Source organism: Castanea sativa, chromosome 12 (genome assembly GCF_040712315.1).
Source record: "Castanea sativa cultivar Marrone di Chiusa Pesio chromosome 12, ASM4071231v1".
Lineage (NCBI taxonomy): Eukaryota > Viridiplantae > Streptophyta > Magnoliopsida > Fagales > Fagaceae > Castanea > Castanea sativa.
In genome coordinates, this window is record NC_134024.1 from 14,963,919 (window position 1) to 15,252,276 (window position 288,358).

Genomic DNA, 288,358 nt, shown 5'->3' on the forward strand with positions numbered 1-288,358 from the left:
AGTTTTTTAGACAATCGGTAACATTGTACCAGGGGAAAAAATCTCACTGGTTTTATTCTACCTTCCATTTAAAATGTTAAGTTTTTGGGATAATAGGTAATTTAACAAGTGATCATTGGGCTTGTTCTTAAGTGATTTGGAGTGTCCAGATCCCAGATTCAAATCTCGTAATTGAAAGTGCTTGGAAAAACCCTCACACCTCTGGGGATGCCACTCTGATCTCCCCAACCTAAATAGTTTTCCTTGTACGTCTTCTAGAATCAATACCAAATAGGCAAATACCAAACACAAAAAATGAAATTTGCTAGTTTCTTCTCCCTTCGTGGTTTATTTCAATTCATCCCAAAGTGAAAACATCTCGAGGAAAACATGGGCCCTTTCCAAGTCCTTGCATTTGACTAATGAGGATGTTGAGGTCCCAACCACACTGCTGTTCCAAAGCATTTATTGGAGAAGCCTAACTGAGATTCACATTAATTCCATATCCTAAAGCTATGCAATATTGTTAGTACGATAATCGACCATAACTATGAGGGTAATAACTATGAGCTATAATTCTTACCTTTTTTTTTCCCCTTTTTCCCCGGCAACAAAACTAAACAAAAGAAAATAATATATATCCTGGAACAAGTTTTTTCACAACTTCAACACCATTAAAAACAATATCTACTTGGGTTGTTCCAACCATTTATATTAAAATTTTGACACAATAACTAGAACAAAGAAATCATCCTAACATTATGATATAAACAGGGACGAAGTCAGAACTTAGAGTTAGAATGAGCGGTTTTACTGTTAGTTGTGTACAGTGACTTTGACCTCCAATTATGTTGCTACTTAGTCGCTTAGTTGCTAATTGTTTAAAATTTTTTAAAGGATCAGATTGTTTGTTTTAAATAAAATTGGCTGACTGAACTTAATTTTTTTAGTTTTACTATTGGTAATTTTTGTTATTGTACTAATTTTTTGGGGCTTGTATATTTCTTTTTTAGATTTTAAACTTATAAATATTTTCTAATGGTCTTTAAAATGAAGAAAATATTTGAACTACAAATTTTTTTACAAATTGCTGACAATGTAAGTGATGGGCTCAAATGTGAACTAAAAAGAATTTACTACCTTAATATTTTGTAAAAATGGTATAAAAATATTTGTAACTATAACCATACTTTTAAAAGAATCAATGATATTTTCAAGAGGACAAAAGTGTAATTTTTTAAAATAAATTTTTTAAAATTAGTACCTATGTATATAATAATATTTTTTTTAAAGAATTTGAGGGGTGATTGCCCCTCCAAGTCCAACCATGGCTCCGTCCATGGATGAACTAGTTGTGGTGTTGTTGTTGTTGTTTTTTTCTTTTTCTTTTTTTTTGTGAAAAGGAAGTACTTCATAAACTGAGAACCAGAAACAGTAGCAATGCTACGCTCATACATCGTTCCAGCAGCATCTAAGCTCAATAGCAGATCAACGTTTGCTATGGAGAATCAAAAACAAAAAAAAATCACAAGAAAGCAAAGCTCCCCTCCTAGTTAACGCATCCGCACATTTGTTTGCCTCCCTATAACAATGTTGTATGTGTACTCTCGGGATTTTGCTCATTCCTTCTCTACAATCAACCACAATATTGTTATTCCCGTTTGGGTTTTGCCTCATATTCCTTATCAGATTGACAACAAACATAGCATCCAGCTCTATTATCACTGCAGGCAGCTTCAATTCTAAGCATAACTGAACTCCATCTCTCAACGCCCATAACTCAGCAACAACGCTAGTTGTGCTTTCAATAGCTCTAGCATATCTCTTGATCCATTCATCTTCAACATTCCTGATGATGTAGGCCCTATTTAGAGCTTTCAATACTGGATGTACTTAATTTTACACTTTGGTCTAGACAATAGTCAGTAGTCACATCAGTTTACACGGGCAAGGACCAGTTTTTATGTAGTAAGACCAAGATGTAGATGATTCATAATTTTGTTTCAGGTGAACGTTTTAAAGCTAGAAATTATAGTTATGAGTGAGGAAAGTCTGAGCTCGACAGCCAAATTAATAGCTTCCAACTATTTATGACCCGTATGCCGACATTTTTCCTTGTGGGTGGATTTAAATCATGCTCACTACACTTTTAATCAAATTTGGTCTAAAAATTTCACTTTTGATGCTTAAACTAATCTACTATTTACGTATAATTACTATAATATTGAGCCTCAATACTCTACTAGTATGCTAGAGGGAGAGAGAGAGAGAGAGATGATGTATTGAGTGAACTCAAGTGTATTAAGCCAACTGTTCATTTTTTAAAAAATGTTGACAATTTATTGAGCTTGATGCATGAAGCTTTTGGATGAGTTTAGTTAAAATTATATATATTTGCATAAAACTTACAAGGTTAGGCATGTATGCTTGGATTAGAAGAGAGTGGTTGATTGAGGATTTATATTATTATTATTTTTTTAAGTTTCCTACGATTCTAATGTACAATGTATTGTTGATTATGCTCTTATTGTTGATGATTGCAAGAACCTCATAAATCGGCTCCCTTCTTTGAAAATTCACTGCTTTAGGGAAGCTAATGCTTGTAATAATGCTCTAGTTAGAAAAACAATAAACTTCTGGCATGTCTTTTGTATTTTAGACTCTCCCTATGAAGATGTCTTATCTTTTTTGCTTCATGACTTTATGGTATGTATTGTAATTGTATTTGCACTGCTACTACCCTTGCGGCTGCTCATTAGTTTTCGTTAATATGAATTCCTATTACCAAAAAAAAAAAAATATATATATATATATATATATATATATATATATATACAATGTACTATTGCTCGTTGTGTAATTTGAGTGAAATAATAGCCCCTCGTTTTTTTTATTCGCTTTGTGCCATGTATAAATTGATATTAACGAGTACATTGGTAGATGGATGTAGACATTAATGAATACGCACTTAATTATAATGTCTCCCAATTGTCATTCTAGCAGCGGAAATGTTGGCATAGAGTACCTTCAACATCAGCTTAATATCATAGTCATCATACACTACACTGTAGTACATAAAATATCTCATTTAAATTTTTATGCTATATTATTGTTTGGATTGAACTATTTATTACTACCATACAAAATTTCAACATCATTTACTGTAGTTCATTGAATGTTTTCAATTGTTGAACAATCATGAATGAAAAGCAAACAATTTGGTCCGTCATTTCCTTTCCGTACTTAATTTAGATGGAGGAAATAAATTGCGAATTAGGGTATGCTAGGGTTTTTAATTATGATAAGTTAAAATCTTAATCAATAATAATTAAATGAATGATTCAGAAATTATCATGTCATCAATATTTTAAATGAGTGTCAACAGAGTGCTAGAAAACGGATTAAGATATGGCACAATAACTCTGCCAATTGCAGTCATTGCACAGTGCAATAGTTCTTAAATGGTTGAGATTGAAATTTAAAAAGTTCATTTTTAATCCCAAACTTTGATCAATTTTTTATTTTACTTTTAATTTTGTTATTTTTTGAATTTATTAACTATTCTCTCCCACTTACCTGTTACGCTTGATCCAACATCCTAGTAAACATTTGGTAAATTAAAATCCTCAAAAAATTCTTATAACAACTCTATGTTGGAATTATTAAAATCTTGACTATTCGTGGTTAGATGATCGATAGGAGTATCAAACAATTCAAAGTTAAGCCACTATAAGTTAAGGTGCAATTTGTAGTAATGACATATAACAATCAATATATGTTTTAAAAACCAAGCAATAGAAATAACCAGAAAAATATAAGTGCTTGAGAAGTATGGGGCGTGAAGGGCAAGGACCAGGTTTAAAGTTTCCAAGACACACATAAATTAGGTAAAAATATAATTCTATCTTAGAGGAAAAAAATAACTGAAAAAATGAGTTTATTTATATTTTTGAAATTGGATGATGGTTCAGCCAAGACTATGTCATAAATAATTAAGAAATATAACAGCTCCACATTGAAAAATGAATAAATTTTTATAAAATAAGTATTACAAGGCTCGCATTAAAAGAATGAAGGAAGATATTATGCTTCTTCCTCAAAAATAAAAGTTTCAAATGAAAATGATTACAAGTCTCACATTCGATACTACTAGTCTACTACTAAGCCATGATGAATTGAATTCAAAAAATCTCCTCTTTCCACGACAATAATATTAAGTTACAAAATAATTGGATTATATAACACATTTTTTAAGAAAATATTATATGATAATAATATTAAGCTACAAAATAATTGGACTATATAAAACATTTTTTAAGAAGATATTATATGCTTTGGGTGAAACGTTAATAAATTTATGAACTTATATGTTTTGAGTTGTGGGATAGGAAGCTGCTGAGATTGTTCCGAATACATGATGTCTTCTTCTTCAGTTGAATCATTCGCTCGAGTTAGAACTGGATTAGGCCCCGCGAAATTTATAAGTGGTCTTTTGTATGTGATTGAATGACTCTCCGTGAGTGAGAAAATTTATTTTATATGTCAAGGGGATAAGTACATGAGAGGGAGAATACATCTAATGTTGTTTTATGTATGACTTTTGACCTTACTAATAGGAGTGGCAGTATTTGACATAACCTGTGAACACGACACAATGTTAACAAGTTAGGATTGAGCTTTAACAGTTTTGTGTCAATTTTAAGGCAATCTTACTCTTAACACTCCCTGTTAATTAATCATGTTATGCAAGCTGAGTTGTGTCATGTCAAGTGTTTAATAAACAAGTTATATATAGGTTGAGAAACCTTGATATGATTAACAAACATGTCATATTTATATTGATCTATATAATTGAATACTCATGAATTGAGATGACATGAACTCAACACATGAACATGAATTGTCAACCCTACTTTCAAATGAGAGTTGTTGATGTCATTTTGGCTTATCCACTCAATTTTATTTTTGTTTATTCTCATTTTTGTACCAAATAGTTTTTTGCTTTGGCAAAGAAGGAAAGGAAAAGAAAAAGCTAGCCAGAAAACGATTTATAAAAAAAAAAAAACAATTTAGGAATGATATGTTGAAGTATGTATTAGATTTTCTTTCTTTCTTTTTTGGGATGAATGTGAAAATATGCAATGTAATAAACATCTAAACAAATTAATCAATCCAATATCTTACATAAGAGGCTACTAACTTTGTAACTCAGTTGATTAACTTTTTTTTTTTTAATTTCAATAAAGACATTCATTTATCTCCATTATCCCTATAGGAAAATTTCTTACTTGAGGCGCGTGGGATGTTAAAGTTTAATTTCTATGCAGACATGACAATTCCTGCAAAGACAGCAATAAGGGAGGCAACGGAGAGAGCAATCGAACCACACAAAAACAAAGTTACTAATAATAAATAAATAAAAACAATAATGCTATCACTAGTCACTACACATTATTAGTTTGAATAAAGCAAGCAAAGGTATCTCTATCCCCATCATATCATCTCGGATTCCTCACTCCAAGACACACGCACCATTTCTATCTTCTTCTTCTTCTTTTTCCTAGAGAAGAAGAGAGAGAATATTACCTACAGTGATGTTGACGTGTCAACAGAGGGTGTCGTGGTAATGAAAGTGCCACCTGAGGTCCCCACCATTTGGTCCCCATAGATATTTATATGTCCCTCCCTTATGATTACGACTTGGCTTCAGTACCATGAATCGCGAGTGACTTCTGCTATTCATCTTAAAATTAATTGATGATCAGACACGCTCAAATTTACCTTAAAATTAATTGATGATCAGAAAAATACATTCAAATTACTTATGATTTTTCTCATTACATTGCGCGAGTATATTTTTAGAGTAGTCTTAAAGAGTCAAATTATAATCCCAACATTATATTTACTATTATTTTTCTTTCTCTACTGTGTGTGCCTTATAATAAAGCTCTAAAACAATGGACAATGACAATAATACTGAAATGAGAGAGAGAGAGAGAGAGAGAAAGAGCAGTGGTGGGGTTTAAATTCAACACAACTATTGGGTGTTGGGCTTAATGAGAACGGGTTGTAGATTTAGTTAATTCGCTTCCTATTCACCGACAGGCTAGGCCTTAGCCAAATTTTAATGGCCCACCAACCCCACTCAATATAATAATGACTGAGCTGAGTTGCTCATATTTCATATCAACCTTGTGTTTGTGGACCTTCCTATACTTACATAGCTTCTCTCTTTGTTCAGGGTTCTCTTTATTCTGGAGTAGATTTTACTTTTGGTTTTAAAATTTTGTTGTTCAAATGCCAACAAGTTCAACTACTTAGTTAAACACCCCTAAGGTTATTCGGGTCATGCTGGGCTCATTAGTTTAGAGTATTTTATGTTCAATCATTCATACTATCAGTTTATAAGATTTCTAAAGTGTTTCGTGATGGTTGAGTGAATAATATATATAGTCAAATATACATATTATTTAGTTTCCCTGTTTGATATAAGTGATTTTAATGAAATGTAAATAAGTTGGGATTTGATTAAGTTATATATAAGAAAAATGATTAAATGTGGGCTTTCAAAAACTTGTGTATAAAAGAACAAGTTGACTTAATTTGATATTCAAGCTGTACTGTGTACCAAAAAAACTTTAGTAAAAAAAAAGTAAAAGTGTACGAAAAGATTCATGATATCGATAATTACTAAGCAAATAATCCAAAAAAGAGAGGAGAAATGAAACTGATATAAACACATGTCGTACCTATGTCACCTTCCATCCGCACATCAGCAGAAAGAAGGGAGTAGGGGCCATGACACCCCTTGCTTTTGAAATCTTTCCCCTTCCCCCCTCTATTTAAAACCAACAAAAAAAAATAATTTGTGTGCACTTTTTACTTAATGACTGCCCTTAATATATATATATATATATATATATATAGTTTAACGTTCCGTTTAGTTTAATGGAAAACTTTGTGTAAATATAATTTTTCTTGTTTTTCAGTATTTGATAGCTTAAAAAAAGATGAATCGAAGGAAAATTATCTTTGGTCAACATAAAAAGTATTATTTATTTTTTGAGATTGTTTTCTATTAAATTTTTTTGAAAAACAACTCTATCTCACAGCAAACTAAATAAGGGAAGTTAGAGCATCCACAGCAGTAGAGCTAAAAAATTAGCTTTTTAGCTCCACCAAAAGTTACTTTATCTATTTTACCTATACATATCTACACACATACTGCAGCAGTGGATCTATTTTAGCTTTCAACACAATAAAATAATATAAACATCACAATAAAATAATATATCTTCTACAATAAAATAATATATCCCACAACTCAAAAAACATTCACAACACCAACTACAATAAAATAATATTTTTTTTGTTTAGCTCTCATGAACAGTGCACATCTATCTATAGATGTGCACTATTCATTAGAGCTAAAAAAAAAAAGATTAAGCTCCACTGCTGGAGCATGCTTTTTGGTATTTGAAGAGCTAAAAAATACCAATATACCAATATACCACCACTGCTGTGAGTGCTCTTAGGAAGTTGTTTTTCAACTCATTGTGAGTGCTCTTAGGAAGTTGTTTTTCAACTCATTTAAAGTTACTACCAAATATTGGAAAATGAGATAGTTTTATAGAAAATGCTTTTTAGAAAATAACTCATTTTCTAGAAAATATTATTGTTGAAACAAACAGAGCTACGTGTGCGTTTGAGAAGTAATAAAAATTATAAATTATTTCACTATTAAATTTATTTTTGTTACTATTCATGGGTTTCATTGCACTTTTTGATACTATTCATGAGTCTCACTGTACTATTTCAACTAACTTTTACATTTATCTATCGTACTTTTAGCAATAGGTTTTAAGTTTCAGCAAAATAAACGGTATCTAAACAAGTCCTAAATCTTAAAAAAATAGGAGAAAAATCAAACCATACAGTATAAAGTGTTGGTTACTGTAACTCTGAGGTTCGTGTTAAACTTAAGGTACGTTTGGCATATAGAATGTGGATTATGATAGGAATTATAATCTTTATTACTAGGAATAAGATGTGTTGTAATGTAATAACTAAACATATTTATTAGTTTGGTTGTGAATTATAATATTAGAATGAAACTTAACATTTATTTTATGAAATTTCTTACTTATACAATTATATCTCCTCAAAAATTGTTATTTTTAAATTTAAGAGATATGTGTATTTTTTATGATTTTTTATTTTTATAATTGTTAGATGTATATGGAAAGTTTGTTTATTTGAAAATATATTAAGTTTTGAAATTATTGCACTTATTAAGGAATAGATAATACAACCTTTTAAAGAATAGTTATTCCTCATTTTGAATAATAACTATTCATAAAGAATTATTATTCTTTATAATAAAAATATAACCAAACTAAACAATAACTAAATGATAAAAATAATTATTATATTACAGCATCTATTACAGTCTATCAAATATGCCTTAACTCATCAACGGTAGAGGCTTAAAGTGAACTGTGAAGGAAAATATGTTTTTTAAGCCAAACATGTTAAGTTGTTATAGCGAAGGGTATCTATTACCATGCATGGTATTTTCCATCATTTGATTTAATCGTCTCAGGAAAATGTACTATTGTGACGTGCCTAGACGTCATCATTGACGAAAGCTTGAGATATTACTCATTATTATTAGGGTCCGATTAATGTATGCCCTTAGGGCATATATTAACAAATTCGTTTTTAGAATAATTTTATCAGAAATTGAAAAAGTTGTCAAAATTTTTTCAATTCCCAATAAATTTTTTTCCAAAAATAGTATAATATTATATGCCCTTAGGTCATACATTAGTAAAATTCTTATTATTATTATGCCAGCGTTAACCAGCATTGCAAAGCGTCCAATAAATTATTTTATGTTATATTACTGTATTTTATGTTAGAATTTGGATCAATTTTATAGAAGGTAGAATCAATAATGTTAATATTTTTAGTTTTACTTGTCACTCTAGTTATATTTTCAGTCATTTTTTTAATTTTTACCAATTTTATTATTAAATGAAGCCCAAAATAAATAATTCTTAACTGGCACAATAAAATTTTCCTATTATTACTATTATTTTTTGGTACTGAGATATTCCAGAATTGAAATTAATTTAAAGGACTGGAGTAATAGTTTTTACATGTCTATTTAGAAAAAGAAACGGTTTTACATGTAATTATTATCATTTTTCATATTGTTGTTGTATAACAAATTTTTTATTTTCTATTTTTAAATACAAAGGTATAAATTGGGTGTTCGTTAAAAAAAAAAAAAAAAAAAACCCAATAATTTGGCGGATGCAAATGTAACAAGACAATTTAGGTAATCCCTCAACCTCAAGCCGACCAAAAGGACAGTCCTACACTTTGCCCAAAGGCCTACTTCGTCTAAGTTTTTTGTTTTTTGTTTCTTGCTTTTTTCTTTTGATACAATTTAACCTGTTCATTTTCTCAACTCAAACTCACATTTTTATATTTTAAATATTATTATATATATTTTCATACAATTTTTTATCCATACGTATTTCAAAAAATTACAAAAGTCTCATATTAACCGTAGCAAATTTTTAAATTCTAATCATTTATAAAAAATAAACAATTTACTGAATTTAGTCTCATAGCATTATTAGTTTTTAAAACAAAATTTGGGTTGTACTATTTTGTTAATCATTTAAGATATAGATAAAAAAAAGTTTAAGCCATTAATTATACAGTGATTAATTAAAATTTTAAGAAGTCTATCGTGGAGTTATGTAAGAACTTTAGATGATCTTAAATCAAGTTGTTTTGTCCTTAATATTTTGGAAGACTTCTACATCTTTCATTCATTTTTCTACAAAATTTTTGGAATATTTACTAAGGTTTGGTTTGGATACGGATGAAATGCTGGCATTTGTGTTTTCCTTCTTTTTCTTTTTCTTTTTTCCTGTTGCACGCGTTTCAGCTTTAGGGAACAAAGTGACTATGCACGCACTGTTCATGCACTTTTTGCGCACTGTTCACGCACTTTTCAGTCACTTTTACATTAAAAATGGATCCCACAGCACTATTCACACATTTAAAAATTATTTTGCTACTGTGTTTTCAGCTTTCAGCTGTATCCAAACGGACCCTAAGCGGTTTAGAAATGCTTCTTTGCCAGATCTAGGTTATTCATAATTTTTTTTTTAAGGTTATTCATCATCATTTATTTAAAGGTGAAAAAAACGCTTTTCATTAAATAACCTACCCAAACACGTACAACCTTATTCTCCTTTTTCTTAATTGAAAAAAAAAATTATAATTACAATAATAAAGAAAATGAGATTTGAATTTTGAACATCCTTGCTATAAATATTAAGACATGTTATACTTAGTTGACTTGATTTTTTTGGATACAACAGATTTCAATCTATGACATTTATTCCACGTTAACTTAAGCATGGTTGTAAACTTTATTTAATTTCCATATAAATGTCATGGATTTTTTTTTTAAAGAATACTAAGTATTTTTAACATGCACACATATGGGGAAATGGGATAAGACAGAGATGGACTCAGGTGGGGGCCCTGGCCCCCCTGGGTCCAATTTTTTTTAATTATATGTATATATAATTATAATATATTTCATTTATGTAATTGAGCCCCCTTCCAAAACCTTAGGCGCTCGTTCTCCTCAATAAACCTAACTAGCCTCATCCAATTAGCAACTATTTAACCCAACAAACTTAACAAAAACATTCAAAATAGTGATTGTATTTTAGCAACAAAAAAAAAAAAAAAAACTATTTTACTACCAAAGAACTAACAAATTATGTGTTATTGGAGAAGATAAAGCTAAATTTTTTGCAACTAAAGTAAACTGATATAAATAGCAGTTGACTGTAGCAAAATGTTAAAAATAAAATACAATATTTTATCAAGATTATATATCTCTTGCTTCCTTTATTATTTTAATGAGTTGTTTATATTATTTTAAATGAAGTGATAAAAAAATATTTGATATTAGGTATATTTTAAAGTAATGTAGTAAAAGTTAAATTTTTTAGTACTACCATTGTCAATGCTCTTTTTTTTTTATATATAAATCATAGCCAGCCTAGTATTAAAAAATATATATTTTGTTTTTGTTTTTGTTGGTAAATAATTGCATTTTAATGTATTTGGAAACAACGATTTTGAGTATTTATAATTTTTTAATACTATATGGATGCCTATTTGGATTTTTTTTCTTTATACTTTAGCCTCTATTAGCTTAAAATCTTGGGTCTGTCTCTGAGAGAATATCTTAAAGAAACTGACAGTGGTGAATATCCAAAATAGCCTAACTTTTGGATACACAACACATACTTTAAACTTAAAACATAGGTTAGTCCATCATCTTAATAATATCATTATTAAATGAATCAATAACTCCTTTTGCAACATTTAATATAAAACTCCACCAATTCTATAGCTCATGCTCTAACTAGGAGAGCAAGACAATCGGACCCTTTGTTAATCTGGATGAAGTATGTTCCTCTAAACGTTTCTTTTATTGTAACTGCTATTTTTACTTCTATTTAATAGACTGATCGATGTTGTTTCTCAAAAAAAAAAAAATATATATATATATATATAAAATTCCACTACTTTACTATTCAATCAAACTAGCTACTTATGTAGCCTAGGGGAAGAAAATCTAATCACATATGCAATCAACTTAATAAAGTAGTCATAACCAGTGGTTAATAAGGGATGATAATTCGATGTTGAATTTACGGTTATTGCTCAGTTTTTTATTTTTAAGAGGACAACGAGAAGTGATTAAAAAAGAATAATATTAGAGACACAATATTATTTACTATATATTTCAGAATTTGTTAATGTGATAAAATTGTGACCTATAACTTTATTTACGCATTTTTTATTATTATTATTATTATTATTTTGCAAGTAATCCTTGTCGTCATAACAAAACACACACTAAAGTATACTTCATTTTATATTTGTCTCATGAACTAACAAAGTGCACGATCAATCCTCCCAAATCAAAAACTTTGCGACACTTAATTTTTTACTGCTTGTTTGTTGTTAAGTCTAACCGAATTTAGCATTAAAATTCCAATTTACCCCTCAATGATTTGTTTTGGAGAGAAGAATAAATTGGTCTTTTAAAAATTAATTTCATCACACTTAACACCAAAATAGATGACCATGGGACATTGAAAGAAAGTTATATCTTTAGAAGCGCAGGGTCAACCCTAGGCCCTGGCCATTGCCTAGGGCCCTATTAGAGGAAAGTCCCAAATTTTGGGTAAAAATTTGATATATTTTAAAAAAAATGGAAATATAGAAATTTTTTTTTATATTTTTCCTCTACTTTTACGAAGTCCCAAATAATTAAGTAATATAATTGAATAATACTAAAGATAATATAATTTTAAATACATAGATGTTACAAATAGAGTAATGCTACAATTACAAACCATTTTAAAACATTTTTACAAACTGTTGTTGTGGCCTACATTTAACATCACTTTTTTTCTTATCTATAATCATTTACCACATCATTAGTTTGCAATATAAATCTGTAAAATAATTTGTATCTCTAGCATTTTTTCCTTACAAATATGTGTCATTAATCACAATAAATAATTCAAATAGGAAAATACTATAAATATTATTAATTTTACTTGAAAACTTTACAACTTGATGTAACAATTAATATAATATGTGGACGTTAATAACCTATTAAATGAATTTTTGAATTATTTTTTTTGATTAGTGATACATCTTTGTAAGTCTCATGTTGTAAAACTTATAATATTCCTAGCATTATTCATTCAAATACTTGTTTATTATCTTCTTGAAGTGTCACTAATCGCATTCATTTCTACATCATTTGAAAGTTTTTTTAGTAAAATTTGTTATAACTTTAACATTTTTCCCCTAAAAAAAGCATATTACAAAATAAAAGGAATAGATTTTTTTATAAAAAAATTATAATATTAAATAGTAGTTAAATATTATTTAAGTGATAACAAAAATGCCCCATTTAAATATATCGCCTTAGACCTCCAAATTTGTTAGGTCAATCCTGTGGGCGGAATCACTTAGATAGAAGGGAGGGCCACCCCCTCCCCAAAAAATTTTCAATATTAGAAAATTAACCCTAAAATTTCAACAAAAAATTCAAAAAATGAATGATTGGCCTTCCAAACTTCCCAAATATTAGTTTTTTACTGCTAAATGTACTTAAAATTTTCAAAAGAAATATGGTTAGCTCCCAAACTCTTCATATATATATTTTTTGTATGAAACTATTATATTGATTCAAGTTTATATTTATTATTATTTTAGCCCCGCATTCATAAAATTCTAATTCCACCATTGTTTATACGGTCAATCACATATTTCATAGTTTAAGAAACAAAGTTTAAAATAAGATATAGATTACGATAAAATAATGATTTTCAAATTAAATAAATAAATATTATATATATATACATATATAATGAAAAAATTTTATGCTACAGCTAAGATAAAGCCTATGGGATATAGTAGTTTAGGGTTTGAACAAAAAGTGATGCAAGAAAGTGCCAGCTGCAGCACGACCTATATACAGCTAAGATAAACCGTAGTACCCTACAGAGAATATGATAGTATAGTCATATGGAGACGAGACGTGTAACTTTAGTCTTTACCCTACACCCCCCCTACACACATGGGTGCACTAAGCAAAGGAAAACCCTGTGTGTGTATATATATATATATATATATATAATTTTTGACAAAAATTTTCTTTAGAATAGAACAACTTGGAAAATGAACTTAATTAGAAATTAAAAGAGGAAAAAGTAAAAACTATTATTCTATTCTATTCTAGAAAGCCTAGCCTAGATGGAACATAATAATCATGATGCTCACGTGACTAACTTGGCTTTCTCCTTTTTATTTTTTTAAAATTATTTTTGAGCTTTGAATTTTGATTTTTTTTTTTTGTTCAGTACATTTGGTTTGGTTGGTGACGACCACAGAAGATCCTTTGGTCCCCTGCCATTTTTGATTGGATGAGGACATGATTAAATCCTCATAAGTATGAAATGGAAATGAAATATATATGAATCAAAGAGTTCATGTCTACACTAGTATGAATTTAATTGTATACATTAGCATGTGTTTGGATGAATTTAATTTTATTAATTTATCTATTTTATTTTGTTTACTATGTAAAAAATATAATACGTACTTTGAAAAAATCATTGTTTTAGAAAGTTGAAACTTTTTTTTTTATCATAATTAAATATCTTTTTAATATTCCTCAAGTCATGGCCTAAAAATGAGTAAGATTATAGCTCAAAATTAATATAAAAAAAAATAGTATCTTATGAAACAATTTTATAAAACTGTTTTCTCACAATTTATAATGGCCTAAAAATGAGCAACATTATGACTCATAAGTATAAGAGGTATCCTATAAAACAATTTTCTCACAATAAATATATATATATATATATATATATATATATATATATATATATATATATATATGGGTTATGTATTGTGAAAAAGTAGTCTTGTTAAGATTATATTTCTTTCTTTTTTTTCTGATAAAAGTAGTATTACTCATTGCTACCAAAAAAAAAAAAAAAAGGTTATTTAGTTTAGTTGTATGGTTCTGCATTTCTGCCCCCATGGCCCATAGAAGTGGGTCACAAAATCACAAATGTAATCTCAGCCATAAAAATAATAATCACAAATGTATCGTACTGGGATAGGTTAGTTTATTTGGGTGGCAAGTGACAACCATAAATGATTAAAAATATCGTAAAAGAGCAAATAATAAATAAACTACGGGTATCGATAGTTTCAAAAAAAAAAAAAAAAACTACGGGTATCAATGCAATTAAGAGCGTTAAATAAATTAAAAATAAAAACATATATATATATATATATTAGACTATATTTTTCCTAGGGTTTGCAAGTCCAAAGAATGTGTAATCCCAAAGGCATGTCTTATCACCTTTTGTCCTTGGTCAAAATAAAGAAAGGATTAAAATGTTCAAGGATCCACCATGCCTGTCCTTCCCTTGTCTCGGTCCATAGGAGCGTCAATTTTGGTATCTCCTCGAGATACCTAAGCTCTTTGAGCTGGCTTCTTATGTTGTTAGGGCAGATATTAATAGACTATTTTAATAAAATTTTAATATTATTTTATAAAATAATATAAAAAATAATTTAATTAATAATTTATTTTTTTTTATAAAAAATATCTTAAAATAATTTTTAAATCAATGCTCTTAAAGTATCAATTAACATTTTCTTTAATTTTTGACAATGTCTTCTTCATTTTTCAAGGTCATCCCAATGTATCTCATTGACATTTGTTCTCTGTTTCTCTATGTGCATGTGCATGGCCTTTGTACTTAATTAGAAAAATATGGTTGGATGTTAGAACCTCCTTTAATCTGTGCAATATGAGGGTAGTAATATTTTATGTGGTTCCATAATTATTGGGTGGTTTTAATCAAGAATTGGTTAAAGTACTAGTAGAAGTAGTGTGTAGCTCACATTGAGTTACTCTTAAGTCATAATAATGATCATAAATGAAACATACAGGCTTGGACCTTGTTCTTTTTAATTCTTGTGATGGAATTTTTTTTTTTTGGTCTAAATCTTAACCAGACCACATTATAGCTTTTACCAACAAAGGTAGCTTGTTTCTTTGAGCATAAAAAGGTGCTTTGATTCTCACCATTTGTAGGGGTACTTAATTTTCCTCCATGTATACTAAGGGTCCATTTGTTGTTGTTGGTTTGTTGGTGTTGGTGCTGTTGATGTTGTTGATTGGCGTTGATATTGTTGATGCTAATAAGAATGAGAGAATATATTATTTTAATGTGTAGTAAATATTATTTTAATGTATATAATTGAATAATAAAATATCTGATAAATGACATGTTGTAAAATGATGTGGTAAAATAATAAAGTAAGCTTTTGGTGTTGCAAAATGACTTTTTTTTTGCAACCTCTACTGTGGATGCTCTTATAGCTTTTACGAACAAAGGTAGCTTGTTTCTTTGAGCATAAAAAGGTGCTTGGATTCTCACCATTTGTAGGGGTACTTAATTTTCCTCTATGTATACTAAGGGTGCATTTGGATACCGTTTATTTTGTTGAAAACTGAAAACAATTAAAAAATAATTTATGGTTACTGTTTACACTCACAAAAACACTGTTCATTTGTCTTAATGCACTGTTCATGTCCCATGAACAATGCAAGAGGCGCTGGTAAAAAAAAAAAAAAAAAACCGAAATGCATATACCCTGCGTTTCAACTATACCCAAACGGGTACTAAGCATGCACGTGGGAGGCCAAATTACACCCTGTGTTTGTTTGAGAATAGCTTGTCTAATTTTTTTTACTGAGAGTATGCTAAAGTATACTTGTATATTAAAAAAATTTGAAAAAATGAGAAAATGCGGGAAAAAAAAATGAAATTTTAAAAAGTTGTACATAAAAGTTAAAAGCTAAAACTAATGCCAAATACTATATTATATCTCTCTAACTATTAACGGTTAATAAGCTTGACCTACTAGCATTAAATATAAAAATAAATTTTGGGGGGGGGGGGGGGGTTCAAATGACTCAAGTCTTTTGACATGCATCAACATCTTCCATTACCATGCTAGGTGATAGAATATGCATAATTAGATTCGATGCATCCCAACAACATTGTTGGTGTATCATATCTTAATTAGTGAAGATTTGTTGTTGGTGTGATGTAACTTTATTGGAATTGATTCGAGATATATGTGAAACACATCTCCTTTACGTTTGAATTTGAAATTATTTTTTGGCGGAAATGCATTTTTAGTCCCTACATTTTGACATGATTTCTATTTTGGTCCATACATTTTATTTTTACCACTTTTAGTTCCTAAACCAATTAACGCGTGACATTTAAGTCCTTATCGTCACTCAACTAACAGAAAATGCTGACGTGGCTAACGGCACAGTAAAATAATGATTAAAAAATCTATTTTGACATTAAAAAATTGCCACGTCAATATCTAAATTAAAAAAATATAAAAATAAATTAAAAACAAAAAATTACATGAATTGTGATCTAAGAAGATTAAGAACTTGTTCTTCATTGTTCATCTTAAATCAAGAAATAAACCTAGAAAACCCAGAATCAAAGAACATAACATCAAACCTATAGGGAAAAAATTTGAACATCACCAAATCAAATAGCATGAACAATAGCAACCCAGGAAAACCCACACGAAACCACACCCAAACCAACAACAACAAACCCACTCCATTCAGCTTTACATCCTCTCGTTCCTCACGCCCTCCGAGGTCTCCACCTTCGCTTGCACATCGAAACGCTCGCTGTGCCGAAACGACGCCAAGCTCTGGTTCACCATGTGCCATAAGCGGTGCTAGAAATATCGGAATCTCATCGCAAAGCCACCAATTTTCGAGCATGAGATCCTTTATCAAAAACCAAATCACAACACAAATTCACAGGATACAAAATCACAAACACCAAAACAAAACCCAAATCAGACCCAGCTACCATCGACACCACCATCTACGACCAGCCACATCGCCACCGTCTTTCACTACCCTCTATCTCTACCGATTTGTGTGCATCGGTGCATGGAGAGACCCAAAACACCAAATCGTGAGAGGGAAGGACTGATACCAAGGATTACATGAATTAACCCAAATCGAACCCAGCTACCATCGGCACCACCATCTGCGACCAGCGACATCGCCACCGTCTTTCACTACCCTCCATCTCTACCGACCTGTGTGGATCGGTGCATGGAGAGACCCAAAACACCAAATCGTGAGAGGGAAGGGCTGATATCGAGGATTACATGAATTAACCCAAATCGGACCCAGCTACCATCGGCACCACCATCTGCGACCAGCCACATCGCCACTGTCTTTCACTACCCTCCATCTCTACCAATCTGTGTGGATCGGTGCATGGAGAGACCCAAAACACCAAATCGTGAGTGAGAGGGAAGGATTGATACCAAGGATTACAAGAATTAATTTTGTTTTTAATTTTTTTCATTTAATTAAAATTATTAAATTTTTTTTTTTTAATTTAGATGCTGACGTGGCAATTTTTAATGCCAAAATAGATTTTTTAATTATTATTTTACTGTGCCGTTAGCCACGTCAGTATTTTCTGTTAGGTGGGTGACAGTAAGGACTTAAATGTCATGCGTTAATTGGTTTAGGGACTAAAAGTGGTAAAAATAAAATGTAGGGACCAAAATAGAAATCGAGTCAAAATGTAGGGACTAAAAGTGCATTTACGCCTTATTTTTTTATTATCTCCTATTTGTATTTTAATATTAAAAGAGTTTTATGCACTTGTTTTAGACATGGCAGAGTAACAAAACTGAGATTTTCTTTTTAAAAACAAATGTTGATATGCAAAACTTGTGTGTGGGTTTTTTTTTTTTTTTTTTTTTTTTTCAGGACACAAGCCCAAGTATAAACAGGTTCATCGCAGCTAAATTAGGCTGATTTGCACAGAACACAAATCCTACAACACATACATGCTAACATACGAGAAATATAAGTATTGAACAAACAAGAAGGCATCAAATGAACAAAATGATAAAGAAAGACACAAAATAAAACGTTAGGGATCCTTGAAATAATATAAGATACTTTGTTACTTTATTGATTATATAATACACTATGCTCACTAGGACGTGTTACAAGGTTCAAATAAGTTAAAAAATCACAGACTTAGATGGCTTTTCAGGTCTCTAAGACTTGCAAAGTTTGAATCCCTTTGAATCTAAGTATATTCTCTAGTGGCTGCTTGAGGATATCGGACGGTATTTCCCTCTTTTTTCTCTATTTTTCAAATTCTCACAAAGCTTTTTCTAAAGAATTTCACTCTAATGGACTGTTGTTGAATGCCTTTCGCTGGAAGTTGCTTTCCCTTTTATAGTGCCATCCTAGGGCTTTCGGGGTACCACTGATTCCCTCCATTTGCTCCCCTAGGTACCAGAACCAATGTTGTGTCAAAAACTTTGGTGACTGATCCCTTCCTCATTCCTCATTGTTTTCTTCTTTTGGGGTTTCTTCCTCAAAAGCCTCTTGTTGACATTTCATTCTGGGATATCCTACAAAGCTGACCTTTGGTCTTTCTTCTTTTAAGGCTTCTAAATCCCACATTTTTATATTCAACTTTTGGCTACCTTTTCCTTTGTCATTTTTCCCAAGTGAGCTGATTCCTTCCTGTTAGGTTGAAAATTTCCCAGCCACCTTCCTTCATGGTTTTTCTTTCTAGGTTCCCCGAGGTACCAGCTCTTTGTTCATGAGTTGTCAGTTCCCAAGCCTTCTGATCCATTTTTTGCATCATTGGGTGGCTGATAGGGACACATCTGTTCTTGTTCTTTGTGTTTCTTGGCATACCCCCTTTACATGTCTTAATCCAAACCTAGCCTTGCTGCTCATCCTGAGGATCCCAGGCTCCTAGGAGTTCCAACGTATCCTGGCCCGGTTATTTTCTGGGCTCCCCAGTGATTTTTCTGACTTTTAATGATTGGGTTGGGTTTTTTTCCTTCTTTTATTTCGTGGGGGTTGAAAGTTGACCATCCATGGGCTCGGGCCTTTCTTGATGGACCCTTAATGGGTTTGGACCTCTCCTCCTTTTTATATTGGTAGCCCAAATGCTTTATTATTTTCTTAGGCTTCAACTATTTGCGTTGTTTTGGGCCTTGGTACATCATTGTAATTTTTTGGGCCTCAACAACTTGTTATTATTGGTGTATAATAAATGAGATGTTCACGACAAACCTATATATATATATATATATAAAAGTTTAGTTGTGTTGTGTTACTAATTTTCAATACTATTCTAAGTTTCTAAGAGCATTCGCATCCAGTTTCTTCAAAAAAATTCAGTTTACCATCTGTTGAGGTCTAAAAAATCATGCTAAAAGGCCCAAACAAATGGCACATCGGGCCAATCTATGGGAAGCAAAAGAATTGAGGAAAGAAAATCGGGCTTGCAAATGAAAGAAGGATGATGGGCCTAGGGCCCTGGATCCGTGAAGAGGCAAGACTTATGGCCCATAAAACAAAGGGAAAAAGAAGTCAGCCCGATCAGAAAAAAAAAAAAAAGAAGAAGAAACCAATGAAAGACAAAAAAAAAAAAAAAAAAAAAGGGAGCTAGGCTAGGACGCTAGAAGTTGCCTGGGATCTCTGGGCGTGCAGCACAGCTAAAGGGAGATTAAGACAGCTCAAAGAGGGATCAATAGGCACTAGGAACGAGAAACAGTTGAGCCCTTCTCGAAGCACCCAGCGATGCAGCACAAAGCTTGAGGACTTGGAGAGCAACGACTCAAGAGCAAGAAGCCGGTGCCTCGGGAAACCCAGAAAAAGAGATCCACGAAAAGAAATGGCTGGGGAAACCTTCGGATTGGCAGAAGAAGACTCTACTTACTGGGAAAAATGACAAAAGGGGAGGGACGGCTAAAAGGAGGTAAGCCCGAAAAGAGAAGATAGAGAAAGAAAGGATTGGAGAAAGAGCAAAGTTAAAGGTTCAGCTCTCAAAAAGGCACCTCAGAACAGAAGGCTAGCAAGACAGTTTTGAAGAAAAAAACACCAAAAGAAGAGAACTATGGAAAATAAAGAAATGATTAGTTGACAGAAGGACTGAGACAAACAGGGGGCTTTAGTACCCAGGAAACTAAGGGGGAAGAATCAATGGTACCCCGGAACCTTAATGTAACTCTATAAAAGGAAGAAGCAGCCAATGTTGAAAGGGGGGGATTGAGCAAGAAAGAAATTATATAGAATCATCAAGAAAAAGCTCTGTAAAACTCAAAGAAAATAGGGAAATATCTCCTGGTATCCCAGAAACAGCCACTATAGCACATGCTTGGATTCAAAATGATTCAAATTTTGCAAGTTTTAGAGGCCAAATGGGCCATCTAAATCTGTAATCTTTGAGCTTATTTGAACCTTGTATTAAGTCTTAGTGAGCTCATTGTAGTCAACAACTAAGAAAACTAATGAAATATTTCCTATTGATTTGAGGATCCCAAGCAATCATTTTGTGTTTTCTTTATTACGTTTATCTGCATTTGCTGTTTTTCTTGTTGATCAATACATATATTCTCGTTTTCTAGTGTATGTGTATTGTAGGAGTTTTGCCCTGTGCATCACTTGGTCTGTAAACGACCCATTTAGCCACGGTAGACCAAGCCCAGTCCCTTCAAGCTACAACTAGAGGGTCTGGGGTCCTTGTTTAAAGCTTGGGCCTGAATACTGCTCAAAAAAGGACTGTCACATCATCTCATAAGCTACTTTATCTATTATACCATACCATTTTACAACACTCCCAACATTCCAACTTTTATTTTCCTATACAACAAATTAAAATAATATATATCTACTCAATAAAATATACAACACAAAACCATCTCTCTTCTTTCTATTAATAAAAAATTGGACACTCAATAAAATAATATTATTTAAGAATACAATCTTGCTACAATAGCCTCTTAGAGCAATCGCATCCGGGCTATCATATGCCAAATGTAGATATATTTTACCATCAAAACACAAAAACGTCATAGCACCTAGCATGCCAATTGTTAAAAAAAAAAAAATACAATCTAGCTATAGTAGTATTCTACATTTAGAATCTACTGTAGCAACTTGCAAAACCAAAATAATAATTTTGTATTCATTTTTCCTAAAATATCTACTTCTTTCTCTCTCCACAGTCTCTCATCTCCTCTCTCTCCCTACTCTCATCTTTTCCCTTTCCACTTCTCCGGATCTTGCTCTCTCTCCTCCCTTTCTGTCTAATTATCCTCTCTAGTGAAGGGTGAGTTCCGATGTGGGTTCTGATGGGGCAATCGCCCTCTCTAGTGATTGTGTTTTTTTTTTTTTGCTGTCATGTTGATGGGTCTCTCACGGTGGTTGATGTGTTTGTTGATGGGTTTTGAGTTTAATGGGTTTTGGGATCGGTTGTTATGGGTTCCGATGGGGTTCATATAGCGGTGGGGATTGGAGTGGATCGTGGCGAGGCCGTGCGTGGATCGTGGTGAGGTCATGCGTGGTGGTTCCGATGGAGTTCGTGCGTGGTGGTTCTGATGGGATTCCGATGGGGATCATTGCTGTGAGTTATGGTTGATCAGTGGGCTTGTTGACTTATGGTTGAATGAGCATGCTTGCTGAGTTGTGGGTTTGCTGAGTCGTGGTTGTAGTGAGAATATTTTTATATTATTTTTATTCTACTTTATATTATTTTAATGTGTAGTATGGTAAAATAAAAATTGAGATGTTAGATATGTTGTAAAATGGTGTGATATAAATGAAAAAGTAGGTTTTGAGATGATAAATAGAATTTTTTGTAAATTTTGGATGCGAATGCTCTTACTTGTAAGAGGCTACTATAGCACAATGATATATTTTTTTTAGGGATAATTACAGTAAAACCACCTGTGGCATGACCCGTTTTTATTTTGTCTGCCCATGGTTTAAAACTTTACACTTTGCCCACATGAGGTACCTTCCATTAGGGATCTGTTACCTATCTCTCATTTTACTGATAGAAAAACACTTTTTTAGGAAAAAATAAACATAACAAAAATAAAAAAGTTAGGGTTTTGATTGCTTAAGAACGTCTATAGGAACAAAGTGGAGGAATTCAAAGTGGGTTTGATTGCTTATTCAAGTGTTTTGCTACTGTGACTGGGATTCAAAGTGGGTTTGAAGTTGGAATTAAGGGTGGGTTTGCTACTGTGGTTGGGTTTCATTTTAGCACAATTTCTTCCTAATTTTAGGAGAATGCTTGCTTTTAGTGTTTGTAGATGATAAAATACAATTTTGGAGCTTTTACAAGCCTCAGTTAGACATGGCAAAATGGGTCAGAAAATTCTGACTCGACTAGAACCCGATTTTTTTGACCCGAAGCAAAACAGGTTGACCCGTGACCCGACCCGTGTTTTTTGAGGGTCAACCCGACTTGACCCGAACCCGAACCATTTTTTTAAAACTATTTTTTTTTGGGGTAAAAAAAATAGTAAAACTAAGCCAATACTGGTTTAATTGTTTATTGTGAACTTTAAAGAAACAATTGATACATTTACATAATTGCATGCAAATTAATTGAAAGATAAATGATTGAGCATTCTGTAATAAGTAAAGAATTTTAGATATCAAATAGCAAAATACATGCCAAGATAATCTGGTTATAGTAGAGTTAAAAACATGGATTTAAAATTGTAGACATGTGTGAGAAACATTCACAAGTGTGAAAATAGCGAAGCCAAAGTATCAAATTAACATAAATTATGAATACTTAAACCTATTTTTTAACAATTTATGTTCAAAATAAACGGCTTTTCAAAATAAATTATGATATTTTCTAGAGTGTGTGTTGCTTAACAATGATATTATATTCATAAAAGAGATTATGTATAAATAAGTAAGCAATCAAACTTTAAATATATCTCAAATTGAAATAGAGTGCCAACCACAATTGATAATAGATTATAAAATTAATTTTCAAGACTGTAAATTTCTTATATGTTTTTATTCATTATTAAATGAGTTATCCAATAAGTCATTTGTATTTATTATTATTATTTTGGAATGTTGATATTGTGTAGAAATAAAACTTATGTATTTGTTTTACTTATCTTTGTGTTATTTTGTTTTAGATAGCAATGTTAGGATTTGTATAATTTTAAAATTATTGAATAAGTATTAATAAGTTTAACTGAGTTCATTCTTGATATAAATGGTGAATTCAAAATAATGCATTTTACATCAAGTATTTTGTTGCATAACTTTCCGAATGACAAATACATATTGTTTTCTTTATAAAAAATAAATTAAAAAAAAATTCATGTGTAAAATATGGGTTAACTCGGCTCGACCCGCAACCCGATTAACATGACCCGTTTTTGACCCATGATCCATTTGACTCGCAATCCAATTGACTCGACTCGACCACCCGTTTTACCATGTCTAGCCCCAATACTAATGCTCTAACAAATTGGTAGTATATAAGTTTCATCCATAAGGTTCTCCCATGGATCCAACGTGGCATGCCACAAAAGAGTGTTAAGGACAGTGCCAATAAGAACTTTTTCAAGACCAAGTAGTAACTCATCCTAACTAGGTCAGAGGATGCAGGTAACCCTTGGATCAAACTCCAACAAACCAATGTCTACTTTGTTATTATAGACTAATCTTTATTGGGAAATGGAAATTATTTAATTAGTTGGAGTTTGGGCCCACTCATGGCATCCATTAGCATTGCGTTTGCCATTGTGACCAGCCCAGAATCCCACCACAAAAAAAAAAAAAAAAAAAAGAAGCTTTTTTGCGATGAAAGAGCTTTGAGAGTATTATATAATGATTTACGTTTTGGCAACGAGAAGATGACAAAGATAAGAAAATGCGAATGAGATTTATAAACCCCATGAGGGTCTGGGTTTTTTTCTACTAAATCAAACACATAAAGATGCTTCTCACATCATCAACTTGCTTAATTTAATCACTATGTCTATAATTATATTGATTTGGACCACCTTAAGCCATTGAATAGTCAAAATTTTCTTGGGCCATATGTTAATATTGGTGGTGGTAGTATTGCCACTTAACAAGGTGAAGCACTTACATTAAGAGAGGCTGAATAGCTTTTAATTCAATCCTCTAACAGTTTTTCTTTTTAAGAGAGTTTCAACCTATAACATCTAATCCTAATGATAACTCTTTATCATCAGATTAAGACATCAATCAGTATTTGATGTAGACAAAGATTAAACCCTAAATATTTTATATAATCATAAAAAACTTTATTAATTAAGTTAGCTAGAACCCACCAATTCTTGAGTAGTTAGATTATGACCACATGATGATTCTACGTGAATAGTTATATAATAATATTGTTCAACACCTTTGCTAATATATTTAAAAATCTCGTCCAACAAGATGACTTGTTCAAAACTTATTTATGTTACATCTCACATGCAAAGATTTAGAAAACGGAAAAGATTGATTAGTTAAATGATTAACGAGGATTCTTATGTTCACATATCCTTGAAATAAAAAATTAGAGCACGATTATCGAATATTCGCACGCATAAGACCAATCTTATTATACTAATCAGTCATTTCCTTTTTTAAGCATTGAGCTGCAACCCAGCATGTGAGGAAATCTTGGGATTGAATCCCTCTGCACAATTAGCTTAAAGCTTTGTGTCCGGTTTTTTTCATCCTAGCCTGATCTGAGTATTACATGCGGAGAAGTTTAGAAAAATTAATGTTTGTTTGTTTATGTAGGTAGGTATTCTCAAGGTATTTGATGTGTAGTTGTTTAAGAAAGGGATGAGTACAAAACTCGAGGTATTGCTACGTAATTGATGATGATTTCATTTAAGCTAGTGAATAATTCAAGGTTTTGGAGAGTTCCAATGTCAAACTTGACATATTCTTGTCTCGCAAGTATACACAAAACGTCATGCGTAGAATGGAATAATTTTTAGGCAAATAGGAGATGGACATGGGCTGGGGTTCATACAATATGATAATCACAAAAGCACGTTTCACCCAAAATGTTGGAATTCCATTTAAATGACCGATATAAAACTTTATAACTGGAATTTTGACTGAGACAAAATAGGAGGTTTAATGCAGTGGTTTATATATCATAACAAAATATTCCGGCTGGAACAAAATAGATTTCAAAACATTGGTTAAAAGTTTAATTCCTAGCTATAGTACTTCGAAGTCACAAGAGATGCTAGAACCATTAGGATATAAGTATAACCCTACATATACTCACAGTTAGTTTCTATGATTTTAGCTTTGTGTAAATTGAAAGAGGAAATATGGACCAGTAAGAAAACATTAAATATGAACAAAAATAAGTAAATCGTTGTTGTAAACAAAGAACATATATAATATCTCCTTTTTGAAGTGATTGGTTCTATAATATCTCCTTTTTTTTTTTTAAGGTAAGAATCTAATCTTGATGCCATAAGTTGAAATGAGCTCTAGATGGGCCTTGAACAAGCCCACTTCTAATCCATGGACGCCCCAAAAAGAACAACAGAAATAGCCTAGTACAATGGAAGAAAAGCTGAAGAATCTAGTCTAGATAAAAGGACTAGTTTATAAGTCTTTAATTCTCAATGTAGCTAGTTTGGCATGGTTTATGTTTACCTTTAGTTTATTTGTCTGATATACAATTATTTTAAACTTTACTTTTTTTCTTTTCTTTTATAATTACAACTGCAATTTTGTTTACCTTATCTTTTAGGTCAAAAAATGCACAACCCCCCGCCCCCCCTTAGGTTTGTGTTAATTTTAAATTAGCCCCATGTGCTGTTAATTTTATATTATTGACATTTGAGGTTTAATAATTGTCCAAATTGACCTATACATCTTAATTCTGTTGACTATAACTACCGAAAAATTATCATGTGGTGTACATATGATCACTTACTTAAAAATAAATAAAATCATTTTAAAAATAACATGTGCACAACGCATAACCAATTTCTATCAATCATGGCCAACATAATTAAAATGGAATTGTGAATTTTGGATAAAATTGATAGACAGGAGGTATGACCCAAACCCTAAGGATGGTCTTTTTGCATTTTGCCCTATTTTAAGACAAATAAATTAATAAAAATAAAATATAAACAACAAATAATAAACACCATATCTATTTCAAATCTTTACCATATTCAAATCTACACTAAGTGCCCATAATTTATTATTATATATAATTTCTTGTGTAAAAGGTATATATCTACTTGAATTGGATTTTTTATCCCCCTATTTGTGCATAAAGGCCCAATGGGCCTTCCTTCGACAAAAGCAAGAAATTAAACAAAAAGAGTAATGCTAGTGCTCCTATAAAATGGCACAATTTGTGTTACAACTTGTCCATGTAGCGAGTTATAAGTGGTAAATGTGTATCTACTTGAAATGGATTTATTGTCCCCCTATTTGTGCATAAAGGCCCAATGGGCTTCCTTCGACAAAAACAAGAAATTAAACAAAAAAAAGTAATGCTAATGCCATTGCAAAATAGCATAACTTATACCACAACTCACTCACATGACGAGTTATAAGTGGAGGATATGTGATGATTGGTCTATGTGAGTTGTGACACAACTTGAAACGTGGGTAAGTTGTATCGCAAGTTGTGCAATTTTATAGGGCATCAGCAATACTCATAATCCTATCAGGTAGGCTTAAATCTTAAAGCTCAGATAAACCCATTAAAAACATTGGGCCTTGACCCACACAAAATTACCAAATGAATAAGCCCAGCCCATAAAAGCTACTTTATAATACAGTTGACTTTGCGTTTTACTAGTTTACTGAAGCTATGTTTGGGATTTTTTTTAATTCTAGGGTTTTGGGAATTGTGATTCTTTACAGCTAGGGTTAGGGTTTTTGGGAAAATTTGAATTTCGAGCTAAATCAAAACAGCAATGGAGTCCGATGAAGCAAAGCTGTTCGTTGGGGGAATTTCTCGCGCCATAACTGAGGAATCACTGAAGCTTCATTTCGAGAAATACGGCACCGTATTGGGCTCGTCGATTGCCAAAGACCGCATCACCAAGAATTCTAGGGGTTTTGGGTTTGTTTGGTTCTCTGAGACCTCTGCTGCTGACAAAGCTCTTCGTGATTCCCATACTATATTCGGCAAAGTGGTCAGTTTTGATTTTTGCTTTTTTTTTTTTTTTTTTTTTAAGTGGGATTTGGACTGTTTGAGTTTCTTTTTACTCTGTTTGGTTGCTGAGAAAAATTGGGAAAATTTTGAACGAATTTGGATAATTGGGTCAACTTCTTTAAATTAAGTATTTTGTGCACGCATATGTTAGTGGTTACTACAATTATGTCTATGTATTTTGTTGCGCATATGTTTTATAATAAAAAATAAAAAAGGGAAATTTATATGAAATCCTGGTGGTGTTTTCCTTAAAATGTGGGACGCCTTGAGGTTTTGAGTATAACACTTAATCCTTATGATGCTGTTTCATGTGTAAACCGTTAATTGTGTAACACTTTACCTCGTGGAGGTTTTGAGTGTAACTTTTTACCCATGTTTATGTTTTATGTGGAATTGATATCAACCTGACACTTGTTAATTGTCATCACGCAAACAACTCATGGTTTGTTTTTATGGATGTTTAAGGGGTTACGCATAAAATAATTCCACATTGGGTTGAGTGTTACATTATAAACTTCTGGGGAGTTTTGTGTTTTACAGGAAAACCGTGGGGTTTTGTATATCTCAAAGGTTTTTTATTTATTTATTTTTAAATTCGCTAATTTTTCAGACCCCAATTCATTAATTTTATTTTTGGATTGATTCCTTAATGGTTTGGTATTTGAGTTCTTTTCTTGCAGTACATTTTCGCAGAACACAAACAACTTTAATGTGTATCTATTTTCTGGGTTGTTTAATTTACTAGTAATTCTCCTTGATTTTATAGGTAGAAGTGAAAAAAGCTATACCCAGAAGTGAACAACATCATCATCATCAACAACAACAACAACAACAACAACAGCAACAACAACAACAATACCACAACCCCCAAAACCAACAGCAGAATAGGGGATTGAGTAAGAGTTGTAGTTCTGACAATGGAGATAATCAGTTTAGGACCAAAAAGATTTTTGTAGGGGGTTTGTCAGCTAGTCTAACTGAGGAAGAGTTTAGGAATTACTTTGAGAGGTTTGGTAGGGTAACAGATGTAGTCGTGATGCATGACAGCACAACCCATCGGCCTAGGGGGTTTGGCTTTGTCACCTTTGATTCAGAGGAATCTCTGGAGGCTGTTATGCAGAATAAGTTTCATGAGCTGAATGGTAGGCATGTGGAGGTCAAGAGAGCTGTGCCAAAAGAGGCAAATAATGGTAGTGACAATGGTTTTAAGATGAGAATTGAGGGTGGAAGAGGGTCTCCTGGCAGTTCCACTCCTTATAATCCTACAAACTGGTTTCTTCCTGGTTATGCACCTTTTCCTGGGTTTAGTAGTGGGGGAGGTTCTCTTTATGGAACAAGCATTTATGGTGGTTGGTACCCTACAGGAGGATATGGTGGCATTGGTTCTGGAGTTGCTCCACTTGCCCCTAGAAGTCCTTGGTATGGGCCTGGTGTGATTGGTGCTAGGACATTCCTGCTGCCTTATGGCAGTGCTTCAATTTATCCTGCATACCTGAGTGGTGGGGTTGGAGTTATGGGTATGGCTGCAGGTGGGTATAATGGTATTGTTGGTCCTGGAGTGAATTGGAAACTCAACCAGGTTCTTGGTGGCAACGAACCATCAGCTGAAGTGACCACACTTAGGATTGAAGAGCTAAATTCTGATGCTGATTCTTCTGGTTTGAATGGAAGAAGTGAAGCTACTTCTAGCAAACAGAACCAGAGGGGTCTAAATGGATGACTTTAGCCTTAACCTGTAGTAATGCTCTTCACCCTTTTGGTGGTTATTGAGAGGTTAGTAAATTCTTTCGCTGATGGGGTTAGGGCTAGATTGTTATCATTGTCTTCTGTGGTAAGTAGATTACCATCAGTGCTCAGATGTTCTTATTTAACATGCTGCTCGCTGTGTGCCATCTCTAACTTAATGATTCATTGGTATAGGATTGGTCTTCTGTAATATATTGGCATTCAAATTTCAACTTCTCAGTGTTTTTCTTCTCTAGGTACATGCTAAAATGGTGAAATGGTGAAATTGTGAATTATGGTTGCATCTAAAGTACTTTGATTTTTATTACTTTTTTTGTTCGTTGAGCATTGAGTCCCTTCTTAACTTTATCTCCCATTTTGTTTCTCTGACAGTGTGGGTTGTCGACATGTAAAATTCTATGCATGGAATCAGCCTGGTTTATTAATGATTTACATTTTTGGATTTCCTGAATTGGAATTGGATTTTCCTTTTCTTCCGTTCATTTGTTCTGTTATTAGAAGTATATAGTTTCTCTTGATCTAAATTAAATATAGAAATTTGGTGCAAACATTTAGTACTCTTTTAGTGTTTATTTGCTGCCATTATATTTGCTTGCATTCTTTTTTCATATTGTCTATTACCATTATGGTTCTTTTCCTTGAGACCATTTTTGGATAGCTTTAGAAGGCTTGTGATAATAAATTTAATCATTCTAGTTGGGTCATGTTATTAAATTGAAATAATTGAGGGGTGATTATTTCCTTTTGAATTCCAATGGTCTTTTTGATCAAATGGCATTTCCTCCCTCCTAAGTAATAGGTGAAGGGTAAAGTCATGGTTCCAAACTTCTACTGGTGCATGAGTTATATCTTACCTATCAAAGTTCTTATATCGGGACTTGGTTGAAAACATCTACCTTTGTCATCTGAATTGACCATCTCAATCCGTTGGCATCTGTACATAAAGGGAAGTACATAAATAAACTGGGATGCTGACTTAATTGCTTTGTACATCTTTAACTACTAGAGCAAGGCATGCTGCATGTTTTTCGAAATGTTGCATTAATGTTGAACTTAATTGCTTCCTGCTCTAGTCTATATGACTGAGGAACTCCTATAGTTGGTTGTGGTTGTGGTTGTGGTGGTGGTTGTTATATAAGGTTACTACTCCATTGGTTTTCAAACAGATTAGCTATCTTACTTGGGATTTCTTGTAAGGTTGGTTTTGAGCCCCCATTTTTAACTTGATTTCTGACTCCAAATATAATTGAAAGCAAGACGGCAAATAGCATGAAGTGTTCCTTAGAAGAAATAGCCTCTATCAACAACACTGGTGGATCGATCAACACTCTCTAGAATTGAGTTGAAGCTTTAAAACGAAACCCCTACTACCCAAACCACTGCTTTGGCTAAAGGAAATTTATTAAACAAGTGTAGAGAAAATTCTTTCTCTACATCACAAAAAGTAAAACTACAAACATCATTTTCAATTGGAACAAACCTTGCCAGCCTTTGGTTGGTTGGTAAGACGTACACAGCAACTTTCAACAGCAAGATCTTTAGTCTTTCGTGAATCTTTAGCTTCCAAAGTCTCCACCAAAAGGGAGTAGTGCATTGCTTGAATCTTTCAACTTTACTACACCATTCTAGTTTATTTTGTGGAGGAACATTCAATGGGATGCCCATGATAGCTTTACTGGATTTGTCTTAGAAAAGATTTCTCAGTTCGATACTGCCCCTACAATGGCTTTGAGGATTGATTAGGCTAGCCACTAAGATGGGGTTTGGGTTAATGGAGTTTTTTCTAGGTTTAAGTTCAAACCCATTAAAGTTTGGACTCAAGGATTTTTCCATGCATTAATTATTTTTCCATCCCCGACTAAATTACACTTCTTTCTGCAGCACCTCCCTTGAGTTTTCCAAGCTGCTCCAGGCGGTTGAAGAATTTTTTTTATTTTTATTTGACTTCTACTAATTTTTTTTCTTCTCATCCCCAGCCATTAGTTCTTGAATTTCAGTATGAGTATTACTTTTATAAATAAAATATTCGTTGCTTTTTCTTTCTTTTTTTCCTATCATGTAGTTCAGTAACAAGGCAATTCCGGACGCAATTTTGTAGGCCTGGCCATCATCCCTTTTTATCCTTTATTCAAAATACTTAAATGGGTTTGATTTATGTGTATAATATCACTTTAAAAAAAAAAGGCTGATGTGGGAAAATCTTGCACGTATAATGCGATCTGTTCTAGACTTCTAGTCTTATGTTAAGATTTAATGAAAATTGTTAATAGAAAGTTATATTTGTCAAAAAGATAATGTCCAAGACAATATAATTGACACTTACATATATCCAGAGGGTGGAATTTGTAAAAAGCTGAAAACAAATTATTGGTGGTATGAGTTTTGATCATTTTTTGGCTAAATCATAAACCATATCAGTGTAATGAACATCAGGGTTATTCTTCTCTCTCTGCAATGCCTTTACTCGCAGACCTTGATTTTCCAATCTATGTCCCAAGCCATCCGGTTAATGAATCTGCAAAGTATCACAATTATTTGACATTTTAACCCCAGTTTTTTTTTTCATTTCTTTAAATAAACATTTTATCCGAAGCTGAAAATATATAATATACATCTCCTTAGCATGGGCATATAAATCAAACTTTTCTGGTGTGATGGCTGATTGTTCCTTGATAAGAATGTGAGGCCAAGTTAGTGCATATGGGATCCGATTCGATCCAACATGGGTCCGATCTGACTTCTATGTCGGTAGAGGAATGCTATATGTAACGGTGACACATAAATGGGTTTGTTCATAGGACTGAATGTTTCACAGCATGAATCAATTCAAAGAAATTTTACTTCTTCAGGCCCATCTGCGAATTGGGCTCTATATTCCAGAGGGCAATTTGCGATTTTGACTGCTATTAGAATTCTTTAGATAGATTATGGGAATAAGAGGAATTGATGATATCCAAAACTCAAATTGTCCTCGTTTTGTGGCCATCGACAGTGCTATTCCCATTGGAGTTTTCAGAGATAGTTAAAGATAAATTACTCATGTTGTACCTTGCTTGCTAAGAGATGGTTGTTATAAAAAAATCTGTAATAGTTTGAACTTCAATCGGGCTAAATATGTGTAATATATATATATTAGACGTTTACGATTGCTCATAATTCTTTGTTTTTTTTTTGGGCGTCAAGAGTTTTGTTGCACAAAAATATTGTGTAGTTCGAGGTCTTCATATTTGTAACATATACAACTTAACATCGAATACGAAAATAAGCTTTTGAAATGTCGCATTCAAAATTTACAACCACATATCATTAACTATAGCTCTTTCTTGGTGATAGTTTTTGTTTTTTATTGTGGGGGGTAAAAAGATCCTGATGGGAACATGGGTCTTTTGGGCCGTGTTAAGGAAGGCCGACCTGACCCTGGGTTTGGAAATTGTTAATACTATGGGTCGGCCCATGCGCCGAGGGTCCGAGGACCCAGCCGAGGGTGAACTTACCCTCGGGCTGACACCAGAGAACCCGGGACTTCATGGTACAGGTTAGGGAATGACACGGTCAAGACCAATGGTTAAAAGGGGTGAACCCTTGAATGCCCCAGAAGCACCAGTGTTGAAGAAATGTCAAAGACAAAGGCTGCTACCTCCACATTAAAGACCCTGCACCTACCACCCTGGCCGCATTAATGGGGAGGTGACACTTAAACAGTGGAAGGGAAACTTCTAGTTACTGTTCAAAGGTACTAAGAAAAGAAATATCTATACTAAGGGAGGAGTTGGGGGCAACACGTGTATAAAGTATTAAGAAGAAGAGTATTTAAGAAAGACCTGGAACAGAAATGAAGACGGAACTTTTTGTAACCTAAAAAGAAAAAAAGACAAAGAGAGAGATAATATAAGAACAGCTCTCGGCTTACGTCCGAGGAGACCTATTTACGTTACTCTTTGCTGTTTCCTAATACTGGCAATCTTTAGTTTGTCATTTAATCTTCACTCACTTCTAACCTGGGTTTCAAGCCCACTCTCTACAAGTTTTCATTGTTTAAGGCTCATTGGGCCTGAGCCCATAACTGTTCTTGGGTCCAGGTGCAATTGTGCACTTACATTTATTTTCAAAAAATTGTTTTTGGGAATATAAAGAAAAATCAATTTTTTTATCTTATTGAAGTAAAAAACATGTTTGGTTAGTTAAAATTAAAAAGGAAAAAGTTTTTTGAAGAATGATTTTTATTTTCTGTCCATTTTGAGTTGCCAAATAAGGTTTTTAGTCTCAAAAATAAAAAATTGTTTTTGGAAATAAAAAATAAATGGAAAAAACAATTACTAAATACACCCTAAATTTTATAAGTGACTTGAGATTTACACAACATATCGTTAATTGTAGCTAATTTAAAATAAAATTAAAAAAAAAACCAATTTCAGTCCACGTCCTAAACCTTATTTCTTCATTCTATCTACCATGCAATCAATTGTTGGTTTGGGTATTTCAATCCTTATAAATAAATAAAAAACTAGAACCCCAATCTCATTTTACCCATGCTAACACATAGCAATAATAAGTAAATAATATTAAGATAAAACGTTAGCTCTACATTAATTTTGAATGCACAATCACAAAAGATAAAATTTCATAAATGAAGTGACTAGTTGAGAGAGAGAGAGAGAGACCTGGTTGATGAACGTGAGATTGAACTAGCTCTTTCTTTCTTTGTGTGCTGTATAGGTTCTGCTTCTTTCTTTCTTTGTTTGTTGTCTGCTGTGTGTGTTCTACTTTGTTGGTGTTCACATTCTTACTATACATGGTGAGTCAGTTTTGAATTTTGTACCTAGAGAAAACATAGGCATTTTAGTAAATTAATTCAAAACTAGTCCCACAGAATTTCACCCTTCCCCCCATTTCCTTCCATTTTAGGCAAACACAATTTTTGGGCCCAGAAGAAACACAATCCTTTCTTCTTCTTTTTTCTCTACTGCCCTTCAATTACTGTAACCAAACAGCGAAAAGTAAGCATTTTCCTTTCTAATCTATTCTCTTCTCTCCTCTCCTCTCCTCTCCCATCGTAACCAAACAGAGTGTAAAACTCTATTTAGTTGTAGTTAGAGGAAGGGAAAAAGAAAGGAAAAGAGAGAGGGAAGGGAAAGAGAAAAGAAAGGGTGGGGAAAATTTTAGATTCCTTAAGTGTGCTTGGATACTAGAAAGAAAGAAAAGAATTTTCTTCATTTCCTTTGTTTGGTTTATAAATGGTAGGGAAAGGAAGTTTGTGTACTTTTACCTTTATACCCTTATTTATCTATGGCATTTTTTCCCATTTTTTTTATGATATTTTTTTGCAAGTTCTTGACTCTTTTGTTTTGTTTTTGTTTTTGTTTTTGTTTTTTCAAATTTTGTGTTTGGTTATACGATTGATCATTATATTTATTTACTTTGAAATTAATTTTTTTTAAAATAACATCATCTTTAACCTTTTTATTTTTATTTTTTTTTAAATCATCATTCTAAACATTTTTATTTAATTTGAAATTAATTAAAAAAAACATATAATTTTTTAACTAATTGTTTTAAAAAAAATCTTTGTTGTAAACAGAAATGACAATTTTACTAATCTCTACCACTCTTTAGGCCCATTTTCATATGGGGCTTTAAAAAATAAGAATAACCATAGTAGATTCCTCGTTTGTCTTACATTACCAAATACTAATTCCCAACCCCAAACTTTTGGATGTCATATTTGATGGTTTTTTTTAGGATATTCATGTGGAAAGTAATCCTCTACAATCTACATAGTTCTAGAAAATTGAAGTATCCATTTTAAATATGGAATAAATATATATAATTTTTTATATTGTTTTATTGATATGATTCATACATTTATAATATTTATTGTCACAATTCCATTTATTGTGTAAATATTTTGTAATAAAATTAAAAGTAATTGTAGTGTCCAATTGCTACGAAGTAAACATCTTAACTCTCTAATCCATATATTGGAAAATAAGAAAAGTATATATTTCTTATTTCCTCTTTTATTTTTTCAACAAGAAGAGAGAAAATGACCCTTCTTGAAAAGGAGATAGGAAGGGATGCAATTTTCTAGTTCTAACATGTCTCATCGTACCCGACCTTAAATGTCTATATCAGTTATTCAACAAGATATTTAAAATAATTAAACCTTTTCACTTTTTGGCATAAGAAGAATCAAAATTATTCAAGTTCTCTACTGTTTTATATCAACTTTGCAAAAGTATTAGAGCCTGTTTGGTAGAGTGGTTCAAACCCACATTTTTAGTTTTTAAACAATTTGACACACTTTTTCACACACTTTTTTATTTACATATATTTAAAAAAAACTACAAACAACATTACTCAAACTCTTCTACCAAACTGGCCCTTAGTCATTTATTTTTTTGGCATGGAAAAGTATTATTAGATTTTTTACTCTATATATATGTTTTATTTAATATATATTTAAATTATGTATATAATCTTTTTTTACATATCTTTTCTATGACATATGCAAGCATTATCAAGATTGAAACTAATAGCATATATTATTCTTTAGAAAATGTATTCACTTTAATAATTAATATTTTATATATAAAAAGACTAAAAATAGAATAGTAGAATTTTTTCCCAACTTATTTCAAAGTTTAAAAGCAAAGGAGTTTTTTTTTTTTAAATTTTTTAAGAACTCAATTAAAAGTACAAAATAAAATGAAAGTATGATTATGTGATTAAAATAATTAAACATTAAAAAACAGGATACCTAAAAAAAAGAACTTTGCGATTCAATACTTTTATATATATAAAATTGATTAATATGACTACGATTCATGCTCTTAATTTATATACGCTATAGGTGCTCTCATGTCCTGGGCATGTGGTAGCAGTGACTGTCCTGTATTCTTACAGGAGTTTTAGTGATCTCCACGCGTGAGGTCAGGTTCTGGATAGGGAGGATATTTTTGTAGTCTTGGTCGCTGTAGTGTGTGATAAGGAAATCAAATGGCTGAAGATCTGGAGAAGATGTGGAGTAAACTAACATTTACAGAAGAGGAAGACGAAGGTATAGAACTAGGAAGCAGTTGTACAAAGGCTGCGAAAGCTGTGGGAAAAAATTGCATTGTCATGAAGATACTGACCAAGAGGAGCATAAATCTTGACACATTGAGGAAAAACTTGAGAATGTTGTGGAAGCCTAATAGAGGACTCCAAGTCTCGGATATAGGGGATGATCTGTTTCTGGCGGAGTTTGGGGATGGGAAGGACAAACAGAAGGTCCTCGAGATGTGCCCATGGAGTTTCGAAAAACAATTGATTATCATGAAGGAGTTTGAGGGGGACCTAGTTCCAAAAGACATTGAAATGAAGCAATCTCCTTTTTGGATTCAGATTTTCAATCTTCCACTCAAGAGCAGAACAAAGGATACGGGATGGGCAATCGGGTCGAAGCTTGGTGAGGTGCTGGAAGTAGATGTCTCGGACTCAGGCGTTCAATGGGGGAGATGCCTGAGGGTTCGTGTGAATATTGATGTCACAAAAAAGCTTATCCGGGGAAAGAAAATAAACGTTGAAGGAGGAGAGAGTAGGTGGATTAACTTTAAGTATGAAAGGTTACCAAATTTTTGTTATAGGTGTGGTTTGCTTGACCATGGCATTAAAGAATGTCTGGAAGGGCCTCTGGTAAATGGAGTTGTGGAGGAAGGGAGTTTGCAGTACGGGGCATGGCTGAGGGGAGATCCGTGGCAGAGATTTGGAGGAGATACGGTTAAAGCAAGTCAGGGGAGGGGTCAGGCAAACCGGCAGAGCCATACCGAGCCGGAAGCAGTGATGATTTGGGAGGCCAGGAAGGTGATCGGCTCAGAACAGGGGAAGGATGGAGAGCAGGTGCTGTCACAATCAGGCGTGAATCTCAAGACACCGGGGGAGGAGTTCCCAAAGCCTGACAGTCGGTGTGAGGGGGGGAGTGCCTTGCATGAATCAGGAAAGGTCAATGTGAGATCTGAGAAAGTGGGAGGAAAGGAAGCTAGTTTAGGTGATGAGGGTCTAAGGTGTCCAGACTGGCCAATTGAGATGGCTATGCAGTGGGATATGACAGATGAGGACAAGACCGAGCCAAGTTTTAAGTTTAAGTTGGCGCCAAACAAAAGTCCCACCCAACCCGGAATAGAGGAGGAGATGCCCAGGCCCGAAATAGGCCCAATGGCAATGAGCTTTGACCAAAATTTGGGCTGGGTTGCAGAAAAAGTGGGCCCAGCTTCTAAGCATTGGAAGAGGCTAGCAAGGGAAACCAAGTCAGATACCACAAAAAATGCAAGCCCAACAAAATGTAAAAGGGAGGGCCCAACACCATTGACAGAATTAGACCCAAATGCAAAGGAGCTGAAATGTATTAGGGGGAAAGACAAACAGCAAGTTCAGACAGAACATGCAATCAATATGGATGGCGGTGAGGCGGTGGCTGCGAGGCAGCACCGCCGAGCTCAATGACTTTCTTAGCTTGGAACTGTCGGGGCTTAGGGTCAAACCTGGCGGTTCGGATTCTCACCGAGGAGGTGAAGGCTACTGACCCAACGTTGGTCTTCTTAGCAGAAACGAAGGCCGGCGTAAATCGGATAAAAGGAGTTCAACGAAAGCTCGAGTATTCTCAGGGGATTATTGTCCCTAGTGATGGAAGAAGTGGCGGTTTGGCGCTATTATGGAAGGAAGGTGCCATGATTGATTTTAAGAGTTGTTCGAATTCGCACATTGATGTGGTTGTTCGTGAATCTCTGTCTTCTGAGCCATGGCGTGCCACTGGCTTCTATGGACACCCGGACACCAACAAAAGGTACATTTCATGGCAATTGTTAGATTCTTTACATTCTCAATGTAATATGCCGTGGGTAGTTATGGGCGATTTTAACGAAATACTTTTTTCTGATGAGAAATTGGGTGGTGCTGAACGTGAGGCTAAACAAATGGTGGCGTTCAGGGAGTGTTTGAACAGGTGCGGACTAGTTGACCTTGGATTTACTGGGCAGAAATATACATGGTGTAACGGACGTTTTGGGGGAGAAAGAACTAAGCTTAGACTTGACAGAGTAGTGGCTAATGCAGACTGGATGCTGAGATTCCCGGAGGTCAGAGTGTTCCACTCTTCAATGTCAATATCGGATCACTGCCTCATTAAACTAAGTTTGAAAAGGAAACAGAATAGGCGACCACAAAAAAAGAGGTTTATGTTTGAAGCTATGTGGGTCAGAGATACTAGGTGCCGTGAGGTGGTGGAAGAGGCTTGGGAAGCTGGTGGGAATTCTGATAGTATTCAACTTATGGATAAGCTGAAATATTGCAAGGAAATGCTAAAGAGCTGGAACTGGAGAGAGTTTGGCAATGTGAACCAATGTATAAAACAAAAGAGAGAGCAGCTTCACCGGCTTGAGTCTTTGAACAGCCTTCATGAAAAGGCAGAAGAAGTCCAACAACTGAAATTGGAGATAAATGAAGTTTTGACCAGGGAGGAAATAATGTGGAACCAGAGGTCAAGAGCCATGTGGATGAAATGGGGAGACCAAAACACAAAATTCTTTCATGCCACAGCGAGCCAAAGGCGTAAAAGAAATAGTATTATGGGGTTGCTAGACTCGGGGGGAAGATGGCAGGAAGACCCAAGGAACATTGAAGGCATCGTGTTGGAGTATTTTGGTTCCATTTTCAAATCAAATGAGCCTGCAGTTTTTGAAGAAAGCCTAAGTGCTATTCATCCCAAAGTGACCCCAGCAATGAATGCGATACTAACAGCTAACTTCAGAGTGGAGGAGGTATGGAATGCGCTTCAACAAATGCACCCAAATAAGTCCCCAGGCCCAGACGGTATGTCCCCAATTTTTTATCAAACATACTGGGATGTTGTTGGATCAAATGTTAGCAATTGTGTGTTGAATACTCTTAATACTGGGGTGATGCCTCCTGGCTTGAATGAAACTTATATTTGTCTTATTCCAAAAGTTAAGTCTCCTCAAAAAATTACTGAATTTCGCCCTATTAGTTTGTGTAATGTTAGCTATAAGATAATTTCCAAGGTGCTTGCAAATCGGCTAAAGAGAATTCTCGCCGATGTTATTAATGAATCTCAAAGTGCTTTTGTTCCAGGGAGGCAAATTACAGATAATGTCCTTGTGGCTTTTGAAACAATGCACTGTATTAATGGGAGAAGGAAAGGAAAGGAGGCCTTGATGGCTTTAAAGCTCGACATGAGTAAAGCATACGATAGGGTGGAATGGTGGTACCTTGAGGTGATTATGCGAAGGTTGGGGTTTAATGAGAGATGGATTGCTTTGGTGATGATGTGCATTAGCACAGTTTCCTATTCGGTGTTATTGAATGGGGAAGCTAAAGGAAACATTGTTCCATCAAGAGGGCTTAGGCAAGGTGATCCAATATCCCCTTACTTGTTCTTGTTGTGTGCGGAGGGCTTGTCGGCAATGCTAAGAAAGGAGGAAGAGAAAGGAAATATTCGGGGAATCTCTGTTTGTTGTGGGGCACCCCAAATTTCTCACCTTTTCTTCGCCGATGATAGTATTGTTTTTTGTAGAGCATCGGTGGAGGAGGGTAGAAGAATCCTTCAAGTTTTGGAGGATTATGAGGCGGAGTCGGGGCAAAAATTAAATAAGGATAAAACTTCTTTATTTTTCAGCAAGAACACAAAGAGAGAGGTTCAAGAACAAATAAAGTTGATCTTTGGGGCTCAGATTATCCAACATCATGAGAAGTACCTTGGCTTGCCCCCTCTAGTAGGGAAGGGGAAAAGGAAGGCCTTTAACCGGATTAAGGACCAAGTGGGCAAGAAGATTGCGGGGTGGAAGGGAAAATTGCTCTCAAGTGCCGGTAGGGAGATCTTAATCAAAGCCGTTGCCCAGGCCACGCCAACGTACACGATGAGTTGTTTCAAGTTGCCAGATTCGCTTTGTAAGGAATTAAATGCAATGTTGAGTAGCTTTTGGTGGGGGCAGAAAGATAAAGAGAGGAAAATGGCATGGATTGCTTGGGAGAAGCTTAGTGTTCCAAAAGAAGAGGGGGGCATGGGCTTTAGAGACTTGAGAGCTTTCAATCTTGCTCTCCTAGCAAAACAAGGATGGAGAATCCAACAACATCTCCATTCTTTATTGCACAGGGTGTTCAAAGCAAAATACTTTGCGGATAGACCTTTCAAGGAGGCTGTGCTAGGAAGGAGGCCCTCATACGCTTGGCGGAGCATTCTTGCAGCCAAGGATGTTGTGGTTTCGGGGTCTAGGTGGATTGTGGGAAATGGTGAAAAAATTGATATCTGGGAGGATAAGTGGCTGCCCAGCCCGGATTCCTTCAAGGTCGTCAGCCCGAAGATCCCTCTTGAGTCAAGCAAAGTTGCCTGGCTGCTGGATAGGGAGAAGAGGTCGTGGAATGTGAGCAAAGTAAGAAGTTCCTTCCTCCCCCATGAAGCTGAAACTATTCTGGGGATATCCATCAGCCCTCGATGGCTGAATGACTCCTTAATTTGGGCTTGGACTACTAATGGGAGGTTCTCGGTGAAGAGTGCATATAAGATTGCCCAAAAATATTTGAAGGAGAGGTGTCTCAAAGTGGACGCTGGGGGTGTGTCGGAAAACCATAAGATGAGATCCCTTTGGAACTTAATTTGGAAGTTAGAATGCCCCAACAAAATCAAGCAATTCATGTGGAGATCGTGTAGGGACATCCTCCCAACTAAGCAACGTCTAAAAGCGAAAGGAATAAACATTGAGGTTGACTGTGTGCTTTGTGGGATGGGTGAATCAGCGGGGCATGTATTGTGGGGGTGCAAGCTTGCTGAGGAGGTCTGGAGTAATTCAAGACTCAAGCTGCCAGCAATTCCCATCCAGCATCAAGGGTTCCTAGACATAGTATGGGAAATTAAAGAGAGGAAACCAGCCACTGATTGGGATACTTTTGCAGTCATGGCTTGGAGCCTTTGGAACCACAGAAATGCTCTAAAGTATGGGGGTTTGAGGAAGGATGTAGGCAAAATTACAAAAGAAGTATCAGCATATGTAAAGGAGTTTAGGCAGAAAAATCAAAGCACAAGTAAGCCTTCAATTCCCTCTAAGTCTCTCTGGTCTCCCCCTACGTGTGGTTGGTATAAAATAAACGTGGATGGGGCTGTCTTTATGGAATCCGGAAGCTGCGGGGTGGGGGTGGTTATAAGGAATGAAGGGGGGCTGATGATGGGAGCTATGAGCAAGCGGGTGGAGCTACCTCTAAAGGCCTTGGAAACAGAGGCAAGGGCAATGCAGGAAGGAGTTCAACTAGCATGGGAGCTGGGGTTGAGGGAGATCATAGTTGAAGGAGATGCCCAAGTAGTTATCAATGCTTTGCTTAATCCTGAGGCTTGCCCGTGGTCTATCCAGAAAATAATTGAGGGCTGTTTGCAAAGTCTTAGCTGCTTCAAGGCGTGGACTGCATCCCATGTTAGCAGAAAAGGAAATGTAGCAGCTCATGTGATGGCTAGGATGGCCAAATATATTAAGGATTGTAAAATATGGGTAGAAGATACTCCTCCCATTATTGCTGACCAAGTACTCAAAGATGTAACAAATTTGTATCATGTTTCGGTCTAATAAAGTTCTTTCCAGATTTCTAATCAAAAAAAAAAAAAAAAAATTGATTAGATTTTTATTTTTATTTTTCCCCTCAATCAAATTGGATATATTTCATGAACAAGGAAGTGGTAGTTGAGCTATCATTGGCGGCCAAAAATCAATGTTACAACCTTGTGACCACGTAAAAAAAACAATAGACAGACTCACACGCCAAAGCGACCGAACCGTCTATAACCAGAAGCACAAAAACAAAAACACTTGAGAAGAGAGATGCTTCTGCTAAGCCAAGCTCCAAACCTCTCAGCCAAGCGATGTTCTCTCTCATCCTCTCCTCTCAACCCCAAATTCAGTAACCCAAAACCCTTCCTCTTCTCCAACCGCAAACCCAAACTCACTGCCACTTCAAAACCTCTCAATCTCACTCTTGCAAAACCAGAAGGAGGCATCGATTCCAGCTCTGCAACCAAACCAACCACGCCTTTTCACAATGACCAAACCGTTTTTGTGGGCCAAGAAAACGTTCCCTTGGAAGGTGTCATTCAGTTCGACAAACCCACGTCGGATTCTTCTTTTTCTTCACGTTTGAACAAATGGGGGTTAGTTTTTATGCCAAAGATATGCTCTTTTTTTCTTTTCTTTTTTTTAAAAAAAAAATTTCCTTGATGGGATTTTTTGATTGATGGTTTTGGGTTATTGGGTTTTGCTTTTTTTTTTTTTTTTTTTTTTTCAGTTGGGTTGCTTTGCTTGCTGGTGGGGACGTTTTGGCTTTGCTTTTGTTCGCTGCAATTGGAAGGTTTAGTCATGGTTTTACTGTTTTTGACACTGAGACACTGCGCACGGCTGACCCTTTTATTGCTGGTACGTTTTGTGCTTTTTAGTTTGCTTCTGAATTGTTGAATTTTGTCAAAAAGTTGGGCAAAATAAACTGTTGGTACTTAAACTTTAGCCCATGGAACATAATTAGTCTCAAAGTTCAAAGTGATTGCATTTAGTCTCTGGCAAAATTAAAGTGATTAATTCGGTCCTTCCGTGTTAAATCTCTCTAATGGGATTATGGAATAATGATGTAGCCAAACTAAAAACGAATATGTTATCACAATGTTAGACATGTTATGGACTAAAAGCGATTACTTTAAGTTTGCTAGGGACTAAAAAAATTGCTTTAAACTTGTTTAAACTTCAAGGTTTAAAGTTCTCTTTGGTGAACCGAGTACTTCGGCCCAAGATAAATTTTTGGTTGTTTTAGGAAAAAAATTTAATGTAATTGAAAAATTGAATGCTGTGTTATCAGGGTGGTTTTTGAGTGCTTACTTCCTTGGAGGTTATGCGGAGGATGGCCGTGGAATGAATGGACTTTCAAAGGGTGTCATTGCTGCTGCTAAGTCATGGGCGCTGGGAATTCCAGTAAGTTCATGAATCATGATGTTATTTTAGTTTCCTTTCCTTTGAGCACTGTCAAGGAATTCATTGAAAATGCTTGTCTCATCATTGTATGAAATGAAGGTTTCAAAACTGCTATAAGGTTATTGTGATTGAAATAAGAGTTTTGAATTCCACTTTCTGTTTTTATGCACCTTTATTGGTGCAGATGCCAGTACTCCTTTTCTTTGTCCTACTTAATTGTTTGTTGTCTTGTTGGTTTGGTCTTTGCATAAGGAAATTATTAAGGGTTATGCCCTAGGTAGCAAAGCAATTTCCTGATTATCCTTTTTGAGACCAAGTGGGAATAAGAATTTCCATCAACTTTTAGAAAGTTTAAACAAAATTTATTTATGAAAGATATAGGAAGATCTTTGTCTATATTATAGAAGTATACCAAGCGAATCCAAAGTGGGGAAGAGTCAAATTTCTTTAATATTGGAGTCCATAGGCTCTTGGACTTGTCTTCTGCATCCTACTCCATGGTATTTGTGACATACCCACTTTTCTTGTTCTACCCAATGTAGAAATGCAGCTGGAGGTTTTTCATAGTTTACATCGGTGGTTATGTGTATCTTACACATAATCACCGATCTAAACTGATTCACTGGTACCTCATAGGATATGGGCTGTTTGCATTCCTTAATTATAGAAAAGTGGTGTCTTGCCCTTGCTGCAATACCTTGTCAGAAGGTTATTAGGGCCTTCCCACTTCCCCCCCCCCCCCCCCCCCCTCTTCTATTTAAGTAAGAATATGGTTATCTGATGTGATGTTCCCAGACTCCTGAACAATTTGGTCGTGTTAAATTGTCTATTTTGGTTACTAAAAGTCTCTTTTTCTATTTTAAGGGATATAAATTAAAATAATTATATTTTATAGGTTTACTTATATTTTTGCATTTTCTGCTATTTTCATTTAGTACCTTGAACACACAGAAGTACATATATTCTTCAAGATATTATTAGTATCTGTTCTTTGTATTACACAATCAACCTATAACTCTGTACATGGCCTTTTTTTGGGGGGGTTACTAATCCAACAAGATGTCCATTACAACCCTGTTTCTGTTGTACATTGATGCAGTTGGGAATAGTTATAAGGTCTCTATCGTCGGGCCATTTTCCGCCATATAACTTTATACTAGTAACAATGGGAAGTACTGCTGTTTTACTCGTTGGATGGAGAACAATACTGTACAACATTCTGCCCAATGATAAGAGCAAGAAGAGTGATGTATATCGCCGTGGCAGCCCTTTTGAACTGTTTGAGGTATGGAATTCTGTCTGCTTACCATATTGAAATATGTCATGATGCCTTTTGCCTCTACTAATAATCTATCTGAATGATACTTATGTTAATTGTATCAATAGAGCATAAACCATCAGTTAGCAGTGCAGTCATATACTAAAGAACTGCTTTATGGTAAATTTTAGTATATTGTTTGTCTAGGAATTTGAAGCATGTGAAACTCCCACATGTGGCAAGCAGGTAGACCTTTAGCTTCTAAGGTGTGCACTGTATGCTAGACAACTTGATAAGATTAAGTTAGTTTTTCTTATTTCTTAGAAGAAAATTGACCTTAGGAGTTGATTTATTATCCTGTTTAGCTGATGTAACAGCTTGGGGAAGAGAGTAAATTTGTGCTAATGTAACATCCATTGCAACCCAATTAGTTATTAGTAACCACATGGCGCATATGAAATGCAAGACTCTTGAAATATAATAAAAGTTTTATCTGTCATTTTGTACAATCTTATTCTATATTTTCAAAGATATAGAAATCTTCAAGTAACACATCAGTTTTCCCAATCAATTCCAATGCCATGGTTAAAAGTGGTATTTTTTTCCCCCTGATAAGTAAGATTTGATCCCAATCCCCAATGGTGGAGGAATGGGAGATTCGAAGTACCTTTGCTTTTGCTACCCCTTGGGGTGGTTGTTAGTGCAGCTTATATTAAATAGACCTAGATGATATATTCCTCTTGCTTTCTTCTTTGGAATTAGCACTGCCCTTTTCAAATACATGTGATACTTATCCCTGATAGAGAACTATTTCTATTTCTTTAATGTCGCAGTTGCTCACGTCATTAGTACGAAGGTGGTGATGATGAAAGCCATTTGCTGTGTGCTTGTAGCATCTTATCTTCCACCAAGACATTAGTTTTCTCAGTTTTTTCTTCTTGTAATCCTTGTACTGGCCAGCTGTAAAGTAACATGTGAGCAATATCTTGAATTGATACTCAATATAAATTTTGACATCTTGAATCCAAGTGCCATAACTCTTGCTTAATCTCTCCTTCTAGCAATTTGTTTTTTCTGATCTGTCATTATATCAAACAGACGTATGAAGACAAGAAATTTGAACTGAAAGTTCAATGACTTATATTGAAACTACTTGAAGCATCAATTTTGCACTTACAAAAACTCTCTTGCATCTATTCCCTTGAACTCATTTGACCATCTCTGTTCTACTAGACTTGCACTTGATTGCCTCTCCATTGACTTGCATGTATTGAGACAGCCACTGTGGTCTCATCCATGGTGTTGGGGGGTGGCTCTGGGAATGGTGCTTATCATAATGCTTGAGGTCTTTGGAGGTCAATGAATGATAGTTTTTTTTTTTTTTTTCAATGAATGATAGTTTGAATAGCAGAGGTTATCAATTAGTCTAATTGAGGAAGAGTAAACGGGTTAGATAGGATTACATGTAGTAGTAATGCATGGCAGCACAGCCCTACACCATAGGGGCTTTGGTTTTATCACTTACAATGCAGGGAAACTGTTCAAAATTTTATGCCAAAGCAACTGGGAGGTTTGTATAGGGCTGTGGCAGTCCGGCAGAAAAGGGAATGACACTAGCGGCAATTGTTATAACACTAGATGGTGATAGAGTGTCTTTTTCCGAACTTTATAAGCCTGGAATTTCCACCTTATCGTCTTAGATGCAGGATTCTCTGTAGTTATGCTCCTCTTGCAGGGCAATAGCACTGAAGCATATTTTTATGAAGAGACAGTTGTTGGGGGTGGGGGGGGTGCTATGTCGGTCATATCCTCATATGGATGTTCCTGTTGTCCCTAGATGCTAGTGATGAGGGTGGCTTTTGAGAGAGAACCATATCGTTTATACTAGACATAGATAAAGTTAATGGAAGTGACAATGCTTAATTATCTTATTATTTGAAGGTTGTTCAATTCCTCAATTTCTATTTGGACCAAAAAGATAGCCTACCTTTGTGAATTGAATAAGTTGGTGCAGTGAATGAGTGTTGCAGTTATGGACCATAAGAAAGAATGATGAGCAGAGCATTCCTTTCATCAGTCTTTATAGTGGGAAGCACGCTGAGATAGACGTCCATGGCCTTCCAGTTTCAAGTAATTATTTTCTATCATATGATGCATCTTCTATATTGTAGGTTGTCCATTATAGCCATATAAGGGCTCTTGGCAGAGCATTCCTTTGTAGGTTGTCAATTTTCTGTGAATATTAGAATATCAACCTCACCATCTTGGCAGAAGTTAAAGCATCTCAAGAATAGAGGGGAGTTGATCATGGAAGACATCAAGTGAGATATGTCTTAGTAGGAGGAATTGATCATGGAGTAGAATGTTTACCTACGAAAGCAATCATACTAGAGGAATGGGAAAACTTAGGCATGTTACACAAGATGCATGGCTGAAACATTATAGTATCCAGAAAATTTATGCATTCATATTCTCCTTAGTAGGTAGAGAAGCAAATCAAACAGTCATGCAATTAAACAAGTACATTGGAAAGTGAATGATTAGCGTGTGAGCATGGGCATGATCATGTAGCATCAACTTATGGCCTCCTTAACAGTTGGTGACCATGGTGTCGGTGTGGACTCCTTGCCACCAGGCAATAACATGTCCAAATCATGACCATGGCCATGGCCATTTGGTAGTTTTCACACTGCCAAATTCCAGTTTACCATTAGCAAAAAGTTAATGAAAGCATTGCAAAATTCCTCTAGTTTCGGTTTCCTGTAGGACTAGTCACAGTCCACCGTAGTTTTAACTGGGTAACAGCCATTCGAGCTTAACCGGTTCCTGAAGAAGCATGTCTAACATGTATTGCTTTATGCATTGCTCAAATAGGAGGATGATTCTTGTGGAATGTTACCCCTTGTTTGTAATCTGGTGTATTAATTCAATATCCCATTTGCTAATTTGTGCTCATGTTTGGCTGTCTTTGCAATAAGCAGTTGTGTCACATAAATTAGTGGGCCAAGACTTATTCCAAGAGTAAGTTTTTTGAGGCCTGGGTACCAGCAGCTAATATCTTGTGTGGGAATTGGGCAATGGGCCTCAACTGGGCTGTAACCCAAATGATATTCCATGCCCAGTGGTGACAAGTGGTTTGTGGGTTCAATTCAATCCCGCTAGGATATGTGAGTTACAAACTAAACATTGACTTTTAAGAATGTTTGCCAACTCAAATTTTATAGTTTTTTTTTTTCAAATCAAACTTTTGTTCTTTTAAAATCATACTTATTAAAAAAAATCCAATCAAAAACAAAAAGTCCAAGATATAAAACGTTAATGTAAGAGGTGTCGAGCATCACATCAGTATGTGGAATTTTTTTTTCTATTTTACACTTTTAAAACCTACTTTTTTTTTTTTTTTTTTACCCACCTATTTTTACAAGACACTCATATTAATTTGTCTATTATACACATTTTTTCAAATAAAATATCATTTCTTTACAAGGTGAACAATGTAAAATATTCAAATAAAATATTATACACATTTCGTTACATGTGAGGTGAGTTAGAAGTAGAGAAAGAAGAGAGAAAAAAGAATAAAAAAGACATTTATATACGGTGAACAGTAACTGTGCATATATGCACTGTTACTGTTTATTTATACGACCATGTATATTTGCACATTTTTACAAAGACTGATGTAGGTGTTTTTTGAATTAAAATGTGTAAAATTTGTACTTTTTTTTATTTTAAAAAATTATAAATGAGTTGATGTGGTTGCTCTAATTAAAATATAATACTCTTAATTAACTAATATTTTTTAGTTAGTAAGAAAGAAAAAAATATAAACAAAGTGACTTTTTTTAGGTCAAGCAGCCAGGGAGGGTAATCTTATTCTGGAATAGAAAATGGATTCTCAGGCAGCCAAACAAGGGAAAATAATATTAAGTGATTGGACATTTCTCCACTAGCTGTAGGTGACAGTAAAAGTTAGGTCCAGTTTTTATACTAGACTGTTCAGTCTTGTCTACAGGCTACTTATAGCCGTCAATATAGAGAAATAGTTTGGCTGTCTAAGGTGTCCCATCACCCAGAATATGCTACGGACCATTTACTTTGTCAGTTTTATTTATTTATTTATTTACAATTATATTTCTTCTTGGTACAGCTGATTTTAAATCTTAGTTGACCAATCTAAGTACTTGATGGATCATGTGGCTATTATCATCAAATAATCACATCAGTGTTTGGAGATTAATCTCTCTGCAATTTATGTTTTTGGAGGCCCAAAGTCCAACCTTTTTTTATAGCTGAGTAGGCCCAAAATCCAACTAGACCTGTACAAGTATGAATAATAAACTCCGGATGGTAGTTGGTACTGGAAAAGACAAATTATTATCACTGAGGATAAGAATATTTGGGGGCAAAGAAAAGCTATAGATTTATACTTAAAATAAAATTACCACTTTAAACCTCTTATTTTTATTAATCTCAAATATTATAATTTCCAAGTGCGGGGTTTGAAATAAGTAACATATAAAGTATAGAATGTAATTTGATATAAAAATAAAATGATAGGAATGTCTTTAATTTACATAAATTGCTGCTCAAAAAGTGGTTCAATTAATTAAGGCTTTGCATTGGACTGTGTTGCTTTAATTGCATTAATGAGATAGTGATAAGAGGTATTTTCAGTAGGTCAAGCTTTTCACATGTATATAAGTTGGGCAAATTAGCTTAACATGTTTCTCTTTGTGCAAAGAGATGCCTTCTTGGCCATTGTCCATCATGTTTAAAAGAGTTGTAAAAAGAGAGTGTGGGGATTGCTTTCTTTTTCATCACATTCCTGGCAAGTCAGAACATGTTTGCTCCTTTAAAAACCCACAACACTATAAAAAGAAACATCATTTCATAGTCTTCGTCCATTTAAACAAAGAAAATGAGAAGAGAAAGGAATAAAAACATTTTTAAGATTTTACATCATCATCATCATCATCCATACATTAAAAAGCACTTCTCGTATATAAGAGAATGGTGACAAGGAAGGTCATGAATTATTTTTTATCAAAAAGGAGCCCACACCTACCCCTTTTATGAAGGGAAATCCATGCTTTGAATTCTTCCAACTATAAGCTTTAATATCTTTCATTCTTTTGGGATATAATAGACCATAGGGGGTGACTTAGGATGTGGCTAATTGCATTGATTTGCTTGAGGTTTGAGAACTTTGATCAGTGCTCTTTTAAGAGTTGCAACGCTACTTTCTATATTCTTAGGTTCTTGCTTCATTTGTGACAAAAAGGAAGCCAGTGGGCTCTTCAACCTCATCATCATTCAAAGCTAGTCTCTAATTGAAAGAGAAAAAGAGACCAGTCTTGAAGAGATAGATAAAAGCAGGGAGTGAAATAGATGGAGCATAATATAAGGTGATTGTGACATAGCGAAGGGCCTAAGATTTGACATGTCATCCTGGCATTGGTTGAGAAAGAGAGATTTTGGTGAATAATATAGTAAGTCCTAGGCATACAAAATATCTAAATGTTTGTTTTCAAGATAACACATTGTGATTATTGATTAATGTTAATAAAATTTGTATTTTTTTCTGAATAACACAAAATTTAGTTGTGTGTTTATATAAAATTGATGATTCATTAAATCACAACTAATAGTTTCAATTGTGAAAAAGAATGTAAAAATTTTATGTTCATAACATCATAGTTGTTAAAGTTCCGATCTAGATCCTATGATTTTACGATCCCACCAACCTAAAACGATCCATATTTTTCAAGGATCTTTGTGATAATTCAAAATTGATAAGATTGTATGATTTTGAAAATCTCAAACGATCCTGGTTTCTTGTATTCTTCTTTAATTTGACGGAAGACTCAATTAGATTCAAATAAAAAAATAATATCCTAATAGACCAAGTTTTGCTATTTTAACAAAGAAAGATAGAGTTTCAGTTGGACTCAAATGAAAAATAACATCCCAATAGAGTGTCATGTTTTGAGGTGTTTGGCTTATTTAAATGATTCTTATAAATGGATGTAATGATGTATCATGTATAATAATTACATCAAATGGATGCAAATTATGAATGGATGTATAATTTATGTGATTATTTAACGTACCAATGTGTTTTTTTCCCTCAAATAATGTAAGATCTTATGATCCACAATCTGATCCTACAATCTGATCATTCGATCCAAGATTTCACCTACCTTCCACGATTCTATGTAAGATTCTGATTTTGACAATCTTGCATAATATCACATTATAATATGAAAAGGTGAGGAGGTATTATGGCATGACTTATTTTCCAGCTCATCTGATTAGTCACAATTGTACCGATTGAGAACCTAGGATGAACTACTTTTTTTTTGTTTTTACTCAATGAGCCGAAGATAGATTGCAGAGAACTCTATCTAAGTTTGGTCATTTATTTAATGTGACATTAGCCAATGTATTTAAAGCTACCTAATTTAAAAAAAAAAACAAATAAAAAAAGAGAGGCTCAAGATAGAGATAAAGGATGAGAGACAGAGCATCTACATCAATTTATATAAAAATATATATCTATTTTAGTATAAGATGTTACTTTTTTTTTATATTTTACATATTAACTTTTCAAAATACTGTTATCTATTTTATACTACATTTAATTAAAATATATTAGACATTTAATTAAAATATATTAGACTTTTAATTATTTCTCTTTATTCAAACACAGGAATCGCCATTTACTATTTTTCTTTATCTTTGAGATACATAAAAACAAAAAACAAAAAATTGAATGCAACATGAATAATATCAGTGTAAAATTTACAAAGTTATTATAATACATTCTAAATTTATATAATTATACACTAATGGTATGGGTCGTTAGATTTCTAACTGCATAAATTTTACATATTTGAAAACTTCAATTTGAAAGAGAGAAAACAGAAGAAGAAGAGTGTAGGGTAGTTGTCCTTGTCAAAGTCGGGTTGCCATCATCCAATCCAGTGATCTCTGATAATCATATTTCATAATCCACTACTTTTGTTTTTGTTGGCCTGGGCCACCCATTTATGGCCCTATTTCCGTGATCTTTCACTAGATTTTGTTTGGACTTTGTGTTCTCACGTGATTCTCATTTACTCTCACCTCCCTCTTTCTCTCATTATTTCTCTCCTTCACAGACTCTATACATGCCTCTCTGTCTCTGGGCCGGGCCTCAGGGACAAATGTCAACAAAACTGAACCTAAATGTTTGTCCATTCTTTAATCTGGCGCCAAAGAGAGAAAACAATCAATTTTTAAAAAAAAACATGGGTGAAGGTGAAGGATGCTATTTTGGATTAAAGTGATAAGACCAGAGGTAAGGTAATGACATTTTGAGCAAAACTTGGGTCACGTGCTCTAATGTATTAGTCTCACAATTATGACATGTGGTTAAGAGTAAACGGAGGTCATAATAGGTTTAGTGCATTAAAGTAGTAGATTTAAGCTAAATTCAAATATCTTTTGTAATGTTTTATGTAGGTGGTTTAAATTCTATTTCTCTTTCTTTTTTTTTTTTTATTAAAAAAAAGGTAAATTCTATTAATATATCTTGAGGTTTAAGCTAATATTAATCAGGTTTAAAACTTTTCAAAATTAATCAATTTGGTCCCCTAAAACCAACTTGGTCCCTTAAACAATTGAGAAAAAATAACTAACTAATTATAGACTAAGTTGGCTTTAGGGACCAAATTGACTAGTTTTGAGAAGTTTTGAACTTGATTGGTATTTGCACAAACCTTAAAATATATTAGTTAAATTTATCCTAAAACAAAAAATATGGAGCAGAATGGCATTTTTTTTTTTTTTTTTTTGTTGCTGAAAGTAGAATGGCAGTTAAGGGTATCTGAAAAATTACAAGAGAAATTAAGGAAAGAATATTATTTAATTTGTTTAAATACTTGAAGAGAGGATCCGATGTGGTCTCCTATGCCATACTCAAAAACAGTGGCAATGTGCACTAGCTGGGGAAATTGGAAAACTACCTCTGTCCCACTTTGACTGGTTGGCAACTTGTGCTTTAGTAGGCTGTTTACAAAATTTAGGTATGGTTAACTTTCTGTTACGATATAATTGTATTGTTATATAATTAAATTTGTTATATCTTAATAGTTAAAAATTTTAGAATAGTTGATAATTTAACATGGTATTAGAGCAAAAGATTTTGAGTACTTAATATTAATCATCTTCACTAAATGACTTGCTAGTGCTGCATTATGTCATTAACTATTCTTACCATTTAAAATCTCTATCTCATTTTTTCACCTGAATATTTGAAATCTCATCTTGTGAATGAACGATTTTTCTCTATATATTTTTCATTATTTATTATTTCTTGTCATATGGTGTGAAAATGTGACACTCAAATTTCTGACTTGGATGATCATTCAATCCTCTTTATACCTGAATCTCAATGTTGCCTAGGTTGGTGTACTAATAAATCATCAGTACTGTGGGGATATAATGCTTCATAATTTTTCTAGGATTAGATATAACCGAAAGTCAATTATAGACACAGAGAGAGTAATGTTTTGAATATCTTCTAAAAAAAATGTTTTGAATAAATTCCGACAATATCATTTTTGTAGCTAGAAAGTTTTGCTCATTTTTTGTCTTGTTAGTGTTAATTCTTTTAATAAAAACTTATATTTTTTGCATCTATCTAGTATCTATGATTCATCCATAATCTTACTTTTTATCTCTTTATTTGGAGAGAGAAGATATGCTATCTACTTTGAATATCATTGATATTGATGTTCATTTATCATTTTAACAAATAAAACACTTCTTTACTTCGTTGCATAAGAATTTTTTAATGACCCACGATATTAAAAAAAAGATGAAGTCAAGACTTGGAGTTAGAGAAAGCAGGTCTGCTATTGGCTGCATGCAGCAACACCTAGGCGTCGAGAGTTTTCTTTTCTTTTTCTTTTTTTGTGTAAGGTGCGTTTGCTGCCAATAAAGACAAGATAATTTTGTTTATTTTTTTTTTGAAGAGCGAGTTGTATGTTTTGGGAAAAATTTGCTAATTGACTATAATTATTTTTTCTAGGTTTATTATCGGTAATTTTTGTTTTGGGCTAATTTTTTTTGCTTGTATATTTTGTTTTAGATTTTAGATCTATGTTTATTTTTATGACATTTAAAAGGAGTAAAATATTAGAGTTACAAACTTTTTTCCAAATTACTGATGTGATGAATGGTTACTGGTATGTAAAAAAGCAATATATGTGGTGGGCTCAGGTTCGAACCATTAAGAATTTGCTACATTAATAGTTTGTAAAAATATTGTAAAAGATTTTTTAACTAAAACATTACTCTTAAAAGGATTAATGATATTATTTTTGGTGGCAAAGTGTAATTTTATTTAATAAAATTGCTAAAATGTGTAATATATATAATTATGGAGAAAGTTTAATTACAAAATTGATTTATAGCCTAAGTCTACAATCTTACTCAATATCTTTTTATTAGAGGGGAATTTCGACAAATCCACCATTAGATTACATTTTTTTTTTTTTTTATCTTTCATGCTTGCAAAATTTCTTGAAAATTAAAGATCAACAACTATGTCATTAATAAATTGTTTAAATTACAATTTTTTGTAGTTTAAAATTATGTATAAAATATAAAATTAGATTATATAATAAATAATATCCGATTAATAAAAAAATTGATATGTGTATTAAGAGTATAAAGAATATGCAATTCAACGATTAAATTTTCAAAAAGATAAAGTTTAGTAACAAATTTAGTTGTAGTCTAAGACTACACCTTTACTCAATATTTTGTTATTGAAGGTAAATTTTGAAAAATCCACTATTGGATTACATCTTCTTCTTATATCCTTCATACTTGCAAAATTTCTAGAAAATTAAAGATTAATAGCTATGTCATTAATAAATTGTTTAAACTGCAAATTTTTGCAGTTTAAAATTATGCATAAAATATGAGCTTATAAATCATATAGAAAATAATGTCTGATTGACACCAAATTAAATGTGAATTAAATGTATAAAGAACATGCAATTCAACAATTTAAATTTTAAAATATATAATAATATTTATTTTATTGAATAAGGTTATAGCATTAGGCTACAATTAATTTTGTAGTTAAACATTGTCTTTATATACTAGTATTTAAAAAAATTAAAATTAAAAAATTAGTCCATGGTCCTTTTAACGTTCATAAAAATCTGAAGATAATGTGGTGCTTTTGATTAATGAAATTAAGTGGTGACTGTTCTTTTGGCTATAAGTGGTGACTGTTCTTTGGGTTTACACTTTACATGCTATTGTCTTCTTCTTTTTCTTTTCTTTATTTTTTTTGGGTAAGTTTTACATGCTATTGTCACTATCCAAACAGCTTAAACTGCTTGAGATGGAGGAGGAATGAGTTAAGAGTTCCCATATAACTGTTTTTCACTATTCTGCATGTTTTTTCTAAATGGTGCTGATACTGATTCTCATTTTCAACCTGACAACATCTGTTTTCTTTTATTTCATGCATGTGTTTTCGGTTCTCTCCAGCTTATATTGTACGTGTAATAGTCTTTTTAAATTCATATATATTTTTTTGTAATGAAAAATAAATATACTCTAAAAGAGCACGATTACAAAAATGAATGCCATGACTGAGTGAGAAAATTCAAAGTTAGGGGGTTCAAAGTGGTAAAAAATTATGGGCGGAAAAAGAGAACACACACTTCATATAGTCATATAGGAAATCTAGAATGTTGGGTGATGGACACTTATTATTTAATTCATACATGGTAGAGTTCAAAATTTTGGAAAGTTTGGGTTAAAAATAACAATAATTAAGGGTTTTTTCAACTCAATTCAAGTTTGTTAGTTTGAGAAATTTTCAACCCAACCTATCATATGTATAGAAATTTTAAATCTAGCCTAAATCATGAAAACCAACTCAAGACATCAAATTGGGTTGGTTTGGATTGATTTGGTTAGGTTAGCGGATTTGATACACACTCCTAGATGGGTATTACCCCTCTTAACCTCGATTCGAGTTTGCTCCTTGATAAACGACACCAAGAAAATAATCCTTTTAAGTTGGACTTGAACACAACATCCATAAACCTCATCTACTAACCTCATTCATTCACTTATTTAGTTTTATTCCCCCGCCGGGAGGGGGGGGGGGAGGTTTGAATTATCTTATACTTAATTTGAGAACAACTAAGTTTAAAAGTGGGTGCACAACTCTATTTATCATCCTCAATTATTGTTATTTTTAATGTAGGGCTAAGAGAGGAACCACACCAATAACTACAACCAAACATGACGGTGGAATGGGCAAAAATTCACTGCATAAGAGACATCATATCTGAAAGAACCTACTTTAGACCAACTAGTGGGATTAATTGGAAGCATTTCGAAGGTTAAGTTAGTGAGGAATTTCATATAGTAAGCTCAAATAAAATTTGCAGAGTAACAAGTTTCAGCAATGAGATGAGGCGAGTGATGAAAAGCTAGTGAGTGGGTAAGACAAGGTGTAGTACATATTGTTAGGATTTAAATATTTAGTTTTGTGTTGGTAAACATGTAATCACAAATTTGTCTAGTTATAACAGTCTATAGGAATATTGTTTCGCTTGTTGTTTAATAAAAGTTGGGGATTATTAAATAAGAAAAAAGAAAAGAAAAAAGTCTATTGGAAAGTTTAGACAAATGCCCAAGTTTCATATTGTGTATTCTTTAAATTTATGCACTTGCATGATATTGTTGATTACATATTTAACCTAAGGCTTCCATAATTAATCTAATTAATAACTTGACTTTAAAATCAATTAAATGCTATTTATGATCGACAAGGGTCTAAACCTAACACATATCTTCTTTCATGACTTAAAATGGTAGAGATATTAACAATTAGTGCACCATCCCCTCAAGTCGACTGGTGGATGAGAATCTATAATACTCCCTCCAATTATAGTGACATCATGCATGTCTTATTGTATTTAATACAAAAGAGGTAATAGTTTGTCAAGGTAATTAACATGATACGGTAGACCTTGGCTCCAAGGGCTTTGTTTACTTGTCCATTGCGCCTTAGGGCATGTCCCCCTATACTCAACATTTATAATTTTTACAATAAATAAACTTGAAAAATCGTAATTTCGAGTCACGATTTCAGTTTTTTATTTTTTTTTATTTTGGCTTATATAATAAACTTTGTTAAAAAGTAACAAATTTCCCTTGTTAAGTGGTAGCAATAACTGATGGCATTCTCACTTGTAAACCTTAAATTTGGATCAGTATAAGAATCAATATTATCTCTATGGTTGGCCCTCTTTGATCATGCAGGACTGGACCACAAAGACTGTAGCTTTGGTCTGATCTGAGCAATCAAAAAGAGACAGAAGAAGTTAAAAAAAGAAAAGAAAAAAGACACACCATATGTACCAAACCCCATTAGCATCTTACTGAAAAAGGTTAGTAAAATTGAAAGTATGAAAGTGAATTATGAAACCCTTTGCCTAGGACATGCAGTGTATCCACGACACAAAAGCTCAGTGGTCTCTTCTCTCAACTTAGTGTTGAATCTGTTAAAGGATTCACTCATCATTGCTATATAATCAGAAAAAGAATTCTTCCCACCTCAATATATGTGTACCCACACGCTCTCCCTAGTACTTATTTCTCTCTTTTTTTTTCCCCTCAGAAACTCTCGGCCTTCCTTTCAAGGTTCAAACTATCATCATTTGCATTTGAATATCTGTCTCCACGAAGACTACTCTTTCATTTCCATGCACATTTGCATGCAACATTCCCACTCAAAAAAGAAGCTGATCAACAAGTAACAAAGACTAAGGAAAAACCTAGAAAATAATTTTAGAACTCCCTGCCAAAATACGTACTAGCTATATAAAAGACGAAATGAAAAAAAAAACGAAGGAAAGTTTGACCAAGAAAGAATACAAAAAAAAATGAAAACAGGAAAGTAGAAATATAAATGGGTAATCCATTTAATCATAATTTAAGTGGAGTACATGGAAAAAAGTGATAATTGTGTTATAGGGCTTGCTGGTGGAAGATATATATTAAAATAGAGATACTAACTCTATTATAATTTAAAGAAGTAATATATCCATAACATTTTTATAACAAATTATAAGTAATTAGTTGTTATTAGTTTAAATTTGAATCTACTACTGAGCTTACTTTTGCCCCAATAATAACAACCAATAACAACCTACCACTTATAATTTATTGTAAAAATATTGTAGACATAGTATTTCTCAATAATTTAATATAAAATTAGATAATTTATTTTACTCTTTTATGAGAGCTAGTCATTTCATCAATATATAATAAATTTTTTGAAACTAAGTTAACATTCATATTTTTGTTACACATTATCAAAATCTATATATATATCTTATTTAGCATTCAAACTACAGAAACTTACTGGATGCTCAAAGCAACTCTTGGTATGATTGTTATAAAACACTTTAAACAAAAAATTGGGGCATATCTAAATTTTCTTTAAAGTATTTATTTTTTGTCTACACTTTAGAATTGAAAACACGCCTGTGGAAAACTTTTGTGTTGTATTTCGGCTGTGAATATCCAAAGCTAATAGTTGTTCGGTAATGAGCTGTGGAAACCACACAAGAAAGTCAAAAAAGATTGATAAGCTATGAAATATATCTACTCCAACTACGAAGTATAAAAACTATAAAAAAATCTTTCTTGTTTAGTGCGAACTGCGAACTACCAACTTCTAAAACTAAAAGTTTCACTCTCAATAATAAAACAATTTCTTACAGACACATGTAATGAAAAAAAAAACACAGCATCCACTGAAAAATGTTTACGTAGTACAGATAACATGTATAAATTACATAAAAATGAGATGAGATTTTCCACCAAAAGCTTGTTTTTTGGGGGCCCTTTGCTCATCATTCATGGAATATTTCTAGTTTATCACAGACCCACAAGCCGCTTTTTGTCTGGAAGCAGTTGTTGACTACTACACATCCCATTGCTTTTAGATAAAGCAAATGGATTCTCTTTTCTTTTTCCATTTTAGTTGGAGAAATCACTAAGAAAATATTGTTTCTCGAGCTCTATAGAACGTGAACTTTCAAAGACAGCATAATTTGGTGGCATTCACACTTTTTTCTGGCCGTGTACTCTTAATGTGATAAACATTCATAAGTATAAATTTTTATAACGTAGAAGGTAAGAGTTAGAATTTAGGCCTTAAATATCAAGATTCATATACATTTAGATTAGATTAAGTTAAAATATGGTTTCTATTTATTAAATAAAAAAAAACCTCTAATCCTAATTTATTGTAAGAAGAAAGAACACCAAAAGCGATTTTCTTTACTTATAGTTGATCCCAACTTCCATCCCATTTTTAATTCAAAGATATGGTATTGATGAATTTATTCACTTTGAGCTTATTTTGTCATGTTATTTTTTTACTTACTGTGTCAAAATAAAACTATTTATTCTTTTTTGAGGTGAAAATAAACTCATCCAAATAGGTTTAGATTAGATAATCCTATTTATGATGGTTCAATGGGTCTAGTTTCCAACATCCCATACAAATTTTAGTTGAATCTCACTTTTTTTTGTTGGTTACTAAAACAATGGTAGGTTAATTACAAAACTTATTGATGTTGCTCAAATTTCTCTAAAAAAAAGTAGGGGGTTATTCTAGTTTGTTTAATTATATGTCTTATGTACAATTTTTTTAAAAACTATGGGTTTTTTTAGGTAGAATTTTATTTTTACATAACTTATTTTTTAAACCTAATAAATCATACTCAAAGAGAGCAAACTTGTAGGGGAGTTGAGATATTTGATATTATTTAATTAATAATACTACAGTGTCTATGGGAACAATATATATTTTTTAAGATCACGCCATTTATCACAATTTATTAATGTGATAATTAACTAAAATAGTGGACAATTATTTTTATATAAGTTTATCATTTTTTTTACCATTTTGCATCAAAATTATGGCAAAATTTGTGACACCAAAATTGTGATACCGAACTTTCTCGTGATACTCTTATACATAGTTACATACTAAAATGGGTTATTGCTGGCAACTTTGCTGCTTTCCACAGCTTGGCCCCAAGGAAAAAAAAAAAAAAAAAAAGAAAGAAGAAGAAGAAGAAATTTAACCAGCAATTAAAGTGACCCAAACAGCAAATACGACTTTTGTGATAGCATCCATATTGTCACTGTAATTTTAATTTATTAGCAATGTAGTTTTTGTTCAGTGGGATACATTACATCATTTATTTAGCTTGAATAGCAACAATCATTTTTTAAAAGCACAAAATTATTAATATTGGAGTATTTTCAAATTCCCACTAACATCCTTTCTTCTGTCTTCAGTCACCCTAACATTGCAGATGACAGCCACAGCCCACTGTCAGAAAAAATTAAAGCTTAAGGTCAGCACTGGGCAGAGGCAGATGAGATGAGATGACCCACACAAGCACATCCCAACATCCTTCTTTTCTTTTATATAGCCCATCTATAATACATGATATTTTCTAGGGGAGAAAATTGGTAAAAATCGTAGCTAACTGTGAGCGATAAAAAAATAAATAAAGTTACATTTAAGTTATAATAAAAGGTCTGGTTTTGTGTATGTGTTCTTTTTAGAAAGCACATAGATCTATAGTTGACAGCAATCACTTCTTATTACTCTACATTCACAATTGATTATGACATAATTTTTTTTTGTAAAACTTAGTCAAAAAATCACATATTTTATTATGTATCACCTATGACTCAATTGGTCTGATGACCTCCATAAGTACTTAGTACATAGCTAGTGTTTGAGAGGAATGACAAAGATTTCGGTAGTAGAGTACAGATTTCAAACCATTTAAAAAAAAATTGAAAAAATAAATATTATGTATTAAAAGTTTATAAAACATGACTCACAGCTTATTGTATAAAAAATGAACGTTTCATGATGGGCTCACAGTCACCGTGGGGCGTGACACAAGGGTTTTTGTCCTTGTTTTAGTTTTTAGGATTGAAAGCTGGGAACCAAATTGAAGCAGTATTTAAGTTTGAAAGCAAAAGAAAACATTAGAATTTAAATTGGATCCTTTTTGAGTGGCAGAGTGGCACAGAAGGGTGTACTGTATGAAGTGACTGGGTGAGCAGATGTCCTGCTCGTCAAATCTATCTTAAGGCCCTGTGGGTAGTGAGTTGTGTATTGTGACTGTAAAAATAATATAAAACCAAATACATTTTGGGCTAAATCTGACCCCTCTCTCACCCTATTGGTCATTGCTCATCCACTAGATTCAACTGACTACTGTACCGTAAAAGATAAAAAAGAAAAGTTGGATAATAATATCTGGGTTTTTTGTGGGTAAGAGTGCATTATTTAAGAGGCTTTAAGTTAATTGTGGTTTTTTCATATTTTGTGTTTTGGGGGAGATGGTGATATATGAATCTGGGGGTTTCTTGTAGGGTTTTATGAGTTTATTAAGAAAAGGGCAAAAGAGAATAGAGTGAGAGAGGAAAAGCAAAAGACGTGGTCTTTCTCATATACACAGATCCCAATGGAATGCAGGGGTGCTCCCCAGCATTGCTTGCTAGATATTCATTCTTTTTGTTTAGTTTAAAGAGACCAGTGTTTGTTGTTCTCTTGAGAGAGAAAGAGATAGAGAGTGAGATTTTGTGGGGAGGAATAAGGAGTTTAGCATAGAATGAAGAGTTTTGCTGGTTAACAAAAAAAAAAAAAACACTCTTGCTTTGTAGTGTCTTGTACCTAGAGAACAAAAAACCAAGTTTTTATTTTCTTTTCAGAGGGAGGGAAGCAAGAGATTTTGCTATGATTAGTTTATTTGGTTGCCAATGATTGAGTTGCCTTGTAGCAGGAGATAGATACTAGTAATAGAACCTTTGGGAGTGAAAAAAAGGAAGAGAGAGAGAGAGAGAGGTTTTACAAGAAGAAGAAGATGAAGTCCATGAATGATAACAGTGGCAGCAATAATAACTGGTTGGGCTTTTCTCTCTCACCCCACATGAAAATGGAGGTTCCTTCTGATCCTCAACAACAACATCAGTACCATCATCATCAACAGGGCCAGGCTTCTTCAGCTGCTGTTTCTAGTGCTCCTCCTTCTACTAGTTACTACCTTAATACCCCAGCTGGAATTTGTTACTTGGTTGGAGAAAATGCTGGTTTTCACTCTCCTTTGTCTGTAATGCCACTCAAGTCAGATGGCTCTCTTTGTATTATGGAAGCTCTCACTAGATCACAACCAGAAGGTTTGCTTTAATAAGTTCATTTTCATATTTAGTTTATGTGCTTTCAAGTGCAAAAAGATAGCTTCTTTGAACTCTAAAATTTTACTTTGCTCTTTATATATGTCAATAGGAATGGTGCCAAGTTCATCACCAAAATTGGAAGACTTTCTAGGTGGTGCAAGCATGGGAACCCATGAATATGGAACTCATGAAAGAGAAGCAATGGCGCTAAGCTTAGACAGCATTTACTACAACCAAAATGCTGAGGCTGAAACCAACAGGGAACATTCACTGGGTCTTCTCCAAGAACCTTATAGGCAACAAGAGCAACATATTCCAGTTCAAACCCACCCGTACTATACTGGGCTTCACTGCCATGGGATTTATCAAACACCATTGGAGGATGAATCAAAGCAAACCCATATTGCAGATTGTGATTCTCAAATCCCTCACATGGCAGAAGACGGGATTCCTTCCTTTAAAAACTGGGTGGCTAGGCAGTACTCTGCCGCCCACCATGCTCTGGAGCAGCAAATGAATGGTAACATTGTTGATGATAATGGCGCTTCTGCGTCTGTAAATGCAATGGGATGTGGGGATTTACAGTCCTTAAGCTTGTCCATGAGCCCCGGTTCTCAGTCTAGCTGTGTTACAGCTCCAAGGCAGATCTCACCTACTGGAGCTGAATGTGTTGCCATTGAAACAAAGAAGAGAGGTCCTGGAAAAGTTGGTCACAAGCAACCTGTACATAGGAAGTCCATTGACACATTTGGACAGAGAACTTCACAGTATAGAGGTGTTACAAGGTTAGTTCATACTGTTTACTTAACCCCTTTCTGTTTAACTATGTTACTTTCTATTTTTATTCTTCTTTTTCAGTGAGATTTCTAATTGCTAGTACATTTGTTGTTGTTCTAGTTTGAGTTGTTTCTGTCTATTTTTGTACAGTTTTAAATTTACTTTTTTTCGCATCCAAAATTTTACCTCCACTAGGCACAGATGGACTGGTAGATATGAGGCCCATCTGTGGGATAACAGTTGCAAGAAGGAAGGGCAAACCAGGAAGGGAAGGCAAGGTTAGTGAAGTAAAACAAAAGCAATTCGCTGTGTATCTGTTTGTTAGTATCCCTTTTTGGCTGCAATTCGTGGTCCATTTCTTGCATATGGTCTGACTTGATTTCTATTATTCATGTCATGTTCATGCTTCTTGTGGATGCCCTTCAATCAAATGATGCACATTTCAGTTTATCTTGGTAAGCCTTTTTTGCCTCCTTATGAACAAAATAATGAAAATATATGTTATTGTTATATAATTAAATCAATGACATATATGGACTTCAGGGGGCTATGATATGGAAGAGAAAGCTGCTAGAGCATATGATCTTGCTGCCCTGAAGTACTGGGGGCCTTCAACTCATATTAACTTTCCGGTATGATTCAACACTGATAAATGTCTTTCACTGGTTTTAGGCTTTCAGTTACTGAAATCTCATTCCTTTGGTGTTTTGGCAGCTAGAAAACTATCAATCAGAACTGGAAGAAATGAAGAACATGAGCCGTCAAGAGTATGTTGCTCATTTGAGGAGGTAAGATTTTGAGTTATCGTGTTATTATTCTTTGTATGCAGCCTTGACATTTCAGGCTGACTATCAGGATTTTGCTTTGCAGGAAAAGTAGTGGTTTTTCAAGGGGAGCTTCAATGTACCGAGGAGTGACAAGGTTTTTTTTATTGGTTTTTACTCGGCATCAAACAACTGTTTGTATTGGCTAAATAGTTCATTCTAGTTAGATTCTAATTATGGTTGTGTTTTAATTATTTGTCCTTTTGCAGGCATCACCAACATGGAAGATGGCAAGCTAGGATTGGCAGAGTTGCAGGAAACAAGGACCTTTATCTTGGGACATTCAGTAAGTTCATGCATTGTTTAAATTCCTCAAGATTTTGTTATTATAATTTTTGTTTGGCAATTGTTTCCATTGTTTGTGACTAGTGTAGAAAATTCACTAATTGTTTGTTATTTGGTCCTTATTGGGCTATAGCTGTGCTTAAGATAATTCAAAAGGACTCGTTTTTATGACACCTCTGGTCCCTGTCTTTCTCAACGACTGTAGTGACTAGTGATGCTTTTAAAAGGCTGAAGTGTGTTACTTTGAGAATGTGACTGAACTTTTTTAAGGCTGCTTCTCTCAGATGAGATAATAAAGAGAATCAAAGAGTTTCTCAACTAATAAAATGTATAATTAAAAGCTACAATTTAATTTCTTCATGAGGTTTGTTTAACTTTGCTAAAATAAATTCAGGCACTCAAGAGGAAGCAGCCGAAGCCTATGACATTGCTGCCATCAAGTTTCGTGGCGTAAATGCAGTCACCAACTTCGACATAACCAGATATGATGTTGAAAGGATCATGGCAAGCAATACTCTACTTGCTGGGGAGCTGGCTAGGCGAAACAAAGATACAGATTCAAGAACTGAAGCTATTGATTATAATCCACCAATGCACAATGGTGGTGAAGCCAATCAAACTGAAAATGGTAATGGTAATGGTAATAGCTCGGATTGGAAGATGGCTTTGTATCAGTCCACGCAGCAACAGCAACAGCAACATCCACATCCACATGCCTGTGTTGAGTCACTTGATCATCAGAAATCTGTTAATTATCGGAACCCGTCTTTCTCAATGGCCCTACAAGACTTAATTGGTATTGATTCAGTGAACTCAAGTCAGGCAATGGTAGATGACTCGAGCAAATTTGCTACACACTTTTCAAATCCATCCTCACTTGTGACCAGTTTGAGCAGCTCAAGAGAGCCTAGCCCGGATAAAACAGGCTCCACAATGCTCTTTGCAAAGCCCCCTTCAGCTTCAAAGTTCATTAGCCCTGCCAATGGTGTTAGTTCCTGGTTCCAGTCACCTCAGCTGAGGCCTACAGCAATCTCCATGTCTCACTTGCCAGTTTTTGCTGCTTGGACTGATACTTAAAAAGAGAAAGAAAAAAAAAGCTTTGTGCGTTTTGTTACACCATGTAAAGTTTTGCATGCAGAAGAATGTAGATCTTGGTGTTGGTAGTGTGGAGGAAAAAGGAAAATGCAGTAAGATTTTGATTTTTGTTTACCAAAAAGTAGTACCTAGTGGAAGAAATGGTGGAATTAATGAAAGACAAATGTGGGAGCCAGTTATGTTGTCTCAAACCGAAGTGTAAGCAACTTTTTCAAAACTGAACCTTTTGGGTTATATCACAATGAAGATTTTGCAAAATGGAGGGAAGGTATTAAGGGGGAAGCTAATGATTAAATTCTTTGAAATGATGTTTGCAATATAGAAGTGGTCTATTACATTATTGAATTTTGCTTTTCTTTCACTACTTTTTCTAGGCCCCTTGGTAAGTACAAAACCAGCTCAAAGTGTTTCCCAATAATGCAAAAAGGGCTTGCCTTGACCACACTATCTCACTCTACCCCCGCAATCTGTTCCTATGTATGCATTACAACATCATTGCAAATTCCTCCTTTCCTATCTGAGCTTTCCTCAAAGGTAACAAACATTCCACATCATCATTCAAAAAAGGCTGTGAGAGATTCTTAGTTTAAGGCTTTAGTTTTGCATATTTTAGGATTTTAATATATAGTCATAATAAGTTACAACTTTGTCTCTTATTTATGTAAAGGCCACCATGGTTAAAACCAAAAAAAAAAAAATGCTATTAGCTTTTCTAGTTCCACTCGGTGTAATCCGAAGATGTAAAAGTGATTCCATGTCTTGGTGTGGATGCTTAGAAAACTTTAAAGCCGCATAAATGAGGTTCTTCCACGTGTACCATTTTTGCATGCACGTTCAAACTCGATTGCGAACTTGACCATTCTGCATTTAAATGATAAGACGACAATGAAGACTGAGGATCAGTGCCGAAAAAGCAGGAAAAATAAAGTTGAATTTAGCTCAATGTTTCCTTTGTTGTACTTGAAAGGTCGAAGTTTTACTAGATAATCAATCACAATTAGGATCCTTAAACATGATTTTTATTTATTTTTATTGGGTTAGTTATATTTCACCTTAAATTATGGGGACATATATCACGAGAATTATAAATTCAAACTATAAAATTTGCATCAAATATAGTGAGATAAATTTTCAATTTACACACTTTTCACATTACACTACATCTCAATGTTTTAAGTTATGTTCCATTCTGGTGCAGTTATCCCTTTATTTCGTTTTGGTTTCTGAATTCCGGCCTATTTCGGACTATGTTGGATTTTTTTTTTAATAATATTGAAGCTCAAATTCATCATTTGACTCATTTTATTCTCATATCATATTTTAAATTTTGTGTTAATTAATCTAATATAATGAAATCTAAAGTTATAAATATAAAGTATATGTGCGTGTGCGTGTGCGTGTGCGCGCGCGCGTAATTCCGAAACGGTGTAGCAAAATACACTAGTATCGAAATATGCTGTTCCAATTGTCAATGCGAAACGCTCTTCGAAATGGAATTCAAAACTTCACTATGTCTTCAAGTGGTAATAGATTAATGGATAAATTATTTATTCTAAATTGTGGTGTCATTTGTATCAGGAAAGGATTCCTATTTAGATGCTAAAATTTATAGATTTGGATCAGGTGCAATTGTTATGGATTCCTTTTTACAACTTTCACTTTTTTTTACTTTTGTTCGCTGTAAGGTTGAATTTATTCAACCTATTGTTGGCTTTATTCCATGCTAAATTTGTTTGTATTTCAGCAATTAGATACCCTGTATTTAGGTGAGAATCATGTAAGGGTTGTGTGTGAGAGAGTGTGAAGAATTCAAGTGTGTGTGCAATTAAGAGGATTCTCACGAGTGGTGACTCGCCAGAAGTGTCACACGTGTGAAGCATGCAGGAAGCTGAAGGGTCATGACAATTGGAGCACTACAGGACAAAAAGTACAGTCTGGCCAGTTAGTTATTTCGCGATTGAAACTCGCGACTAGTCCCAGTCGCAAGTCAAGTCGCTAGAACCCCCTATTATGTAGAAAAATGACTTTTCATATTCCTTCTTATATCCTACAATAAATACCTTTATACCCACAAAATGTAGAGAGTTTTCAGAGAGAATTTTGAAAGAGAAACTCTAGAGAAACACAAAATTGACTCATTCACAATCTTATACCTTTAATTCTCAAATTCCATTACTCTCATCTTCTCAATTGACATACCTTTGAGAAGACTTTTAGCCAAATCCTTATCTCATCATACCCATATCAGTAAGAAGGCTATTTGGTGTTTGAGACGCAGTTCAGAGAGGATCAATTCATTTAGTTGATGCAATGGGCTTATTGTGGGATATGGTAAGTTAGAGAAGACAAGATTAGGCTTAACCTTGTTGGAGCAAGAAGCTTGGAGAGCTTAGGTGCATTGGGTAAATTAGGCTTAGAGAGTCTATTGTTATTCATGTATTCCAACTGATTTTCTATTGAATCATTTTACCGTTGGAGGACAATGGAGAGATTTTTCGCCGAGTTCTTTTGTTTCTTCTTTGATAACATGTGTCAGTGTTATCTAGTGTTTGCATCGCTCTAACCCTTACTCTTTGCTTTTAATTATTGTTGTGTTGTGATTAAAATATGTCTTAGAGTAGTTTACTTGTTTGGGTATAACTTATATTTATCATTCCGCACACACATTGTTTGAATATAAGTTTGTGTTGGTAATTTTGAAATTGTGGGTCTAAACATTTACTAGTGTTTTACACACCAAGTGAACTTTCATTCACTTTATTTATTCAATTGTTGAAATTGAAAGTTGTTTTTTTCAACTCCCAATCTCAGCCATTGAGCACCCAATCTCAATCCAAAATTTCTAATGACCATTATGATTTGTGATTTAGAATTGGCCAACATTCTGATCTTGTGTTAATTCCAATTTAGATGGTAAGTGGACATTGCAAAATAATATCAAATTACGGTTCAAATCCCCCATGTCCTGATCCAATAATCGAATTATCACTTTTTTTTTTGTTGAAGAGTATTACTTTTTTGTTCTGTATAGAAGTTTACATATAAGTTTATAAGACTAATGTTGTGACTCATTTAAAAAAGAATAACTATATCTATTCTTTTTCGAGCATAATTTCACATTATTTACTAACAACCCATGCCATGTTACACATGGGATAGGTTAATGTGTGTCTTGTTTTCTCTCTCTCTCTTTTTTTTTTTTTTCCTCTTTCTCAACTATAGTTCATGCACCGCTTGTATATATTAGAACTTGAAGGTATAATTGCGGAGAAAATTTCGTTAGGTACTTTTCAAGTCAAAAGTTTTTGTTGATTTTTATTTTCTTGATGGATAATTGGATACAGTTCATTATCTTTTGCATCATGCAGAAGTTAATAGTATAATTAACTTTTGCAGATAAAGATATAAGTGGGAAGAGAGGCGTAGTTTTAAAATAAGAACATACGCATTTTTTTATTTCAGGTTGTGTCAAGTTAGATTGGTTTTTTACTAAATTGCATAATTTCACCCACAATCTTGAGGGGTTCTTTCAAATTAAATTTTACATCCTAAAAATTTTCGGTTAAAACTCAAATTTTGCAAATCATTTCAATTTGTCCCAAAGCAAGTAAATATTAGTTAAAAATAACAGAAACTTAAGTAAAATGCACTTAATTTTTTTTTTTTATCAATGTATGAAATGACATGTCCACCCATGAACACAGTACTATTTTAAAGTAAATAACTTTCATGGCTTTGTGAGTTCCAGTTAGCTCAATGGGTAAATTCATTGATGGTTGAATAAGAGATTTGAGGTTCAATCGTTGTTTACACTAAAAACCGATTAATATCTTAGTTTGATGATAAAAGAACTATTATCAAGAACGGATGTCATAGGTTGATACTCTCTTAAAAAAAAACTTTGATAAAATTGATCATTTTCTGTTAGTTTAAGTTGAAAACAAAAAAAGTTGAAAGAAACTTACAAAAATGTCAAAATTTTAAAATTTTAAACTACATAGTTACAATTGATACGTTTTCACTATCATTGAAATTAAGGTCAAACTCTTTGATCTTTCATGTATTCATCCCTTGTTTTCTTTGGTGCATGCTTTACGTGGGTTCATGAAAGTTTCCATGATGAAATAGAGCCCAAAGAAAAAAAAAATAAGGAAAAAAAATCATCCTTTATTGGAGAAAGAAAAAGGAGGCATAACTAAAGGGAAACAACCCAACAACCATAACACAACAAAGAAAAGGCCACAGTAATAAGATTGATGGTCAAAAAGATTGCAAGTCTTGTGGAAAAGATTGTAAAGCAAACAGGTACATCCCATTTTTAACGAAAAAGTAAGAATGGCTGATCTAAATTTTCTTCAAACTCTTTTAGATTAGTCAACAAATATGATTGCAACCTTATCATTGACAGCTTGGAAGGAAAAACAAACAAAGTTCAAGTCGGATAGCGTTGGAAATGTACTGGATTCATATAGCTTTGGCATGAGCTAGATCAATCACATATATGGTGCATGGCTGCTGTATAATCAAGTTGAAATTTCCTCATAAAATGGTTTATTTACATGCAGAAACCAAAGAAGATAAGATATAAGAGTTATTCGTAAGGTTTCACAAGTATCAACAGGACCTACTCAAAAGTATGTTACGGTATTTCATTACATTGGAATTAATTCATCTGAAAGAAATTTGTGTTGGAAATTATATATGTGATGGCAAACCGGCCCATAGATTGTTGCTCTTTCAACATGTTCAATGAAGAGAGAGGAAGCCACCTCCATAACTAGGAATAGCAACTTGGCAAAGAGGGGTTGTATCATGGGTGTCCCATCTCTTTTTGGGCATGCAAAAACTCAAATGAGACGAGAGCGAATGAGGTCAAGTTGAGACGAGATAAAGACATTTTGTCATGAAGTGATTTCAACACTAATAAAAGAGACATGAAAAAGAAGCAAGACTAGAGTTTTCTTTATGATATTTTAATATGTATAAAACTATTTGTGAGGTAGATTAAAATAATTTTATAAAATCTTAAATTGATTAAGAAACTACATCATTACATGATTTGCTCTTGTATGACTTTAATTTGTGTTACAATTTAATGAAGAAGCTATTGCTTGAACATGCAATAGCTTACAAAAAATTTATTAGACAATTTCAGATACCGCAAAAAATAACTTTAAAATTTAGATATTAAAACTTCTAAAAGACTAAAAAATATTAAAGAATCAAATGATTCACAGCTTAAAAATTATTGAAACAAAATAAAATATATATGACTAAAAAAATAGAAAAATATAAGAAAAAGATTGTGTTACATTCAAAAGAATAATCCATAGCTATAAGTTTGCATACTATCATAAAATATCACATTAGCGAAGTAGAGAGATGATGATGATAATAATAATAATATCAACGTTTGAGTTTGAGTTTAAATTGGACTTGTTAGAGAGATAAAGTTTCACTCCTTGTTAAGTTTGGATTAAACAAAAATAATTTTGTTCAAAAAATGATGAGTTTGAGTTTAAGTTTGACTTGTTAAAGAGATAGAGTTTCACTCCTTGTTAAGTTTGGACTAAACAAAAATAATTCTATTTAAATATTGTACTAACGTGAAAAATTGTGAGAGCTTCAGAGGCTTCGTTATATATATATATATATAAATAATTAAATTTTAATAATATTTGTATTATATTATATCTAAATAAAATTTAAATTTTATTTAGATATATATATATACACACACATATATACATATATCAAATCATGTTGTATCTCTAAGCATGTCAAGCAAAATCCCTCCTTACCACAACTCTTATTCGAATTAAAAAGATCCGTACTCTAAGCAAAGAAACATGTAGAGTGATGTACACTTCTATTTACAACCTTTTTACATATTTTTTCTCCACCGTTGAGTTGGCAAATTATTGGAAGAAAATAATAGTATCATTAATGGCCCTATCTTCACTTATTCGGATGCTCAATAGATGACACACTTGCACTTCACAACTAGAATCTCCAACCAACTCCAAGAATGTCTTGAAGATTTGAACGCCACAACAGCATCACAATAATTTTGTGATTTCAATTTTCAACGCTTGAACACACAAACAGTCTTGATTCTTCAATTATGAAGTCACAAGTGTTGTGAAGAACAAGCTTGGTTGAATTCTCTCTCTAGGGTTCACAGTTGTAGCCTCTCAAATCCCTAGTAATTGGGTTTTTTTTTTTGCTGAACTCTAGTAATTGAGTTATAATAGTTCCTTTTATACTGTTAGAAATATATGGTTAAATGATTAAATTTACCATATCCTAATAGTTTAAGCTTGTTAAATTGCTAATTATCCCAAAAACTTAATTTAACATAATATCAGAACATGAGATCCTAAGTTCGATCATTGTCTCATCCACTCTACCTCTCATTTAAATTTTCACATGTTGGGTCTCATTTATTAAAAGGTAGTTTCGGCTCACACGTGAGAAGAAGTGTTAGAAGTATATAGTTAAATAATTAAATTTACCATATCCGAATAGTTTAAGCTTTTAGAACAATCGGTAATTTAACATATACTTAGGGTATGAAAACATTGTCACAACCAACTTCTTAGAATTAAAGACATGTTAGCCCTGATTCATTCATGAATAGATTATAGACTCATTCATCCATTACAATGTCACGGAATTTATCAATACTAAACTTAACAATAGTACAATTGTTCAATTTGTTCCACTAATAGGCTAATAGCACCTTTAAAGAAAATGTTCCAATAAGGTACTACCCAAATAAGTAAGGCTTGGTCGGTCCAAACCAGGGTGGTCGATACCGTACCGGTACCGGCCGTACCGGCCGGTACGTACCGTACCGGTCAGTGCACCGGTACCGGTACACTTCTATTTTGTACCGGAAAAAATACCGGCCGTACCGGTCGCGTACCGGCCATACCGGCCAATTTCGGGCAATACCGGCCGATACCGGGCGTACCGCGGCATTTAAAAAAACTTTTTTTTTTTTTTTAATTTTGTAATTTTTGAATTTTTGTAAGGACATAATAATAAATTATTTACACTAAATTATTAGTATTATTTGTTTTCTTAGTATGCAATAAACAACTAAGCTTTCTATTTTTTATATTGTGTTTTTTTTTTCCTTTTAATTGATACTAAAGTTTAAAACTATGAATAATTTATTCTGAATTGAAGTAATATTTTATGATAAAATTTTATATTTACTATAATATAAGTGAAATATTATATATTTATAACCATGGTTCTAGAGATTTTAGTGTGTGTATATAATATATACATATATATATATATATATATAAAATAATGCAGAACCCGAAACAGTATTGATCGACCGTATCCGAAATATATCGTACCGCCTAAATACAGCCTGCAATTGTATTGACTTCCTTGGTCCAAACACAAATAGACACTCTATATTTCGGCCTAAATGGTCCCATTATCTTTAGGGCCTTGTCTTATTGCGCATGTGTACAGCTATAGCTTGTGGTGCTAGGTAACCCAAGTCACAGGTATAATGTCCAATAGGTGGACGTATAATAATTTGAACATTGCTTGAAATTTATAATCGAGGATGTTTCCTGTGGAGGAGCCCTGTTTCTTCCAAGGAGACCTTCAACTTGTGGCACTTCGTTCAGCCTTTCATTCCTTTGATTTGGACCACTCTCTCTGAAAAAATTTCAGGCGAATTTATGGATATGACAGGACCATATTTTTCTGGCTCAGCCAAGAAATGAAATAAAAATGGGTTCGTGTATTTTCTTTTTAAAGTAATAACCAAGACATGTCAAGTTCATTGTCATTTATGCAGAACCCTTTCAGTGTCTTGGAGCCAGAACATATATTGGTTAGTGATTCATCTTATTAATTATCCAAGTTGAATAAAATTTGAATGCAATTCAATAAGTGAGTTTTAGCTCCAACGAGAGAAGAAGTAGACAGACAATTCAAACTAGTGAACTAAATTTAGACCATGCAAATGGATCGGGTTGGATGAGTTCATGTTTGATCCTGAAGTATGTGGATTAGGAATAAGTTGAATTAAAATGGGTTGCAAAACTTATAATCCTTTCATATTTTTTTATATGTGGAGTTAACTTGGTATGACCTTTTATTTTACATTCAAGTAATTAAATTAAATATATAAAATAAATATTTTTATCAAAATTTGATATCAAACTCAAACTAGTATTATATTCCCAAACATATTACCTTTATTTAGACAATCACATTTACAATGTATCCAAACCCTGTCATGCCTTGATTTATCCAAAACCTGAACCACTATAGCTCAGTTTTTATTGCAATCAAAACAAAAGGAAAGATATGTTTAGAGATAAAAGGAAAAAAGAAAAAAGAGAAGAGGCATTGCAAATTAAGCAATTTGCCACAAAAATTCATTGCATTATGGCCCATTATCCCATGATCAATATTTTAATGAAAGAGATGGCAATACTAACACATTTTATCTGCAATATTTTAACAATACTTTTACAACAAATCTTAGTGACAAGTTGTTATTGACTATTACTAGTGGGCAAAAAAATTATTTCAATTGTTGATTCAGTTTAGAACTAATAACAACTTACCACCTATGATTTATTGTGAAATTTTATGAAAATGTTGTGGATGTAGTAGCACTTCTCTTTTATAAAATGGATAATTATAATTTATCTCCATGTGATTTTATCTATTCACAATTTAGTTCATAAGCATTTAATTATGGCATTGTCAAACCACAATGTGGTAAAATGTTTATCTTCAAACTTCAAAATATGTTAATTCTGACTACACCAATTTATTTTAATCCAAAATTTAGAGATAAATTTAACAATTGAAAGTTTGTGGGCTAAAATGTGACAATGTCAAAGAAAATAGGAATAATTTGTAATTTTTCCTTTAAAAAAATACACAAAACATACTTCTCAAACCCTAAATATATCCCTAATAATTAATTTACATTAACAATTACAAGGTTTTTGGTTTCAAAAAATAAAATAAAATTAGGGGGTTTTGGACATAAAAAAATCTGCCGTATTAGATCCCCAATGACTGAATGCAAATACATATTATCAGTTGGTAGGTGGTGGTCTTGGGGAAGGAGATTCAAAATTGATAGATCATATGACTTTCTCCTTTCTAAGTGAGAGTGAAGAGAAGATGAATAGTAGAGGGAGAGATCAAACTCAATGAAAAAGAAAGAGTAAAGAGAGAGAGAGAGAGAGAGAGAGAGAGAGAGAGAATTTGGGAATCAAAGAAAAAGAAATGTTGAGACTTGAGATTTAATGTGAGTTTAAAAATAAATTTATAAATTGATTTCTGATACAACATGGAATGTAATGTATAAAATGTTATGAACCCTGATATATTGTATGGTTTACCACCATAGCAGTGTTACAAACCTACAATTTTTGTTACATAAACCTTATAAATTATTGTGTCAAGTTTTAAATACAAAAACAAATATTTATTATTGTTATTATACTAATAAAATTATGAGTGAAATCAAAATGGATGAGACACCTGTAAAAAGTCATAGATGACTCAAAGGTTTGAAAAATAACACAATTAACATGTGATTGATGATGTGGCAATCCTTTTTTAGCATTGAATAAAAAAAATGATAACACAATGGGAATAGTATGCGCATGGCATGAATAGTTGTTAATCTTTTTTTTTTTTTTTTTTAAGAATGAGCACTTAATTATATTTAAACCTTGATAATTGTTAAAGCCTGAAGTATAAGTAGAGGTCCACAGTTCAAACCAAGGACACCTTTCAAATTCATTATTCTTGCTATTTCTAGATTAGGCCACAACTTGCAGTTACGATAAATATCAACGTATTGTATCTATTTAAATCATAACGCAATTTTCCTTGAATAAGTAACAAAGTCTTTTTTGTTGAGGAGAAAACATGAAATCCTTTTAGAGATGAAGTCTGCTTACGAAATAGGCATGAAAATCTTATTGTTTGTGAGATAGCACCTTAAAAAGACTCTAATTGAGTAGTTGATATAATATATAAGTACACTATTCAAAACTTCTTTTCTAATGCTTTAAACCTTTACTATTGTTCACAAGAATTTATACATGTAGAATGATCATCATACCAAGAATGCGATATGTGACATGTTTATATTAAGTTATTAACTGCTCACTATTTTCGTTTGTATTCAATGCGATACTTTACTTGGCAACAAACCACACTTCTCATAAACATATTGTCATATTAAAACTCTTGTTTATTGTCATATTAATATTTTAATTTTGTAATCAAATTAATTATTTAAAAAAATCAACCCAAACAAAAAAGAGAAAACAAGGAAATGACAGATAACAGACCCCCAAAGAAAATCCGAGACACAGATCTCAAATTTTCTTTCTTCATGTTCTCCACCGAAAACAGAGAACAACAAAAAAAAAAATGTTGTAGTAGTCAAAATTTGAGAAAGAGACGTATCAACAGCATGAAAAATTAATACCTTATGGCAAAAGAGAAAGGAGGGGGTCCCTCTCTGATCAGACAGGTAATGCTGCTTAGCACCCTGGCATTAATTGTCAATTTTTTTGTCAATGTATATCATCAGAATCACAATTCGTATCATTTCGGTGCTTTGTTCACCTTTCACAGTAATTGTTTTTTTGTCTCATGTATTGTTCTCTTATACAAGTACCAAAATCAATGTATATATTACACACTGCACTGGTGTAAATATTATACGTACAATGTTCTGGTTTAAACACCATATATATATATATATATATATATCTGACAAAAACTACTATCTGTGCTATATAGCTGATACGGAATCAGATCTTCTCAAAACACGTTTCAAACTTTTTAATCTTATCATCGAATTGGACCAAAATTTTAATTTATGGGGTTCATTAAAATGAGGCACACTTGGTGCAAATTCAAGTAAAAGATGCTCTAGCTAGCTAGCATTAGCAAAGCAGTAGATGCAATATTTAGTAGGTCACACACACACACAACACTTCTGAACCCCAATACTCAGATGGGAGTATAGGAGTTATTAACACTTTTTTTTTTTCCATTGGTGGAGGTCAGAAACAAAGTCTAAATAGCTAGCTAGATTGGCTGAAAGAAAACAAAATTTCATGTTGAAACTTGAAACCTGTGAGTGAGAGACAGAGAGAGAGAGAGAGGGCAAGGACGATTTTTGGGACACATCTCTGACCCTGAGAAGCTGACATGACGCGAATAGAGGCCTCCGTACAGTTCCTCAAAATCTATTGACATATATAAAATAGGATGACATAATTGACCTATATTTTTTTTCTCTGATTCAATAGTTGACACTTGACAGAGTAAGATTTGAATTGGTACAGTTTAAAGTGTTAAACTACAATATTCTTTGTAATGCAATTGTTGATTTACGTTAATTTTTTTAAATTACAATTCAATACTTTTTTTTTTCCAAGAAGTTTAGCAACTTTCACCGTAATTCTCCCCTCTGATCTGAGGCATTGCGATTTCCACTACCAAAATTTTATATAGGATGCGTTTGTACAAACCATCGCGAAATGACGTTTTGAGTTAAAAATAAGTGTGCGTTTGGGAGGAATTGAAATGCCCAGCGTCTGAGTTTTAGCCTCTTCCCTTTTTATTTTTTTTCTTCGCTGGGATGCGCATTGGGTACTGTTCATTGATCATGAACAGTAATTTTAGGCCAATGAACAATAATTTTAAGTGTGAACAGTATTTTTTATACATTAAAAAATTATTTTATTACAGAATTTTTCAGTTTTCAGTTTCAGCTACATCCAAACGGATCCTAAGTGTATATAAAAAAGCTAGGAAGTGTTGCAACAGCAAACTAGTATTTTAGGAGTCTTCTCGAATCTGCTTATTTTGCTAAAATTAAATTTTTTTTGCTGAAAGTACTATAAATAAAGGTAAAAGTTAGCTGAAATAGTACAATGGAATCCATAAATAATACTAAAAAGTAAAATAAGTTGACAAAAATAATTTTTGCCAAACACACACTAGATTTAAAAAACATACCAAGTTTTCAAATGTTTAATCAAACGGATACATAATTTCGATTCACTTAAAAATACATACAATTTATTGAAAAAAGAGTAAGACTTAGATAAAGTATTTAATTGTTATTCCTTAAGTTAATCTCTTAAAATTATACTATATGGTTTTTTTCTCATCGATAAAAGTGTATTTTTTAAGTTAAGTAGTCACATGGCATAATCTTAAGAAAGAACCTAATGAATAGCACTTAAAGTACTATACATAAATTTTGCCCTAGATAAGAATGTAATTTAATTCATGAATTCAAATTAAAAACTTATAATAATCTGTCACCTAAAATTTATTGTAAAAATAGTTAGCAATTTTTTTTTTTTTGGATTTTAACTTAGTGGCGGTAATTCTAATAATATTTATTGATATATTATAGTAAAATATTAAAGTGGGGGGAGATTTTGTTTTACCAAAAAAAAGAAAGCAGAGGATTTTGTTAATGGAAAAAAGCTAATAGCAATGACAAAATAGAAAATAGATGGATGAGTCAACATCACGTATCTAAGTGAGGATCTTAGGTCCCTGACTTTTGCTTGCCCTCGTGATCAAGCCATTACTTACTCTGGTCTTTCCTACGTGGCACTTTCGGGGCCGTCCCTCTCTGTCTCTGTGACTCTCTGTGTGCATTGTATAGTACCCGCCGTTACAGCCGTTGGTGGGTCGTAGAGTAATTCCCATTTTTAAGAACCGTAGTACAAGTGTGTGTGTTTTTCACTTTTTTGTGTTTTATTCGTGTGGAAGAGACAAGGAAAAAAAAAAAATTTCAAAGAATCAACCAAGGTACAATTATTATTTTTATGTTTTTTAACTTTTTTTAATAATGATTAATTACTTCTTCTTCTTTTTTGAAATAATGATTAATGACTTGATTAGGGGTGACAAATATATGAAAATTATGTGTTTGATGAAAACCCCTCTCACTCTCACAAAATGTGAGTTCTAAAAATTTGTGTTCTATGTGTGACTTTGACATGGACTATTTTTGTCAATTTATTTTTATTACTATTTATAGATTTCATTGGACTTTTTAGTACTATTTATGAATTCTACTGTACTATTTCAGTTAATTTTTTACATTTATTTACAGTACTTTTAGCAAAAAGTTTTTTGTTTCAGTAAAATAAGCAGATCCCAAACGGACGTTATATATTGGTCTCATGAGATTAATATTTATGAGTTATAAATTTCTCTAACTAATCTATATTATGATTACAGAAATATTTGTGTTTAATTTATAAATGGTTCAAAAAACATGCACACATTAGTTATAGCAAATTAGGATGCTGAGCATAGGGAAGGCCTTAATATGGCTAAGCAATTAGGAATAGAAAATATTTGTGTTGGTTTGGATGCCGAATTCCTGGTATACCTCATCACTAACTTGTCCACCGTTAATCTTAATTTAGAATCTCTCTTAACTGATTGCAGAAACCTGACAAAGTCGTTTCGTAATTTTTCTATGACGCATGCATATAAAGAAGCGAATAACTGTACTGACATGCCCATAACGCGTGTTAAAGAGGCTAATGAGACTAATGTGTAAAGGTTAATAATATCCTCATTAATAAATGATAACTTCATTTAGAAATAGGGTTATAAATGTTAAATAATAAATCTCATTTTCAATTCAAAAAGAGAATTCCTAAAATTTAGGATTTTTTCTCTTCACGTTTAAAAAATAAATTACAATTACTGCTTATCTCTGAAGTTTATCGTTTTTATTTGTTTAAAAATTAAAAAATATATATTTCTAAATTATAATAGATGCAAATTATTAACCTTTTCCCAAAAAAATAAAAAAGTCTTTGAGCACGTGCTCAGAGGCTAATATAAAAAAAAGAATAGAAACACCTAATTTTTTAATAATAATATTTACAAAAAATACATTTTTTTTTATATAAACACACACACATTTATAGAATAAGGGGATGAGATAAAGGAATACACTCACGCGCCAACATTAAAACTGCATACGACAATTAATGTAGATAGTTTAAAGGGATAATACATATAAGTGCTTATAACGAATATAAACACGCCCATAACACGTGTTAAAGAGACTAATTCAATTATCATAGAAAGTTAAAAACACACCAGATTCTTATACTTAAATAAAATTGTAAGTGAATCATGTGAGTTTGTCAAAAGACTTGTTTTATAATGCTTTTACTTTTTCATTAAAAAATAATATTTTGACTTACATGGATTAGTTAAAAAGTTGATTACCCCCACAAAACAAGAAGACATATTCGGGTAACAAAATTCAAAATGTTCATTAATTTGTTAATAACAATTAATCCGTACTTTATTGAAAGAGTATTAATGACGATTAAATTAAACTAGAGATTATAGCATGTAGTTTTCTTGTTCTCAAGAGAAAAGAAACTTGCATTATTCGTATCTAATAATGTTACTTCCATTTGTTAGCAAAACATGCTCAAGGTATTGAGTATTCTGTTACTTAAATTGAAAAGAACCTTTGTTTCAAACATGTTCTCTCAAATAATATAATTTCTTTTCATTCAATTTAATAAAAATTTTCAGTCTTTCTAATTTTCTTTTTTTGATTTGCTTCCGTTGCAATTCAAAGCATCTTAACTTGTGATTTGGATTCTACTTGCAACAATACATTGTTAGTATTTATTGATTCAAAACAAAAACACCAATAATATGCCCTAACACTTCATGCGAGCCTAGCAAAATTCCTGTATAAAATCTCATATGCATGAACCTTAAATTTTCGAAACCTACACAATACCATACTCATAACCCAATGAAAATCTCTTAACACAATTTGATTTCTTTAATTAATGTTTGTGGTTTGGTGATTTTCTCATATTATTAAGACAATCTCAAGCACAAGATAGAAAAAGACAGCCCAATGAATTTCCACAAAAATGGAAATCTTTTGGGCCTTCTACTTGGTGACTCAACTTTGAAATAATAAGTTGCGCCACAGGTTTTCTCTATTGGCCCTCTACCTCTTTCTCTGCTGGGTCTGTTGGGCTTACAAAGAGATAAGGTTCAGTCCATTTGTACCCCCACGTATTCTTCATTGCGGCTGTAATAGAGGAGTTGGATCAGCCCAAAACACTTTTATGTACTTTTGCTAGAAAGACTCAATTGGACCTACTAAGGTAAACGTCGGGCCCATCTTATTACGTCCACAATTTCGAATGGTGTGGAATTGAATTGGGCTACGAAAGTTGACTTTGATTGGTCCTGTAAAAAAAACCAAATCCATTCATTTGACGGATGAATTTCACTGGGCCATTAACCCAATAGGCAAGATACAGAAGTGACGCAAACTGACACAGGCACACACATATAGTATTTTAGAGGATGCTGAGCAATGTATGACAAGTTTAGTTACAAAATTGGTTAAGTTACAATTTTACTTAATATATTTTTATTGAAGATGAATTTTGAAAAATCTACCATTGAATTACATATTGTTCTTATATTCTTCATGTTTGCAAAATTTCTAGAAAATTGAATATCAATAAATTGTTTAAATTACAAGTTTTTGTAGTTTAAAATTATACACAGAAAATATAAGCTTATAGTAGTATTGTTTATTAGGAGCGTAAATAATATGCAATTCAACGGTTAGATTTTCAAAATATGTAGTGTAAGGTCACAATTCACACCTGAACCCAACGATATGAAGGGGACAAGCCCAAAAAGCTCAATACAATGAAATTTGTAGAGAGTGGATCAAAGAACTAGGATTTAGTGCGTGAATAACATTTAGAATAGGTTTTCATGACAATCAAATAGAAATGAACCAAGTTTGTACAAGAGAATTTGTCCTCAGCACAATCCGAGGAGCTCTGTTCTAGTAAATATTGGACGAGAATGGTTATGGGAGTTGTTGAAATTGCTACAGTGTTTTCTCTGTTTCTTCCCCCCCCTCTCCTCACTTCTCTGAGGTCTCTACCCTTATTTATACTACATCTCTTCCTTTATCTTTACCCTACATGTGGACAGTTGATGGTCTTATGCTGATACTTGTCCCATCAGCCCCTCTAGAAGTCTTCTGGGGTAGTTGTAAGGCTGCAATAATACTGTTCAGATGTCACTTCCGCATTAATGCGGCCAGAGAGTGAGCTACAGAGTATTTACTGCGCTGGTAGCAGCTTTCCCCTAGATATTTTTAGGGTTCCCATCTTTCTTGTACGTTTATGGCGCACGTCCCTACCACTAGAGCTTCTTGGAAGGTTACTTTGATCATTAGGATCTATACCCAATCTGCGTTTAGCTTATTCGAGGAGATATTCTTCCTCGGACTCGGACTACTAACGCTCTCGGCCAAAGCCCAAAACCCAATTGTATGATTTAGGCCCATGACCCCACAATAGCCCCTCAAAACTCCAGTTTTTTCCTCTAATCTAAGGAGAAAAATGGGGTTTTGAATTCTTAAGAGTTAATTCTACTTGATCCTTTAATGTACACCTGTGGGAGTTCTGTTTTACGCGCCCCATATTTGTACTGTAAATTGCTCTTTTCAGAGCTACCAATCTGAGGAGTTGGTTATAATCTTAGGTCTGTCCTAACACTTAGTGAGAATAAAATAGATATCATAGAATGTTACTTTCCCCAAAGTATGTGGTCTGAGGAGCCATGCATAACTAAGGTTCTGTTTGAATACTTTGAGAAAGATGTTATGTATGTTAATTTCCCCAAAGCATGTGGTCCGAGGACTCAGGCATGGCTAAGGTTTTTTTTTAACCACTTATAGAAAGATGTTATGTGTGTTAATTTTCCCAAAGCATGTGGTCCGAGGACTCAGGCATGGCTAAGGCTCTTCTTAGCAGGAGGTCCGAGGGGGCCGACATAGCTAAGGATCTGTTTAACACTTAGCAAGAGGTCTGAGGGACTTGACGTAGCTAAGGCTCTATTTAACACTTAGAACAAAGATTAGAAGATATTAATATATACCTTTCAGAACTAACCCCGCTGCGGAGCCCCTTTGATTTGCTGCACCATCAACATATACCTTTTAGAATAAAGGTTCTTGCAGGGAGATTGTGCCAACCGATTTTCCAACCATGCTCTGTGTTACTGCCACTTCCTCTAATGGAGGTTCAACGAATTTGGCCACCAAATTCGCGAGGACTTGGTTCTTGACAGAGGTATGAGGCATGTACTCAATGTCAAAAACCCCCAAAACTGTGCCCCATTTAGCAATCCTCCCCGTGTAATCAGCATTTCGAAGTATAGACCTCAGCCGCATGTAGTGACTTGCTCACATATTAAACTGGCCACCATAATGGCTTTACCCAAGGACTCTTGCTGATGGGGACCTGATCCTACCATATTTAACTGTTGCACTCACTATCACACGAGCTCTACCCACAGACGGCGCCAATTGTAAGGTCATAATTCACACCTGATCCCAACGGTATGAAGGGGTTAGGCCCAAGAAGTCCAATACAATGAAATTTGTAAAGAGTTGGTCAAAGAACTAGGCTTTAGTGCGTGGATAACATTTAAAATAGGTTTTCATGACAATCAAATAGAAATGAACCAGGTTTGTACAAGAGAATTTGTCCTCGGCACAATCCGAGGAGCTCTGTTCTAGTAAATATTGGATGAGAATGGTTACAGGAGTTGTTGAGATTGCTACAGTATTTTCTCTGTTTCTTCCCCCCCCCCCCCACTTCTTTGGGGTCTCTACCCATATTTATACTACATCTCTTCCTTCATTTTTACCATACACATGGACAGTTGATGGTTTTATGCTAATACTTGTCCATCAGCCCCCTCTAGAAGTCTTCTGGGGTGGTTGTAAGGCTGCAATAATACTGTTCAGAAGTCACTTCCTCATTAATATGGCCAGAGAACGAGCTACAGAGTATTGCGGTGGTAGCAGTTTTCCCCTAGATATTTTTGGGGTTTCCATCTTTCTTGTACGTTTATGGTGCACGTCCCTACCACTAGAGCTTCTTGGAAGGTTACTTTGATCATTAGGATCTATACCCAATCTGCGTTTAGCTTATTCAATGAGATATTCTTCCTCGGACTTGGACTACTCACGCTCTCGGCCAAAGCCCAAAACCCAATTGTATGATTTGGGCCCATAACCCCACATTTAGTATTTTCTATTTTATTGAGTAAGGTGCCTTAGGCTACAACCAATTTTGTAGCTAAATTTTATCCAATAAAGTATTAATATAACTAAAAATATGGATTAATTTTTGAAAAAATCAAACAATTTTTTTTAACGAAAATATGAAGAAAAAAAATATATAGTTCGACACTTGGGACATGCATGCTAAAATTTGCTACATGTTCATATGTGACAAGGATGCACTAAGAATTTTAGATGATGGTGCTTTAATGTATAATCTTTGGTCTAAATTGTTTGGTTTTATATTCAATTGTTACAAAAAAATAGGGAGGGAAGATATCTGAAAATGCCATTGAGTTACAAGACTCGAAGCATTTTCAGTACATATTGAAACTCGATTTCTTTGAAGAATTATTTCCGAGGAAAGTTTGCCAATGGATGGCTACCTTAGCTCCTAGGAAGGCTTTACGTAAATGCATCTCATTCTTGTCTGCATGTTGTTCATTTGATTCAATTTGTGCGCTTTGCAAATGCATGCATTTACACATAATTAAGTTCATTTTCATGGGAAACGTGGACAATAGCACTCACCCACAAAGCCTCTAGTTTAGTGTAGTCGATACCATACCGGTACCGACCGTACCGGCCAGTATCTATCATATCAGTACGTATACCGGTATCGAAATACCAACGTTTCGTACTTATTTAAATGCCGGCCGTATCAGCCAATTTCAGCCATAAAGTTTTTTTTTTTTTTTGTAAAGGCAGAATGATAGTTTATTTGCATTAACTTATTAATATTATTTGTTTTCTTAGTATTCAATAAACAATTAAGTTTTCTATTTTATATATTGTGTTTTTCTTTTTCTTTTAATTGATGCTAAAGTCTAAAATCATGAATAATTTGTTCTAAATTGAGGTAATGCTTTATGGTAAACTTTTATATTTATTATATTATATATATATATATTTATAAATATAAAAAAAAACGATAAACCTGAAATGGTACACCGGTACAGCCTCCAGTACGAGATTGACTTCTTTGCTCTAGCTTTATTATTTTTTGAAAGGAAAATGATCATTTTATTTCTTGAAATCAATGGGTTTTGGCATTATTATAATAATAATAATAATGTTATATGGTTTATAACACACATTGTATACGTCCTATTCCTTCACGGGTCTTTTAGTTTTGTTTAGGTCCTATTACTTTAGGATTAATTAATTTTGTACTTGGTTCCCCTGGTCATTTAGGGATGCTTTTCGTAATGGGGTATGCCTCTTTGTACATCATATGTTCTTTAGAGACATAATCATATAATACCAACCCAAAAAAAAGCCACAAGTTTAATTTCTTTTTCCTAATGTTTGGATTATTGTCTAAAACAATAAGACAGAGAAGTGAAACTATGTATTATTCAACACCTTAGGTTCATGCATAGTTCATGATTGTTTGTACTGTTAATCATGACAACATGAGCCATGAGTGAAATATTCATTAAGATTTGGAGTTTGTAGGGAAACAAATTTTACTTTGTAAAGCCTCCAAAAAAATGTTAGCTTAGGATAACAAAAGAGAAGGGTGTTACACATTTTGTTCTGCCAATACTCTATCATGATGAAGTGAATTATTTGGAAATTATACACTAAGACTAGTGACAATAATGCAGAGTAGAATTTAAAAAATAATAATGTCAATTTAATGCAAGGGGGTGCTAAATTTTAATGTAGGAGACTGGAAATTTTTTTTATGTAATTTTAAAAGTCAATTATATTTCTATCGATCATTTTAGATTATACAAGAGTAATATTGATTGAACTTGTTTTCTTCTACTTATTTTTTTTCCTCTTTCTTTTATTCTTTCCTCTCTTATTATTTTTTTCTTCCTTCTTCTATTCGATCGATTTCCACATCCGATACTATTTCCACATTCCCGAGTTGCAACAACCTCCTCACTAGTTTATCTTTATCAAATCTTCCTATCACTGTCAACTTCTGCTCGGCCACTTCTGCCTTAATAGAATCTATTCCTGTTGATCAAAATTCAAGCAATTAATATTGCCCAAAAAATAAAAACACAACCAGCATCCACATATATGGTATTTACTATCATACTATGTTTCCTTTAATATATATATATATATATATATATATATATATATATATATATATATATATATATATGTGTGTGTGTGTGTGTGTGTGTGGGGTTCAAGTTACATCTGGTGTAACTTTAAGCAATGTTACATCGCCCAATACTTTGATATAAAATTCATATTTTGAAAATTTCACCATTGAATTACATGTTCTATATGTTTTATATGTTCTTAACATTCATGCCAATTTTTTTGTCAATTAAATGTTATTTACCATTTGATCCATAAACTCATCCTTTAACCTTTATGCATTATTTTAAATTACAAAAATTTGAATTTAAATAATTGATTGCTGACATAAATATTAATTTTTTATCACCTTGAAATTTTGCAAGTATAGATAATATATGAAGATAATGTAATTTAACAGTAGATTTATTAAAATTTGCATCCAATTAGAAAATATTGAATAATGTAACATTGCTTAAAATTATATGTGTATATATATATATATAAAGTTGGGGCAGAGCAAAGATGCACAACATTGACATAAACAGAGCTTGGTTACAAACTTGGTAAGTTGACATGTGTCTCTGTCACATACATACACTTTAGTGATTTTCTATACTTATTTTAAGTGACTCATTTTTATATTGTTAGTTGTAGCTTAAAGCTATAACTAGGTTTATAACCAAACTTTAACCTATCCATATTAAATTCAAGACTTTCTTTGGGACAAAATTTAGCTACAAAATTAATTGTAGTCTAAAGTTACAACTTTTTTTTAGAAAATTAACATTACTACATATTTTGAAAATTTAACCATTGAATTACATGTTCTTTATGCTCTTAATATACATGTCAAATTTTGTGCTAATTATATTATTTTATCTATAATTTCAAACTACAAAAATTTGCAATTTAAAATTTTTATTGATGAGATAGCTATTGATCTTTAATTTTTTATAAATTTTGCAAGTATAGAGGATATAAGAAGAAAATATAATCCAATGGTGGATTTGTCAAAATCCACTTCTAATAAAAATATATTGAGTAAGGTTATAGTATATGAAAAAACATATAAGAAGAATACCGTTTATATCGAGTGCAGTAGTCATTGTTTTTATTCTTGTCTTATCAGTCAGGCTGAAGACCTTCAAAACCACCTCCAACTTCTTCTGTAAATTCTCACATTGGTTGTGTGTGTCTGGTGTCCGGTCTTTACAATCACAACGATTAGACCCTTTTGTAGTTGTACTCTGATTATATAATATATTATAAATCCGGTTAAAAATACTAATATTACTATTTTCATATATGTTCTAATAAGTATTAGAGTACAATTTTTATTATACCAATCACATATAACAAGCACATAAATATGGAAGCCAAACATAGAAAACGGAAAATAAAAACTAAAATAAAGTACCTTATTAAATTTGAAAAACTCCATACTCACAGCCAACGTATGAAATCAGACAAAGCAAGTGCGTAAAATTTGGACACAAATAGAAGAGAATGAAGCCTAGCCGATTTGTGGCGTTTTGGAGAGGTTTGAGTTTATGTTTTTTCTTTTCTTTTATTTTTTTGCGTATTAGGCAGTGTATCTATCGTTTATATACATGTATCTCCACATATACTCACAGCCAACTTAGTTTTGTACACATTCGAGTATCATATAATATTTAATACTTAATACAAATCTTTATAATAAAATATCACTCACAAGATTATTAATGCTAGATTACCCATAAAAAGATTTTGTCATGCTCAAAATTTCACATTTAATTCCCATAAAATGGTTTCTCAAAAAAAAAAAATTCCCATAAAATGAATTTAGAAATTAGATAAATATGAAGTACATTTAATAAATTTTTTGTGCATCAAAATTTGTGAGTTTGACTTGGAAAAAAAAAATCAATTTTTATGAATTTTACTGTATAATATTTCCAAATTTAATTACTTGTATAAATTTTATGAAAATTAATAAGTTACTACATAAATATTATGAAGCCGCCCCTAACAGTTTTGAAAGGTAACCATATATTATATTCTTGCATTTTTTTCCTCTTGACTTAAATTTTTTTTTTTCTATCTGGCTCAAAAAAAAAAAAATCTATCATTATTTTTCTCTTATAACCTTAACAAATTTTGATATAAAGGGAAATATTTTCTTTATATTTTATCAATGAAACTTGATCTATAAAAGGGATATAGTTTTTTTTTAAAAATAAACATAAAATGAAAGAGGCCACAAGAAATAAAAAATGTTTATCGAAATATTATGGATTTTGAAATTTGTTAACAAATGCTTAAAGAATATTTGTTAATGAACTATTTCAATTTATTTTTATAAAATTAAATAAAAGTAATCTTTATAATAAAATATCACTCACGTGATTATTAATGCTAGATTACCCATAAAAAGATTTTGTCATGCTCAAAATTTCACATTTAATTCCCATATAATGAATTTAGAAATTAGATAAATATCAAGTACAATTTAAATAAATTTTTTGTTAAACTCATATAACAATTAAACTATATAGTAACAATTTTGTGCATCAAAATTTTTGAGTTTGACTTGGAAAAAAATCAATTATATGAATTTTATTGTATAATATTTCCAAATTTAATTACTTGTACAAAATCTATTAAAATTATTAAGTTACTACATAAATAATATGAAGCCCTAACAGTTTTGAAAGGTAACCATATTTTCTTGCATTTTTTTCCTCTTGAATTAAAACTTTTTTTCTATTATTATTTTTCTCTTATAACCTTAACAGATTTTGATATAAAGGGAAATATTTATTTATTTTTCAATGAAACTTGATCTATAAAAGGGATATAATATTTTTTTAAAGAAAACATAAAATGAAAGAGACCACAAGCAAAAATAAAAAAAATGTTTATAGTGGTGGAGGAGTTTAATTTTGGGGGGAACCTACTGGGGGCAATTGCCCTCTATTGATTCTCGACATCTTTACAACTTTTAACCTTCTATTTTTTTGGCAAGCACACATATGTCATGCTTACCAAACTAACCATGGCTACCAAGCCACATTTTTTTTTTAAAGCATTACAATAGGGTTTATGCCAATAAATACATATTAATATGATATAAATAACCATATATATTTTGGTCTTACAATTATTTTTATGGTATAACTATACACAATATCTTCTTGTTTGTCAAGGAGCACAGCAGTCAATTGACCTATTTCAGTGTTAATTCATCCTTTATTATAATTATATATGCAGAAGCAGAACATGTTTGTTTCTTTTTCTCTTGGTAAATAGTTCTTCTGCATCTAACTTACAGATTAAAAAAATCTCGCTAGATTTATTTATGAGGTTATATTAGCGGTCAAAGTTAAAAGTATCAGCAATTCCTTCTAAAATTAGAAAACTCTCTCTCCATTTCCCGGGAGTGCAATGAACTTTTTTCAAGTTGTGAATCTTAAGGAAGAATTACACATCATCCCAATAAATTAAACTGGTCTGTAATTCAAGCTGTAGGTTGCCGATTTTGATTTCTATACTAACTTGACCACAACTTGCGTAGACTAATGAGTGGAGATCGGTGGGGTTAGGAGGGTTGATTATGTGGGAGATGCTAATACATTGCACAAAACAAGTTATCATTAGTATTACTTTGGAAGTCCCTCAACGTCCCAAGCTTCTCTTTTACAGATATGGGACCCTGCAATGGAGTTATACTAAAAAAGTCCTAATATATAAGTCGTATCCAGTGCACAAAAGTCAGACTTTTTTTGCGTAGAGAAGCAATTGATAAACAACCTTATTCCCTATCTTTGTTTTTTGAAGTAGCTGGTATATAATGTAAGGAATTACTGATAATCTAAATAACTTATTTAAATCAAAGTAATTTGCAGCAATAGAGTTTGTCACTCTATGACAAAGTCTTCAAATGTAATGGCTATGTATATAAAGATGAGCCTAGCTAGAGTATTTAAAGATTGGATAAATTGTTCTCTCTTATAAATTTGTTCACTATATAATTACATAGACAGAAGGCACATTTTAGTGCAATGTATGCAGGGCAGGCAGGAGGATATATTCCACACTATCAATTTGCTAGGGGATTCCATCAACTTATGAGATGTGGAGAATGGAAGGATCAATACTAGTTAGAATTTATTTTCCCCCAGCTTGCATGGATACTAGTTTAAACATCACAAACTGAGGATCAAGGGATTGTAATAAAAGTTCCAAGATTGTGACATTGATAATGCAAGTGAGGACTTTACAACTCAGTGAAATAATTTTGTTCCATTGTAACGGCATCTAAAAGGATGAAAAGTTGAAGTCTTGGACTTGTCTTTGTAACATGAAGGAGCTGAAGTATCAGTTTCTGAACTAATCAATCATTATGTTCAAAATAAGAAGATATTGTTTTGTGGGTCTTATTGTCTCAGAAGCCACCTTTTCTTACAAGTTGATCCTTGAGTTTTCTGCCATTGATAGCTGACATTGGAGAAAGCCACAAAATCATTATATCGAAGCCCAAGAGAGGAATGTCTGGATTGGTTTTCCCTTTTTTTTTTTTTAGCATATCTTTAGTTTTATTGTATGTCAAAGGGTACCATTTTTCACATTCAGCACTGCAAAACTTCTTGATGTGGAAACATCAATGGCTTAGAATGATTATTTGCTCTGAGCCGTCATGGGTTTGATGAGTTGCATCCAATACCAAGCATCATAGTTTTCAGCTTCCTTAACAGCAGCCTTTTGAACTTTAATTTTAAAAGACTAGATGATGATTACTTTGATTTGCGCATGCTTGTTTAATTGGAGGATATAGAGTTAGGGATTCTTTGTATCTGATTTAATATCATTCATATTCATTATGGGCTGAAATTTTTTAATCATACCCTTAGTTTAATGTAATTTGGGTGAGTTGTTAGGCTCCATGAGCCCACTGGCCCATTAAAAAAGTAAAAAACACGGACGTTGTCAACAAGTCTAGAAATACAATATTTTTTACAATTGTTGACATGACCTGTTATGATGGGTATGTAAAAAAGAATTGTGTGAATAATAGATTCAATTAAAAGCGATGTTCTTATAATAAAAAAGAAAGTCATGTGTTAGCTGAGGATCTAGTTGAAAACCGTATTATTCAAATCACAACAAACTATATCAACAATCGTGAAAATAATGTTGTCCCCCTAGTATAGAATGTTTTGGTTTTTTCCTTTCAAGAAGGTAGCTTTGCATAATTGGGGAAAAAGGAGGGTTGGCAAACTTTTTGTAAAGAAGGAAAAAGTTTCATTAAAAGTATAAATCTTCCTGGCCAAAAAGAGTGTGTAAGTGAGCATCAAGCATGGGCTATGTAACTTTGTAAAGCATATAGTAACTCATTAATTAATACAAGAGAAGGACTTAGTGGAATTATTATGCCGAACACACACCGAAAATATAAATAAATAAATAAAATTTTGAGGTTAGGAAAAAAATCTCATGGGGGCAAAATCTTAAGAGATTCTTCTCATAGGTATCAAACCCATCATTGCTAATTAGGATTTAGTGAGGACCACAAGAGGATTAGGCCCACCGCAAGCTAAATGCACGCTGCACGCGTGATCAAGGGCCCTCATTTGGTTCTGCTTTATTATAGTGTTTTTTTTTTGTTCATAAATCATTTTTCTGCCATAGTTTTATTGTTTAATACATGAAACACAACACAAAATTGCTCAGGATCTAACCTGGCCAGTGCTCAATAATAGAACCCACCGATGTTGGTGGGTCAGTGGTCTTTGTGAAGTCTATATCATTGCTATACAACTTATGTGTTTTGCTCATGCATCAATTCAATTCAGTTGTAGACTTTAGTTAATTCAATTGGTAAAATCTCTATTAAATATGAGCTTTGAGAATGAAAACTTATTTGTACCAAAAATCAATTGATATCTTAATCTTATGAAAAGAGCAATCATCATTGAATGGAAGACATAAGTTAAAAAAATTAAAAACAGGAGATGGAAAGGTGCTGAAAAAATTGTGATTGGACCATGATGAAATGATCCTAGCCTAGGTTAGGAGTTTCTACATTGAGGGATTTTAAATTTGAGACATTTAGTTTAGGAGGGAGTAGCTGAATAAAAGTAAATAAATCAAAGGATGTTCAGTTTGAAATCATATTGAATTGATTTTGTTGTAATGTGTGAAGCCTGTTTTTCGAACTTCTCCCAAAAAATTCGTGATAAGCAGCAAAAACTTGATTAGAAAAAGAGATGGGAAGGCGCTGAAAAAAGAAGAAGAACAAAAAAAGCTCCATGACATATGTCAATGGGAATGATTTTCTCGTTCTTTTGGAATTTCTAGAAGTTAAAATGCCATTTTTCTGCTTATAAAAGATTGAGTACGAATCATGCGGACTATGACAAACATGCCAGAGGTGTGAACAATTGCTACCCCATTCTATGCTTCTTTTTTGTTTTTTGAATGTTATTTTAGCGTAATATAAGTTGATTTGTTGCTTTTAAGCATAATGTAAAACAATTTAATACTTTCTTTTTTATAGGTTCCAGTTAGCTCAACTGAGAAAATATCTGATGATTGTATAAGAGATTTGGGGTTCAATCCCCACCTACACCAAAAATTGATTGGTGTCTTGATCTGATGATAAATAGCGATCATCAGGAGCAGACGCCATAGGTTGAAACTCTTTAAAAAAAATATATATATACTTTTTCTTTTATAACAATGGATCTCATATGTGAGAAGAGGGAATACAATTAACTTTATTTTATAATTTCTAATAATTTTCGTTGGAGTGCAATTAGGTACTTAGCAATAGTTTTTTTTTTAGGCATTTTTTCATAGCAAACATTATTGTGTTGTATTTTCTTAAATTAAAAAGAAGAAGAAAGAATTAATATCAATATATTACATGGCTATTTATCAAAATAAATAACACAGTTTTACCTTATGAAATTTTCGATAAATACAAAAAGATTTAAACTTGTGACATCCATGCTATAACAATTGCTTCCTAAACTTTTTAGAGGAGGAAAATTTTGTGAATAAGAGGGTGATGCATGATCAAACATATAACAAAGTAAGGGCTTTTTAAGTGAGATACAAATCTCATTCACTTTATGAAATTAAACCCCCCTCGTGCCTGCCCCAACCTAATTCAATAGTCTTTCCTCTTTTAGGTGAAAGGAAATCAAATATTAGTTCCTTACTTAAAAAAAAGAAGAAAAAAAGAAAAAAAGAGATTAGAACCTAAAATTAAAAACTTTAATTTTCAACCCCAAACCATTGCCTTCTTTTTTCTTTTTCTTTTTCTTTGTTTGATAAGCCAAAACCATTGGCTTCTTTCCCATAAATAAATAAAAAAAATCGTTGGTTTCTTGAGGTCTACAAACAAGCAAAGCAATGTTTCCTCTAAAAAATCAAAATAGAATTTGAGTTCCCCCAAACATGCCAAATCATTTCACACAAACAAATCCATACATACGTGTTGTATAGTCTCATTGAAAATGTGTTCCTTACAAAATCGTGTAATGTATTGGCTGGATCCAAGTGTCTAGTTATGACTATAAGAAATAGTATTACTATTTTCCCAAGTGAAAGAAACTTGTAGAGATTTCCATTTCCATTTCCATAGCCACAAAACAAAAAAAGTCCCTAGCTTTTCTGGCCCAAGCCCCCATGTACCCAGAAGAATGATTTGGTCTGAGTACCCACATCGATAAGTTAGGTGTACCATCTCAATCATAACATCCAGAGATTCTCCTTGACTATGCAGTACTTGACGTGGGTCCAAACAAATCACAATCACTTCAATCTATATCATATATTTCTTTTTCTTTTTCTTTATAATTTATGATTGGACCAAATCATTTCTACTACTATGTGGTGTCCTATACTAGATCACAAAAAAACTATCAAAGTTCAGTTTGGGAGCAAATTGGCCGTTAATCTCGGAAATTCAATTCAAATTTTTTTTTTTCCCAATAAGATCACAACCGGACTAGAAGTTGACCAGATAATTTAGTTTGACCAGGTTGGTTGGCTTGGCTGGAGTCTTTGAACAGGCACACAAATATACAGCTGGAAATGGTACAATGACAAGGAGGTAAAATTTGATGATTAGATTCCATTATTCCTTATGTTCCTCAGACCCAAAGTAAAAGAAAAAAGATTGCTGGTACAAACTTATTTTAATATTGAAAAAGTTTGTAACAAATATTAAAGAGTAATATTCTGCACTGCAACCACAGTATTCTCTCTGAGTTGTCTAATCACAGCCATACACTTGTCCAATTAGCTCATCCCCTCACCTTAGTATACAGTAAATATATAGAAATAAAAACCATTTCTTAATTAATACCCAAGTAACCTGTTGTAAGTGTCATATACTTTTTGTCTGTGTTGAACATTCAACATGTTGTAAAATTGGGTATGATTGTAAAATTGGGTATGGTCATAAATAATTGTTATGAAAAAATTGTTAAAAAATATGTGTTGCTCTACTTGTGGATCACAGTTGAAGCAGAGGGGAATATTATTATATTTGGATGGGTATTATATTGCCCACAGATTGAATGTTTTGGAAGGAAGATCTGGTGGGCCTAATGAGTGGAATTACTGTGATGGATAATAGTGTTCATGGAGGATGATGGAGGTTAGGTGCACAGTGTATGTTCCCACTTCTGAATAGAAATGAAAGGGGGTTAGTTGGCACTGAGAAAAATGAGTGTGTAACAGCAAAGAGAGAGAGGTCTGTTAGAACTTAGAATAGTTGGCAAGCGTGTCAGTAAAAAAATGTTCGATGTCAAAAAAAGGAAGGAAGCAAGCTTGGGCTTGAAGAGAAGTACTTGTCCAAAGTCCAAAGACTTCAATCCCCTCTGAGAGGGAAAAAAATATAATAATAACAAAAATCAAAAGTATGTAATATAATAATGTGAGAAAAAAGCAAAGGCAGAAATTACAATTGAGTAAAAAAAAAGTGGGAAGGATAAGTGATTAGGTTCTGTAATAATTCGCCAACAAGAGCAGTTGGCAGTAGTTAGTCTGTCTTTTAAAATCTTACATTGTTGCCTGTAAGATTGGGCAGGTAAGCAAAGGCTCTTGCTTTCTCTATCTCTCTCTAGACTAAAGAGCTCACTCATAAGTCACAACAGTGTCTGTGATCTATAAAGGTTGGAATTTGATGCTGCCTCTGCCGTTTATGAAAGTACCCAACTGATGAATTTGGTTTTTTCTTGTCAAATTTAAGTGAGCATTTGATGCTTTTGATGGTACAATCAAATACCCAATTCAGGATACTGTGCAAAAAACCTGCCTGCCACATTTCATTTCTTGCACTGATTCAAGGTTAGAATTTGATGCCTTTTGGTCTTTTTTTTTTTTTTTAGGTACCCATCTGAGAATATCTCAAAAGGGTTTATGCAACTCCCCATTTCTTGGTTCTTGGATTCAAAATTTGAACAAACTGGTTATTCCCTAATTAGGACCTAACTACAAACTACTTCGTTGTATATTCATTGCTTGAAGAAGTGATTGTTCTCAATTGAGTCTTGTTTGAAAAGATCCAAACTTGCCTTAAAATCAATCACATTGGTGTTTGATTTAGTGGAGGGGCATAAAAATTCAGTTTTCCCATAAAACAAAAGAGGCAAAAGGGAATCTGCTTTCTTTTCTCTAGTCTGGTGAGCTGTTAATTAGCTAGGGCCATTGTTTGTCTATGCCTACTTTATACTCTGAAAGGTTCACTTTCCTGTCTGGGGAAGCATTTTCCTTTTCCTCCTTTGCATTAGGGTAAGCTTTGATCCCTAGGGTTTTTTGAAAGGAAGAAGTAATTTGCTGGAGCCTTGTAGATTTTATGCCTGATACATTTGGATTTGTCCTTTTACTTTGTGTCTATGGGATGCTGTAATAAGGGCTTTCTTTTGCTTTACACCTTCTGAGTTCCTATAAAGCTGCCAAGGTTATTTGTTCCTTGTTGAGTCCTGCAAGATATCAACAGTCAATTTTAGTCAAACCCACTTTGCCTTTTGTTTTATAGTTTCTTTCTGTTTATCTATTTTTAGTCCCTGGTGTGAAGCAACTGTTGGGTTGGGGTTTCATTTCATTAGTATATATATAGGTGTGTTACATAGTTTTGGTCTCCTAAAACTTTAGAATTTTGGAGATGGATGGTCATGAAAATGAGGATATGGGGTTTCAACATGGAAGTGAGGGTATCCTAAATTGCCCATCTTCAAGGATGAGCACAAATCCACTGCCTGAAAAGGTTTCAGCTATGACTATGAGCTCTGTCTCCATGTATAAACCTTCAAACGGAGCTGATCCTTTCTTTGGTTCTGGTTGGGATCCACTTGTTTCATTGAGTCAAAGTGAGAATTTTGGAGGTTCTTCCATGGTTTCTCATGGTGAATATCCTCCTTACCCTGTTGTAATGGAAAATCAGGGAATTAGTACCACCTCCCATCTGGTTCAGTACCCATCCAGTTCCAGCTTTGTTGAGCTAGTGCCAAAGCTTCCATGCTTTGGAAGTGGGAGCTTCTCAGAAATGGTTAATTCCTTTGGCCTTCCAGACTGTAGTCAGATTGCTAATTCTGGGTGTCCTCAGAATTATGCCTCAAACAAGGAAGTTGCCACTGGAAGGACTTCAACAAATGGTGCACAGTCTAAGGATGATCAGCAAGTTTCAGGAGAGGGTGCTATCGGATCTTCACCTAATGCAAAGAGAAGGAAGAGAGTGCCTGATTCCAACAATTCAGCGTTCAGCCCAAATCAGGTAACTTGAGTCTTACTATAATATCAAATTTTTGTTGCCCCTTTTTATTGTTTATTTTGTATTTTGCCTAGTACTTGTAAGAGTGAATTGCTTTGTTATCCATGGTAGAATGGTGAAGGGGATGTACAGAAGGATCTTTCTGGGGACAGCTCTGACGGTCAAAAAGAACCAGATGAGAAGAAACCAAAAATTGAACAAAACACGGGTTCAAATATGCGTGGTAAACAAACAAGTAAACAAGTTAAAGATACTTCCAGTGGGGATGCTCCTAAAGACAATTACATTCATGTGAGAGCCCGAAGGGGACAGGCGACAAATAGTCACAGCCTTGCAGAAAGGGTACCTTCTCACTACTATTTATAAGGCTTTGGTGATGTTGTTTGCTTTTTTATCATCTTGAAAGAATATAGCTCTCTGTTTGCAGGTGAGAAGAGAAAAGATTAGCGAGAGGATGAGATTGCTTCAAGAACTTGTTCCTGGATGCAATAAGGTAATTGGAGAATCTCAAGATTTTGATTGATCTCTTATGTGTATCTTGTATTTATTTTTAATTTGATTCTATTTACTGTTTTAGATTACTGGGAAAGCGGTCATGCTTGATGAGATTATTAACTATGTGCAGTCGCTGCAACAGCAAGTTGAGGTATGCTATTTTGCAACTCTAAAATATTGAATTTATTCATTTCTTTTGTATGTTAAGTTTTTAAATGAGAGATGAAAGCTTATAATCCCTTGGTGAGAATCTTGGACTACATGAGACTAATGGAAGCGTAGCTGAATGTATATAAAATTGAAAACTCTCAATGAGCTTAGCTGAAGAAGAAAAGAAGCTATGACAACAACGGGCCATATTTATTTCTTTAAGATTGTGATTATTGATCCTATACTCTTTCAAAACCAAATGATGATCTTCTATGCTGTTAGGATAAAGTTAAGTGGTCAAATTTATCATTTTCTAATAGTTTAAGTTTTGGGGATCAAGTGGTAAATTATTATGATATCAGGTGGTCTTGAGTTCGAACATTGGCTCCACTCTACACGCATTGGTCCCATTTATTAAGGGGTAGTTTGGGCTCAAATGAGGAGAGTCTTATAATATTATGGTTAAGTGATTAAATTCACCATTTCTTGTTAGCTAAAGTTTTTGGAACAATCAATAATTTATCAACAACTACTTGTTCAAAACTGAAAGTTGATTGACCAAATGCACAGGAAGCTCATGCCTGGTTATAGTTGCTCTGTTCTTTGTAGCAGAAGAATTTGTAATTGAGAGTTTTCTGTACATGTATAAATATACATCAATTTTCCTACCATGATGTTGTCTCTCTTTGTTCAAGTACTCAATGAAGATATGCTTATGTTCATGTCACAGTTTTTGTCAATGAAACTTGCGACTGTCAATCCAGAACTGAACATTGATATAGAGCAGATTCTGTCAAAAGATGTAAGTCAAGATCATCCTATTGTTGAACTCGATTGATAATTTATGCCATCATGCCAATTATGTGTGTTGAATAAAATTAACTTCAAAGAGTTCCTCTTGTGTAGATTATTCATTCACGGGGTGGCACAGGAGCTATTCTTGGTTTTGGTCCTGGAATGAGCTCCTCTCACCCTTACCCACATGGGATTTACCAAGGGACCTTGCCAAGTATCCCCAGTACAACTCCAAAATATCCATCATTGTCTCAGGTAAGTTGTCTTTATATCATGCTATTCATTGACATTATTTTCTTTGTTATAGCATTAATATAAGCCATCTTTCACGCATGCAGAATGTCTTAGACAATGATTTCCAAAGTCTTTTCCAAATGGGATTCGATTCTAGTTCAGCTATTGACAATTTGGGACCAAATGGTAATTTGCAGAAGTTTGTATGAGATCAATGCAGGGTGTTGTTCTGCATTCTTCTAACCTTGAGATACTATCATGTTCAGCAGGGCACTTGAAACCGGAGAATTAGGGCTTGGAAGAGATAAAAAGTGTGTTTATTTCCTCCTAACAAATATTACACATATTTCAAGTTGACTGCACATTAACTCAATTACAAGGGAAAAAAATAGGCAAAAAAAAAAAAAATTGTATAGGTTGTCATTTCCTGACTGTTTGTTCTTCTAATTTTTTAGCAGAAGAAAATGACCTGTTAGAAGTAGAAACTATGTATATTTTCAGACAAAAAAAAAAGTGGGACTTTGATTGATGAAGATTATTGTTTTGATTAGGACTATTATTTGTGAAGCTTTGTGAGAGTTTTGGGGAAACTGTGGAAGAAAGTTTCTTTGTAGAGTACATCAGGGTAAGAGAATAGATAGTGCAAGAAGTTTGTTTGTCATCCTTTGAAAGAACAGCTATCTTCCATTGCAATAAAAATGGCAAATGTGTTTCTCCCTTTCTATGATTCTCAAGCTTTAAACTGCTTAAGCCGGTTCTACAAGCCTCAATAATGAATGCTTTTTTATTTATTGATATTTGATGCTTCTGTCGAATATGTTTGTGCTACATATTGAAAACTTTTCTTAGTTCCTTGTACATAAAGCCCTTTGATAAAACCAACTCTACTTTTACGATTGTGAAAAGCTTGCTTATATTTGTTTATTTAGTAAACAAGTCGAGTTCAAATTTAGGTTTAGGTTTGGCTATATGGTAAATGAACCACGCTTAAGTATAATGTGTTTGTGAGCAAATTTGTGACTATCGGATTCAATTTGAGTATATATGTATAACGATATGTTCATATAGATGTGAGATTGGATTGGATTGTGTTAGTTTGTAAGTGAGTGCATAAAATATCAAATTTTAAGTTTTTTTTAGGGCAGTATGCTTGGTCGCCAATGTTCTTTCTATTTTTTCGGTCGAATTGGGTTGGATTTGGGCTAAGGTTGATTGTTGCCTTTCGGCTCGTGCTACAATGTATGGCCAGCATAAATGCTTGATTTTTGTTGTAATGGGCTTTTGGGTTGGTCCAATGGGATTTGGAAAGTGTTGAGTGGCCGCACAAAGAAAATATATGTTTGGATAATTAGATTGGACCTTGTTATGGGTTGAAACGGACAAGAAGTGGCATTAACTTCACTTATGGATGTACCTAAAATACCTTGTTTGGATAATTAGGACAGTACTGAACTCAAAGTTCTTGATACTACAAGGAATCTTTAACTTCACTTATGGATGTACCTATAGTAAGCAACAAGAAGTGGCATTATCAATTGGGTTATAACCTGACCTTTCAATTTGGCCATTAAATATATTTTTACCGCTTCATTCAATAATTAAACAAACATTTACTAGCACAATTTTTTTTTAATACAAGAAAAAAAGTCTACTTTAGCCTAATTTAAAATATATGCATGTAAAACTTCCTCCTTAACACTTAAAACTCCAGCCTTTACATTCCACACCTCACAAGAATTTTGTATTTGTAGAGTAACCATCATGCCTAGGGTGCGATTACTAGCAATCTAACACTATTTTGACTCCACTTAAAATATTGATACCAAAATTTGAAACATGAATTGTTCAGATTTTAAAAACTCAATGTCAAATTATCCTAGAAACTTCATAACATCCTAATCCTGTTTTATACTCTTTTTTTTTTTTTTTTTGAGAAAATCCTGTTTTTTACTTTTAATTTAATATTGTTTTATACTTTTAATTTAGGGTTGCTTTATTTGTGTCCATGGTCCATTTGAATGGATTGCAATTTATACAAAACCCAAGTTGTTTGCTTCTTGCACGTGCTTAGCCTGTAGTATGGGCCTGCTCGTAAGTCCGGCCCATGATTCATTAGTGAATTGTTAATTCAGTTTCAGTCAATTTTTTTACTTTTCCATGAGCCGCAAATTCTAATTACAAAAACCATCACCATAGTTCAACCGTGCTTAGGGAACCAAGAAAGAAAAGCCTGACCCACTAAAATTCTATAGCTTCAGATGAATATGGAGATACATGTAAAAATAAAGGGTCCTCAATGTCCATGTTACATATGATATAAGACACTAAAACATCAATCACAGTCTTTGTGTTGACTCAAAAGGTTCCATGTCCTTTTTCTTTTTCTTTTTCTTTTTCATGAATTTATGCATTCCTTTCGTCTCAAAATTGATGGGAAAACGCTTTTCTATTTAAGCCGTTTCGAAGTATACACTTTTTTTTTTATATATATATATAAAAAAACATTTATACATTTGAATCTAATTTCACATTTTACCCTTAAATTTTGAACCCACTACAAGTAAAAAAGAGTCACTGAATTTTCACAAGTTGAATATTTTTTTTACTCAAAGATCAATGTTAGAGAAAATTTTCACAATCTTTTTTACGACTTATCAAGATTCGAGGTGGCCAGTTATTATTAATAAAACACAATTTTTATATAGATTTCACTTACATTATTTTTATTATATAACAATCACAATATGTCAATTTAAGAGTTATGCCGCATTGAGGCTTAGCTTATTGTCTAAACAAACAAGAACAAAAAACCAAAACAAAACAAAATAAACTAATTCACATGTATGTGTGTCAACAAGTTTCCTATAAATATAGAAAGGAACCTATATTGTTTTAACAACAATAAATGTCATTAGAATTCGTCAACTTTATGAATTTTCCCAATTCTATTAATATTGTATTGGTCAATCTAGTTTTAAAATGGCATTTTAAAATGTTGCAGACTTAGGTTTTGGCTAAAAAAAGGGCACATTATTTTGCACTCTAAGTGCTTTGCCATTGGGCACATAGCAAAATGATCCTAAAATATTCTACTTTTTTTTTTTTGGCTAATAAAATATTCTACTTGTTCGTTGGGTTTTGAAGGAACTATTTCATCAAGATTAAAGGTGAATTAATGGATTGAGATCTGCTACAAAATTTAGAATAGGATGCATTGCATTGCATGGGAATTTGTTTAGGAATAAAGAGGCATTGGATCATATTCAAAGGGAAAATAGTGCCTCTAACATGTACGGGAACTCCCGAAAAAAAGGTGGAATAAAGTTATACCATTCTGCTCCATGTTCAATGGCTGGTTGTGATAAACTAGTTGACAATTTCAACCTAGAAATGTGCCAATTATGAACTAGATAAAAATTAGACTTAACGGGCTTCTAAATATTTGGTCAAGGAAAAACTGGTAAAATTTTTTATATAATAATAGTAATAATCAACCTTTTGCAATTATTAATCCACCTTAAAGGCTTAAACTATGAAACCACATCAAATGAACACCAAAAACATCATAATTTTGCAATCAACCTTTAAATGCATACTCCATTGCTTAAATCAGTATTTAAATTTATAAATTATGAGTACTTGAAATTTATATCCTAAATTCAAAAAAGAAAAAATCTAGAACCCATACCTTTTTACCATTAGATCAAAACATTAATGATTTTTTCATTTTGATAGACACAATTTTTATTTTGTCAATTGAACAAAGTGAAACATAGTTGATAGGACATCATAAAATTTTGTAATTTGAAGTACATATGATTATCTTTACAGCCAATAGGCTATATAATCAACCAAATAACACTGTTTTTATTTTTTTCCAAATGTCCCATTCTATTCAAAAAGGCAGTGCCGGTTAGTTGGTCCATAAGAAATACTGTCATTTAAAGATGACATGTCTATGGGGCCTGCAATACAGGACAGCCTGCTGTATTGATGTAGCTCCACTGCCATGCCACATGCCCATTGATTCACAGATGTTCTAGACTGCTAGACCCACCCAAATAATTAAAAGTATAATTCTGAATTAGCATGAATCCAAAGCTTTATATATATATATATGGAAGCCTTATACATTGTTAATTAACTTCAGCATCTCCCACAGAAGCATGGAATTGAATAGGAATGGACATGTTCAATCAATCTTTTCTGTTTTTTTTACATAAAAAAATGTAGCAGCTTCTTAGCTGTGTTCTTGAACCTAAAATTTATATATATTTTTGTCCTACCTGTGATCGGTTAGAATAAAGAACAAAAACAAAATTCAAATGGGAAAACCTTTGAATATAGTCTGAGAAAGTAGAGATCAAAGTAGCCATACCATGGAGTGTGGTCCAGCTACATCCAAAAACATAAATAAGGCTTCAGCCAACTCTTCAATGGACCACATAATTCTCAAATCAGACAAAACAAGCTACCATGTGCTTCCTTCTCTGTGGCTTAATGATCATTCTTGGATATGATATGAGTGTGTGATTAATCACTTCTTGTGTAACTTGATATGACATCAAATCTTTAGCAGATTTTTGAACACTACGTACTGAAACAGATCTACATAAATCATGTGGTTTTTGACAAAATGGCAATACCACTTGAATTTCAAATAATATTTACTTACTGAATATTGATTTCTATCTTCTAATAATGATTTAACACCTAAGCTAACATATCTAGGCTCCTGAAGAAGAGTTTATGATAGTGACTTGTTCCTTGACATTGTCCCCAGATGACCAGAACAACTCAGTTTAAAAAACAAGTTGGGGTAACTTTTGCCACTGCAGTTCTTACCTCTTAAGCTTTCAGGTAGAACATTTTTCTTTTTTCTTTTTTTTTTTTTTTTTGTACTTTCTTTTGGCAGTGGGTTACAACTTAAAGGTGGGAATAAGCAAAGCCTTATATGGTAATTCACATTAAAGTGAAAGAAGACAAACAATGCCATTTAGGAACTTCAGGTAAGAATTGAGTTTACTTTTAGAATAGAAACCCACCTTACACAAGGAATAAATTCCAGTTTCTGCCATTGAAGAAATCAACAAATTCTAACAACATTCTCAAGTAATTAAGTGACATTGAGGGAGGAAAAGAAAGGCACCGAGAGGAGTGCTCCTATTCTGACTTAGAGCTGTAACTAAATAACCTGTTTGATGTTTGAACAACAAATTTTCATACAAAAGAATCGACCCAAAAACAAAAGAATCAAAATAAAAGAAAGTTACAAAAGTAGAAAATGAAAACCTTACATATATTGAAGAGCTTCACCATTTCCTAATGTCACTCTCTTCAACATGCAAGTCAATTCTTCTGTTCATATAACACAATTTCTTCTTGTATTGGGTGGAAACTGATTGTGGGTCTCTGAGGGTGGAGAACAGAAAGTAAGCACTCTCAGCCCTCTACAATTTCCCCATAAGCTGTTCCTGTGGTACTCAGATATCATGGCCACCCATGTTGCTAGTATTTATATCTCCATATATCCCATCGAAGTCCTACTGTATTCTGTTCACTCAACTTGTTCACCAATCAAATCTAAACCAACCAGAAGAAATGATACCCCCTGAAACAGCAGGAAGTAGAAATGGATTCCCTGAGCTGAAAGGAGACTCCTTGCTGAAGCCGTTAGAAGAAGGAAAGCCAATGCTAGCTCCTTTGTATATATCCGGTTATGCTTCTTCTTCTTCTTCTGAGAAGACTTTTGCTCTTGTTGTAGAATTTCCGCCTTCATTTCCTCAAGATTGGACTCTGAGACCCCCCTATGAGGTTTTGGCTGCTGCTCCTTCTCAACCAAGGAGACAAGATCACCCTCAGACGAACGCCCAGATTTCTTAGTAACAACCCACTCATACGCACTTCCAAGCTGGAATAGGCCCGAAATCATGGCATTGAATTTGGTCACTGACATGGTGTTCTCAAAAAGAAGATAAGGAACTATAAAGGGGAAAGATTTTGGGGCTGGAAGGATATTAAGAAAAGACATGGTAGCCGGGATATAACATACAACCCATGCAGGGAGTTGGGCTTCCGGTATGAACATTGTCATGGGGAGAATTATGCAGAAAAGGGTAAATGAATAGAAGGGCAGTATCAACTTTCTAAGGAGAAAGAAGAGAAAGATCATGTTGAATTTCTTCCAAAAACTTATCTGCATCAACCAAAATTGATAACAGTTCGACATTAGCAATCACATTCCACCATGATTTTCAACACATAAAAATTGGACAAGTAGCACACACTAAAGATGCAACAACTATCTAAAGATGAATATATTTACCAAAAAATAAACTATTTAATATACCTTGGCTCTGATAATATCAGGCAAACAAAGTCTAAACAACTGCATAGGTCCAGAATGCCATCTATGTTGTTGTTTCCTGTAAGCTTCATAAGACTCCGGTAATTCACACTGGCACTGAACAAATCAACAGAACAATCACTTCCAAATGAACTATTTCTACACTTAACAAATTCAATAAGATAGACAAGAACGAGGGTAAGTAAGTACCTCGACATCATTGAGGAAAATGAATTTCCATCCTTTAAGATGAGCACGGACAGCAATGTCCATGTCCTCCACAGTGGTCCTCTCTAACCACCCACCAGCATCCTCCAAGGTCTTTATCCTCCACACACCGGCCGTCCCATTAAACCCGAAGAAATTAATGAAAACACCATTTACCTGCTGCTCTACTTCAAAATGGAATGCTAAATTAATGTTTTGCAACCTTGTTAACAGGTTTTCATCCTTGTTCACAAAAGACCACCTTGCCTGAACCAATCCTAATTCCTCATTACCCTGTACAAGGAACTCAATTTAATTACTCCCAATTTACCATAAACCTTAAAAAGCATTACATTACTATGTTTTTTCCTTATCAAGAAATCAATACTGTGATTCAATTTCAAACCAAGTACCTTAAAATGAGGAACAGTTCGTTTCAAGAAATCAGGGTTGGGCTGAAAATCGGCATCGAACATAGCAACAAATTCATAGTCTTTGACATAGCTACAATTCATAGCTGACTTAAGATTGCCAGCCTTGTATCCATCTCTAATCACACGATGCCTGTACACAATGTTGGCACCCTCTTGCTGCCATTTACGCACTTCCTCTTTGATCAACAATTGCGTTGTTGGGTCATCCGAATCATCAAGAACCTGAATCAAAATCTTTGATTTCGGCCACTCTAAATTACACACTGCGGCAATTGATTGCTGATAAACCTGCATCATTTCAAAACCAAAAAAAAAAAAATTAAGACAAAAAAAAAAAAAAAAAAACTCCCATAATTAACAGCTACGACAATAGACTAATCAGGTTCAACCACACGTATTCTTTTTTGGTCCAACATCAATTACTGTCTTATTTTATAAAATGTTTATGGATTAGAGTTAACAACTACCTCTTTTTCATTGCACATGGGGATCTGAACAAGTACCATAGGAAAGTAACCACCTTTCTCACCGGATTCGAGATCTACGAGGTTGTCTTCTTTCAAAACGGGTTGGATCTTCTTGAATCGGATCCAAAAGCAACCCAAACATAGACCTAGCCTATCAATGCTTTGGATTAAGAAGAGCACGATACAAGCATTGGCGAGAAATTGAAGAGGGGGCGCGAGATATTCCACACGAAGCAAAACCCACCGAGAATAAATCCAATCAAACGCGCCCTTAACACCCAATGGTGTTGCCCACAAGGATTGCAACTGGAACTGAAGCAATTTCGGAGCCCCGAAATGCCAGCCTTTGAAGTAAGCCGCTATTTCGAAGGCGAGTAAAATCAGAGACACCCACAAGAACATTCTGATGCAGAAATAGAACCTGGTTTTCACTGCCGGGTTCTCTTTCTCCCTCCCCATTCCCTCCACCGAAGCGTCGTCGTTCTCGTGCTCGTGCTCGTTCTCGTTCTCGTTCTCGTTTTCGACTTCGTCGGAGTCGGTTCGACCCGAAGCGAGACGGCGCCGGATCAAGGCGGCGAGGCCGAACATTGCGGAGGCGATGGAGGTCAAGCAACCGGCGGCACGGTGGGCTTTTAGCATTAGGACCCAAGTGAGCTGCTTGGCGTTTTTGCGTCCTCGGTGGCCTTTGTCTCGGGTCCGACCCGACCCGGGCGAGTCGGTTGTGATGAGAAAATCGTCCTCCGTCGGACCCTCCAGCTCCACCATTGACCAATTCGGATTCTCCATCTTCACCACCACCGGCGTGCCACGGTGGCTCTCTTTCGCCCACCATTGAAACGACGGTGCCATTCTTTCCTTTCTCTCCTTAAGCTCCGATCTCACACAATGAGACCTTTAAAAACACCAACAACAACAACAACAACAAAATAACTCGATCCTACGTAGCGCGTGTGACGACGAGACTACTATATAATATACAAAAACACAAAACAACGTAAAAAAAAATATAATAGAGACAGGTGGAGAAAGAAGAAGCAGATAGCTCAGAGGGGAGCCAAGGTTTGTTGTCTCTTAAATCATGGTGACATTCGGAGAACACTTATACGAGAACGATGTGTCCAAAAAAGCTCACATCCAATTACAGCTTGCAAAAACTGGGGTGACTCTCTCTCTCTCTCCCTGTATCTCTCTCATACACTTCAAAAGTCACCCACACACACAACATAAAAAATAAAAAATAAACATTAAAAAAAAAAAAAAGAGAGAGAGAGAAAGAAAAGCAGACACACAAACTTATATGTGCGTGAATGTGTGTTTATGTTTTTGGCAAAGGGAAAGAGAAAGCGATTGATATAAAAGACGACTGTAGAGAAAGAATGTGGTAAGTGGTAACAGCTCAACACGTCTTTGGAGTTTTTGGATTCCTTAAAAATAAAATAAAATAAAAAGGGAATATTCAATGGAGAATTATTATTTTTTACCATAAACAAAATCAACAATTACGCAGTGAATTTCTACTTAATCTTAATTAATTAACTGATTATTTATATTAACGTGGGTAAATTAGGTGTGGGATTTAAAAGGGTCATGAAGACTAATAAAAACAGGTTTCCGACAATATCACCTACTTTCTTTTGGATTTAATAAATCCAATGACCACACAACAACGTAAGCCCTAGTCTTTTTAATATATATATATATATATATATATATTAGCGTTTACAGTGGGTAAGAAAATAAAAATTTACACAGATTTTTATAAATATTTGAAAACTTCCACCGTGCTTCCGTGGGGTCTACACAAAGAACAAAAAGATAGGCATGATGGGTTTTCTTTTTCTTTTTCTTTTTCTTTTTTTGTTAATTTATTTAATAATTAAATTTTGGAAAATTTTTTACACGAAAAAAAAAAATGAAATAATCACACGGTCTGTAACAACCAACCACGTGACGATGCGGCAAAAAAAAAAAAATGTTTTTTTGGGTTTTGCTTTTTAAAAATATTTTATTATTTTTTTTTTTTAGGGGGGAATATTTAATTATATTAGATTGTTTGATGTGAGGGTGTTAGAATTTGTTGCAGTGAGTGAGGGGTTATCCATAGCTTGGCCGTACCATTTTGTGGAGAGGTTAGAGGTTAGAAGAAACTTTAAAAGCCCTCTTATGTCGGTGGATTAGGATATATGACCAAGTCCCCCTCCCCATAGCTAAAAGGTGGTGCAATCTTTTAAATCTTAATTGGAAGCTCTTCTTTTTTTTTTTTTCTTTTTTGGTTAGTAACTTTTAGCTTTGCTACTACCATTATTATGGCATCATCCACAGTCAACAAATGTCTAGATGTTAGACTCTACCAATTGTAATGAAGTACTCTACCAACTGTAATGAAGTGCTCGACAAAATCTAAGAACACAACTTTGGCATAATTCTGATGCAGCGGAATATGAATAGTAGAAAAAAAATTATGAATTTCACGTGAAAATGAAAAGTAACCACTCTTAATCTAGTATGTTAAAATTATGACAAATAAAAGCATTTTAGTCATCAAATCACTCAAGTAAGAATGAGTTAGATTTCATAGTCTGTTTGTTTCGATATAAAACCACTTATGAATATAGTTTTTTGTATTTTTCTATGATTTGTAGCATAAAAAATATATGTCAAATAAAAATAATTTTTAGTCAATAGAAAATTTTATTAAATATATGACTTACAACTTTATCTTATTTCGATGTTACTACCAAATATAGAAATACGAGATAGTTTTTCAAACTACACATTTAAAAATAAAAAAAAATAAAAACTCATTTTTTAGTATATGTAATGACATTGATGTTTTCTAATCCATTATTGTAAATATCTTACTGATTGTAAACCATTCCTACGTCATTACGTATTTTATCCAATCACCTGTCATTAACTATGTTAAAATCCTATTTATACAAGCATCTTCTTGATTTTCATTTTTAAAATTTAAATAGCCTTTGTAATGTAATACTACAAGTCTTGTCATAAAAAAAAATTATAGAAAATAAAGGGTTCGTTGGATTTACTGCACAGACTTCAATGATTATAATTGTAAAATAGTAGCAAGTGAAAACTCTATTTCTCAAATATTATCCATAATAGAGTAGTATTGTAGACTTGTAGTACTAATGATCTGGCATAGACGATTGACTTATTTATACAATCATGAGATATATACAATCATCTAACTTCTAACATGTGAACAAATCTGACTTAACTAACTCTGTTGTAACTATTCAGCAAAAAAAAAAAACTCTGTTGTAACTAAACTCAATTGCTTGACAATAATATAACTATTTACTAACAACCAAAATTATTTCAATGCTTTTTTTTAATACACGCATAAAAAGAGAGAATAAAATGTCTTGAAGAAACAAATTATTTCAATAATAAGACTAATTGAATGTTGGATGGACCTGCATATAGAGAAATGTTATCTTCACAATATTACCACAACAAATCATAAATAAATAACAAGTTATTATTGACTGTTACGAGTGGATAAAAAATTAATTTAAGTGGTGAATTTATATTAGAATCAGTAATAAATTACCACCTAAGATTTGTTCTAAAATTACTGTAAAAATGATGTAGATGCAACAATTCTTTGTGCATATATGCTATCATTAATTTCACGTAGAAGTACTTGTTTTTCACATCATGGAGAGAATGATTAAGATACTAATTATGGGTAATTACACTATACTCTCTTGAGATTTGAAAAAATGACACTTCACCCAAAACTTGAGAAAAAAAAAAACTTCCCTCCCTTGAGGATTGAAGAAAATAACACCCCACATTCTTTATTTATATCAATAATAGAATATTCCAAATTTCTATAAAATTCTTTTTACTAAAGTTTAACCATAAATAATAAAAATAAATCTGAAAATTTTAGAATAACAAATTAACAATGCAAAGTTTGTCAAGTATCAAAATACTTGTAACAAGAAGTCTCTCTACAACCTGTTGAAAAACTATAAAAAAAAAAAAAAAAAGTTATACCAAATATTTTAAAATACTCTTTAATTAAAATTTTAAATCAATGAATTTTAATTTTGGAATTGAGGATAATTTTGAAAACACATCCTTAAGTAAAGGAATGTAGAAGGAAAAAAAAAATTCTTTCTGATTTAAGGGAAGCAAGCATAATTACCCCACTAATTATGCATGTAATTTGTCATATTGTAATATTAATAGTATCTTTTAACTTTTAAGGGGTTTTTTTTTTTTTTCTTTTTTGGTATTTCTAGTGGTTGCTTTAATGCTTAGCAATACGCGCTGAAGTTGCGGGTGCACCTGAGGTGCTCCCCATTAATTGCTGAAAATAATAAATAGAGAAAATGGAATTGACTAAAATAGCCTTGAATCCACGTCAGCCACCGACAGTTTCAGTCCCTAGGAGATTTTATGGCTAATTCTGGAAAAGAAAATGAGCTGGCGCAAATCCAAAGATAGTGGAAAAGTACTTCCGAGGCCCACGCTACTTACGGTATTGCTTTTTTAATCACCGTTCATTGGTTGTGACTTCTCAAAGCTCTATTACCGCCACCGCAGTGTTTTTTTGTTTGATCAGAGATTGCTTTCTATTTTGATGTGCGGTTGCTGATCATTTTTTGTACACGAGTGTACGGATAGTGAGATGTATGCTAATTTTGACGCTGTAGTAATGAGATATAGCCGTAGTCACGTGAGGAAAGTGAGCGCCGCTTCGAAATTCAAAAAAACCAATTGCTCTCAGCTGTAAAAGCGCGCAATGGATAAGGGGTACAATGGACATTTCACAACACACTTGTGCTGTCTTAGAAAAGTGAGAGAAAACAAATTTAATAAATTTATACTTCCTCCCCCGTATTGATATTGTTGATCCTTCAACTTCATCCTCTTTAAACGAGTTACTCTACTTTTACAAAATTTTCCACAATTTTATTACGTGATGAAAATAAAATTGTGGATTCATGATTTTACCATTCAAGAATTGCCACGTAACAAAGTTGTGGCATTAGACTTACTCTCTTTAAATACCACAAATTTTTTTTTTTTTAGAAACAAATACCACAATATTTTACACAATTTTTGTCACAACTTTCTATATAGCAAGTTATGAGTCATAGAAAAAAAAAAATAGTGGATCCATGTAAGTTCACATGTCCACTATTTGCAACTCACCATGTGGCTAGTTGTTATGTAAAATGTTGCGATAGTAACATTACTCAAAGTTTAAACCCCCTCTTTGGGTACTTGCATAGTGGTTTCGTTGGTCTAAAGCATGATATAAACCCAAAGGACCAATATTCATTCTACCATACTGTCGATCCATGAACTTTTCAAAATATCTTATAGACATAAGGTGAAATAGTTTGGCCAAAAGTTAAAAATGATTTACTAATGTGTGCCTTTAGGGCATACATTAATGAACCATTTTATGAAATTTTGTATGAAAAACGAAAAAGTTATTAATTATTTTGATAATTTTTTCAATTACCCATAAAAACTTCCTCAAAATAGATGCTTAATGTGTGTCATGTGTGCCATACCATTTCCTTTTATAACAAAAACTAGTTCTCCTTTAGAAAGTTCATTAAATAACATACTTTTTTATATATTAAAATATTAAAAGAACATCATTTAATACTTACTTTTTTAAGATGTGCATTATAATTTTTCAACATTACTCTTACTTTTAAGTTGCAGTGGGAAAATGAGTGTTGATTATTTAAATACTATAAATAGTAAGGTATGAAAGTTGTCAATATTATATTCAATAACTATTTAAAAATGCAAGATTTATTTACAGTACTTAGGTACTATTTTTTTAGGAGATGTGTTACGTCCACAACATTTTTACAACAATTTTACAACAAATTATAAGTGGTTAGTTGTTATAGGTTCAAATTTGAATCTAATACTAAGATTACTTTTTTGTCCCAACAATAACAACCAGTAACAACTTGCCACTTAGGATTTGTTGTAAAAATATTGTGGACATATCATTTCTCTTTCTTTAGTTTCCCTTTTAAGATTCTGCCACGTGGTTTTTTCTTAATGGGGTGGGAGTATATTATTCAGTTAAGTAGCCACATAACTCGATCTTAAGAGGGGAATCTACAGAACAACAAGGTACTTTACATAAGTTTTGTCCTTTTAAAAATTACAATATTTTGAGAAATCTTAAAATAGAATAGAAGAGTAAACAACATGAAACACAACGAATCTTTTTTTCCATTATTAGTTTTGGATAGAAAAATAAACAATTTGGAGAGAAAATAAAGTTATTTGCTTTAATTGTTTTTAGTAATCAAATTTTTTAGTAATGTAGAGAGACATGATTGTCATATTATTTGTAAGGACCAAAAATCACGTACAAAACTAACAATAACAGCGTTTTATAACTAAAGGTCCAAAAATAATGAATTTGTAGAGAGAGTATCAACAACAAAGTTTTAGACGTTCTATCTCCCACTTACTAGTATCTCTCCTCTCTTATTTATACCATTTGCCCTTACTATCTTAGCCCTACACCTCTCATCTACTCAACCCTCTTTATTGACACTTGTCCATTCCCTTGTAGTCGGTAATGGAGAGAAACTTTAGCTCTGTGCTTTGTACTGTTCAGGTCATTTCCACATTAATACAACGGATAAAGCTGGTACTCTCTATTCAATGCGGCCAGAACGCTTGGTGTAGAACATTCAATGCAACGTTCATGGTTATCCACCCCCACCTAGATATTTGCAATATACTCCATACATCACCAATCTATCTTTCGTCCTTTTCCAGACCATCCCACTTCATCCTCGGGCCCTTGACTTTTATTCTCCTCTACTCCTTATGCCTTCCAGTATGTCTTCGGGTCTTTAGATCTTCATGTCCTCGGGTCCTCGAGTCCTCACATTATTTATATTAGTACTATTTAAAGGGCTCTCAAACCGTTTAAACCATGGACTCTAAGTTTTGGATATCCCAAAATATCATCTCTTTGCTCACTTACAGATTTTTAATTAAGAAGGACAAATTCATAAAATAAAAAGCTCACAATTTGAAACCCCCCACTAAACCTACGTTCTCAACAGTTTACAATCTCCTTATCTCTTATCATTTTTGAAATTTAAGCAAACGCCATATTTTCCTCCTCGTCTCTTATCATTTTTTTAAAAATTAAACAGACACACTTTATTTATTTCTTTGCTTCTTCTATGTTCTCTTTTATTTTAAACATAAAAATCTCTAGGCACTCAGCTAACTCAAATTCAAATCTGCATTTTAGTGCACGAAAGGAGATGACATAGTGAAAAATTATGATACTAAACCCAAAAAAAAAAAACTCAAGTTTATATTAGACACATTTTCTATAGTTTTTGGATAACTCTACCATGGAGTTCTTAAAATTCCAATAATTCATTCCAAATGCACATCATCAGCATTTTTTTTTAAGTTGTCTATTAAAATATATATATATACATCTACCAATATTTTTGTATTTGTGGCGGGCCAAAATTGGCTAAGTTAGATTTCAACCTTGCACAATTATTTTATAGATATGGAATGCCTATTAACCTTATTTACCATTTTTTTTTTACAAGTCAATATAGTGGTATTGGAATGTGTGCTTGGTATTTACGTAGGTCAAGAAAAGCTGAACAATATACGTCTGGGATTAATATAATAGTGCACCTCGGTCTTAGGCCAAGGTGAAGGTTAATACTTGTTCTTGCATGATAGCAATCACAAAATAATTTAAAAGTAGTATATTTAGTTAGTCATTAATTTTAATGATGTGATATAATTTATAGATTAATCACGAATAAAGGCACTATGTATAATTACAAAAATTTATAGTTTATTGTGCATATTATAAATACCTTTGTATAGTTATAGATTTTTTTTTTTTTGTTGATAAGTTGATAGTTTCAACAATGGGGAAGAGGATTTGAGCCCTAATTCTTCTCAATTCTCATAAAGAATATGAAGTAATACAATTTAACTACAAGATTATTGGCTTGTATAGTTATGGATAGATGCAACCATTTGAGTCATATGTCCTACCAATCCATTATAAAGTGGGTTATTTAATTTTTACCACATCATACGTATTTAGAAAATAATTATTAGTATATTGTAAACAAAATTTAATTACTAACATTTTGACGTATATCTAATTGACAGGGTACCCAAAATTTAACCATTCATTTAACAACAAGCAATTAAGATTTTATAGAAATGATGTAGAACTTAAGTATAGTTCTCTAGTTGTTGTATCTTAAGTTCCTACTTTAAATTCAATAATGTGATTGCATTATCTAGTGAATCATATAGATAAATTTAATGGACTTTTAAAACAAAACTTTGTTTGCATTGCATCAATAAATTTGAATATTGTGTTGATTATTAGAGAAATGCTATGTTTATAACATTTTTACATCAAATGTTATGTGGCAAGTTATTATTGGTTGTTATGGGTGGACAAAAAACTAATTTAAGTCATGAATTCAAATTAAAACTAATAAAACTTTCTACCTATGATTTGTTATAAAAGTATTGTAGATGTAACACTTCTCTTATTATTATCATTAGGGGTGTTCAGCAAACCACATAAACCACAAAAATTGTTCGCAAAATGACATAATTATACCGCAAGTAACAATATACCGCACCGCACCGCATTGCATGGTGTAGTGCGGTTTGCAATTTTATAATAAGAAAAATGTACAAACCGCACTGCACTGCACCCTCTCTATATATTAATATATTTATTTTTGAATATCAAATATATTATTAATAGTTTAATAACCCTAGTTAAAAAAAAGTATAATAACCCTAAAAAGTGTTGATTAGGAAAGTCAGTCCAAAAAAGAAAAAAAGAAAAACTAACTTAATAGTTTAAAATTTTGGCCCAAAACAAATGGAAAGATTAGTTTTGAGCTAAGCAAGAAAAACTCAAAATTTGGAAAATAGACTGGCTTCAAACTGCATCTTATACATCGCACTGCATATATGACTACAAAAATGAGATGCGATGCGGTTATGGTTTTGGCTAAATTCTAAACTATACTGCACCACACATGTGATAGCAAAAATAAGGTACGGTGTAGTGCGGTACTAAAAATAGCTCAAAATTGCACTTCACTACACCATGAACACCCCTAATTATCATGATAGATGAGAAACCCAAGGCATAGTAACGAAAATTTGACACATAGGAAGAATTTTAATTGTAATTTATGATATAATTCATTGTTCTAATGAGAATTTATAGTAATTATTTAGTAATTTTATATTTTTCTCTTATTTATTGTATATAGAAAATAGGTGATACTTTTTCTTTTCACTTAACCGTGGATTGCATTAATTAAATTTAAAAAAAAACAATTATCATTTTATAAAAATAAAAATCATCAATTATGAGAGAGAGAGTACCAATTGTATATTATGGGAATACACACTAATTTAAGGGACAAAATAAAAAAGACCATAATAAGTTAATAACACATCAACAAATGGGATAGGATTCCTCGGAGGTCTTTGATACGGTACGTAAGACTGTAAAAAGCGCCAGACAACAGCCAAATCAGGAACCGCACGTGATGAGCGGCAATATGAAACGTGTGACAACGATGGGGCATAAGATTAAGACACGTGGACAAAGACGTGGTCCCTTGGTCAGACATTTAAATAACAGGCTGTCTACCACAACACAAAGCCGGCAAGTCCTGTTATTGTTGTCGTGCTCGCAGGTATTTGCGCGCAATCTCCGGTACATAGAGCCACCTCAACACATTTTAGCCATTATCTACTTTTCAATTTTCTTAATTTAAAAAAAAATTATTAAACACAATTTTTAATAATAAATTGTATTTTTATTTTTATTTTTTATAGACCTATGTTATTTGTTCCTTATGATAGCTTTTTATTATTAGACAAAGACACTAGTCTATTTTTAGTAAAAACGGAGATTAAATCTCAAATTTTTTATTTAATTATTAAAAATTTACTAGTTGAATTAACTGAATTTTATAATAATAAATTATAAATGATTACGAAACTTTGATATTTTTATTATAGAAGTGACTACACAATATACGTACTATGATTGGAGTTTTTGTTTTTTATTATTTTTTTTAAGAGTTAAAGTTAAACTATGATTGGTGTTGGACTCCACTTTATATTCCACACTTTTGGACTGCGGGGTTTAAATTAATATTATTGATGTTATTGAAAATTGATTCTATGCTTTTTATAAAATTGATGATGAGGAGGATTATTATTTTTTATTTGAAGTGTAATATAATTTAATTAGATGCTTCCCCTTTTATCTATTCTTGGGGCAAACTTATATATGCGAATTTTATTTGGACAGCTTGACTTTTGTGATTAAATAGATTTTGACCTCACACGTTTCTCTCATTAGTCTGAGTTTTGGCCAAAAATTTCAAAGTAAACTCCATCAAATAGTTTCTAATTTGAGTCTTGATCGATATTTTTGAACTAAGGGCAATTTATGGTTCATAAACAAAGCAGTATTTGAGAGAAAGACAAAAAAAGAAAAAAAGAAAAAAGAAGAAGGATGAAATAAAAGCAATATTAATATTAAGGTTAAGACTTAAGAGTCTTGTGAGTTAGTGATTCAAAGTTTGGCAAAAGAGGCTACACAGAACTAGATCAAGCTAACATTGACCTCATTTACTTTTGGCAGTTCCAAGAAAACATAATGACTTAGTAATATTGCCCAATTTATCCATCAAGGGAGGAAAATTTGAGTATGAATCAACCTAATTCATTTATTGTAAGAAAACAAAAGTAATGTATTTATAGACAACATAAAGATGCAATACTTTTGTCTTAAAGTATTTTCACTATTACATATTGAATTCAAGATCCAGGAGAGATATAAGTGTCACCTAAATTATAACAACTTAAAATAAGTTTATGATAATTTGATAGTTGAGATTGAAGAACTTGGAACCTTAGATGTTTTCATTGGAAAGACAAGAAAGTGTCCTGTTAAATTAAAAAACTTTTGACAACAATTTACAACAGTTGCTAAAAAATTAGTTTTATAATAAAATCCAAACTAGTCCAATCACTTATTTATGCCCAAATTTTTTTATCCTATTTTCTTAATACTCAAAGCTCAAATCATTCTTTCCAATTAAAAAATACCTATAATTATAATATATATAAATTAAATAAACATTGCAAAAGGTAATTTTTTTCACAAATTAATGAAATTACTAATAAAAGGCAAAATGACAAATTACAAATACATAAAAAAAAAAAAAGTAAGTAATTGACAGCAGAATAAAAAATAAATAAAAAATGTTGTTGGTGGTCTCTCTTGCAGGGGCGTCATCGTCATATTCCTTTGCTTCTTGCACTCGCCTTTTACTCCCTAATAGTCTAGCTGCTTCTCTTCTGTATTCTGTGATTTTGTTTATTAGGTTAATGTGACAACTAACTACTGACTTGAGCCCTAAGGTTTTATTTTTTTTTTTTTTTTCAATTTGAACTAGGGCTATTAGGCTGATCTATTTATCACATTATTTTTTACCAGATTGGGCCATTTGGGCTTCATTTAAAGGCTCGAAATAAGAATTTTTTTCGAATTTTCCTTTATATCACAAAATTTTTAGTATCACTATTGAATCAAGATCCCACACAAATTTTACTTTAGTAGAAGTTCTAGAAAGATCCATGACGTTTTTGGGATATAGGATCTTAGGATCTGAATCAAATACTAATAATCATGATTTGATCCACTCATTCTGTCTCTATGATCACATTATCTCACCTCACAATTATCAATTCACCATCATCTTATTAATTCATGCTAGGTGGTAGCACAAATAATACATGTGCCAATTTAAACCGGTTAATGTATTTTGCGGTTATCATGTATGTCTTTTGTGGGGGTGATAAGTCCAGGAGTATATATTGGACCAGAGGCCCAATTCGAGAATATTAGGTAGTCTGAGGACGGACAAATATCTTCCTAAGAATCCGTGTTGGTAAGTTAAGAAATCGTCTGATCATGATCGTCCAAGAAGGTGGTCTGAGGATGAATACTTCCTTGGCTAAGCAAAACTGAGGTCGGAAGGTACAACCTGCCACCCAGAAGCAACGTTCTAGGAAATCCTGCAGGTAAGGATATACATCGTAAGAGCACTAAACGGGAAAATGCTATGAAATATCTAGGAGAAAGCTGCTACTACCGTATTGAATGCTCTGCAGTTAACTCTTTAGTCGCATTAATGAGAAGGTTATGTCTGTGCAGCAGTGTGCAGCTTTACAGCTACTTCCAAAAGTTTCAGGGAGGTGCTGATGGGACAAGTATACATACTAACAATCTGATCCATATGTGGAGAGTAAAGAGAGGAGGAAGGATGGTATAAAAGGCAGAGAAAACTGTAGAATGAAGGATCGAAAAAGAAGGAGAGAAAAACATTGTAGACTAAGGAACAATATTTGTAATCTGTTATTAAGTGAGGGAGACATATAAAGAAGAGCTAGCCTCCTCGGACTCAATTCGAGGAAGATTTATCCTATTAAACTTGTTTTTATTTTGATCTTGGCCTATTATAATTGGTATACAAACTTGTCAAAACTTAGATTTCAAATACACACTCTTTACAAATTTATTGTATTGGGTTCTTTGAGACTATTCTCTCCTTATTTTGGGCTTAGGTATAAATTATGTCCTTACATTTTTTTTTCTCTCTCTCTCAAAAAAAAATTATTAAAAAAAAAAAAGTTGAGACGGCAGAACTTTCATCAATAACTTATTTATATCCAAGTCAATAATTTTGAAGGAGAAAAATGAAAAGTAGCGTGCAACTTAAAATCAACGATCACATCAACATTACAACATTAGAATTTGAAATCGAACTTATTTTTGCAAGTTGCACATATATGATTGTCACACACACAAAAAATTGACGTGTTTCTTGCGTCAGTGATAATAACAGCAACTCCATATTACTAAGTGCAAACTCTAAAGTCTAGAGAAAGTTTAAAGTATTTTTTAGTGGTGCAAAACAAAGTGCAAACTATTTGGCAAAGACAAAACTGTGTTTTTCTTTTGACTAAGATTAATATTATAATGAGATTCATGGATGACAGCTCTGTTCTCTTATGATTGCTTTTCCATTGGAACATAGAGAATTATAGAAGTTTCGTGTGCATTCACACACCAAAAAAAAATAAAAAAATATATATATATATATTTGGGTTTCAATTAACTTAACCTGTAAAGCTTTTTATGGTTGAATAAAAGATATGGAAGTTCAATTCTCGCATAAATGACAAACCAATTGATTCCTTGGTTTAATAATAAAAAACTATTATTGAGAGCGAATGCTATAAATTGAAATTCTCTCAAATTATTATTTTTTATTTATAAAAAAAGAAAAAGAAAAGAACAGAACAGGTAGGTCCAATGGGGCATCTTTATTACATAATCAAAAGAGTTAGGTGAATAGGTGTGAATTACAAACCAGTGGTCTATTTTATGGTCTTAATCCCATAATTATCAATCTCATGGTGCTCGTACAGGTGTATGGTTAATTTAAGTTTTCCAATAGTATTAATTTACATTTAATTAGTTCTTATACGATGATTAGTGACTTTGTAGTCTGGAAACGTGTATTTTGGGCCCAGCCAAGCCAGCTCAGTTAAAAGTTACCGACGCCACGCTTTTTCGAATTTTGAATTGTTAATACACTAATTTTAAACACACCTTAGGTTTAATGTAAAGGGAACAATTAGCTAGTTTGAAGTGCAGGAGAGATAATTGTGTTTGCTCATGAAGAATTCTGAAAAATTGTGCATAGACATTAATACCAAAATTTAATTTCAAATTTTGTTATTATATCTATTTTCTACTATATTACTAAAAATAGTAAAGATTTTTTTTAAAGAAGAAAATAAATAGTAAAGATTAAGTTGAACTTAATAGATTAATTAACCATCACCTAATTAGACGAGTTGGTACCTCCCCATGCTATAAGAGTTTGGGGGCATGTTTATTCTAGCAAAAAAAGAAAAAAAGAAAAAAAGAAGAACTTTAGTTGATTTTAATTGCAAGAAACTGCAATAGAAATGGAAATTAGGTTTTTCAAATTGCAAGAAATTGTCAATTAATTAAGGAGTTTAAGAAAAAGCCTCAACACTCAACTGAATAAAAATGAAAGAGAAAGCTGGAGCTCTCTAATGTGCTGTGTCAATACCTTTACGTGAGAGAGAGATGCATTGCATATTTGTTTCGAAAAATTATGATTTTTTTTTTGTTGTTGATAAATTCCAAAAATTATGATTGAATGTAATCTATTTTTAGGTACCAAAACATTTAATTGTAGTTGTAAGTGCACAATTTGTACCCGGACCCAAACGCGTGATAATCTCAGGCCCAAAGAGCTTTATGCAATAAAATTTGTAGAACGTGGGCTTGAAATCTAGGTTTTATGGATATTGGACAACAGATAGGCGGGCTAGATTGCCACTGTTTACACAATCAATGGATAAGAATAACAGAAATTCTCCTCGGATATAAGCCGAGGGTGGCTTGTATTGCCTCTCTTTCCTTTAACAATAAATTACAATTGAAGAAGAACCCTCCTTTTTCATTCTCTTTTTCCTTTTATATCACTCTCCCTCTTCCCTTCACCTTCCACGTGTAACACAAATCAATGATTCAGATCTTTTTCTTTCTCCACCGCCCTCTGGAAGTCTTCAAATAACAGCTATAAGGCTAATTGGTACTGTTCCGATGTCGTTTTCCCATTAATGCGGCCAGAGAGGTAGGTGCAGAGTCTTTAATGCAGTGGTAACAGCTTTTCCCCTTGATATTTCTCATACGTTCTTTCTCTCTATAACAGCATGAAACATATCTTTACCCACCAAATTTTCCAAAATTCTCTCCCCTAAACATCATGACGTGTCATACCATCTTTATTGGACTCAGCTGAGGAGATGCCTCTCCTCGGACTACATCATCAACCTTTCCAACAAAAATTGACTTGTGGGCCTCAAAGGCTCTGCTCGGACAGGCTTACACCACCAATATCAGGTCCAAGGCCCAAATACGTGTTTTAACCATTTTACCCCCACAGTAGTAACTAGTAATGATAAGATGATCTAATTAAAAAAATGAATGAGGTGGTTATCTCGACTTTCATATTGAATGTTATGAATAAATAATTTGTTACCAATTTTTTTTTTATAAAAAAATTAAAAAAACACTTAGTATGCGTTTGACAGATTATTTTTGCCAATTTATTTTACTATCCAACTTATTTTTGTTACTATTCGTAGGCCCCACTGTACTTTTTTGTATTATTCATGAATCCCACTGTATTATTTCAACTAAATTATATTTTTATTTACAGTACTTTCAATATATATATATATATATATATATATATATATATTTTAATTTCAGCAAAATAAACGAATTTCAGTACAAAATTAGATTACACGTGTAAATGAGATATATGATTTGTCGGTGGCTGCACTTGAGCACGAAATATAAGTTTGTGCATGCTTAAACGCATCCAAAATTCGTTGAATAATTTGCAGCATTTTCTTTCGTATCTAGATATATAAAAGTCATTGTAAAAGTGCTAGTCTTTCTATCTTTTATGTCAAAAAAAAGAAAAAAAAAGAAAAGAAAAAGTGCTAGTCTTGGAAACTTCTATCATGTCCGTTTTTCATGCTCGGTGGCTGCACTTGAGCACGAAATATAAGTTTGTGCATGCTTAAAGCCTTAAACGCGTCTAAAATTCTTTGAATAATTTGCAGCATTTTCTTTTGTATCTAGATATATAAAAGTCATTGTAAAAGTTCTAGTCTTTCTATCTTTTATGTCAAAAAAAAAAAAAAAAGTGCTAGTCTTGGAAACTTCTATCATGTCCGTTTTTCATTCTCTCAGTTTTATTTTTTTGACTTTCTTGGGTGTCCGAGACCAATCCCATAGATGTTTGAATTTCTACGGTTTACTTTTGCATTAATTTTTTTTTAAAAAAACTCTTTTTTCATCTTCTTTCTCGTGTTTATTACGAATTGATTTATATTTATGTCACGTGTACATGTGTGCACCGACACAAGAAATTAAAATCAAGTACACAATAGATTGGTTTATACAAGCCAAGCATAAAGGAGCATATGCTTGTTTGCAGTCCAAGCCAAATTTACACTAAAATGGAAACATCTTTGGGAGCTGCATAGGAAAATTAACTAATAGAAAAGAAAACCCAACTCCATTTTCCATTGCTTCTTCTATCTCTAAGAGTTAAGACCAAACCCAAGTAATCTTATACCTGAATTTCATGTTTCAACCAAAGACTTGCTTCGGTTGAAACATGAAATTAAGGTATAAGATTACTTGGTTTGGTCTTAACTCCAAACCAAGGTATAAGATTACTTGCTTCAACTTGTAGTTAGTAGAATCAGCAACATGTGGAACTGTTGTGAAATACATGGTGTTCATCAAGTTCACCTAACATTTGCTTGAACTCACTTTATTAATTGTATAAATTAATCGACGTCAAATTATATATTAGAATGAATTAGTATGCTTGTTTATTAAGAAGGTATCTTATATATCAGATATATACATCATTCCTCTCATAATACATAGATCTCACATAGTTGTATGATTCACATTTTGTGAATTGAGGAGATGCAATGTGTATGTCTAATGCATAAGATAAGTATTGCTAGATACTCTTTGTATTGGAATCAAAATTTCATTCTATTTGTACAATAAGATTAAATCCGTTGTTTATAACTTTTTTTTGGATAGTTTACCTAAGAGAATTGAGTTATAAGTCTAGCCACCTAAGGAAGGTTAGTGAGAGAGGAGAGCATTACAATTACATTTAAGAGTTAAGACCTCACTTAGATAGATCAACGGATCTGTTAGGATAGTGACTAATCCAACTTGTTGAAAATAAGCATCCTGTAGAAATACCTTACTGAGATATGTACTTAACTAGCATATCAATTTCCCAAGGCATTTATATATGGTTAAAGAGTTCATAGTAAAGTTTTGCTTCACCTTCAAATGGTAGCTTGAGAAATACAAATACCTTCACCAAATACCCCGATTGATAGCATACATCATAGCTAAAATGACTTCATCCATATGGGTCTGGAAAGCTAAGCATTTCCTTATTGAGTATGAGTTAGTCATACATTTCACATGTTTCTAGCGATTCACATTGCATCATTAAATAATAAGATACGCAGAGCAGACTTTTCTTACTCTGACAGTTGTGCATGTTACTCTTAGTTGATGACTCTCTCATCATTCAGCTTCAAGTACCAACTCTCACCAGGCCTTGATGTCATAATATTCCATCTAAGTCTGGATGGTGAGCTTGTCACTATTACTTCCCCATTTTGTTATGTCAAGTCATGTAACACATGTACAAAGCGTGCCCTATACTTTCTCAACATGATGCATGTATGCACAAAGATCTTTCTGCTTCTCGCAATTCTCAGAGCAGAAGATGTGGGAAGAAATAGACTAATAGTTGCAAAACGGGTTCACAAACATTCTTGATAGAGCTGAATTACCGTATTTATTTTGCCTTTTTAGTGTTAAAGACAACTTTTTTCACCACATTTTGTTAATATAACAAGTTTTAATTAGAATAATATCAGTTTCACTTTGACCCATTGATGACAACATTTTTATTATGCATCAATCACGATAGGCCACGCCAGCTATTGTGAAATGTTTTGTTTCTCTAAATTTAGAGTTAGTACAAAGGAGGATGAAGAAAAAGGAAGATATTATCAATCAGACAGAGAAAAAGGAAGATGAAGAACCTAAGTGAAAAGATAATAGAAATATTAAAATTTTTTAACTCGTTTTTTGTAATGCCATTCTTTGTTTGAACATCGCCTAGATTCATTGTTGGCCGTGTCTCATATCCATTCTAACATAGAACGTGTTCCAGAATTCATTGAGTTCTAAATTCCCTTACTATCTCTCATAAGAATCATTCAATGGAGAAAGTCTGACAAAGATGTACTAGAAAAATAATAGTATTTCAAGTTGAGGACAATAGTAGCACAGCTGCTACATTGTCATTTTATAGAAAAAAAAAATGTAAAAAATAAATTATATTGCACGTAATTGATGACACATACCTCACATTCAAAAGTTAAAAAAAAAAAAAATCATTTTATCAAAAAATAAAAAAAGAGTAAAAAATCAGATATCTTAATGAAGATTAGTTTCAATAAAACTAATTTGTGCAAATGGCTCACTGTAGAAGCAGTTGATGGCTAAACAAGTAAACATAAGCTGTCACCTTTTGCAGATACCTTGATGATAATATTTTATGCAGCTATGAGCTATGCACCATTTTCTTCTTGCCCAAGTAATAGAGGTTGCAGCTTTAGCAATTATATCATTAATAAAGTTGGCATTTTATTCAAGAGAATCTATCAGGAGGGCACAAATGCCTTGTCAATTGTTAGGCACCATACATTGCAGTAGAATCGTTTATCAAGCTAACACTTTTGTATCTGGTAGCTGAGATGACAAACCTCACATTTAGTTATAAAAAAAAAAAGCACAGAAAGATAAGCCAAATAATTGTCTACTTACTTGAATGGATCCTATTTGAAGTATTAATATTACATTTTATTATCGTACTTATATATACTCATATATTTCATATGATTTGGTTGATAATTTCATGCATATGTACTTGATATAAAGTGCTAGCATGGTTCCAATTTATAATACCTGGACTGATCTATTCCCTGCATGAGAAAGATACAAATGCAGAGAAATTGAAGGAAAAGATCATTGAGATTGAAGACAACAGGTTAAGTTTTATTTAGATTTGTTCTTATGTTAAACAAGATATCAAGTAGATGGAAAAGTATCAAGATAGTAACAATGTCTTATAGAGCTAAAAAGAAAGGAAGAATAAAATCCGTATTGCATTATAGAAAGATCATGCAGAACACAATACTTGAAGAAGCCTGCAGAGAAAGATCAATTTTCATTGTCCTCTACATCTGCAACAAAGGTTTAATCAATTTGCACAATGCAAAAAAGACAGAGTTAAGAGATAGGTCAGTAAAAGGACACAAAAGTCACATATATTTACATAAAATAATTCGAAATAAAAATTCTATTTTGCCCATCTTGTTTCATCAATATTGGTGAGGAAAATTGATAGAATTGAAGCACTGGCAGTACCCACAAACACCGATGTTGAAGAGATGGAGAAAGACAAGAGGACAATGTATGAAGTTCTAAAATTTAGCGAGGAATCTAAGCCTTGGGTTAGTTCAACATTTGAAAGATTTTATATACTAACAAATTAATCATTGATATGAATCAGTTTTCTATTGCATGTGTGCTGTAAAAATTAAAAAAAAAATTAAAGGCTAAATTACAAATTGGCCTTTCTAAAATTCAATTCGGTCCTCTTGTTAGTCTCAGTTAAAATTTAGCCATTAAGGACCCCCCAAAACATTGTAGTTTTGTATTGACCAAAATTGAAAGTTAACGGCACAATTATGATAGAGATTAACAGGACTGAATTGAACATAATTTTTTTTTTGTTGATAAGTCTGAATTGAACATAATTGAAAGTTGAAGGACTAAACTGAACTATAATGAAGTTAGACTAATGAATTGAATTATAGGCAAAGTTAAGGGGTGCAATTTGTGATTAAGCCAAAAATAAATGCAGACAAATGCTTGAACTCCATTCATGCACTGGCTGTTGTAGAAAGCCAAAAACAATTGGGTTTAGGTCTAGGGTTTACCCAAAAAAATCATTTACAAAGAACAACTGCCATCTCTCTTCTCTCCAATTCTGCAGAATCCAAATCCAAATCCAACTTTGGGTTCCCACAATCAACAAACTCATTACTCAAACTCCTATTCTTCAAAATCAGCTTGGACTCATTCATCAACTTGATGTACGTTTTCCTAACCCTCAATAATGGATGTCTCTCCATAGCTGTTTTGTCACTGTAAGCCTCCTTCAGAATCGCTGTACAAGTCTTGTTCCTCAAAGACAAATAAAACATATGGGGATGCCTCTCAAATGCCTTGTGAACATTCTGTGGCAGCCAAAAATGTTTCTTGAGGCATAGAAGTTGCTTCCTCTCCACTGAATGCTCAACAAAAAGACTAAGCAACTGGTGAAGAACCCCGACAACCCGCTTCTCCCCCATATCACCATCTGGAGCCAAATGTGAAAAGTCCTCATAGGGTGAAACATAAGGAAGCTTTTGAAACTCCCTTAACCAATCCTCAATCTTCTTCCTCAACCTCAAATCCTTTGCGGGGAAAAGTGGAAACTCAACTGCCTCCATCGGTTCCCCAGAATACACACCTCTCTTCTTAGCATTTCTCTGCACCATCGAAAATATCTTTTTCTCACTCTCAACAGCCAACCCGGTCAATCCATCATCCATCTCCACAAGCCTAAAAGAACTAATCCAAATTCACTTCCAAGCACCTCAAAAAATCCTCAGGCAAACCCAAATACCACTGCATTCCCTGAATAATCTTTAAAGGCAAAACCTTCATTTTACTCATCAATATGAACCTCTACAACCTATTCTTCAGGTCACCCCTACAATCCTCAAACAGCCTTTTCTCCTCTCTATCAATCTCAACAGCTTCTTGGGTCAGCCTAAACCAAGGTAAGTTATATTAGGGACCTATAAACTCCTCAAAGATTATTGGGTATTGCCTCAAGAACTGAGCAGCCTTTATGGGCAGACCCAACTCTAGTCCCCTCTTTGAGACTTGAGAGATTGGGATGCACCCGTTGGGATCTTGAGCTATTCAGTTTTTTAAGGAAATGACGGCCTTGAGTTGTTCGGACCTGTGGATGTGCTCAATTGAGTCATAGTATGAGTCTTTCTTCCACTTCATGTATACATCTACATTGTGGGATTTTTGGGTGTTTGTATAAGGAGGGTTTTGGTCTTTTTGGGGCTGGAATATGAAAGGAAAGATCTGTTTTTGAGAGGAACTGAGCAGCTTTTTAAGGGTTTTGGAGGTGGGGTTGTTGATAAACATGGAGATGGACTTAGATACTGGTCTATAATGGGCTGGGTTTAGATAGATATCCAAGGAAAGGAAATCGATGGTGATTGGTGAGAGTTGTGAATGATTCAGGTTTTCCTTTGACAAGAAAATTTAGAGTTTGCATAGGTGTGATGTAGTCTATGACAAGTATTGAGGAATGAGGAGAGGAAATAGGGCTTTATGTGGATTACATTTGTGCATGTGAATATTTGTAATGTTTTGAATTAACTAGTCACTGAAGCCATGAATATCATTCACCATCCTTGTAAACACAACCAAATGCAACAGCCATTCACAAACCCCCATCACAGTTCATGCATGGCAGAGAAGTCTACAATAAATAAGTGAAGCAACAAACTGCAAGCAGAATATCTTCATCAATACAACAGACCTTCTGTAGAAATACAAACATTAACACTAAAGTGAACTTAGAGTTAACAAGAAACAAGCAGTGTTGTCCAGAATACTCAATCAAAACGTATGAACAGCCCATAAATAAATGACTCAAAATCAAAGTTGGAGTGAAACACAAAATGGCTTACACTCATTTTCTTCTTCTTGTTCTTTTACTTGACACAATAACCAATGAATTCCATTATGCACACTAACTGGTAGCACTTTCACCCACCAATTAAAGCAATAATTATCAAAATCCAGATCAAAATCACATGAGATAAACAATTGAACACTCAAAATAAACAGAATTCAAATGCCAAAAGTGAAAACTAAAGCCACAAAGCTAAAGACGACAAGAACCACCTGATCACCTAAAAATGGTAGCTTCAAACCACAGCAACAAATCTCAAAATAAAACCTGTTAATAAAAATAAAAAAGGGCCAAAATACACTTTCAGTGATTGCTTTTAGTCCTAATGTGCCTAATAAAGTGATGACATATCAGTTTTAATTTGGACATGTCATCTGAGGGACTAAAAACGATTACTTTAAACTTCATGAACTATAATTTAGGGACTAACATTTTATTTAAGCTAAGAAAAAAATATTAATAAAACAAAATAAGAAACTACCTAAGAAACGAAAGCAACACTATATATAGAAGTTGAACTTTTATTACATCAATATTTAACTAACTCAACATACGTCACCTAGGACTTGTTTGAGAGAGACAATATCATAGTATTGGAACTGAGAAGAATTTCAAAAACTAAGTAAAAGAAACGAGACCTTGAGCAGTAAAGTAAAGGATACAGAAACTGAACAAATTTGAGATATTTAGCACCGATTTTGAAAAGTAAAAGAAACCCATTTGAGATTTCAATGAAAACCCAAAAAGGAAATAGAGCATTGAAATAAGGTAGAGAAAGATACGCACCGAGACTGTGACAATGCCGAGGATTTAGGTTAAGCAATGGTTTCTTTTCTGGGTGATCGATGTTTTGTCTGTATATTATTTTACGATGCTGTGTAACGTAAACAAGTGGAGAACAAAACAGGTGTTACGGTGTAAAGTGCTTAATGAACTTGGGCTTCGAAACTCGGAACACATGCGCTTCATCGTTCATAACTTCATATGCAATTATGTTTTTTTTTTTTAATGAAAAATTCTCTCAATTTCGACTTGGAAAAAAAAAAAAAAACTCTATTTCACTTTAAAATTTTAAATGACATAATACTAGATTGGACTTGGCTTGGATCAGTATTTTAGAGCACTTAGGATGATGATACGTGATTTAAAGTGAATATGTGTCATCATGACAGATTCAATGCATTGGAACACTAGACCAAAGCCTTGTCATATTTAATACAAATTTTCCTTTCTGCGAAGAGTGTCACTTAAATCCTCACTTTAGATTTTTCTATATTCTTATGGTGGAGGAGCAATGCTTCTTGATGATGCAAACAACATTAAGTAGACTACTTGTCCAAACACAAAGTATTGGAAAATTTGCAAAGAAGGAAAATCTCCATCATAGGGTACTGAATTAATCTTTTTCGATAGTTTAAGTCAAAATTTCACTCAGCTTAAATGAATAAATTGTATAAGTAAAAATGATAGGTTTTTCTGTCATACCTTTGCAAGTTGGGTGATGCTGCCTTTATATAGGTTGCTTAAGTGACTTTTGATTTTATAAATGCTCTATCCCATAATTGCAATATAGTTAGTACATCGATTGTCATATTTGCTAGATCTTTGAGATACATAATTGTTGGAGAATGGTTGTAAATTAATAAAATATTAAATGTATTCTATCAATCACACTTTCCTTTTCTGGCTTAGCTGACTGCATAGTCATCTATTTCGATGAACAAGCATAGATGTAGATGGTTATGATGAAGATGTTAGATTGTTGTTCATCACTTCTAACTTTATAAGATTTAATCTTTTAGCAAACATTACTCCACAGTAATTCCTCAAATAATAAATATGAATATTGGGACCACCCAAGATTGTGGTCCATATTTTAGGGTCTTAATGTGAGATGATTCTTGAGTTTGAACCCTCCAAGAGACTATAATGACACGATGACTATTGACCGACTGCTTCCCACTGCCTAAAAGTTACATAAGCAGAGTTGAACCCCTATTATGGTTCAACCCACCTGAGGCACTTAGATTTCTAGCATATAACACATGCATTGGTGCAGGTTTAACGCGTAAAAGGAATAAAAGATCACTCCCGAAAGTTCTTGCAAGCTTGATCAAGGAAGTCAATCTCATACCAGACACTATACCAGTTTGACCAGTAGGATGATATATTTCGGTACCGCTTTAGGTTTACCGTTATTTTTTATATTTATATATGTATATATATATGTGTGTGTGTGTGTGTATATAATAATAAATATAAAGGTTTATCATAAAATATTAACTCAATTCAGAATAAATTAGTCATGGTTTTAGACTTTAGCATCAATTAAAAAAAAACAATATAAACAATATAAAATTTAATTGTTCATTGCATACTAAAAACACAAATAATATTAATGAGTTAATGCAAATAAGTTATCATTTAGCCCTTATAAAAATTACAAACTATAAAAACACAAATAATTAGTCATGGTTTTTTTTTTCTGTATTGGTCGATATGCTCGGTATTGTCTGAAATTGGCCAGTACATGACCGGTATTTAAACCGGTACGAAACGTTAACGTTTCGATACCAGTATACGTATTAGTATGGCCAGTACCGGTAGAGTATCGACTACCTTGAGCTTGATGCTTCTTAGGCACCCGATTCATAACAGTTTTAAAAAAAGAAAAATTACAAGACCCTTTTATGAACGGGCCAATAACTAGATTTACATTCAAGTCTCAGAGGTAATCCTTGTTTAGCAGGGTAATACAGACAGTGATATGCATATAATCCTTGTTTCTTGCATACACATCTAAGTCTTAGAAGTAACAAATAAATCTTTTGAAGTTGTTAGAAAAGATCCTCCAGATTTTTCGTTTCTAAACATACATCCCTCGAACCTCATGGTTTTTACTTTCTACACATACTAAAGAATCGTTGTTTACTAAAAGTTACAAACTACTCTAAACATTCCACTTGTTAGCCTCTTTAATCTGGAACTTCAGAAAATCCTAAATTAATAAGCCAGCATAGAGGAGTGACAATTGACACAAAATAGTCCATAATATACATTTCACTTAATGTAGTACTATAAAATGTAAGCATCATGGTCACCTACATAACTTTCCAAAACTGAGGCCCCAGTTATTGAAAGCGAAGGAGAGCATTGCTGTTTTTGGGCAGCTCAGTGCTTCTCTTTTGATAAATCAAGATACCCCAAACCAAGCATGCTTTTCAGGGTGGGGATTTGCATGAGGACCGCATGGTTGCATGCTTCATTTGGTTAGCCTCCAACGTCTTTCTCACTGCTGAAGATGCCGTAAATGTCACTGCAGATGGCCGCACTGCTTGATGAGACAGCTAAAAAGATCATCACCCATGATACTAGCCTGTCATTCTTTGTTGCAATTCCATGAGTGTCTCTGCACAATAGCAAATATGATTATTTCCAATTAGCATGTTGAGAATTGAAAGCATGGCCTCGTGTCAAAGCAAGTAGATGTTTTAGATCAATTTACTAGCACGCTAAGATATATGCTTTCTTAGGCATGCACTTGACTCCAAAAAGTGTAAACTCATATTTCAGAATTAACTTCACCAAAACAACTTCACTGTTCAGCTGTATGTCCATATCTTTTTTTTTTTTTTGTTGATACAAGATAGAATTTCTACTCTAACTTAATCTAAGTGTATATATGTGTGAATTTCCTTCCTGGAGACTTGAACCCCGACCCTTGCCCCCCACACTCCACAAGTATTTATATTTGTGGAGTGACCATCGCACCAAGGGTGTGCGGTGGTAGCTATATGTCCATATCTAAAATCATGCCAAAACAGGGCATCATCTTTTTTCACAGCCTTAACTGTGTTGCACATGAGCATCAATTTCAAGAAATGGGGAATCCATATATCAATTAAGACATACCTCAAAATGCACAGTAAAAATGCTTTCATCATCTAATACAGGCCTACTATCATTGACAACCACATAACTAGTGGAGTTAACAACCACTGGGAAAAAGCTTACTGCACTGTATATAAGACGAATAAACCCTCCTAGAATATCTGGTTCCCCTCATTTCTACTACTGAAACTAGATACACCTTTTCTTTCATCTATGTGATAGCTAAAATAAGCACAAATATTCATTTACCATTACTACTACTTTTGTAGACTAAAGAATGTTAGTCATAACAATAAACCAGCTAATCATTGGGTTTTGGTCCATCTATGAGCTTATAGGCAACACTCATTTTGATGATCTCAGATCAGCTACTGTAGTAAGTGATTTAGCAAGTTAAACGACATAGTCATAATAGTTTACCTAAGTGCGATTGCAGCTGGAAAGATGAATCCAACTGAAATGGCAGCTGTTGCACCAGTGAACTGAAAGGCATCCCAAATACTAGGCACAAAGTTGGCTCCCGCAAAGATAAAACCCATTAGAGCTGAAGTTAATGAGAAGAATCTCCGGTTGTCAAATGCAATCGGAATGGCATAGGGAAAAAGAAGACCATCTAGGTTGAGGCGAAGTGAGAAAAACACAATTGGAAAAACAAGCATCAGGTGGATGCCATAGCTCACCCTAACCACGTCATCCAGTAATGAGCTGTATGGAATTCCAAGATCACCATCGAAATTGGTGAGTACGTCATCAAGTGTCTGATCCCCAAAAAGAAGAAATCCAAAGAAGCTGGTAGCAATGTAAACAGATGAGCACAATGCTAGCGACATTCGGACTATTGACTTCATTTGGGAGGGATCTTTCAGTTCATTCTCTATAGGATGAACTGCAAAATTCATATGAGCATGTGAGCGGCCAAAAGGTTAGACGTTGAAGCAAGAAGTTAGCAATAATTAAACATATATATATATATATATATATATATATATATATATATATATATATATTGATTTTACAAGGCATAGGCATACACTATTTTTGTGTGTTTTTAAAAGATGAAGAAGAAAAAGAAGAGTGATAACCATCCATTGATATGCAGCCACTAAGTCAAGTTGTGGACCATAGGTTAGAGTGTGGAACATTTTGTTGGAAAGGCATATTAGGATAGGCACATCATCTGGTGTCAAATTATTTGTAAAATAATTTCTCCTTGAAATAAAGGTAAATTGGAAATTCTGTTTTTTTTTTTCGCCCCCCCCCCCCCCCCCCCTGTTTTCAGTCAAATATAAACATGACCCTTTCAGCCACTAACGGATTGAGATGACTTCTTAAAACAAGAAATTTTCACAAAGAAAAATATCTAGATATTTCTTATACCCTTTCCAATGACATGAAAATAATGCATTCATTGTTTTTCTACATTAGCAAAGAAAAACGTCCATTAATTAAGAATGAAATTGGGCAGTAGAGAGGAAAAGAAATTTGAGCAGAACAGGCCCTACATATAAGTTTGAACTTATAAGGCAGCCTTCATTAACTGCAATCAGATTTGTTGTGAACTGAAATGAAACAGAAATAGATTTCAAAACTTACTATTATGGTGGCAGATATAGGCAGTGACTAGAACTGGAATAGTTGTGAAAAGCTTCCAAAATGAAGCCTGATCAGCAAGTTCAGGCATCAAACGAGGCATTTCAATGCTCCCATCTATCAACTTAACAACTGCAACTCCAGCAGTGATGGCCACAAATACAATAGCCAAGCCCACTGACAAAGCTGAAGTGTATCTCAAAGAATCTATCAACACCAATAAGATAAAGGCACAGAAATCAATCAAAATTTCACATTACTTTTTGGCCAGTTAACAAATAACAACTAAAACTGGAAAGGTGAATGTACTATGCACATAGACAGAGTTCTTCAAGGTTATACGTAGGTGTTCAAAATCAGATATTATAATGCCAAAAAAAAAAACTAAAAACAAACAAACAAGGTTAGAAACTAATGTAACTTCCTTTACTGGAGTACCCATCCCATGTAAGTTGGGCAATAACTCTTTATGTGGCAAGCACAAACTTATCAGCTGCAGTCATTAAAAAAAAATATACACTTAAAAATTGCCTATTAAAATAAAAAGTAGTCTCCCACTTGCCTCCTATACATCCATCAGAAAACACCACCTCAGAAAACAAGAACGTCTGCTCTCAATTCAACAAAAAAATACATAACTTAGCAATATATTATCATGTGTACATACACACCTTCATACGTGCTCACAGGCCCTTTACTTATAGAAATAAAAGTTTTATCTTACCTAATCAATACAACAGTCTTTAATTCCCTCACCACTATATTTGCAGCTCTTTTAAAATAATAATATTAATAAATTTCTATTTTGTTTAATCATTATAATTGTTGTGGGGGGTAAAAAGATCCTGATAGGAGTGTGGGCCTTTTGGGCCGTGCTAAGGAAGGCCGACCTGCTCATGGGTTTAGAACTTGTTAGTACTATGGGTCGGCCCATACGCCGAGGATCCGAGGGTGAACTTCCCCTCGGACGGACACCGGAGAACCCGAGACTTCATGGTAAAGGTTAGGGAAGGACACGGTCAAGACCCATGGTTAAAAGGGGTGAACCCTTGAATGTCCTGGAAGCACCGATGTTAGAGAAATACCAAAGATAAAGGCTTCCACCTCCACATTAAAGACCCTGCACCTACCACCCTGGCCGCATTAATAGGGAAGTGACACCTGAACAGTGGAAGGGAAACTTCTGGTTACTATTCAAAGGCACTGAGAAAAGAAATATCTAGGCTAAGGGGGAGTTGGGGCAACACGTGTACAAAGTATCAAAAAGAAGAGTATTTAAAGAGCAACCTAGAACTGAAAATGGAGGGGGAATGACTTTGTAATCTAAAAGGAAAAGAAGAAAGAGAAAGAGATAATAGAAGAATAACTCTTGGCTTCGTCCGAGGAGGTTGATTTACAATATTCCCCGTTGTTTTTGAGTATTTGCAATCTTTGGCTTGTCATTTAATCCTCACACACTTCTAACCTGGGTTTCAAGCCCACACTCTACAAATTCATATTGTTTAAGGCTCATTGGGCCTGAGCCTGTAACTGTTCTTGGGACCAGGTGCAATTGTGCACTTATAATTGTCATTAATCATTTCATCACTACATTTGTAATTATGGATAGTTTAATTTTAAAAGATAACCATCTCTCCATCACCCTTATTTTCTATCTCATTTTCAATTTTATTTTTAATGTCTTTTTACTTTGACAAATTTATCCCCACCATATTCTATAATCTAAATTTTCTCTATATTATTAATTATTTAGGGTGTGTTTGGATACCACTTATACTGCTTATTTTGCTAAAAATTGAAAACACTGTAGCAAAATAATTCTTAAATGTGTGAATAGTGCCGTGTGACCCATTTTTAATGAAAATTTTGTTGAAAAAAGAGGATTGTGAGTTCACGGGACCCACTAAAACTTAGTTAACGCTCTTCTCCAAAAAAAAAAAAAGTGAAACGCAAAATGCTCGATTTTCATTAGTACCCAAACGGGTACTTAGTGAGGACTTTTTGACAAATCAAAAGATAAACCACCAAATGCTATTTAGGGTTTGTGTATGTATGCATGGATGCGTGTGTGTATATAAAATCGAAACAAGGAGACGCACCAACGCGCTTGAATGAAATGAGAGGAGCAAAAACAAAGAGTGTAGTGAGAAGCAGTAAGGAGGAGCGCGTGGTCCACCAATGCTGTCCAAACCATTCTTCCACCACACCCGAATGCTGCACCCCATCTGACCATGTCCCTGATAACACATCACCTGCATCCAATCCCAACACCATAATATTAATTAATTCTAATCTCCATCCAAAGAAAAATTAATACTACTAAATAACATAAACATTATATAAACACAAAGGGCATTTGGAACGTAATAAGAGACATTGTTGTATTTTCCTTGTAGTGAATAATTATTCCTAACTAAGATTTGTAATATCTATTCCTTAAACTAAGTAATAGCACTTAACCAACATATTGCACTTATTTATTTATTTTTTTTTGAATTTTAACATGAGACTTCTAAAACTTACGGACGATTGTGATGCTTTTTAGGTAAATTTATTAAAATTTGCAATTTAATACTTATGGATGGTTGGATTAACTTTTTATGAAACTTGTATTTTTCTTTTATTAAAAAAAAAAAAAAAAACTCTAAACTTGTTTTATATGACATCATGATATTCATGTAGGTGAATTTAAATTTTAATGATCATAAAAAATGTTATCAATTTTTTTTTCTTTTTTAGTATTTATAAAGATATCAATCAATATTGAATAAAAGAAAAAAATATTAATTATAAAATCCTTCAATTTATACATAGAAGGATGTTAAGCTACACTCACAACAAGTGTAAATATAATTTTATAAAGAATAATATGATTTCATTCCACTATTGTATCATGTTGTACCAAATATGACACTATACATACAGATTTAGGATTCTATTCCTATGTTATCACCAAATATATGACCATTACTAGATTTCATTCCTATATAATAACCATTCTAGTGTACTAATCAACATGACCTAAGTTTCACAATATTGGCCATTTCATCTCCATGCAACCTAACTAATAACACGATGTACTATGAATTAGCATAAGGGACTACCAAAAATTAGGCCCAAATGCAAAAACACCCCATGGGCTTTCAATTCTTCCTTATAACTCCCTGAGGTTTCCAAGTCTACCAAATCGACTCATGTGACTAACTTTAGTTGGCTGTTTTGGACAGAAAAATCACGTAACTATCACATGACTAATGGTGCAAATTAATTGGTGAGTCTTCTTAATGGCCTGCTTGAATTGAGGGAGAGAGAAAGGGGGAGTAAAGTAGAGTTGGCCGAAAAATTGGACTAATTTCTGGCCAACTATACTCTACTCAATACTCCCTCTCCCTCCCCCTCAATCCAAACGGAACCATAAACGTGATCATGTAATGGTCACCTAAGTTGTCTCAAGATCAATTTGGCGGATATGAAAACCTTATAAAGAACAATTGAAACTTTACTTACCCCAAAGTGTATACACACGTGTGACGTCGGTGGAATCCATTAGTAAGGTAATATTTAGGAAAAAGTCTAGGACCATAAAATTTTTTCAAAACTTCTTGCCACAACTATGACGTAGCAGAGTGTGAGTGGTTCAGAAAAAATGGTGAGTCAATGTGAAAATTACAGTTAACCAATTACTATCTGTCACTAAAATTACTCAACATTTAGAGTTTACTCCAAGAAACCAAACAACAACAACAACAAAAAAGTTGAATTAAAAAACAAAAAAGAAAAAGAAAAAGAAAAAAGTAAGTTCATTAAAAAGTCCGTACCGATGATGATCATGTAAACAACGAGCATGCCCAAGTTATTGACAACAATGCAAAGTTGCAATAAAGTCCGACCGGGCCCACCGAATGCGTCGGATACCAGACCCGAATAGGTGGCGGACTTGGAGGCCCGACTGAACCTCAGAATCATTTCAATGGAGGATTCAGTCAACGCGGCGCCCAACGCGATCATGATCAGACCCGGTATCAGCCCCAGTTGCTTCATTATAGCCGGAAGCGCCATGATCCCCGCTCCGACGACCGTCGTCGATAGATTGAACACCGCCCCCGAAAACGACGCGCCGTCGAGGCCTCCCTCCCGGAGCTCCTCCTCCGCCGCCGCCGCCGAGCATTTCTGGGACGGGAGGAGAGGCACGCGTGGGCCGCCGCGACGGTACTTTCGGTCCGAAGCCGAGGGCATAATCGTCATTTGAGAGAGAGAGAGTTTCAGAGAGTTTTGTTTTGGGGATTCACGCGGGAACGAGGAGTGGAAACCATGATGTCTTTGGTTCTTATATTTTGAGTTTAGGGAGAGAGGAGACTTCGAAGTTTTCGACAGTTTGAAACTTTTTATTTGTATTCTATAGTTTTGATGAATATGTTACTGAGAAAGCATAAGGATAAGGTAAGGCCAATAGGTATGGGACACCTCACCTACCCATACGGAAATGGGAGGGGATTTTGAATTTAAACTAAAGGTCAAACGTTTAAAATTCTATCTGTCTATTAGTAGTATTTAATTTAATTTCAAATGAGTAGTATATTGAATTTATATGATTAATAATTTCCTAATTCAAATCCTTTCATTTAAAATAAGTAGTACCAATTAAATATTCTAATACCACATCAAATTGCATGACTTGTGCCATAACTGTTCACATGATAGACGGTAAATGGTAGACAAAAAATGGTAGGTTTATGTGAAAGTAATAGGTAGTCACTCATAATCTGATTTTTTTTTTTAAGTCAGTCACAATTTGATATTAAAAGTCTTAAACTAACATTGAATTTATCTTTTCTATACTACTATTTAAAGAGCTTCTCCTATTTAAGATTCTCATTTTTTTTATTTATTCAAGAATACCTCAACACCCCGATGTTTAAGTAAAGACAAAACTAAAAGACAATTCGGTAAAAATACTACTCCCACTAAAACATTGCCTAAAAAATAAGGTCACTCATTTTGATTTTCAAATTGCTTTATCTACTTACTAGCCTCTGAGCATGCGCTTACGTGCGTGCTCAGAGGCTTTTATTTTTATTTTTTTGTAAAAGTTAATAATTTGCATTTATTATAATTTAAGATTATTACATTTTTCAATCACAAAAATACTTAGAGGTATGATGAGTGTTATACGTTTTGGATGAAATATTTTTTTTATCATACCCCTAGATATTTTTGTGATTGAAAAATGTAGTAATTTCACATTATAATGGATACAAGTTATTAACATTTATATATATATATATATAAAAGAACCTTTGAACACTTGCTCACGCGTGCTTAGAGGCTAGTTACTAATAATTTTCCTAACTAAAATCCATTTGGTTAGAAGCCAAATAAAACCTTTTACTTCCTCGTTAGTCCTTACGTTGGCCAAGAACCACATTCCAATCAAATTTCCTTTACTTTCATAATTAATCTATTTGAATCGGAAATGGTTATATCATGCGTCTGCCAACATGTAATACCAGTCTAGGCAAGGTCGTATTAGCTTGAAAGACTGGTAGCTATCAGTGATTCAAATTCATTTCTTGCTTTCAATACCAAACAAATTAGGGGAATAGACAAAATGGGGGAGATTGGATCCAACTTGAATGTGTATTAGGTTCACAGTTTCCTAACAATAAACTCATACTATGGGTGCAGACCAGAATGTGCAATTTACTGGTTGGCACTGCACTTTTTTATTATTATTTATAATTAGTTACAATAATAGGATACATCAAATTTGAATCTTGAATGACTTCGTTTCAAAAACCAAAAAGTGCCAGTTTTAACTCTTACGGTTTTTGAAATTAAAAATGGAGGGTGTCTAATCTAACTAAAGAAGCAATTTTTATTTTCCTGAATGTTTGACTCTGACATCTAACAAGACACGTTGAACGTATCTTACCAAAGAAAAAGTCTAGAGGGCGGCCCAAACGCCTAATCCCTTGACGTTTCGAATTGAAATGTTGGGCCCCCACATCAGGCCTGATCACGTCTAAAAGGTTCAAAGCTCATCTGGACGTAGAAGGTAAGAAACATCTTATTCATTCTCACCAGTCACCATGTAATTGTAACAGAATAGTTGGAAACGTATTGATAAGTTTACAGTGTAATTAAACCTTAAATATCTTACTAACAAAAATTCCAAAATATGAACATATCATTTTTTTTTTAGTCATAAGCAACTTTTCTGTTATGGCTTGTGACTTGTGACATTAGATAATAACATATTCAACCCCTCCTGTACTTCAATGGTTGATGAAGATAGTAGGGTGAAGCAGCCAATCAAGCTCACGAGGAAGAGTGCGAGGTCCTTGAGATGAAATCTTTCAGGTGCCAAAGAGCCATTGTAGTATAACGATTACCACACGCACACGAGGCATACCAAATTACCATACAAAACATGCAATTTGATAGCCTTTGCAGTCATCAATTGTTTCTTCCACCAACCTTTTAAAACCTGCTCTTGCTTCCGCAAGATAAAATTACCCAACCTTGTCATCAGTATGTATTATTTATGAAATAGCTTTTGCAAAATCTAGTTAAACTATTTTTGTCAAACTTAAAATGCGATGTTCTTTATATTTCAATGGGTTCTCCAATTAGACCTCAAAGGAAGAATCCAACAATTTATCCCACAGATGATAATCAACATATATTTTCTTTTATATGTAAGTTTTGGCCGCAAGGGGGGAGAGGGAAGGGAAGGGAAGATTTGAACTAGTGTTAAGAGCAGAATCTAATTAGGAATAATTGAAAAGTTCTTGGCATTACAATACTAGCAAAATGAATCAGATAACCTCTCCAAGATGGGTATTGATGAATTAGGAGATGCATAGACCAAATATGTGGTCCCATCTACCATAATGCCAGACATATGACCAAGGCATATATATATTCTCTTCATGGTAACAAGTAACAACAGAAAAAATGGAGCATTTATTGCATGAGAAGGGTTACCACAAATAATATTTTAAGCAAAAATTAGTCATTCAATTATACTTTGCAGAAAATAAAGTAGCAGAAACCACAATCACAGAATGAAAATGGGTGGCCATTCATGAGTTACTGGTAGAGTAAGGGCCTTTTGCAAGCTGTAAGGACATAAATAACTTACAGGGGACAAAGTTAAGATAAATAACTTACAAGCATTGATGTCAACTTGCGCATCACTAAATCAAGGCTTTCTCTTTCTCTTGGAGCTTTTACTAGGTTTAACCTTGGAGTCTGCATCTGGATGTGAAGCTAGCTGCTTGGTCTCCATAGCAGAACTCCACAGTGCTCTTTCTACATCTGATGGTGTAAAGGTTTCGTTTTCTGAACTTAATTCCTGCAGATTATCTTCCACTAGATACGTAAACAGGCATCCATAAACCATAAAAATGGGGAACTTTCCAACTTTGACTACTTTCGTAGTACTATTTATTTGACAAGAAGACAGCCATACACAGTGATTGCTTATTTGATCTAATGCAATTTAAATCTAGATACTAAAAAGAATAATAGAACAAATGAAATCCCATAAAGCAAGTGTATAGTATTAAACCAAAATGAAGCCCACCACCCTACATATGCATAATGTGTTCATTGAGATCATGAGATATCAATCTCTAGCTTTGCTCTCCAAAAATCTAGAATAACTCTCCGAACAGAAGACCCTGAGCCCTAAGATCTGGAGGTAAAGTTATCGGCTTTCAACTTTTCCATCAAATCGGATTGCAATCAAAGCACAAATATTTACAATCTCTTATCTCACATTAAACATTTTGATCACACTAATAGAGGGCAAAACAATCACAATCAATTAATTTATTAAAATCCAACAATACCTTTGCCTCATATACATAATTTATAATAGCAAATAAATACTTCAAATCTTTCTTGCCTTAAACACACGTGAATATATAGTTGACAATTAAGAGAACAGCATTCACCGACCTTTGCTTTAGTCTGTAGTTTATTTGCGAATAACAGGTACTGCTTCAGTGAATAATCTTTTGAGTTACCAAGTGCTGCCACCATAGCCTTTTTCACCAACATTACAACAAATCAATAACTAATAAAAGCCACAATAAAACAGCAAAAAAAATAAAACAATCATCCTAGATAAAATTGCATTAAGAATATTGATGAGGCTGGTAATGGTTCTGATGGCAACTGGTCCAACTATGATAGTGAAGATTGTGATAGAGAACTGAATGACTCTGATGTTGAAAATAGTCATGTTGAGAAAGGGTTGTACGGTAAACAATATGTCCCAAATGAAAACGAAAAGGTAAGTCTTGAAAAAGGAATGCTATTCAGGGATGTGTATGAGTTTAGAGCAGCATTGAGGGACTATGTGATAGGTGAAGGTGTTGAAATTGTGAGATTGAAAAATGAGAAGTCTAGGGTTCGTGCAGTTTGTGCTGACCTTAGTTGTAACTGGTATGTTTTTGCTTCCCCTACTGCTGATGGTATTACATTTCAGATTAAGGTGTACAATAGTGACCACACCTGTGTTAGAAGTTCGAAAAATACCAATGCCACATAACATGGATAGCTCAAAAACTAGCTAAATTGTTGAAGGCTGATCCTGAAATGTCTTATGAAAGCATGGGAGAAGCTTTGATGGAAAAGTATGGGGTTGAGGTTGATAGAAGTAGATTGTATAGAGCAAGAAAGAGAGGAAAGGGAGAGGATGTAGGTAGCCATTCTAATAGTTATAAGAAGCTTGCCAAGTATGCTCAGCTTGTAAGGCAAACCAATACTGGAAGCTATGTGAAGATGCAATTAGATAGGGTTGATATTACACAAAATCCTACATTCAAGAGGTTCTTTGTGTGCTTTGAAGCTATGAGGAAGGGTTTTGTTGAAGGTTGTAGGCCTTTTATAGGACTAGATGGTTGCCACTTGAAAGGAAATTTTGGTGGAGTGCTATTGGCAGCAGTTTCACTCGGTGGAAACAATGGCCTATTTCCAATTGCTTATGGGGTGGTGGAATGTGAGTGTAAAGACAGCTGGGGATGGTTTCTTACATGCTTGGAAACCATTATCAGTCAAAGTTCATCAGGAGTTCCATATGTTATTATGTCAGATAAACAAAAGATATATATGGATATTAAAGTTGTACTATTTTTTTTAATAACTATTATAAAGATATTAAAGTTCCTGCAATTGTACCTTCTTAAGAATTTTTAGTTATTGATAGGGCTTGATTGAAGCTATTCCTGATGTTATGCCTGAGTGTCAAGTTAGGCATTGTACAAGACATTTGTATAACAACTTTAGAGGAAAACATTCTGGGCTAGCATTGAGGGATAATTTTTGGCATGCAGTAAAAGCAAATAATCTATTCCTTTTTGAGAAAGCTATGCAAAGTCTCCAAAAATTATCAAAGGAAGCATTTGATTGGTTGGATGAAAAACCTAAGTCACAATGGGCTAGAAATGCATTTGACCCAAGATCTGTTAGTCCACACATCACAAACAACATGACAGAGTCTTTTAATAGGTGGGTTGATGATTTGTGGGGGAAGACAATATTGACGTTGGTGGAGCAAGTGAGGCTTAATCTAATGGAAAAGCTACATGAGCGATACACTAATGGATGCAATTGGGAAACAAAGGTCACACCACAAGCATGGGAAAAGATTGAGTTGGCTAAAAAAGATTCATTATTCTGTAAACTTATACCAGCAGGCAATGATGAGTTTCAAGTAATAGATGGTTATACAAGTTTTGCAGTAAACTTATGGATCAAAAAATGTCCTTGTGGTGTTTGGGAAATTAGTGGCTTGCCTTGCAAGCATGCAGCAAAATGTATCACATACAAAAGGGCGGACATTCAAGATTATTGTGATCCATTCTACTCCACGAGCATATACATTCATGCCTATAGCCAAATCCTTCACCCAATGCCTGATATTGATATGTTACCTAAGGGTGAGTTGGAAACAGGCCAATACACTGTGCTTCCTCCAAAACGGAAAAAGTTGATTGGTAGACCTAAGAAGAAGAGAAAAAGAGAGCAAGGTGAACATGCACCAAGGTTACAAGAAGCAAGGAGGTCATGCATTGTGAGGTGTACTTCTTGCAAAGAGTTTGGTCACAACAAGAGGACATGCCAGGGAGCTGCAGTTGGTAGTGCAGGCAGAAGCAAAGGGAAGAAAGGGCAAAATGTAAGTTGGTACATGTTCAGTTTAAGAAATTAGTGGCTGAACATAGGCTGGTAAGTTGTTTAGATTGCTTGTGGTCAAACAAACCATCATCCAATTTACTATTATATCTCATAATTAGTTGAATTATCACATCTCTGACTTTTATGCTTACATTTTTAATACAATATTTCCATGTCATGTGCCAAGGAAACAAGCAGGGGTGATCAACGTCGCACACAATCCAGTCAAATAAACATACAAGCATCTTTGACATCTAACATTTCTAGCAAGGAAAAAAGAATTACACATGATGCAGTGAGATAGTGACCAATGAAGAAAGGGAAGACAAGTTTTGAAAACCGACCTTGTAGGAGTGCAAGAATTGCTAGTGATACACCTATAAAAAAAAAAAAAAAAAAATTGCTAGTAATTGTTAGACATTTCGACAGCATTTTGTGTTTGCAAGTGGAGTGCAAACTTGTTTTGGAACTTCTTTTTTGTGTAATGTTGATAACTCTGATTCAAGTCAATTTGCTGTAGCCATTTTTCTCAAATTTATTGGCTAAGGATATACTTGTCCAAAGTCACTATATTTTTCTTTAGTTGCTTTTCTAATTTTAACGTTAGATGGTAAAGAATAAGCTTTTGTGAGTTTGTTCTCCAATCAATCAAATTGACTTTGAAAGTTTTTTATATTGATAAGTGACTCTAAAAATTCAAACTCATTTTTAAACAATAAAAGCTTGAAAGCTTCGACAAATTGTTTTATTTCATAAATTCTAATCCAAAGTGTTTGAGAGAGGTGCGATTAAAAAATCTAAGAGGATTATCAAACTTTAAAAAATCAATTGGAAAGGTGCTAGAAGAGACTAATAAATCCACCTAAGCAACATGTTTTATAATATGCTCTTTTCATTATTTTATTTTATTCTATGTGAATGCTCTTTTCACTGATCATGGTTAAACTTTGATAAAGAGAATCTTTTAAAAAATTGGAATATTCCGTTACTAATATTAACAAAAGGGGGGGAAGCGTTATTTTTTTCAAATCTCAAAGGAGGGGAGTGTTTTTTCCTTCCAAGTTTGGGGGTGGGTGTCATTTCTCCAAATCTCAAGGGAAGGGAGTGTAATTTGCCCAACATAAATTATATAGAGACTGTAGAAAACTAGAGCTGAAGATGTAAATATCCAACTAGATTATTGTTTACCAATCATCTCATCTCAACAGGACACAGAAAGCAAAAATAGAATTCAGATAACCTCAGACTTCACATCATAAGAGTCAACATTGCTAACGTGCTTAACAAGAATATACCATATTCAAACATAAAATCCACAAACAATAGAGACTCAAAAATATATATTTTTCAAACTTATTATTTTATTTTTTTAATGTAAAATAGAATACTACCTCAAGTTTCTTTTCACCAATAATCCCGGCAAGAGCACAACCCATCTTTGAAATGGTGGAACCTCTTAGCATCTCGTATAATCAATTCTCTGCCAACAATCTTTGAGATGACCTTTAGTGCAGTATGGCAATCACCACAAACGCGAAGATTCTTGATTATCCTAATGGGTGAACGAACTGGACTGTTAAGGAGACCATCAGCAATAGCAAGTCTCTCACTATGAGCAAGAAGAGCTTCGTCCTTGGATTCATGGTCTATGTCATGCAACACAAATCTAGTCTCTGGTATGTAACCAGCCTCTTTCATTTGTTCCCTTAAATGCCTAAGTTCCACATAGAGCTTATCGGTGTTAGGCTGAGATCTATCTCCCGCTCGATATTCATGGACCCGGCTCCTAACTTCTAAAAGACTCTGACTTGCTAGTTTCTTCTTCTCTTTCTGTTTTGCAAGGTCTGAAGGCTTCACAGGTAGAAGGCCAGCCTTCGATTGCTCATTCATGCGTGAGGGGTCCAGCTGCTCAACAAGCCCAGCACAGAGATCACCAAGCTCCATGTGCCCATGAACTCTGCAGAGATCCATCAAGGTTTACACTTGGCTCCAATGGCATCTTTTCTATGAACTCAAAAGCTTCATCCAGATATCCTGTACTTCCTAGCATGTCTATTACCTTCACATAATGATCCATGGATGGGACTATGCCATAATCCTTGATCATTGATTCAAAGTGCTACATTCCCTCATCAATGTCTCCCAAAACACTACAAGCAGATAAAACACCAATAAACATTCGACCATCAGGTTTCATTCCTATTTTCTTGAACTGAGTGAACAAATCAATGGCATCCTCACCAAGACCATTCTTAGCAAGCCATGTCATCATAGTGTCCCACGACGTCAAATTGCGGGTTGGCATTTCATTAAACACCATGAACGCATCATCCATAGAACCACATTTCCCATACATCTCTATGATTCTGTTATAGGTACTCACTTCTAGTGGTGTGAGTGATCTTATGATGTGTTCATGAACAGATTTTGCTTCCTGTAGAGATTGAGCCTCACCACACTCCCACATTAACTGCAAATATCGGGGCCAATCCACAGGATGACATTGCTTAACTAACAACCCTAAAACTTCCACGGCTTCCTTCACTTTCCCCTCATTGCAAAAACCATCTAGCTCCTCAAGAGTACCACGATATTGGTGACTCTCAAGTGTCTCTGAAAATTTCCCCTCATGTTTTGGATTATTTGATAATTGAGAACCCTCTGTCATACTCTGAAAAGCTTTCAAGTTTGGCGGATATTGTACAACATGTTGATTCTGCTGATACTGTCCAGAGCTTCGGCTATGCGGAAACATTCCAACATTGCCCAAGTTATGATCACCTGGGGCTTGCTGAGCTTGCCCACAGTTTTGCCTGTGTGAAAGGCATTGGGAATCAAACCGATATGGGTTCTGCCTCACTTCACTAGCACCCTTGTAGGACAACCCACATAAATTTTGTATATGTCCATTTCCCCCATATACATGATGGTTCTGCAAGAAATGTCCATTGTTACAACCATAATTCCCACCAAAATTCCCATTTTGCTGAACTGAGTGATTCTGATAAAACCCACTTAAATTCTGCTCCAAATTTGTTAAATTATTACCATGAATCTGTTAGGATTAGTGCCCTTAAATCCTATTGTATGATGCTATGTATGATATTATGTATGACATTATGTATGACATGATGTATGACTTAATATTGTATTTGATAAAGTTATTTTATTATTATCTAAAATAGTGGTTACGTGAATATGTATTATCATATACAGAGATGATTGTATGTGATTTATGTGAAAAGTCGCGAGTAAGATGTAAATCAAGTTCAGAACTCAGAATTAATAGTTCAGGAATAGTCGGTGATGAAATTGGGCGTTTCATCTACGAAGACTATAACGTGTCAACTAAGATGATTTGTCTTCATCATGGAAGTGGAAGCTTCTAGTTGATATGTTGATATGTTTTAAGAGTTAAAACGTATTGAACAGACCGCCGCGAGATTTATTATTCTTCTAACGATCAAAATGAATAATAAATCTCACGACTTCTATTCGTAGAACCTAATCCCGAGAGAATAATGGACTGATCATGAAGTGTAGGTTGCTTTGATATATCGAGTGAGATTCGAAATAACGTCAAAACCTCAAGTATGTTGGGCGTAGCCATATTTAGTGTTGATGGAACATATATTCGAAGATGGAATTCATAGTCTCTTGATAGAGATATAAAATATTCCCTTGAGATGTTTAATGGTTTTGATTATTCAGAGTTAGGCCTAACCACTTTAGTAAGAAATTCTTTTAAAGTATATATTTATGAAATTGGATTTCATAAATATATAATGAATAACTTTAAAGAATTAAACCGGGTACTCAAGGATAAGATGTAGTAATTTACAAAGTGGCGGCTTTATATTTATGACTTTGTGTTACTACGAATATTTTATGAAGGGGTTACGTGTATAATAAAGTCTTGGGATATAATTTATTAATAAGGCTTTGAGTGCGATTATATTTATATAAATGGTATTAAATATAATTAATGGTAACTTCGGACTTGTCAAAGAGTTGACGGAAAGTCCAAGGCCCAGGTGGAGCTAGTGTCCTTATCGGGTCCTTTTGGTCACCTGCCCACACACTAAAGCCCCGAATGGAAAGGCCAATAAGTAGGCCCAATTAGATAATCGTACTTATAAAGGGAGAAACATACAGAATTTTTATTGGTGAAAAAAAGAAAAGAAAAGAAATGGTGTATGAGAGAGTGTGAGACACACTTTCATTCTCCACTTTGAAAAGCGATTGAGAGCCACACATCTTGGGCGTAAAGTGGAATTGGAGTGAAGATTAAAAGTGTTCCCAAGTGCTTCTAATCTTTGTTTTGAATTTCTCCACACCAAGCGTATGCCATCTTGTTCTTAAATTCTGAAATTTATGTAGTGCGCGTTATCAATCATGAATGAAATAGAATTAGTTCGTCGCTTCCGTATGTGGGTTTTGCATGAAAACCAGAATTTTTCCTTCAATTGGTATCAGAGCCAGGTTTTCATATCATGATTGTATAATGTGTGATTAAATTTTAGAATTTAAGAAAACCGTTATTTTTGTCTTTCAATTTTCTGCATCATTTAAATATATTGAAGAAGATAAAGTTATTGAAATTTCAATAACTGTCATGTGTGAACCATAACTGCACTGCTTGTATTCCTTTTTGCACGGTTTGGCTGGCATGTAAATTGCTTATAAGGTATTCATGCGATCAATATATATGGCCAACACTGCTCTGCACGGCAACATTTAATATCTGTTGCCTTGATGTTTATTTGAATAGGGGTAGTTATTGGATTGGCAGTTATTGAGTGGCAGTTATTCACTTGTCAAAAGCTTTGAATCATTAATGCATCGTTTGACCTTTGATTGCATGGTCCGGATTTTTATGGCATTGCATGGTTGAATTTGTTGCACGGGTTGAATTCAATGCATGACTTGGTTTGTAAAATTGCATGCCTTAGAATAAAAAGTGAATCCGTGAGGATTCAAATCTTCTCTGACAGTTATATATATATAATATAATATAATAATCATATATTATATATATATATATATATATTATAATATATATATAAAGTAATAATTATATATTATATATATTAATTTGTATATTATATTATATATAATATAATTTTTATATATAATAAAGATTTTTATTACGTTATATATATATATATATTTATATACGTTAATGCTAGTTTAATGAAGTTTATTCCTAATTAGATTAGGATTATATTTTTTTTTCACGTGTCTAGCATTATTATCATTCTTGATTTTAAAAACCTTTATTTTAAAATATACGAGTGGGAGAGATTCAAGGGTTGGATCTCACGGCCTCCATTGTTGGTTCGTAGTAGTGTGAAATATATACTTTGTCTTATCGAGCTTAGCATTCCATGCGGAGAGTATTTATTTCATGGTCCTACAAGATTGAATTTCTTGGTTTATAGTGGTTTGATAAACACCTCGTCTTAGCTTCGAGCTTTGCATTCCATGCGAGGGTGTTTTATCGTGGTGATGCACAAAATAAGCCTGTTAAAGGGATGAGATGTGGTTACACATAATTCTAGACAATGGTATACACTAGACTAAGTATTATAGTATCCTCTATGCTGAGTTCTTGCTATTATTACTTAGAGGCTAAATATAAAACGGCATATTATTAGTATTTGATAAGAGTTATCATGATAGTGCTAATAATGAGAATAGTTCTCAATCAATCATAATATTTTATGTTCACTCTATCTTTGAGGGACATTGAATATGAGATTGGTTTGTCGTTGCATATATTATTTTATGGTTTTATTAAGGTTCCATATTATATGTTTTTATGCAAAATTGATAATGTCCAATTTAATTATTATATTCATGTTTATTATTTTCAGATTTTGTCATGGCATCATTTAGCCCACTTGTTTCTATTCTTAACCAAAACAACCGACTGGATCCAACTATGTTGATGGAAAAGAAATTTGGACATTGTTCTTACTGCTTGAAGAGCACAAGTATGTGCTTACTCAACCATGTCCTAAATTTCCTTCATTAGATGCTCCTCTCGAGGAAAACAACGATATGATCGTTGGCGAAATCTAATGAGATGGCCAAGTGCTACATCCTAGCATCTATCTCAAATGTTCTACAAAGCATCAAATGCGGGATGTAGAACTTGCTTCGGACATAATGCATAGTCCGAAGGAGATGTTTGGTGAGCAAGGCCGTTCTTCGCAAGGCAAGAAACCATGAGACAAATTTATAATACCAAAATGGCTGCGGTGAAGTTCGGTGAGGGAGCATTGTCTTAGGATGATTGCTAATCCGAACACATTAGAAATTTTAGGTGCCGACATTGATGGAGAATCCCAAGTGGATATGATACTCCGAGTCACTACCGAATCATTCAAGGAATTTGACTCAATTATAACATGAACAAAAAGATTTATTCTTTGTCTCGAATTAATGAATGAGTTAGTGGCGGCGGAAGGCATCCTTGGTACTTCTAGTGTTGAAGCCAATGTGGGTGAAGCTTCTACTTCTCAACCTAAGTCGAAAGGCAAGGGTAAGAAGAAGAAGAAGAAGGACTTCACTAAGAAAGATGGTAAACAAATTGCCTTAGGGGTTGCCAACAAAGGAAAGAAAACCAAAGGAAAGTGTTTCCATTGTGGTGAGAAAGGACATTGGAAGAGGAATTGTCCAACATACAAGGTCGCCAAGAATAAAGGTATGAAAAGTTCATTTCTTCTTGAAATATGTTTGGTAAAATCCAACAGATTCCCGGTGTGTGGATTCGGGTTGTACTAATCATATCTCGCAATTCTTTGCGGGGTTCCAGAGACCAGAAAGTTGAATGAGGGAGAACTATTTCTTACTTTGGCCGATGGGAGCAAGATTCGGTTGAAGCCGTTGGAGTGTTTAATTTGTGTTTTAAGTCTAGAGTTTTAATATTAGAAGACCGTTTATATGTACCTAATGTTCGTAGGAATTTAATTTCGCAACTTACTTAGGTAAATGTGGATATTGTGTTATCTTGAAAGACAATGTTGTAATAAAGAAGGATAAAGTGTTTATCTCGTTCGGCAATATTGTGGATGGTCTTTATATTTTAACTCCCCGATAAGCATGAATTATACAATTCCGAATTAGATAGTAACTCTCATGTGAAATCATTAAAGAGAAAGTTTCCTTCTACTAGTGATGCATATCTATGGCACTTGCGTTTAGGTCATATTAATTCAAGTAGGATTCAAAGACTAATCAAAGATGGACTTTTAGCCCCATGGAATTTGATGGTTTTCCATTTGTGAATCTTGTTTGGAAGGAAAGATGACCAAACGACCTTTTAATGCAAAAGGTAGAAGAGCACAAGATTTGCTAGAACTAGTACATTCGATGTATGTGGTCCTATGTCAATCCAAGCAAGAGGTGGCTATGAGTATTTCATTACTTTTACCGATGATTACTCTAGATTTGGTTATGTGTACCTAATGAAACGGAAGTCCGAAGCCTTTGAAAAGTTCAAAGAGTTTAAGGCTGAAGTTGAAAATCAATTGGGTAAGCACATAAAGGCCATTCGATACGATCGAGGTGGCGAATACCTTCTTGGTGATTTTAAGGATTACTTGATCGAAAATGGGATTATATCCCAGTTGATCGCACCCGGAACTCCATAACAAAATGGTGTAGCGAGAAAGAAGGAATAGGACTCTTTTAGATATGGTTAGGTCCATGTTGAGTTATTCGACTCTACCAATTTCTTTTTGGGGATATGCCTTAAATATCGCAATGTATCTTCGAATTTAGTCCCTTCGAAGTCTATTCCTAAAACACCCGTAGAGTTGTGGAATGGGCGTAAGCCTAGTATGAGACATCTCCACATTTGGGGTTGTCCAGCACATGTGTTGAAAGGAAAGTCGACAAGTTACGATCTAAAACCGAAGTGGTATTTTTTGTAGGGTATCCAAAAGGAACAGCTTGGAGGTTTATTTTATAGTCATAAGGATAATAAAGTGTTTGTTAGCACAAATGCCAAATTCTTGGAAAATGACTATATGAATAATTTTACTCCTAGAAGTAGAGTTGTCTTGGTTGAAATGAATGAACCCGTAGTTGTACAATCAATGGATGAAACTAGGGATGATGTAGCCGTATTAGATACACCACAAGATACTACTTATGAGATGTCTAGTACACAGTGCCTCGTCGTAGTGGGAGAATTGTTCGGCCTCCTATAAGATTCATAGGTTTGGGAGAAACTTATGAGGCTATCTCAGAAGAGGCTGAATCAGATCCTTACACTTATGATGAAGCAATAAATGATATAGATGCACATCATTGGATCCAAGCTATGAGATCTGAATTGGATTCTATGTATTCCAATTATGTATGGGATCTTGTAGAGGCGCCTAACGGCATTAAACCTGTTGGTTGCAAATGGGTTTACAAGAGGAAGAGAGGAATAGATGGAAATGTTGAAACCTTTAAAGCAATACTAGTGGCGAAAGGGTATACACAAAAAGAAGGTATTGATTATGATGAAACTTTTTCGCTAGTAGCCATGCTAAAATCTATCAGAATTCTCTTATCCATTGCTGCTCATTATGATTATGAGATTTGACAAATGGATATCAAGACTGCATTTCTTAATGGCAATTTTGAAGAAGAAATATACATGTTGCAACCAGAAGGTTTCATAGCAAAGAACCAAGAGCATATGGTATGCAAGTTGAATAGGTCCATTTATGGACATAAGCAAGCATCTAGGTCATGGAACATCAGATTTGATCAAGCAATCAAGTCACTTGGTTTTGAACAAAATCTTGATGAACCATGTGTGTACAAAAGACATTGAGACAAAGTAGTAATGTTCCTAGTGCTTTATGTTGATGATATTCTACTCATTGGGAATGATGTAGGGGTAATGTCATCGTTAAAGTTTGGTTATCAAGCCAATTTGATATGAAGGACTTGAGTGAGGCTAACTTTATTCTAGGGATCAAGCTTTGGCGAGATCGTAAGAATAAGATGTTAGGCTTATCACAAGCTGGATATATAGATAAGGTCTTAGAACGGTTTAGCATGCAAAACTCCAAGAAAGGATTGCTTCCTTTTAGACATGGAGTTCCTCTATCTAATGACCAAAGGCCTAAGACTCAGGAGGAAGAAAATACGATGAGACAAGTTCCTTATGCTTTTACAGTGGGAAGTCTTATGTATGCCATGCTTTGTACTAGACCAGATATTTGTTATTCAGTTGGCATGGTTAGCCGATATCAATCAAATCCAGACCAAAACATTGGCAAGTTGTAAAGCATATTCTCGAAGTATCTTGGGAGAACGAGAGATTATATGCTTTGTTTACCATAGTGAGGATTTGATTCCCATTGGCTATTCCGATTCGGACTTTCGCCGATCTAGATTTCGGAAAATCCACTTCGGGATGTGTTTTCACCTTGGGAGGTGGAGCCATAAGTTGGAGGAGTGTCAAGCAATCTTGTATTGCGGACTCCACCATGGAAGCCGAGTATGTTGCCGCTTGTGAAGCAGAAGGAGGCCGTTTGGCTTAAGAAATTCCTTTCGATCTTGGTGTAATGAGAATCGAGCAAGTTCCCATCACATTGTTTTGTGACAATAGTGGAGCGGTTGCACAATCCAAAGATCCAAGGAATCACGAAACGAAAGCACATGGCGAGGAACTACCACATCATTCGAGATATTGTTGCTCGTGGAGATGTTGTGGTAGCAAAGATTGAAAGTGCAAATAATCTAGCAGATCCTTTTACCAAAGCCTTACCTCAAAGGACTTTCGAGTCACATTTGGAGGGAATGGGAGTTAGATTAATGCACAATAGTCTTTAGGGCAAGTGGGAGATTGTTAGGATTAGTGCCCTTAAATCCTATTGTATGATGCTATGTATGATATTATGTATGACATTATGTATGACATGATGTATGACTTAATATCGTATTTGATAAAGTTATTTTATTATTATCTAAAATAGTGGTTACGTGAATATGGGACATTATCATATAGTCCATGAGGATGCATTGTATGTGATTTATGTGAAAAGTCACAGAAGATGTAAATCACAAGTTCTTTGTAAACTCAATTAATAGTTCGTAGTCGGTGATGAAATTGGGCATTTATCTACGAAGACTATAACGTGTCAACTAAGATGATTTGTCTTGATCATGGAAGTGGAAGCTTCTAGTTGATATGTTGATATGTTTTAAGAGTTAAAACATATTGAACGGAGACCATGTGAGATTTATTATTCTTCTAACGACCGTCAAATGAATAATAAATCTCACGACTTCTATTCGCATACGAACTCTTAATCCCGAGAGAATAATGGAATTCGATCAGCGAAGTGTGAGGTTGCTTTCGATATATCGTGGAGTGAGATTCGAAATAACGGTCAAAACCTCGCATATTTAGGCTGTACCATATTTAGTGTTGATGGAACATATATTCTCAAGATGGAATTCAATAGTCTCTTGATAGAGATATAAAATATTCCCTTGAGATAAGTTTAATGGTTTCGTTATTCGTAGAGAGTTAGAAATAACCACTTTAGTAAGAAATTACTAAAGTATATATTTATGAAATTGGATTTCATAAATATATAATGAATAACTTTAAAGAATTAAACCGGTACTCGATGGATAAGATGTAGTAATTTACAAAGTGGCAAATATATTTATGAGTTTTGTGTTACTACGAATATTTTATGAAGGGGTTACGTGTATAATAAAAATCTTGGGATATAATTTATTAATAAGGCCAAGTAAATTATATTTATATAGTGGTATTAAATATAATTAATGGTAACTTTGACTTCGTCAAGAGTTGACGGAAAAGTCGGCCCAATTGAGCTAGTGTCTTTGTCCTTTTGGCCCCACCTTACCACAGCACTAAAGCTCAAAAGCGCCTAATAGGCTGTACTAGTAATAATCGGTTAGTTATAAAGGGAAAACATACAGAATTTTTATTGGTGAAAAAAAGAAAAGAAAAAGAAATGGTGTATGAGAGATGTGAGGAGACACACTTTCATTCTCCCTTCGAAAAAAAGCCGATTGAGAGACCACACATCTTGGCGTAAAGTGGAATTGGAGTGAAGATTAAAAGCGTTCAAGTGCTTCTAATCTTTGTTTTGAATTTCTCCACACCAAGGTACGCTATCTTGTTCTTAAATTCTGAAATTTATGTAGTGCACGTTATCAATCATGAATGAAATAGACCCTAGTTCGTCGCTTCCGCTGTGGGTTTTGCATGAGATGCAAAACCAGAATTTTTCCTTCAGAATCCCAGTTAGGTTCAGCTGCACCTGCCCAACATTTTGACCACAATTTCCTCTAAAATTTTCATTTTGCCCAGCTGGGTTGTTCTGATATGTACTTCTAAAGCTCTCCCTATAAACCCCACAAGAATTCTGGTAAAACTCATTTTGCTCATTAAACCCACTAAAACTCCCATTTTGCCCAACTGGGTAACCTACAAAATCGTTTGTATTGCTTTCTCTACTCATTGGGGGGGTTTGATTTGTGATGAAAATCTGCAGGGTTTTGGCTGTCACTATGTTTTTGTTGTTGATATTCTAAAGAATCATCTACTTGGCACTGAGACCCATTGGTGTTTTCAAAATCTAATCTTTGAGCGGCAGTGCTAAGATTTTTGAGGAAGGAGAGGGCTTTTCTTGAATTTGAGGAGTTGAGTGAAGAACATACCTTGGATAGTGCTGTGTTTGTGAGAATTGCAGCTCGCTTAGTGGACATTTACGGTTCCCAGACTATTGCTTTAGTAAATACTTCAAAATGAGAGAGTGAGGGACTTATTCTAGCACCAAGAAGTCACTCTATAACGTTAAACCCTGTTGGGCTAAAAACGGATTGGGCCCCTCTGTTGATATTTGAAAAAAAATGCCCTGGGCTTTTATTTGCCGGTGTTAAATATATATCTTGTCCTTGTTCATTGTCCACATGAGAGAGAGAGAGAGAGAGAGAGAGAGGAGACTTTGAATTTTTCGTCAGTTTGGAACTTTTTATTTGTTTTCTATAGTTTTGATGAATAATGTTAATGAAAGCATAAGGGAAGGCCAATAGGTATGGGACACCTCACCTACCCAAATAGAATTGATGAGGGGATTTTGAATTTAAACAAAGGTCAAACGTTAAAATTCTATCTGTTTATTAGTAGTATTTAATTTAAAATTGAATTTATAGGATTAATAATTTTCTTGATTCAAATCCTTTAATTTAAAAGAAGTAGTACGAAATGAAATATTCTAAGATCACATAAAATTACATAATTTGTGTCATAACTGTCCACGTGATAGACTGTGAATGATAGAGAAAAAATAGTAAATCTATGTGAAAGTAATAGGCCGTCAGTCATAATCTGATACTAAAAGTTTAAAACTAATATTGAATTTATCTTTTCTATATTACTATTTAAGGAACCTTCCCTGTTTGAGATCCTCATTTTTTTGGTTGAAAAATGCTCTTACACTCCTATATTTAAGTAAAAATAAAGCTAAAAGACAATCTGATAAAAATACTACTCCCACTCAAACATTGCACAAAAAACAAGATCACTTTTCTTTTGATTTTTAAATTGTTTTATCTACTTACTAACCTCTGAGTATGCATTCATGCTTGTGCTCAAACGCTCTTATATTTTTTTTGGTAAAACTTAATAATTTGCACCTATTATAAATTGAGATTACTATGTTTTTCTATCACAAAAATACCTAAAAGTGTGATAAGTGTTATGCGTTTTGGATGAAATAATCTTTTCATCATACTCCTAGATATTTTTGTAATTAAAAAATGTAGTAATTTCAAATTATAATAGACAAAAATTATTAACGTTTATATATATAAAAGATCCTTTGAACGCTCGCTTGCGTGCAGGCTAATTGCTAATAATTTTCCTAATTAAAATTCATTTGGTTGGAAGCCAAATAAAACCTTTTACTTCCTCATTAGTCCTTACGTTAGCCAAGAACCACATTCCAATCAAATTTCCCTTACTTTCATAATTAATCTATTTAAATCGGAAATGGTTATATCATGCGTCTGCCAACATGTAATAACAGTCTAGGCAAGGTTGTACTAGTTTGAAAGACTAGTAGCTATCAGTGACATTTCTTCATTTCTTGCTTTCAAGACCAAACAAATTAGGGTAATAGACAAAATGGGGGAGATTGGATCCAACCTGAATAGGTTTTTTTTTTGGGAAATGTTAACCAACACCGTGCGGTGCTGGTTAACGTTTTCTCTTGGGTTGTGTTAACTACAGCCCTTTGTACTTTTTTTTCAGCTTTATTATAGCTTTATGCCATATTCTTGTAGCTTTTCGGATCACAATTTTATAAAGAGAAAAAAATATTAAAATAAGTTTTGGGGTTAGTTTTATGTTTTTTTTTCTTTTTTCTTTTTGTTCAATTTTTTTTATCAAATGAGACCCACATTAGTTCAACATTAACAAGCACAACAAGTGCTCGTTAAAATTTGCCCTTTTTTTTTTTTTTTAAGAACCAACTTGAATAGGTATTAGGTTCACAATTTCCTTACCATAAATTGGTACTATGGGTGCAGACCAGAATGTGCAATTTACCTGTTGGCACTGCACTTTTTTTTTTTTTTTTTTGTGATAATTAGTTACAATAATTACAGAGGAAATATTTAAATTTTAAATGTCTTCGTTTCAAAAACTGTTTTTATTTTTATTTTTTATACACGTTTCAAAAAACTAAAAAGTGCTAGACCAACAAAACTCTTACCGGGCTGCAAGGTTTTTGAAATTAAAAATGGAGGTTGTCTAACTATGATGCAATTATAAAAATAAAATTAAAATTAAAAAAAAGAAAAAAAAAGAAGAAGAAGAAACTTCCTGAATGTTTTACTCTGACGTCTAACAAGACTCGTTGAACGTATCTTACAAAGGAAAAAGCTTATGGGGCGACCCAAACGCCCAATCCCTTGACGTTTCAAATTGGAATGTTGGGCCCCCACAGGCCTGATCACGTCAAAAAGGTTCAAAGCTCATCTGGACGTAGAAGGCAAGAAACATCTTATTCATTCTCACCATGTAATTGTAACAGGATAGTTGGAAACGTATTGATAAGTTTACAGTGTAAATAAACCTTAAATATCTTACTAACAAAAATTCCAAAATATGAACATATCATTTTTTTTAAAAAATCTAGACTATAAGCAACTTTTCTGTGCCAATCAAGCTCACAAGGAAGAGTGTGAGGTCCTTGAGATGACGTCTTTCAGGTGCCAAAGAGCCATTGTAGTATAACAATTACCACACGCACACGAAGCATACCAAATTACGACACAAAACATGCAATTTGATAACCTTTGCAGTCATCAATTGTTTCTTCCACCAACCTTTTCAAACCTGCTCTTGCTTCGGCAAGATAAAATTACCTCAACTTCCTCTGACGGAGGAAGAAACGTGTTCATTTTACAAGATCCCTTTGCATTTAAGATATTCCCTTGTCATTGGTATGTATTATTTATGAAATAGCTTTTGCAAAATCTAGTAAAACTATTTCTGTCAAACTCAAAATGTGATGTTCTTTATATTTCAATGGGTTCTCCAATTAGACCTCAAAGGAAGAATCCAACAATTTATCCCAAAAGTGATAATCAACATATATGTTCTTTTATATGTAAGTTTTGGCCCCAAGTTGGAGAGGGAAGGGAAGATTTGAACTAGTGTTAAGAGCAGAATCTAATTTGGAATAACTGAAAAGTTCTTGGCATAACAATCCTAGCAAAATGAATCAGATCTCTCCTAGATGGGTATTGATGAATTAGGAGATGCATAGACCAAATATATGGTCCCACCTACCATAATGCCAGACGTATGACCAAGGCATATATTTTCTCTTCATGGTAACAAGTAACAACAGAAAAAATGGAGCATTTATTGCATGAGAAGAATTACCACAAATAATATTTAAGCAAAAATAAGTCATTCAATTATACTTTGCAGAAAATAAAGTAGTAGAAACCACAATCACAGGATGAAAAATTGAAAATGGGTGGCCATTCATGAGTTACTGGTAGAGTAAGGGCCTTTTGCAAGCTGTAAGGACATAAATAACTTACAGAGAACAAAGTTAAGTTAAATAACTTACAAGCATTGATGTCAACTTGCGCATCACTAAATCAAGGCTTTCTCTTTCTCTTGGAGCTTTTACTAGGTTTAACCTTGGAGTCTGCATCTGGATGTGAAGCTAGCTGCTTGGTCTCCATAGCAGAACTCCACAGTGCTCTTTCTACATCTGATGGTGTAAAGGTTTCGTTTTCTGAACTTAATTCCTGCAGATTATCTTCCACTAGATACGTAAACAGGCATCCATAAACCATAAAAATGGGGAACTTTCCAACTTTGACTACTTTCGTAGTACTATTTATTTGACAAGAAGACAGCCATACACAGTGATTGCTTATTTGATCCGACGCAATTTAAATCTAGATTCTAAAAAGAATAATAGAACAAATGAAATCCCATAAAGCAAGTGTATAGTATTAAACCAAAATGAAGCCCACCACCCTACATAATGCATAATGTGTTCATTGAGATTATGAGATATCAATCTCTAGCTTTTTCTTTCCAAAAAACTAGAGTAGCTCTACAAACAGAAGACCCTGAGCCCTAAGATCTGGAGATAAAGTAACCGGCTTTCAACTTTTCCATCGAAATCAGATTGCAGTTAAAAGTCAAAACACTAATATTGACAATCTCTTATCTCACATTAAACATTATGATCACACTAATAGAGGGACAAACAATCACCATGAGCCCTTACCTCAGGTACGTCATTATAATTGCAAATAAATACTTCAAACCTTTCTTGCCTTAACACACGCGAATATATAATTGAAAATTAGGAGAACAGCATTCACTGACCTTTGCTTTAGCCTGGAGTTTATTCGCGAATAACAGGTACTGCTTCAGTGAATAATCTTTTGAGTTACCAAGTGCCGCCACCATAGCCTTTTTCACCAACATGACAACAAATCAAAAACTAATAAAAGCCACAATAAAACAGCAAAAAAAATAAAACAATCATCCTAGATAAAATTGCATTAAGAATATTGATTAAGACACCATTTGGATGAGCATGTTTTCACATCGAAACAGAATGTGCAACTCTTTAATCGCATTTTTTAATGTACAACTATACTTATACACAATAAAATCACTAAGATAAGTAGTAAACAACCATCCCAAATAAAATCGGGTTAGAATGTCGATTAAGACGTCATTTAGATGAGCTTATGTTCATGTCAAAATAGAATGTACAACTTTTTAAAGCATCACTTTAAAAAAAAAAAAAAAAAAAGTAACTGTACTTAAAAGTGATTTCGAATTGGTTTAATATTTTGGAACAAGTGATAATTGATCAGATTAAGGAGCGACTATACCTCGTCGGACATGAACGGCGCCACGTCCGGCGCGTAAGCAGCCAGAACGGCGGAGGCGGTGGCGGGACCGACGCCTTTGAGCACTGTGAGCTCAGACACAGCCTTGGAAACATCAGGAAGTAATCGGAATGCCTTTTCGGACGCCGATTTCACTACCGCCTCGTCCAAAGACGAAACGAAATCCAACAAACGCGGCCTTAAAAAAAAAAAAAAAAAACAAACAAAATTCACACATTATTGATTATACACTTGATAAAGTTCAGGAAGAGAGAGAGAGAGAGTACCTCCATTTGCCACGAGTGAGCTTCCATTGCATGAGTTTGGAGAGCTCGGCGGTGGTGATGTAAGGGTTAGGGTTTCGGTTGCGAAGAATCGGAGGGAGTTGGTTGCGGTAAAAGTCGTCAAAGGAAATCAGGTTGGGTTTGTTAAGGGATTCTATGCGAGTTGAGTAGGAAGAGAGAGCTTCTTTCCATATATTCAGCTCAGAGCACTCGAATTTCATTTTTTTTTTTTTTTTTTTTCTCTCTTTCTGTGTGTGTGTGTGTTCCCGCTATGGCAGTTTTTCAGTTTTTGTTTTCAAATTCTAGCAGAGAAATATTTTTGATTGGAATGAGTGGATTTGAAAGAAGGGCCAAAAAGGCCCATTTTGTTGTTGGGCTAGATTCCAGCTTTCAAGTCCATTGGGTATAGTATAGACTATAGAGATCACATATTTGGGTTAGTGAAATTAAAGTCCAAATTGAACAAGAGTTTTGATGGTAGAGGAATTGCATCTATCAATAGGGATTCTAGTTGGGTCTAATAAGGGATGTAGGGATGAATTCTGCCTGGGGAAAATTTTTGCTGCATAATGGGTTATGTGGCATTTACCCATTATGCATTAAAAAGAAAGTAATATGTGTCTACGGGTGTATTTGATCATTACATATGTTGCTTTTTTATTGTTGTCACATAACCTATTATGCAGTGATTGCTGCATACTAGTATGCAGCAAAACCTTTCCCTCTTATTTATATGAAAAGAAATCAATTAGCATGTTGACATAATGTTAAAGAGAAATTATTATGGATTAAATACCATCTTTTCAAATAAGATAATATTTATTAAAAAATAAAATTGAATGAGATAGGAGTGATTATTCTCTCTTTGTAAAGCATTCGATTATTGCTGTAATTTGGTAAAGCCACTTGGTTTAATTGTAACAATAATTGTTTTAACAAAACATACAACGTGCATTTTAGATAAAAATAACAATAAGTGTTTTAATAAAATATGAAACATGCATCTAAGTTTTAGTTGATAGAAACAACAACTTATTTCTTCTTAAAAATTTCTTTAAATAAAGTAACAATAAAAGTTTTAACAAAACATGCAACACGCATCTAAGTTTAAGTTGATAGCGACAAAAGCACATTTGTTCTTATAAATTTCTTTAAATAAAGTAACAAAAGTGTTTTAACAAAAGATGTAACATGCATCTAAGTTTTAGATATGTAAATCCTACTCCAACTAAAAACCTATTATTAAAATTTTGAAACTTATATATATTCACCAATGGTATTTCCATAGAATCTCTCTTGCACTCCGCGTTTTTTTTTTTTTTTTTTTCAAGTTGCAACTTACGCATATGTATTTGTATATGATAGTTTTGATTAAATAAATTCATCTTACTCATTGTTATTTGTTTCTAAATTTTCATGCATGGATCTTATGTGAAAGAAACTCTACTATAAAGAACCAAAACAAGTGACACCCATTCAAGTTCTTGGTTTCTCTTAGGTAAGTTTTTTATTTTAAATTCTCAACTATTTTGTGTGTTTTAGGTTTTGGTTATTCTATGTATTTAGTTTGTAAGTATTTTGATTTTTTCAATTGACTAACACTATGAAAAATTTGGTTCAAAACATATCTTTCATGTGTTGTATAGTACAATCTAATTCCAAGTTACTTTTACTTATTGATTGTTAAGGCTTTATCAATATTTATCTATTTTTATATTTTGAAAGTTTGTTTGTGCTTTGTGTTAATTTCTTAGTATGTGGAATTCCTCCCATATGTCTTCGAAAGTCTAACTAAATTCAATTTAGAATTTCTCTTATATCCTTTTAGATCATGGATAATATTTAGCTAAATTAGATTCATTGGTCCAAATTCATGTAAATCTCTTTTTACTTAACTTCTTTTTCATTTTTTTTTTAAGTACAAAAATTTGCATTGTTTTTCAAGTGTAATATATGTGTTCTTAAAGGCTAAAGCAAAATATAATTAGAGGTATTACTCAAGTTATATAAGCTAGGGTGTAAGCCATTTGAATAAAATCAACAATAAAATAGATGATTTAAATATCAAAATAAGACTTAAAAATGAAATTTCTTTTAGGTGTACAAATTTAATTGATTTTTTAATATTATGTTTGGAATTAATTATTGAAGGATAACCTTATTTATGCAAGTATTAGAAAAGATTTAACTGTTTGAGTTCAGATCACCCTCTTCATTAATAAATAAGGAATTATAAAAAAAAAAAATTAGAAAAGTTTTTATTGATAATCTTAGTTATAAATATTATATATAAGATCAAATATACAAAATTATGCATTTTATACAATAAAAACCATTCATTTAGTTAGAAATGAGTTCTAAAACTATGTAATAATAACTCATTTAGTTATTAATTTTCAAAAAAGAATATATATATATATATATATATAATTCATGATTAAAATTGTGCAACGCACAGTAAATTAATAAAACAACGCATAAGACAATTACCAATATGAAATTAACATTATAGGTACAAATTCTATAATAATAATAATGATGATGATGATGATGACGATGATAAAGTCATGATAGTTCAAATATACAGCTAGGGAGATACCACTATGGGAAAGTAAAGTATGAGTTTTACTATTCCTTTTAGTGAGGGACCATTGCAGCATGAAAGGAAATCGTTTCATACCAACCCAATGGGCAATGGCAAATAGTAGCTGAACTCTGCTTGTTACGTGATGAATCACACTTGTGATGAAAACAAAAACCATATATCAACGTTTAACTCTTAACGTCTCACTTTATGCTCCACTGATTGCAGTACTATTTATGTGTATTTTTTTATTTATTTATAATTTCTGTTACTTTATATAGAATCATATAGATTGGAACATTCAAAGTTTTACCAAGGATTTCTATTCATGCTATCATCACCCAGATGTTGAAAATTGAAATATTAGTTTAGTAGGTATCAAAGATAATAATAATTTGAAGATAATGTTCGTACATATATAGATACCATAAAATTCAGTGTCAATACCGGTTAAACAATTACTGCTGAGTTGTATACATCTCACCTGCAAATACTACAAACAACAACACACAATCCCCTACTCAAATTGAGGAGGATATCGATCAGCCAAAACAGACTTTGAGGAGGATATATATGTATATAAAATCATATCAGTACGATACAGGACCACGTGCAACAATGAAGTGTGCATCATGATGAAGAAACGGACAAGTAGTATTATTGTTTTGGAAAGTGATCACAAATAGATTAATGAGAAAGAAAACAAGAATTAATAGAGCTCATGAATCATGATGTGCTGCCCATATAGATATAATAGTTGAACATCGATCTCTGCTGCAAGAAATAATTAAGGGACAAGATCCATGAGTTCAGTACAGTGACAACCAATTCTGCAGATTGTGCCACCCAGGTTGTTGCAACAGATCAGTAGCTTCTGCTAGCTCTTGCAGGGAAATAGTTTTACGTATACGTGAAAATGAAATCCCTCTTGACATTGTGAAAAGTTATACATGATCAGTTGTTTGATAATAAAAATACCTATAGTTTCTTGTAAAAAAAATGGTGTTTAAGGGTATTATAAATTTTATTATAAAAATATAGTGAATTGATATATCAACTTTTTTGAGTATATAGTAATTTAAAATTTTTATTTATTATGTTATTGATTTGAAACCAATTATATTTATAAACTTCTTGTAATAAAATTAATAATAACTTTCAAATTTTTAACAATAATAAAGTACTCTTAGTCCTTGTGAGGTGACTAATGACCAAGTCATTCATTGATGATTTTTTTTTTTTTTTGATACAAGATATAAATCTACTCTAGCCTAATCTAGGTGTATGTGTGTGTGAAACTCCCTCCTGGAGACTTGAACCCTGACCCTTACCCCCACACCCTACAAGCACTTATACTTATGAAGTGACCATCGCACCAAGGGTATGGGGTGATAATTTATTTTTAATTCTAAACAAACATGTAAATCACACATAATTATATAGGGCTTACATTTCCTAAAAGTGAGAATGCATGTATCTAATGCATAAGATAATTATTGTTAAATCAAAGTTGACATTGAAAAATGATTCACACAAGTGTGTGTGTGTGTGTATATATATATATATAAATGAATTCTTTCTATTTAAAATGGATTAATTTCATAAGTTAAATATTACAAATCTAGTTTAGCAAAAAAAAAAAAAAAAAAAATCTAAATATATATCAATTGTCAGTTAGGAAGGACTATCTCTAGACCCACAATATTCATTTCCTTGAAGGTACTAAAAGTCGACTACAACTAGCTAATTAAGTTCTCTCTTTGACTATTTTCAGCCAGTTATGGCGTTCTCATAATATTGAGATGAGTTTGAGAGGTTTTAAATGAAATGACCCAATTGTCATGATGAGCCAAAAATATCTTCAAAATTTTCTTCTACTTTAAATTATAATAATAAAATCTTTTACAAAGGAATGTGAGAAACGCCAGATTCCTTGTAATTGCTTTCAAACAATGTGAAAAAGATCATCCAACAAATCGAATTATATTAAATTGCTCTCACCGTCCCTATATATATAGTAACTCCAAAAGCGTGTCAGTTTACCCTAACCATTGAAGATTTCTTATCGATGTTAAATTACTAAACATTACACAATGTAAACTAAAAATCTCACCAACTTCTTGTTGACTTTTTAAAACCTCTCTTAATTATACATTTGGGTTCAAAATTAATACTCTCCAATTGCTCTTTACCGGCCTTTCAATCATGATCATTCGTTCCAAGAATTATATGATAAATGAAAGAACCATTCTCAATCATGATCATTATTGAACAGCTCTAACTAGCCAGTTGGCCTCAGGCAGGATCGACCATAATCAACAGAAAGAGATGATCTTAATACGAACAATAAGTATATAGACAAAGCATTTTTCACAGTTTATTGAAATAGTAATTTTCATATATATGTTTTTGTGTCTACCCTTAACACTACTTTATAGTTATCATTAACAACTTATATGAGTTATAACATCCAACATTGATATCTGTTAGCTCAACTGATAAAATTTCTTATCATCAAATGCAAAATCTAAGTCTCAACTCTGCTTACACAAAAAAACAGATTGGGATCTTAATTTGACGATAAAAACAACATTATTAAGTAGGCATCATGGATTGAAGTCCTGTCACTTATCACCTCAACTATTGTCAACATGATTATGTATATATAGACTTACTGAAATTTGAAACTGTGGGAACAGGCAGTAATATATTGTGGATTTGGCATCGAAGCATGTGTGGCACGCCAATGTGTGAAAATGTTGAACTCAGATCTGAGTAGGTAGGCACAAATGCACATAAATCCAGTCAAAATTCTAATTTGGTGGGTGCTTGCGTCACTATTTCCTTGACCTTTAAAATGAAGGAAATAATAATGCATAGCAGCATACATAATAAATAGCATTTCTCTAAACGCTTGACTGAATCACACGCAAATGACAGATACAAGTATGTTAACAGAGCAAACAATATGTGCTTCTTAATTTCAAAGGAATTAATGCATATCTGTTTGACTACACGCTGTTGAAATTTTCAATTGAAGAGGAAGATTTAAATGTAATCCTTGTTTTGCTATTTTTAATGGCTCTTACCAAACAAACCCATTACTTTATTTTTGTCAACTTTGAGTAACTGGATCCTGGAGGTCACATTTATGAATATGACCGTCATTGATGAATCAATATTACCATAAACATCTCATCAGCCAAGTCGTTAGTTCATGCAAAAGTCATGCACAATTTTATAAGTTTGTTTAGAACAAGAAGAAGACTGTAATGTCTATAAACTTGATTTTAATTCCGCCTTAAATTAGATATTCTAATTTTGTAATAATGTTATGGATATAATATTTTTCTAAATTATAATATGTTATTTTTTAATAATCTGCTCTAAAATGGATATTCTAATTTTGTGATAATGTCTATATATAACATTTTCTTTTTTAAATTATAACATGTCGTTTTTTGATAAATTGTCTGTAATAGAAATAATTATTTTGTTTCCTTTTTTTTTTTCTTCATATTTGTGCTATGGGCCTTATGGCATTTCTCATTTCAGTTTAATTTTTTAAATATCATACAATATATAAAGAGCCTAGCCAATGTTACTTTCTGAATAGAAACTCTAATCTCTCTCTCTCTCTCTCTCTCTCTATATCTCTCTCTCTCTCTCTCTCTCTCTCTCTATATATATATATATATATATATATACATCTTTATAAAAATTCACAAGATTCTCTAAGTTTGCAAGCTAAATGATTAAATGATAAGGTAAATTAATATTATGTGTCTGACAAACAGATAAATAAATAATAATATTTAAATGAGCTTGTGGGAATTATTTTGATCAATCATACCAAAACAACTGTAATTGACTGATACATTACCATTCTTTATGTTAGTGAATATTAGGGAAACTAATCTAAGTGTATATATGTGTGAAACTTCCTCCTAGAAACTTGAACTTGAACTCTTGCCCCCACAACCCACAAGAATTTCTCCTCAACTCTACTCTTTTTGTGATTCTTTCCATAAATTTTCCTAATATTCCCTAACATAAAGAATGGTAATGTATCAGTCAATTACAGTTGTTTTGGTATGATTGATCAAAATAATTCCCACAAGCTCATTTTAATATTATTATTTAATTATCTGTTTGTCAGACACACTCCTTTAAATATTGGCATAGTAAAACTGTTTCTATCATATGTTTTTGTTCAATTGGCCTATTTAATGTTTTATACATATACGGAGTATTATTACTTCATTTTTTAAAAACCTTTTATCACTTAAAAAAAAAAAACCCTTTTTATATTGTGCATTAATGTACGATGTCTGTTCCTTTCAACAAAAAAAAAAATGTACGATGTCTGTTGCTATACAATGAATAAAAGATAATTACTCATATAAGACAACAACTACGAGTAACATTTGTAAAAAAAAGAAAAAAAAAGTCTCTTGTTTTATTTGTCTGAAAAGCATTTATCAACATCAATTTTTTTTACCTCCAAGTATATACAAGATCTAAATGCTTTCATCTTTAAGAAATTCACTTAAATTTTTAGCCAAAAGAAGAAGAAGAAGAAATTCACTTAAATCTTGACGCAAATGTAGATTGTCATAGTATTATTATTTTTTTGAGAAATTTTATTGTATTAAAATTTTCTTTTTGTAAGATAAAAATAAAATCAAAGGACTTGCATAGTAATCCCCTAAATTAATTTGCAATGCAGTGAAATAAGCAAGTTTTAATTTGAATGAGGTTAATAACTTCTAGCTCAACGAATACTCTTTTTGCATTTCTAACAAAGATATTTATTATTTAAATTCTCAATTTTTCATTATATCTATCTAATTATCACAAAAAATTATAGTTATAATTGTGTGATCAGTTTTGTCTTTCTTTGAAGTTGAAGGACGAAGCTGAGGTTTTTGACCAGGACATTAGAATTTATTGGCCCTTTGATTTAACACCCACGGTTTCTTTATTTTTTATTTTATATAATGCTAATTGCTAAGGGAAATGGTAGTTGTACGAAAGAAAGAAGGAAATTTGTCCTACTTGATTTTTTATTTAGTCATGTACAGCACTCATGCTACACATAAAGTCATGTATCCATCTCCTTTTAAAATTATTTATGGGAAATTATGTCAATGCAAATTGTATTAAGTATTTCTTAAACTTTTCATCAACTTAGAAAAGAAAGAAAGTATTTTTAAACTTGGTTAAAACAGAATGTCCAAATCCAAATCATATATAAGTTTTTTTTTTTAATTTTTTTATTTATAGGAATCATATATAAGTTAAGTAAACATATTTAGATAAAATTATTTTATATGAAACTATATTACCATTTAAAATATTAATTTGATTAAAAATATTTTACCAAAGCTTTAAAAATTTATAAGAAAATTTCATTATTTATTATAAATTATGTTTAAAATTGTGCTTCCAACCAAGTAACTTAAGGTTGTTTTTTCATCATTTTTGTTCTATTATTTTACTCTGTGATTTTAATAAAATTTTGTTCGTTTATTTACGTACGATTTTGAATTAACTTGTTTAATTATCACATAGACATAAAGGCTACAGCTAAGCAAAATAGTGGTCCAATGTGTACGTACTAGACCCATTTTATTATTGTCGTACTTACAATTATTTTGACCACTATCCTTGTTAAATATACGTTCGGACTTTGGGGAACTCCAAATAGTCTTCTTCAAATTTCAACTATAAAAGCAAAGGTCCCAAAAAAAAAAAAAAAAAAACTATAAGCCAAGGTCAGTTTTGGATTAAATGGTCACTAAAACTAAACTAAAAGTCATTTTATGGTTGGTTTCTAAAAAAGAGGTCGTTTTTTGGTTTGAAAATTTAAATTTACACTTAAATCAATTTACACTACTTAATCTTACTTGATAATGACAGGAATTTCTTATATTAAAATTTCCAGCTATCTTGAAATGATAATTTCATTTGAAATAAATAAACAACATTTGAGAAAAGTGCAATAAAATTATTCTCACCATTTTTTGGTCGTTGTTGTTTATCTAGTGTTTATCCTAAATTGTGCTCTTAATTTGAAAATACATGTCATTTTTTTAACTTGGGATTTGTACTTTTGTGGAAGTTAATAATCACGGGAAAACAAGTAAACATTTAATTAAAAAATTTGTTTCAAATTAGGTTTTGACTTTAATATTGTTTTAAATAATGGAAGGCTATGTAGGAAGTTGAAGAAGTGAATGACAATATTTAGATATTACTATTAAATGTTGATTTAGGAACAACTTATTTAGTTGAAACTGAACTTTTTTTGTTGGAAGTATATAAAAAGAATTGAAAAATAAGTTGAATAGTACAATGGAACTCATGAATAGTATCAAAAAGTATAGTAAAACCCATAAATAGTAGTAAAAATAAGCTAAAAATTTCAGCCCATCCCAAATGAACACTAAATTTAGAGACACACCCAATTTCATACTGAATTAGTATCAAATCATGATTGGTGCATAACAAAAATAGTATTAATAGTGGATCTCATGAAAATAATGTTGCTCTCATCATAATTTGTCAACTCAATAAACACAAACACACACACAATTACAATGAAATTTGTGTTTGCAAACCAATAGATTATTGACAAGTATATTTAATTATTCAAAAAAGAAATGTATTACAAGTCATAATCAGGAATGAAAAAAAATTTCTTGTCACTCTTGATTTGCCTCATGAGTTGTGTGGGTTTCCCAACCTCAAAAGGGTAAATTAGTGGAGACCAATTTTGCTTATCTCATTTTATTTTGCCCAAATGTGTGTGTATATATATAATTAAGTTATTTTATACATATTCTAATTGTAATTTATTTAGTTTACCTATTCTAATTATAATTTTATACATATTCTAATTATAATTTATTTAGTTTACTTATTTTGTTACCATCTCTCAAAACATTAGTTTTATCTCATTTCGACATTTTCACATGTTACAACTACTTATTCATTTCCTAGTGAATCCACCCCATTAAGACTGGCCAAATGTTTCAAAATTTTCTTTCTTGACCTCAATTCGAAAGGGGAACGAGACACACTATTTCACCCGTGCCAGCTTTACTCATAATTGAGCATTTATTATTATCAATTTTTTTCTTTGAGGATCATTAGTATCTCTTTACTTGTGTATTAGGCGACTCCTAAATGGTCCAAATGCACCCATTAAATAATGAGTCTGAACCGTTAGAATTGTGACACATGTCATTATTTGATCAGGTTCAATGTACTGGACCCAAACCTCCCCTTAAGAATAGTTATAACTTAACTTATAAGAAATGTACGTGTATATTTTGCAGCATAAAAAAAAAAAACTTATAAGAAATGTAGAAAAGAGTGGTGCGCAGGATAAGGAAAAACAGAGAGCAGGCGCAAGTTAGCATGAAATGAGAATATTAGTAATTAAAAAGAAAGAAAGAAAGATACAGAGTAGACGTTGAGGTGTGAGTTGTCTTGTTAAGCGTGACACTATATATAAACACTCATTCTTGTCCTCTAAGTTCTCGTGTTTCGGTGAATAACGAATTTTAGTCCGTGTTCACAATAACCAAAAACAAAAAGACAAAAAAAAAAAAAAAAACTCCCTCCCAGCTCACCCTATTTATTCCATTTTTCTCAAAAGCAACACACAAACACGCGTAGCACAAACAAAACCAACACAGAGAAAGTAAAGCATTGGGGGGGGGGGGTGAGAAATGGTGGCGGTGGCTTTGGATCAGTACGCGTTGGGAGCGACGATCGTCGTCTCAGTTTTCGCGCTCGTCGTTGCGATTTATACCTTCGTCGCCGCGAAGAAAAAAGTCGCCGGAGAGGCGCCAACCGAGGCGGTGAACTGCGTCGTCTCCGCCGCTAACGGAGAATGTAGATCCGCTAACGCCGCCGCCGACGTTATCATCGTCGGTGCTGGCGTCGCCGGCTCCGCTCTCGCTCACACTCTCGGCAAGGTCCGTCAAACTCTCTTATCATTTCTTTTTCTCTTCTTTCATTCTCGGCAACCAAACAGTGCAGTAAGCATTTCGTTTTTTTTTTTGTGAATTTTGAATTACGAAAAATCTGCTATAGTTTATGGATTTGCTTCAACTTTGGCTTGCTAATTATTGAATTTCAGATACAGTCGGCTAATTTGGGTGATGATTTTTCGTAATATGTTAGTACTTTTCAAAAAAGAAAAAAACAATCATAATTTGCAATTTCTCTTGTAAATTTTTTTTTAGTATGATCTGTAAAAATATAGTTTTTTAGATACGCGTTTGTATGTATAAACTGCACTAGTTGTTGAAAATCGTGGTTTCGTGTTTATAAGTCTCTATCATTTATACTTAATCCCATATATATTATTTTTCTTGCTTACGCTAGTTGGTCATTTTCTGACTATTTGACAATTTCAAATCCATGATTGAAACATGCCCTTAAAAATTGCAAGATTGTATTTTGATCGGCGTAATAATCGGCATAATTGATTTGTTGATCTGTTCAATTCCAATGTTAATATTATAATTATATTCCTAAACCCAAAAGAGAATAAAAAAAAAAATTATTGGTGTGCATCTTGTACTTGGTCCAAGTCCACTTCTAAGTTAATTTTTTTTATTTCATATGCCGTATAATTTGTTGGTTATTAGTAATTAATTGAAAATTTGTTGGTGGGGACTGATTTGTACGGTGAACCATTTCTGGTAGAGGACTTTTTTTTTTTTTTTACTGTAGTGGAAATTTTAGTGCAACTTTGAATGCTTTAGTTTGCACAATTCTGTTTTTGCATAATTTGTCACTTGGGGTAGGACAGTACAGTACAGGGATTTAACGATTCCAATTATTCGCTAATAACAATTTTTTTTTCCGACATATACTGTTAAAATTGCAATCTTTTTATTGGGTATCCATTTTTTTTCTTCTCACTGGTAATTATGTTTGTCTGCTGTTATTTGAGATGTTGATGGTAAATACATGTATACAACATGAATCACGCTTTAAATATAAGCTTTGTGGTGTGTTTTGTAACTCGCTAATTTCTTGCGATTGATGTTTGTGTGAACTTTATCGGTAAAGTTCAACAGTTCTTAAGCCAATGAGTTCTAGGCTTCTAGCTCAACTAATACCGCCTCCCCTTATAAGTTATAGGGGAGGGTGAGGTTGCAAATTCAAGACCCCTGTGTAACTTACCAGTCACAAAACAAAAAAAAAAAAAAAAGTCAACAGTTCGTAATTACTATTCAATAGTCCTTTGGCATAATTTATTTTGTTTATTTATTTTTTATAATCCAATGTTCCACCACTTTAATGCTCCTACATAGGTTACAAGTTCGTGTTATTGAACCCAACATAACTTGTTTATTGACTTTAGCTATTAGTTTGTTCCATGATAAATTGTAAAGTATCTCATATTAGACTGCCCATTATCTACAGTATTTTGTTTGGTAAAAATATCCAATTTAGGTAGCTTGTAAATAAAAAAAATCCCCAGCATAGATTTTTTTTCTTCTTTCAAATATGATTGATTTTGTACTTCAAACTTGCAGGATGGACGTAGGGTTCACGTGATTGAAAGAGATTTAACAGAGCCTGACCGAATTGTTGGTGAATTGCTACAACCTGGGGGCTATCTCAAATTAATTGAGTTAGGGCTTGAAGGTAGGTTTAATTCTAGATCATCAAGGATGAACAGAAATTTGGTTATGATACAAGCACCTTACTCAATGGATGTTTCTTGCTTACCTCCAATTACAGAGGAAGTCAGTTGTTAATGAAATATGCATCATTTCAAACTGCAGATTGTGTGAACGAAATTGACGCGCAGCGCGTGTTTGGTTATGCACTTTTTAAGGATGGGAAAAACACCCGACTCTCTTATCCCTTGGAGAAATTTCACTCAGATGTGTCTGGAAGGAGCTTTCACAATGGGCGCTTCATAATGAGGATGCGGGAGAAGTCTGCTTCCCTTCCCAAGTATAACTCATCTTCCTTTATCGATGCATGCTAGATATTAATTTATTTACTTCTTTTTTTCCAAAGCTTGCTGTTTGTTGTGTCATAAGAATTAGTTATTAAGAAGTTCTGCATGACTATGGCCATGAAGATTCAAAATTATTTGTGATGTTTTCTGATGCAAAGTTTTTAGGTTTTGCAGCATTTGCACCCTTTTTTTTATTCTTCTCACTTTATAGTTGGTCAACATGCAGCACTGAATCTTTTTCCTTGATCCATTTTATTGGTTGATTGTATAGTCGCATTTATCAGTTACCTTAGTGTCATGATATACTAACTATCTGAAATGCCTTTTTGTTAGAGGATCATTCATATCATTGTATTTTGTTCTCTTGAATTCTGTTCATCAGTAGTTATGCCTTCTTTTTGGATTTTTTTCCAGTGTACGATTGGAGCAAGGAACTGTTACCTCTCTGCTTGAAGAAAATGGAACAGTTAAAGGCGTGCAATACAAGACTAAAGATGGAAAAGAAATGACGGCATATGCACCTTTAACTGTTGTTTGTGATGGCTGTTTCTCAAACTTGCGTCGCTCCCTTTGCAATCCTCAGGTACGGTTTCCTCCCATTGATGAAAAAGTATATCTGTAATTAAAAAATAGTTTATAATTTGTTCATAAAGTAGCTAACATTAAAATTAAAATTTAGTTATCCTTGTTATATTCTTGCTTTTCTAAGAACCCTCATCATCTTGTTTGTATCAACTAAGTAGTTTGTGGAAACTTAAATCTTGTATACCTTATCTTCTGCAGGTTGATATTCCCTCTTGTTTTGTTGGTTTGGTTCTGGAGAATTGTGAACTTCCTTATGCAAATCACGGGCATGTCATACTTGCAGACCCTTCCCCCATTTTGTTTTATCCTATTAGTAGCACGGAGGTTCGCTGTCTGGTTGATGTACCCGGACAGAAAGTTCCATCTATTGCAAATGGTGAAATGGCAAACTATTTGAAGACTGTCGTGGCCCCTCAGGTATATAATGTGCTCTTCCTTTTTTCCAAAAAAAAAAGGCATTTATGTTGTTGTTGCGTGTTATTTTTCCTTGTTTTTGATACACATCTCGCAATTAATGCTTCCTCTTATTGACCAAATGATATTTCCATTGCAGGTCCCCCCTGAAATACATGATTCTTTTGTTGCTGCTATTGATAAAGGTAACATTAGGACAATGCCCAACAGAAGCATGCCAGCTGCTCCCCATCCTACTCCTGGTGCCTTGTTAATGGGGGATGCATTCAACATGCGCCACCCCTTGACTGGGGGAGGAATGACTGTGGCATTGTCTGATATCGTTGTGCTACGGAATCTTCTCAGGCCTTTGAGAGACTTAAATGATGCACCTACCCTCTGCAAGTATCTTGAATCCTTCTACACCCTGCGTAAGGTTAGTTAGTCATACACTGATATATTAGTTTTGATATCATCATTACAACCGCAGTGGTCCAGGCTCTCTCTTTTCTACTTGCTTTGCCACATGCACATAAATGTTACTTTCTCAAGCTAACTTATTGTCTTAACATCCCAATTTGCAGCCAGTGGCATCCACTATTAATACTTTGGCAGGGGCCTTGTACAAGGTCTTTTGTGCTTCACCTGATCAAGCGAGGAAGGAAATGCGCGAGGCTTGCTTTGATTATTTAAGTCTTGGAGGTGTATTCTCAACAGGACCAGTTTCTCTACTCTCAGGGTTGAACCCTCGCCCATTGAGCTTGGTTCTCCATTTTTTCGCTGTTGCAGTATATGGTGTTGGCCGCTTATGCCTGCCCTTTCCTTCACCTTCACGCGTCTGGATTGGAGCCAGATTAATTTCGGTCAGTATGAGCTGCTTCACTCTCTCTCCTTATGTGTGTGTTGGGTGTGATTCTGCATATGTATTTGTATAAAGGAACAGACTAAGGACATTTTTTTCTCAGTTCTGAAAGTTTTGGGTTTTCTTTGTTGCAGGGTGCATCAGGAATCATCTTCCCCATAATCAAGGCCGAAGGAGTTAGGCAAATGTTCTTCCCTGCGACTGTTCCAGCTTATTACAGAGCTCCACCTGTTAAGGGAGATAATTAAAGCAATGTAGCTAAAAATTGGCTGCAGTCAAGATGAGCAATCAGTTGGGCATTTGCCTTAACCCTGTTCAAAATGAGGGGAGGGTGAATACTTCAAAAATGAGATGTGCATTATTAATACGCTTTTTGGTTTTTAGAACTTTTTCTTTCTAGTATGTTTATAAAACTTATATTCTTTAAGTCTATGTGGTTTGTCTATCAGATCTATCTCAAAAAGTTCATGCTTATTTCATTGCTTTGCCACTTGCTAGCTACACTGACTGAACAATAGTAGTAGCAATTCCAGCTATGGCGGTTCTTTGAGCATGGCAACCTGCATTGGATATTGTCGATAACTTCAAACATATTTAGATTTTCCTGTGCAAATTTATTATAAAAAATAAAAGTTTCCTCATGCATCCAAAGTATATGCGCTGTCGTTAGCCTAAGCTGGGACACTAACTTAGGCTGGGACGTTAGTGTCCGTTCCCTTTTTATATATTAAAAAAAAAACAAAATCTTTTAATTTATAAGAAAATTATTAAGTACTTTCGGAGTATCATAAATGCATATTCTTTCCTCTCACATGAGTAGTAGGTCACATTATGAATTTAATTAGTGAGACTCATCATTCATGTGAGAGGAGAGAGTACGCATTTATGATACTTCGGAAGCACATAATAATTTTCCTAATTTATATGTACAGCATTTTTCTTTTAAAGTACAGTTATATTTTAGTTCATTTTCTTAAACAGTTAACACCCAAACAATGACTAAATCCAAATAAGCACATTAGCTCTCTGATAACTGCTTAGCAAATAAATGGCTTCTTTTTCTTTTTTTCTTTTTTTTTTGGGATTTTCCTCCAGCAAATAATGGCTTGGGTTTGGAATTATGTTAAAAAAAAAAAATAATTCAGAAGAATTTTGGCAAGCAATGGTTATAAGGGAAAACAAAGGAGAGGTCGTCTATATAAGAAAACAACGAGCAAGTTCAATGAGAAGAAAATTAACCATTATTTGTTGGTAAGGAAAAGAAAAATACAGCAGGCGCGATATGAGGAACCTCGACGTTTCTCTGGTATAAGCACAACGGTGCAAATTTGCTAAATTTGAAAGGCTTTTCGGTTAAAGTTCTATGTTTGTAAAAACTCTACAACTATACTTCTACTTCCTACTACTCCAAACACTGACGGTCTTTAACTGAAAATGGATTGATTTGTTGGTGACTAATTGTCAAGAAATGTTAAAAGAAAGAGACACCGAAAGATGGATCTTTTTTTTTTTTTTTTTTTGAGAAACTGAAAGATGGATCATTAATTAAAATTAAGTAATATGGAATTTTGTAAATGGAGCAATGAATACTACTTTTTCAAATATATCCTCTTCAGACTCTTTTAATCAGCAAGGTGGTAGAACATACACTGCAAATAAATAAAGACATTCTTTCTTATCTTTGTATGTAAAAGTTGTACATAGTCATTATTCGTTGCAGAGGAAACATATTGTCCTATTATTTGTTTATGCTTATATTATTCGTTGTTCAATAAGGACATGTATGGTCATATTAATATTCTCATCTTTTTTGTATTTCTTCTAGATGTATTTCTCTTTAGTTACATAAATAATGTTAGCTATATAATATCTAAAAGTTGAAGCGCTCTTTTTGAGCCACATAAACATAGTATTTGGTTTACTTCGATTTATTTCAATCCAGTCAATTCGGTCTATTTTGGTTCACTTTGATGTATTCAGTCCATGCTGTCATTCAGTCCACTTCGGTCTATTTCGATCCACTTCAGTCAATTCAGTCTATTTCTGACTACTTTGATGTATTTAGTCCACGTGGTCATTTTCGGTCTATTTAGTCCACTTCAGTCCAAGCGGTTAATTTGGTCCAATTCAGTCCACTTAGGTTCAATTGGGCCCAATTTGATCAACTTTAGTCCATTCAGTTCATTTTGGTCTACTTCTTGGTCTATTTGGTCCATTTCAGTCCATTCAATCTACTTCGGCGTTGCTTTGGGAGAAGATATTTGTGTATAAAAAGGAGTCGCTTCATTGACAATTATGTCATATTCTTAGCATAATTTTGGTAGATTCTTGATAAAATTACAATTTTCTTATTTTATTAAAGTTTTTTATTTTTTTTCTAATATAAGTGATGAATTTATTTATATTTGTTTTATCTATAGGTCATTCAAGACATATAGAGCATGAGTTGTTTGTAAGGAGTACTAATAAAAAATTCCAACTACACTCTACTTTATTTACAAAAATATCTTGCTTTATATAATAATTAAATGTACAATGCATTATGTTTCCTTGAAAAAAAAAAAACTTACAAAATTTGAAACACTTTCAAATAACAAATATAAGATAAATTTAAAAAATCTGATATATTGATAGTGAAGAAACAAAGATAGAATATAAAGCAGAATATATTCTAGTTTGGATAAACAAAAACAAATATGTCATATTATTATGTTTTTCAAATTTGGAAAGTTTTGACGTTGTTTTTATAAGAAGTATAAAAAGTTGTCAACAAAATTAATTATTTTATCATTTTTTCATAAAATATTTTTAAAAATAATTCCTAAACCAATGTCCTCAGGGCATTCTTTAACCATTCCCATATTTTATTAGGATACAATTTCTAAATAATTATCTACCTATGCAAATTCATCTAAAACAGGTTGCATTAATACTCAAAAAAGAGTTAGTTGATATTCCAATACTTGAGCAACACTAGTATAAATGTACGTCAGACAAGGAGGGATGGGGAGGGTATATAAGAGAGAGAGAGAGAGAAAGAGAGAGAGTTTATTAACTAGACATGAACCACTTGTCGAGAATGAAAAGGTAAGAGAAAATTACAAGACCCTCTCCCATCCCACCTTAGGCAATTGCCTAAATTCTCACATAGCCGATCAAACATGGACCAAGACCAAGCCACAATATTACCACCACTTATAGCATAAACTTTACAGCTAAAATATTATAATTGAACTAAATTTCAAAATATAAGCGATTATTACACCTGAATTGAATTATTATTCGATACATACTTGATGTAATTTAAAAAAAAATAAGTAATGAGCAAGGAACTAGTAATCTTGTGTCAGAATTGAATTATTACGTATTACAAAATCCCGGGAAATTTGTTACACCACATATTACAAGGGACACACACATGGCGGTATATGCTCTATAAATACATAACCCACCCTTTATGTGTTACTCAAAAACCATCATTTATGCCTAGATTGCCAAGTAGTAAATCTCACTCTCAAATGATTCCAGGTTCATCATTTTTCTGCCGAAAATCAAGAAAAGGTTGAATTGTGCAGTCGTATACCATATACATTCTTCTACGTCTCAACCATTTCTGATGCAGAGGCTGTAAGGAAAATTACATTGTGCTCTTTCTTTCTTGCTTTATGGCCTCATAAGATGTCATCACCTCTTTGAACTTTGCCTCAGCAACAACTGCAACAAAACAAAGATCAATAATATTAAACCAAAAACAAACAAACAAGCCAAGGGCATTGAATTACAAGTTCAATTAAGTAATGGACAAATATATTCCACCTTTATTATTCTGGTTCTGATCAGGGTGAAACTCCTTCGCCTTCGCCCTAAACGCTTTCTGCAAGGATAAAGAGGAATATTTTTAACATTGCAATTTGCAGATATGAAATTGGAACAAAAACTGAGATAGGATCAGAAATGTAGATATGATGTTTCTGGCTTATGATGCTGCTGTGTCCTACAGACCATATCATAACAGAGAGAACCAGCCAAAACTAAAAGAAACACAATAAACAAAAACAAATAACTGTGCACATGCTCAACTCATCTCCATTCCCCAACAGTAACTACAACTATTTGTTTTGAAATTCAACCCATGCTGACACAGGACAACTAGAACAAAATTGAAACAACAATAAAATAAATGGATATGACCTAGGAGTCAGCACCTAGGCCTGGCTTGGAATCAGCACCAAACAAGGAAACCACTAGGAGTCAACACCTAGGGTAGACTTGGATTCAGCACCAAACCAAAGAAAGACCAAACGGCCATTGTTTTCATTCATCAAAATATCAACCATCTCCTCAAAGAGTACAATAGGTTGCTTATAAAGGATTGTCAAACCCTAGTTCTAATTGGCTGGAAACCCTAATTACTTTATTACGAAAATAACCTTGCTTCCAAATTAAAATATTAATAGCCTAATAAACTACTAGGACCTAAATCATAGAAAAATACAATTGACTTGCAAATATAAATAATACTAAATAAAAATCTTCTTGCGTCTCCCGCATCATTCTCCTTTGGTTGGAGAAAACTCGACCTCGAGTTTTAAAGCATTGAAGGATTAGGATGCTAACAAATAACACTTGCTTCAAGTTTAGAATCACCTTAAGGAGCACAAGGAAAAGAAAAACCTTGAATTCCACCACATCAAACTCATTTGGAATAATAAAATCAATGTGTGGAATTAGTATAATCTCGTCTTGAACCTTGTGAACCATAGGAAATAGTGTGATTTTAACCTCTTCAACTTCACCAAGACGTAGATCTTCAAGCACCGTGGAGGGTTGATTAGAAGCACATTCAACAACTTCAACTTTCACATCATGTGCACCCTCAAGCTTGCTGCATTGTTTTTGAGTGGGTGCCATTATCTTTTCTAGCTGGGCATTAATCCTAGTGATTATTTGCTCCCCCAATTTCCACAACATAGGTGAAACATTCTGATTTTCCTTTCTTACGCTAGTAAAAAGTGAATTGAGAAGATCCAAGGAAATGTCTTCACTTTCATCTATGACCAGATTCATAATTGTTTCCATTGCTGAAAGCACAGCAGGTGGATAGTTGGACATAATTATCTTTAAGAAACTTTGAAACATCTCAACAACCAATGCATCACACTCAAGATCCAGCATCACCAAGCATAACTTGACCTTTGCAATGGTATCAAGAATTGAAACCACCTTCTTATAAGAGTCAGTAGACACATGAGGCATATCTTCAAATGCTGCCACAATAAACTGAAATATTTCTTTCATTTGCTCATCCTTATATGGGGCATCTGGTGTTGTTATCCTTGTTATTTAAATAATGCAAGATACAACTGAAACCTTCACATCCATTTCAACATGTCTCAAAAGTTTATTAGTGATCAATGCCTTCACTAAGGGTAAAAGTGCATCTCGCATTGATTTGGATGGTTCTTGCTCCACATATGCTAACAAATTTTCAACTTTATCAAGAAGAGTGAGAAGATCATCAATGGAGGAAGGAGGGTTAAGGAGTCTATTCCCAGCCTCCTTAATTTGCTTCTCGAATTCTCTATCTTTAAGCTGCTTCTCAAGCTTTCTATCAAAGGAAGTCATTTTCCAACTCCAACTTAGAGGCACAATACACAAAGACTAAAACTTAATTTTCTACCTTTTTATTTTTGGTCAAGCAAGGTTTTATGGTTTGGTATGGTACTGGGTTGTCAAACAATAGGCTTAGGCTTGCATTTGTTAGGAAATGGGGCTGATGGGTGGACTTTTAAAGGGAAAATTGGGCCAGGTAAAGAATTTTTTTATTTTATTTTTTTTAACAGGTTTGTGCTGGGGTTAATGGGTCGGTCACAAGTTATGTATCACGTGAGGTCATATGGATTGGGTATTGCAAAGAGAAGTGTGCTGGGATTTTAGGATTTTAACACAGGCTATTTACGAGTTACCTTACAAGATCGGGTTGAGCTTGGTGTCGCAGTTGGGTTTGGCGAAGTCTCGACCATGGCTCTCATGAGTCTGGTGGGCTTGCGGCAGCACAGAACAGAGGTGGTGGTGGTGCTGTGCTAAGCAAACTTCGTGAAAGAATTTGACCAGATCTAACTGTGGGCGTTTGTTGGTGGTGGTGTGGTGCGACGGCAGCGATGGGCTCTTATCTCTCTTCTCTCTTTGTGGTTGCAAGGGATTTGGAGACTTAATTGTGGGTTCTGGACTAGAGGTTTCTGGTTGGCTTCAAAATCTGGGTTTTTTTTAATGGGAAACACAACTGTATGACAACTTTCTTGTACCAAGTAGAAAAATGACAGAGACAACTCTCTTGTGGGGAAAAACACTATGATGAGGGATTTTTTTTTTTTTTTTCAAATATTTTCTGGTTTGGATTGACTGCGGTGATGCTTCAAACCGGTGTTTACTCTAATACCAAAATTGACGTAGGGCAACCAGAACAAAATTGAAACAAAAATAAAATAAATGGATATGACCTAGAAGTCAGCACTTAGGCCTGGCTTGGAGTTAGCACCAGCGGGAAAACTACTAGGAGTTAGCACCTAGGATAGACCTGGAGTTAGCACTAGACCAAAGAAAGATCAAACGACCATTATATTCATTCATCAAAATATCAACTATCTCCTCGAGGAGTACAATAGTTTGCTTATAAAGGATTGCTAAACCTTACTTCTAATTAGCTAGGAAACCCTAATTCCCTTATTACGAAAATAACCTTGCTTCCAAATTAAAATATTAATAGCCTAATAAACTACTAGGACCTAAAACATAAAAAATACAATTGACTTGCAAACATAAATAATACTAAATAAAAATCTTCTTGCGTCTCCCGCATCAGATGCCCATCATTAGACTATACCTAAAGCACCTTCAAATCCAGCAAGAAATTATAAATTGATAAAAATTCAAATGGTGACTATGAATATTATCATGAGTTAACATACATACACGTCAACAAGATCACGTGAAATAACTATTTGCTGGATGATACCACTCACCCACTGCTTATAGTTCACAGAGCAGTTACAATTTTTACAGAAAAGTTATTTAAGGTCAAAGTTTCCCTACACTGTTCCCAAAGAAGAAAGAAACTACAAAAAAAATAAATATCCATCCAATTAAGACCACACCAAGTCACAAATATAATGGAAACTTGCAGTTTAAAATTATCCTAAAAAACCTATCCAAAAAACAAAGAAAACCACTAAAATGTTCTATCAAAGATGCCAAAGAGAATGTGTTGAATTTGAGTACCTTAATCTCAGCTTCAGTATATGGTGTTCTTCTGGCCCTGTTCCAAAGAAAGACGAGAAAACAAAAAAAAAAAAATTAATTTTTTGTAGCTACTGATGTCAGCCAATCACAAGAATGTATGTCCAACATATTAACTTCCCCTGATATGGGTCAAACATTATTCATATGTGCGTCAAACATGGCATCAAAAAAAATCATTTCAACTAAAAAGAATAGAAATTCCACTTTTGTGCATCATCAACATTCATGTAAACTTTCTGAAATGAAACCATGACTTTAATCTACTCATACAAATTCATATGGCAATCTGCTGCCAAACACACATGCCTTGATTTACTGTAGGTTTCTTTTTATTAAATAATTTTGAACTACAAAAATAAATAAATAACGATTGTATCATAGAGACACCTTTTTTTTATAAGTAAATAAAAAAAGATTCAGAAAATTTTATAAATCCAGACTACATGTGTACTCTATAGAGTATTATGCATCTTGATTTTTATGAATTCAGAAACCTTTATGCATACTCTGTTCAGGGACAAAGACACTACATGTGTACTTATCACATTTTTAAAACAAAATGGAGAGAATTGGAGAATTACTTGACTGTCAATAGATTTTAATGTCTTTGATCTCTGACCACTACTTAGAATTAAACAACTAGTACATGTCTAGATGATCTGATAACAAAAGATACTCCAACAGGCATATTTGGCAAGGCTGCTTGTCTGTATACAGCATGAAAGGACTACCAAAACAAGCGATAAGATGCAGTTGAAACATCATATTGTGCATAATTTAAAGCCACCTATACCATAAATCTTCCATATAACCCCTACTTCCAGGTATCACTTATGGATTATATATATTTTTTAAGATGTAATGTCCAGAAAAGAGTCTTTCAATGACTGATAAAATTCCAATAATTCTTGTTAGGTAAAGCATCTTAATTTTGATCTGTGCTACTGTAATTAGACTTAAAAACAGCAAAAGGCAGTTGACCTTACTGCCAGTACTCATTGCGATTAAGTTTCTTGAACACACTTATCCTCACCTGTCAAGACCCAAAACTGAGTAATGATGGGATAATGAATAACTGGCGTTTGCTCTGGGAGTTTCCCTGTAATTGGCTTTCTGATCTCTGAAGGATGTATCAGCCTTCCAATACCAATCATCTCTCTGGAAATGTTGATGATATGTATTCGAACCATTTTCCTTCCAGCTCTCATAGCCCCTTTTGTATTTGTTCCTCTCTCTGTTGAATACACTTTGCATGCGCCTTATTCGTTCCTAAAAAAAACATAAGAATCATATAAAACAATAAGATTCAAATAAAAAGACACAATTAAAACAAGCATATGTCAACAAGAGCACCAAGATAGGAGCTCATAGTTTTGACACATCTGATGCTGAAATGTAGTGCATACAAAAATGCTGCAAACAATGTCATTGTAACCAGAATCCCAACTTGAAATGATATAAGCAAAAAATGTGGACAACCTTTAAGAGAATAAGCATTACAACACTGCCAATTCCAAGTTACAGAAACTGGTAAGTAAAACAGCATATACATACTGGTGTCAGAGTTCTACAGCACTGCTGTCTTTGGACTTCATGAGGTTCTTTCTCCAACAAGAAAAATTAAGGGTATTTAACAATTCCATTGCTTCGATGGACCCACCAAGGAACACAAATCATGAGCTTTCACATTAATTATGCCTATTCTTGTAAGAGAAATAAAGGCCATGTTAACTGACCATCCATTTTAAAGCAAAATCATTATACATTCCCTAATACTCGAAATACACAATATACAATCACTCTTTTAGTTTGTTTGAAACAAATACTTTTTTTTTTTGTTGATAAGTTGAAACTAAAATACTTTTTTGATAATTATGCTTGACATTGATACTGGCAACCAAGATATGACTTCAATATTGGCACTAAAGATGTCAAATTTTGATCCATCATTGTGGTCCAATACTCCACTACAATCTCTTGAACAAGTTATCTAAGAAATTAAGTTGACTCCAATACATAAATTGATGAATGAAGAGGATATGTTTTTAATTGCCTTGTTGGTCTTCAAAGATAAGTAATTTCGCCTTTGCTAGATGAGCTTTTTATGTGAACTTATTGGTTAACAATCATAACTGCTACCAATCCAAATTCTTATGTACCTCTTGGTAACTGGCTGGCTAAATCAGCACATTTTCAATTAGAAGTTAAAAGAACCCCAGACTTTTTAGTACACAATATATTCTTTACATGTCTCTATAAGAACCATTCACATGAGGTTTAATGGGAAAGCAAAATTACAGATCTCTGCATAGAGCTGTCTGATGTGATTTTCACGATCTTATGGAATGAGTAGAGTTTGAGCTCTCCATGAGCATTTTTATCACCAGACAATTCAAGGTTATGGGAAGAAGATAAAAGGAAACACAAAAATGTGATCACCAACATAGATAGACTTTTAAAACTAAGAAAAGTACCATGCTTTCAAATCACTATCCATTGATGTAACAGGATTACATAAAAATGAACAGGAAAGGAGTGATTCAAAAGATAAAGGATAAAGGATAAAGCATAGCGTTGCAAATCAGTAAAACAGTCAAATTCATATCATTTTGGGAAGTAACTCTTACTCCTTCCAACTTCCCGGTATATGATTTTTTTCCAATGAAATTGTGAACAACAAACAACAAAATATAGTTTTCGAAATCTCTCTCTCTCTCTCTCTCTCTCTCTCTATATATATATATATATATATATATAAACACAATCAGAAGTTTGAGAAGTTGACAATCTTATAAATAGAAACAACATCACATATGTTAAACTAGTTAAAATCTACATAGATTTATAATCACACTTTGCTTATAAAGAGGAATTTTCCAACAAAACGAAGTCACAAAAATGGTTGACAGAACTCACAACTCTTTCCATCTCTTCTTCATACTCCTCTTGCATGCGGCGATTATACCTTTTCCACGCTTCCTCCTGAAAGCTTGATCGGAAAGAACCTCCACTTGATCCTTTCCATGACGATTGTGACCTGGTCAACTTTTGTGGTGCATTTACACAAGATCAGCTTCACTAGTAATTAATATTTTTTTTGTAGACAAGAACAAATCAAGGATACTCATTCAAAATATAATCCCTCATTTTTAGGCATACAAACAAAGATAATCTAATCCCCTAGAGGCTAGAACTTGCAGGCGTCACTCTTGTAAATAGATTTATCAAAATGATCCTTGTAGAAGTTGCATGAATGACAACAATATATTATAAGAAAAAACCATGTATGTGTAGCTATAAAAAAAAAACCTGTATGTATGGCAGACAGAGTGGATACTAGATCCCTAGCTAGCATAGATAGACAGATTAACAATAAAACAAAGAGGTAACTGTTAGAAGTGTTTTTATCATCCAAATAAACAATATAAATATGATATGCTTCAGGAAACAGTATATCTAACTGAGAAAAAAAATTAAGGCCATTTGTCAAACTGACCCCAGAATTCTTATTTGATAATATAGGTTGATTGATCTTGAATGCTGGTATAGACACATTAACTGAGAGGATGGGCTATGTCATTACCACTAAACCAACATAGAGTTAATATATTAGAGTTCCAATAGAACCAATGGGTGCAACTGTACCAATATAGGTCCATAAATTTCCCTTTGTTTTTCACAAGCCATGGCCTCATAAGTGGTGGGCAAAACAAGCAAGCAGGATCCTAAATGATTGAATTACATAACATTAACCGCTGACAAGGGAGAGTTCTTTGAAACGTTTTTTATTGGAGCAAGCAGATTGACCAAACTGTCAGATTTGTAGAATATGAAACATAAGCAAAGGCCTAGCATATATAGAAATTATGAAACATATAATGTGTACTACCTGAACATAGAACCAATCAACAGTCCTCCGCAGTTGACCAACCTGCCAAATCACAAGCATAAAAAGCAGTATCTAACAAAATGTAAGAACGCAAGAATACCAAGATGGATAATACAATTTTTTTTAATTAGTATAAATTGTATAGCCAAAATGAGACATTTTGGTGTACACAAAGTGTACAAGAATGTCACATAAAGAATTATGAAATAAATTTTATACAATCAGTGTTTTTTTTAAGTAGAAAAGCAAGCAGTTAAGAAATATAAAAACAAAATCCAATCATACAGCAATCTGAAAAGAACATTCAAGTGACAAAACCATATACTGCACCCCCTCAAAATCCCGACCATTGGTATTTTTCTAAATAGTCCACATTGGGCACAACGGACCTCAGTCAGTACATTTTAGAACACTCCATAAAATACTTAGCACGATAACTACTTTCTTTCTATCGTATAATCAAATATATGGTGAAGCAATAACACTTTGTTACTGGAAAATAAGATGACATTCAGCTAGGAAATACAGTGATCTTAACCCAAAAAGAATCACAACTGATATAAAACCAGAAAAAGAAAAAGAATGAGGTACCAATCCTAACAATCCTTAAATGTGAAACATCTGCTCCTTGTTTAGAATGTATACCAACTACAACTTGTAGCAAAAGGAAAATATATATATGCGGCAAACAAAAAAGGCAATATACACTACAATTACCTAGTTTGCAATTTCGAAAATACAAGTAAGCATCATCCAAACTGACAATCCAATTACACCGATTTCCCTTAAATCTTGTCTGCAACCTTGAATGTAGTGTTATATATGTATATGTAGTCCAACTGGTTAGGCGATTTGGGAGCCAAAAAGCGCATTTTTAAAACCCAAAACGCTATTTCGCTACGTACATAGACACAGGTATAAGTAGGACACAGTGACACATGCAACTTTTGAAAAATTATAATATAAAATGGTCCGTACAACACCAATATGACACGGTATGACATGGATACAACACAGGTACTCCGCCCTAAATGAAGTGTCCATGCTTTCTAAGTTTTACAACAGCAACTCCTCGTAGCTTTTTTACAAATGCTCAATCTAAACCCAATTGTAAATTACAATTTAACAAGTTCTAGTACACTAGTGGCATATTTGGACACCGAATATTAACTTTTGGAGCTGAAAAAAAAAAAAAAAATTCTTAAAGGTTTTGTATGATCCATATAATAATATTTCATTAGCTATTAATTTAACAATTACGCACAGAAATGTTCTTAATTAGCTAAATAATGAATTAGGTTAAACATAAAAAGGAATTGGAAATTTATAATAAAGACTCACAGCGAAAGTGGTGGCAGTGGCACCAATTATACCGAAGAGGAGAATTCCCCAAATCTTCATGCTCTCTTCTTTATCTTCATACGGTTTGTTTGGAGACTGCCATGCCTTATCCTTATTCCGCTTATTTCCATCTTCACCACTCATTTCCCTCGAAATTCAGAAAATCAAACTCAGCGATTTCCTCTTATTAGCTGGTAATTGAATTTGAAATCCCAAACACATGGTTTAGGGGTTTATTGTTTTTGTGTTGGATAGGATTTAACTTTTTCCTTTTTCTCCACCGCCTTGGAATTCGTTTTCCTGGGAGTTAGTTATATGTGGAATGAAGTTTTTTTGGGAAGAGAAAAAGAATAGCGGGGTAAGGTTGGAACTGAATTGGCGCAGACTACTTCTCCTTATGTTATGTATATTAATTCTACTCGTACCTGGTTTTTTGGTGATTTTGACCACGTGGCAGTGTTTTGGTGGTTCGTTTTTTGAAAACTTGTTGATGACTGATGAGTCATTTGATCGGACGGATGAAGGGCTCGCGAATTTTACAGTCTTTTTGCTTTCTGTTCCTGTTTTGCTAACAAATTTTGCAGTCCATTGGACTTGTCAACTTGAAAAATCAATAATGTATTGATTTTATTTTATTTTATTTTGTTTTGGATGGGGAACTCTAAAAAAAAAAGAGGTGTTACGTCCACAATATGTTTATAATATTTTTACAACAAATCATAGGTGGTTAGTTGTTATTGGTTCAAATTTGAACCTAACACTAAGATTACTTTTTTGCCCCAATAATAACAACCAGTAACATCCTGCCACTTAGGATTTGTTGTAAAAATGTTGTGAAAATGTAGTGAACATATTATTTCTAAAAAAAAATTATTTTCAATAGAATTTGATTGTAGTAAATCCATTATGATAATTGTGTCTTTCCTTATTAATATTAAAATGAAAAAAAGTAGATTATAAATGCATGTGTTTACTAATTTTTGGACATAGTTGGTAAAATACGGTATGGATATATTACATTGAATATACAGATGAGCATAATTTGTCATCTTTTTAAACAAGACGTTATCATTTAAAAAATTCGGCAAAAAAAAAAAAAACAGAAAATAAATAATATAGTACGAGTATAATATGTTTAAATTTTAAAATTTCAACTAAAAAATATGAAGACATTTGAGGGCTGTAAATATAAAAATAGTTTATTAATGAATACACACTTTACTCCAACTTGATAATATGTGTGATTATGATTAGTGAATTATAACTTTCATGTAAATCTATTATTTTTTCTCCATCACTCACACTCACACTCACACTCACATATCAAGGTAGCTTAACTAGTAAAATCTTTTATGGTTAAATAAGAGATTTTGGATTCTGTCTGCACAAAAAATCTATTGGTATACATCTTGTTTTAATGATAAAGAGGGCTATTAGGAATACTGAAAGATTGTATTATATTTATCAAGTAATAGAATATGCATAAGTGTTTTTATATAAGAAGCAGAGTGTGCAGTATAAGTAAGTGTGTTATACAAGTAAACAAGGTGGGCCTAAAGTCAACATACCCTAATATATGTTAACAAGGGCAATCATTAGAAGCGAGGTATCATAAATTAAAACTTTATAAAAATAAATAAATCAGGTTATTACAAAAGTTATGATATAACAGGAAAAAAAAAAATCTATGGATGCAATTCCCATGTTACAATTTTTGCCATAATTTGATATAATTAATGATGAAAAAAAAAGTGAAATTGTTTACGTAAAACGTGATAAACATCATAACTATGACGAAAGTTGTGTCAGAAAAGAGTTGTTGTCTTGCCTTCCTAACATCAATGATATAATCTATATAGATTATGTAGATTATAGAGTGAATCATGTGTGTTGATTTCGATCTTAGAATTCTTAAATCTTTTATTGTTGTATGTGACAACAACATGATTAGATTAAAAATCTTCAATCCTTTAAATGACGTTTGCAAATAGGCAAATACAACATCCCTAGTACTAGTAGATAATGCAAATTGAACTTTTAGTTCCAAAACATATTATGGCTGAGTTTGGATAGGGTGGCTGCGTCTGGCGTTCGCGTTTTTGACTTTTTTTTTTTTTTTCTTCCCTGCGCACATCTTCCAACAGGGGACAGGTGCACTGTGCACCACTGTGCGTGAACAGTAACCGCACAGTGGTGCACTGTTCATGTACTTTTCAGATTTTTTTAAAATTAAAAATGGGACCCGCGTCACTATTCACCCATTTAAAAATTATTTTGCTACAGTGTTTTCAGTTTTCAGCTGTATCCAAACGGATCCTATATATGTTTCCGTACAATTGATAGGGAAAATGAAAAACGCAAGTTTCTGTAAATCTGACGTATAAACGTTAATTGTGCAAGTATATTATGCGTAATAACTAACTAGGATTGCACATAAGCATTAGACTTGATATTTATTCGATTATTGATTACATCTTATTTCACATGCGATGCAAGATGACAATATAACATGCTTCATTGGTGGATGTGACACGTATATTTTTGTAATTAATAATATATGTAAGGGCGGGTTTTGGATCCTACGCCCAAAAAGCAACAGGACTAGGGCTCAGTTAGCCCAACACAATGAATTTGTAAAGAATGAGCTTATACGTTAGGCTTCAATGCAAGGACCAACGCGCACAGTGGATTAAGGATAGTAGGAAAGTAAATAAAATTAAGCTGTATGCGAAGAAAATCACTCCTCGACCAAAATCCGAGGAGAATAGTTTTTAAATATATTTATTTTAAACTGTGATACAATTTCAGTTCTAGTTGCTACAGTGTCTTCTCTACAAATTTTCCGATCCCCTTCCTTTGGAGGATCTCTCACACTATATAGCTCCCTTTACATGATTTTGGCCCTACAGTTGTTGGCCGCCCAGGCTACCACTTGAGTGCTTGTCCCATCAGACACCTTCCCAAACCCCTTGTGAGTTGTGGCAATCAAGGCAGTACTGTTCAGGTTTTCTCCACATAAATATGGTCCAGAGGTTTGATGAGAAGTATTAAATGTGCTGGTAGCCATCGTCCATTTAGTTAGAGTTGGCCTTTTCCTAGAAGCTCATTCTCTTCAGTATGACCTCCTTTGGTAACGTGCCACTGAAGTAGCCTTACTGTCCGAGAGCGTAATCTCCTCGGAGCTGTAGTGGCCTCCTCGGTCTCAAGTATGACATGTGGCAATGTAGCCTTATCAAATTTCTATTCCCCACAATACATTTTATTAGGAAAAATAGAAGAAGGGTGTGTGGGCCTTTTTTGTAAATGTTGGGCTGGGCCGCTTGCTGCTACACTAGGCCCAAATATTTCTGGATCAGGGAGTTGTGACTGGTCCAAAAGCAACTCTCCTTGATCCGGCTTGCGCACAAACAATGTCCCTGTTAATCATATTTTTGACCACACGCCCTTAGTAGGCAGAGCTGTTACTTTAACTATGGTAGACAGATATAACAAAGACAATAATGGGAATCCCTTTGAGATTTAGATAAAATAGACAGTGGGCTTTGATAAAGAGTGCCTGCTTTACACAATAGTAACAAAAAGAATAAGTATTGAATGGAAAATAGTAAGCATATTAAAGAAATAAATGTCAGCCTGCCGCGTTAAGCTATCCTGTGGAGTCTACGTCAAAAAGGGGAACCACTTCTTCAATACGACTAATTTCTCTGAAGGGAAATTAGCTGCTTTGAAGGAGCGGGCCTACGTGACTTGGGTTCAGTGAAGTCCTTTTTGTTATCAGAGAGTATAGGTTGAAGAGGGAGAGGGAAATTAACCCATTTGGTGCATGCCTGCCCCTCTGCTCTCTTTGCTCTCTCTTCTTTCTTCTTTCTGTTCTTTAATCCTTTCCTTTCTTTCTTTTTTGTTTTTGCTCTCCTTTCGATTCTTTCTCTCTCTTTTTCTTCTTCTTTTTCTTACTTCCTTATCTTTGTGATTCTAGTCCTTATCTCACAGAGGTTGCCGTCTCCCTTTGGCTGTGCACAGTAGGGCTCCTTATATAGGGCCAGCCATGCTTGGTTTTTTACCTTTTTAGCCCTTAACTGTTTTTGTCTGGAATTGATTTCTTTACAAATCATCACTGACTAGTTAGTTTGCCCAGCCAGTGCTACTCCGCCTTCTCCAGACAGAGAAGGCTTTTTCATTTCCTTGCTCGCCGTGGCACTCTTACCTGCCACGGTGTAAATACTCTCCTTCTCTCTGTCCCTCATGGCATGCACCTAGTGGTTCCAACTCAGTTTTGCCTCTTTTGGGTGATATGTCATCCTAACAGGACATTATCTCCAAAATAGCTTGAGCAGGAAACACAAAAATGGGTCTTCCTTCCTCCCCACCGCCAAACCATACCCTCTTACCTCTGACCCATGACCTCACCATTTTCTGTATTGGCTGGGTACAGGCTGGTGATGCCTGGGCCTTGCGCGTGTCTTGCCTTCATGCTCATTCAAATTCTGCCCATTGCTCATGTGTCTGCCACAGTCTAAAAGTCAATCTGCCCCGTCTGCTGTTCACTTTTGACTTCTTATGGCGTGTGCTACTTTACCTGACTTTGCATTTATGGTTTGCTTCTCTTAGGGGCTAGGCCTTGCCCGTCTGTGGGTTGTTTTTATGCTCTCAACCCTTGTTATTTGTTTTCCTGCTGCATCCTACTATTATGCATGCCGTGAGATTTGTTTAACCCAAGTCTGCTGGGCATTTTCTGGGCTTTTCTATTTATTCTTTTTTTGAAGGCCCAATAAACTCTTTGGGCCCTTTGCCACTCGTGAGCTCCTTCGTCCCACCTACTTTTCCTTTGGGCATCCTTGGCCCTTTTCCAATTCTATGCTTCCCATGGGTTTTTTGCTAAGTCCTTGGGATTTCTTGGCCCAAGCACTTCTTTCTTTCTCCTTGTGGCTTATGGATTCTCCATTCCCCCTTACTTTCTTTACTTACATTGCTTCGGGCCTGCTGTGACAGCCATGACCCATTCTTGCTTTTTTTTTTTTACATCCATGCAGCCCATGGGTTTGTTATTTCTTTCTTTCGGGCATTCTTAGGCCCACTTACTTCTTCAGGGTCCGTTTGCTTGCTTTATAGACCCATGAGCCATTATTCCTGCCGCTTGGGCTTAATGACATTTTCTATCCAACTTTTCTTCTGCCTACGTCTTTGGGCTTTTACTCCTGCTGGGGTTCTAAAAAAAATGAGCATCTACATTTAGCCCCCCGAACATATGAAATGCTCCTGCAGTTCATATGTGAATAAAAGACTTCCGTTTCGTTCTTCTTCTTTTTCTTCGCGGGCTTTTTCGAAAAGTGGACCCCAAAATGTGCATATATATATATATATACACACCCTTTTTTTCTTTTTCTTTTCCTGCTGTGAACAGTGTTGTCTCTTCGAATTTCTCAGTTTAGCAGTTATCCTGAAACACAGCCTCCGCCTCATTAACTTCTTCCCTTGCCTACTAACTGACCCATCGCATCCCTTCGCACCCTTCCCTATGGTGTGGGTATTTAAGGCTGAGTCTTTTCAGATTTCAGGCACAAACCCCTTTTCTCTTCCTCTTTCTTCTCTGTGTCTTTCTCCCCAACTAACACAAATCGTCTTCTCCAATCCGATACACCATGACACTGGCCAAAGGTCAAACCTCTTCCCGCCGTAAGGGAAAGAATGTAGTTGACGATCTTGCTGCCCATAAGGCAGGCGAAGAGGTTGCCTATTCCGAGTCAGACCATTCTAATGAGGAAGTAGAATGGCGTGACCCTAACAGCGAGTATGCCCCGCTCATTGATCCATGATATGATGTTCACGGTCACTTCTGTAAGGTTCTCGGCGACCATGTGCCTCCGCCATCGGGCCACGTGTGGCTCTCTATTTGCCGGCGTAGTCCCGACGTCTCTTGGGCTCCATTGCCCTCTTCGATTCCTAATCTCTCTATCCGCTAAGGCGTTTCACTCCATGTACCCATGCATTTTGAATTTGGGTCCGGTGCTGCCTCGGGTTGGAAGGAATGGGTAGACCGAGAGTTGTCAGACACACACTTCATAGGTTTGCTTCAGCGGGCCGGCGTATTGAAGGCCATCATTCAATCCCATTGTTTGGCCAACTTCAGGGACATATTTAACCTCCGCCACTTAGTCCGTCGGTGGTGCACCACCACCCACACCTTCTTTCTCTCCTGCGGTGAGATTACCGTAACTTTGGAGGACGTGGCTAATTAGTTGCTTCTGCCCATTCTTGGCGACGTCGATCTTGCCACCCTCGAGCTTTCTCCAGAAGAGGAGGCCATAGAGACCGAATTGAAGAAACGGAAGAGCGGTAATGCCAAGTTGTCATTTTGGATTGGTTTTCCCTCAAAGCTCTCAGTCGCTGCTAGCCGTGCAGCCTTCGTCACATTTTGGTTATGTAAGTATGTTTTTGCTTCTCACCCTCACTATGCTGTGAAGCCTCTATACTTTCGTTTGGCCATTAAGATTGCTGCTGGGGTGAGTCTGCCGCTGGCACCTATGTTCCTAGGGCATCTGTACGTCTAACTAGACATCCTGCGGAGCGACAAGAGTCAAGCGGGTTCTTGTCACTTGATCACCACTTCTGTTCACAGCACCATCTTGCAGCATATGTTGTATGAACGCTGCGTCAAGCATCTGACTAAGTGTAGGCCCGCGCGATTTGCCAAAGGGAAGTACAAGTTCGTGTCCGGAGGTTATCACGGACTTCTGTGGCAGGTTTGATTCCGATTTTCTCTTAGCTTTTCATTGGGCTGGTTTAAAGCCGAATGGGCATCCTATTGTTGAGTTTTTTGATAAGGGAGTTGGGTTTTCTTGGATGGCGTATAGGGATTTAGGTAGAGGTTATACATGTATGGATTCTGTTATGGGCACTTTTACTGACGTTGTTGGCACTACCACCCCGCTAACTACGTTTAATGAGAGGGGTATAACGTATTTGGCAGCCACCAACGCTGGGTGGTTACCTTATTTGGTTGATGAAGGTGTTAGGTATGTACATTATCTTGCCAACCGTGTAAGGAGGCAATTTGGGTTGGACCAAGACATTCTTGATGACATGTCTTTTCTTGCGGAGTCTCCTACTTCTGTCCAGCCTTTCCTGCGGCACTCTACTTTTACGTTCTGAAGCTAGCACTTCACCGCAGTTACTATCCCTAGCTCTTATGGCATGTTTGGAAGTTTAGAGAGGGAGGAGAGTAGAGGAGAGGAGAGTAGAGTGAAATAATTACCCTCCACCTTGTTTGGATGTTTTTAAAATTAGTAAGGGGGAAGGGAGTAATTAGTCCTTCTCCTTGTTTGGACGTTTTTAAAATTGGGATGGAGAGGAGAGGAAATGATTAAATAGACAACTTTACCCATATTTGAAAATAAATTGCAACATTGGTCTATAATTAATTGGTTTGTTATTTTGTTAATTTAAAAAGGGTAAATTGGAGAATTCATTTGGTCAATAATTTATCTACTCTACTCTCCCTCCAAATCTCTCCAATTTGGGGGAATTAAAAATGAGGAGTTAAAGGTAGTTGAAACCCCCCCAAACCCCTCCAAATCCCTCCCCCTCATTCCTTAAAAAACTTCCAAATAAGGGATTTAAATTACTCTCCCTCCCTCTACTCTACTCTCCCTCATTTTTTAAACATCCAAACAGGCCATTAAAGGGAGGGTATTTGCACTGCCGCTATGCATGGTTACTGGCAGGCAGTGATGATTAATTTTGAGAAAGAGTTATTGGGTAGCTGTGGATTTTCCCTTATTCCGTTTAACGGGCTTAGCATGGTTGTCTATGCTAATCCCTACCTGATTCAACCTTCTGCCTCTGTGCGGGCTTATGCTAGGAAGCAAAGCCGTTCTACCATATTTGAGTGGGTTGAGAAGGAGAAAGGGTGGTACTGGCATGCTGGCGATTACCTTGCCGGTTGGTAAAAGAAAGTAAAGGTGATCAATATCCCCGTGCCAGCAAAGAAAGGTTCTACCAAGTCCAAGCCCTCAAAGAAGAAGGCAGGTGATGACTCTTCTGAAACTTGCTCTGATATAGTTCCTTTTGAAGGTGATCTGCCTCCTATGAGTAACATAGCATTAGAGAGCACCACTCCCCCTTCTGTTCGCACTTGCTCTAGCAAGTGTTCTGTCGCAGGCAAGACCAGGCCTACCATTCCTTGACCATCCACTGAGGCTCTTCCCCCCAGCAGGACACAGGGTAGTAAAATGAAAACTTCTCCTCCCAAAGCGTCCACTACTAAGCGGAGGGTATGTCATTTCTAACTTCCTTTGATTCTTTGTCATTCCTGTTTAGGCTTCTTCTTGTGGCTAACCCGTGCTCCCACTGACTTGCTCTCTCCTTCTTATTTATTTATTTTTTAGTCAAAGTACAAGGAGAACCCATCTGCCGCCCATCCCATTCCTCTTGACGAGCCTGAATTCAAAGTATGCCTCCTTCTTCCTTTTCCCCCCTCTTTTATTTTTTATTTTTTTTTTATTTTTTATTTGTTATATTCACGTTTCTAACCTTCGTCTCTTGTTTTCTCAGGTTGATCCTTAACCTATCTCTGTGTATCGTCCTACGGCTGAAGATATTTTTGCCTCCTAGGATACTCCTATAGAGGGCTTCTTTGACGGCGCAAATGTGGTGTTTACTGCTGTGGTCCCTACTACTCTTGTTGTTCCACAGGGAGTTTTTGCTAAAGGGGTCAGCGAAACCACCCCCATTCCTGTCTTGACACCCACCTCCTAGGAGAAGGCTATTCCTGCTGCTGTTGTTCAGGCCAAGGCTGTCTCTCCGGTTGCGCCTCTCATTATCTCCACTAGCGATCCTTTCGTATATCTATCCCAGGCTATGAAAGATGGTTCCTCTTTAGTGGTCACACCCTCCTCTATCCCTGTGTCTGCCACACGTTGTCCCGACGCAGACTTGTCCTCTGATGAGGTTCTTGAGGACTCCGATGATGAACTTGCCAAGAAAAAGAGGATTTCCAAATCTGATGGAGAAGAAGAAAGTTCTGGGCATGGAGTTGAATTCATGGGTATGTATATTTATGCGTTGCCAAATTTCTTTTTCCCTTCTTCTTTTGTTATCTCTTCTTTGCATATATCATTGACATTCTTCCTACTGCGCTCTCCCGTTATTTTGCTTGTCCGTTCTTCCTTGTTGCAAAGACTTTTGAAGAGCCAAAAGTTGCAGCAGACAAGGATATGCCTACCGTTACTTCCTCAGCCACACCTGAAGCACCTGTTTCTGCTGTTCCCGTGGCCCCTATTCCAGTAGGCCCTGGTGAGTTCCTCTTTTCCTATTATCTCCATTCTCCATTCATCGTGCGTTTCAATCTGTTTAGTCTCGCATGTTCTTATTCCGCTTCTTGTACCTTTTGCCAGGCTTACTTCCAACTGTTCCTTCTTTGTTTGAGGTGGGTAGTAGTTCTGCCGCGGTACTGGATTTGGCGAGTGAGGCCGCAACCTTTGTTACCCGTTTCGACTAGCATGAGGTTAATGACCTTGATCCTGTGGATTTTTGGGGTTCCGGGCCTCCCTATGTTGATTTTCATGGCTTTAGGATATTTGAGGATTGTGCCTCCCATCTTGAGGCGATTTACAACAGCCACAGTGATTTTATACGAGAGTTCAGGTTCGGTCGTTCTACCAGGCTGCATTTTCTGAAGCTGCTAGGGGGTGTGATGAACAACATCGAGCAAAACTTTGTTGACACTGTCTCAACTGAGAGGATCCTGCAGTGAAGGGCAGCGGTTCAGGAGCTTGTCAGTGTGGGATTTGCTGTAGAGTTCATCTTGGACCATCTCCGTGAGATTGCTTGTGCTCTTTTTATGAGGAAGGTTCAGCCTGCTATTGAAGCCATTGATGCGCGTCTTGAGGTTCTGAAGAAGGAGGTGGCAGACTTGGAGGGTCGTCGCGAGCGCCTTGTTTCCAACACTGGTGGTTCTGGCCATTTTGGTGATCAGACTCTCATCTCTAGACTTCGCTGATGTGATTCTATTTCCTTTTCTGTTGTTTAGTATCCCTTATGTTTCCCTTGTCTCTCCCTCCCTTCTCTTTTTTTTTTTATGCACTTATTCGGCGGGTTTGCCACAACTTGAGTTTTGTAACTATGAGATGTTACTGCTTTCTTTCCTAGCTATTATTATTACATGGGATATTTTTATAATGCTTCATAACTTTTCATTGCATATTCTTTTTATGAAAGCATATTACAATTCCTTGTTTTGTGACATAGTCACTTAGCAGATAAAAGAAAACAAAGGAAAATAAAAGAGAAATATGATATTCTCCAAAAGAGACAAAAAGGGTGGTTTCGTGACCTTTCATTCTCCTTCCTTCTACGCATAATAACACTTCAGCCACTTCCCATTGATTGGGTCCACCAAGTCCTTGCCATTTGTCTGAGTTAGGCGGTAATACCTAGTGGGGTGTGCCTCCTTTATCACAAATGGTCATTCCCATTTAGGTGCGAACTTAAACGGTCCTGCCATACCACTCTTGACATAATCTGCCACCTTCAGCACAAGTTGCCCTTCTGAGAATACCCTTTCTCTGGTCATCCTGCCGTAAGCTTCTGTCATCCTCCTCCTGTATCTGCGGCTACGTTCCGGGGCTTCTTCTCTCTTCTCATCAAGCCCTTTTAAGTCCTCATATCTTTCTGCCGCGAAGGCTTCTTTTTCTTTTTCTCTTTCTCTTTCTTTCATTTGTATAACTCGTAGTGAAGGGGTCATTATTTCTTCCGAGCTTATTACTTCCATTCCGTAGACCAGAGAGAAGGGCGAAAATCCTGTGGCTGACTTTGGCGAATTCCTATAAGCCCAAAGGGCGTCTGGCAGATGCGTTGCCCGTTCTCCTGTATACTCTTGACTCATTTTACTAATGATCTTTATGAGAACTTCGTTTGTTGCCTCCGCTTGCCCATTCCCCTGCGGATAATAGGGCGATGATCGATGGTGTTTAACTTGGTAGAATTCCAACATCTTCCTTACTTCACTATTGACAAATGACGTGCCATTGTCGCTGATGATTCTATGGGGCACTCTGAACCTTATTATTATATTTTCCTTGATAAAGTTGGCCATCGCTTCTCCCGTGGCTTTGCGAAGTGGCACCGCCTTTGCCCACTTAGTGAAGTATTCCGTAGCAACCAAGATCCATATGTATCCATGAGATGGTGGGTTAATTGGCCCCACCAAATCAAGCCCCCAAGTATGGAATGGCAACGGGGTGACCGTACTGTGCAATTGTTGCGGGTGGGTGTAAATCAAGTTAGCCTGTATCTGGCAACTGTGGCATCTTTTTACAAATTCTGCCGCGTCCTTTTTCATGGCAGGCCAGTAGTAGCCCATCTGTAGCAGGCACCTGTATAACTTCTTCTTTCCTTAGTGTTCCCCACATTCTCCTACGTGTACTTCCTTTATCATGCTTTTTGCTTCTTCGGGGCCCAGACAACGCAGTGGGTCTCCATCATACCCCTTTTTGAAGAGGACCCCATTGTGCAAAAAGTAGCATGTTACTAGCCTTTTAAGCTTGTATCGCTCACTGTGTTTCTGCGGCAGGACACCCTTTGCTAGGTACTGAGTGAATGGCTCTCTCCAATCCTCGCTGACGAACATAGCATAGCTTTCCTCCTTGTCAGCCACAAGCTGGCAGGTCCCACATTGGACTTGGACTTGGTCCGCATCTTTTCCCATATTAGGCCAGTAAAATCCTGCCCTTTGGAGTCTACGGTAAAGGCTGATCTCTCCACAGGTCTTGTCATGTACTTGCTTTAATTTTCTCTGGGCCTCTTCCTGCCCCACACATCTTGATAGGATCCCTCCTGGGATCCTGCGGTACAGTTCTCCTCCTACTAGAGCATAATCTTTTAGTGCCTTCAACTCCGCAGGCTCGCTTTCTTTCATTAAGACCTCCCTTATGGGATTCCGCCAATCCTCTTCGCACTGTTCCTCCTAGAACTTTTCCTTCAAAATTTCGATAATCGATTCTCTCCTCTTACTAATTTCTATCTTGGCACTATTCCCTTCAAACACTATTTACGAACCTAATGCGGCCAGCGCATTCGCGAACCGATTCTCGCTTCTTGGCGTATGCTTTATTTCGAAGGTCGAAAACCTTTCCTCCATCTTCTGGGTCATTGCTCGGTAAGGGGCTAGGCTAGGTTCTTTTAAGGAGAAGCTTCTTTGGTCTGGCAAACCACTAGGTTCGAGTCCACTATCACTTTCAAGTGTTTGACCCCCATCTCAAGGGCTGTGGCTAACCCAATTAGGTAGGTTTCATATTCTGCCGTGTTATTTGAATAGGGAAATTCCAGTTTGAATGATAGCGCGACAGCCTCATTTTCTTCATGGTACAGAACCACTCCCACTCCCCCTGATTGGGTAGTAAAAGACTCATCAAACTTCATTGACTACCGTTCTCCAACTTCCTCTACCGCTGCATCCAGCGGGAATTCTTCTTCTCCCGAGAACTGTGCTAACAGATCTGCTATAGTCTGGCTCTTTACAGCTTTGGGCGTTCCTGCCTTTAGGTCGTATTGTAATAATTGCAGCAACCATTGAGATATCCTGCTGGAGAGAATTGGTTGTCACAATAATGCTTTGATGGCGTGAGACTTAGTCATCAGCTATACCTCATAGGCCAGGAAATAGTGTCGTAACCTCTGCGAGGCATACACAATAGCCAAGCATGCCCTTTCTGCCCTCGGGTAGTGAGTTTCTGCGTCTTTCAGGGCTCGGCTGATGTAATAAACTGGTTGTTCTACTCCATCTTCATTTTCCTGAGCAATCAGTGCGCCCACGACATATTGGTTGGTGGCTAAGTACAACAACAGTGGCTTCCTGCGGACAGGGGCTTGCATGGTAGGGAGGTTCATCATAATCTACTGTAACCTTTTAAAGGCTACCTGCTGTACTCCTCCTCATTCAAAGCTTTGTCCCTTTTCTAGTAGTTTCCTAAAGGCAGAGGTGATGGATGCCAGTCCGGGGATGAATCTTTGAATGTATGAGACTTTCTCCAAGAAACTTTTCAATTCCTTCACTGTGGCTGGAGGCCTCATGGTGGCTATGGTTGTAGCCTTGGCTGGGTCTACGTCTATTCCTCTGCTGTGGACCAGAAAGCCCAAGAATTTCCCCGAAGATACTTCGAATGCGCATTTGAAGGGGTTCATTCTAAGCTTGAAGGTTCTACATCTTTCAAATACCTTCCTCAATACTTGAATGTGTTCCTCTCGCTTCTTTGACTTCACCACTATGTCATCCATATAGTCTTCTAACTCTCGATGCATCATGTTATGGAATATAGCCGTCATTGACCTTTGATAAGTTGCACCTGCGTTCTTTAACCCAAATGGCATTACTGTATAGTAAAAGTTGCCTATAGGTGTTCTAAAAGTAGTCTTCTCCGCGTCCCTTGGTGCCATTCTGATTTGGTTATATCCACTGAATCCGTCTATGAAGGAAAACATGGCGTTCCTTGCCGCGGAGTCTATCAGCAGGTCCATGTTTGGCAGCGGGAACTTATCTTTTGGGCAGGCCTTGTTAAGATTTCTGAAGTCTACACAGCACCTTATTTGCCCATTCTTCTTCTTTACTGGCACAATGTTGGATAACCAACGTGGATGCTGAATGGGTTTGATGAATCATGTGGCCAACAGCTTCTGTACTTCCTTGACTATTTGCTCCTCTATGTTAGTGTGGAAAACCCTGGCAGACTGGGCAACTGGCTTGGCCTCTAGGTCCACATTCAACGTGTGCACTACTAACCCAGGACCCAATCCTAGCATCTCACTGTAATTCCATGCAAAAACGTCTTTGTATTCTTTTAACAGTAGTATGAATTTCGATTTCTCTTTTTCTGACAACTTTGAACTGATTAAGATGGGCCTTGGTTCGTGCGAGCCAGGTCCCAAGTTGACTTCCTCCATCTGTTCTTCCGTTGTAACCTGTACATCCTTATTTGCCGCAATTTCCTCGTCTCCTCCTTCATGATTTCCCCCATCTGAGCCTTCTTGAGCTATGCAACACATCAGGCTTTTGTGCTGCACTTCACATCTGGGGCCCGCTTGTGTTTCACTTATGGGCCACACGCACCTTCACAGTTTATATACGATCCTGTCATTGAGTCCTCGGACCCTAACACATTGTGGTGAATCGCCTAGTTCTGCGGCAGGTGCTTCCTTTCTCTTCTTCTTCAGAGAGAGTAACTCCCTTAAATTAGGCTCTGGGTTATCTTGAACGTCCTCCCACTTGGGGACAAAAGTACCTCTCGATTTTGATACTGAGCTTTCCCTTGACGGTGCCCATTGGTCGTAAAACATTGTTTCCACTAAATGAGCCTCCGCCTGCTCAAATGGTGATGGGTTTGTCGCTATACGTATCATGTGGCCATTCAGCCTCCCTTTTATGCACTAGTGGTAAATAGATGGCACCAGCCTGTGCTTGTGTAGCCCTGGCCTTCCTAAGAGCACATGGTATGAAACCTCCGTCTTCACCATATGGAACCAGGCTAGAGAGGCTATAAGACCCACTTTTAGCCATAACTGAATGTGGTCGGCTGTGTATTCTCCACTTCCTCCAAACCCTGTTACATCCATTGGGCACCTTTAGAATTTTCTTTTTGAGATTCTTGCCACCTGCAGGGTGCTTAATGGTACCAGGTTCACTGAGGCGCCGGTATCCACCAGGGCTCTCTTGCTGAGGATCTGATTTGTAGACACAGCCAAGTAAAGGGGTCTCCTGTGGTCAGGACAGCCCACTTCCATATCTCCTTCACTGAAGGTGATTTTAGTTGACTCCTGCAGGAGAGCCTTGTCATCTGTAACTTTTGCTGACAAGCATTCTATTCCTGCCCCGGAAGCAATGCTTACTAGAGCCTTTATGGCTATCTCTCGCTCCTTCGATGTGAGACCTAGTTGGTTAAACAAATTTTTGAACTTAGAACTTAGGCAGGGTTGGGTTCTCCTCCTTGTCTTCCCCTGGGTCCGCACAGATTACCACTGCTGCCACACCTTTCCCTTTGTGGTTCGGGAGTGGGTTCCTCTGAACTTCCTGCTGCATTAGCTCCAGGGTCCCTTCTTTAATCCTACGATGAATCAGCCTACAAAGCGCCCAACATTCTGCCGTAGGATGTTGCACATAATTGTGCAAGCGGCAAAAGCGTGGGTCCCTCCGTTCTTCTTCTGTGGGTTCCCTGGCAACTTGATTGGGTTTAAAAACTCCATTTGCTATCCACCTGTCTAAAAGAATATCCAATTCCTTAAGAGTGCATGGTATTGGCGGAGGGGTATCGTACTCCCTCCCGTCTGTCTTCCTCTTCCTTTCATTGGTGGATGCTGCCATAGCCTGTGAGGCATTCTTTTTGTCGAAACTTGGCTTCATTGATTGGGCGGTCTTTCTGGCTTTTTATAACAGCTATGCGAACTGGGAAATCTCTAGATTTTCCAGTGCAGTCCTGTATTCTCGGATCATATTTGTCATACACATCTCTACTAATGTCTTCTCCTTGCAGTGGTCATAGCAATCTAGCGTTATGCCCCTGAATCTCTTGATGTACTCCATTAAATCTTCTCCGTTTCTCTGCTTAGTAGCTTGCAAAGTGGCAAGCGTCACTGTTTCCTTTCTGTGAAAGTACTTAGTTCAAAATACATCCACCATATCATCCCAGGTTGGGATGGATCCCGATTTCAGGCCTATGTACCAGGTGTAGGCACGATTACACAGTGATTTTGAGAACTCCCGTAGACACAAATCCTTGTCTGCCGCATACGGGCCAAGAGTATCAATCAATTTGCTCACGTGCTTGACAACACTACCCTTCTTGCCATCGTATTGCGCAAAAGCGCGTGGTTTATATCCTTCTAGGTATGGTTTTCTAAGCACCCTTGATGGATAAGGAGGTCTTCGTGCGTAGAACCTTTCTTTGGGTGCTCTGGCCCTCTCTTGCTCTAAGAGAGCTGCCACCTCGGCTATAGTGATGTAGCATTGTCCTTTAGTCTGCGGGCGCCTCTGACTAGCGTCTCTTCTTTGTCAGCCGCATGCTCAAGGTCATGCTGACTTCCTTTTTCCTTGGTTTTTTCTGTCTTTAACTGGCGTATTTCCTCCATCATCTGCTGTTGTGAGTGCTGTAGTGCTAGTAGCACCTCAACAAAAGCACTGATTTCGTCCGCAGGATTCCTTGCCTGCGGATGAGGCTCAGCCCCCGGTTCATTGATGTTTTCTACCTGATTGGGCTGATGAGGCATTGTTGGCCTCGACTCAGCCTGCGAGGGGATAGCGCTCATATTTCGTGTTGTCCTGAATTTTGGCGGCATTTGTTTGCGAGGATCTCTGTATTCATCTATTTCCCAACTCCCCAGTGGAGTCGCCAATTTAAATGTGTGGGCATTTTTTTGTAAATATTGGGCTGTGTCGCCTGCCGCTACACTAGACCCAAATATTTCTGGATCACGGAGTTGGGACCGGTCCAAGAGCAACTCTCCTTGGTCCGTCTTGCGTGCAAACAATGTTCCTGTTAATAAGACTTTTGACCACACGCCCTTAGTAGGCAGAGCTGTTACTTTAACTATGGCAGACATATATAACAAAGACAATAATGGAAATCCCTTTGAGATTTAGATAAAATAGACAGTGGGCTTTGATAAAGAGTGCCCGCTTTACACAATAGTAACAAAAAGAATAAGTATTGAATGGACAACAGTAAGCATATTAAAGAAATAAATGTCAGTCTGCCGCGTTAAGCTATCCAGCGGAGTCTGTGTCAAAAAAGGGAACCACTTTTTCAATGCGACTAATCTCTCTGAAGGGAAATTAGCTGCTTTGAAGGAGCGGGCCTAAGTGACTTGGGTTCAGTGAAATCCTTTTTGTTATCAGAGAGTATGGGTTGAAGAGGGAGAGGGAAATTAACCCATTTGGTGCATGCCTACCACTCTGCTCTCTTCGTTCTCTCTTTTTTCTTCTCTCTGTTCCTTAATCCTTTCATTTCTTTCTTTTTTGTTTTTGCTCTCCTTTTGATTCTTTCTCTCTCTCTTTCTTCTTCTTTTTCTTACTTCCCTATCTTTATGATTCTAGTCCTTATCTCAAAGAGGTTGTCGTCTCCCTTTGGCTGTGCACAGTAGGGCTCCTTATATAGGGCCAGCCGTGCTTGGTTTTTTACCTTTTTAGCCCTTAACTGTTTTTGTCTGGAGTGGATTTCTTTGCCGACCATCACTGACTGATCAGTTTGCCCAGCCAGTGCTACTCCGCCTTCTTTAGATAGAGAAGGCTTTTTCGTTTGCTTGCTCACTGTGGCACTCTTACCTGCCACAGTGTAAATACTCTCCTTCTCTCTGTCCCTTATGGCATGCACCTAGTGGTTCCAACTCAGCTTAGCCTCTTTTGGGTGGTATGTCATCCTAGCAGGACACTGCCTCCAAAAGAACTTGATAAGAAAACACAAAAATGGGTCTTCCTCCCTCCCCACCGCCAAACCATACCCTCTCACCTCTGACCCATGACCTCACCATTTCCTGTATTAGCTGGGTACAGGCTAATGGTGCCTGGGCCTTGCGCGTGCCTTGCCTTCATGCTCATTCAAATTCTGCCTGTTATTCATGTGTCTACCGCGGTCTGAAAGTCAATCTGCCCCGTTTGCCGTTCACTTTTGACTTCTTATGGCGTGGGCTACTTTACCTGACTTTGCATTTATGGTTTGCTTCTCTTAGGGGCTAGGGCTTACTCGTCTGTGGGCTATTCTTATGTTCTCAGCCCTTATTATTTGTTTTCCTGCCGCATCCTACTATTATGTCTGCCGTGAGATTTGTTTAACCCAAGTTTGCTGGGCCTCTTCTGGGCTTTTCTATTTATTCTTTTTCTGAAGGCCCAAAAACTCTTTGGGCCTTTTGCCACTCGTGGACTCCTTTGTCCTACCTACTTTTCCTTTGGGCATCCTTGGCCCGTTTACTTTCTTGGGGCATCCTTGACCCCTTTCCAGTTCTATGCTTCCCATGGACTTTTGCTAACTCCTTGGGCTTCCTTGGCCCAAGCACTTCTTTCTTCCTCCTTGGGGCTCATGGATTCTCCATTCCCCCTTACTTTCTTTACTTACATTGCTTCGGGCCTGTTGTGACAGTCATGGCCCATTCTTGCTTTTTTTTACATCCATGCAGCCCATGGGTTTGTTGTTTCTTTCTTCCGGACCTTCTTAGGCCCATTTACTTCTTCAGGGTCCGTTTGCTTGCTTTATGGACCCATGATCCATTATTCTTGCCCCTTGGGCTTAATGACATTTTCTATCCAACTTTTCTTCTGCCCACGTCTTTGGGCTTTTCCTTCTGCTGGGCTTCTAAAAAAAAATGAGCATCTACAAGGGGTCATCACCAAGTCCATAGGCGGAGCTAAGGGGTGCTAAGGGGGCCATAGTCCCCCCTAGCTTTTGAAATTTTTCATTAATCTTCTTTTACATTTGGTAATAAATCTAAAAATTATATAAAAATGTATTCATCGACCACCTCGAAAAAATATAGAAACCTTTCAAACTCTTCTCATATCTTTTTATTGGATGTGAATTTAAGAAATTGTATGTTCTTATTATATCTTATGTGCTTGTAAAATTAAAAAAAAAAAAGATGAAATATCAATAGCTATGTTATCATTGAAATGTTTAAATTTTAAGTTTTGTGATCTAAAATTATTTATAAAAAATAATTTTATTGATAAAATAGTAAATAGTATCCTATTTGAAAAAAATTTGGTATGCCTAATAGGAACATAAAAATTATGTAATCCAACAGTTATATTTTCACACTTTAGATTTAATAAAAAGATATATTTTGAAAAAAAAAATCCCAATAAAACAGTGTTTTTTTTTTTGAGGTAGCACAAGTGAGTTTATTGGTCTCAAAACATGGAGAAATTATAAGGTCCTCATGGTGGATAAATGATGTGGTCCACCATTCCAGTAAAAGACTCCCACTTATTTAAAATTGTGGAGTTTTAAATAAAAACTGAATACTGACTCAGCAATTTTAAATAGGTGAGAGTTTTTTACTGGAATGGTGGACAAATGACGTGGTCCACCATGAAGACCATATAATTTCTCCAAAACATGAGCTGTACTCTAAAAATAAAAGGGCTGTAAAACCATGTAGAACGTCCACAATAATCGGAGTTATTGACCAATATGGGAGATGAAAGAACAAAAAAATCACATTGTGAAGAGCATTACAATTGAATCACATAAAGCAATTTTGTCGACTCAACATCAATTGGCTTCGTTGATGGTCCAAGCCACTATTATACACAATGACAAACACACCACCAAGAGTGTAAGTTAAACTCAAAGATTGGGAAAGAGAGAGATCTCACAAGATTTATTGGTGACAGAGTGAAGCCCATGTCTCAAATTGGGCTATTGGTTTAGTGCCTTATATTCTGGCAACCAAGTCTATGTATGGTCTTGACTTCTTCAATTTTCATACTACATACGATTTCCATCAGTTGTTGTTGTTGGTTTTTTTTTTTTTTGGTTGAATAAATACTTTATTACTTAACCCAAAATAGGGAAAATACAAAAAAATCTTGGGCCTGGAACCATTTCTATTTAAAACTTTCACCATAAGAAACGGTATAATGGAGATGAAAACTGGCCCAAACCAAGAAACAAAAGCAGCACATTATTCACCCCTAGGCCCTAGCCTACTACTTTCCACTCTACATGACAATGATGACATACAATTCAGTTAAAAACATGGAATTCATATTTCTTTTTAAAACTTTTTTTTTTTTTTTTTCACTTGGACATGATGTCCAATATCTATTATTATGTTAACATAACAGATTTGTCACTTTCAAAAAAAGAAAAAAGAAAAAGAGGGACATTAAAAAAAATTCTTGCAAAATAATTTCATCTTTTTTAATTATTACAAAAAATATACTTTAAAAATACTTCATTTAACAAAAACTTTTTTTTTGGGGGGGAAATTTAACAAAAACAGTTAAAAAGGGAAAAAAACATGTAAAATTATTAAGGACACAATTTGACTACAAATTTAATTGTAGTCATTGGCCATAAATCTCATTAAAAAAAAAGGTCACGTTAATGGGTGCTCTTAGCACAATAGTTAATAAATAATTTTAGAAAATTTTTATACCACTTTTATAGAAAATTGAAAAAGTTGTCAAAATATTTTTTTTTTCTATAAAATTTTCCTAAAATAGTTAACTAACAAATGCCCTTAAAACATTTGTTAACTTTTCACTAAAAAAAAAAAATTATAGCTACGTATTTTAAAAATATAATAATTGAATTGTATGTTCTTTATGTCCTTAACATATATGTCAAATTTTGTGTCAGTCGAATATTATCTACTATTTGATTCACAGACACACACACACACACACACACACACACACATATATATATATATATTATCTGAAATACTTCAAAACTTTATTGAAACGAATGAAATAATAATATATCATTTAGAAGAGATTGTTCAATATAACGAAGACTCTCTTCTAACCAAATAGAAAAGTCATCGATGCTTAGAGCATATTTAGCTAAGAGATGAGTCGGTCTATTGGCTTGCCAACAAATATGGGAAAAATCCACTTGGCGAAAATTGTGGAAATAAGACAGCGACCCATACACCAAAGCAGCTATAGAAGAGGGTGGGGAAGAGATATCTTTCAAAGCATGTATGAGAGTTAATGAGTCACTCTCCAAAACATATATATTTTTTATGTATAATTTTAGATTATAAAAACTTGAAATTTAAATAATTACTAATCTTTGATTTTTTTTTCTAATTTTACAAATATAAAAGATATAAGAATATAATGTAATATATTTATCCAAATTCATATCCAATAAAAACACATTTAGTGAAATTATTGATAATTGCAACCAAATTTGTAGCACTTTTTGTCCGTTTATTAATCCAAATGAAACCGCGTTGATGCAGTGTTCTGTAGCCTTCAAAACCGGTCCGGTCCAACCCCATTAGCCAGTTGCGAGTTGCCAGCACTGGAGAGGAGAGAGTGCGGAGACCCTGATTCGACTCGAAAACTCAAAAATCTTTCAGCTTTCATCACTCAATTCTCTCTCTCTCTCTTCCCACTTTTTAAACAAACTTACCACAATTCCGTTGTATTTCCACAACCGACACCAAAAGTTTCATTACCCCCACACACACACACTGTTCACAATAAAACAGACCCAATTACATTTCTCACCAGAGATATTTTACAAATTCAGATCTCAAAATAAACAATGCACTCTCTATAGCCACGTTGGAGATTCGTGTTTTTCTGTTTTTGTTTTTGTTTTTGTTTTTTTAAATTAGAAAAAAGAGAGAATATTTGACTATGTCGAGGAGACCAGGAAATCACGCTCGACGATTAGGTGACAATGGAGGTTTATTTTCCAGTTCGAAATCACGGTCTTCGCCGCTTTTGTCTTTGGGGCTTATCGTCGTGGTAATTCAAATTTTGGTTTGTTTGTGGTTTATGGAAATTTATTTTACTGGAAAAGAATTGCACGGATTTGGATTCTTAATTTAGAAATTTTTTTTTTCTCCTCATTCTCCAGGGAGGACTGCTTTTTATTGCCTATTCATACAGAAATTCAGGTGAAATGACTAGAATACCCTTCATCACCGTGTGCGTGTGTATATAAGCTAAAAATTGATTGATTGATTGATTGCTTATTGTTATTATTATTATTATTTTTTTGTGTGTAATAGGTGGATTTGGCAACAATTTAGACACTACAAGCAGGGTTGAAGGTGAGCTTGGCTTACTTTGAATTGTTCTTTTTTCAACAATATCAAGTAGTTGTCAATTGTCATGCATTTTCAATTTTAGATGGAATTGTACATGATGGTTGCTATTGGTTGGTTTGATCGATGCACATATTGTGAGGTTTGGGCTAATTCCAACTAGGTTTAAAAGACATTTCGAATTCCAAAGACAGTTGAGAAAAATGACTAACAGGCCTAACGGTGTTTAGGGACTAAGTTGGCTTTAGGGATCAAATTGGTCAGTTTTGAAATGTCATGGACCTGGTTAGCATTAGCTTAAATCTCAGGGTATGTTAATGGAATTTACCCTTGAGAAAATAATTTAAATGCGTTTGGTGAATCTCTAGAATGTCGAACCAATAGGTGGGGAGTGTTCCCTTAGTTGAAAGAGATGATCATTTAGTTGGACTGCCGCCTTAGGCAAGATTTCGACCCTTGATAGATTGTGGAATAAGGGTGTACCCATCATGGATTGGTGTTATATGTGTAAAAGAAGTGGGGAGTCGGTAAACCATCTTCTTCTTCATTGTCCCATTGCTTTTGAGGTATGGCCTATGGTTTGGAGCCATTTTGGTGTTATTTGGGTGATGCCTCAAAGTGTTGCAGATTTATTTGCTTCTTGGCAGGGTCCATTTGGTAGACAGTGCAATATAGACCTATGGCGGGCTGTCCCACATTGTGTATTATGGTGTCTTTGGCAGGAAAGGAACCGTTGATGCTTTGAGGGGAAGGAACGGTCAATTCATGAGATTAAATCTGTCCTCCTCCACTCTTTATTTGCTTGGTGTTCTGTTTTTAATTCTTTTTTTTGCTCTTATTTTTTTTTGTTAAGCTTGATCATTGTAATTTCCGATCTTGATGTAATCCTTTCCATGTACACTCCTAGTATACTTGGAGCTTTTGATTTATGAAATATCGTTATATATCAAAAAAAGAAGAAGATGATCATTTAGTTGGAACTTAGGTTACTAGCGAATTTGTTACAGACATATGTGTGTTTGGTAGTCTCTATATTGTTTGCTGTTGATTCACTGTCAGCTTGCTAAATTTAGTTAGTGTTCTGCCTTGGGTAAGTTGTGAAGGAAAAACATTTCTGTTCAAAAAAGTTGAAATGGTGAAGTATTTGACACGTGTGAGAGAAGCAAATGTTGAAGTATTTGACATAATCCTTATGATAAGAAAGATCCAACTTATGAAGACTGGATTAGTTTTTTAACTTTTTAAAAATATATTAGCTGATGAATTAGAGGTTGTTGTTCTTGTTTCTTTTGTACCTTTAGTGATCCTTATACTTGTCATGTTACTTGGATTATATAAGAGCGGTATTCAATCTCTTGTGAGGGAGGATTTAGCTATTATGAGATGGTTGTGGCATAGCATGGAACCTTAGATTGCTACTACATTTGATTTTTGTGACTCTCCTAAGAAGATTCGGGACTCTACTGCAGAATTGTTTTACATCATAATAATATTTCTCTAGTTAATGAGATATATGAAAATATTTTACCATTAAATTGTTTGGGAGTACGGTAAAAATCTTAAGAATTTGTGGAATTAAGTACTAAACCATTGAGCCATCACTACTTGTGAATGCTTTCTTGTTAGTTTAGATTCCAATCTACGTGGGTTCAAAAAGATCAAATTCTTGCTAGTGAGACCTTGCTTTTGGTTGCTAATGCTTATTTGTGATTATTGCACTCATCTTTGGGACAGAATGCCACTAGAAATGGCTCCATTTTCACCATCTTAGAGTCTTCTGCTTTAGTTTCAAGCAACAGATTATGTGCTTGAAACTAAAGAAATGGTCGCGCTATTGGACCTGGGTGACAAGAAGTGTGATCATTATGGTGGCTCCAACCATACTGAGCCTTGTTATTGGGTGAAATATGGCAAGGCAGATAATGTGCATTAGGTTATTGATGGTATTGTGCAACCATAGCCTATTTCTACTCCTTGCTAGGCATGCACTTCGTGGTTACTGATTAGGCATTTTTTTCCTTGATAGTGTAGGGAACCTTTCAAAAGAAGAGTCCTTTGGACTCACCCCTGGCCAGTTAACCTATGGGCAACTAACACCACCTGCTAGAACTAGTTGTCAGGTAATCCAAGGGCATTCAACCTAGATGGGCTAAGCAGTTTATGCTCATGCCCAAGAGTGGTCATTGATTAGATGTTTTCTATGCTGCAATAATTAAATCATTGGTTTAGTGAGCATGTAATTGAGTTGCTTATTATCATATTAGCTGTGAATCCTCAAGAGGATATGTAGTAACTAAAGTGTAATAGTTTCAAGATCCTAGGGAATTTCTATTGGAGATGATTTCCTTCCAAAGGAAGAATTAGTGTAACTATTAAGAATTGGATTTGGTGCACAATTGTTATAGAGAGTAATGATATCAGTTCATCACAACAAGCTGTGAAAGAATTGTGTCAATAATGCATGTATCATGTTGCCATTTTGAATTCCTACTAGTTATTAGGAAGCATGGACATGGCAAAAGTGGCTGCGTATCTGTGTCGAAGACAGGCATGCCTTGTTCATGGCCAAATGCATGTCCATGGATTGTCCAACCAATTTTTTAAATGGGGACGCAGTAAATTTACTTCCAGGACATGATTGACCAAAGAATTAAAAAAAAGGAAAATCTCAAATCTGTAAGCTCACAATTGTTGATCGATAGATTAAAAGCTTCAAACTCTCTCTCTTTCTCATAGCTTCGAACGACCTCCCTCTCTTTCTGCGTCACTACATCAGACCACTCAGCCATCAATCTGTTGTTAGATCAGTGAGTCCATGGCCATCGGCAACCCTGTCGCACTTCAATGGCCTCCATCTTGATATTTAGCTGCATAATTGGTCTCTCTTGCCCATTTGTGTTTGCCGTTTGTATTGGGTTGTTTGCTTTTGCTTTTTTAATAACACTCTGTATCGGCCATGGGGTTTTACTACTTTTAATTTTTAATCATTTTGTTTTTATGTTTTTTAATTGTTAATAGAGTTTTGGATTTTTAGTAAGGTTATTAGGGTCTGGTTGGTTAGGTAAGTGTATAGAGTACTTTCATTTTTTTTTTTTTTTAATATAAAAAAAAGTTTCTATTATGTATAATGGTATAGACTTAGAGTTATATTATTATTAATTATTCTATCAAAAAATATTATTATTTATTTATAGGTTTAGTTGTTGTTAGAAACTATTATTTAGTATTATGATTGATGTTAAAATGTTAATAAGCCAAATTATTTAGTTGCATTGTTTTTTATTTATATTTTATTTTGTTTTTTGTTTTTAAATGAATTTTTTATGGGTATCCTTGTACTTCATTGCTATCTATTATTGCTTTTAAATTAATTGATGGTTGTTGCTTATTTTTAAAACCTAAAATAAACATAATACATTCAAAAAATATTTAAATATATCTAAAAATAACCTTTAATTAATTGCTGTGTCTCCACCGTGTTGTGTCTTAGTTTTCAAGAATTATCTTGTCACTGTGTCCCGTGTTATGTCCATGTCCCTGCTTCTTGTTAGGATATTTGCAATTTGGGTTACATAAATATATGCCTAACAAAGAGTATGACTTTAGATAAAATAGAATGGAGGAAAAGAATATATGTTGCCAACCTTGACTGATTTCCGTCCTATAAATTTGGAACTAAGACTTCGCTATTGTTTTATTATTTCAAGTCAGACTTTGCTATTGTTGTTTGGGTTACATACATATATGCTGGCATGCATGCTTTAGTTGGTTTACAAATTTTTCATCATGTAGCAATTTGGCTTCAATTGGTGATTCAAATTTCTATGCAGGTGATTACTCATGCACTGCAGAGGTCCATCGAGCACTTCCTATTTTGAAAAAAGCATATGGTGACAGCATGCATAAAGTTTTGCATGTTGGCCCAGACACCTGTTCAGTGGTTTCTAAATTGCTTAAAGAGGAGGAAACTGCGGCTTGGGGCGTGGAACCATATGATATAGAGGATGCAGATAGCAGCTGCAGGGCTCTTGTCCACAAAGGCATTGTGCGTGTAGCTGATATTAAGTTTCCTCTTCCATATCGGCCAAAATCGTTTTCTCTTGTAATTATTTCTGATGCTTTAGATTACTTATCTCCAAGATACCTCAACAAGACCCTTCCTGATTTGGCAAGAGTATCAGCTGATGGTCTTGTGGTATTTACAGGTAACAATTTAAAAAGAGCTTATCCTCTATTCAGAATGGATGTTGTGTATATACATACATTTTGATCCAACATTGAATCTTTTTTATTGGTATTAACCAAGTTTCAAATACACTTGGGTCTTTTACTACTCTTTGCAATCTCAAGTTGTATAATGCTCTTGGTACTGTGCTTTGATACATAACTTCTTAATTTTATGCCCCCATTGAAGATATATATAGATGATTTGCTAGGATGCATCGACTTCTTTATATAGATATGCCAAAACCATGCAAAGCCAATTCCACATATATACTATGTAGTTGCCCATTAGCGTTGTGCTTGAGTTGGAATTGGAATTCTTTTGTTATGTATGTATCTTCTCAAAAATATTGTAACTGAAATGAATTTTTTCACCTCTTCTTAGCATAGGAATCACTTGGTCCAGGCGCTTTAAGAATTTTTTTTTTTTATTTTAAAGATGACTTTGTCATCTTATCGAGGAAGTGCAAAGAAAAATTTATTTTAATTTTAAAAGTCAATTGTATATTTTTTTTCTATTAATCTATTCGATTTATTTTAGGTCTTATTAGTTAATTACATTATTAGTATTTTTTTTTAAAGATTTTGTAGAGACAAGGGTATTTTTGCAATTCAATAACTGGACTTTCCTAAGTCAATTAGAAGTAGTCTATATTAGCACGCTATTATGCTCCTAAGTGCTGTTCGCTAGGTTTTGTTCTCTCTTGTTTGGTGCTGATTCATGGGATACTTTATTTTTCTGTTCTTCGATTTTGATGTTGCATCAGTTTTGGTTCTGCTTTGTGTCTCTTATGAGATGCTTTAATAGGATACATGAATATTGAGTAACAGTCAGAGGGTAAACTGATATAGCAATTGTACAAAGTACACAGAATATATGTTAAGGAAGACCCTTATTAGAGTTTTCTCCATCTTGTGCGTTTGCACTCTTCCCCTTTACCTTTTTCTCTAGTATTGGTATTTCTGTGTTTGACTTCATACATAGCTAAATAGTTGATACCCCCCCCCCCCCCCCCACACACACACACACACACACACACACACAAATCATGCATTTGTACATTCCTTTGTTTGTACTTACGATTCATACTTACCATAGATGCCATATTTTTTGGTCCTTCACAAGTGTGTTTTTTATTCTCAGCAACTCAAGCTTTAAAGACTGTTTTTTAGTGCAACGACTAATTCCTTATTTTAATTGAGCAATTTATTATTGTTTTGAATTTTTATAACATTTTTTTTTAAATATTTACCATGTAGGCTATCCTGGTCATCAGAGGGCTAAAGTTTCCGACGTGTCCAAATTCGGAAGAGCTGTAAGTGGCTGTTGTCTATACTATTATTTAATAGCATAGCAGTGATAGCACTCATTGGTGTCCACTTTTAAAAGGATCCAAAATTCCCTCACACATTAATCAAAATAAATTAAAAACATTTCAAATAATAGGGTCAAGAAAAGTAAAATATAATATTCAGCACCTAATTTTTAGGTCACAAATTTGAAATAAAATACAAGCTAAACAATACTATAAGAAGTAGTTATAATGGTAACTTCTAAAACCCCACATTATTCACTTTCTGCTCTAGAATAACTACTTAAAGTTATAACTACCTATACTTTTCTGATAAAAAAAAGTTCACATACTTTAGACGATTTAGATAGAGGATAAATGTGAAGAGGTGCTCATTACCTATACTTTTTGTGCTAGGCTAGTAGATCTTAATATGTTCCTTAATTCCTGAGTCGTTTGTTTGTTAAACCTTGATGTTGGACTTGGATGTTTGAAGACCAATAGTAACTTTTAAATTGGTTTTAACTACAGTTTATAATCTTTGCTGAACTTTTGGATTTAACTACTAATGTTTGTTGGGAAGTTCAAATCTGTGATAGCCTTGCTTTTTGTTTGTGAGAGAGAGAGAGAGAGAGAGAGAGAGAGAGTAGGGGTATTGTGTGCTCTGCAGTGTGTTCCCAAGGCCTTCTTGTGAATATGCCCATGTTATCTTTTTCTAGGTTTCCAGTTTCCAAAGTGTGTTCCAAGACTTGTGAATATGCCCATGTTATCTTTTCTCCAGGTTTGCAGTTTCCAAACATGCAACTTGGAATAAATAATATGAGTTATAAACAAAGTGAAAATTAATCTTGCTAATGGGTTTCAGCTCAAATGGCGTTTCCTCCCATAAAGACGGGTGGAGGGGAGGTTATGGGTACAAGATCTATTAGATGCTTGTGAAAAATACCAATAAAATAAGCTCATCCCCATCCCCATCTCCAAAAAAAAAAAAATTGTCCTCCCACCTTGTCACCCCAAATTGCAAAAAAGGGCCCAACCTTCCTCTAAAAAAGGCCCAACTATGTAAAAACATTTCTTCAAAATGTAGTAACCTTAAATTTATAAAAATGGAAAAAAAAAATTAATATGAACTTTTTGTTTTAAATTATTTCCACAATTTTTTAATACCACTTTGCTGTTTTACTTTAAACTTTATATTTTGAGTAATTGGAAATGAAAGCCAAGGTAGAAGAAGAAATGCTGAATAGTGAATAAGAAATCAAGGTACATAGAAGTCTTTTGAATTTTTTTAGGTATATCATCATACTTTAATACTTCTATATTGATTTATTTTCTGAATTTACTCTTTAAATAATCAATTTACCTTGTTAAATTTCTTATATTTAGGCTAATATGTCAAATTATTTCTATTACATAATCATATAAAGATTGACAGTTTGCTTAAAAGATGGTAAAGATAAAAAGGATTCAGATCCTCTAGAGTTCTTAGGGTACTCTACCAGTAGAGTTCATTAAATCCTAACCACTCTTTAATGATTTAATGGTTTAGATTCTGCCATGTCAGCATTTCATTAATAATATTCTTGAAATAATAAAATAATGTTGTAAACAAAACAATTAAGATGATTGTTAATGAAATACTGACATGGCAAAATCTAGACCATTAAATCATTAAAGAGTGGTTAGGATTTAATGAACTCTACTTGGTAGAGTACCCTAGGAACTCTAGAGGATCTGAATTCAGATAAAAAACATTATCTTATATTTATTGGTATACTTATTGGTGACATTAGAATTAACCTTAGCAGTTGTAATGGACATTGTTGAAAAGATTTGTTTGATAATGCATATTATTAACAATTGACTACGCAAGTGAATGGAAGATCACTTGATGAATGTTTATTTGGTTTCGTATATTGAGAAATATATATTATGAATACATATATGTATATACACACAATAATTTTAAATTATGAACAACTTTTTGGGGAACTGATTACATTGACATTAGGCAAAAACGTAAATCACACTATGTATTTATGTTATGTTATATATGACAATTAAATTTCAATTTAATAAATTATTTATTTATTTCTTGCATAAATTTTTATATATATATATATATATATATTTGAATTAGTTTTATCTTTTCAGCTTACTTTTTTCTTGCTCCCCTAGACTAAAATCTTGATTCTGCCACTGTGTTCTAGAGGCTTCTTACCATGTATTGAGGGGAAGCTTTACTTTTTGAATGTATTTTCCTATGGGGAATGATTTCCAATGTTAAGAACATACTCGAGAATATGAGACCTTCTAATACAAGGGGGCGTTTTACAAAAATTGCTTTTATCTCAATCATGGCATTGCCTCTTCAGGTATCTCACTTTAAGGCCCAAGTTTCCTCTTAAAACTTATGTTGAAATGGTTACTCCATATTCCTGCAACTTGATGTTTTGCCAAACTGAATGTTGTCAATGATTTGATTCCTAAAAGAATAACATGTTGAAGTTGCTTTTGAAGGCTAAATTGAGGAGTGCGACCTGGTGGGTACGATATTTTGTTCAGACTAACTTAGAAGAGAATGAAACTGCCATTAAGAAGTTTGAGCAAGCTGCTACAAAGAGGTCATTCGTTCCAAATTGCCAAATATTCCACCTCAGGTCATTCCAGTGACATCTTACATATTTCCACCGAAGGTCATTTGTTTAACATCTTGACATTATTCTGTCAGTAATACTGAAGCTCCTAGGTGCAGCAAATCAAATTGATCTTCAATTCTCATCTGTAACAAATTATCTGGAAAATGTTTTATCATGATTAGTTTACATTATTTGTATGTTAGCAAGTCATGTTTTAATTCTTTAAATTAAATTATTATTTGGAAGTGAAGCATGAATCAGTATATATCTGCTCTTGCCAAGCTCACTGATCGTTGTAACTTGAAACAGAGTTTTGCTTTTGGTAGACTGTTATCAATGTGCAATGTATCATGATGTGAATCAGACTTGGCACTGGATTGATTGATGATTATTATTATTTCTATAAGAACATGATTACATATTATTTTCTCGCATAAATTCCTATAATTTGTTGTAATTAGTGAAATAGTGCCGCCGGTTGGGGAAAAATCATATCCTACCACTTGTAAGCATCAAATAATACAAGAGTGCCATATGATTGCATGGTAGTGGTGAACCCTTAATTAAGGATCAAACAGACATATTAGCCTCATGGTTTATGCTTGAGTTTCCACTATTGATAGTCTCAAGCACCCTTTTAAGGCTCTGGCTCTTGCAACAAAGGCAGTAAAGGTAGAATATCAAGTTCAGAATTCTTTCCTATATTCCTTTATTTCTCATTTGGTTTTTGGTCCTCAAAAGTCAAAACAGAGTAATTGTTAACCTTTTCTTTTATGCGCAATGTATTATTTGCTTCAAAACATTGGGAATAAGGCTTTTAGTACAAGGCTTATTATTAGGTATCCTTGGAGTGTGTTAGGGTCTCCCATCACACTGTCTACAAACTTTTTAGGAGTTGTTTTATAAAAAGGTCTGGTGGTCTGGCTCTCTGCATTGGATTTTTCTTCTTTTAAGTCTGGCCATGTCCCTTGTAAGGCATGGAGGGCCACATCTTGACTTCTAAGTTCTATCACATATGATATTCCAAAAGTTCCTATTGGGTATTGATTGCATAGAACCCTGTTCTGAGATATGAATAACCAATTCTGAACTTTTTATGGTGGAATTTATTTGCTCTGAAATCTGGTGGGTATATATCATTTATGAACTCTTGACTCTTGAGCACTACGTTTTCACGGAGAGTTATGTGACTTTCTATTTTGAAGAACCAGGGTAACTCAAAATTTCAAGTTGCTTTAAAAGTTGTTCAAACAGGAGAACTTCATGTTTAGATGTCCAAAAGCAACATCATTGAGCTATTGGAGCTTGTTCCTTAAGATACATCCAGTTTTTATTGATATAATTACATCAATATTAGTTTAATAGGATCCAGCAGTTGTAACGATAACTCGGTGAACCAATTATGATAGGGCCTGATCCATCTTTTGGTCGATACCCAGTACGATAACTGTGATTCTTAACATTTGTATGTGACTTGTTACTTGTTAGAGCCCTAAGAGCATTCTCATCAACAATTGTAAAAATTTTAGCATTTACAATTTCAAACCACTACTTTTACAATTTTAACACCTCATTTTACAATATATCAAATATCAAACATTCTATGTTTTTTACAATTTTATTTAAATATTCTTTCTTTAATATTTTTATTCTTTTTTTTTTTACAACTTCATTCAATCTTTATTCTTTCTTTGAAAGAAAGCGGGCCTCACCTGAATAAAAAAAAAAAAATAAGTTTTACCATTTGTGAACAGTGCGGTCTCAAATTTGAGATTGCACTGTTCATCAATTCCAAATATTATGGCATTTAAAACACTTGATGAAAGTGATTTTTTAGAGTTTGGTGTGTCAAATGCCAAATATTTGGCATTTGACACACTTGATGGAAATGCTCTAACAAAGGTAATAAGATCATAAAGAGGCATTCATCAGTTGTGGAAAGGGTGAAGTAGCTAAGGCCAGACTATACAGCTCAGTTGGAAAACTATAGTCAATATTACAAAGTGTCTGTTTTGGGAACGTTTTATTTAGCTTTTTGTTAAAAGTGTGCTAAAGTATGCTTGCATATTAAAAAAAGAAAAAAGTGAGGTTTTAAAAAATTGTACATAAAATTTAAAAAACAAAAAAATCGCTTGTAATTTAATCCTCAACACACTGAAAATACTTTAGTTATAGTTGTTGATGCTCATTTTGGGAAAGCCCAGTAGGAAGAAGAAGCCCAACAACAGGGGCAGAAGAGAGTTAGTAATTGGCTAGAAAAACCATTAACCCTAAGCGGCAGAAATAATAGATCATAGGTCTATAAAACAAACAAATGGACTTTGAGAAAGCAAATGGGCCTAAAAAGGTTCGAAAAGAGAGAAGTAGCAAACCCATGGGCAGTATGTGATGTAGAAAAATGAAAATGAGTCACAACAGCCACAGCGGGCCAGAAGTAATGCAAGTAAAGAAAGTAAGGGGTAATGGAGAGTCCATAAGCCCCAAGGATGAAGGATAGAGTAATTGGGCTAGGGAAACCCAAGAAGTTAGTAAAAGCCCATGGAAAACGCTGAATTAGAAAGGGCTGATGATGCCCAAGGAAAGTAAATAGGCCAAGGATGCTCAAAAGGAAATAAATGGGACACATGAGTCCGCAAGTAATGTAGTAAAAAGCCCAATGATCATACTGGGTCATCAAAAAAGAAATAAGCAGCAGGCCCAAAGAGGCCCAGCAGGTTTGGGTCAAATAACATCACAGTAGGAATAGTAGAATGATGTGGTGGGAAATGATAGCAAGACCGCAGGAAGAAGCAAAAGAGTGACCTGAGGGAAGGAAAGCCCACAATCAAGCAACACCTAGCCCCTAAAGGAAGCAAGCCAATAAAGAACGAGAAAACGGAAAAACAGCTCACGCCGTAAGAAGTCAAGGATGGACGATAGAATGTGCAGACAGGCCTTTAGACCTCGTCGAACGCATAAACAGCAGGCAGGTTTTGGACAAACATAAAAGTGAAGCAAGCGCAAGGCCTAGACATTACCAGCTTGTACCTAGCTAATACAGGAAGTGGTGGGTCATGGGTCAAAGGTAAGACGGCATGGTCTGGTGGTGGGGAGAGGGGAAAACCTATTCCGTGGTTCCTGCTTAGGCTCTTTTGGGGGAAGTGTCCTGTTGAGATGACATACCGCCCAAAAGATGTAAGGATGAGTTGGAACCACTAGGTGCATGCCATGAGGGATGGAAAGAGAGAGCACCCACGCTGTGGCAGGTAAGAATGCCATGGCAAGCAAAAAAACAAAGTAGTCCTCGTCTGGTGATGTGGAGTGGCAAGGCCAGCACAGGTAAGTGGTGCTGGCTGGGCAACTGATTAATCAATAATGGTCGGCAAGGATACCCACACCAGACAAAGGTGGTTAGAGGCTAAAATAGTAAAAGCCAACTGGGGCAGACATTATATAAATGGGGGAAGGAGGACGAACAGAGCAAGAGTAACCTCTAGGAAAGAATCACAACAAAGAAGCAAGCATTGAAAAAGAAAAAAGAAAGAAAAGAAAATGAGAATTAGAAAGAACAAAAAGGAGAGAACATAGAACGGCAGACATACACCAAATAGGTTAATCCCCTCTCTCCCTCTAAGCCCTTGCTTTCTGCTGAAAATAAGAAACTCTTTTGGGCATAAACCATTTAGCCCCGTTCCCTCAAAGCAATTAATTTCTTTTCTGACAGAGATTATTTGCATTGAGGAAATGGTTCCCTTCTTGGTTCCGGCCCTGTAAGATAGTTTGGCACGACAGACTAATGTTCTACTCTTTGATTCGATAAAATTTATTACTATCCTTTCCCCATTTAGTTTTTTTTGTTTTATGTATGGGGAGTCTTTTGTTACCCCCTTTATTTATTCTGTCTAAATAGTGAACGCATTTCCTTTGTTATCTTTATTATATCTGCCTGCCGTAATTTCCCATAGCAGCTCTGCCTGCCATGGGCATGTGATCAAAAATCTTGACAAACGGAGCATAGTTTGTGCACAAGTCAGACCAATGTGGGTTACAATTGGACCAGTCCCAACTCCCTAATCCAGAACATTTGTGCCTAGTACAGTAGGAGGCAGCCAACCCTACATTACAAAAAAGGCCCACCACATTTAAATTGACGACTCCATTGGGGAGTTGGGAAGCAAACAGGGACAGAGATCCTCGCAAACAAATGCCCTTGAAATCCAGGACAACGCAAAACATGAGAGCTGTGCCTTCTCAGGCAGAGTTTAGGCCAACAACGCCTCACCAGCATCAGCCTAACTAGGTGGAAGGCACTAACGGAATGGGGGCTAGACCTCAACCACATGCAAGAATCCCCACTAACAATGCCAATGTTTTTGTTGAGGTGCTGCAAGCACTGCAACACTCACAACAGCAGATGATGGGGGAAATCTGTCAGTTGAAGACAGATAAGACAAAAGAGAAGGGGAGCCAGCATGTCCTAGAGCATACAACAAACAAAGAGGAGACACCAATTGAGGGTGCTCCGCAGAACGTGAGACAACGTTACATCATTATGGTTAAAGTAGTGGCTCTCCTAGAACAAGAGAGGGCTAGAGTGCCAAAGGAGAGATTCTATGCACGAAGGCCTCCTTACCGATTAAGAGTGCTCAGAAAACCATACCCTGAGAGGTATGAACCACGAGCTTTCGCGTAGTATGATGGCAGGAAGGGAAGTGCCGTTGAGCACGTGAGCAAGTTTATTGATACTCTTGGCCCTTATGCAGTAGACGAGGACTTATGTCTTCCCGAATTTTTTAAATCACTGTGTGACCGTGCCTCCACCTGGTACATAGGTCTAAAACCAGGATCAATCCCTGTTGTGAAATTTTAAAATACTCGCAAGTGTACGAACCGTACCGAAGTATAGTTTGACAAGAACGAGGTCGAACCCATAGGGACTTGAATGAATGTAGGAAAATTAATTAAATCTTAACCAAATTAATTCTAATCTAGTTTAATAAAAATTGGTTGTTTTGAAATTAAATAAACTAAGCAAATAGTCAAATTAAGCAAATAGTTAAACTAAGCAAAAAATATAAAGCAATAAAAAGATGTAAACAATCAAGGGAAAGGAATTAAGGTTTTGGAATCCGCATTGTAAGTCATATCAGCATATATTTATGATCATTAATTTTTCCCAACTACTACATGATAATCTAGAAATCAATCTTGCTATCATGGAAAATATTCTCATTAAAATCCTTATTTTAAAAATCAAAAGCATGTACTTCTTCGCTTCTTAAGTATAAAATTAAATCATCAATTGTATCTATAGCCAAACAAATCACAAGATATATCCAATTCTAAAAATCAAATCATAAATTGTATCCATTGACAGATAAATCACAAGCGATATCCAATTTTATAATAAAGAATTAATAAACCAAGCATTCAATTAATTAAGACAAATCCTAAATCATGAGAAAAACATGATTGAACTCATATCTAGAATCTCATCTTAGTCAATTGATATGAAGCAAGAACAATTTAAATCATTAAAAAACAACTATTGTGGGAAAAATCAAATCATTTAAATATTACTAATAATCCTTAATAAGGTTTTATCCTCAACCCTAATTATAAATTTAGCTACTCATAGTAATTAAAATAAAACACAAGAATAAAATACTAAACATTAAACTAGACAAATAAAATAAAACTAACTGTCATGAAAGAAAACCAAAGAAGTAGCCACACTCTCTATGTTCAGCCCCCAGCCCTAGCACTAGCCCCCCTTGAATTTTGCCCTAAAGAGCCTTTAAATAGGTCTAGGAATCCTATTACAAGTTGAATTCTCGTTTGGGGAAAATTCCAGATTTTTAGGCTTCATTTAACTGACAATTTTGGACCATTTAACCTCAAAATTCGGACTTTTGGTAAACTAAAAAGTTGTAGCCCTTTAAGTTAACTTTCCAGCCCAACTTGAATCATCTCGATTGGACATCTAAACCGATAGTTATGCCAAAAATACTAACTGATGTGCAGGCTGGAATCCTAATCCGAATTGAACTTGGATTTGATGCAAATTTCCTTTGATTCCCTGCTCCAATTGGACTTAAATTTAATTGAGTTGGCCTTCTTTAACTTCATCATGGCCCTTGAAAAATTAAAGTCCATTAGCTTTCTTCTTTGCACAATTCCACTTATTTAATTCAATTCTCCTACAAAAGATAAATTCACGCAATAAGATTTAATTAAGCACAAAATTGATTATTCACCATTATTCCAAAATCAAATATAAAATACATGAATTACCTCAAAATAAGTATGATAATGCTTTCTAACAATGATATAAATATGCAAAATTAAGCTATTATCAATGCACATCAATCCTAACCTGGGATGACATGGTAGATGTATTTTGCACTAAATACTTCCATGGAGAAGAAACGGTAACGCTTGCAACTTTGCAAGCTACCAAGCAAAGAAGTGGTGAGGATTTAATGGAGTATATCAAAAGGTTTAGAGATATAGCCCTTGATTGCTATGAACATTGTGAGGAAAAGACATTGGTAGAAATGTGTATGACAAACATGATCAAGGAGTACAGAGCCGTTTTGGAAAACTTGGAAATCTTCTAGTTTGTGCAGTTGTTACAAAAGGCCAGAAAGACTGCTCAGTTAATAAGGCCAAGTTCTGATAAAAGAAATTCTCCACAGGCCATGGCGGCGTCCACTAGTGAAAGAAAAAGGAAAGTTGATGGGAGGGAGTACAATACCCCTCCACCAATACCATGCACCCCAAAGGAGTTAGATGTGCTCCTAGACAAGTGGATAACAGACGGAGTCTTTAAGCCTAATTAAGTCTCTAGGGAGCCCACAGAAGAAGAGCAGAGGGACCCACACTTCTGCCATTTGCATAACTACGTGTAGCATCCTACCGCAGAATGTTTGGCGCTCTGCAGACTGGTACGCCGCAGGATCAAAGAAGGGACTCTAGAGCTATCTCAACAGGAAGTTCAAAGAAATCCACTCCCAAATCACAAAGGGAAGGGTGTAGCAGCGGTAGTAATTTATGCAGATCTAGGGGAGGACGAGGAGGAGAATCCAGCCCTGCCTGCCGCAGCAATTACCAATTTACCACCCTACAGAAGAGCTCCAAATTCAAAAATCTGTTTGACCAACTGGGCTTATTGCGAAAGAGCGAAAGATAGCCACGAAGGCCCTGGTGAGCATTGCCTTCGGGGCAGGAGTAGAATGTTTATCAGCGGAAGTCACAGATGACAGAGCCCTCTTACAAGAATCAAGTGAAATCACTTTCAGTAATGAGGATATGGAGGTAGGGCACCCCGACCACAGGAGACCCCTTTACTTAGCAGCATCCATAAATCAAATCCCTATCAAGAGAGCCTTGGTGGATACAGGTTTCTCGGTAAATCTCGTTCCATTAAGTACTCTACAAGCGGCGGGAATTTCAGAAAGAAAGATTTAGGGGTGCCTAATGGAAGTGACCAGGTTCGGAGGAAGTGGCGAATACACCGCAGGCCACATCCAACTATGGTTAAAGGTGGACCCCATAGCTTCTTTAGCTCAGTTCCACGTGGTAAAAACGGAGGTCTCATATCATGTGCTTTTAGGAAGGCCATGGTTGCACAAACACCGATTAGTCCCATCTACCTATCACTAGTGCGTGAAGGGAAGATTGAATGGCAGGATGATACACATAGTAGCAAATCCATCACCATTTGAGCAAGCAGAAGCCCATCTAGTAGAAACCATGTTCTACGACCAATGGGCGCCATCTGTGGAAGGCTTATTGTCAAAACCACGAGGCATCTTTGTTTCTAGGTGGGAGGACATTCAGAGTGACCCTGAACCTGATCTGAGAGAGTGACTATCCCAGAGGAAAAAGAGGAAAGAAGCACCTGCTGTAGAGCTAGATGACACACCACAATGTGACAGGATCTAAGGCCCTGATGGCAGGATTGTATATAAATTATGAAGATGTGCGGGGCCTACAAGTGAAATACAAATGGGCCCCAGACAAGAGTGGCAACACAAGAGCCTGGTGTGTTGTGTGGCTCAAGAAAACTCTGAAGAATGAAGTAACGAAGAAAAAGATAAGGAAGTCGCGGCAGAAAAAGAAGCACAGGTTATGGCAGAAGAAAAGTTAGCATAAATTAACCTGGGATCCGACTCGCAGGAACCAAGGCCCACCTCAATTAGTTCACAACTGTTGAAAGAGGAGAAAGTATAATTGATACTGTTGTTGAAAGAATACAAGGATATCTTTGCATGAGATTATAGTGAAATGTCGGGGTTGGATTTGGGACTAGTAGTACATACATTGAATGTGGATCCTGAGGCCAAGCCAGTGGCCCAGCCTGCCAGGATATTCCACACCGAGATAGAAGGGTAGATAGTCAAGGAGGTACAGAAATTGCTGGCCACAGGATTCATTAAGCCCATTCAGCACCCACACTGGTTGTCTAACATAGTGCTAGTAAAGAAGAAGAATGGACAAATAAGATGTTGCGTAGATTTCAGAAATCTCAACAGAGACTGCCCGAAAGACGAATTCCCACTGCTAAACATGGATTTACTGATAGATTCTGCGGCAGGAAGCACCATGTTTTCGTTCATGGAAGGATTCAGTGGGTACAATCAGGTCAGAATGGTGCCAAAGGATGCAGAGAAAACTGTCTTCAGAACATCCATAGGCAACTCTACTACATAGTAATGCCGTTTGGGTTAAAAAATGCAGGTGTGACCTATCAACGGACAATGACGGCTATATTTCACGACATGATGCATCAGGAACTAGAAGACTATGTGGATGACATAGTGGTAAAATCGAAGAAGCGAGGAGAACATGTCCAAGTGTTGAAGAAGGTGTTTGAGAGGTGTAGAACTTTCAAGCTAAGGATGAACCCTCTCAAATGCGCATTTGGAGTGTCCTCGGGGAAATTCTTAGGTTTCCTAGTTCACAGCAGAGGAATAGATGTGGACTCGGCCAAAGCTACGGCCATAGCAACCATGAAACCTCCAGCCACGGTAAAGGAATTGAAGAGTTTTTTGGGAAATGTTTCATATATCCAAAGATTCATCCCTAGATTGGCATCCATTACTTTTGCTTTTGGCAAACTACTCAAGAATGGGCAAAGTTTTGAGTGGGGAGAAGCACAGCAGACGGCCTTCAAAAGACTACAACAGATTATGATGAACCTCCCCACTATGCAAGCCCCAATCCGCAAGAAACCATTGTTGCTATACATAGCCACCAATTAGTATGCTATAGTTGCGTGGATTGCCCATGAGGATGGAAATGGTATTGAGCAACTAGTTTACTACATCAACTGTGTTCTAAAAGATACAAAAACTCGTTACCCAAGGGCAGAAAGGGCATGCCTGGCTATTGTGTATGCTTTGCAAAGGTTACGCCATTATTTCTCGGCTTACGAAGTGTGGCTGATGACTAAGTCCCATGCCATCAAAGCCTTGTTGCGACAACCGATCTCCGGCAGAATATCCTAGTGGTTATTACAATTGTCACAATATGATCTGAAGGTGGGAACGCCTAAAGCGGTGAAGAGCCAGGCTATAGCAGATCCATTGGCACAGTTCCTAGGAGAAGAGGAATTCCCACTGGATGATGAAGTTCCTGGAGAAGTAGCCATGATAGAAAAATTTAGAGAGTAATGGGTAATGAAATTTGATGGGTCTTCTACCACCAAATTAGGGGGAGTGGGAGTAGTTTTGTATCATGAAGAACACAAGGCTATGGCATTATCATTTAAATTAGAATTCCCCTGTTCAAACAATACGACAGAATATGAAACTTATCTAACCGGGATAGCCACGATCCTCGAAATAGGAATCAAACACTAAATAGTAATGGGTGATTCGAACCTAGTGGCTTGCCAAACCAACGGGAGCTTCTCCCAAAAGGAACCCAGACTAGCCCCGTACAGATCAATGGCCCAGAAGATGGAGGAAGAGTTTTCAACCCTCGAAATAAAGCATACTCCAAGGAGCAAAAACCGGTTTGCGAATGCACTGGCCGCATTAGGCTCACAAATAATTTTTGAAGGGGATAGGACCAGGATAGAAGTTAGCAAGAGGAAAGGGTATATTATTGAAATGTTGAAGGAAAGGTTCCATGAGGAACTTTGTGAAGGAGATTGGTGGATTTCCATAAGGGAGGCCTTGATGAAGGAAGGAGGCACCGCAGAGTTAAAGGTGCTAAAAGACTACGCCCTAGTATGAGGGGAGCTATATCGCAGGATGCCAGATGAGGTCTTGTCTAGATGCGTAAGGCAGGAGAAGGCCTAGAGAAAGTTGAAGGAAGTGCATGACAAGACTTGCGGATCTTGTGGAGAGATCAACCTTTACTGCATATTTCAAAGGGTAGGCTTTTATTGGCCAAGTATGGGCAAAGACGTGGACCAAGTCCAAACCTAATGCGAAACCTGCCAGCCTGCGATAGATAGAGAAGAAAGTTACACTGTGATAATTGCCGAAGACTGAAGAAGTCCATTCACACAGTACTTAGCAGAAGGTATCCTGCCACAAAATCATAGTGAATGATACAAGCTTAAAAGATTGACAACACGTTACTTTTTACACAACGAGGTCTTCTTTAAGAAAAGGTATGATAGGGACCCATTACGATGTTTGGGCCCCAAAGAAGTGCATGCGGGAGAATGTGAGGAACACTAAGGGAGGAAGAAGTTGTACAGATGCCTACTTCAAATGGGTTACTATTGGCCCACCATGAAAAAGGATACGGCAGCGTAACTTAATTCAACTTAATTCACACCCATCCGCAAAACTTACACAATATGGTTACCCCATGGCCCTTCCATACTTGGGGGCTTGATTTGGTAGGGCCAGTTAACCCACCATCGCGTGGATACATATGGATCCTAGTGGCTATAGAGTTCATTAAGTGGGCAGAGGTAGTGCCACTTCGTAAAGTCACGAGAGGAGCAGTAGCAAACTTCATCAAAGAAAACATAATTGTGAGGTTTGGGGTACCTCATAGGATTATTAGTGACAATGGCACGTCGTTTGTCAATAGTGATGTGAGGAAGATGTTGGAATTTTACCAAGTCAAACACCATCGTTCATCACCCTACTACCCACAAGGAAATGGGCAAGCAGAGGCGACAAACAAAACCCTCATAAAGATCATCAACAAAATGAGCCAAGAGTATACATGAGGATGGATAATGCATCTGCCAGATGCCCTCTAGGCCTATAGAAATTCACTAAAGTCGGCCACAGGGTTCTTACCTTTTTCCTTAGTCTACAAGATAGAGGTAATGAGCCAAACAGAAGTAATGACTCTATCCATGAGGGTTATGCAGATGCAGAAAAAGGAAAGAGAAAAGGAGGTTTTTGCGGCAGAAATGCATGAAGACCTAGAAGGGCTTGATGAAAGAAGAGAAGAGGCTCAAGAGCACACCCGCAGATATAGATAAAGGATGACTGAAGCCTATGATAGAATGACTAAAGAGAGAGTATTTGCGGAAGGATAACTTGTGTTAAACGTAGCAGACTACGTCAGGTGAGGCATGGTATGACCATCTAAATTTGCACCAAAATGGGAGGGACCCTTTGTGATAAGAGAGGCGCATCCTAGTGGGTATTACCATTTGACCCATATGGATGGCAAGGACCTGATGGATCTCATCAATAGGAAGTGGCTGAAGTGTTATTATGCGTAAAAAAAGAAAAGAAAAAAGGAGAGGTTATGAAGTCATCCCTTTTGTTTAATGAGTTTTATGTTTCCCTTTGTTTTCTTTTCAAGTGACTATGTCACAAAACAAAATTGTAACATGCTTTCATGAAGTATGCAATGAAAAGTTACGAAGTATTATAAAAGCATTCTATGTCATAGCAGTGGTGAAAGCAGTAACAAAGTATAGCGTTTTATAGTTACAAACCTTAACTGTGGTAGTCATATCAAACCTGCCGGATGAGTGCTAAAAAAAAGGGGGAAATATAAAGTGTACTAGATGAAAAAAAAGGGGGAACCACATCATCATCAACAAAGCCCAGAGATAAGGGGTTGGTCTCTAAAACGGCTGGATCCACCAATGCTGGAAAGAAGGCGCTCACGATGACCCTCCAAATCTGCCACCTCCTTCCTCAGAGCCTCAAGGTGTGTATCAATGGTATTAACAGCAGGCTGAACCCTCCTCAGGAAGAAGGCTCAAGCGATCTCAGGAAAATGATCCAAGATGAACTCCATAGCAAACCCTACGCCAACGAGCTCCTGAACCGTAGCCCTCCACTGCAGGATCCTCTCGGTAGAAACGGTATCAACAAAATTATGCTCAATGTCATTCATCATGCTCCATAGCAACTTTAGAAAGTGTTCCCTAGCAGAACGGCCAAATCGGAATCCCTGCATAAAGTCACCACGGCTGCTGTAGATCGCCACTAGATGAGAAGCACAATCCTCAGGTACCCTGAAGCCATGAAAGTCAATGTAGGGAGGCCCAGAACCCCAGAAGTTTGCAGGATCGTGGTCATTGACTTCATGCTGGTCGAAATGAGTAAAGAAGGCTATAGTCTCACTTGCCGGATCTGGAACTGTGGCAGAACTGCTGCCCACCTCAAACTGAGAAGGAACGGTGGGAAGCGGACCTGGTAGGAGATGTGAAGAGTGGTATAAGAAATCATGAAGCGAACAGATTGAATTTATGATGAAAGAATGAGGAAGAGAAGGGAAGGCAGTGGACTCACCAGGGCCTGTGAGAATGGGGCTATGGGAATGGCAGAAACTGGCGTCGTAGTAGCGGCAGAAACAGGTACTGTAGGTGCAGCAAGAGAAGTGGCAGTAGGCATCGTTGTGTCTGCTGCAACCCCTGGCTCCTTAGGGGTCTCTACAATTAGAGGAATAGATATATGAAGTAAAGGGGGACCACATCAAAGGGATATACAGGTGCATATACATATAAGAAAAACAAAGGAGGGCAAAAGAAAAAAAAAACATATAAAGGGGAAAAAGGGAACTTAACGAAATAAAGGAGAAGCATACCCATCATCTCAGTCTCGTGGTCCACGCTCTCCTCTTCCTCAGATTTAGAAATCCTCTTCTTCATGATAGGTTCGTCGTCAGGGTCTTTAAGAATATCCTCAGATCCCTCAGAAGACAAGTCCATGTGTGGCAGAGCTAAGGATGGAAGGAGTAACCACCAAGGAAGAACTATCTTTCGCGGCCTGAGATAGAGCTGCAAAGGGATCACTGGTAGAGATAACAAGAGGTGTGGCAAGAGAGACAACCTCAGTTTGGGCAGTAGCAGAAGAAACGACCTCCTCTTGGGGAGTGAGTGTTTTGGCAGGAATGGGAGCAGTCTCACTAATCCTTTCGGCAGGAATTCCCTGTGCGGTAGCAGGAGCGGTAGAAGTCGTGGTAGGGAACACCACATCAGCCCCATCAAAGAAACCCTCCATAGGTGTGCCTATGGAGGCAGAAATCTCCTCAACTATGGGGTGATAAAGAGAGATAGGCTCAGGCTTAGCCTGGGAAACAAGGAGGAAGGTTAATGACATAAAAACAAGAGAAAGAAGAAAGAAGGAAAGAGACATACCTTGAACTCGGGCTCGTCAAGTGAAATAGGATGGGTGGCAGATGAATCCTCCTTGTACTTAGACTATTTAAAAAAAGGGACAAGAAGATGGAAATGAGCCAACAAGTACACGGAGTTAACCGCAGGAAAAGCCTTATACAAAAATGATAAAGAAAAAGAAAAGGTAGAGATGACATACTCTTCACTCAGTAGTAGTGGGTGTGAGAAGAGGAGAAGTCTTCCTTTTACTGCCTCGGGTCCTATTGGAAGAAGAAGCATTTGTAGATGGCCGCGGAACAATAGGCCTAAACTTGCTTGCGGCAGGGCGCCTGCTGGAATGGGTATGAGCAGAGAGAGGAGTAGAGCTCTCTAAAACTATGTTGCCCATGGGAGGAAGATCACTCTCAAATGGTATAATGTTTGAACAGGTCTCAGAAGAATCATCACCTTTCTTCTTCTTCGCAGACTTAGACTTGACAGAACTCTTCTTCGCGGGCACAGAAATGTTGGTCTCACCCTCTTCTCCCAGCCCGCAGGATAATCACCGGCATGCCAAAACCATCCTTTCTCTTCCTTAACCCATTAAAATATGGCAGACCAATTCTGCTTCCTGGCATACGCCAATACAGACTTAGAACGCAGAAGTAATCGAGGATTGGCAGAAACAACTACACCAAGCCCATCAGGAGGAATAAGAGAAAATCCACGACTTCCTAACAACTCTTTCTCAAATGAAGTCATCACTTCCTACTAATACCCGTGCATAGTAACTGCAATAAAGCGCTTTCTCCAAAACTCAAAGGCTGTGTGCTGCAAGAATGGCTGAATGGAAGTATGGGACTCCATGATAAAAGAAATATCATCAGGATTATCCTGATCCAACCCAAACTGCCTTCTCACTCTGTTAGTAGGGTAGTGCACAAATCTAACACCCTCATTAGCCAGGTAAGGCAACCACCCGGCATTAGTGGGTACCAAGTAAGTGATACCCCTCTCCTCAAAACCAGTCAACGGGGTAGTGGTACCAGCAGTATCAACAAACGAACCCATCACAAAATCCGCACATGTGTAACCCGTGCCTAAGTTCCTATATGTTCTCCACGAAAACCCAACCCCCTTATCAAAGAACTCAATAGCAGGATGGTCAATCGATTTCAAGCCAACCCAACGAAAAACCAACGGAAAATTAGAGTCAAACCTACCACAGAAACCAGTGATGACCCTTGGGCATGAACGGTATTTCTCCTTAGCAAAACAGACGAGCCTACACTTCGCCAAATGCCTGGCACAACGCTCATACAACAAGTGCTGCAGGATAGTACTATGAACAGAGGTACTGACTATATGGCAGGAACCCGCTTGATTCTCATCGCTCTGCAGAATATCTAACTGGACATATAAATGTCCTAAGAACATGGGAGCCAATGGCAGACTTATCCCAGCAGATATCTTAATAGCTAATCGAAAATATAAAGGCTTCACAGCATAGTGGAGATAAGAGCCAAAAACAAACTTACAAAGCCAGAACGTGATGAAGGCCGCACGACGAGCAGCAATGGAGAGCTTGGAAGGGGAACCAATCCAAAATGACAACTTTGCATTGCCACGCATTCTTTTCTTCAATTTAGCCTCCATGACCTCTTCTTCCGGAGAAAGCTCTAAAGTGCTAGGATTAACATCACCAAGGATGGGCAAAAGTAATTGGTTTGCCACATCTTCCAAAGTCATGGTAATCTCACTGTAGGAAAGAAAGAGAGTGTGAGTAGCAGTGCACCATCGACAGACCAAATGGCAGAGATTGAACAAATCTCTAAAGTTAGATAAATAGAGGGATGAAACAATAGCCTTCAATACACCAGCATGTTGTAGCAAACCCATGAAGCCCATGTCAGACAACTCCCTATCCACCCACTCCTTCCAACCCAAAGCGGTGTCTGATCCAAATTCGAAGTGAATAGGCACGGGGAGTGAAATGCGTTGGCAGATGGTGAGGTCGGGAATCGAAGAAGCCAATGGAGCCCAAGAAACGTTTGTATTGCGACGGCAAAGGGCAAGCCACACACGGCTGGGCGGTGGCAGCACGTAATCACCAGGAACTTTGGGGAAATGGTCATGGACATCGTACCAGGGATCTATAAGAGGAGCGCACTCACTATTGGGATCATGCTGTTCCTCTTCCTCATCGGAATGGTTCGATTCAGAATAGGCGGCCTCTTCGCCTATCTCGCGCATAGCAGAATCATCGACAACCTTTTTTCCCTTATGGCGGGAAGAAACTTGGCTTTTCACCGGCGTCATGAGGTATTGGTTGATTGGAGTAGATGGTTGGTGGTGTTTAAGAAGGAAGACACGAAGAAGAAAAGGGGAAGGAGAGAATGTTTGTGCTTGAAATGTGAAATGACTTTTTCTTAAATACCAATGCCATTAAGAGTGGCACGAAGAGATTCGATGGGTTAATCATCGGATAAGAGAAGGAATTAATGAAGCGGAGGCTATGTTTCAGAATAACTGCTAAATTGGAAAATTCGAAGAGACAACATTGTTCATGGCAGGAAAAGAAAAGAAAATGTGTGTGTGTGTGTGTGTGTGTGTGTGTATATATATATGTAAATACGAGTTGGGGTCCACTATTCGAAAAATGCCCTCGACGGAAAAGAGGAAGAAGAAAACAGGAGGGATAGGAAAGTCTTTATTCGCATATGAACCGTAAGAGCATTTCATATGCTCAGGGGGCTAAATGTTGATGCTCATTTTGGGAAAGCCCAATAGGAAGAAAAAGCCCAACAACGTAGGCAGAAGAGAGTTAGTAATTGGATAGAAAGGCATTGAGCCCAAGCGGCATGAATAATTGATCATAGGTCCATAAAACAAACAAATGGACTTTGAGGAAGACCTAAAAAGGTCCGAAAAGAGAGAAGTAGCAAACCCGTGGGCAGTATGTGATGTAGACAAGTGAAAATAGGCCACAACAGCCACAGCGGGCCCCAAGTAATGCAAGTAAAGAAAGTAAGGGGTAAGGAGAGTCCATAAGCCCCAAGGATGAAGAATAGAGTAATTGGGCCAAGGAAGCTCAAGAAGTTAGTAAAAGCCCATGAGAAAAGCAGAATTAGAATGGGTCGAGGATGCCCAAGGAAAGTAAATGGGCCAAGGATGCCCAAAAGGAAATAAATGGGACACAAGAGCCCGCAAGTAATGTAGTAAAAAGCTCAATGATCATACTGGGTCATCAAAAAAGAAATATGCAGCAGGCCTAAAGAGGCTCAGCAGGTTTGGGTTAAATAACATCACAGTAGGAATAACAGAATGATGCGGCAGAAAATGATAGCAAGACCGCAGGAAGAAGCAAAAGAGTGTCCTGAGGGAAGGAAAGCCCATAATCAAGCAATGCCCAGCCCCCTAAAGGAAGCAAACCAATAAAGAATGAGAAAACAGGCAAACAGCTCACGCCCTAAGAAGTCAAGATGGATGGCAGAATGTGTAGACAGGCATTCAGACTGCGGTGAATGCATGAGCAGTAGACAGGTTTTAAACAAACATAAAAGTGAAGCATGCGCAAGGCCCAGATACCACCAGCTTGTACCCAGTTAATATAGGAAGTGGTGGGTCTTGGGTTAGAGGTAAGAGGGCATGGTCTAGCGGTGGGGAGAGGGGAAAACCTATTCCGTGGTTCCTGCTTAGGTTCTTTTGGGGGAAATGTCTAGCTGGGATGACATACCGCCCAAAAGAAGTAAGGATGAGTTGGAATCACTAAGTGCATGCCATGAGGGATGGAAAGAGAGAGCACCCACGTCGTGGCAGGTAAGAATGCCACTGTAAGCAAACAAACAAAGTAGTCCTCGTCTGGTGATGTGGAGTGGCAAGGCCAGCACAGGTAAGTGGTGTTGGCTGGGCAACTGACTAATTAGTAATGGTTGGCAAGGACACCCACACCAGACAAAGGTGGTTAAATGCTAACCTCTAGGAAAGAAGCACGAACAGAGCAAGAGTAACCTCTAGGAAAGAATCACAACAAAGAAGCAAATATTGAAAAAGAAAACGGAAAGAAAAGAAAATGAGAATTAGAAAGAACAAAAATGAGAGAACATAGACGGCAGACATACACCAAATAGGTTAATTCCCTCTCTCCCTCTAAACCCCTGCTCTTTGCTAAAAACAAGAAACTCTTCTGGCCATAAACCATTTAGCCTCATTCCCTCAAAGCAATTAATTTCTTTTTTAAGGGAGATTATTTGCATTGAGGAAATGGTTCCCTTCTTGGTTCCAGCCCTGTAAGATAGTTTGGCATGACAGACTAATGTTTTACTCTTTGATTCAATAAAATTTATTACGATCCTTTCCCCATTTAGTTCTGTTGTTTTATGTATGGGGAGTCTTTTGTTACCCCCTTTATTTATTCTGTCTAAATAGTGAACGCATTTCCTTTGTTATCTTTATTATATCTGTCTGCCGTAATTTCCCATAGCAACTCTGCCTGCCATGAGCATGTGATCAAAAATCTTGACAAACGGGGCATAGTTTGTGCACAAGTCAGACCAAGGTGGATTGCAATTGAACCGGTTCCAACTTCCTAATTCAGAACATTTTGGGCTTAGTACAGTAGAAGACAGCCCAGCCCTAAATTACAAAAAAGGCCCACCACAATAGTTTTTTTCAATATTAACTTTGTTTGAATACTACTATTATTTTTATAAAAAAAAAGAGAATATTGACTTTTTTTGGATGCTACTATTATTTTGACCAAAAAAGAGAATGTATGACATTTTAAGATATCATCTTTAGTTATAGTCTATTTCAATATTAACTTTGTTTGAATACTAGTAGTACTATTATTTTCACCAAAAAAGAGAATGTACAACATTTTAAGATATCATGTACAACATGTTTAATATATGATCTTACTTTAGTTATAGTCATTTTCAATATTAACTTTGTTTGGATACTAGTACTACTATTATTTTTTATCAAAAAAAAAAGAATGTACAACTTTTTAAGATGTCATCTTTTTCAAAGGTAAGGTTATATGCACAATAAACCTGAAGGGGATAAAAAATAGGTGACGGGTATTTTTGTTGAACTGGAATGGACGGAGAGAAAAAAGACGGATTGACATCGGAGTTGACGCGAATAGGACGGTTGAATTTTATTAAGTGTCCGTCATATATGAATTAGTTATGAATTCTTCGTTGTATGTCATTTGATATGTTTTAAATCAACTTTTGCTTTATCCCCACGCAAGCGTGCACACTTGGACTTCTTGCGACACACGTTTGAGAAGACTCCTATATGGAAAAGAACTTGAGAAGGAAGTTGTATCCTAAAAGAAAGGCAATTCTACCCAATATAAATACCCCAGAAACCCTAGATATCAAGGTACGTACAATTGACCCAACTCTGACACTCTAGGGTTGTGAAGGAATACTAACTTGACCTTCGGAGGGTTTTTGGCCGGCACCACACCGGTGCTCTCTGTTAAGGTTTCTTTGTTTTCTCTTTGCAGGTATTGACTCGAGGTGGAGAGTGCTTGTAACTTACTGGTAATTTTTTTGGCATCATCAGTTGGCGCCGTCTGTGGGAAATCGAGAGCGTAGAGAAGACTATTTAGCTTTTGCTCTATTCCTAAGACAAAAAGTTGCATGGTACTCACCAGATCGATGGCGACAATCAACAACCAAGGTGAAGAACCGCGGGCTACAGCGCTAGAAAGGCAAGTCCAAACAAGAGATAGATACTGCCGTTTTCATCGCGATCACGGCCACGATACGACGGACTGTTATGACTTGAAGCAACAGATCGAGGCCCTTATCAGGCAAGGAAGGTTGCAGAGGTTCGTAAGGAAGGAGAGAACAGATCAATCCCAGGAGCAAAATCCTAGACGGGAAAATGAGTGTCCCAGGCCACCCGTAGGAGATATACGGATGATTGTAGGGGCAATATTTTTTCCGGGTCATCCAAAAAGGCCTGAAAAACTTACTTACGGACGGTTCAAAGCGTTCAGTCGACAGGTTCCTTACCAGAAGGAACATGACGGAACAGCTCCCGCATCGAGTTTTCGGAAGAGGAAGCCCGACGCCTTCACCACCCCCATGACGACGCGCTCGTGGTTAGCATACAGGCAGGGGACTTCAACATCCACCGAGTTTTGGTGGACAACGGGAGCTCAACAGATATCCTTTATTACCCCGCATTCCAGTAGATGGGGATTGCTAAAGAGCGTCTGATCCCGGCATGCTCGCCCCTCGTTGGCTTTGGAGGAACCCAGATCTATCCTTTAGGATCCGTCACGTTGGCGGTGACGGTAGAAGACTACCCGCAGCAAATAATCAGGGATGTTTCCTTTCTCGTGGTTGATTGCTCCTCAGCATATAATGCCATACTCGGACGACCCACTCTAAATGCTTGGAAGGCCGTCACCTCTACCTACCATCTGATGATCAAGTTTCCAACCGAATACGGAGTTGGGGAGCTGCGCGAAAATCAGGTGGCCGCACGAGAATGTTATGTTGCCATGATGGAGATGGATGACCACGTACATGCAATGAACATTGAGGAACAGAGAACAGTAGCAGAACCAGTGGAGGAATTGGAGGAGGTACGACTGGATGATTCAAGGCCCGATCAGACCACCAGGATCGGAACCTCAGTCGACCAAACGGTTCGACATGCGATCTTGTTATTCCTCAAAGAAAACCAAGACGTGTTTGCATGGAGCCATGACGACATGCCAGGAATAGATCCTACAATCATAGTTCACAAATTGAATGTATCACCTTCTTTCTCTCCAGTTCGACAAAAGAAGCGTGTGTTCGCCCCCGAACGGGATCGAGCCGTGGCAGAGAAAGTGCAGAAGCTACGAGAAGCAAACTTCATAAGGGAGGTCTACTACCCTGATTGGCTGGCCAATGTGGTAATGGTCAAGAAATCAAACGGGAAGTGGAGAATGTGTGTTGACTTCACGGATCTAAATAAAGCATGCCCAAAAGATAGTTACCCACTCCCGCGCATTGACACCTTAGTAGACTCCACTGCAAGACATAAATTGTTGAGCTTCATGGACGCCTTCTCAGGGTATAATCAAATTAAACTGGAGAAAACAAATCAAGAGAAAACATCATTTGTGACAAGCCAGGGGCTTTTTTGCTACAAGGTGATGCTGTTCGGGCTCAAGAACGCAGGAGCCACATATCAACGATTAATGAACAAAATGTTCGCACACCAAATTGGCAGGAACGTCCAAGTTTACGTAGATGATATGCTGGTGAAAAGCGCAAAGGTGTCTGAGCACCTGAGAGACCTCCAGGAGACTTTCAACACTCTTCGGACGTATAAAATGAAGCTGAATCCAAGCAAATGCGCATTCGGAGTAACCGCTGGAAAATTCCTAGGATTCATGGTGTCCCAGCGGGGCATTGAAGTCAACCTAGAGAAAGTGAAGGCGATTATGGAACTATCTCCTCCAAGGACGGTGAAGGAAGTGCAAAGCCTGACAGGGAAGATAGAGGCCTTAAATAGGTTCGTGTCGAGAGCGACGGACAAGTGTCTCCCCTTTTTTAGAACACTAAGGAGATCTTTCGAGTGGACGGACGAATGCCAAAGGGCATTTGAAGAGTTGAAGGCATATTTCTCTACCCCGCCATTGCTTAGTCCGTCCACACCGGGGGAGGAATTGTTCTTGTACCTAGCCGTCTCATCAACAGCAGTAAGCGCAGCCCTAATAAGAGAGGAAGGGAAGGTACAAAAGCCCGTGTACTTTATCAGTCGGGCACTAAGAGGCGCGAAGAGAGATAGCCATGGATGGAGAAACTCGCTTACGCTCTTGTTACTGCAGCTCAAAAACTCAAGCCCTATTTTCAAGCACATACCATAAAGGTCCTGATGGATCAGCCCTTGCGGAGAGCAATGAACAATCCTGAAATTGTAGGACGGATGACTTTGTGGACTATTGAGCTGAGTGAGTACTATATCCAATACCAGCCACGAACGGTGGTGAAAAGATAGATACTGGTAGACTTCATTGCGAAATTCACTAAACTTGAGGAGCAGGGGGTAGAAGAGATGCCCACATGGAAAATTCACACAGACGGATCTTCCAACAAGCATGCGGGAGGAATCGGGGTTGTACTCCACACCCCGGAAGGAGATAAGATCGAATGCATAATCCGTCTGGAATTCACTACTACAAATAACGAAGCAGAGTATGAGGCCCTGGTGGCAGGATTGGAGCTTGCGATAGCGGTTGGGGCTAGAAAGGCAGTAATCTATTCTGATTCTCAAATCGTAGCCAGTCAAGTTGATGTGAGCTATGATTGTAGGAATGAACGAATGAGAAGGTACCTCGGGGAAGTGAAGGGTCGAACGAGCGACCTCCAATTCATGATAGTTCAGATCCCAAGAGAAGAGAACCAAGAGGCGGATCGACTCGCAAAGGCTGCTTCGGCCGAACCTATGATCGTCCCAGAACAGGTATTGTCCTTCGTCCAACATTCATCGCTAATAGATAATGTTTAAGTGTAGGAAGTAAGCACTAAAGACGATTGGACGGTTCCAATTGTGGCGTACCTCAAGGACGACAAGCTGCCTGATAGCAAAGAAGACGCAAGGAGATTGAAGGTCAAGGCTGCCCGATTCATCCTGATTAAAGACGTCCTCTACAAAAGAGGATTCTCCTGACCATGTCTAAGATGCCTTGGCCGTGAGGAAGCAGACTACGTGATGAGGGAAGTTCATGAAGGAATTTGTGGAAATCACTCTAGACCAAGGTCTCTGGTGCACAAGCTACTCCGAACAGGATACTGCTGGCCGACAATGCAAAAGGATGCCAATATGTACGTTAGACCCTACGATAAGTGTCAACGGTTTGGCAATCTCATTAGACGGCCAACGGAGGAACTCACACCTATGACGGCTCTGTGGCCGTTTGTACAATGGGGATTGGACATCATGGGTCCATTTCCAATAGTAGTAAGACAACTGAAGTTCTTGGTGGTTGGTATTGACTACTTCACCAAGTGGGTGGAAGCAGAAGCTCTTGCTACTATCACAGAGAATAACATTCGCAATTTTGTTTGGAGAAGTATTATCTGTTGATATAGGATCCCGAGAGTGCTTGTTTCAGACAATGGGAAGCAATTCGACAACGATGCATTCCGAGACTTTTGTTCTCAGCTGGGAATCAAGAACCATTACTCGTCACCCGCCCACCCACAGGCCAACGGACAGGTTGAAGTTACGAACCAGTCCTTGTTAAAAATTATCAAGACCGGGCTCGAGGGGGCAAAGGGCATATGGCCGGATGAACTACTAAGTGTACTATGGGCGTATAGGACAACGACAAGAACGCCAACAGGAGAGACACTGTTTCGATTGGCGTATGGTGCTGAGGCCCTCATACTGGCAGAAGTGGGATTAACGAGCTACCGCGTGGAAAGCTATGACGAGAGCAAGAATAATGAAGCATTGCGCCTAGAACTCGACCTCGTAGATGAGGTTAGGGCAGCAGCAGCACAGAGACTAGCGCGGTACCAAGACATGATGGCAAAACACTACAACTCCAAGATCAAGCACCGAGACTTCAAGGTGGGAGATCTGGTATTACGAAGAGTGCTTGGCGCTACGAAGGATGCATCCCTGGGAAAGCTGGGTCCTAACTGGGAAGGCCCATACAGAATTATCTCATGGCATAGGAAAAGAACGTACTACTTGGAGACGTTAGACGGAAGGAAGTTGGGCCATCCCTGGAACACGGAGCACCTGAAGAAGTACTACCAGTAATGCGACAGTTATAAGAAAATGTCTACTACCTTATTTTCAGTTTAATTTTGAACATTCATAAGTTTTTACTTATTAGAGCCCAAGTTTTCTTTTCCATAAACAATTTGGTATGTTGAACTGATATAATGAGAAGAATTTTTATCTAAAAAATATGAAATGCATGGCGTTGAAATTCTACAAGTCCACAACATGGACAGCTCATCCCGAAGGGATGAGAAACCTAGTTCACAAAGTGGACGAGTCTCAAATCCACTGGTCCACAAAGTGGACGGATCATCCAATGGATGAAATTCTACTGGTCCACATAGTGGACGGGTCATCCAAAGGATGAAAAATTCTACAAGTCCACAACATGGACGGATCATCCCAAAGGGATGAGAAACCTAGTTCACAAAGTGGACGAGTCTCAAATCCACTCGTCCACAAAGTGGACGGATCATCCAATGGATGAAATTCTACTGGTCCACATAGTGGACGGGTCATCCAAAGGATGAAAAATTCTACAAGTCCACAACATGGACGGATCATCCCAAAGGGATGAGAAACCTACAAGTCCACAAAGTGGACGGATCATCCAAAGGATGAAAATTCTATAAGTCCACAAAGTGGACGGATCATCCAATGGATGAAAGTCCTACAAGTCCACAAAGTGGACGGATCATCCAAACGATGACAATTCTTCAAGTCCACGAAGTGGACGGATCATCCAAAGGATGAAAGTTCTCCAAGTCCAACAAAGTGGACGGATCATCCAAAGGATGAAAATTCTTCAAGTCCACAAAGTGGACGGATCATCCCAAAAGGATAAAAACCTGGTTCACAAAGTAGACGGGTTTCAAAAATAAATATGAAAGTCCGGCCCAAATAAAGGACGGACATCTACATTTCCTCGCAATAGATGGGGTTATCCAGAAGGGACAAACGTACATATAATGTGTGACGGAGAATAAGAAAGCAAATAAGCAATAAAAGTTAAATTATATGATTACAAAACGATGGTTCAACAAGTTTGTTTACAACGGTAAGAGTTTAAAAAATAATAATAATAATAATAATAATAAAATAGTACTACTCATTCTTCGGCGAGGAGTTCTCAATCATCTGACCGTCATCTGGTTGACTTGGAGGAAAAGCTTGACCTTCGTCAGCTAGAGTAGTGACGGCAAACCCTTCGTCAGTGCTTTCTGACCGGACAGACTGTGCAAGTGTTTGCCCTTGAGCTTCAATTGAAATGTGGGATACGTCCAGATCAGGATACGACGACTTCACCTGACGGATGGCGTCGTCGAATCCGTCAGCAAAGGAGCTCCCAAGCTCTGTCAGAAGGAGGTCGGAGTCGCGATATTCCTGGACGGCTATCTCTTTCGCATTGGAGAGTTTAGACTTTGTCTCCGTCAACTCTTTCTCCTTGTCCCTCAAAATTTTGCGCAAGTGCTCATTCTCCTTTTCCACCTCACCTCTGACCTGCTCCGAGCATTTGAGCTTTCTATCCATATTGATCTTGTAGGTCTTCAGCTCGTAAAGCTCATCCTCCATCGTCTTGTTCTTCTTTCTTAGACGGTCCATGGTTGTCTCGTGATTGAGACAACGGCCAAATAATCCTTGCATCATCAGCATGGCCTGGAAGGAAAAGACAACGTTATGATAATGACGGGTGAGAAAGAATTTAGCAAAACTAGAGGACGGATTCAAAGTTACCTGTGCAAGGGTGAAAAGGCCCGTCTCTCCCATTGCCTCCGTCGTATGGTTGCCGAGGTCCGCGTAATCGTCAGCTGTCAAGATGGACGATAGCTTTTCATGGGCATAACTGGAGTCTTCCCGAAAGAGAACGGGTGGTTTCTCCCCGGTGGGAACTGGACCCTTCATCAAGCCTTTGCCCTTTCCATGCTTGACGGATGTTTTCTCGGCTTCCAATTCCACGACGGGCTCTGGTGTGGTCTTTTGTTTCTTTGGAGGACGTTCCGTTTTTTCTGGTTGAGTCCGCTTTGACGGAACAGGTGTAGCCGTCCCCTTTGCTTGACCCACCTCCTGCTTTTTCTTCGCTGCCTGTTGTTTGATGAAGGCCCTCCTCTTGGCAGCGTCCATTTCTGTAAATCAAAGACGGATGTGAAAGGCAAAGTTAAAAATACACTTAAAGAAGACGGAGATGGTTGCGACGAACTTACGTTTTCGAATTCTGTTGTCGTAACGACGGGCGGAAGATGAAGGTTCGGGTCCGTCACAATACCAATGTAGCGTATCAAGGGTGACGAGTTGTGCCCACGTCCTCTCTTGCAGTTTTGTTTTGTTGAAGATTTTTTCCAAAAAACTCCACTGCTCTAAGTTAACCTGTGGACGGTCACGAGCTGCGAAAAAGACGGTTAGACCTTTAAACATAAGATAACTTTCAAAGATTAAGTTGACGGAAACAAAAGCAATGACATACCCGACGGAGGCATTATGCCCCATGTAGTGTCGACGGGCATATGTGTCCTATCCCCTGGACGACACATCCATTCGTCCCCCTCCAAAAAGAAATAGCGACTCTTCTAGTCTCTATTTGAGTCCGGTGTATCACTGACGAGCCTAAAAAATGGGCTTCTAGCAGCAAAACTGTACATACCTTTTGACTTGACGATCTCTGTCGGACGATAACAGTGGAAGAATTCTTCCACCGTCAGTCTTTGAGCACCGTCAGACATTGCCCCATACAAAACTTCTACCCCGATGAATACTCTCCAGGCGTTTGGGGAGATCTAGGTGACGGATAGTCCGAGATATTGAAGAAGATAACGGTAGAGAGAACTCAAAGGAAATCTGAGCCCCGCCTTTAAGGCTTGCTCATAGATCCCAACACCGACGACCCCCTTGTAGTAACATTTTTCGGACTTTTGGGGAAGACGTAGACGGATGTTATCTGGTATTTGATACTTGGTTCTAAGTGTTCTGAGGTGGGATTCGGTGATTGTGGACCTAAAATCATTTACCGTCCAAAGTGGTAGCATGACGAACTCTCTCAGACCGTCCGGTCCAATCATAGATTGAACGGGGGGATCCACACCGTCTAAATCACTACTCGATGACTCTGAACTATCCGTCTCCAGACCTTCGTCTAGGGAAGAAGAGGTACTGGACGGATTCCTTTCTTCACTTGAAGCGTCAGGATCTCTTGGACCTGACGCGAATCTTTCATCGTAGCCCGCCCTGTTGCGGATAAACGACTGGTTACTTAACGCACTAGACATGACCTACATCTACGACGGTATAACCTAAGACGCTGACGGGACTAAAGTGCACATATATATATAAAAACAGTAGAATAAAGAAAAGAGACGGAAGAAGGGTTTGGAGTACATACCTGATCAAGACGGTTTCCAATGCAATATGACGGTAGCGCTCTGCTCACAAATTTTTGATAGGAATAGAAAATGAAGGGAGAAATGGCAGGCTTTTTATAGAGCGAGGGGCACGGAATACGAAGTGACGCCTCGTTTTGAGGAAGCTTCCAATCCATAAGGACCACGTGTCCTTCGTCAGAAATATAGGCCACGTGTCCACCGTCATGGTACACTAGGACCGTCCTATCTCAATATATTGCTTTATGGATCAGTCCATGGATCCGTCATGTTTTAAAGATGGATCCAAGGACTGAAGGGGGCAACTGAAGGGGATAAAAAATAGGTGACGGGTATTTCTGTTGAACTGGAATGGACGGAGAGAAAAAAGACGGATTGACATCGGAGTTGACGCGAATAGGACGGTTGAATTTTATTAAGTGTCCGTCATATATGAATTAGTTATGAATTCTTCGTTGTATGTCATTTGATATGTTTTAAATCAACTTTTGCTTTATCCCTACGCAAGCGTGCACACTTGGACTTCTTGCGACACACGTTTGAGAAGACTCCTATATGGAAAGGAACTTGAGAAGGAAGTTGTATCCTAAAAGAATGGCAATTCTACCCAATATAAATACCCCAGAAACCCTAGATATCAAGGTACGTACAATTGACCCAACTCTGGCACTCTAGGGTTGCGAAGGAATACTAACTTGACCTTCGGAGGGTTTTTGGCCGGCACCACACCGGTGCTCTCTGTTAAGGTTTCTTTGTTTTCTCTTTGCAGGTATTGACTCGAGGTGGAGAGTGCTTGCAACTTACTGGTGATTTTTTCGGCATTATCAAAACCAAATATGTGAATGAAAATAAACTCATCCAAATAAACCAAATATGTGAATGAAAATAAACTCATCCAAACTCATACTAGGTTGGATAATGGTATTGCCTATGGGATTCAGAGCTCTACCTAGTCGATCTGTTTGTATTTGTGCTCACATTTTAACATTGAAAGAGGCCCTAAGACTCGATTCGAATTCAAACTAAAATACTATTATCCAACCTAGCTAGTATACATTATTTTTATTCTTTTTAGGCAAAAAATTCCTTGTCTTCATTAGCTGTCTCTGCTTTATCTAGAAATCCAAATTGTTTACACGCTGAGTCTTTCGTTACGATCGCCAATTCGTGTAAGCATATATGTAAGCTATAGACCAAAAAAAAAAAAAAAAAATCCATTTTGAATAAATTCTGGGACAAACCCTCATGGAAGGTCTCAAATAAGACAAAGATGCATTGTTCATTGTTGAGATTATTGCACCTATGTAGCAATACTTCTCTAACAATTAGAACGCACCCATACATACAGATCTTTGACTTGAATCGACTTAGCTTGCCATCCACGCATTTTGTCCCCCTCTTTAATTGAATGGATGACCAATGAAATGTCTACCTGCTTCTCTTGCAACAAGCATGGTAAGACAATTTTAATGCGGCCTAAATGTACGTCTCTGTGTTGGGGCTGTAGCTATGGTTGCATTTGACTTTAAGCAATATCCATCTTCTTTTGCAAATAAAATGTCTCATTCAAATAATTTGTACCAATTGACAAAAAAACATATTGTCTCCTTTTATTTATTTTATAACTAACTTTCACTACTTTTTTTTTTTTTTCATATAGGCATGCGGTTCTCAACTTCTTTTGCTACCTCGTAAGCTAGCTTAATTATTATTTTCTCAATCTCTTTTTATAGTTTCCTATTTTATTTTGTAATTTTCTCAAAATATGACCCTCTTTTAAAAGCCAATGAATAGCATGAATACAATATTAATAATTTTTTTAATTAATCTTTTACTTTCTTTGAAAACTTCATATTTTTCTTCGTAAATTTATTTGAGTTTAATTCAAATATCGTGATTTAAAAAACTTATACATTGTTTAAAAAAAAAAAAAATCAAAGACAATGCATTAATAGTCTTCCTTTAAATAGAAATTATGGCGGGAATACCAAGTTTTTTCATACAAATTAACAAGGTTTTCTTTTCCCACATTATTATTCCACTTCAAAGGTGGGCGGTGGATCCGTGGAGCTCGTGCCATTGCAAAATTGCAAAAGCTCTTACCTCATATGCTCATCAACTTTCAACAAAGTTTTAAGAAAAAAAGTGCATGTGTTTCACTGTTTTGTATAGTCTTTCAGTGAAGCCCAGTGGTGAAATTGACTAATTTCTTTTTACTTGCTGGCTATCAGACACATTGTTCAGTTGTACAATTTTGGACTGCCAAAATTTACGACTTAAATGGATTCACTAAGTCAATCTATTGACTTTTGATCTGCAACCAATGCTCCCTTTAGTCTTTCTTCCCACGTAAATTGTCAGGATAAGTATTAGGTATATAGCATCTAGTAACAATTTGATTTCAAAAATTCACAAACAATGAATGTGAATGTGATTGCCGCACACATAATCAGAAATCAATTTAAGTAATTTTTTGTCTTTCGTCTTGAAAGTTGATGCATTAGTTTTTAAAACTTATAAAGTAATGAAAATTATCGTACAATAAGTTTAGCGGTATAATATTTTTTAATAGTTATTGAAATGACTTATTATAATTAGTGAATAAAAGAAATCTTGTTGGTATTGAATTTTAGTGAAAGTAGTTGTGAAAAAGGTGAAAAGAAGTAGTATTAAAAAGTGTCATACAATAAACTTCACAATATAACATATCTTTTATAGTTGTTGACATGACTTATTATAATCCGTGAATAATAGAAGTCGTGTCGGTGGAGAAATTTATTAAAAATAATTGTGAAAAATGTGGAAAAAAAAGTTGTCCATTATCAACGGTCTTATATTTCCTTGGCGGCATTTTGTTCTCTCCTTGAGATTTGTGTGTCTAGGTTCAATCCCTATATCATACTTGGCATAAAGAAAAAGCATAATTCATTGTTTATGAAGTTGATGATAGGTACGTACGCTCACTTTAAGGACCATCAAACTTTACAAGATTGCACAAACATTTGATCTGGGAACTGCTGGTCTTTCTTACAAAACTAGTAGTCACAATGACTATCGAGTATGTCATTTACTGAAACCTCTTTGTTTGAGAAGTTGATGTCATGTGTTCACATTACAGACTAAAATTTTTGCAAGAATATTGTACAGACATTTGACCTGGACTTGCTAGTCTTGCTTCCTAAATTGTAAAATTAATAGTCACAGACTCACAATGACTATTGGGTAATGGTATTTGTAAGGACCAAAAAATCATAAACTAGCCTTGAATATCTCTGCTAGCTCCTAGACCAAAGATCCGAATACAATATATTTGGTAGAGAGGGTTCAACAACCAAAAGTCCCCCCTCTGTATATTCCGGTTCCTATTTATATTCTTGGCTCCTATCATCTCAGCCTTACACCTTGCAATCTATTAAACTTCTTCCCCCGACACCTGTTCGTCGGTAATGGAGCTAAGTCCTAACTTTGCGTTCTGCACTATTCAGGTCACGTCTACATTAATGCAGCGGACAAAGTCGATACTTTCTAATTAATGCGGTCAGAAAGGTTGGTGCCGGACATTTAATGCAACCTTCTAAGTTATCCTGCCACATTCAGCTATTCGCAATGCGTCTCCTATGTCATCAAAGCCCATGCTACTTCATCTTTGGGTATTCTCGGGTAAGTTTCCTTATTCCTATATTCTCCCTTGCTTACTACGTCTCGAGCTTCTCTTCCTCGGGTCCTGGGGTTCTTGGGTCTTCGGCACCTCATAGTATTAATTAATTTACTAAAGCCTTATTTAAAGTTGACTGTTATATATATGCTCACACTATTACCAGTCTCATTGATTATAATAAATTAACATTCACCCCAAATTCTTAAACAACTAAAGAAACGATAAATTTAATCACTTAGAATTATATATGACTTAACCATTATTCCATTATTTCCTCTCACTTTTGAATCTAGACTCTACTTTTGAATTTGGACTCTAGCTTGATAGGAGCTAGGGACTCAACATGTGAAACTTTTAAGTTTTTAGAATAAAAAAACTATGATTTAGTATACACGCGGAGTTTAAACTCAATACCATCTATTCTCGTATTATAATAAATTAGCGTAAGTTTAAACCGCTATAAAAGAGAATTTAATTTAATTATTCAGTCATTAATTGAGCAGAGAACATGTTATATGTTCACTTTTTATAAAAATATTATGATTTAGTTACGGAGTTTAAACTCAATTTCATCTATTCTTATATTATACTCTCTTTGTCCCAATTTGTTTGTTTTGTTTAAAAAGTCAAATTTTTTTAAGGGAACATAATTTATTGTCTTATTTACCTTATAAAACTGTACAAGTTTACAAAACTACCTTTAAATAAATTTATTAACTTAAAAAAAAAAATTATTCTTAATGAAGCAACTGAAAATGTGCCAAAATTACATTGATTTTTTTAAATATTTGTTTGTTTTCTTTTCAAAGAGTTTTGAAAATAAAGTAGGGGTATAATCGAAATATTAGTAAATTAATAACTTTTATTTTTAGAAATAGGATAATATTTTAGGACATCCCAAAATGAAATAGAGGACAAACAAACTGGGACAGAGGAAGTAATAAATGGTTATGCTAATGGGTGCCCTTAGGGTAATAGTTAATAATATTTTTTAAGAAAATTTTGACATTATTTTTATGAGAAATAGAAAAAATTGTCAAAATATTAATTGTCTTTTTTTTTTTCCGAAAAAATTTCTTTAAATGAATTATTAACCTTTATCCTAAAGACCGTTAACATTTTCCTATAATAAATTATCACAAGTTTAAACCATTAATATAAAGGAGGATTTAATTTAATCATTCAGTCATTAATTGAACAGAGAACATGTTATGTGTTCACATTATTGACCAAAACAGTTTCCGAAACAATATTTTACGTGAAGATATTAGTCGATCTTGGATTTGTTACATCTCTCTTGGACGAAATGGAGCTTGGAAATGATAAAATAAGAATGTATGAATGCTTTTCATACGAAACTTCAACGTGGCACAGGTGGGCATGCAAGAGTTCAGTGCTTTGGTCTAGCTGCATATTAAGCTTCGGTTTTGGACCTTTGTCATTTAAAGTCAATCTGGATTTTCGTAACAAGGGCTATATAACATTCTGTTTCTGTTTATATCCGTTGACTGTTGGTCATCTATATCCTTTTAGGCAGGGACGGGCTCAGGATTTTAGGTTAGTGGGGCGTAAGAATATAAAAAAAAAAAAACTTAAAATAGGTATTTATATAGTATTAAAAAATTATAAATATTTAAATTTATTGTTTCTAAATACATTAAGATGTAATCATTTACCAACAAAGACAAAAATAAAAACAAATTTTTTTTAATACTACGTTGGCTAGGTTTTTTTTATTTTATATTTTATTTAAATTAGAGCATTCACAGTGATGATACTAAAAATTTTAGGTTTTATCATATTACTTTACAATACACCTAATATCAAACGTTTTTTTTTTTATCACTTCATTTAAAATAATATAAATGACTCATTAAAATAATAAAGGAAGCAAGAGAATTTGAGTTTTTTAATTGAAGGAAGAGATATAATCTTAATAAAATATTGTATTTTATTTTTAACAACTTGCTACAATAAACTGGTATTTACTTTAGTTGTAAAAAATTTAGTTTTAGCTTCTCTAATAACATATAATTTTTCGATTCTTTGGTAGTAAAATAGTTTCTTTTTGCTAAAATTTAATCATTATTGTGAATGTTTTTATTGTTTTTGTTAAGTTTTTGAGTTAAATAGTTGCTAGTTAGGTGAGACTAGTTAGGCTTTTTGAGGAAAAAGAGCGTCTAAGGTTTTGAAAGCATGGACAGGCTCCAGGGTTCGTCCATGCTTTTAGGTCGGTAGCAGTGGATATGATTTTCAAGGATTTTTTTTTATGTCTAATCTAAAGTCTGTTTGGGATTCACTTATTTTGTTGAAATTGAAAATTTTTTGCTGAAAGTACTGTAGATAAATGTAAAAATTAGCTGAAATAATACAGTAAGATTTATGAATAATATTAAAAAGTGTAATGAAACTCATAAATAGTAACAAAAATAAAACTGAATAGTAAAATTATATGTATTTTTAATTTGACGCCAAATAGTTTTATTTTGTTACAGAGCTTTGCTTTGAGAGTTTCAAAGAAAGAACTTAGGGGTCCACAACCACACCAGTGTTGCTGCAGAGAAACAAATAGTCATTCGAATGCCTATGTCTTCCATGAAACCTGGTCTAACATGGATGTCATGTTGGTTGTCAAAAGGCACTAGGGTTTTGGGTTTTTGTTTTGGGTTTTGGGTCCCAAGAGCCATAGTTGTCTTTAGACTTTAGTGCGTGCGTGGCTTATCAGGAACCTCCTACAAGGTATTTTCTCTGACCTACTAAACCTTTTAGTACAATACACGTGCCCCTACTCAAATTATTACATATACTCTCTCTCTAGCTTCTAATTGAGTTACGACAGACTATATTTTCTCCATCATCTATGGTTGAATAGTTGTAATAAAATATGTATAAAAATGTGTAGTACTGAAATTATTCTTATAATAAAGTGTGTATGAAAGTGTGTAGTATTAGAATTATTCTTATAACAAAGTGTTTATGGAAGTGTATAGTATTAGAATTAATCTTGATTTATATGATGTGTTTATTTGTTCAAAATCACTTTCTATTCACCTTTAAACAAATAATTTTTTTTTGCTAAGTATGAGTAAAACAAAAATAGATGCTTATAGAGATAGGGAGCCAAACCTATTTCCATAATGTGATTTAGACAAAAATGGGGAATCGATGAGATGAGGATATTTCCCCCAATATTGCATAAAAGAGACAATTTAATCATAAATAAGTTAGCAATAAATAAACAATTATATGTTTTGGTATTCTGTATTTTTCGGTAGCTTATTTGTATAGTATTATCAAAATATATAGTTTTTGATAATATTTATGTAAAATATGTTAAAAAGCTAAAAGCTAACTTATTTATAAAAACACTAAACGTTACAATTAATGTTTTTGGGAAAAAAATTTGAGACAAAAATGTAAAAAACAAAAAATGTTTTGCCTTTTTCCAAACACTCTCTAGTCAAATGTGCTAATTCAATGAAAAATATTCTTCTAAGTGTACCTTTTAGGTCCAATTTAAGGTGTTATTTAAAATTCTACTTTTACTATCTCTATTATTATCGATATAATTTGTTGACAATGTGGAATATCGACTATCTTTTTGAAAGAGAGATTTATGAATCGCAGGTTGAAATTTACTGAAGGATCTATGTTATAAATCCAATGAAGATTGTTTTTTATAATGTGAATCCAATGTAGATTGTGATAGGGAAGAAAGTATTTTTGTGTGTTTTAACTTTTAACTTTTAATTAAGTAGACTTTTCCTACATAAAAAGTTATTAAAACTTTTGGTGGGTATAGGTAAATAAAGTAATCTAAATAGCAATTAATAAATAATTGAAAGCCCATGTAGAAAAGCACATCTCAAAGTTGTACACCCTAATAAGAGAAAATTTAGGAGGAAGGATTATAATTTTATCACAATTTTGATATGGCAGATTATGAGTAATGGAAAAAAATAATAGTGGATTCAAAAGAAAAAATTTAAGAGGTAAGACTATAATTTTATTACAATTTTGATGCGGTAGATTATAAGTGATAGAAAAAAAAAGAAGAAAAAAAAAGTAGTGAATCTAAAAAAAAAGGCAACTCAAAGTCTCTAATCGCATTAATTTTCTGATTAATGTTTATACTCAATTACTTCATCAAATTGAAGTACTGAACACATGTTAATATAACACATTCAACAGCATTTTCTTGCTTGCTGCAGAAGTTTTCTTTTTATCATAATGGGTAATCCTATCATAATAATTTTTACTCTTAATTTGCTCTTTCTTTTTTGGTCTGGAAAACACGTGGAATGCATTGATGTACAGAGGCTCTAATCTATAGAAGGGGCCATGCAAGTGAGTAAAGTGTACTGCTATTTATAGCAGAGCAGGTCCAATAAAAAAAAGACTACACAACAATGAAAAGACTTTCTACAAAGTAACAAAACGAAAAAATTCTGAATTTGTCTCTCAAAAAAGTTAGGGGCCCTTAGGGCAAGGGCTAGTGTGTGTCCGGACTCCATATGGGCAATCTTATCTTCCACCTTTTGGTTGTCAATTTGACCTTTTTTCCTTCTATTTTTTGGTGTTCTTACTTCATTGGTAATGAAAGCTATAAACAACACTTCTCTCCTAGTGGTGTGGCATGTCACTTCAAATCCCCTCAAAAACTTCATCATAACCAAAAAGGAAAAGAAAAAAAAAACGCAAATTTATAAACGAGTGACCAATCAAATAAGTACAAATATTCTCTCAAAAAAAAAAGATAAGTACAAATATTTAGTAAAAAATAAGTACAAACACAAAATATCTAAACTTCATCATCTCAGTTTTGATTCTGCAAGGCAGCAGGGTTAGCATGATCAAATGAGTTCGGTTACAACATTTTGCTTTTTATCTCTGTTTTATTTCAAATAATATATAAATTTTTAAATTTTTATAAATAAATGAAGTTTTAGTTTTTCTTACATCATGTAAATAAGCTACAGAAAATAACAAATGCCATGAGAGAGAGAGAGAGATATTAAAAAAGGGAAAAAATATTTTAACAAAATAGAAAATAAAATAAACACTATATTTAGTTGGAGGGAAGATGGTAGGAGGGAAACAACGAGAGAGAAACATATGGGGGGATGAGAATTTTTCTTTGTCTAGTTGGAGAGAGATTAATGAAGTGAAAGGAAAATGGAGGGAACGAGAGATTTGAAATAATTTTGGATCTTCTTTATTTCAAGTGAAATGGAGAGTGTCCATTTCATAATCATGATTTAAAGTTGAAAAAAAATCTAGCATTGAGATTTTTCCATCTTATTTAAAAGTTACTTGTGATTAAATTAAACTATAATTAATGAGTTAACAAAATCTAGATCTTAGATTTTTTTTCCAACTTTAAATCATGGCCTAAATGGACACATTTTTCATTCCACTTTCAAATGGAGAGGATCCAATTCGGGAATGAGAGCTCACTATTTTTCTTTTTTCCCAAATTAGAAGGAATACTAGAGAGAAGAGAGTATTGTAAATGAGGTACACATTAAGGGTGAGAATATTCGACACGACCCGCAAACAAGACATTATTTATTTCAGGTTATAGAGCTTAGTGTAAATGAGTTAGTGTAAAAAATGGGTCGATGTGCTTAACATGATTAATAAACTTGATTAATTCTTAGATTAAAAAAAGGATTAACTCTGTATTGACCAGCTTAATCTGTAATCAACCTGAAACAACCCAATTAATATATATAAATGTCATTTTTTCTCTAAAATATAATTGAAATCTATATAAAATTAAGTCATTAAAATAATTTTAATGGTTCATTGTGTTTTAAACTCTAAAGACCCCGACTCTTTTACCCAAAACAAAGAAAACAAATTATTTTCTTACTTTTTTTTTCTTAAATTGTGTGTTAACAGATTGAAATGGGCCGTGTTGTGTCAATCTACTTATATAATTAATAGGTTGTGTTAGAGTTGAGGGAGTTTAACACGATTATTAAATGGGTTAAGTTAGAATTAAATCATATTTTTGAATACCCCATACCTTGACATAACATGAACATGACTAGCTAATACGAATTGTCATTCTTAATTAACCTAAAGATTCTCTTTCTTTTCTTTTCTACCTTGCAAACCAAACACTATGAAAGAAAAATGTCCCTCCTTTCTCTTTCTTTCATTTCTTCTCTACTTTTCCCCTCCGTTTTGTCAAACATAGTAAGAGTGGGAAGTGAGGTGTATTCGAGTGAACAGGCAAATTAGAAAAAATAAATTCTTAAACGACTATTTAGCTAAAGCATTGGCTATGCCTGTGCCAATGCAAATGCTCTCTTTGTCCAAATAAGCTGTTACTAAAAGTCTAAACATCCACTTGTCAAAAATCAAATCCCAAGGATCAAGCACCAATGGCAATAGTGAATGTACGAACGCATAAACAAGATGGCATTGTGGAAAGATTTACAACTGAAGTTTTTATAGAGTGAAGTGAGGTTTTAAATTTGACCATTTATTTGGGAACAAATTATTTAGTTGAAATTAAAATTTTTTTATTAAAAATATTATAAATAAAGGTAAAAATTAGCTGAAATGGTATAGTAGGATCCATAAATAGTTTCAAAAAGTGCAGTGAGATCCATGAATAGTAACAAAAATAAACATAATAGCAAAATAAGCTGGCAAAAATAATTAATGCCAAATGGACACATAAGGTCTGTTTGGATATCGCTTATTTTGCTGAAAACTGAAAACAATAATAAAAAAGTTACTGTTCACATGCCTCAATGCATTGTTTATGGACAATGAACAGTGTAAGAGGCACTCAGCTAAAAAAAAAAAAAGTGTTTGTGTTTGTGTTTGTTTGGCTAGCTTATTTTTTGTCAACTTATTTTACTATTTAACTTATTTTTTGTACTATTTATGAGTCTCACTATACTATTTCAACTAATATTTACCTTTATTTACAATATTTTTAGTAAAAAATTTTCAATTTTAACAAAATAAGCAGATCTCAACCTGGCTCATAATTAGAAATTCCTGCTTGCCGTTACAGTAAAAAGAATAAAGCATATAGTCAAGGAAAAATGATCAAATATTCTAAGAGCAATAAATTAATTGACTCTGATTGCACACATTTGACAACACTAACGGCATTCTTTTATGCTTCATTGTCAGGCACAATGACAAAAGAAATAGTTCTCTCTTTTTTTATAAAGATCAATGCTAATACTACAACAAATTAAGTGAAAATAATGAGTTTTGTGGTAGTACTGCTATCATTCTTTTATAAATTGCATATCGAACAAGACAGGCAGTACTTTAATCCACTAAAATCAATTCATTGGAAATTCCTTGAAGCTTAAAAATGTCAAAAGAAAAAAAAAATACAGGCAAAAGTACTTGCATTGTGAGCTGTACCTCACTTTGAAACGAGGGCTCAATAAGATAACAATTAGGAATGAGTTTGTAGTACTCCACTGAAGCAACTTTTTTGTCCTCCTTTTATGCTTATTTTTGCCGTATTGCATTAGAGCTATACAGTCATGACAATCAACAATTGAGTGACATGACGTTCTAACACTTCTAAGGGTTCGAGTCTAGTCTATTTTTCAAAAGGATAAGTTTTTCGTACACCGATATTGATAGGACGTCAGTTTGAACTTTCACCAAAAAAAAAAAAAAAACCATGTTAATTTCTTTGTTTTCTAGATGAAAAAAAATAGAGACCCCCCCCCAAAAAAAATACTCATTTTTGATATGTATTGATGCAATATGTTCTCATTAAAAAATCCCATGTCTTTTTTTTAATTTTATGAAAAATAAAAAATATATATAATGTAACCATGGTGAAACTACGTACATATGTTTGCATGAAAGTGATTATATTATTGGAGTCTCTTATTAATGGATATACCACCAATGTGGCTCGTCCCAAGAGTCATTAGTCACTCTACAACGATCAAAAACTAAGCTTTTAACCCAGAAATTAAGCAAGCCGGCCATCATATTAGTTATGGTGGCCGGCTTAAATTAGCTATCAAATGAACCATGCATATACTATAACGTTCTATAAATTTGTTTATAGGGAATTATCAATGTTAGAAAGATGACATTGTTTTTTTTGTTATGGATAAGTGAATTTGAATACTTCGTTAATTAATTCCGGCAACATAGAGCTACAATTATTGGTGTTACGTGATTATATACTGTGGGCTAAGTTATTGGTGTTACATGATTGGTTCAACAACATATATAGATACCTAACACTAAAACCAAAGGGGATGTGTTGGTTTGTACCCAATCAATTGAGACGGAAGATGGCCGACACAGATTAATTTAAAGGGTCAGTTCTGGTTCGACAATCAGTCGGACCAAGGCACAACTCTGGGTCCGAACTTGCACTTTCTAGGGATATTCTAAACATAACCAGTTTGGTGCTCCATGGGCCACCATGGTCCAACTCTGAAATCAGTACACGTAGCTTAGCATTTTCTAAAATGTGGATAGGAAAGTTGTATATAATGGTGCCATTGCCAGAGAGAGTTCTAGATCCCAGCCGTCCAATTTAAGGGTTTCTTTCTTTTATATATGTGTGTGTGTGTGTGTTTGTGTGGGAATAAGACAAGCTGAGTGTAGGAACAAGTAGTCTAACTGAGATACCTGATAAACATATTTGAAGTCCTTGTTACCATGATTGAGATAGCTAGGAATTAGTGGCCTGCAAAACCATGCAACTATGCAAGCATTAGTGAAGAACATATAAACTAGGGCTTGTCAAGACCTAGCTAGCTAGGAAAGATAGTAGGAACACCTTTTAAGCACTATGATAAGAAAAAGTTGTTAGAGACATTTTCCTAGAGTGGTCAGGAAGTCTAGAAATTCTTGTGCTGTTTTGACATTGATTGAGACAAACTTGCACTCGCTCTCTCTCAATGAGTAAACTTTAGAAAAACATCAAAATTAAACAAAAAGAAGAGGAATTGAAACTTCAACTTTGTCCAGATTAGATTGATATAAAAGCTGGGTCTAGAAGACTAGCTAGCTAGGAAGGAAAAAACAGCAGTAGGAAGAAAGTATAAAACACAAAAATTTGCTTAGAGTCGCTCTTGATGATGTCTCAATTCCTGTAATGTTACAATAGAACCATGTTGAGAACAATAAAATTTTACTATGTTTATGATTTAGATCCCAAGTTACTATTATGGTTAATACTAATTTTAACCTAATATAACAATTTAAATCCCAATTGCGTCATGATTAGCGCACCAATATATCGTTAATAAGCATGGATAAACATAAATATCAACACAACCATAGAAAAGTAAACACTAACAACACATTGAAGTGTTTATGAAGAAAAAGACTCAAGTATCATGTGTCAAAACCTCTCCACAACCTCCCCGTACAAAACGGTCTTTTATAATAAATAGTTGCAGTATATATTACTCACAAAACCCTTCAAGTCTAATAGTAACTATATACTAAAGCTCTCAAAGCTTCTGCTTGCAACCGACTTCACGATTTCTATCTACTCTAGTTCTCGGATTTGCAATTGAATGCTAATTGCAACTTAAAGCGTTCATGGCTGATTTTGGGTTGCTCCAATATTTTCCAAACTCCAATTAACACACATAACTTACAGATAATGATGAGTGTGATGGTCTTAATCTCCTCTCACAAGGTGTTTGGCTCTTAAGTCTCTTTGAGTTTCTCTCACACTTCAAATGAGAATGAAACTCAAAGAGAATTAGGGTTTAATTTTGTGGGAAATGAGGTATATATAGGTTGGGCTAAAGCTAGAACATCATGTGAATTCGTAAGTAAATTCTAAAGTAAACAGTAGGAAGATAACATGCGTTTACTTACTAAACCACACTTTAGTGATTGTATATAATTACTTTAAGTTTAAGTGAGTCATATGCTGATACATGCTATTTTCCTAATGTTGGTTGAGAGAGAGAGAGAGAGAGAGAGAGAGAGAGAGAGAGAGAGAGAGAGAGAGAGTATCAATTGTATAAGGGTCATGTTAATGGATACCTTAAGGCAATTGTTAATAAACTATAATAAGAAAGTTTTAACATTACTTTTATGAAAAATATAAAAAGTTGTCAACAAAATTAATTACTTTATTATTTTCCCATAAAATATTTCTAAAAATAACTGGGCCAAAATGGGCTTTTACCCATTTCATACAAAAAATCAGAATTTTATCCAATTTTTCAAACTAATTAGAGAAATGCCCCTGTTTTGAAACCCGATTTTCTAAAAATCGAGTTCCAAATGTAAACTCGATTTTTGGAATATCGAGTTATAGTGAATGTGAGCTTAGAAATTTTTTTTCTTTTTTTTGGAACTCGAGTTCCATGAACTCAAGTACTTCACATGGTACTCGAGTTCATGGAACTCGAGTACTTTACATAGAACTTGAGTTCCAAATTTTTTTTTTTAAAAAAAATTTCAGTTTGTTATAACTCGATTGTCCAAAAATCGAGTTTTAAATTGAAACTCAATTTTTTAAAAATCGAGTTTCAAAATATGAACATTTCCCTAATTAGTTTGAAAAATATAGCAAAATGCTGGATTTTTTGTGTAAAAGGGGTATTAGCCCATTTTGGCCAAAATAACTGCTAAATCAATGCTTTTAAGAGATTCATTAACATTTCCCATGGTATAAATCATGATCTACAATATATACTATATTCTTATAATATTGTGAGAGTGCACGACAAAAGTCGGAGGTGGCACATGCAACTTTTACTAACAACGTACGGTTCTCTTGGTGTCGTGTAGATTGGCTACTGATAGATTAAATAGTGTGATTTGTAACCTAAAAGAGTGGCTAGAACCTAGAAGGAGAGGATTTGGAGAGGGAAATGTTGGAGGGAGAGACGTTGTGATGGGAAAGGATGTTGAAGATGGAGACACAAAAAATGATTCCCAATTCTAAATTCTTAACTCTAATATCATGTTATTGAAACAAAGAATAGTTAACGTGTTTCGACTTTCTGCAATAAACTCGAAATATTCTGAACGAGCAATCGAATTCGAATTCGAATTCAGCTATCTCTAGCATTACAGGACCAAATTAATTTTTGTCCAAATTATTTTTGTTTTCAAAGGTTTATAACGTTGCCCCATAGTTTTTCGAAAAGGACTTAAAATGATACTACAATGAAAATATAAGAAGTAAATTGAAGAAATGAAGCAGTGGGTGTGGTGACGTGGGGTGTCAATCATATATATATATAATGAACTATCTTCATTTAGAATAAAAAAATGTCATCACTTCAAACGTCGCACTCTCTTTACTCAGCGAGTTTTTTTTGCCGATGTGACATGACTAAACTTCGAAACTATCTGGACTCTTATACTTCCCAAAGTGGATTCAACTTATTAAAAAATTGACCCTAAAAAAAAAAACTTATATACAAATTAATCTAGCTATCTAAAAAACAAGGAATAAATAACCAGCTTAATTAATCTATTTGAATCGATTTAACTTTAAGGTGTCGGATCCAATATTCTAGAATTTTCTGTAAGTTAATCCAAAATATATAGTTCTAGTGTCACAATAAATTGAAATGAACTTCATCCAATAAAGAATAAGGTTTATTGGTTGTTCACTTAGAACTTGCAATTGGTTTGTTTTATCATTTATTATCTATGGGTTTTGCTTTTACATCTTATAAGTTAGGAGAACAATATTGAATTTTATATTTTGTTAATTTAGTGTTAGTTATTAACACTAACTGCCATAAATTGTATCTACATATAGCCTTCAATTTGTAAGTACATCTATCATGCTCCACAAGGGTGTTAAGCTTCACTACATTACTTAATTAGTGTTTAACCCTTGGAATGCATGGGAATTCCCAGCAAAATACTTAAATAAATTATTTCATAATATATACGAAAGTTTGAAATTTCTAGCAGGGGTATCTCAGAAATTTCATGATTTTAGATTAGCTCAAGTGTTCCATGTAAGGCGACAAGGCAATAAATCAACATATCTTTTGGCAAAACATGTCAAAAATAGAGTCAATAGTAATAATTTTGTAACTTAAATAGAGAAAAATACTTTGCTGATTGAGTCAACCATTATTCATGATGTACTGAATTTATCTTTTTTATTTTTAGTAAATAGTAATACTTTTTAGAACATACACGAAAATAGTAATATTATCTTCTCCTTAATTATTACATTTTAATCTATAATCTATAAATCAAATAAAAGCTATATTTATTATTATAATAATTGTAAAACTATTTAGTGATGTGAAGTAAAAGAGGAAAAAAAAAAAAATCATGGTTCATACGCAGTTAAAAAAAAAATCTAGACACAAACAGAACAACTGACATAATTACGAAATTAGAGAGCTTAGCAAATTAGAAACAAAGAAAAGGTGGGGGGAAGTCTCACAATCACAAGAATGGGTGTTTTTCTTAATTTGTTAAACGTCATGTTAAAGACTGTGATGAATGATGGTGATGAAACACGCATGGTATACAATTCTGACAAGTATCTAGCTTTTGACTCGCGTTATTTCCTGATTTAAAGAAAAGGTTTATTTAAATGTGTTGTTGACTACTCCCACTAATAACACTCTTATATTAGGAAAAATTCTCTAGCCAATGGTCTTGCTAAGAAGGACGGCACCTACAACAGCAATATTCGTATGAAAAACACTCACACACTCACTGAACAGTGAACACTCAGACAAATTTGAAAGGGTAACTATTTAAACTTTCTTTCAAAAATAATTAACAATAAATGAAGAAAACATTTATCAAACTCTTTTTTGGTAGTCAATGGGTCAGAAAAAGATGCTCTCTTACACGTACATTTCTCTCAAAGTCAATATTACATATTACTTTAGTTATCACAAAGTTCTATATGCCCTTTAGGAACATACTCGGCTAGCTAGCCTGTAGGACACTCTTATAGAGTTATGTCCTCTCTGTCTAATGATATAATTTCGAAATATAATTTTATGTTAGAAAACTTAATTGGTCATCTAGTATGGAGATTTATACTAAAACTTAAAAGAGTATATATGCTCCTGCCGATTTATATTTTATCTATGAAGCACGGGTGCGGCGTTTGGGCTGCCGCACCCGCGTCGGACGCGGCCGGACGCGGCGACGCGCAGGCGACGCCGCTGCCTGCGCGTCCGTGCCGCGTTCGGCAATAAAAAATCATTATTTTCGGCGCGATTCGCGCCGATGCGGCGCTGATTCGGGCCGACGCGCGCGAAATCGCGCCGATTCGGCCCGAATCGGGTGAAATCGGCCGATACCGACGAAATCGGCAGATACCGGCCGAAATTCAAAAAAAAAAAAAAAAAAACAACAACAACAGGTGCGTATGGCTGAAAAAAAAAAAAAAAAAGGTGCAAACGCACCGTTTGGAAAAAAACCAAGACCCAACCCTCTCCCTCTTCATTTTTCTTGAGCCTCTCTCCCACTCTCTACCTTCACTCTTCAACTAGGCTCTCTCCTATTCTTTGTATTCTAGTTATTATTTACCATTGCTCTTAAATTTGGTATATATTTATATAATGGGAAAAAAGTATGTTTAGCAATATATTAAAAATATAAATAAAAATATTTTTAATAATTTTTTAATCGCCGCACCCCGCCGCACCCGCACCCTACTTTTTCAAAAATATTGTTTTGTTAAGTGTTTTGGAAGTTTAAAAGAGCGTTTTTAAAATTCAAAACTCCATTTTGCAACAGTAACTTCTCATAGTTTTTTTACAAATGCTCATTTCTAACTCAAAACACACTTCTCAAAAAAAAAAAAAAACACTCAAAATACAGTTTGCAACAGCCTATACAAACACACCCTAAGTGCATTTGCATCAAACAGTGCAAAATAGAAAAAAAAAAAAAGAAAAAGTATCAATTTCACACATTCAACCCCAAAATCACTCACATTAGTCAAGTTAAAAATGTGTAAATTTGCTACACTAACTGTGTAAATTTGTAAATTTGCTACACTAATTGTGTAAATTTGTAAATTTGCTAATATTGACACTATTCACTTTATATATAGTTTTTTTTTATTCTTTATTTATGTATCCTGAAGTTGAAGGAAGAAAGTGTATGCTGATTATTGTGCGTGAAGAAAGAGAAAAAATTAAAAAAAATTAAGAAATTTTTTATATTTTAATGTAATATAGTGTAAAATTGATAATTTGATATGAGGTGTTTTGAAAAGTGAGTATGTGAAATAAAAAAAAGTAAGTTCTTACTTCTTATGCTAAAATAGACATAATTTTTTTGCAAGAAATGATATGAATAAGCTGTTGCAAAATGGTATTTTAAATTTAAAATGAACATTTATAAAAAAAATTATGAGAAATTGTTATTGCAAAACAAAGTTTTAGATTTTAAAAAACGCTATTTTAATTTCTCAAATTAATGTCTAACCAAACTATTCTAATTCAAATTTTTAAATTGAGTAAAAAAATGTCACAAATATCAATTCATTCAAATTCCCATGCCCCGTAGATCCATTCCCTCTCTAGGGGCGCAAGACAAGATAAGATTGCCACCCCAACTGGGTACTTTTAGAGAAATTATATAGTTATCATGGTGGATCACGTCATTTGTCCACCATTTCAGTAAAAGGCTTCCACATATTTAAAATTGTTGAGTCAGTATTCAGTTTTTATTTAAAACTTCACAATTTTAAACAGGTGGGAGTTTTTTACTGAAATGGTGGATCACGTCACTTGTCCACCATGAAAACCTTATAATTTCTCATACTTTTATCCCAAATCATGATTTCTAAGATTCAAATTTTTATTATATAATATTTGGTTTTTTTTTTTTTAATACTCATAATAAGAACACTGACTGTAATATATCATGATAACGACACTGAATGTAATAATATTTCCATGCAACTATTGTTGCAGGGAATATTCTTCTGGCGTATGCATATAATGTGACTCTCAATTATTTTGTACTACAATGTTTGCTAAAAAAAAAAAAAAAAAAGAAAAGAGAAAAATCCGACTAGGTCATAAAACCATCCATTAGCAACTTTAGAAGCTTCTCAAAAAAAAAAAAAAAAAAAAAAAGCAACTTTAGAAATTAAGCTTGGAGATTGGAGGGGGGAGAGCATTTCGGGTTGTAGTAGAAGCATTTTTAACCAATATAAAAAAAAATTAAAAACATTTAAGCTGGATTAAAAAAAAAATTACGAATTTATTTCCTGCCACATTGGGGGAAAAAGTTTACCTGCTAGTGCGTTTTATTTTTGAGACAGATTGACATTTACAAGTATTATAGAAAAAAAAATAGGGTACATTTTATTTTTCGAGAGAGATTGTTACCAAGCATTCTAGAAAAAATTGGGTGGAAAGGAAAAATTCTTATCCAATGCGACACCAATCATTGGGTAGAGCAGGGATGGAGTTGAAAATAAGAAAGAATATATATATATATATATATATATATATATATATATATATATATATATATATATATATTAGAGGAAAATCATGTCATATATACCAAATGTAATGGATAAATGAGATATCATATAACAGCTTTAAAGTTTAAACCAGTTAAACAGTGCAGCAATTTGTGATAAATATGGCAAGATAGAAATTTGCTAGGAAGGGACTAAATAAATCATAAATGTTTAAGGAGAGAGAGAGAGATTTGCTATTCTACGTGTACTTGGTGTATGTGATAAAAATAATGGAAACCTTGAAACAATGAGTTGTAATAGACCGATCGAGACTAGAATACTAAATTCTTTTGTGTCGACTGCCGATAACCAAGTGGAAACAATTACGTACAAGAACGAAATTGAGAATTTTGAAATTAATACTATCAATTAGTCATAGGATAATAATAATAATAATCTAGAAGTTGAAGATGATCCCACGTGGGAAAATTTTGGAGTTGGATATTCTAATATATATACTGGGAAATTCTATGGTAATTTGGGTTTTTACTTAAGTTACCATAACAATTTTTTTAAAATTAAATATCATTGCAATGTTATTGAAAGTTATGTAATTGGATTTTTTTTAATATTAAGCTATACACCTTTCAATAACAATTAATGTTTATTTTTCTCTATAGAGACAACAAAAAATGTTTACTTAAAATTTTATTAATTTTTTTGAGATAAAAGATAGAAATTAAAATTTTTAACTTTAATTACTTTTCCTGATACATAACTTTACTTAATAGTAATAAATAGGGATATTTGGATTAAAAAAGAAGAAGAAGATATTTATTAACAAAAGTACAATGAGTAAAGAGTTATATATATATATATAGGATAAAATTTGGCTATAAATTTGCTTGTAGTTAATAACTATAACTTCATTCAAAATTTTTTTTTTATTATTGAATGTAAATTTGACTAATTCACTATTGGATTACATTTTATTCTCATATGCTTCATGCTTACAAAATTTCCAGAAGATCAAAGATCAATAGCTATGTCATGAATCAAAATTTTAAATTTCAAATTTTTGTAGTCTAAAATTATGCATAAAAAATAAATTTATGGATCAAGTCGTTTATAACATCCAATTTCGATTGACACAAAATTTGACATGTTTGTTAAGAACATAAAGAACATATAATTCAACAGTTAGATTTTCAAAATATGTAACCATACTAATTTTTTTGTGAAAATTGTAACCAAACTTTGTCTTTTTTTTTTTTTTTAATAGGAAGACTTATATAGTATTAAGAAAAATGCTATTTGTAGAAACATATTAAGTGATTGGTTATATTTTGGGTAAACTACTTATTTGGTCCCTATCCTATACACTATATTTCAATTTGATCCCCAATCTTTCAATTGTGTCAATTTAGTCCCTAATCTTTTAGTACTGTGTCAATTTAGTCCCTATAGTTATCTTTTAGATGAAAATTGATGATGTGTCTAATGGCCAAATTAAAAAATTAGTTTCCGTTGATATGACAATAAACTAAAATTTTATTTTGGCCGTTTATCATGTAAGCAATTTTCATCTAATATATAATGGCAATGACTAAATTGACATAACATTAAAAGGTTAGGGACCAAATTGACACAATTAAAAGGTTAAAGACCAAATTAAAATATGGTGTAAATGTTAGGAACTAAATATGTAGTTTACCCTTATATTTTTATATTGGCATCAATTGACACATTTGTAATTGTTTTTAAAATTTAAATGTGAAAAAGAGGATTGCACGCAAACCTCTGTTTTTTTTCTTTGGTGTATAACTATTTATTTAAATCAATTGGTACCATCAAGTACAAGCAACTTTAGAGACAATCAAATACTCCCATAGATTCAAGCTAAACACATCATTATGTTGGAAATAAAACAAAATACTGATTGGGCTTTCCTCACTTACTCTTACAAATATCCACACACTACTTAGTGTATAGAAGAGACCCATACTCACAAATTAAATAAAGGGAGAGAGAGTGGAGAGGGAAGAATTAGAACTCTCTAAAGTTTTGTATTTCTCTTCAACTCTTGTTTAGAACTTGACGGATGAATGAGTTTATATAGTACACTATCCAACCTTTAACTCTCACTACATTTATTTTCTAACTCTTACATTCATAAATCCCACACATAACTTCAATAAACTTCCCACTACATTAACTTATGAAACTCACTTATTTATGAAAGATTAATTAAAAACAAGTTTAACTTCTAACATCCCCCTTAAACTTGTTTTCTTGATTATTCCAAGTAAGGCTCGCAGCTTGTTGAATGTGTCATACTTGAGTGGTTTAGTGAGTATATCTGCAACTTGATCATGTGACTTCACAAACTCAAGATGAACTTCTTTTCTTGCAATACATTCTCGAATAAAATGATACCTTGTGTCGATGTGCTTGCTTCGGTCATGAAAGACTGGATTCCAACCTTTAACTCTCACTACATTTATTTTTTAACTCTTACATTCATAAATCCCACACATAACTTCAATAAACTTCCCACTACATTAACTTATAAAACTTACTTATTTAGGAAAGATTAATTAAAAACAAGTTTAACTTCTAACACATTAAACATTAAAAACAAATTCAAGCAATTGAGTATCCGTACAACTATTTTAAGAAGAGATAATCTTTGTCCCTCATCTTTCAAAATCAGTTTGTAAATAGCCTATTCGGTCTAAGAATGAGTACATTAAAATGAGTAAATGTGTTACAGTTAAAAGAGTAGAAACTGTGAATTTAAAAAATAAAAATTTAAATGTGTCTCTTCCTGGTCAAAATTATCAGCACCGTCAATAAAATATTGATATTCTCTCTCCATTGAAAGTCTATATAAATGCCAACCTACACTGCTTGTTACAAGCATCTCAACTAAAGGCTCTCTCTCTGTCTCTTCCTCTTTGAGCTAGCTAGCTTTCAAGGTTGTTCACTCAAAATTAGTAGTTAGACACTTAGACCAGCATGCAAATGTTGTCTAGGAAAGCTGCCTGTGATTCTCATGGCCAGGATTCTTCCTACTTCCTAGGATGGCAGGAGTACGAGAAGAATCCTTATCATGAAGTCCTGAATCCGAACGGAATCATTCAGATGGGACTTGCAGAAAATCAGGTGGGAAAACTCTCAGAAATTCTATTCTTTGTTTTGGGTCTTTATTCTTTTAGTGAAAATAGAATCATCCAACTCTCATAAAGTTTGCAAAATAATTTGGAAGAAGGATAAAAATGTACCTCTCTTTAACCTTCCCAAAAAAGAATTCTCATGTTACATTGTGACATAGTTTCTCAATAATAATAAAATGTTACATTGTTACTTCATGACATACGTCAAAGTGATCAAGAGTTTTGTACTTTTGTATTATTGTGAGAATTTGAATTCGAATCTCTGTTCTCGCTTATAAAAGGGACACATTTAAAGTGCATGTGTGTCCATCTCCTACATCACACATTGTGAAGTCTTTCAATTCTCACTATGTCTAGCTATAAGAACCATCTCTTATTCTGATTCCTCGTGCAGCTTTCCTTTGATCTTGCTGAGTCCTGGCTTGCAAACAATCCTGATGCACTGGGGTTGAAGAGAGACGGAAAATCTGTATTCAAAGAGCTGGCTCTCTTCCAAGACTATCATGGCATGCCTACTTTCAAAAATGTAAGTACTTATAATACTTCCTCGTTTGCTACACATTAGAACAAAGCTGCTGCTCTCCTACATAGATACCTAACTCGGCTTGAATGGTTTATTTTTTAGGAATTGGTAGAGTTCATGGCAAAATTAAGAGGGTATAAAGTGGAGTTTGACCCCAAAAAGCTCGTTCTTGTTGCTGGCTCAACTTCTGCGAATGAGTCCTTAATGTTCTGCCTTGCTGAACCTGGTGAAGCTTTCCTTCTTCCTACTCCATACTATCCAGGGTAACAATAATTTCTTGTTCTTCTTCAAGCCTCCTATTACATTATTTATTGGGTACTCAAAAAATGCATGTTTCACTTTCCACATAAATATAAATATATATATATAAAATCAAGAAATTGATTGTTTGGAGTAAATCACCGGATTGACACAATCAATTATAACTGTAGTCCTTTTGACTTTTAGGATTGTGGACCCAGGTCTCAGTGACAGAAACACATTATTCATTTCTCATATTATCTTTATTTTCATTTTTTTTTTAATTTATTAATTTGACATGTATTATTTAGCTTATATATACTTCTTTTTGGGCAGGTTTGATAGAGATCTCAAGTGGCGGACTGGAGTTGAAATTGTTCCAATACATTGTTCTAGTTCAAATGGCTTCAAAATTACTGGGTGTGCCTTGGAGGATGCGTATGAACAAGCCAAAAAGCTTAACTTAAATGTTAAAGGGGTATTGGTAACAAATCCATCAAATCCTTTAGGCACAACAATGGACAGGGATGAGCTTAACCTTCTTATTGATTTTGCTATTACCAAAAAAATTCATATAGTAAGCGATGAAATCTATTCAGGAACAGTCTTTGACTCTACCTCCTTTGTAAGCATCATAGAAGCTGTAACTGACAGAAATATTGATGACACTCATGAACTATGGAACCGCATTCACATGGTTTATAGTCTCTCAAAGGATCTTGGTTTGCCAGGATTTCGAGTTGGCATGATCTACTCCAACGATGAAACAGTTGTTGCCGCAGCTACAAAAATGTCAAGCTTCGGATTGGTCTCTTCCCAAACTCAGTTTTTGCTCACCAACATGCTCTCTGACAACAAATTCACTAGCAAATACATAGAGGAGAACCGAAAGAGACTCAAAAGTAGAAAGGAAATGCTTGTTTCTGGCCTTAGTGGTGCAGGGATAGAGTGTTTGAATAGCAATGCCTGTTTGTTTTGTTGGGTGGACATGAGACACTTGTTAAGCTCTGACACATTTGAAGCTGAAAAGGAGCTCTCCAAGAGAATTCTTTTTGAAGTTGGGCTCAACATCTCTCCTGGGTCTTCTTGCCATTGTTCTGAGCCAGGTTGGTTTAGAATATGTTTTGCAAACATGTCTCAGGAAACATTGAAGGTTGCAATAACACGTATCAAGGACTTTGTTGAATCCATCACCTTTAGCAGAGAAAATTGCAACCACCAGCTAACTGTTCTTGATTCAAGAAGAAGATTAGTTTCCAAGTGGGTTTTGCCATTATCACCATATGACAATAATGAACCAGCCGACCGTTAGTCCTCTGCCAACAAGTCAAATCCATCTTGTGGTTTAGTGCTATTACTTTTTATATGGGAAGAATTTTTTTTTTTGGAGAATCGGGAAGAACTTGTTCAAAGCCCTTTTCCCTATTTGTTGTAAGGGAAAAAAGAAAAAAGAAAAAAGAAAAAACTTATAGTTATAGAGGCTTTGAGTGCATGAGCAAATAAAGCTAGTTGTAATGTTCATGTTCGAACTAGTGCAATTTTTTCTACTTATAATCTTTTGAATTTAAGGAATAGAAATTTTCTATTTCAGTTTTTGTTAATCAAAATTTTCATGTGTCTGATTTTTGGTTTATTTATTTATTTTTAGCATTATTATTTTATAAATAAAAAATAATTAATTATAAATGATGAAACATAAAATGAAATACAAAAAATTTTTCTTTTGATTTCATGTCATAATAGACTTCCTTTTTTTGTTCATCTAATAAGTAATAACTGCTAGGCTTGTTGGAATAAGTATTATAACTTGCTGATGTTCATCAAAAAATTATAAGTTGCTGCCTACCCACAATCACGGGTAATAATGCAATGACTACTAGGCTTGTTGGAAAAAGTACCATAACTTTTCAAAGTGACTGTCCTGTTTGCAGTCTTGGAAAGAGAACAAAGGTGATTTGATATATATTAATAAAAAGTCCGGTTAACGTATATCTTTAGCGTGCATATTAAACATATAACTTGAAAAAAAACTTATGAAAAATTAAAAAAATTGTCAAAATAACGAATTATTTTTTCATTTTTTCATAAAAAAATTTTCTAAAATAATTTATTAATATATACTCTAAAAGCATGCTTTAGTAAATCCCTTAATAAAATAATACAACACTTTATATTTAAATATATGAATAGGTTAATTGTCTTGCAAACATTGCATTATTACATGAAATCATGATTTGTGGGTAGGCACTTCAAGGAGTCGTTATTTTACTATCGCATACCCTTGATGCGATGATCACTCCATAAGTATAAGTGCTTGTGGGGTGTGGGGGACAAGGGTTGGGGTTCAAGTCCCCAGAAGGGAGCTTCACATACATATACACTTAGATTAAGTTAGAGTAGAAATTCTATCTTATATAAAATAAAAAATAAATTTTTTTTATTCCAACAAGCCTAGTAGCTATTAGAGTTTATGTCCATAACATGAAATAAAAAGAAAAATAGTTTGTGTTCCGTTAATTATAATTGATTATATATATTTTTTTCTTTATTTATAAAATAATCAAAGCTAAAAATGAAAAAAAAAAACAAAAATCAAATACATGAAAATTTGTGATTAATAAAGCATGAAGTAGAATACAAAAGGTGAGATAAAAAATTTCTATTTTTTAAAATCGCAATTATGAGAAAATGGCTTTGAATAAGTAAGGAAAATGACTTTGAACCAAGTTCTTTCCTCTCATATAAATAGCCGAGTAATAACACTAAACCACAAGTCGGATTTGACTTGTTGGCATAGGGCTAACAGTCGTCTGGTTCATTATTGACATATGGTGATAATGGTACAACCCACTTGGAAACTGATCTTCTTCTTGAATCACGAACAATTAGTTTCACTACAAGAAAAAAGACATAATACAACAAGTATTATTGCAACAACAAAAAAATAATAGATGTAACATATATACTATTACATCTCTAGTTTGTTTTTTTTTTTTTTTGTAATAGTAACTTAAATTTATTACATTAATATGAGATTATAACAATAATTATTATGTTACATTAAAATATTTGTTGTAATAGGAAACTCTTATTTTACATTGAGATATGTTGTTGCAGTAGGTAATTTTTTATTTCACATTGAACTATATTATTGTAATAGGTTAAATCTTTATTTCACATCAAATTTTGTTGATGTAATAGAGGTGAGTAATTGAGTAGCGGGAAAATTTGAGAAATTGACTCTATTTTTTTTTCATTAATTTCCTCTCTCTCACCCATGTCTATCTCTTTTTTTTTTTCCTTCTCATCTCAATATTTCTCTCTCACCACACATGTCTACCTTTTTTTTCTCATCTTAATTTCCCACTCACTCACCACATCTATCTTCCTATTTTTCTCATCTCAAAATTAACTCACACACGCCTAGCTCTTATTCTTCTTCTTCTTCTTCTTTTTTTTTTTTTTTTTTTTTCATCTTAGTTTCCCTCTTTATCTCACCCACCTCTATGTCCTATTTTTTTGCATTTTTTTTTATCTCACTCTCATATCTACTAACTCTAAATTTTCTCTCTCAAATTCCAGTCTCTCTTAATTCATAGTCTCCTTGGAGAGACTCTTTCTCAATTTAAAGATTTTCTCTCTAACTTTCAGGTAATTTTTTGGTTCTCTTTAAATTTTAATTTGATTTTTCTTGGTTTAATGTACAGTCTTCAAGTAGTATTGTTTTGTATGTGTTTTTTTTTTTATAGAATTGATGAGGGATAAAGATGCTCAGACCGTCCCTGGACGGTCATCGCCTCGGCAGCCGTCCAGGAGTTATCATCAAGACGAGGATAACGCACAAGGCCGTCCTTGGGTGATAGCGAAGCTACATCCCTCGTCCAAAGGATGCGCACAACCCATCCCGAGAGGACTCGTCCACGTAAAGACTCATGGACAAGGCTTTTACACTTAGAACTACTAAGCACATTTTACTATTCCATAATACACGCATAACTTCCGATGACCGTTGTGTGAGAAAATGCAACTGTCAGGTGGTTGTGGGAGTTATCCAAGAACCCCGGACCTCCAGAAATTCAGGGGAGGTTACAATTTCAATAACTGCCCCCAGGACACTATATAAACAGCCATTCAGACCAATGGAAGGTACGTTGAACATTTTCCCAAGAAATTGGAACTCAAAAGTGATAGAGAGAAAACTGACTTTACCATCCAAGGGTTCTTGGCCGGCGATCCCGGTCACCTTTGATCGTTTTCCTTTGTTTTTCAGGCCATTAGAGAGCGAGTGGTCCTTTCAAATCCAGAGCATCCAGCCTACTGATTTTCCTTGCATCATCAAGAATCAATGGTGGTGTATATTGCTGTCATTGTGTTGTATATATATATGATGTTTTTCAACTTTATACTTAATTTTTTTTTTCCAAAATAGGTGGTAAGTCACTAAAATGGTCGTGAAGCATGCTTGGATAACACCTCTGGGAAGAAAATTTTCTTTCATGTTGTATTGATTTTTGCATACTTTTTGAAACTATGTGTTTGAATGTAAATTCAACAAGTTGTGTATATATTTGTGTTTTTTGACATATGTATTGAAATAAAGTATTTTGAATTTTTCATCTTTTATGCATATCTTTAATTTATTAGTATAGTACCTAGATATGGTTTTTGAAATGCAAAAGAGGTTAAAGAAAAAATTATTATTTTAAAAAATAATTTATTTATTTTTTAAATTAAAAAAATTAATAAAAAAAAACCTATTGCAACGTGATTTTCAAAGTAAATCATTGCAATATATAAATCGATGGAATATATGAAACTTATTGCAACGAAAATTTAGTGTTACATAAACTTATTGCTTTTTTTTTAATAAAAAAATAACCTATTATAATGAGATTTTCAAAGTAAATCGTTGCAATATATGAAATTTATTGCAACAAAAATCTAGTGTTGCATAAACCTATTGTCTCGGAGTTTATTACAATGACTTGCATTGACTTTTTTGTCGTTGCAATAACACCTATTACAACGACATTAGTTGTTATTGCAACGATTTTTTTCGTTGTATTAAGTCTTTTTTCTTGTAATGTTTGGTGGTTGCAATTTTTTCTGCTAGAGGTGATGGATTCAACAAAGTCCTTGATGCGTGTTATTGCAACCTTCAATGTTTCCTGAGACATGTTTGCAAGACATTTTCTAAACCAACCTGACTTAGAACATTGGCAAGAAGACCCAAGAGAGATGTTGAGCCCAACTTCAAAAAGAATTCTCTGGTAGAGCTCCTTTTCAGCTTCAAATGTGTCAGAGCTTAACAAGTGTCTCATGTCCACCCAACAAAACAAACAAGCATTGCTCTTTAAACACTCTATCCCTGCACCACTAAGCCCAAAAAAAAAAATATATATATATATATATATATTTCCTTTCTACTTTTGAGTCTCTTTCGATTCTCCTTTATGTATTTGCTAGTGAATTTCTTGTCAGAGAGCATGTTGGTGAGTAAAAAAACTGAGTTTGGGAAGAGACCAATTCGAAGCTTGACATTTTTGTAGCCACGGCAACAACTGTTTCATCGTTGGAGTAGATCATGTCAATTTGAAATCCTGGCAACCAAGATCCTTTGAGAGACTATAAACCATGTGAATACGGTTCCATAGTTCATGAGTGACATCAATAATTCTGTCTGTTACAGCTTCTACTATGATGCTTACAAAGGAGGTAGAGTCAAACACTGTTCCTGAATAGATTTCATCGCTTACTATATGAATTTTTTTGGTGATAGCGAAATCAATAAGAAGGTTAAGCTCATTTCTATCCATTGCTGTGCCTAACGGATTTGATGGATTTGTTACCATGATGGTGAAATGATGATTTGTAGATTTCCTACCCGGTTAGCATCAAAATAGGCATGTAATAATACATCATGGCAAATGTTAACGAGTACCGTGTGATTCTTGTCAAGGTTAAAATAATGTGGGTTCCACTTAATAAAAAAGTTGAATAAATGAGTGAAATTGTATAAACCTGACCCTAAAGCTGATAAAATATTAACATAAAGCTGAATAGTTGACAAAAATTCTGACATAAAGTAATAAATTCTGACATAAAACAGTGTTGTTAACAAGACTTTACGGTGCCCGTTAACATAATCCATCGGTAAAAGAGAGGGAAAACCCATGGAAGAGTGTGCCCCTAAAATAACACATGATGTTAAAAACAACAGTGAAATAAATAGTGTAGTATTAGACATAAATTAGCTTATTCTAAGGTGCATAACATGTTAATATTATGACAAGTGGTCGTAAGAGTGTGTTTGGATACTACTTATTGCTGAAAACTGAAAACTAAAAACACTGTAGTAAAATAATTTTTAAATAGGTGAATAGTGCCGTGAGACCCAGTTTTGAAGTTATTTTAAAGGAAAAAAGATACTTGCACGTCTTGTGAACAGTGCACGAGACTCATTGAAAAACGTGAGACGCAGCTGAAAATTGCTTTTCAGCACTATCCAAACATACATCAAGTACACAATGTTGCTATACTTATCAAAAAAAAAAAAAGTACACAATGTTGCTAACTAATTACTTGTAGAAAATAGTATCATGAAGAGGCTTACCATTCATGGCCTGAAGCTTAACATTAGAATTAAGAGGTGTGCCAAAAAGTTTATAATCAATGAGCCATGCATGAGAGAGAAGATTGGAAACATATTTTGTTTTTGTTTGAGAAATAAAGTCAATAGCTGTTAGAAGAGGAAGTGACCTCAAGACCTAGAAAGTAGCTAAATCCTTCATTTCACGAGTTGATTGAAAGACTGTTTGAGTACCTTAATCATTGTAAGATCATCTTTAACAATATCCATGTTATCAACATATAACAGTCCTCGTCTTTGAGACTAAAAAAAGGAGACAAAAAAGAAGAAGAAGAAGAAGAAGACAAACTTAGGAATTGAAGGAGAAGCCTAGGTTATGAGATTGAAATCCTAAGTGTTCATTAAGAACCGCTTATTTAGCTGAAACTGAATTTTTTTTGCTGAAAATATAGAAAAAAGATTAAAAAATAAGCTTAATAGTACAGTGGGACCTATGAATAGTATCAAAAGATGCAGTAGGATCCATGAATAGTATCAAAAAGTCTAGTGAGACTTGATGAATCACGGGTTCGTTAGTTGTAGTAAGGTCGTCCAGACAGGACCAGAGGTCTACTCGTGTCGCGACGGAAGAAGAAATTCTCCGAAATGGTCACCGGTGTGGTGCCTGCCACAACGCCTCCGATGCCAAAGTTAGTACAAGAGAGTTTATAATAATAGACTATAAGAATGATTAGGGATATCTTGTAACTGTGTTCGTACCTTGTGTTGGCAATGCGTGGGCTTTATATATGTTGTTCTAGATTCTAGTCGTTGTGGCAGTTATTGTGACTTTAATGCCTCTTTTAGTAACGCCTCCTGGTCTGTTGATATGAGCTTTAATGGCCTCTTAACGGTCATACAATTGTCATTGTAACCGCCTGAGGTATTTATTTAGAGTGCATTAAGTGGCTTCTTTCCCTTCGTCTGTGATGGAGCTGGAATCGTCAGTGGCATTTGCTTACTTTGTCTGTAAACGCCACTTCGTTGGTTTGGATGACCTCGTCCAGATAAGTTTAGTTCGTCAGTCCCATCAGCTGCCCCCGAATTCTGTGGTTGTCGTGACATGTCATGACGACCATAGAAGGTGAAAGTTTTTTTTTGGTGCCTATTACGTTTTGGGCTCGGATTTTAGAACAGTTTTCTTTTAACTTGCATTTGTGATTGCACACTTGTGTTATGCTTGTGGTATTTTACACCCGTCCATGCTTCAGTGAGATTTTTAACTGTGACTTTTCCTTTCCCTCACGATTACTTGCTCCCGAGGGTTTTGCTCCTCATGCTTGTTGTCTTTTGGTCGCGACTTACACTTTTTCAAGGATCTTGTCAATCCCTTTGCTTCGTCGGTAATGCACATCCATCAAGGCAGAATCTTCCTACTTAGCCCTTCGTCAGTAATGTACATCCACCAAGGTGGAATCTTATTACTTAGCCGTTTTCGATGATCTTTTGGCTTCGTCGGTAATGTACATCCGTCAAGGAAGAAACTTATTACCTAGCCATTTTTGATGATCTTTTGGCTTCGTCGGTAATGTACATCCGTCAAGGCGGAATCTTATTACCTAGCCGTTTTCGATTATCTTTTGGCTTCGTTGGTAATGTACATCCGTTAAGGCGGAATCTTATTACCTAGCCATTTTTTATGATCTTTTGGCTTTGTCAGTAATGTACATCCGTCAAGGCGGAATCTTATTACCTAGCTATTTTCGATTATCTTTTGGCTTCGTCGGTAATGTACATCCGTCAAGGCGGAATCTTATTACCTAGCCATTTTTGATGATCTTTTGGCTTTGTCGGTAACGTACATCCGCAAGGCGGAATTTTATTACCTAGCCATTTTTTATTTTTACGACTTACAGCTGAAAGGACCTGTTCACACGAAGACATTAGCTGAACAATTCTTTTATTAATTTCAGGAATGAATACATTTATTTGTTACATCTTTTGGCATTACTTCTTCTTGTCTCAGACATTAGGGGACGAATGCAATGGTCTTGGCCATTTGAGGTAGTGCTCATCCTTAATTAGCGTTAAAATTTTATCAACAGACATAATTAGAGGGGTGAATTTTACTGTACGAGGAGCTTTGTCGTCCTTTCACCTATCTTTGTCATTGTTTCGATGACTTGGACGCTCCCTCTTTTTTGTCCCCTACACTCGTCTTCTCTCCTTCCCTCCTTTCGTGGCTTTTCCTCGTCTATTATGGCTGCTAAAGCATCTTCAGCATTCATATACTTCTATGCCTTCAGGAGCATTTCTGCCATCGTCTTAGGTGGATTCTTTGCAAGAGAAACCATAAACTCTCTAGACTTTAGCCCTGCTTTAAAGGTCGTGAACTGCACCTTGTCATTAGCATCGTCTACCTCCAAGGTTTCTCAGGTGAAGCGTTTCACATAGGATCACGATGTTTCTTTCTCTCCCTGTCTAATGGTGAGTAGGTGGTCCGCTGGTCTTTTAGGACGTTGCCCTCCGACGAAGTGACACAGAAAGGTGTTACTTAACTGGTTGAAGCTGCCAATTGACGAAGTTGGCAGCTTTGTGAACCACTCTCTTGCAGCTCCTTTAAGGGAGGTAGGGAAAGAACGACACAATATTTCGTCAGGAGGCTGTTGGAGGCCTAATGTTGTCTTAAAGGTATTGAGATGATCCTGGGGGTCCTTAAGCCCGTCAAATGACTCGAGCTGGGGCAACCAAAATTTCGCCGGTACTGGGTGTTCCAAGACTGCCGCAGTGAAAGGAGAATCTATTGTCCTGACCATTCTATCCAGGCTCTGATCCGTCTTCTCCTTAATGGCATTCCTCAGCTCGTCCATCTCCTTCCTCATCTCTTGAAGGAGGTTGGAGCTCTATTCGTTTGGAGTAGTGGGCCTTCGTCGGTCACTTCTTCCATGGCTGCCCACCTCATCCTCCTGGCCGGCTTTGGACCGGTTCTCCTCCTGTTGAAGCCGTTGCCTCATCTCTTGATTCTGCCTGGTGAGTTCTTCAACAGTGGCCGCAAGACCTTGGACTTGCTGAGCTAGGGTCGCTGAATCCTGGTTGGTCTCTATATGAATATCGAAGTTGGTAGAAGCTACGCTTTCGAACCTGAGTGCAAAAATGTCGTTTCCCACAGACGGCGCCAAACTGATGAATCACGGGTTCGTCAGTTGTAGTAAGGTCGTCCAAACGGGACCAGAGGTCTGCTCGTGTCGCAACGGAAGAAGAAATTCTCCGAAATGGTCATCGGTGTGGTGCCTGCTACAACGCCTCCGATGCCAAAGTTAGTACAAGGGAGTTTATAATAATAGACTATAAGAATGATTAGGGATATCTTGTAACTGTGTTCGTACCTTGTGTTAGCAATGCGTGGGCTTTATATATGTTGTTCTAGATTCTAGCCGTTGTGGCAGTTATTGTGACTTTAATGCCTTTTTTACTAACACCTCCTGGCCTGTTGATATGAACTTTAATGGCCTCTTAACGGTCCATACAACTGTCATTGTAACCGCCTGAGGTATTTATTTAGAGTGCATTAAGTGGCTTCTTTCCCTTCGTCTGTGATGGAGCTGGAATCGTCAGTGGCATTTGATTACCTCGTTTGTAAACACCACTTCGTTGGTTTGGATGACCTCGTCCAGATAAGTTCAGTTCGTCATTCCCATCAAGACTCATGTATAGTAACAAAAATAAGCTGAAATTAGAGATAAACTGAAAAAATTTAGCTCATCCCAAACGCACACTAAATTTGGCAAACACGTTTTGAAGAGTTTTTTTTTTTTAGGCCATATATGTCTTACATATGCGAATATATGGTATTCAAGGGGTGCTAATTGTCAAAAGAAGGTTACGTGTTTATGTGCACGCGCGCAGATAGTCAAAAGGAGGTTGCATGTGTGTGTTAAGATGTTGTTAAGGAGCATATTATTGACATCTATTGAAAGAAAGAAAAATTTTGTATCAATGATATCATGTCATTGGTATCAAATTCCAATAAATGAGAAATGCGAGTAAAAATGGTAATTGTTTTTTAAAAACATGTTTCTCTTTTATTAGATTTTGATATAGCTGACATTTTATCATTTGATATCAAATATCTTCTTCCATTGAAAGAGATAACAAAAATAGGCAACAATCTCAACAATGATGGAATGAAAAAAAGGACAGTGTAGCAATTAAGGAAAATATTACATAATTAAAACCATACTTTTAGGTCACTGCGCACCCTTGGTGCGGTAGTCACTCCACAAGTATAAGTGCTTGTGTGGTATAGGGGGTAAGGGTCGGGGTTTAAGTCTTCAAGAGGGAACTTCACACACATATACACTTAGATTAGACTAGAGTAAAAATTCTAACTTGTATATAAAAAAAAAAATATAAAAAAAAATATAAAAAAAAAAACCCCATACTTTTGGGTGAAACCTTTAACTACAAGTCTACAAGATGAGCCTTATAGTTGCCCATTCATTGTTGCATTAAATTGAGTTTTGATCTTATAAATCTATCTACAGCCAATTGTAGGCTTTCCTACAAACAACTGTTTTTTTATTTATTTTTTTTTTAGAGTGTCAAACTGTCAAGTTCTTCTGCCATAGTGGTTTTCCATAAGAAATTAAGGTTATGAAATATTCATAGAGCAAAAAAAAAGAGAGTAGATTGTGTAAGACCAATATATATAGCCCATTCATCCACCACAAGTCTTGGCCTTATTGAAAAATTGCAAGGCGGACCAATTTAACGATCCACCACTCCTGTATTAAAACAATTAACACCTAGCTGGCCCATTTGACCTTGAACTGGGTGTAGCCGTGTAGGCCCATCTAAACGACTGTTGCTTAAATCACATTTATAATATAGGGTAATTACTAATTACACTTATTTTCCTCGATGTTTGAAAAAATGACACTTTACCCTAAAATTGAAGGGAAAAAACATTTTCTCTTCCTTGGCATCCGATTGACCAATTTGTTCAATTAATATTAAAAATGTTGTGTATTATTAGATGACCATATCCAATGGGTAATACTTACTTGACCTGAACCAAAACTTTCAGGTATTACTCCAATAATTCATGGATAAATTTAATCGGGTTGGGTGTTACTGGGAACCCGGATTTATCGGGTCAGGTTCAGGTATTACCCAAATCCAACCCTTTAGCTTATAATTAAAAAAACATTGTACAAGCACAATTATGATGTTATATACTTATATGTAGTTTCTTAAAAAAATATTTATTAACTCCACTAAATTCAGGAGCAACAAACAATAAAATATAATGAAATCTATATATATTAATAGGTAAAATTAAGAGAAAATATAATTGGAATTCAATTAGAGTATAATTTTGCGCCATGTGTTCCATATAATTAAGTTTTAAATTTTTATGCCAAGTGAGTTAATTTAGTGTAAAAATTGGATTTCAATTAGAGTTTAATCTTGCATCACGTTTCCCATCTAATCTAAGTTTTTTTAATTTTTGTGACAAATGAATTAATTTAGAGTAGAAAACAAAGAGTCCAATATAAATAAATCATAAAAAATCAAACCATATAACTAAAAACAATTCAAATTTATAAGAAATTTATGTAATATATCATGATTATGTATGGTCCATTACTAACTAGGTTATAAAATTGAACTTTCTTTAAACTATGGGTAAATTGATATTTTTCAATGTTTTTCTAAGTGTTAAACAGGATTTTGGTTATGTTTGGATCCTCGAATCATATACCTTGGAGATCCCCTCAACAATGACTTAGGCAAGTGGAGGTTCATGAGCATCACTTAAAGCATTTGTAAGTATATCAGATATATCTGTTATCTGGTCAATATTTGACTATTTCCTCAAGGTCAGTAGGTCTATTAGGAATAATGTGAACGAATTTTTTTGTGTGATGTATAAATTTTAAAGTTAAAGGTGTGTTTTAATAATGTTGTGAACTTAGTAGTTTTTAATCTGTTCAGTTATTAGTCAGAAAGGTGTGGTAATTGTATCACCACTTGTGCAGATAACCTAATGGAGTCATGTCTCATGGTTATGTTAGTTGAGTGTTAGATAAAATGGAAACTATGTAGGAAGAAATATAGACATCATGATCATACAACAAGAACTTGCACTTTTCATTGATCTAAGCCTTAGGAAAAGGCAATTTACTCACAAAAGATCAGATTACATTACAGTAAAAAAAAAGGACAACTCAAGGCTTCATTTTTATTACAAGCTTGTCCTTGGAGGTCTTTAGGGGCTGATTAGGAGCCGTGGTGGTAGAAGCAGGTCCATTACCCTTCGCGTCCTCCTTAGGGGGAATAGGAAGGGTTGCCAAGACAATCTCCATGCCATGGGAAGACTCTTTCTCCTTGGCAGGCTCCTTGGGGGTAGTTGGAGGCTGAGTAGCATCATAGGCCACCTCCTTAATCGTGTCAATTGCTTTCCTGGTGGCCTTAGGCTTCTCATCTTCCTTAGATGGATGGCCAGATGAAGGAAGGACTTTGACTAGGCTGTCCTTTCCAGCATCTGCTCCCTGGGAGGCAGCATCAACCTTAAGGACAAATGAGCTAGAAGCCCGGATGGCTAGAGGATAGTAAACACTTTCTGTCTTCCAAAGGGTAGAAGAGGCATCAACTCCAGCCTGGTTGAGTGCCTCATTCCACACCTAGAGGCAGTGATGTCTACATACCTCCGAGACCTCCAACCTAAGGTTTTCCTCAATCTCAGCCACCCCAGCATCATACCCATCCTGCTCGGCCTGGTCCCTTGCCTTCTCGGCTTCCTCCTTAGCCTTTTTGGCTCCTTCTCTAGCTTGGTTAGCTTTTTCCTTAGCCTTCTCAGACTCCCTTAGATTCTTGTTGAGGGCCTCTATTTATTTCTTCGCTGCCGTGTAGTCCCCATCGGTTTGGCGAAGCTATAGATGTTGGGCCTCCGCTTACCTCTCAGCCACCCTTATGGCATGTTTGGATGTTTAAAAAAGGAGGGGGAGTAGAGTAGAGGGAAGGGGAGTAATTCAATTACCTTGTTTGGGAGTTTTTTAAGGAAGGAGGGGGAGGGATTTGGAGGGGTTTCAACTACCTCCAACCCCCTCATTTTTAATTCTCCCAAATTGGAGAGATTTAGAGGGAGAGTAGAGCACATAAAATTATTTATAAAGTAAATTACCTAATTTACCCTTATTATATTTATAAAATTACAATGTTAAAAACAAGGGGAAGGGCTAATTACTCCCTTCCCCCTTACTAATTATAAAAACATCCAAACAAGGTGGAGGGTAATCATTCTCCTCTACTCTCCTCCCCACTACTCCCCTCTCCTCTACTCCCCTCTCCTCTACTCCCCTCTACTCCCCTCTCCTCTACTCCCATCTACTCTTCTCCCTCTCTAAACTCCCAAACAGGCCATTAGAGTGGCATCGATGCTCTTTTTCTCACTTTTTGCCAAGTTTAGCTTGGCGATGACCTCGTGCAGCTTTTTCTCTTCCACCTCAAATGTCTTCAAGGCAGCAACGCGCCTAGCCTCCTTGTCCTTCATCGTTCTATGCGTGCTGATGATTATTTCCTTAGCCCTATGAGCAGCTTGGACGGCTTTTTCCCAGAAATAAAAGGAATAGTGAAACATACTCAGGTTATAAAAATTAAGTGTAAAAAAAAAATGAATGAATGAAAATTGAAGAAGAGTTAGATGGTAATCTTACCAGAGTGAGTTCCTTCTTCAGTGTGAGGAAGACCTCATGCTTCCTCATCTGCCTCAATTCATTCATGTCCTCGGGTAGTAAAAGAGCTTGCTCTAACGTGTTGGCCACACAAGCAGCTGTTCCCAGATTAGAACTTCTGATGGAGGCGTTGGCAATTACAGCAGCTCCATCTAGGATCATGGCTGGGGTCCAGGCCGGAGCAGATGCTGGGGCCTGAATCTCAGCCCTCCTCTTCAAGGTTGTCTAGGATGTTCGAGCCTACTTGGCTCCTTTTTGGGGCTTAACTTCCTTGGGAGGATAGCTCTTTCCTCCCTCCACCACCTTCTTTTCCTTAGGCTGATCTTTTTTTCTTTTGTGATCAGCCTGGTCAGCACGTTGGGGTTGGGTGGGTGGAAGGGAGGGAAGTTTGGGCTGGGTGGACTTCCCTGGCTCCTGACCCTTAGGGGAGGGAAGTTTGGCATGGGCGGTCTTCCTTGGCTCTTGACCCCCCACTTGGGACTCTATCAGGTCTTGGAGGCTCTGTCTGGTTCTACGTTGGATCGACATTGTGTCCGAACTAGTAGGTTCTTCTTGCGGGTGGCTTGTTTGTTTTGGGGATATGAGGTTGAGGTCACCGGCTGAACTCCCCGGGAATAAGGTAAGTTGAAGATGTCAAATTCATCCTCGGAGTCCGAGACATCTACTATTTCCTCCTCTCCCTTAATGATAGGTTTGGAGGAGGTAGCTTCACTAGTCATGTGTTGAAGTGGAAGAGCTATTGTAGGAACGCCTTCTGGGATAGGTTGTGTGGTGAGAGTGCCTTTCTGGGATGGGAACACCCTTGGGAAGGAGAAAACCTGGAATGACAATGCTTATTCAGTGCAGGCAGGGGTCGCTGGCCTTTATGACGCACTTCGACGCTTAGAAGCTTTTGGATATGGGGGTATATCCAAGAATCAGGTGCGCTGCTCTGACCTGACCGTCACTATGGACGAACACCTCGGCCTTCAAGATCTTGTCCAAACTCGGCTGGTTGACGAGACCGAAGTTTGGAATAGCGGCACGTTTGTTTGCAAAATCATCAACAAAAATTAGTGTGAATCGAAAGACACAAATAAAAGAAAGTGCAAGGGGGGTGATTATGAAATAATTGACCTAACCCTAGAGCCCTACTTGGTTTCCCCTCTCTTGTTTGGCAGGGGAGGCCATCGTGCCACTCCCCAGATATGATCAAGAAGTCCTTGTTTAGGCCTTTGTTGGAATCGGGGAGGCATTGGATAAGCCTAACCTCGGGGAACCTAGACTTTAGATAGTACCCCTGCCCTTTTAGGTGGTGGAGATTATAGATCCAGTTAACATCATGGTGGATAAGTCCCAAACCCATTCTCTCATTAAGTACGTCTACACAGCCTAAAATTCTAAACATATTTGGGGCACACTGGGTAGGAGATAATCGATGAGCCCTAAGGTAATCCCTAGTGATTGTGCTCATGGAGATTCTCATCCCTTCCTCTATAAAGGTGATCATCAGGATTATTTCTTCTCCTTCCCCGCCTTTTCTCATGCCATTCCCCTAACTTACAATATCTAATGGACACTCCAGGTGGGATCCTATACTGAGCTTTAAACTCCTTTATTTTCTTCTCAGAATCTACTAGAGAGGCGAATCTACCCATTTTCAAGGGAGATTTAAAGGTATTAAATAGATAAAGAAAGGAAAGAAGAGCCAAGGAGAAAAAGACACAGAAGAGAGAGAAGTAAATGAAAAGAAAATAAGTGAAGAGATTTATGAGGACTTACATGAGAAAGAAAACTCTCCTCGGATTAGCTCTTGGTAATTGTGATGGCACGAGTGGATTAGGTAAGCTTGCAGGTTCAGTGTATGAGTGCAAAAGTGAGATAAGGGATTAATTTGGACAGTTTTTATATCAAATTAGAGTTACAAGTGGGAAAATTCCCGCCCAGGTTCCAACAAAATCCACAGCCGTTAGATCCGCATCACGTTGTAGAGCGAGGGGGACATGGAGCCGTAGAAATTTAATGAAGGCGTGTTAGGAGCGTGCCTTGGGCAATTAAAAGGCACCTGCGTAGTTAGAAATGATGTATGATGAGCACAGAGTGATTATAGTGACATCGAAATCCTCATTTCTTACCGAGGAGTCAAAAAGAAGAATCTCGAGGGGCTATTGTAGGAGAGATAGGTTTAGGAGTGCGTATTTACGTACATATTTGGCCGAAGGCCCTATTCGAGGACATTAAGCAATCCGGAGATGGGTAAATATCTTACTACGAGTCCGTGTTGGTATATAAGGAAGTAAAAGTCTGATTATGATCATCCAAGAAGGTGGTCTGAGGAGGAATACTTCCTCGGCTCAGCTAGGTAGAGGTCAGAATGTATTGTCTGCCACCCAAAAGCAACGTTCCATAAGACTCTGTTGATAAAGATATGCACCACAAGAACATAAGCCAAAAGAAAACCATGAAATATCTAAAGGGAAAGCTGCTACCACCGCATTAAATGCTCTGCAGCTAACTCTTTGGCCGCATTAATAAAGAAGTGATACCTGAGCAGTAGTGTCCAGCCTTACAGCTACTTTAAAAAGTTTCAAGAAGGAGCTAATATGACAAATATCCAGACCAACAACATGATCCATACGTGGAAGGCAGATGGAGGAGGAAGGGGAGGATAAAAGGGAAAGGAGACCCTTAGGATATGGGATGGGAGAAAAAAAGAAAGAAAACACTATAGACTTAAGAACAATATCTGTAATTTGTCCTTAAGAGAGAGAAATATAAGAATCAACCTCCTCGGCTTGAGTCCGAGGATAACTTTCACTATACAAACTATTCCATCTTCATCCTACTGTGATCTTAGTCCACTGTCATTGTTAACTAAACTTGTTAGAACTTAAATTTCTAGCCCACTTTCTATAAATTTATTGTATTGGGCTCTTTGGGCTTATTTCCTTCCATTTGTTAGGCCTAGGCACCAAAATGTGTCCTTACAATGACCATTAAAATGATTTTCAAATACTACAACCACAAACTATTTTATAATATTTTTACAAATTATTGATGTGGCAAATTTTTATTAGTTCTAATATGGGTCCATCACTTACATCACATTTATGTGTATTAATAATTATTTAAAAATTACTAAAACCACATCAGCAGTTTGTAAAAATGTTATAAAATAATTTGTGTCTGTAGCATTACCCTTCAAATAAAATGTTGTAAAATAGTTGTAAAATATGTCCAACAAAAGTCTTTTCCAGTTTTCCTTATATAGTTTCTATTATATAAACTAGCTTATAACCCCATGCATATGTATGGATATACTTAAAGATATACAATAAAATGCATAATATAATTTCTATATATATAATTTAAATACTATTGATAGTCATTTTTATATTTTGTTAACTCTTTAAAAAAATTTGTAAGGATATTATTAGGTATAAAATGTAAATTGTCCATGTTTATTTATTATTTTGAAATACTTTTTTTTATGATTCATTTATTCTAGACTATTTGGTTTTTGTACTTAATAACTTATTTAGATGAATATTTATGATGTGGTCCCACATTTGATTCTAAAATTAAGAAATAAAACTCTTTATGAATAAATAATTTAGGATACATGACACAAAATTGGAACTTTAATTTGGAATTCTAATTTGAGTTTCTCTCAGCTCCACCTATTATTATTATTATTATTATTATTATTATTATTATTATTATTATATAGACTAGCTTGTAACCTCATGCATATGCATGGATACACTTAAAGATATACAATAAGATGTGTTAGGATATATGTGTTTCACTTGTTTAGAACATATGTCATTCATTATTTATGTAATTGGCTAATCCTTTGTCAAAACACACTTTACTTGTAATTGGGTAGATTTAGGATGAGGTTAATCCTTCAAGAAATAAGGTTTCAAGATCAAGTGTTAAAGTCATGCAAGTCTGTCCAAGAAACAAGTTGAGAAGTACTCTTCATTAAAGCTCAACAGCTGCATCTATCGAGCTATAAGAAGCTGTTCTAGCCCCAACAGCACCTCGACACTTGTAGCTGTCGAGATTTAAGAAAAACAGATTTCTAGTTCTGTTTTAACTCTAATCCGTGGATGTGTCTTTGGGCTTTCTTTTCTCCTAACCCTAGACATATAAAAGGATGATTTTAAGGGCCATCAAAGTGTGGCAAGTTGCACAAGCATTGAGAATTCCTTGTTCATGCAAATTGTAACTTGAAACGAAGTTCTTGCCCTAATTCATCTCTCTTGTGAAGAAGTTGCTGTGTCTTTGCACCGTAGGGTTTTGTAACCAAGCATCTTCTTGATCTTCATCGTGTGGATGAATTGAAGAACTTTGCAGCCAACAAATCTTCTCTAGTTGGTGATTGAAGTCGCGTACTAGGATCCGCGCAATTGGTTAGTCACATACTTAGGAGCCGTGCATTGAAAGGAGAAACTGTCACTACAGAACAAGTCCAATTGGGTATTGGGGTAAGGATTCAACTGCAGGTTGGTAAGGTACTTGAGATTCCTTTACTTGTAACCGCTTGTTGTGATAATAGTGGAGTTCCCGGAGTGGTGACCTTAAATTCACCCGGTGGGGTTTTTGCCGTGTAGGTTTTCCCCATTCGTAAACAAATCACCGTGTCATTTACTTTCCGCTGCATACTTTAGTTTATTGGTGATTTATTTGTGCTACCTTGCGTTTGCATGTTAATTTGATTAATTTATAAATTTGGCTAATTAATCAATTTAATCTATCACAAGGGGTCAATACGTTTTTGGCCTATCAAGTGGTATCAGAGCAGGCACACTCTGATTAAGGTTTATCTTTGTATGTGATCCATTGACCCCTGCTGTCATGGCTGTAACTGGCTTGAAGAGATCACCGATTTCAAATACATCTTGTTTCTCTAATCTCTATTTGTTTGGGTGTCTCAAAAAATACAAGTTTAAAAGTTATTTGAACTCTCTTATCATGACTATTGGTAAAGATCTCAGATTGAACAAAAAGAAACTAGACTGTCTCAAAATAAAAATGTGCAAAGGAGTCTGTCTGAGAAGAGTGAAGATTAGATGCCTTACTCACAAAGGGCAGATAAGAGAAAACACCATTCCCACTGATCTGTCATCTAAGCATGAAGTATGTTTTATGATGAAATCTGCTTTTAAAGTTATGGACATTTGCTTATGGTACCTTGATAGCGGTTGCTCAAGACACATGACTAGAGACCGATCTCTCTTCAAGGTTTTCGAGTCTAAGAAAGGTGGCAATGTCACTTTTGGTGATGGAAGCAAATCACAGATAAAAGGGAAAGGAATTATTTCTCTACTTGGTCTACCGGATATTGCAAATGTTCTATATGTGGAAGGCCTAAGGGTGAACCTGCTGAGCATAAGTCAGATATGTGATCAAGACTTCATGGTGCTATTCTCCAAGGGAAAGTGTCTTGTTATGGATGAGTCTGGAAAGAAACTCATAAGTGGGGTTCGCACTCTAGACAATTGCTATGGATTAGTTCTTGATGCTGATATTATGTGCAATAACATTCGATTGCCAAATGAAGATCTACGGCATCAATGAATGGGACATGCTAGTTACAAGCATCTTTCTATTGTGTCCAAGCATGAATCATTTTTAGGGATGCCAAAGCTAAGTAGAATGAGCAATGTGGTATGTGGACCATGTCAGCTTGGGAAACAAACAAAGGCTAAACATCCAGGTACTCAAACATCAGCTACATCAAGACCATTGGAGCTACTGCATTTGGATCTTATGGGTCCAACCAGAACCGAGTCTCTTGGAGGTAAGAGATAAATATTGGTTGTAGTAGATGACTTCACTAGATATACTTGGGTTATTCTTCTTCGATCCAAGTCTGATGCTCCAGAGCACATTGAAACTTTGTGCACAAGACTGCAAAATGAAAAGAGTCTAAAAAATTAACCGAATTCGAAGTGATCATGGTAAAGAATTCGAGAACTCATATATGGAGTCCTTCTGCACAAGATCAGGTATTTCTCAAGAATTCTCAGCTCCTATTACTCCTCAGTAAAATGGTGTAGTAGAAAGGAAGAACAAGGTTATACAAGAGATGGCAAGAGCCATATTGCACAGTAAGGATGTGGCCAAAAACTTGTGGGGAGAAGCCGTTAACACTGCATGTCATACGGTAAATAGAGTGTATTTTAGACCTGGCACCAAGAAGACTCCATATGAGTTATGGAAAGGAAGAAAGCCAAATGTGAAATATTTCAGAATCTTTGGAAGTACTTGTTTCATCCTAAAGGATAGAGAGAATGTGGGAAAGTTTGATTCCAAAAGTGATGAAGGGATATTTCTGGGGTACTCCTCTACAAGTAAGGCTTATCGAGTGTATAACAAAAGAACCATGAAGGTTATGAAAACGGTGAATGTTGTTATTGATGAGTCTTCAGATTCTTGTTCTGAGAAAGTTAACGAGGAACTTCCTAAAGAAATTCTTCCTTCTGAAGCTAAGGAAGTTCAAGAACTCCTTGAACAAGAACCCACGTCTCCTAGTACTCCTGATACTCCAAGTGTTGTGGAAGAGTTAGCAGATATGCCTACTTCACCGAATTCTGAATCTCATGATGAAAAAAGACCTTCCTCCAGGACCAAATTATATCATCCTCCAGAAGTTATAGTGGGAAACATGAATGAACTCACATTAAGAAAACGTATAGTTGATAAATGTGTTGCTAACTTTGTGTCTTATTCTTGTTATTTGTCACAGGTTGAACCTACTAAAGTTGAAGAAGCTCTTCAGGATGAAAGTTGGGTTGAAGCAATGCATGATGAACTACTTCAGTTTCAGAGGAATGATGTCTGGACTTTAGTTCCTAGACCGGAAGGTGAGCATGTCATTGGCACAAAGTGGATATTCCGCAATAAGACTGATGAGGAGGGCAACGTGATCCGCAACATGGCTCGACTAGTAGCTCAAGGATATTCTCAAATGGAGGGAATAGATTATGATGAAACGTTTGCCCCAGTTGCTCGTATGGAGTCCATCAGAATTCTCCTTGCCTTAGCTTGTCATTTAAAATTCAAGCTTTACCAGATGGATGTGAAGACTGCTTTCTTAAATGGACTTCTCAAAGAAGATGTGTATGTGGCTCGACCAAAAGGATTCATAGATCCACACTTTCCAGATCATGTGTTGTACCTCAAGAAGGCATTGTATGGATTGAAGCAAGCACCTAGAGCTTGGTATGATCAGTTAACTCAATACTTGGTGTCACATGAGTTCACAAGAGGAAAGGCTGATCAAACTCTTTTCATCAAGAAGAAAGATGGCAAGTTGATAGTTGCTCAAGTCTATGTTGATGACATCATCTTTGGATCAACTAAGGATGAATTTGCTCATGATTTCTCAAAACTCATGCAGGCAGAGTTTGAGATGAGCATGATTGGAGAGCTATCTCACTTCCTTGGATTGCAGATTCGCCAACAAGATTCAAGTATATTCATCTCTCAATCTAAATATGCTAAGAATCTTGTGAAAAATTTTGGTTTAGAATCTGCTAGTCTTGTTAGAACCCTTATGAGCCCAAATGTTAAACTCACTGTTGACTTGTTAGGTAAAAGTGTAGACTCATCACTTTATAGAAGCATGATAGGTAGTCTGCTTTACCTTACTGCTAGTAGACCTGACATTAGTTACAGTGTGGGGGTGTGTGCTAGATATCAAGCTAATCCCAAAGAGTCACATATGATTGCTTTGAAAAGAATCATAAAGTATGTCAAAACTACTGCCAACTTTGGTGTGTGGTATAGCAAGGACACAAATGATGTCTTAGCTGGATATTCTGACGCTGATTGGGCTGGGAATGCTGCTAATAGAAAAAGTACATCGAGGGGTTATTTCTATGTGGGTAATAATCTTGTCTCCTGGATGAGCAAAAAGTAAACCTCCATCTCGTTATCCACTACTGAAGCTGAGTACATTGCTGCTAGTAGCTGCTGCACCCAACTCCTATGGATGCAAAAAATCCTCCATGATTACGGTATTTGTCAAGAGCATTTGACCTTCTATTATGACAATACTAGTGCCATCAACATCTCTAGGAATCCGGTTCAACATTCTCGAACTAAACACATTAAGATTCGACATCACTTCATTTAGGAGCATGTCGAAGATGGTACTCTCACTCTTGAGTTTATTCACACTGATAACCAGAAGGCTGATTTGTTCTCCAAACCTCTGGATAGTAAGCGTTTTGAATTCCTTCGTCAAAACATCGGTGTCATCTCCATGGATTAATCTCCTTCTTTCTCCTTCCTTCTCATGCATTTGCATCTAGTTTTATGCATTGTTTTATCTTGTTTAACATGTTTTTGTTTGTGCGTTTTCAGTTTTGT

The 288,358-nt window shown here is 34.9% G+C and overlaps 11 protein-coding genes and 4 pseudogenes across 12 annotated transcripts; 8 read left to right on the plus strand and 7 right to left on the minus strand.

Moving 5' to 3' along the window:
- Positions 1 to 27,370: 27,370 nt before the first annotated feature.
- On the plus strand, positions 27,371 to 29,760 carry LOC142618214 (RNA-binding protein 1-like; annotated as a pseudogene).
- Positions 29,761 to 42,240: 12,480 nt separating this feature from the next.
- Positions 42,241 to 45,768, plus strand: LOC142621368 (uncharacterized). The gene is made up of 5 exons (XM_075794686.1): positions 42,241 to 42,654; positions 42,789 to 42,916; positions 43,350 to 43,462; positions 44,562 to 44,747; positions 45,554 to 45,768. The coding sequence occupies exons 1-5, from the start codon at positions 42,329 to 42,331 to the stop codon at positions 45,581 to 45,583; spliced, it is 783 nt and encodes a 260-aa protein (XP_075650801.1). The 5' UTR covers positions 42,241 to 42,328; the 3' UTR covers positions 45,584 to 45,768.
- Positions 45,769 to 61,190: 15,422 nt separating this feature from the next.
- On the plus strand, positions 61,191 to 65,359 carry LOC142619920 (AP2-like ethylene-responsive transcription factor ANT). The gene is made up of 9 exons (XM_075793300.1): positions 61,191 to 62,024; positions 62,134 to 62,809; positions 62,997 to 63,079; positions 63,248 to 63,256; positions 63,345 to 63,433; positions 63,516 to 63,589; positions 63,672 to 63,722; positions 63,835 to 63,911; positions 64,305 to 65,359. Exons 1-9 carry the CDS (start codon positions 61,712 to 61,714, stop codon positions 64,985 to 64,987), a joined length of 2,055 nt encoding a protein of 684 aa, XP_075649415.1. The 5' UTR covers positions 61,191 to 61,711; the 3' UTR covers positions 64,988 to 65,359.
- Positions 65,360 to 94,326: 28,967 nt separating this feature from the next.
- LOC142620590 (transcription factor bHLH74) lies at positions 94,327 to 98,420 on the plus strand. Its single transcript, XM_075793945.1, has 8 exons — positions 94,327 to 96,030; positions 96,139 to 96,369; positions 96,455 to 96,520; positions 96,605 to 96,673; positions 97,403 to 97,474; positions 97,579 to 97,722; positions 97,806 to 97,887; positions 97,968 to 98,420. Exons 1-8 carry the CDS (start codon positions 95,422 to 95,424, stop codon positions 97,991 to 97,993), a joined length of 1,299 nt encoding a protein of 432 aa, XP_075650060.1. The 5' UTR covers positions 94,327 to 95,421; the 3' UTR covers positions 97,994 to 98,420.
- Positions 98,421 to 102,747: 4,327 nt separating this feature from the next.
- LOC142619688 (putative xyloglucan glycosyltransferase 12) lies at positions 102,748 to 106,474 on the minus strand. Its single transcript, XM_075792900.1, has 5 exons — positions 105,156 to 106,474; positions 104,668 to 104,976; positions 104,258 to 104,548; positions 104,051 to 104,164; positions 102,748 to 103,897 (listed from the first exon to the last, which is right to left on the minus strand). Exons 1-5 carry the CDS (start codon positions 106,002 to 106,004, stop codon positions 103,259 to 103,261), a joined length of 2,202 nt encoding a protein of 733 aa, XP_075649015.1. The 5' UTR covers positions 106,005 to 106,474; the 3' UTR covers positions 102,748 to 103,258.
- Positions 106,475 to 124,952: 18,478 nt separating this feature from the next.
- Positions 124,953 to 127,749, minus strand: LOC142619038 (protein WHAT'S THIS FACTOR 9, mitochondrial-like; annotated as a pseudogene).
- Positions 127,750 to 129,565: 1,816 nt separating this feature from the next.
- On the minus strand, positions 129,566 to 136,678 carry LOC142618245 (amino acid transporter AVT6A-like). The gene is made up of 5 exons (XM_075791149.1): positions 136,096 to 136,678; positions 134,377 to 134,529; positions 132,281 to 132,484; positions 131,108 to 131,573; positions 129,566 to 130,205 (listed from the first exon to the last, which is right to left on the minus strand). Exons 1-5 carry the CDS (start codon positions 136,520 to 136,522, stop codon positions 130,067 to 130,069), a joined length of 1,389 nt encoding a protein of 462 aa, XP_075647264.1. The 5' UTR covers positions 136,523 to 136,678; the 3' UTR covers positions 129,566 to 130,066.
- A 1,684-nt stretch (positions 136,679 to 138,362) lies between these two features.
- Positions 138,363 to 154,229, minus strand: LOC142618970 (pentatricopeptide repeat-containing protein At4g32450, mitochondrial-like; annotated as a pseudogene).
- On the plus strand, positions 140,885 to 142,496 carry LOC142620234 (uncharacterized). The gene is made up of 2 exons (XM_075793634.1): positions 140,885 to 141,412; positions 141,495 to 142,496. Exons 1-2 carry the CDS (start codon positions 140,885 to 140,887, stop codon positions 142,494 to 142,496), a joined length of 1,530 nt encoding a protein of 509 aa, XP_075649749.1.
- Positions 154,230 to 157,396: 3,167 nt separating the features above from the next.
- Positions 157,397 to 159,466, minus strand: LOC142619123 (uncharacterized). The gene is made up of 4 exons (XM_075792191.1): positions 159,181 to 159,466; positions 158,897 to 159,092; positions 158,379 to 158,465; positions 157,397 to 157,786 (listed from the first exon to the last, which is right to left on the minus strand). Exons 1-4 carry the CDS (start codon positions 159,396 to 159,398, stop codon positions 157,634 to 157,636), a joined length of 654 nt encoding a protein of 217 aa, XP_075648306.1. The 5' UTR covers positions 159,399 to 159,466; the 3' UTR covers positions 157,397 to 157,633.
- Positions 159,467 to 169,310: 9,844 nt separating this feature from the next.
- On the plus strand, positions 169,311 to 174,046 carry LOC142619461 (squalene monooxygenase SE2-like). Its single transcript, XM_075792559.1, has 8 exons — positions 169,311 to 169,749; positions 171,325 to 171,436; positions 171,577 to 171,751; positions 172,173 to 172,341; positions 172,542 to 172,760; positions 172,897 to 173,172; positions 173,321 to 173,599; positions 173,733 to 174,046. The coding sequence occupies exons 1-8, from the start codon at positions 169,501 to 169,503 to the stop codon at positions 173,844 to 173,846; spliced, it is 1,593 nt and encodes a 530-aa protein (XP_075648674.1). The 5' UTR covers positions 169,311 to 169,500; the 3' UTR covers positions 173,847 to 174,046.
- A 2,791-nt stretch (positions 174,047 to 176,837) lies between these two features.
- LOC142620894 (uncharacterized) lies at positions 176,838 to 186,507 on the minus strand. 2 transcript variants are annotated; one of them, XM_075794202.1, is made up of 7 exons: positions 186,128 to 186,507; positions 184,787 to 184,828; positions 183,814 to 183,942; positions 181,931 to 182,166; positions 180,877 to 180,913; positions 177,415 to 177,472; positions 176,838 to 177,312 (listed from the first exon to the last, which is right to left on the minus strand). In XM_075794202.1, exons 1-7 carry the CDS (start codon positions 186,269 to 186,271, stop codon positions 177,236 to 177,238), a joined length of 723 nt encoding a protein of 240 aa, XP_075650317.1. In that variant the 5' UTR covers positions 186,272 to 186,507; the 3' UTR covers positions 176,838 to 177,235. The 2 variants fall into 2 exon arrangements, with proteins under 2 accessions (XP_075650317.1, XP_075650316.1); XM_075794201.1 differs by having other exon boundaries at positions 184,787 to 184,858; positions 186,128 to 186,499.
- A 20,636-nt stretch (positions 186,508 to 207,143) lies between these two features.
- Positions 207,144 to 216,471, plus strand: LOC142619936 (putative pectin methylesterase CGR3). Its single transcript, XM_075793327.1, has 6 exons — positions 207,144 to 207,590; positions 207,703 to 207,742; positions 207,857 to 207,898; positions 211,723 to 212,097; positions 213,377 to 213,432; positions 215,929 to 216,471. The coding sequence occupies exons 1-6, from the start codon at positions 207,480 to 207,482 to the stop codon at positions 216,079 to 216,081; spliced, it is 777 nt and encodes a 258-aa protein (XP_075649442.1). The 5' UTR covers positions 207,144 to 207,479; the 3' UTR covers positions 216,082 to 216,471.
- Positions 216,472 to 264,728: 48,257 nt separating this feature from the next.
- On the plus strand, positions 264,729 to 267,164 carry LOC142620958 (1-aminocyclopropane-1-carboxylate synthase 3-like). Its single transcript, XM_075794279.1, has 4 exons — positions 264,729 to 264,916; positions 265,322 to 265,453; positions 265,553 to 265,713; positions 266,027 to 267,164. The coding sequence occupies exons 1-4, from the start codon at positions 264,770 to 264,772 to the stop codon at positions 267,000 to 267,002; spliced, it is 1,416 nt and encodes a 471-aa protein (XP_075650394.1). The 5' UTR covers positions 264,729 to 264,769; the 3' UTR covers positions 267,003 to 267,164.
- A 1,325-nt stretch (positions 267,165 to 268,489) lies between these two features.
- On the minus strand, positions 268,490 to 271,542 carry LOC142620235 (1-aminocyclopropane-1-carboxylate synthase 3-like; annotated as a pseudogene).
- Between the last annotated feature and the right edge of the window lie 16,816 nt (positions 271,543 to 288,358).

Excerpts from the sequence above, each read along its gene's own strand:
- LOC142619123 (XM_075792191.1), bottom strand. The coding sequence starts at position 159,398 with ATGAAATTCGAGTGCTCTGAGCTGAATATATGGAAAGAAGCTCTCTCT. Across the intron at positions 158,466-158,896 it reads CGCCGTTCATGTCCGACGAG|GCTATGGTGGCGGCACTTGG; the intron begins GTATAGTCGCTC and ends TTGGTGAAAAAG. Across the intron at positions 157,787-158,378 it reads AACTCCAGGCTAAAGCAAAG|GAATTAAGTTCAGAAAACGA; the intron begins GTCAGTGAATGC and ends GATAATCTGCAG.
- LOC142618245 (XM_075791149.1), bottom strand. The coding sequence starts at position 136,522 with ATGACGATTATGCCCTCGGCTTCGGACCGAAAGTACCGTCGCGGCGGC. Across the intron at positions 134,530-136,095 it reads TGTTTACATGATCATCATCG|GTGATGTGTTATCAGGGACA; the intron begins GTACGGACTTTT and ends GATTGGATGCAG. Across the intron at positions 132,485-134,376 it reads CATTTCATTCAAGCGCGTTG|ATTCTTTGAGATACACTTCA; the intron begins GTGCGTCTCCTT and ends TGGTGTTGATAG.
- LOC142619936 (XM_075793327.1), top strand. The coding sequence starts at position 207,480 with ATGTCGAGGAGACCAGGAAATCACGCTCGACGATTAGGTGACAATGGA. Across the intron at positions 207,743-207,856 it reads CTATTCATACAGAAATTCAG|GTGGATTTGGCAACAATTTA; the intron begins GTGAAATGACTA and ends TGTGTGTAATAG. Across the intron at positions 207,899-211,722 it reads CACTACAAGCAGGGTTGAAG|GTGATTACTCATGCACTGCA; the intron begins GTGAGCTTGGCT and ends ATTTCTATGCAG.
- LOC142619688 (XM_075792900.1), bottom strand. The coding sequence starts at position 106,004 with ATGGCACCGTCGTTTCAATGGTGGGCGAAAGAGAGCCACCGTGGCACG. Across the intron at positions 104,549-104,667 it reads GAACTGTTCCTCATTTTAAG|GGTAATGAGGAATTAGGATT; the intron begins GTACTTGGTTTG and ends TTCCTTGTACAG. Across the intron at positions 103,898-104,050 it reads CTGATATTATCAGAGCCAAG|ATAAGTTTTTGGAAGAAATT; the intron begins GTATATTAAATA and ends TGGTTGATGCAG.
- LOC142620894 (XM_075794201.1), bottom strand. The coding sequence starts at position 186,271 with ATGAGTGGTGAAGATGGAAATAAGCGGAATAAGGATAAGGCATGGCAG. Across the intron at positions 184,859-186,127 it reads CCACTGCCACCACTTTCGCT|ATACTGCTTTTTATGCTTGT; the intron begins GTGAGTCTTTAT and ends ACATTTTGTTAG. Across the intron at positions 182,167-183,813 it reads AAGAAGAGATGGAAAGAGTT|GAACGAATAAGGCGCATGCA; the intron begins GTGAGTTCTGTC and ends TGTTTTTTTTAG.
- LOC142619461 (XM_075792559.1), top strand. The coding sequence starts at position 169,501 with ATGGTGGCGGTGGCTTTGGATCAGTACGCGTTGGGAGCGACGATCGTC. Across the intron at positions 172,761-172,896 it reads AGACTGTCGTGGCCCCTCAG|GTCCCCCCTGAAATACATGA; the intron begins GTATATAATGTG and ends TTTCCATTGCAG. Across the intron at positions 173,600-173,732 it reads TTGGAGCCAGATTAATTTCG|GGTGCATCAGGAATCATCTT; the intron begins GTCAGTATGAGC and ends TCTTTGTTGCAG.
- LOC142620958 (XM_075794279.1), top strand. The coding sequence starts at position 264,770 with ATGCAAATGTTGTCTAGGAAAGCTGCCTGTGATTCTCATGGCCAGGAT. Across the intron at positions 264,917-265,321 it reads TGGGACTTGCAGAAAATCAG|CTTTCCTTTGATCTTGCTGA; the intron begins GTGGGAAAACTC and ends TTCCTCGTGCAG. Across the intron at positions 265,454-265,552 it reads GCATGCCTACTTTCAAAAAT|GAATTGGTAGAGTTCATGGC; the intron begins GTAAGTACTTAT and ends TTTATTTTTTAG.
- LOC142620234 (XM_075793634.1), top strand. The coding sequence starts at position 140,885 with ATGTCTTATGAAAGCATGGGAGAAGCTTTGATGGAAAAGTATGGGGTT. Across the intron at positions 141,413-141,494 it reads TATATATGGATATTAAAGTT|GGCTTGATTGAAGCTATTCC; the intron begins GTACTATTTTTT and ends AGTTATTGATAG.
- LOC142621368 (XM_075794686.1), top strand. The coding sequence starts at position 42,329 with ATGCTTCTGCTAAGCCAAGCTCCAAACCTCTCAGCCAAGCGATGTTCT. Across the intron at positions 42,655-42,788 it reads TCACGTTTGAACAAATGGGG|TTGGGTTGCTTTGCTTGCTG; the intron begins GTTAGTTTTTAT and ends TTTTTTTTTCAG. Across the intron at positions 42,917-43,349 it reads GGCTGACCCTTTTATTGCTG|GGTGGTTTTTGAGTGCTTAC; the intron begins GTACGTTTTGTG and ends CTGTGTTATCAG.
- LOC142619920 (XM_075793300.1), top strand. The coding sequence starts at position 61,712 with ATGAAGTCCATGAATGATAACAGTGGCAGCAATAATAACTGGTTGGGC. Across the intron at positions 63,723-63,834 it reads ATGTACCGAGGAGTGACAAG|GCATCACCAACATGGAAGAT; the intron begins GTTTTTTTTATT and ends GTCCTTTTGCAG. Across the intron at positions 63,912-64,304 it reads CCTTTATCTTGGGACATTCA|GCACTCAAGAGGAAGCAGCC; the intron begins GTAAGTTCATGC and ends AAATAAATTCAG.
- LOC142620590 (XM_075793945.1), top strand. The coding sequence starts at position 95,422 with ATGGATGGTCATGAAAATGAGGATATGGGGTTTCAACATGGAAGTGAG. Across the intron at positions 96,521-96,604 it reads TTGTTCCTGGATGCAATAAG|ATTACTGGGAAAGCGGTCAT; the intron begins GTAATTGGAGAA and ends TTACTGTTTTAG. Across the intron at positions 97,723-97,805 it reads AATATCCATCATTGTCTCAG|AATGTCTTAGACAATGATTT; the intron begins GTAAGTTGTCTT and ends TCACGCATGCAG.